At 44.8% G+C, this 224,502-nt stretch overlaps 5 protein-coding genes across 11 annotated transcripts; 2 read left to right on the top strand and 3 right to left on the bottom strand.

Annotated features, from left to right (window-relative positions):
• Nucleotides 1-5,550: 5,550 nt before the first annotated feature.
• On the top strand, nt 5,551-64,920 carry LOC115108379 (protein ENL-like). Of its 3 annotated transcripts, none has more exons than XM_029632632.2 (11): nt 5,551-5,664; nt 13,392-13,572; nt 17,350-17,432; nt 18,908-19,051; nt 19,168-19,293; nt 25,324-26,044; nt 26,183-26,294; nt 26,686-26,785; nt 59,672-59,740; nt 59,991-60,062; nt 60,249-64,920. In XM_029632632.2, the coding sequence occupies exons 1-11, from the start codon at nt 5,653-5,655 to the stop codon at nt 60,375-60,377; spliced, it is 1,749 nt and encodes a 582-aa protein (XP_029488492.2). In that variant the 5' UTR covers nt 5,551-5,652; the 3' UTR covers nt 60,378-64,920. The 3 variants fall into 3 exon arrangements, with proteins under 3 accessions (XP_029488492.2, XP_064865109.1, XP_064865110.1); XM_065009037.1 differs by having other exon boundaries at nt 5,552-5,664; nt 59,672-59,749; XM_065009038.1 differs by lacking the exon at nt 13,392-13,572 and having other exon boundaries at nt 5,573-5,664; nt 59,672-59,749.
• A 651-nt stretch (nt 64,921-65,571) lies between these two features.
• acsbg2 (acyl-CoA synthetase bubblegum family member 2) lies at nt 65,572-106,903 on the bottom strand. Of its 4 annotated transcripts, none has more exons than XM_065009036.1 (15): nt 106,870-106,903; nt 84,485-84,623; nt 83,591-83,706; nt 77,273-77,541; nt 72,732-72,820; nt 71,931-72,051; nt 71,718-71,798; nt 71,403-71,552; nt 70,770-70,946; nt 70,144-70,325; nt 69,639-69,881; nt 69,280-69,497; nt 68,944-69,083; nt 67,843-68,089; nt 65,572-67,528 (listed from the first exon to the last, which is right to left on the bottom strand). In XM_065009036.1, the coding sequence occupies exons 1-15, from the start codon at nt 106,886-106,888 to the stop codon at nt 67,410-67,412; spliced, it is 2,310 nt and encodes a 769-aa protein (XP_064865108.1). In that variant the 5' UTR covers nt 106,889-106,903; the 3' UTR covers nt 65,572-67,409. The 4 variants fall into 4 exon arrangements, with proteins under 4 accessions (XP_064865108.1, XP_029488490.1, XP_029488491.1 ...); XM_029632630.2 differs by lacking the exon at nt 106,870-106,903 and adding an exon at nt 96,562-96,735; XM_029632631.2 differs by lacking the exon at nt 106,870-106,903 and adding an exon at nt 95,550-95,641.
• Nucleotides 105,414-170,733, top strand: rfx2 (regulatory factor X, 2 (influences HLA class II expression)). 2 transcript variants are annotated; one of them, XM_029632625.2, is made up of 18 exons: nt 105,414-105,581; nt 137,194-137,307; nt 147,379-147,468; nt 148,134-148,216; nt 148,772-149,039; nt 150,263-150,337; nt 152,063-152,244; nt 154,034-154,153; nt 154,465-154,586; nt 154,870-154,988; nt 162,771-162,883; nt 162,985-163,136; nt 163,254-163,351; nt 163,472-163,621; nt 163,736-163,944; nt 167,880-168,033; nt 168,236-168,272; nt 168,386-170,733. In XM_029632625.2, the coding sequence occupies exons 2-18, from the start codon at nt 137,203-137,205 to the stop codon at nt 168,499-168,501; spliced, it is 2,193 nt and encodes a 730-aa protein (XP_029488485.2). In that variant the 5' UTR covers nt 105,414-105,581; nt 137,194-137,202; the 3' UTR covers nt 168,502-170,733. The 2 variants fall into 2 exon arrangements, with proteins under 2 accessions (XP_029488485.2, XP_029488486.2); XM_029632626.2 differs by lacking the exon at nt 150,263-150,337.
• A 275-nt stretch (nt 170,734-171,008) lies between these two features.
• fcho1 (FCH and mu domain containing endocytic adaptor 1) lies at nt 171,009-217,126 on the bottom strand. Its single transcript, XM_029632624.2, is given in 28 exon segments — nt 171,009-171,379; nt 171,465-171,632; nt 174,476-174,540; nt 174,744-174,940; nt 175,104-175,236; nt 175,331-175,486; nt 175,591-175,705; nt 175,880-175,994; nt 176,267-176,373; nt 176,561-177,106; nt 177,109-177,552; nt 177,710-177,837; nt 178,077-178,128; nt 178,753-178,809; nt 178,940-178,964; nt 179,200-179,378; nt 180,253-180,313; nt 180,840-180,864; nt 180,988-181,105; nt 181,204-181,300; nt 181,497-181,595; nt 182,255-182,359; nt 182,597-182,749; nt 182,889-183,030; nt 183,911-183,985; nt 188,639-188,730; nt 202,763-202,815; nt 216,979-217,126. Coding segments are annotated over 27 exon segments (3,510 nt in total). The 5' UTR covers nt 202,790-202,815; nt 216,979-217,126; the 3' UTR covers nt 171,009-171,350.
• Nucleotides 217,127-218,081: 955 nt separating this feature from the next.
• znf692 (zinc finger protein 692) lies at nt 218,082-221,943 on the bottom strand. The gene is made up of 11 exons (XM_029632628.2): nt 221,675-221,943; nt 221,163-221,366; nt 220,975-221,006; nt 220,220-220,858; nt 220,051-220,129; nt 219,861-219,962; nt 219,253-219,312; nt 219,062-219,140; nt 218,856-218,970; nt 218,525-218,624; nt 218,082-218,370 (listed from the first exon to the last, which is right to left on the bottom strand). The coding sequence occupies exons 2-11, from the start codon at nt 221,360-221,362 to the stop codon at nt 218,205-218,207; spliced, it is 1,572 nt and encodes a 523-aa protein (XP_029488488.1). The 5' UTR covers nt 221,363-221,366; nt 221,675-221,943; the 3' UTR covers nt 218,082-218,204.
• Nucleotides 221,944-224,502: the final 2,559 nt, after the last annotated feature.

Genomic DNA, 224,502 nt, shown 5'->3' with positions numbered 1-224,502 from the left:
TCCCATGGTGTTTATACTTGCGTTGTTTCTACAGATGAACATGGTACCTTGGCGTTTGGAAATTGCTCCCAAGGATGAACCAGACTTGTGGAGGTCTACAATTATTTTTCTGATATCTTTTATTTTTTTATTTATCCGTTATTTTACCAGGTAAGTTGACTGAGAACACGTTCTCATTTGCAGCAACGACCTGGGGAATAGTTACAGGGGAGAGGAGGGGGATGAATGAGCCAATTGTAAACTGGGGATTATTAGGTGACCGTGATGGTTTGAGGGCCAGATTGGGAATTTAGGCAGGACACCGGGGTTAACACCCCTACTCTTAAGATAAGTGCCATGGGATCTTTAAGGACACCCGTTTAACGTCCCATCCGAAAGACGGCACCCTACACAGGACAGTGTCCCCAATCACTGCCCTGGGGCATTGGGATATTTTTTTTTTTAGACCAGAGGAAAGAGTGCCTCCTACTGGCCCTCCAACGTCTTGGCTGATTTCTTTAGATTTTCCCATGATGTCAAGCAAAGAGGCACTGAGTTTGAAGGTAGACCTTGAAATACATCCACAGGTACTCCAATTGATTCAAATTATGTTAATTAGCCTATCAGAAGCTTCTAATGCCATGACATCATTTTCTGGAATTTTCCAATCTGTTTACAGGCACAGTCAACTTAGTGTATGTAAACTTCTGACCCACTGGATTTGTGATACAGTGAATTATAAGTGAAATAATCTGTCTGTAAACAGTTGTTGGAAAAATGACTTGTGTCATGTACAAAGTAGATAGTCCTAAGTAGTAGTCCTAACCGACTTGCCAAAACTATAGTTTGTTTACAAGAAATTTGTGGCGTGGTTGAAAAACAAGTTTTAATGACTCCAACCTAAGTGTATGTAAACTTACGACTTCAACTGTATATATATTTTTTTTATCTACCTCATTTTTCCTGCTGTGTTTTGTATTGGAATCCTTACTAAAATAACACATTTTTGGAAACACACCAGAAATCCCTCCTAAAGATGTTAAATAATTTGGTACATTGTACACATGTTTTCAAAGTCCTATTCCTATCTGGTCTGACACAAAGAAATTGGCACATGATATTCATAAACTGTCAGAGGCAACAGTGACGTCTCGTGTACAGACTACCCATTGGGCAAAAACTGGTTGAATTAACATGTTTTTTTTTTTACCCAACTGTTAACCTTGATCCAATGGCATAGTGACATTTTGTGTTGATTTCATGTTGAATTGATGTTAGTTGACAACTCAACCGAATGTAAATCTAAACTAGACGTTAAACTGATGCGTGTCCAGTGGGTACAGTATTTCTAAAATGTTATTTTGTAAGCTCTGTAAAGTTGTAAATATGTAACAACCATTGACTTACATATGGCTAACAACAACCCCTATGAATGAGCTACACTGAGTGTACAAAACATTAGGAACACCTTCCTAATTTTGCATTGCACGACCTTTCGACCTCAGAACAACCTAAATTCGTCGGGGCATGGATTCTTCAAGGTGTCAAAAGCGATCCACAGGGATGCTGGCTCATGTTGACTCCAATGCTTCCTACAGTTGTGTCAAGTTGGCTGGATATCCTTTGGGTGGTTGACCATTATTGATAGACACGGGAAAGCGTTGCAGTTCTTGACACACTCAACTTAAAGGCACTTAAATACTTTGTCTTGCCCATTCACCCTTTGAATGGCACACATAGACAATTCTTGTCTCAATTGTCTCAAGGCTTAAAAATCCTTCTTTAACCTGTATCCTCCCCTTTATCTACACTGATTAACATGGATTTAACAGGTGACATCAATAACGGATCATAGCTTTCACCTGGATTCACCTTGTCAGTCTATGTCATGGAAGAGCAGGTGTTCATAATGTTTTGTACACTCAGTGTATATACAGTATGTGTGTGTGTGTGTGTGTTGGTACATTTTATACAATTCTATTGATAAACCCCTTTCAGTGATGACTCAATCAAACATGGTAACCACTTCAATCGTGGAGACGCAAAACAGGGATTGACTAAATTATAACATTTATATGTCTCTGACAGCCAGATGGGAGTTTCATAAAGACTGATCCATGCCTCAAAGACTGGATCAGTGTGAGTGAGACAGAGAGGCCAGGGCTGATAGAAAGCGCTGACCCTCTGTCCAACAGCAGTGGCCTGGTCATCACATATCAGAGTGTCCCCCGCTACAGGCCCACTGCGGAGTGCCTCTAGTCCCTGTGTCCCTGTGAAGCTGTGGACGTCTTCTATTAGGAGCTATGTAGCTCTCTATTCAGATTACCCATTGGAAATAGAGCCAGTACACCACCACATTTGAGGCACTAGAGAAAGAAGATTGAGTCTGTCTTTTGTAATCTTTGCATCACACTCTGCTTAAAGAAATGCAGCTCGGCTCAAGTCAAGGGGTCAGAGTTTGGGATGGACGCCTACTCAATCTGTGGCAGGTGGGATCTCACTGTTGTTTTTATTCAGCACTTGTTCCTGAATGTAAAGCAGTGGAAGTTCAAATCAAATTGTATTTGTCACATACACATGGTTAGCAGATGTTAATGCGAGTTTAGCGAAATGCTTGTGCTTCTAGTTCCGACCATGCAGTAATATCTAACAAGTAATCTAACAATTTCACAACACTACCATAAAGATGGCACGATGCAGTAGATGGTATAGAGTACAGTATATACATATGAGATGAGTAATGTAGGGTATGTAAACATTATATAAGGTGGCACAGTTTAAAGTGGCTAGTTATACATTTATTACATCCAATTTTTAATTATTAAAGTGGCTAGAGATGAGTCAGTATGTTGGCAGCAGCCACTCAATGTTAGTGATGGCTGTTTAACAGTCTGATGGCCTTGAGATAGAAGCTGTTTTTCAGTCTCTCGGTCCCAGCTTTGATGCACCCGTACTGACCTCGCCTTCTGGATGATTGCGGGGTGAACAGGCAGTGGCTCGGGTGGTTGTTGTCCATGATGATCTTTCTGGCATTTCTGTGACATCGGGTGGTGTAGGTGTCCTGGAGGGCAGGTAGTTTGCCCCCGGTGATGTGTTGTGCAGACCTCACTACCCTCTGGAGAGCCTTACGGTTGTGGGCGGAGCAGTTGCCGTACCAGCCCGACAGGATGCTCTCGATTGTGCATCTAAAGTTATTATGGTATTAAAGCAAACACAGACATATTTGGGTGTTCTGATATAGGCCTATATGCAATATCATGTGGGCCTATGTAATGCTATGCTATGCAATACTCAGTATTACCTCGAAGCAAATCAAATGTGTTTTTTAATGTAATCCATTACTAGAAATCAATGTCCTTCATTTCTACGATCAATGTCAATGTCACCAATGAGTGTTATGTATTGCAATTTATGTTATGATTATAATTTATGATTATGTTTCAGTTTCAATAATGTTCCTCATATATCCCAAATTGGCATGCATCCACCTAGGTACTTGCAATTGGGGACAAGAACTCCTTTGGGAATATGATTTTCATTTGTGATTCAATAGACTGTTTTAGGCTAAATTAACGTCAGTTTTATGAGATATTCACACATTTGATATATATTGTTTTTATCTGTGAATATATCAGATCACTGCTTTTACATTGATTTATCCAATGTGCCTTTCACATCTGGATCCACTTCCTTATTGCTTTATTTATTAAGACAAGCTCCCGGTCCAACCTGGACTCAGAGATAGACGTAATATAATAAACAAAAACCAGGAACAATCAAATTACTATCATACAATATGTTATGTTTCGTTTGGTATGTATTAATTTGTGGATGTCCATCATCCATTTCGTATGATATTTTACTAATTACAATTCCTATGATATTCTACGAATTGCAATTCGTACAATATGTTCTGAATTTGCAATACATATGATATGCGGTGCAGTCTGCCCAGTCCATTACCGGGAAAAACTACCTTAGTATCTTAGTCACTTAATGTTTACACATCTGCATTACTCATCTCATGTCGCTCAAGGTACTAAACGATATCATAACCGCCATCGATAAAAGACAGTACTGTGCAGCCGTTTTCATCGACCTTGCCAAGGCTTTCGACTCTGTCAATCACCATATTCTTATCGGCAGACTCAGTAGCCTCGGTTTTTCTGATGACTGCCTTGCCTGGTTCACCAACTACTTTGCAGACAGAGTTCAGTGTGTCAAATCGGAGGGCATGCTGTCCGGTCCTCTGGCAGTCTCTATGGGGGTGCCACAGGGTTCAATTCTCAGGCCGACTCTTTTCTCTGTATATATCAATGATGTTGCTCTTGCTGCGGGCGATTCCCTGATCCACCTCTACGCAGACGACACCATTCTGTATACCTCCGGCCCGTCCTTGGACACTGTGCTATCTAACCTCCAAACGAGCTTCAATGCCACACAACACTCCTTCCGTGGCCTCCAACTGCTCTTAAACGCTAGTAAAACCAAATGCATGCTTTTCAACCGTTCGCTGCCTGCACCCGCACGCCCGACTAGCATCACCACCCTGGATGGTTCCGACCTAGAATATGTGGACATCTATAAGTACCTAGGTGTCTGGCTAGACTGTAAACTCTCCTTCCAGACTCATATCAAACATCTCCAATCTAAAATCAAATCTAGAATCGGCTTTCTATTCCGCAACAAAGCCTCCTTCACTCCGCCAAACTTACCCTAGTAAAACTGACTATCCTACGGATCCTCGACTTCGGCGATGTCATCTACAAAATAGCTTCCAATACTCTACTTAGCAAACTGGATGCAGTTTATCACAGTGCCATCAGTTTTGTTACTAAAGCACCTTATACCACCCACCACTGCGACCTGTATGCCAGTCGCACCAATGTGTCGGAGGAAACACTGTGCCCCTAGCGACCTGGTCAGCGTGCACTGCGTCCGGCCCGCCATGTTCTGTAATTTGTTAGATATTACTGCAATGTTGGAGCTAGAAGCACAAGCATTTCGCTACACCCGCAATAACATCTACTAATCACGTGTATGTGGCCAATAAAATTTAATTTGATGTTACAAATTCCAATTTGTTGTGGCTAACGTTAACGTTAGCTGGGTGGCTAACATTAGCTAGGCTATGGGTTAGGGGTTAAGGTTAGGAGTTAGGCTAATGTTATGGTTAGGGGAAGGGTTAGCTAACATGCTAAGTAGTTGCAAAGTAGCTAAAAAAGTAGTAGGCCTAAGTATTGCAAAGTTGCTAATTAGCTAAAATGCTAAAGTTGTCCTTTGGGTTGTTAGACATTCGCATTATATACACCCACCCCGACCAGCCATCCTCCTTTTGTTTTTAATTTACTATGCTACGTCTAGTCTATGAGACCAGCCTTCCCTGTCACTCCTAGACGCTACAGAAAATACTTGGAATGTACTTGTCGCTCGTGAGAAGTCCCACCTCTGAAGTGCAATGGTTGGTTCAATACAAACGACTTAAACTTTTGCCTATCTGATTGGATAAGAAAGCTTTCTGTTTTGGCTGCTTGCCAGCAGCCGTCTGGAAGGGGAGGGGTGCTGTCTGGCTTCCGGTTTTAGGCTGAATTTGACACACAATGAGGTGCAGGGAACAACCTATCGCGAAACGCCGCTGTAAATAAATAGAACAATCACTGAAGCCACAGAATCATGGAGAATCAGGTAAAGTGACTTTTATGTCCCCTCGTGAATCCTGAACTTTTAACCGAAAGAATGCTAGAAGGCTGCGCCCGGGACAGAAATGAATGCCTGGTGCTCAAAAAAAATCCTGCTAATCTAACTCATAGTTGGCTCACGCGCTTTGCTAGCTAGCCACACTTGCATACATCTTTATTTGACATAGCGAGCTGGCTAACGTTAGCCTCACTCAGCATTGCTAGCTAGCCACACAATCAGACGGGCATACAAAGGGATTTCTTGCTTGCTTGTGTATTATGGTATAATATATTGTGAAAGTAAGACATACTTACTCCTTACCCGGTTCGTAACCTAATTTAGCTCGAGCTACTACCTGTTAGGGACGCTCTCGCGGCCTTTCGCTACTAGGCACCGGTGGAAAGGATTGATCTTTCCAGGTCTGGGTGGAGGGGTGTGTATCTAGCGGCGAGGAATTGAAAAGCGGGAATCACATCACCAGTTTAAAGGCAAAGATTATGCAAAAATGAAGATATTTGAAAATCGTAGATCCAGATTGCGTGTTTAACAGCTAGCTGTATACTGTGGCTGGTTGGGTGAAAACATGAAAGAACGACCATGAACTATGTCCACATCGTTGTCCATTGACAGACCTTAGCAGTCCATCTTATTTTTTCAAAATATCATGTCAGTAATTCCGCTGTTACTCTAGGTTGGAGTTGAAAACATTCTGATCGTGAGAATGCAAACTCTATTTTCATATCAAAGTCAGTGACTCATGGCATGAACTTGTGGGAACATGTCACTGTCCGGTGTTACCCCTTTGAAGAATGGAATTCCGTGACAAGGACTCATATTTTTAGCCTGATTACCCATAGTGGCAAAAAATATATGAAACTATCCATCAACAACTATGAAACATCTTAGAAGATAGTCATTGTATTTTTGTGCATTTCAAGTTGTCTGAAATCTAGATTACAATTATTTGGTTTTGCTAAAACTCTGGCTACATTCCTTATTTCAAGAAATGTTGTGCATCATAACGTCTGTGTTCTGTCATTGTACGATTTGTGCAATTATCAAAATCACAGTTAAATTCACAATAATACACCAGAGATGGTCATGTTCAAACCAGATAGTGGTGGGATAGTTGTATGCTTTGTAATTGGAGTAGACTAGAGTATGATCTCTGTAAGGGCTGTGGTGTCTGGTGGGGCCTGTCCACCCATACAGAGCTCAAAGTTCTGCAGGTGTGTCTGTTCTGTTGATGGAGTAGTCTGTTTTCATAGTGTAGTCTGTTTTCATTGTCTGTTTGCCTCATCAAAGGAGACTTTAAGATTATTTTTCCTTTGTCATGCTATTTTCATGGCACGTGGGGATTCATTGTTGTAAGAGCCTGCTTGTCTGCCAAGGAGTTCATTTCCTAGGGGGGTTCACTTGCCACAGTGATGGCGGCTGAATGTTTTTTGTTATCTTGTTCTTGCTGGGAAGTGGGAAGTAAACCAAATTAAATTATGGAATGTCATTCTGCCTCTGTAATTTATTTATTTTTTGTCATGAATCTAGAATCTTTATTGCGTAAGCATCAGGGTAACGGTGCTCTTGTCTTTTTCCTTGAGTCTTTGTCAATGTCAACCATCTCAGACCTATTTTGCTATGATCTCTGATCTGTGAGGGTCAGTGTATGAATTCCGGGTTGTCTCTTAGCTGTATTTGGTGATGGCCAGTGATCCTGGGGAGCTGGTTGGTTGATGTGGAGGGGCTCCATGGCTGCTGCACTGACCCAGGGTGTGGTAGTGTCTGGAGTTAAAGGGCATTACCGCCACAGAATGGCTGGGCGAGACGCCAGGGAGGGGTTGTGTGAGGCTGAGAGTGCCAGACCAGCTCATCTCAATCCTGTCCCCTAATCTCTCCACTGAGTCACAGCTCATGGGCACTGTGGAAAGAAGGGGCCAAATCCCCACATTCTTCAGGCATGGACATAAAGTTCCTTTTCTGTCCCTCCCCAATTCCTTTTTAGTAGCTGTCCTGGTCACTGCAGGATGTAGTCTGTCATCTCAGAACAACAAACTTTTTGAAATTTTAGTATAGAATTATTTTCCTTTTCTTGAAAGTCCAATGCAGCTGTTTTTACTCTGTCATATATTTTGGGTAACAATTAAGTAACTTACTGTGATCAATAAAATGGTCAGAAAGAAACAACCTGTGATGAATTTTAGATGCAATAACCAAGATGGTGTAGCAGTCAGACATCTTTTGTCCTCGTCTTGTGACCCGTGTACGTCTTTTTTTTTATATCTTTGCATATATTTTTCAAAATCTCAGATTTTGCTTTACAGCCAAAGCAAGACAAGCATTTGTGTAAGTTTATCGATAGCCTAGCATTATGCCTAGCTAGCAGCAGGCAACCTGGTCACGAAAATCAGAAAAGCAATCAAATTAAATTGTTTACCTTTGATGAGCTTCGGATGTTTTCACTCACAAGACTCCCAGTTAGATAGCAAATGTTCCTTTTTTTGAAAAATATTATTTTTGTAGCCGAAATTAGGTCTTCACGTTTGGCTGAGAATTCGACTGGAAATTGCGGTCACGACAACGCCGAAAAATATTCCAAATTAGCTCCATAATATCGACAGAAACATGGCAAACGTTGTTTATCAATCCTCAAGGTGTTTTTCAAATATCTATTCGATAATATATCAACTGGGACAGGTGGCTTCTTAGTAGGGAAGAGAGAAACAATGGCCGCATTTGTCTCTTACGCACAAAACACTCTGAGAGACTCCAGCTGACCACTGACGCAATGTTGACGTTCAGGCTCATTTTTCAAAATAAAAGCCTGAAACTATGTATTGTGACACTAGACACATTAGAGAAGCCAAAGAAAAAGGAATCTGGTTGATATCTCATTCACTGCTCAATAGGGACGCATAGGAACGCAGAGCTTTCTAAATAAGAGTCCCTTCCTGATTGGATTTTTCTCAGGCTTTCGCATGCAATATCAGTTCTGTTATACTCGCAGACAATATTTTTTACAGTTTTGGAAACTTTAGAGTTTTCTATCCTAAGCTGTCAATTATATGCATATTCTAGCATCTTGTCCTGACAAAATAGCTTAAATGCAAGTAAAACTAAGTGCATGCTCTTCAACCGATCGCTGCCCACACCTGCCCGCCCGTCCAGCATCACTACTCTGGACGGTTCTGACTTAGAATTTGTGGACAACTACAAATACGCAGGTGTCTGGCTAGACTGTAAACTCTCCTTCGACTCGCATTAAGCATCTCCAATCCAAACTTAAATTTAGAATCGGCTTCCTATTCCGCAACAAAGCATCCTTCACTCATGCTGCCAAACATACCCTCGCAAAACTGACTATCCTACCGATCCTTCACTTCGGCGAAGTCAGAGCAGATCACTGCACCTGTACATAGCCCATCTGTAATGTACAAAATAGCCCCCAATGCTCTACTCAGACTGCATCCAGTTTGCTATCACAGTGTCATCCGTTTTGTCACCAAAGCCCCATGTACTACTCACCATTGCAACCTGTATGCTCTCATTGGCTGGCTCTCGCATCATATTCGTCGCCAAACCCACTGGCTCCAGGTCATCTATAAGTCTTTGCTAGGTATTATATCAGCTCGCTGGTCACCATCGCAGCACCCACCCGTAGCACACACTCCAGCAGGTATATTTCACTAGTCACCCCCAAAGTCAATTCCTCCTTCGGCCGCCTTTCCTTCCAGTTCTCTGCTGCCAATGACTGGAACGAACTGCAAAAATCACTGAACCTGGAGACTCATATCTCCCTCACTAGCTTTAAGCACCAGCTGTCAGAGCAGCTCACTGCACCTGTACATAGCCCATCTGTAAATAGCTCATCCAACTAACTCATCCCCGTACTGTTATTTTATTTATTTTTCTCCTTTGCACCCCAGTATCTCTACTTGCACACTTATCTACTGCACATGTATCACTCCAGTGTTTAATTGCTATATTGTAATTATTTCAACTATGGCCTGTTTATTGCCTTACCTCTGTTATCCTACCTTTAATTTTTTACCTTTATTTAACTAGGCAAGTCAGTTAAGAACAAATTCTTATTTTCAATGATGGCCTAGGAACAGGGGGTTACTGCCTGTTCAGGGGCAGAATGACAGATTTGTACCTTGTCAGCTCGGGGGTTTGAACTTGCAACTTTCCGGTTACTAGTCCAACGCCCTAACCACTAGGCTACCCTGCCACCTCATTTGCGCACACTGTATATAGACTTTTATCTATTGTATTATTGACTGTATGTTTGTTAGTTCTATTTGTAACTCTGTTTGTGTTGCACTGCTTTGCTTTATCTTCTCCAGGTCGCAGTTGTAAATGAGAACTTGTTCTCAACTAGCCTACCTGGTTAAATAAAAGTGAAATAAAAAAAATAAAAAGTTTTTCTTTGCTACACTGCCTTCAGAAAGTATTCCTTCCTCTTGACGTATTCCACATTTTGTTGTTACAGCCTGAATTCAAAATTGATTAACATTTCCCCATCTAAACACAATACCCCATATTGACAAAGTGAAAACATGTTTTTAGACATTTCAGCAAATTTATTGAAAATTAAAAACAAAAAGATCTCATTTACATTAGTATTCACACCCCCGAGTCAATACATGTTAGATTAAACTTTGGCAGCAAATTACAGCTGTGAGTAATTTTGAAGTACCTGGATTGTACAATATTTGCCCATTTTAAATTTTTTCATAATTCCTCAAATTCTGTCAAATTGGTTGTTGATCATTGCTAGACAACCATTTTCAAGTCTTACCATAGATTTTCAAGCAGATTGAAGTTAACACTTTCTTGGCCACTCCATAACATTCACTGTCTTCTTGGTAAGCAACTCTAATATAGATTTGGCCTTGTGTTTTAGGTTATTGTCCTGCTGAAGGGTGACTTAATCTCCCAGTGTCTAGTGGAATGCAGACTGAACCAGGTTTTCCTCTAGGATTTTGCCTGTGCTTGGCTCCATTCCGTTTCTTTGTTATCCTGAAATACTTCCCAGTCTTTACCATTTACAAGCATACCCATAACAGCAGCCACCACTCAGTAATGTGTTGTATTGGATTTGCCCTAAACATTGCACTTTGTATTCAGGACAAAAAGTGAATTGCTTTGCCACATTTTTTGAAGTATTACTTTAGTGCCTTGTTACAAACAGGATGCATGTTTTGGGAATATTTGTATTCTGTACAGACTAGAGGTCGACCGATTTATGATTTTTCAACACATATACCGATTATTGGAGGACCAAAAAAAGCCGATACCGATGAATCATCCGATTTTTAAATATATTTGTAATAATGACAATTACAACAATACTGAAAGCACAATGAACACTTATTTTAACTAAATATAATACATCAATAAAATCAATTTAGCCTCAAGTAAATAATGAAACATGTTCAATTTTGTTTAAATAATGCAAACACAAAAGTGTTGGAGAAGAAAGTAAAAGTGCAATATGTGCCATGTAAAAAAGCTAACGTTTAAGTTCCCTGCTCAGAACATGAGAACATATGAAAGCTGGTGGTTCCTTTTTGACATGAGTTTTCAATATTCCCGGATAAGAAGTTTTAGGTTGTAGTTATTATAGGACTATTTCTCTCTCTACCACTCTACCATTTGTATTTCATATACCTTTCATATACCTTTTGACTATTGGATGTTCTAATAGGTACTTTAGTATTGCCAGCCTAATCTCGGGAGTTGATAGGCTTGAATTCATAAACAGCGCAATGCTTGAAGCATTGTGAAGAGCTGCTGGCAAACACAGTAATGCTTACGAGCCTGCTGCTGTCTACCACCGCTCAGTCAGACTGCTTTATCAAATCATAGATTTAATTATAATATAATAACACACAGAAATATGAGCTATTAATATGGTCAAATCCGGAAAAGATAATTTTGAAAACAAAATGTTTATTCTTTCAGTGAAATACGGAACCGTTCCGTATTTTATCGAACGGGCGGCCACCCTAAGTCTAAATATTGCTGTTACATTGAACAACCTTCAATGTTATGTCATAATTACGTAACATTCTGGCAAATTAGTTCGCAAAGAGCCAGGCGGACCAAACTGCTGCATATACCCTAACTCTGCGTGCAATGAACGCAAGAGAAGTGACACAATTTCCCTAGTTTAGTATTGCCTGCTAACATGAATTTATTTTAACTAAATATGCAGGTTTAAATAAAATATACTTCTGTGTATTTATAGTTAGGTACATTCTTGTATCGATTGTGCTTTTTTTCACAAATGCGCTTTTGTTAAATCATCCCCCATTTGGCGAAGTTGGCTGTCTTTGTTAGGAAGAAATGGTCTTCACAGTTCAACGAGACAGGCGGCCCAAACTGCTGCATATACTCTGACTCTGTTGCACAGAATGCAAGAGAAGTGACACAATTTCCCTAGTTAAAAGAAATTAATGTTAGCAGGCAATATTAACAAAATATAAAGGTTTAAAAATATATACTTGTGTATTGATTTTAAGAACGGCGTTGATGTTTATGATTAGGGACACTTTGGTGCTACGATAGTGCTTTTTTTTCTTGTTAAATCACCTGTTTGGCGAAGTAGGCTGGGATTCAATGATAAATGAACAGGCACCGCATCGATTATATGCAACGCAGGACAAGCTAGATAAACTAGTAATATCATCAACCATGTGTAGTTAACTTGTGATTATGTTAAGATTGATTGTTTTTTACAAGATACGTTTAATGCTAGCTAGCACCGTACCTTGGCTCCTTGCTGCACTTACATAACAGGTAGTCAGCCTGCCACGCAGTCGCCTCGTGTAGTGCAATGTAATCGGCCATAATCGGTGTCCAAAAATGCCGATTACCGATTGTTATGAAAACTTGAAATCGGCCCTAATTAAATCGGCCACTCCGATTAATTGGTCGACCTCTAGTACAGACTTCCTTCTTTTCACTCTGTCAATTAGGTTAGCTGTCAATTAGGTTAGTATTGTGGCGTTACTACAATATTTTTGATCCATCCTCAGTTTTCTTCTATCACAGCCATTAAACTTTAAAACAAAAATAGTTTTAAAGTCACCATTGGCCACCATTGTCCTTCCTCTCCAGCAACTGAGTTAGGAAGGACGCCTGTATCTTTGTAGTGACTGGGTGTCAATACGATACACCAACGTGTAACTAATAACTACACCATGCTCAAAGGGATATTCAATGTCTGCTTTTTTATTTTTACTCATCTACCAATAGGTACCCTTCTTTGCGATGCATTGGAAAACCTCCCTGGTCTTTGTGGTTGAATCTGTTTGAAATTCACTGCTCGACTGAGGGACCTTACAGATAATTGTGTGTGTGGGATACAGAGATGAGGTAGGCTAGTCGTTCAAAAATCATGTTGAACACTATTATTGCACACAGTGAGTCCATGCAATTTATTATGTGACTTGTTAAGCACATTTTGACTCCTGAATTTATTTAGACTTGCCATAATAAAGGGGTTGAATACTTACTTATTGACTCAAGACATTTCAGCTTTTCATTTTTAATTTAAAAAATAATTTTGAGTTAATTAACATAATTCCAGTTTAACATTATGGGGTATAGTGTGTAGGCAAGTGACAAAAAAATATCAAATTTAAATTGGGGCTCGAACATCAAACTGTGGAAAAAGGGAAGGGGTGGGAATACTTTCTGAAGGCACTGTATGTCTGACCTTGTGTCTGCAGTGCACAGTGCAGGTGAAGCTGGAGCTAGGACACCGAGCCCAGTTGAGGAAGAAGGTGACCTCGGAGGGCTTCACCCACGACTGGATGGTGTTTGTGCGAGGGCCTGAGACTGGGGACATACAGCACTTTGTGGAGAAGGTTGTCTTCCGGCTACATGAGAGCTTCCCCAAACCCAAGAGAGGTGGGTTGGACAAAGCATACTCATGCACACACACATGAACTTGCCTCAAACTGGTTCTGTGATTACTTTGTTTGTTTTTGTTTGGGGAGTGGAGAGAGGATTCACCTTGAAAACTTTGTGTTAACCAATACTGTTACATTTATTCTATGGTAGTGTGATGTGCACACACACAGAAGGCCTATAGAGTAGAGGTCGACCGATTTTATTTTTTATTTACATTTTATTTTTTAATGATTTTTCAACACCGATACCAATTATTTCGGCTAAGGTGTATGTAAACTTACGACTTCAACTGTATATATTATAATTTTGAGGAGAGGATGTCAAGACAAAGTTGTAAAGGTGAATCCTCTCCTCAAAATGTTCATATATACAGTTGAAGTCGGAAGTTTACATACACCTTAGCCAACTACATTTAAACTCTGTTTTTCACAATTCCTGACATTTAATCCTAGTAAGAATTCCCTGTCTTAGGTCAGTTAGGATCACCACTTTATTTTAAGAATGTGAAATGTCAGAATAATAGTAGAGAGAATGATTTATTTCAGCTTTTATTTCTTTCATCGCATTCCCAGTGGGTCAGTACACTCAATTAATATTTGGTAGAATTGCCTTAAACCATTTAAACTTGGGTCAAATGTTTTGGGTAGCTTTCCACAAGCTTCCCACAATAAGTTGGGTGAACTTTTGGCCCATTCCTCCTGACAGAGCTGGTGTAACTGAGTCAGGTTTGCAGGCCTCCTTGCTCGCACAAGCTTTTTCAGTTCTGCCCACAATTTTTCTATAGGATTGAGGTCAGGGCTTTGCGATGGCCATTCCAATACCTTGACTTTGTTGTCCTTAAGCCTTTTTAGAACAAACTTTGGAAGTATGCTTGGGGTCATTGTCCATTTGGAAGACCCATTTACGACCAAGCTTTAACTTCCTGACTGATGTCTTGAGATGTTGCTTGAATATATCCGCATAATTTCCCTTCCATATGATGCCATTTATTTTGTGATGTCCCTCCTGCAGCAAAGTACCTCCACAACATGATGCTGCCACCCCCGTCCTTCACTGTTGGGATGGTGTTCTTCGGCTTGCAAGCCTCACCCTTTTTCCTCAAAACGTAATGATGGTCATTATGGTCAAGCAGTTCTATTTTTGTTTCATCAGACCAGAGGACATTTCTCCAAAAAGTACGATCTTTGTCCCCATCTGCAGTTGCAAACCGTAGTCTGGCTTTTTTTATGGTGGTGTCAGAGCTGTGGCTTCTTCCTTGCTGAGCGGTCTTTCATGTTATGTCGATATAGGACTTGTTTTACTGTGGATATAGATACGCTTGTACCTGTTTCCTCCAGAATCTTCACAAGGTCCTTTGCTGTTGTTCTGGGATTTATTTGCACTTTTCACACCAAAGTACGTTCATCTCTAGGAGACAGGACTCGTCTTCTTCCTGAGCGGTATGACGGCTGCGTGGTCCCATGGCTTTTATACTTGCGTACTATTGTTTGTACAGATGAACGTGGTATCTTCAGGCTTTTGAAATTTGTGTGAACCAGACTTGTGGAGGTCTACAATATTTTTTCTGAGGTCTTGGCTGATTTCTTTTGATTTTCCCATGATGTCAAGTACAGATGAACTGAGTTTGAAGGTAGGCCTTGAAATACATCCACAGGTATACATCCAATTGACTCAAATGATGTCAATTAGCCTATCAGAAGCTTCTAAAGCCATGACATCATTTTCTGGAATTTTCTAAGCTGTTTAAAGGCACAGTCAACTTAGTGTGACCTTCTGACCCACTGGAATTGTGATACAGTGAATTATAAGTGAAATAATCTGTCTGTAAACAATTGTTGGAAAAATTACTTGTCTCATGCACAAAGTAGATGGCCTAACCGACTTGCCAAAACTATAGTTTGTTAACAAGAAATTTGTGGAGTGGTTGAAAAACTAGTTTTAATGACTCCAACCTAAGTGCATGTAAACTTCCAACTTCAACTGCGTGTGTGTGTGTGTGTGTGTGTGTATATATGTAATAATGACAATTACAGCAATACTGAACGAGCAATGAACACTTATTTTAACTTAATATAATATATAAATAATATATTTATTCTCAAATAAATAATGAAACATCCTCAATTTGATTTTAAATCATGCAAAAACAGTGTTGGAGAAGAAAGTAAAAGTACAATATGTGCCATGTAAAAACATTGAAGTTCCTTGGTCAGAACATGAGAACATATGAAAGCTGGTGGTTCAATATTCCCAGTTAAGAAGTTTTAGGTATTTTAGGAATTATGCCGCGTCGACTATTTCTCTCTCTACCATTTGTATTTCATATACTTTTGACAATTGGATGTTCTTTTATGGACTATAGTATTGCAAGCCTAATCTCAGGAGTTGATAGGCTTGAAGTCATAAACAGCGCTGTGAAGCAAGCATTGCTAAGAACTGCTGGCAAACGCAGTAAAGTTTGAATGAACACTTACGAGCCTCCTGCCGCCTACCATCGCTCAGTCAGACTGCTCTATCAAATCATAGACTTAATCATAGACTTATAATAATCACAGAATACGAGCCGTTGGTCATTAATATGGTCAAATCCGGAAACGATCATTTTGAAAACAAAACGTTTATTCTTTCAGTGAAATACAGAACCGTCCCGTATTTTATCGAACGGGCGGCCACCCTAAGTCTAAATATTGCCGTTACATTGCACAACCTTCAATGTTATGTCATAATTATGTAAAATTCTGGCAAATTAGTTCGCAACGAGCCAGGCGGCCCAAACTGCTGCATATACCCTGACTCTGCGTGCAATGAACGCAAGAGAAGTGACACAATTTCCCTAGTTAATATTGCCCGCTAACATTAATTTATTTTTAAATAAATATGCATGTTTAAAAAAACATACTTCTGTGTATTGATTTTAAGAAAAGGCATTGATGTTTATGGTTAGGTGCATTCATGCAACGATTTTCGCGAATGCGCTTTTGATAAATCATCCCCCGTTTGGCGAAGTAGGCTGTGATTCAATGATAAATTAACAGGCACCGCATTGATTATATGCAACGCAGGACAAGCTAGTTAAACTAGTAATATCATCAACCATGTGTAGTTAACTAGTGATTATGTGAAGATAAGTTTAATGCTAGCTAGCAACTTACCTGGGATCCTTGCTGCACTCGCGTAACAGGTGGTCAGCCTGCCACGCAGTTTCCTCGTGGAATGCAATGTAATCGGCCATAATCGGCTTCCAAAAATGCCGATTTACAGATTGTTATGAAAACTTGAAATCGGCCATGCCGATTAATCGGTTAACCTCTACTATAGAGCATTGCCTACTACTCTTCTCCAGACCAGGCACATCTCACCTCATTAAGTCACTGTAAAGCTTAGGGTCATTATGGTTACTGCCCATGGCGGTGATCATGAGGGTTACGGCCCATGGCGGTGATCATGAGGGCTACGGCCCATGGCGGTGATCATGAGGGCTACGGCCCATGGCGGTGATCATGAGGGCTACGGCCCATGGCGGTGATCATGAGGGCTACGGCCCATGGCGGTGATCATGAGGGCTACGGCCCATGGCGGTGATCATGAGGGTTACGGCCCATGGTGGCTCCGACCATGAGGGTTACGGCCCATGGTGGCTCCGACAAGCTTTAGGTTTTAATGACTCGCTCTCCCAGCGAGGCTGGAGCTAGTTCCCCATTAGCCTTCTAGCAATGACCATTGATGTTATCCAACTGAATGTATGGGGCTGATGTGCCTGTGTTGTCTCTTCAGTATGCAAGGAGCCACCATACAAAGTGGAGGAGTCGGGCTACGCTGGGTTCCTCATGCCCATCGAGGTCTACTTCAAGAACAAGGTGAGAGCTCAGTCACAGCCTCTGTAATGGTACTATGTTAAGTGTCACTATCCCTCAGAATGTGAGCTACTGTTACATGTGATTCCTAATGGATAAGATTTTCTCTGGTGCTCTAAGCCTTTTCCTGAAATCAAATCTGATATAGTTCTCCTACAATGGCTTGTTTATATTAATTGGCACAGTCTGAATAGTTTTTCTTTCTTTCTTTTGTCTATCAATATTTGTGTCGTTTGGTTGGTATTCAAAGTGCGCACGTGGTTCATTTGCTGCTTTTAGTCATGTGACCGTGTGTGTGGAGACACCAGGGCTGCGGTTCAAACTCATAAAAGACACACCCTCGTCCACTTACCCCCTCGCCTTATGCCCTTGGTGGAATCCAAATGATTAGCCAAACAAGGGAAGTTTGCAACATAAGCCCCTCAGCCCTCGTTTTTAGTCGAGGTTGTGAGTGTACAATTGTGTTCACTTTCTGGGCCTGAAACTCCCCATAATTCAGTTTGTGACAATTGTACATCCGCTAAGAGAAGTCAGTCAACAATTAAAACCTCAATGTCATCATGGAGTCAATATACAAGTGTAAAAAACGAATGAAAATAAGTTAAATTGTGCTACTAATGCACATGACGGCACAAACACGTCTCGTAAAAATAATTATGTTTTTGTTTAGTTAGGTTTTGGAAATTGTACATTTTCCTTCAGAAGTTCCAGCTAGGCAGGCTAACGTTGTTAGCTAAATAATTTGCTAGCTATCGTACAGTAGGCATATATTAATAATTATATATTTAATGTTAGTAGATATGCAATCATAATTGACTGTAGGGCATATAAAGCACTTACAAGTGTCGTGTCTTTGGCTAAACTGGATTAAGTGATATGACTTGCTATTCTATAAAATAATATTAATACATTTATTAATATTACCTGATTGAGCTAATTTCCTGGCAAGGGCGGTCCATTTAAAAATCATTCCTTCCCCCTGTATATCGTCAGATGTCATGATACATCATCAGAAGTGTCTACTTAATTTGAGGGCTGAGGGGATAGGGTGTGTCTTTTAAGTGTTTGGACTGCAAGTGATACTGCGGCTGTGTGTGGTGACACTGGTCATGCTAGTAATGGGCCTTTGGCTGCTGGTCTGTCTGCACCTCAGGTCACTGGAGGTCCTGCTTTAAAAGGGCCTACAGTTTATCTGGCATGTCTGCTGGGAATGTTTTTACTGGCCTCTGTCTTTTATCTGTAACTCTGACTCCTGGCATGTTCGGAAAGCATCCGTTTGTTTACCAAAATGTCCTACTGTTCTCTCCCAATGTGGAATGTTAGCGCTTATCAGGGAGTGCACTCCAGATATGCCTCTTATTAACTTGGCAGGGTATCTGCTATTCTTACTGTTAGCTGATAATATGCTGCTGATAAGGACTTAACAGGGCTCGGCAGTGCAGGGCTGACTAGATATGTGAACTCATTATTATTTACAGGAGGAGCCTAAGAAGGTGTGTTTCAACTATGACCTCTTCCTGAACCTGGAGGGGAACCCCCCTGTCAATCACCTGCGCTGTGAGAAACTCACCTTTAACAACCCCACACGGGAGTTCAGACGCAAGCTGGTCAAGGCTGGAGGGGTAAGATGGGGAAAGGGATGATATGGGATGAGTGGGGAGTGTTGTAGTGGAATGGCAAGAGAGAAGGTACTGTGTTGTTGTTTGTCCTCACTCTTCTGCCTCTCTATGTCTCTCAGGTCATGGTGGTGCCGGAAGGGACGGAGGCAGTGTCGAGGCCCAGTCCAGACTACCCCATGCTCCCCACCATCCCACTGTCTGCCTTCTCAGACCCCAAGAAGACCAAGACCTCCCACGGGTCAAAGGTTAGCACCATGCCTCGCCTACTACACCGATAAGAAGGAGTAGGAATGTGCTCAACCAGTCAATACAGCAGAGGATAGGAGAGTAGAGTACAGTTGAGATAAGGGATGGGAAATCCTGTGTGGGGGTGTGTCTTTTTGTTCCCCCAGCTTTTAATCATATAATGTGACTTCCACTCCATGTTCTGGGTCACGGATCATCCCAAATACACAGGCATGATTAAAAACATCAAATCTGTTTAATTATCGTAGTATTAACGTGGACGATATATGTTTTGCGTATGGATACGTGCATGCATGTTGTGGTTAGAGCTTTGGGCCAGTAACCGGAAGGTTGCTGGATCGAATCCCCAAGCTGAAGAGGTGAAAATCTGTCATTCTGCCCCTGCCTGCACAAGGCAGTTAAACCACTGTTCCCCCGTATGCCATCATTGTAATTAAGAATTTGTTCTTAATATGGCTGCAATCCCAATACCGGGATCGATATGACAACTACCAGTGAAAATAGAGGGCGCCAAATTCAAACCACAGAAATCTCATAATTACAATTCCTAAAACATACATGTGTTTGATATCATTTTAAAGGTAATCTTGTTGTTAATCCCACCAAAGTGTCCGATTTCAAATAGGCTTTTCAGCGAAAGCACTACAAACGATTATGTTAGGTCTCCACCAAACCACAATATGCACAGCCATTTTCCAGCGAAATATAGCATTCACAAAAACCAGAAATAAAGATAAAATGAATCACTAACCTTGAATTATGTTCATCAGATGACACTCATAGGACTTCATGTTACACAATACATGCATGTTTTGTTTGATAAAGTTTACGTAAAAAAAAAAATCTGAGCTTGAATTTGCATAAATACAAAGCACGCGCTAAGGTACCATGCATCTGGCATGATGCCAAACCACATAGCTAATTGTTAACCATATGGTAATTGGCTCCTTTCATTACTCTAATAATGTATAACCATCTATGTAGAATAACAAAGCATATTGCACTAGAAACAGTAACAAAACTACAGTATTGTATATTTTACAATTCGTTTGCATGACGCATGAGCAAAGTAATACAGCTAACGACATACATTAAAGGCATTGCAATTTGTGAGTAAATGCAACCAACATTGATATGTAAGCAACTCTATCAATAACAAGATTATCATCATTAGCTAAATGCTTGAATCGAACTTACAAACAAATATTTTTCCAAGGCTGAAGTGTGACAAGAAATAACTACATTGAAAAACCTGCACCGTAGCGTTGTTTGTAGCTGCTTCTATGCGTGCAAAACAAATTCTGTACTTCCTGTTTGCGTCGTCTTTCTAAGTACCAGAAAGCGCCACTAGGGGGCAAATAACACCATTGAACACAATGAAAATCCAATTTAACCATTGTAATAAAATAATCTGTTACCTTCTAACAGGATGGCAGCACAATTCCAAAGTCACAAAGCGCGTCCACTATAACATGACGAAATGTAGAAACATGTCAAACAATGTACTGAATCAATCTTTAGAATCTTGAATAACGTTCCAACCAGAGAATTAGAATGACTTCAGATGAGCGGTGGAACGCAGGTCCCTTCCCCTGTGAACGCGCATGGTGAAAGCATGGTCAACTCGTGGCAGTGGTGACTATTTCCTGTGTCATTCGACCCCCCTTCACATTAGTCATCAGACAAAGTTCTATTGACTGTTGACATCTAGTGGAAGGTGTAGGAAGTGAAAACTCATCCATATCTCGCTGTAATTTCAATGAGAGCTTGGTTGAAAATCTGCCACCTCAGGAAAAAAAAAATAGGAAGTGGAATTTCTCAGGTTTTTTCCTGCTATATGAGTTCTGTTATACTCAGACATAATTCAAACAGTTTTAGAAGTGTTTTCTATCCAATACTAATAATAATATGCAAATATGAGCAACTATGACTGAGGAGCTGGCCGTTTACAATGGGTACCTTTTCATCCAAGCTACACAATACTGCCCCTGCAGCCATAAAAAGTTAACTGACTTGCCTCGTTAAAAATATTGATACAGTTGAAGTCGGAAGTTTACATACACTTAGGTTGGAGTCATTAAAACTTAAAAAAAACCACTCCACAAATGTCTTGTTAACAAACTGTAGTTTTGCAAGTCAGTTAGGACATCTACTTTGACACAAGTAATTTTTCCAACAATTATTTACAGACAAGATTATTTCACTTGTAATTCAGTGTATCACAATTCTAGTGGGTCAGAAGTTTACATACACTAAGTTGACTGCCTTTTAAACAGCTTGGAAAATTCCAGAAAATTATACCATGGCTTCTGATAGGCTAATTGACATAATTTCAGTCAATGTACCCGTGGATGTATTTCAAGGCCTACCTTCAAACTCAGTGCCTCTTTGCTTGACATCATGGGAAAATCTAAAGAAATCAGCCAAGACCTCAGAAAAACAATTGTAGACCTCCACAAGTCTGGTTCATCCTTGGGAGCAATATCCAAACGCCTGAAGGTACTATGTTCATCTGTACAAACAATAGTACGCAAGTATAAACACCATGGGACCAATGCCCCAGGGCAGTGATTGGGGACACTGTCCTGTGTAGGGTGCCGTCTTTCGGATGGGACGTTAAACGGGTGTCCTTAAAGATCCCATGGCACTTATCTTAAGAGTAGGGGTGTTAACCCCGGTGTCCTGCCTAAATTCCCAATCTGGCCCTCAAACCATCACGGTCACCTAATAATCCCCAGTTTACAATTGGCTCATTCATCCCCCTCCTCTCCCCTGTAACTATTCCCCAGGTCGTTGCTGCAAATGAGAACGTGTTCTCAGTCAACTTACCTGGTAAAATAACGGATAAATAAAAAAATAAAAGATATCAGAAAAATAATTGTAGACCTCCACAAGTCTGGTTCATCCTTGGGAGCAATTTCCAAACGCCAAGGTACCATGTTCATCTGTAGAAACAACGCAAGTATAAACACCATGGGACCACGCAGCCGTCATACCGCTCAGGAAGGAGACGCGTTCCGTCTCCTTTGGTGCGAAAAGTGCAAATCAATCCCAGAACAACAGCAAAGAACCTTGTGAAGATGCTGGAGGAAACAGGTACAAAAGTATCTATATCCACAGTAAAATGAGTCTTATAACGACATAACCTGGAAGGGCGCTCAGCAAGGAAGAAGCCACTGCTCCAAAACTGCCATTAAAAAAAGCCAGACTATGGTTTGCAACTGCACATGGGGGACAAAGATTGTACTTTTTGGAGAAATGTCCTCTGGTCTGATGAAACAAAAATAGAACTGTTTGGCCATAATGACCATTGTGAAGCACGGGGGTGGCAGCATCCTGTTGTGGGGGTGCTTTGCTGCAGGAGGGACTGGTGCACTTCACAAAATAAATGGCATCATGAATTAGGAAATTGTGGATATATTGAAACAACATCTGAAGACATCAGTCAGGATGTTAAAGCTTGGTCGCAAATTGGTCTTCCAAATGGACAATGACTCCAAGCATACTTCCAGTTCCAAGTTGTGGCAAAATGGCTTAAGTCAAGGTATTGGAGTGGCCATCACAAAGCCCTGACCTCAATCCCATAGAAAATTTGTGTGTAGAACTGAAAAAGCGTGTGCGAGCAAGGAGGCCTACCTACAAACCTGACTCAGTTACACCAGCTCTGTGAGGAGGAATGGGCCAAAATTCACCCAACTTATTTTGGAAAGCTTGAGGAAGGCTACCCGAAATGTTTGACCAAGTTACACAATTTTTAAAGGCAATGATTCCAAATACTAATTGAGTGCATGTAAACCTCTGACCCACTGGGAATGTGATGAAAGAAATAAAAGCTGAAATAAATAATTCTCTCTACTATTATTCTGACATTTCACATTCTTAAAATAAAGTGGTGATCCTAACTGACCTAAAAAAGGGAATTTTTACTGGGATTAAATGTCAGGAATTGTGAAAAATTGAGTTTAAATGTATTTGGCTAAGGTGTATGTAAACTTCCGACTTCAAGTGTGTGTGTGTGCACCTGCCATTTTAAGATGAGGACACTTTTTTTTTCATGAACATGGCCTTATACCTATTAAAGCATATTGAATGACTGTCATTTATATTCCATTCACCCAGTACAATGTAACAGTGATAGGTTTAGGCTACTACATGGTACTCACATTTTCCCTATTCCCATTATGAGGTTGCTACAACCTAGCCTATGAATGAAAATGCACAACATGGTGACACATGGTGACCTTGCACACACTTGCCTGCATCTAGCTGATCTAGGGTGTAACCATTAGTCCAACAGTTACAAATGAGAGTTTCAAATTCTGGTATGTTTATCGCCATTATGCTTGCTTCTATTTTAAGAAACTTTTGTCAACATTATCGGCGTAATGAATACACCCCTGATCACGCATAAACACAGTTCACTTTCGTATCAGCCACATTGTATCCCTTCTCGCATCTATGCACTTTTCTCATCTTTTTTTCCCTTTGCTTGCGGACTTCAATGCACAGCACATCAGCTGTATGTGGCCAGGCGAAAAAAACTTTCAGGCAAACCATATCATAACCGCTACACACAGCCTACATTGTTGTCACCATATTAGCTAAAGTAACGTCATAGTCAACATAGCTAATAGAACTAACGCGTTAGTAAACCCGCTACAATCATGCAGTAAAGTTACAGTGTGCAGTCAGTAAGCAGTTTAGCAGTTACACCGGCAGGCCCCGGAGGCAATAAATTAGTCAAACCAGACGCTTACCTTGACTTGGAAGCGTTCCAGTGTTGTGTTGGATAGTCATAGCCAGCTAGCTTACATAGAATTCCTCTGTTTTGAGCAAGGGTTTTCAGAAGGATAAAGTAGCTAGCTGCATTTGCTAGCTAAGAAAGTGTAAAAAATTACTCTCTTTTGGGAAGAAATTCATTATTGTCTCTCTCTTTGAGTCAACTACCTACCACATTTTATGCACTGCAGTGCTAGCAAGCTGTAGCTTATGCTTTCAGTACTATATTCACTCTCTGATCCTTTGATTGGGTGAACAACATGTAAGTTCTTGCTGCAAGAGCACTGATAAGTTGGAGGAAGTCATCCAGAAGTTGTCATAATTACTGTGTAAGTCTATGGAAGAGGGTTTGATAACCATGAGCCTACTAGGATTTGTATTGAAGTCAATGTACCCAGAGGAGGACAGAAGCTACCTGTCCACCGGCTACACCATGGTGCTACCGTACAGACTGCTAAAGCATTCCACAGGGATGCTGGCCCATGTTGATTCCAATTTTTAAAATGTTACCTTTATTTAAGTAGGCGAGTCAGTTAAGAACAAATTCTTATTTTCATTGACGGCCCACCCCACCCCGGCCAAACCCTAACCCGGGCCAATTGTGCGCCGCCCTATGGGACTCCCAATCACGGCCGGTTGTGATACAGCCTGGAATCGAACCAGGGTCTATAGTGACTCCTCTAGCACTGAGCTGCAGTGCTTTAGACTGCTGCGCCACTCGCACAGTTGTCAAGTTGGCTGGATGTTCTTTGGGTGGTGGACCATTCTTGATACACATGGGAAACTGTTGAGTGTGAAAAACCCAGCGGCGTGCAGTTCTTGACACAAACCGGTGTGCCTGGCACCTACTACCATACCCCGTTCAAAAGCACTTAAATCTTTTGTCTTGCTTATTCACAATCTGTCTCAATTGTCTCAAGTTAAAAATCATTATTTTAACCGATCTCCCTTTCATCTACACTGATTTGAAGTGGATTAAACAAGTGACATCAATAAGAGATCATCCCTTTCACCTGGTCAGCCTATGTCATAGAAAGAGCAGGTGTCCTTTAATATTTTGTACACTCAGTGTAGACAATATAGAGAGAGTAAAGCACACTTAAATGCTCTTACCTTTCTTGATTGTCACCAAATAAAGATGTATGTGGTGGAGCGTATGGGCCCAACTTCACTCTACGTATTATTCCATACCAGCACACCATTTGAAAGTGATTGTGTGTTTAATATTGTCCTATTGTCCTTGTCTTTAGGAGCCCAGTAAAGAGGGCAGTGGAGGCAGCAGTAAAGGGCCCAAGCCCCACAAGCTGACCAAGGAGCACCGCGAACGCCCCCGCAAAGACTCTGAGAGCAAGGCGGCGTCAAAGGGTGACAGCGACCGCGACGGGGGAGGAGGGGGCAGCAGCAAGAGTGCCCGTGAGCCCTCATCCTCCTCTTCCAAGAAGCCAGCGGAGATCAAAGTTAAAGACGAGGGCAAGGTCCTTCCCAAGGCTGCCTTCAAAGAGCCCAAACTCACACTGAAGGAGGCCAAGATGGAGGGCATGTCCCCTAAAGGAGGGGGGGCCGGGGGAGGGGGCCCACTGGAGCCCAAAGCCCCCGGGAAGCGGCCTTCCACTGCGGAGTCTCCAAAACCCAGTGCCAAGAAGCCAAAGAAGGGCAGCTCAGAGGGATCTAAGGGGACAGCTGCAGTGCTCTTCACCGGAGCCTCTCCCCGGGTCTCTTCGTCATCTTCAGTCATCACAGGCTACCCAGAGAAGAAACCCCCCAAGGAGAAAGGCCGCTGGCCCAAGAGCAGCAGGGCCGACACTCAGGAGGCCAAGGAGCCCAAGAAACTGCTGTCTGACGACTCCAACTCTGAGGATGAAGCCTCCTCCAAATCAGAGCAGTCAGTCCCCTCCAGTCCCTCTAACTCCAGCTCCAGCTCTGACTCCAGCTCAGAGTCTGATTTTGAGCCCGGACAGAAACAAGGCCAAGGTAAGTTCTCTACATCCATTGGAGATTTCATGTTTGTTTTTCTTTTATACTAAGCTATCCAGATGTTTACTTGATGGTTGTGATGCGTACATGTACATTTTAGCAAATGTTCTCTATTGGTGTGTAAATCTACTCGAGGCCCGCTGCGCTCTATGGTGGAGGACCTACAGTCCGAGGGGTCAGATGATGATGACAGCAGCTCAGAGGAAGGGACGCCTGTCAAGACCAACCCGCCCAACCGTGACTCTCGGTAAGATTATCTGTCTCTCCTTTCTCATTCTCTCTCTAATGCTCCATATATTTCCAAGTTTGTTGCTCTCTCTTTCTTTTCACATACGATGCTCCTCCAATTAGTTTTCACTGGTTATCTTTAGCGATGGATATTTGTGTTATGAGACACAGTGGGTCAGTATTTGTAGCACATAAGCCCATACATGTGTTCGCTGTTGTTTTATAGGGGTTACATTGTTTTTGAAGGAAATCTGTAAAGATTTATATGGTCGGAGTTGAGTGAACACAAACCCAGATTTGAAGCTAATCCCTTCACCAAAACATGTGTTCCCACCCACAAACCCAGGCTCCCTGCGCTAAACAGGGCACAATGAGCGCTGTCTGACCTTTACCCTCCTGTTCCCTGTCAGACTGAGCCTGGACAGCGAGAGTGACAGCAGTGAAGGCTCGCACCGCCCCAGTCGAGACCCTGCGCCGCCTCCACAGAAACACAGCTCCTCCAATAACAAGGTAAAACAGACTCTGAGGATCTCTCCCAGGACGGCTTTCTCCATTGTCGCCCTGATGAAGTGGCATCATTAAGGATTGTTACTCACGCAACCAACTTTACTTTCTGCATATGTACTGTGTTGACGTTTCAGTAATTAATGGTAGTTATCATTGATGGCTAAGCAGTGGGTTCTGTATTCCCAGCATCACAAGTGTTCCTAGCACCACACGCAGACTGTGTGGTATCAATATTTGCTCTCCTAAAGCACCATCCTTCCCATTCTGATCTGTTTATCCCTCTGTCCCCCCTCCCTCCATCTTTCTCTGTGTTCTATCTGTTTATCCCTCTGTCCCCCTCCACCTCTCTCTGTGTTCTATCTGTTTATCCCTCTGTCCCCCCCCCACCTCTCTGTGTTCTCTGTTTATCCCTCTGCCCCCCCTCACCTCTCTGTGTTCTCTGTTTATCCCTCCACCTCTCTCTCTGTGTTCTCTGTTTATCCCTCCACCTCTCTCTCTGTGTTCTCTGTTTATCCCTCCACCTCTCTCTCTGTGTTCTCTGTTTATCCCTCCACCTCTCTCTCTGTGTTCTCTGTTTATCCCTCCACCTCTCTCTCTGTGTTCTCTGTCCCCCCTCCACCTCTCTCTCTGTTTCTCTGTTTATCCCTCTGTCCCCCCTCCACCTCTCTCTCTGTGTTCTCTGTTTATCCCTCTGTCCCCCCTCCACCTCTCTCTCTGTGTTCTGTGTTTATCCCTCTGCCCCCCTCCACCTCTCTCTCTGTGTTCTCTGTTTATCCCTCTGTCCCCCCTCCACCTCTCTCTCTGTGTTCTCTGTTTATCCCTCTGTCCCCCCTCCACCTCTCTCTCTGTGTTCTCTGTTTATCCCTCTGTCCCCCCTCCACCTCTCTCTCTGTGTTCTCTGTTTATCCCTCTGTCCCCCCCCTCCACCTCTCTCTCTGTGTTCTCTGTTTATCCCTCTGTCCCCCTCCACCTCTCTCTCTGTGTTCTCTGTTTATCCCTCTGTCCCCCCTCCACCTCTCTCTCTGTGTTCTCTGTTTATCCCTCTGTCCCCCTCCACCTCTCTCTCTGTGTTCTCTGTTTATCCCTCTGTCCCCCCTCCACCTCTCTCTGTGTTCTCTGTTTATCCCTCTGTCCCCCTCCACCTCTCTCTCTGTGTTCTCTGTTTATCCCTCTGTCCCCCCTCCACCTCTCTCTCTGTGTTCTCTGTTTATCCCTCTGTCCCCCCCTCCACCTCTCTCTCTGTGTTCTCTGTTTATCCCTCTGTCCCCCCTCCACCTCTCTCTCTGTGTTCTCTGTTTATCCCTCTGTCCCCCTCCACCTCTCTCTGTGTTCTCTGTTTATCCCTCTGTCCCCCCTCCACCTCTCCTGTGTGTTCTCTGTTTATCCCTCCACCTCTCTCTCTGTGTTCTCTGTTTATCCCTCTGTTTATCCCTCCACCTCTCTCTCTGTGTTCTCTGTTTATCCCTCTGTCCCCCCTCCCTCTCTCTCTCTCTGTGTTCTGTTTATCCCTCTGTCCCCCTCTCCACCTCTCTCTCTGTGTTCTCTGTTTATCCCTCTGTCCCCCCTCCACCTCTCTCTCTGTGTTCTCTGTTTATCCCTCTGCCCCCCCTCCACCTCTCTCTCTGTGTTCTCTGTTTATCCCTCTGTCCCCCTCCACCTCTCTCTCTGTGTTCTCTGTTTATCCCTCTGTCCCCCCCCGCCACCTCTCTCTCTGTGTTCTCTGTTTATCCCTCTGTCCCCCCCGCCACCTCTCTCTCTGTGTTCTCTGTTTATCCCTCTGTCCCCCCTCCACCTCTCTCTCTGTGTTCTCTGTTTATCCCTCTGCCCCCCTCCACCTCTCTCTCTCTGTGTTCTCTGTTTATCCCTCTGTCCCCCCTCCACCTCTCTCTCTGTTTATCCCTCTGTCCCCCTCCACCTCTCTCTCTGTGTTCTCTGTTTATCCCTCTGTCCCCCTCCACCTCTCTCTCTGTGTTCTCTGTTTATCCCTCTGTCCCCCCCTCCACCTCTCTCTCTGTGTTCTCTGTTTATCCCTCTGTCCCCCCTCCACCTCTCTCTCTCTGTGTTCTCTGTTTATCCCTCTGTCCCCCTCTGTGTCTCCACCTCTCTCTCTGTGTTCTATCTGTTTATCCCTCCACCTCTCTCTCTGTGTTCTCTGTTTATCCCTCCACCTCTCTCTGTGTTCTCTGTTTATCCCTCCACCTCTCTCTCTGTGTTCTGTTTATCCCTCTGTCCCCCTCCCCCTCCACCTCTCTCTCTGTGTTCTCTGTTTATCCCTCTGTCCCCCCTCCACCTCTCTCTCTGTGTTCTCTGTTTATCCCTCTGTCCCCCCCTCCACCTCTCTCTCTGTGTTCTCTGTTTATCCCTCTGTCCCCCCCTCCACCTCTCTCTCTGTGTTCTCTGTTTATCCCTCTGTCCCCCCTCCACCTCTCTCTCTGTGTTCTCTGTTTATCCCTCTGTCCCACCCCTCCACCTCTCTCTCTGTGTTCTCTGTTTATCCCTCTGTCCCCCTCCACCTCTCTCTCTGTGTTCTCTGTTTATCCCTCTGTCCCCCCTCCACCTTTCTCTCTGTGTTCTCTGTTTATCCCTCTGTCCCCCCTCCACCTCTCTCTCTGTGTTCTCTGTTTATCCCTCTGTCCCCCCCACCACCTCTCTCTCTGTGTTCTCTGTTTATCCCTCTGTCCCCCCTCCACCTCTCTCTCTGTGTTCTCTGTTTATCCCTCTGTCCCCCCTCCACCTCTCTCTCTGTGTTCTCTGTTTATCCCTCTGTCCCCCTCCACCTCTCTCTCGGTGTTCTCTGTTTATCCCTCTCTCCCCCCCTCCACCTCTCTCTCTGTGTTCTCTGTTTATCCCTCTGCCCCCCTCCACCTCTCTCTCTGTGTTCTCTGTTTATCCCTCTGTCCCCCCCTCCACCTCTCTCTCTGTGTTCTCTGTTTATCCCTCTGTCCCCCCTCCACCTCTCTCTCTGTGTTCTCTGTTTATCCCTCTGTCCCCCCTCCACCTCTCTCTCTGTGTTCTCTGTTTATCCCTCTGTCCCCCTCCACCTCTCTCTCTGTGTTCTCTGTTTATCCCTCTGCCCCCCTCCACCTCTCTCTCGGTGTTCTCTGTTTATCCCTCTGCCCCCCCCCTCCACCTCTCTCTCTGTGTTCTCTGTTTATCCCTCTGCCCCCCTCCACCTCTCTGTGTTCTCTGTTTATCCCTCTGTCCCCCCCCTCCACCTCTCTCTCTCTGTGTGTTCTCTGTTTATCCTTCACCTCTCTCTCTCTGTGTTCTCTGTTTATCCCTCTGTCCCCCCTCCACCTCTCTCTCTGTGTTCTCTGTTTATCCCTCTGTCCCCCCCTCCACCTCTCTCTCTGTGTTCTCTGTTTATCCCTCTCTGTCCCCCCTCCACCTCTCTCTCTGTGTTCTCTGTTTATCCCTCTGTCCCCCCTCCACCTCTCTCTGTGTTCTCTGTTTATCCCTCTGCCCCCCTCCACCTCTCTCTCGGTGTTCTCTGTTTATCCCTCTGCCCCTCCCCCTCCACCTCTCTCTGTGTTCTCTGTTTATCCCTCTGCCCCCCTCCACCTCTCTCTCTGTGTTCTCTGTTTATCCCTCTGTCCCCCCTCCACCTCTCTCTCTGTGTTCTCTGTTTATCCCTCTGTCCCCCTCGACCTCTCTCTCTGTGTTCTCTGTTTATCCCTCTGCCCCCCTCCACCTCTCTCTCTGTGTTCTCTGTTTATCCCTCTGTCCCCCCCTCCACCTCTCTGTGTTCTCTGTTTGTCCCTCTGTCCCCCCCCCTCCACCTCTCTCTCTGTGTTCTCTGTTTATCCCTCTGTCCCCCCTCTCCACCTCTCTCTCTGTGTTCTCTGTTTATCCCTCCACCTCCTCTCTGTGTTCTCTGTTTATCCCTCCACCTCTCTCTCTGTGTTCTCTGTTTATCCCTCCACCTCTCTCTCTGTGTTCTCTGTTTATCCCTCCACCTCTCTCTCTGTGTTCTCTGTTTATCCCTCCACCTCTCTCTCTGTGTTCTCTGTTTATCCCTCTGTCCCCCCCTCCACCTCTCTCTGTGTGTTCTCTGTTTATCCCTCCACCTCTCTCTCTGTGTTCTCTGTTTATCCCTCTGTCCCCCCCTCCACCTCTCTCTGTGTGTTCCTGTTTATCCACCTCTCTCTCTCTGTGTTCTCTGTTTATCCCTCCACCTCTCTCTCTGTGTTCTCTGTTTATCCCTCCACCTCTCTCTCTGTGTTCTCTGTTTATCCCTCCACCTCTCTCTCTGTGTTCTCTGTTTATCCCTCCACCTCTCTCTCTGTGTTCTCTGTTTATCCCTCCACCTCTCTCTCTGTGTTCTCTGTTTATCCCTCCACCTCTCTCTCTCTGTGTTCTCTGTTTATCCCTCTCCCCCTCTCTCTCTGTGTTCTCTGTTTATCCCTCTGTCCCCCCTCCACCTCTCTCTGTGTGTTCTCTGTTTATCCCTCCACCTCTCTCTCTGTGTTCTCTGTTTATCCCTCCATCCTCTCTCTCTCTGTGTTCTCTGTTTATCCCTCCACCTCTCTCTCTGTGTTCTCTGTTTATCCCTCCACCTCTCTCTCTGTGTTCTCTGTTTATCCCTCCACCTCTCTCTCTGTGTTCTCTGTTTTTATCCCTCCACCTCTCTCTCTGTGTTCTCTGTTTATCCCTCCACCTCTCTCTCTGTGTTCTATCTGTTTATCCCTCCCCCCCCTCCACCTCTCTCTCTGTGTTCTCTGTTTATCCCTCTGTCCCCCCCTCCACCTCTCTCTCTGTGTTCTCTGTTTATCCCTCCACCTCTCTCTCTGTGTTCTCTGTTTATCCCTCCACCTCTCTCTCTGTGTTCTCTGTCCCCCCTCCACCTCTCTCTCTGTGTTCTCTGTTTATCCCTCTGTCCCCCTCCACTCTCTCTCTGTGTTCTCTGTTTATCCCTCTGTCCCCCCTCCACCTGCTCTCTCTCTGTGTTCTGTGTTTATCCCTCTGTCCCCCCCCTCCACCTCTCTCTCTGTGTTCTCTGTTTATCCCTCTGTCCCCCCTCCACCTCTCTCTCTGTGTTCTCTGTTTATCCCTCTGTCCCCCTCCACCTCTCTCTCTGTGTTCTCTGTTTATCCCTCTGTCCCCCTCCACCTCTCTCTCTGTGTTCTCTGTTTATCCCTCTGTCCCCCCTCCACCTCTCTCTGTGTTCTCTGTTTATCCCTCTGTCCCCCCCCGCCACCTCTCTCTCTGTGTTCTCTGTTTATCCCTCTGTCCCCCCTCCACCTCTCTCTCTGTGTTCTCTGTTTATCCCTCTGTCCCCCCTCCACCTCTCTCTCTGTGTTCTCTGTTTATCCCTCTGTCCCCCCTGTCCCCCTCCACCTCTCTCTGTGTTCTCTGTTTATCCCTCTGTCCCCCCTCCACCTCTCTCTCTGTGTTCTCTGTTTATCCCTCTGTCCCCCCTCCACTCTCTCTCTCTCTCTGTGTTCTCTGTTTATCCCTCTGTCCCCCCTCCACCTCTCTCTCTGTGTTCTCTGTTTATCCCTCTGTCCCCCCTCCACCTCTCTCTCTGTGTTCTCTGTTTATCCCTCTGTCCCCCTCCACCTCTCTCTCTGTGTTCTCTGTTTATCCCTCTGTCCCCCTCCACCTCTCTCTCTGTGTTCTCTGTTTATCCCTCTGTCCCCCCTCCACCTCTCTCTCTGTGTTCTCTGTTTATCCCTCTGTCCCCCCTCCACCTCTCTCTCTGTGTTCTCTGTTTATCCCTCTGTCCCCCCCTCCACCTCTCTCTCTGTGTTCTCTGTTTATCCCTCTGTCCCCCCTCCACCTCTCTCTCTGTGTTCTCTGTTTATCCCTCTGTCACCTCTCTCTCTGTGTTCTCTGTTTATCCCTCCACCTCTCTCTCTGTGTTCTCTGTTTATCCCTCCACCTCTCTCTCTGTGTTCTCTGTTTATCCCTCTGTCCCCCCTCCACTCTCTCTCTCTCTGTGTTCTGTTTATCCCTCTGTCCCCCTCCACCTCTCTCTCTGTGTTCTCTGTTTATCCCTCTGTCCCCCTCCACCTCTCTCTCTGTGTTCTCTGTTTATCCCTCTGTCCCCCCTCCACCTCTCTCTGTGTTCTCTGTTTATCCCTCTGTCCCCCTCTTATCCCCTCTCTCTCTGTGTTCTCTGTTTATCCCTCTGTCCCCCCCCCGCCACCTGTCTCTCTGTGTTCTCTGTTTATCCCTCTGTCCCCCCTCCACCTCTCTCTCTGTGTTCTCTGTTTATCCCTCTGCCCCCCTCCACCTCTCTCTCTGTGTTCTCTGTTTATCCCTCTGTCCCCCCCTCCACCTCTCTCTCTGTTTATCCCTCTGTCCCCCCTCCACCTCTCTCTCTGTGTTCTCTGTTTATCCCTCTGTCCCCCCTCCACCTCTCTCTGTGTTCTCTGTTTATCCCTCTGTCCCCCTCCACCTCTCTCTGTGTGTTCTCTGTTTATCCCTCCACCTCTCTCTCTGTGTTCTCTGTTTATCCCTCTGTCCCCCTCCACCTCTCTCTCTGTGTTCTCTGTTTATCCCTCTGTCCCCCCTCCACCTCTCTCTCTGTGTTCTCTGTTTATCCCTCTGTCCCCCTCCACCTCTCTCTGTGTTCTCTGTGTTATCCCTCTGTCCCCCCTCTCCACCTCTCTCTCTGTGTTCTCTGTTTATCCCTCTGCCCCCCCCCTCCACCTCTCTCTCTGTGTTCTCTGTTTATCCCTCTGTCCCCCCTCCACCTCTCTCTCTGTGTTCTCTGTTTATCCCTCTGTCCCCCCCTCCACCTCTCTCTCTGTGTTCTCTGTTTATCCCTCTGTCCCCCCTCCACCTCTCTCTCTGTGTTCTCTGTTTATCCCTCTGTCCCCCTCCACCTCTCTCTCTGTGTTCTCTGTTTATCCCTCTGTCCCCCCCTCCACCTCTCTCTGTGTGTTCTCTGTTTATCCCTCTGTCCCCCTCTCCTCTCTCTGTGTTCTCTGTTTATCCCTCTGTCCCCCCCTCCACCTCTCTCTCTGTGTTCTCTGTTTATCCCTCTGTCCCCCCCTCCACCTCTCTCTCTGTGTTCTCTGTTTATCCCTCTGTCCCCCTCCACCTCTCTCTCTGTGTTCTCTGTTTATCCCTCTGTCCCCCTCCACCTCTCTCTCTGTGTTCTCTGTTTATCCCTCTGTGTGTCTCCACCTCTCTCTCTGTGTTCTCTGTTTATCCCTCTGCCCCCCTCCACCTCTCTCTCTGTGTTCTCTGTTTATCCCTCTGTCCCCCCCTCCACCTCTCCCTCTGTGTTCTCTGTTTATCCCTCTGTCCCCCCTCCACCTCTCTCTGTGTTCTCTGTTTATCCCTCTGTCCCCCCTCCACCTCTCTCTCTGTGTTCTCTGTTTATCCCTCTGTCCCCCCACCTCTCTCTCTGTGTTCTCTGTTTATCCCTCTGTCCCCCTCCACCTCTCTCTCTGTTTATCCCTCTCTGTTTATCCCTCTGTTTATCCCCCCTCCACCTCTCTCTCTGTGTTCTCTGTTTATCCCTCTGTCCCCCCTCCACCTCTCTCTCTGTGTTCTCTGTTTATCCCTCTGTCCCCCCTCCACCTCTCTCTGTGTTCTCTGTTTATCCCTCTGTCCCCCTCCACCTCTCTCTCTGTGTTCTCTGTTTATCCCTCTGTCCCCCTCCACCTCTCTCTCTGTGTTCTCTGTTTCCCTCCCTCCACCTCTCTCTCTGTGTTCTCTGTTTATCCCTCTGTCCCCCTCCACCTCTCTCTCTGTGTTCTCTGTTTATCCCTCCACCTCTCTCTGTGTTCTCTGTTTATCCCTCCACCTCTCCTCTCTGTGTTCTCTGTTTGTCCCTCCACCTCTCTCTCTGTGTTCTCTGTTTATCCCTCCACCTCTCTCTCTGTGTTCTCTGTTTATCCCTCCACTCTCTCTCTGTGTTCTCTGTTTATCCCTCCACCTCTCTCTCTGTGTTCTCTGTTTATCCCTCCACCTCCTCTCTGTGTTCTCTGTTTATCCCTCCACCTCTCTCTCTGTGTTCTCTGTTTATCCCTCCACCTCTCTCCCTCTGTCCTCTGTTTATCCCTCCACCTCTCTCTCTGTGTTCTCTGTTTATCCCTCTCTCTGTGTTCTCTGTTTATCCCTCCACCTCTCTCTCTGTGTTCTCTGTTTATCCCTCCACCTCTCTCTGTGTTCTCTGTTTATCCCTCCACCTCTCTCTCTGTGTTCTCTGTTTATCCCTCTGTGTCCCTCCACCTCTCTCTGTGTTCTCTGTTTATCCCTCTGTTTATCCCCCCCCCTCCACCTCTCTCTCTGTGTTCTCTGTTTATCCCTCTGTCCCCCCTCCACCTCTCTCTCTGTGTGTCTCTGTTTATCCCTCTGTCCCCCCTCCACCTCTCTCTCTGTGTTCTCTGTTTATCCCTCTGTCCCCCCTCCACCTCTCTCTCTGTGTTCTCTGTTTATCCCTCTGTCCCCCCTCCACCTCTCTCTCTGTGTTCTCTGTTTATCCCTCTGTCCCCCCCTCCACCTCTCTCTCTGTGTTCTCTGTTTATCCCTCTGTCCCCCTCCACCTCTCTCTCTGTGTTCTCTGTTTATCCCTCTGTCCCCCCCCACCTGTCTCTCTGTGTTCTCTGTTTATCCCTCTGTCCCCCCTCCACCTCTCTCTCTGTGTTCTCTGTTTATCCCTCCACCTCTCTCTCTGTGTTCTCTGTTTATCCCTCCTCTCCTCTGTCCCTCCCACCTCTCTCTGTGTTCTCTGTTTATCCCTCTGTGTTCCCCTCCACCTCTCTCTCTGTGTTCTCTGTTTATCCCTCTGTCCTGTTTATCCCTCCTCTCTGTGTTCTCTGTTTATCCCTCCACCTCTCTCTCTGTGTTCTCTGTTTATCCCTCCTCTGTGTTCTCTGTTTATCCCTCCACCCTCTCTCTCTCTCTGTGTTCTCTGTTTATCCCTCCACCTCCCTCTGTGTTCCCCCTCTCTGTTTATCCCTCTCTCTCTCTGTGTGTTCTCTGTTTATCCCTCCACCTCTCTCTCTGTGTTCTCTCTCTCTCTGTGTTCTCTGTTTATCCCTGTCCCCCTCCACCTCTCTCTGTGTTCTCTGTTTATCCCTCCACCTCTCTCTCTGTGTTCTCTGTTTATCCCTCCACCTCTCTCTCTGTGTCTCTGTTTATCCCTCTGTCCCCTGTGTTCTATCTCCACCTCTCTCTCTCTGTGTTCTCTGTTTATCCCTCTGTCCCCCCCACCTCCACCCTCTCTCTCTCTGTGTTCTCTGTTTATCCCTCTGTCCCCCTCCACCTCTCTCTCTGTGTTCTCTGTTTATCCCTCTGTCCCCCTCCACCTCTCTCTCTGTGTTCTCTGTTTATCCCTCCACCTCTCTCTCTGTGTTCTCTGTTTATCCCTCTGTCCCCCCTCCACCTCTCTCTGTGTTCTCTGTTTATCCCTCTGTCTCTCTCTCTCTCTGTTTCTCTGTTTATCCCTCTCTCTCTGTGTTCTCTGTTTATCCACCTCTCTCTCTGTGTTCTCTGTTTATCCCTCTGTCCCCCTCCACCTCTCTCTCTGTGTCTCTGTTTATCCCCCTCCACCTCTCTCTGTGTTCTCTCTGTTTATCCCTCCACCTCTCTCTCTGTGTTCTCTCTGTTTATCCCTCCACCTCTCTCTCTGTGTTCTCTCTGTTTATCCCTCTGTGTTCTCTCTGTATCCTCTGTGTTCTCTGTTTATCCCTCTGTCCCCCCTCCACCTCTCTCTCTGTGTTCTCTGTTTATCCCTCTGTCCCCCTCCACTCTCTCTCTGTGTTCTCTGTTTATCCCTCCTCTGTGTCCCCCCTCCACCTCTCTCTGTGTTCTCTGTTTATCCCTCTGTCCCCCCCTCCACCTCTCTCTCTGTGTTCTCTGTTTATCCCTCCACCTCTCTCTCTGTGTTCTCTGTTTATCCCTCTGTCCACCTCTCCTCTCTCTGTGTTCTCTGTTTATCCCTCTGTCCACCTCCACCTCTCTCTGTGTTCTCTGTTTATCCCTCTGTCCCCCCTCCACCTCTCTCTCTGTGTTCTCTGTTTATCCCTCTGTCCCCCCCTCCACCTCTCTCTCTGTGTTCTCTGTTTATCCCTCTGTCCCCCCTCCACCTCTCTCTGTGTTCTCTGTTTATCCCTTGTCCCCCTCCACCTCTCTCTGTGTGTTCTCTGTTTATCCCTCTGTCCCCCTCCACCTCTCTCTGTCTGTGTTCTCTGTTTATCCCTCTGTCCCCCCTCCACCTCTCTCTGTGTTCTCTGTTTATCCCTCTGTCCCCCTCTCCACCTCTCTCTCTGTGTTCTCTGTTTCCTCCCTCTGTCCCCCCTCCACCTCTCTCTCTGTGTTCTCTGTTTATCCCTCTGTCCCCCTCCACCTCTCTCTCTGTGTTCTCTGTTTATCCCTCTGTCCCCCCTCCACCTCTCTCTGTGTTCTCTGTTTATCCCTCTGTCCCCCTCCACCTCTCTCTCTGTGTTCTCTGTTTATCCCTCTGTCCCCCCTCCACCTCTCTCTCTGTGTTCTCTGTTTATCCCTCTGTCCCCCCTCCACCTCTCTCTCTGTGTTCTCTGTTTATCCCTCTGTCCCCCCTCCACCTCTCTCTCTGTGTTCTCTGTTTATCCCTCTGTCCCCCTCCACCTCTCTGTGTTCTCTGTTTATCCCTCTGTCCCCCCCTCCACCTCTCTCTGTGTTCTCTGTTTATCCTCTGTGTCCCCCTCCACCTCTCTCTCTCTGTGTTCTCTGTTTATCCCTCTGTCCCCCCACCTCTCTCTCTGTGTTCTCTGTTTATCCCTCTCACCTCCACTCTCTCTCTGTGTTCTCTGTTTATCCCTCCCACCTCTCTCTCTGTGTTCTCTGTTTATCCCTCTGTCTCCACCTCTCTCTGTGTTCTCTGTTTATCCCTCTGTCTCTCTGTCTTCTCTGTGTTCCCTCTGTTTATCCCTCCACCTCTCTCTGTGTTCTCTGTTTATCCCTCCACCTCTCCACTCTGTCTGTGTCTCTCTGTTTATCCCTCCACCTCTCTCTGTGTTCTCTGTTTATATCCCTCTGTCCTCCCTCCACCTCTCTGTGTTCTCTGTTTATCCCTCCACCTCTCTCTCTGTGTTCTATCTGTTTATCCCTCCACCTCTCTCTGTGTTCTCTGTTTATCCCTCTGTCCCCCTCCACCTCTCTCTGTGTTCTCTGTTTATCCCTCTGTCCCCTCTCCACCTCTCTCTCTGTGTTCTCTGTTTATCCTCTGTCCCTCCTCCACCTCTCTCTGTGTTCTCTGTTTATCCCTCTGTCCCCCTCCACCCTCTCTCTGTGTTCTCTGTTTATCCCTCTGTCCCCCCTCCACCTCTCTCTCTCTGTGTTCTCTGTTTATCCCTCTGTCCTCCACCTCTCTCTGTGTTCTCTGTTTATCCTCTGTCCCCCCTCCACCTCTCTCTCTGTGTTCTCTGTTTATCCCTCTGTCCCCCCTCCACCTCTCTCTCTGTGTTCTCCGTTTATCCCTCTGTCCCCCCCTCTCTCTCTGTGTTCTCTGTTTATCCCTTTGTCCCCCTCCACCTCTCTCTGTGTTCTCTGTTTATCCCTCCACCTCTCTCTCTGTGTTCTCTGTTTATCCCTCTGTCCCCTCCACCTCTCTCTCTGTGTTCTCTGTTTATCCCTCTGTCCCCCTCCACCTCTCTCTCTGTGTTCTCTGTTTATCCCTCTGTCCCCCCTCCACTCTCTCTGTGTGTTCTCTGTTTATCCCTCTGTCCCCCCTCCACCTCTCTCTCTGTGTTCTCTGTTTATCCCTCTGTCCCCCTCTACCTCTCTCTCTGTGTTCTCTGTTTATCCCTCTGTCCCCCCTCCACCTCTCTCTGTGTTCTCTGTTTATCCCTCTGTCCCCCTCCACCTCTCTCTCTGTGTTCTCTGTATCCCTCTCCCTCCTCCACCTCTCTCTCTGTGTTCTCTGTTTATCCCTCTGTCCCCCTCCACCTCTCTCTCTGTGTTCTCTGTTTATCCCTCTGTCCCCCCTCCACCTCTCTCTCTGTGTTCTCTGTTTATCCCTCTGTCCCCCCCCCTCCACCTCTCTCTGTGTTCTCTGTTTATCCTCTGTCCCCCCTCCACCTCTCTCTCTGTGTTCTCTGTTTATCCCTCTGTCCCCCCTCCACCTCTCTCTCTGTGTTCTCTGTTTATCCCTCTGTCCCCCTCCTCCACCTCTCTCTCTGTGTTCTCTGTTTATCCCTCTGTCCCCCTCCACCTCTCTCTGTGTTCTCTGTTTATCCCTTTACCTCTCTCTCTGTGTTCTCTGTTTATCCCTCTGTCCCCCTCCACCTCTCTCTCTGTGTTCTCTGTTTATCCCTTTGTCCTCACCTCTCTCTCTGTGTTCTCTGTTTATCCCTCTGTCCCCCCCCTCCACCTCTCTCTCTGTGTTCTCTGTTTATCCCTCTGTCCCCCCTCCACCTCTCTCTCTGTGTTCTCCGTTTATCCCTCTGTCCCCCCTCCACCTCTCTCTCTGTGTTCTCTGTTTATCCCTCTGTCCCCCCCTCCACCTCTCTCTCTGTGTTCTCTGTTTATCCCTCTGTCCCCCTCCTCCACCTCTCTCTCTGTGTTCTCTGTTTATCCCTCTGTCCCCCTCCACCTCTCTCTGTGTTCTCTGTTTATCCCTCCACCTCTCTCTCTGTGTTCTCTGTTTATCCCTCTGTCCCCCCTCCACCTCTCTCTCTGTGTTCTCTGTTTATCCCTCTGTCCCCCTCCACCTCTCTCTCTGTGTTCTCTGTTTATCCCTCCACCTCTCTCTCTGTGTTCTCTGTTTATCCCTCTGTCCCCCTCCACCTCTCTCTCTGTGTTCTCTGTTTATCCCTCTGTCCCCCCCTCCACCTCTCTCTGTGTTCTCTGTTTTATCCCTCTGTCCCCCTCCACCTCTCTCTCTCTGTGTTCTCTGTTTATCCCTCTGTCCCCCTCCACCTCTCTGTCTGTGTTCTCTGTTTATCCCTCCACCTCTCTCTCTGTGTTCTCTGTTTATCCCTCTGTCCCCCTCCACCTCTCTCTCTGTGTTCTCTGTTTATCCCTCTGTCCCCCCTCCACCTCTCTCTCTGTGTTCTCTGTTTATCCCTCCACCTCTCTCTGTGTTCTCTGTTTATCCCTCTGTCCCCTCCTCCACCTCTCTCTCTGTGTTCTCTGTTTATCCCTCTGTCCCCCTCCACTTCTCTTTCTGTGTTCTCTGTTTATCCCTTTACCTCTCTCTCTGTGTTCTCTGTTTATCCCTCTGTCCCCCTTTACCTCTCTCTCTGTGTTCTCTGTTTATCCCTCTGTCCCCCTCCACCTCTCTCTCTGTGTTCTCTGTTTATCCCTCTGTCCCCCCTCCACCTCTCTCTGTGTTCTCTGTTTATCCCTCCACCTCTCTCTCTGTGTTCTCTGTTTATCCCTCCACCTCTCTCTCTGTGTTCTCTGTTTATCCCTCCACCTCTCTCTCTGTGTTCTCTGTTTATCCCTCCACCTCTCTGTGTTCTCTGTTTATCCCTCTGTCCCCCTCCACCTCTCTCTCTGTGTTCTCTGTTTATCCCTCTGTCCCCCCTCCACCTCTCTCTGTGTTCTCTGTTTATCCCTCCACCTCTCTCTCTGTGTTCTCTGTTTATCCCTCTGTCCCCCACCTCCACCTCTCTCTCTGTGTTCTCTGTTTATCCCTCTGTCCCCCCTCCACCTCTCTCTCTGTGTTCTCTGTTTATCCCTCCACCTCTCTCTCTGTGTTCTCTGTTTATCCCTCTGTCCCCCCTCCACCTCTCTCTCTCTGTGTTCTCTGTTTATCCCTCTGTCCCCCCTCCACCTCTCTCTCTGTGTTCTCTGTTTATCCCTCTGTCCCCCCTCCACCTCTCTCTCTGTGTTCTCTGTTTATCCCTCCACCTCTCTCTCTGTGTTCTCTGTTTATCCCTCCACCTTTCTCTCTGTGTTCTCTGTTTATCCCTCCACCTCTCTCTCTCTGTGTTCTCTGTTTATCCCTCTGCCCCCCTCCACCTCTCTCTCTGTGTTCTCTGTTTATCCCTCTGTCCCCCCCCCACCTCTCTCTCTCTGTGTTCTCTGTTTATCCCTCTGTCCCCCCCTCTCCACCTCTCTCTCTGTGTTCTCTGTTTATCCCTCTGCCCCCCTCCACCTCTCTCTCTGTGTTCTCTGTTTATCCCTCTGTCCCCCCTCCACCTCTCTCTCTGTGTTCTCTGTTTATCCCTCTGTCCCCCCTCCACCTCTCTCTCTGTGTTCTCTGTTTATCCCTCTGCCCCCCTCCACCTCTCTCTCTCTGTGTTCTCTGTTTATCCCTCTGTCCCCCTCCACCTCTCTCTCTGTGTTCTCTGTTTATCCCTCTGTCCCCCCTCCACCTCTCTCTCTGTGTTCTCTGTTTATCCCTCTGTCCCCCCTCCACCTCTCTCTCTGTGTTCTCTGTTTATCCCTCTGCCCCCTCCACCTCTCTCTCTCTGTGTTCTCTGTTTATCCCTCTGTCCCCCCTCCACCTCTCTCTGTGTTCTCTGTTTGTCCCTCTGTCCCCCCTCCACCTCTCTCTGTGTTCTCTGTTTATCCCTCTGTCCCCCCTCCACCTCTCTCTCTCTGTGTTCTCTGTTTATCCCTCCACCTCTCTGTGTTCTCTGTTTATCCCTCCACCTCCCTCTCTGTGTTCTCTGTTTATCCCTCCACCTCTCTCTCTGTGTTCTCTGTTTATCCCTCCACCTCTCTCTCTGTGTTCTCTGTTTATCCCTCCACCTCTCTCTCTGTGTTCTCTGTTTATCCCTCCACCTCTCTCTCTGTGTTCTCTGTTTATCCCTCCACCTCTCTCTCTGTGTTCTCTGTTTATCCCTCCACCTCTCTCTCTGTGTTCTCTGTTTATCCCTCCACCTCTCTCTCTGTGTTCTCTGTTTATCCCTCCACCTCTCTCTCTGTGTTCTCTGTTTATCCCTCCACCTCTCTCTGTGTTCTCTGTTTATCCCTCCACCTCTCTCTCTGTGTTCTCTGTTTATCCCTCCACCTCTCTCTCTGTGTTCTCTGTTTATCCCTCCACCTCTCTCTCTGTGTTCTCTGTTTATCCCTCCACCTCTCTCTGTGTTCTCTGTTTATCCCTCCACCTCTCTCTCTGTGTTCTCTGTTTATCCCTCTGTCCCCCTCCACCTCTCTCTGTGTGTTCTCTGTTTATCCCTCCACCTCTCTGTGTTCTCTGTTTATCCCTCCACCTCTCTCTCTGTGTTCTCTGTTTATCCCTCCACCTCTCTCTCTGTGTTCTCTGTTTATCCCTCCACCTCTCTCTCTGTGTGTCTCTGTTTATCCCTCCACCTCTCTCTCTGTGTTCTCTGTTTGTCCCTCCACCCCTCTCTGTGTTCTCTGTTTATCCCTCTGTCCCCCCTCCACCTCTCTCTCTCTGTGTTCTGTGTTTATCCCTCTGCCCCCCTCCTCCTCTCTCTGTGTTCTCTGTTTATCCCTCTGTCCCCCCTCCACCTCTCTCTCTGTGTTCTCTGTTTATCCCTCTGTCCCCCTCCACCTCTCTCTCTGTGTTCTCTGTTTATCCCTCTGTCCCCCCTCCACCTCTCTGTGTTCTCTGTTTATCCCTCTGTCCCCCCCCTCCACCTCTCTCTCTGTGTTCTCTGTTTATCCCTCTGTCCCCCCCTCCACCTCTCTCTCTGTGTTCTCTGTTTATCCCTCTGTCCCCCTCCACCTCTCTCTCTCTGTGTTCTCTGTTTATCCCTCTGTCCCCCTCCACCTCTCTCTGTGTTCTCTGTTTATCCCTCTGTCCCCCCTCCACCTCTCTCTGTGTTCTCTGTTTATCCCTCTGTCCCCCCTCCACCTCTCTCTCTGTGTTCTCTGTTTATCCCTCTGTCCCCCTCCACCTCTCTCTCTGTGTTCTCTGTTTATCCCTCTGTCCCCCCTCCACCTCTCTCTCTGTGTTCTCTGTTTATCCCTCTGTCCCCCTCCCTCCTCTCTCTGTGTTCTCTGTTTATCCCTCTGTCCCCCCTCCACCTCTCTCTCTGTGTTCTCTGTTTATCCCTCTGTCCCCCCTCCACCTCTCTCTGTGTTCTCTGTTTATCCCTCCACCTCTCTCTCTGTGTTCTCTGTTTATCCCTCCACCTCTCTCTCTGTGTTCTCTGTTTATCCCTCCACCTCTCTCTCTGTGTTCTCTGTTTATCCCTCTGTCCCCCCTCCCTCTCTCTCTCTCTGTGTTCTGTTTATCCCTCTGTCCCCCCTCCACCTCTCTCTCTGTGTTCTCTGTTTATCCCTCTGCCCCCCCCACCTCTCTCTCTGTGTTCTCTGTTTATCCCTCTGTCCCCCTCCACCTCTCTCTCTGTGTTCTCTGTTTATCCCTCTGTCCCCCCCCCCACCTCTCTCTCTGTGTTCTCTGTTTATCCCTCTGTCCCCCCCACCTCTCTCTCTGTGTTCTCTGTTTATCCCTCTGTCCCCCTCCACCTCTCTCTCTCTGTGTTCTCTGTTTATCCCTCTGCCCCCCTCCACCTCTCTCTCTGTGTTCTCTGTTTATCCCTCTGTCCCCCCTCCACCTCTCTCTCTCTGTTTATCCCTCTGTCCCCCCCCTCCACCTCTCTCTCTCTGTGTTCTCTGTTTATCCCTCTGTCCCCCCTCCACCTCTCTCTCTGTGTTCTCTGTTTATCCCACTGTCCCCCCCCTCCACCTCTCTCTCTGTGTTCTCTGTTTATCCCTCCACCTCTCTCTCTGTGTTCTCTGTTTATCCCTCTGTCCCCCCTCCACCTCTCTCTCTGTGTTCTCTGTTTATCCCTCTGTCCCCCCTCCACCTCTCTCTCTGTGTTCTCTGTTTATCCCTCTGTCCCCCTCCACCTCTCTCTCTGTGTTCTCTGTTTATCCCTCTGCCCCCTCCCCTCCACCTCTCTCTGTGTTCTCTGTTTATCCCTCTGTCCCCCCTCCACCTCTCTCTCTGTGTTCTCTGTTTATCCCTCTGTCCCACCCCTCCACCTCTCTCTCTGTGTTCTCTGTTTATCCCTCTGTCCCCCCTCCACCTCTCTCTGTGTTCTCTGTTTATCCCTCTATCCCCCTCCACCTTTCTCTCTGTGTGCTCTGTTTATCCCTCTGTCCCCCCTCCACCTCTCTCTCTGTGTGTTCTCTGTTTATCCCTCACCTCTCTCTCTCTGTGTTCTCTGTTTATCCCTCTGTCCCCCCTCCACCTCTCTCTCTGTGTTCTCTGTTTATCCCTCTGTCCCCCCTCCACCTCTCTCTCTGTGTTCTCTGTTTATCCCTCTGTCCCCCTCCACCTCTCTCTCTGTGTTCTCTGTTTATCCCTCTGTCCCCCCCTCCACCTCTCTCTGTGTTCTCTGTTTATCCCTCTGTCCCCCCTCCACCTCTCTCTCTGTGTTCTCTGTTTATCCCTCTGCCCCCCTCCACCTCTCTCTCTGTGTTCTCTGTTTATCCCTCTGCCCCCCTCCACCTCTCTCTCTGTGTTCTCTGTTTATCCCTCTGTCCCCCCTCCACCTCTCTCTCTGTGTTCTCTGTTTATCCCTCTGTCCCCCCTCCACCTCTCTCTCTGTGTTCTCTGTTTATCCCTCTGTCCCCCCTCCACCTCTCTCTCTGTGTTCTCTGTTTATCCCTCTGTCCCCCCTCCACCTCTCTCTCTGTGTTCTCTGTTTATCCCTCTGTCCCCCCTCCACCTCTCTCTCTGTGTTCTCTGTTTATCCCTCTGTCCCCCCTCCACCTCTCTCTCTGTGTTCTCTGTTTATCCCTGTGTCCCCCTCCCACTCTCTGTGTTCTCTGTTTATCCTCCTCCCCCCTCTCTCTGTGTTCTCTGTTTATCCCTCTGTCCCCCCTCCACCTCTCTCTCTGTGTTCTCTGTTTATCCCTCCACCTCCACCTCTCTCTGTGTTCTCTGTTTATCCCTCCACCTCTCTCTCTGTGTTCTCTGTTTATCCCTCCACCTCTCTCTCTGTGTTCTCTGTTTATCCCTCCACCTCTCTCTCTGTGTTCTCTGTTTATCCCTCCACCTCTCTCTCTGTGTTCTCTGTTTATCCCTCCACCTCTCTCTCTGTGTTCTCTGTTTATCCCTCCACCTCTCTCTCTGTGTTCTCTGTTTATCCCTCCACCTCTCTCTCTCTGTGTTCTCTGTTTATCCCTCCACCTCTCTCTCTGTGTTCTCTGTTTATCCCTCCACCTCTCTCTCTGTGTTCTCTGTTTATCCCTCCACCTCTCTCTCTGTGTTCTCTGTTTATCCCTCCACCTCTCTCTCTGTGTTCTATCTGTTTATCCCTCCACCTCTCTCTCTGTGTTCTATCTGTTTATCCCTCCACCTCTCTCTCTGTGTTCTCTGTTTATCCCTCCACCTCTCTCTCTGTGTTCTCTGTTTATCCCTCCACCTCTCTCTCTGTGTTCTCTGTTTATCCCTCCACCTCTCTCTCTGTGTTCTCTGTTTATCCCTCCACCTCTCTGTGTTCTCTGTTTATCCCTCCACCTCTCTCTCTGTGTTCTCTGTTTATCCCTCCATCCCTCTCCCCTCCACCTCTCTCTCTGTGTTCTCTGTTTATCCCTCTGTCCCCCCCTCCACCTCTCTCTCTGTGTTCTCTGTTTATCCCTCTGTCCCCCTCCACCTCTCTCTCTGTGTTCTCTGTTTATCCCTCTGTCCCCCTCCACCTCTCTCTCTGTGTTCTCTGTGTTCATCCCTCTGTGTTCTCCCCTCCCCCCTCCACCTCTCTCTCTGTGTTCTCTGTTTATCCCTCTGTCCCCCCCTCCACCTCTCTCTCTGTGTTCTCTGTTTATCCCTCTGTCCCCCCTCCACCTCTCTCTCTGTGTTCTCTGTTTATCCCTCCACCTCTCTCTCTGTGTTCTCTGTTTATCCCTCTGTCCCCCCTCCACCTCTCTCTCTGTGTTCTCTGTTTATCCCTCTGTCCCCCCTCCACCTCTCTCTCGTGTTCTCTGTTTATCCCTCTGTCTCCCCCTCCCACCTCTCTCTCTGTGTTCTCTGTTTATCCCTCTGTCCCCCCCTCCACCTCTCTCTCTGTGTTCTCTGTTTATCCCTCTGTCCCCCCTCCACCTCTCTCTCTGTGTTCTCTGTTTATCCCTCTGTCCCCCCTCCACCTCTCTCTCTGTGTTCTCTGTTTATCCCTCTGTCCCCCCCTCCACCTCTCTCTCTGTGTTCTCTGTTTATCCCTCTGTCCCCCCTCCACCTCTCTCTCTGTGTTCTCTGTTTATCCCTGTCACCTTTCTCTCTGTGTTCTCTGTTTATCCCTCTGTCCCCCTCCACCTCTCTCTCTCTGTTCTCTGTCCCCCTCCACCTCTCTCTCTGTGTTCTCTGTTTATCCCTCTGTCCCCCTCCAACTCTCTCTCTGTGTTCTCTGTTTATCCCTCTGTCCCCCCTCCACCTCTCTCTGTGTTCTCTGTTTATCCCTCTGTCCCCCTCCACCTCTCTCTCTGTGTTTCTCTGTTTATCCCTCTGTCCCCCTCCACCTCTCTCTCTGTGTTCTCTGTTTATCCCTCTGTCCCCCCCCCACCTCTCTCTCTGTGTTCTCTGTTTATCCCTCTGTCCCCCCTCCACCTCTCTCTCTGTGTTCTCTGTTTATCCCTCTGTCCCCCCTCCACCTCTCTCTCTGTGTTCTCTGTTTATCCCTCTGTCCCCCCCTCCACCTCTCTCTCTGTGTTCTCTGTTTATCCCTCCACCTCTCTCTCTGTGTTCTCTGTTTATCCCTCTCCACCCACTCTCTGTGTTCTCTGTTTATCCCTCCACCTCTCTCTCTGTGTTCTCTGTTTATCCCTCCACCTCTCTCTCTGTGTTCTCTGTTTATCCCTCTGTCCCCCCTCCACCTCTCTCTCTGTGTTCTCTGTTTATCCCTCCACCTCTCTCTCTGTGTTCTCTGTTTATCCCTCCACCTCTCTCTCTGTGTTCTCTGTTTATCCCTCCACCTCTCTCTCTGTGTTCTCTGTTTATCCCTCTGTCCCCCCTCCACCTCTCTCTCTGTGTTCTCTGTTTATCCCTCTGTCCCCCTCCACCTCTCTCTCTGTGTTCTCTGTTTATCCCTCCACCTCTCTCTCTGTGTTCTATCTGTTTATCCCTCTGTCCCCCCTCCACCTCTCTCTCTGTTGTTCTCTGTTTATCCCTCTGTCCTCCCCCTCACCTCTCTCTCTGTGTTCTCTGTTTATCCCTCTGTCCCCTCCTCCACCTCTCTCTCTGTGTTCTCTGTTTATCCCTCTGTCCCCCCTCCACCTCTCTCTCTGTGTTCTCTATTTATCCCTCTGTCCCCCTCCACCTCTCTCTGTGTTCTCTGTTTATCCCTCTGTCCCCCCTCCACCTCTCTCTCTGTGTTCTCTGTTTATCCCTCTGTCCTCCCCCTCTCTCTCTCTGTTCTCTGTTTATCCCTCTGTCCCCCCTCCACCTCTCTCTCTGTGTTCTCTGTTTATCCCTCTGTCCCCCCTCCACCTCTCTCTCTGTGTTCTCTATTTATCCCTCTGTCCCCCTCCACCTCTCTCTCTGTGTTCTCTGTTTATCCCTCTGTCCCCCTCCACCTCTCTCTGTGTTCTCTGTTTATCCCTCTGTCCTCCACCTCTCTCTCTGTGTTCTCTGTTTATCCCTTGTCCCCTCCACCTCTCTCTCTGTGTTCTCTATTTATCCCTCTGTCCCCCTCCACCTCTCTCTCTGTGTTCTCTGTTTATCCCTCTGTCCCCCCTCCACCTCTCTCTCTGTGTTCTCTGTTTCCCTTTGTCCCCCCTCACACTCTCTCTCTGTGTTCTCTGTTTATCCCTTGCCCCTCTCTCTCTGTGTTCTCTGTTTATCCCTCTGTCCCCTCCACCTCTCTCTGTGTTCTCTGTTTATCCCTCTGTCCCCCCTCCACCTCTCTCTCTGTGTTCTCTGTTTATCCCTCTGTCCCCCCTCCACCTCTCTCTCTGTGTTCTCTGTTTATCCCTCTGTCCCCCCTCCACCTCCTCTGTGTCTGTCCCCCTCTGTCCCCCTCTACTCTCTCTGTGTTCTCTGTTTATCCCTCTGTCCCCCCTCCACCTCTCTCTCTGTGTTCTCTGTTTATCCCTCTGCCCCCCTCCACCTCTCTCTCTGTGTTCTCTGTTTATCCCTCTGGCCCCCTCCACCTCTCTCTCTGTGTTCTCTGTTTATCCCTCTGTCCCCCCTCCACCTCTCTCTCTGTGTTCTCTGTTTATCCCTCTGTCCCCCCTCCACCTCTCTCTCTGTGTTCTCTGTTTATCCCTCTGTCCCCCCTCCACCTCTCTCTCTGTGTTCTCTGTTTATCCCTCTGTCCCCCCTCCACCTCTCTCTGTGTTCTCTGTTTATCCCTCTGTCCCCCTCCACCTCTCTCTCTGTGTTCTCTGTTTATCCCTCCACCTCTCTCTCTGTGTTCTCTGTTTATCCCTCTGTCCCCCCTCCACCTCTCTCTCTGTGTTCTCTGTTTATCCCTCTGTCCCCTCCTCCACCTCTCTCTCTGTGTTCTCTGTTTATCCCTCTGTACCCCCTCCACCTCTCTCTCTGTGTTCTCTGTTTATCCCTTTACCTCTCTCTCTGTGTTCTCTGTTTATCCCTCTGTCCCCCCCTCCACCTCTCTCTCTGTGTTCTCTGTTTATCCCTTTGTCCTCACCTCTCTCTCTGTGTTCTCTATTTATCCCTCTGTCCCCCTCCACCTCTCTCTCTGTGTTCTCTGTTTATCCCTCTGTCCCCCTCCACCTCTCTCTGTGTTCTCCGTTTATCCCTCTGTCCCCCCTCCACCTCTCTCTCTGTGTTCTCTGTTTATCCCTCTGTCCCCCCTCCACCTCTCTCTCTGTGTTCTCTGTTTATCCCTCTGTCCCCTCCTCCACCTCTCTCTCTGTGTTCTCTGTTTATCCCTCCACCTCTCTCTCTGTGTTCTCTGTTTATCCCTCTGTCCCCCTCCACCTCTCTCTCTGTGTTCTCTGTTTATCCCTCTGTCCCCCTCCACCTCTCTCTCTGTGTTCTCTGTTTATCCCTCCACCTCTCTCTCTGTGTTCTCTGTTTATCCCTCTGTCCCCCCTCCACCTCTCTCTCTGTGTTCTCTGTTTATCCCTCTGTCCCCCCCTCCACCTCTCTCTCTGTGTTCTCTGTTTATCCCTCTGTCCCCCTCCACCTCTCTCTCTGTGTTCTCTGTTTATCCCTCTCTGTCCCCCTCCACCTCTCTCTCTGTGTTCTCTGTTTATCCCTCCACCTCTCTCTCTGTGTTCTCTGTTTATCCCTCTGTCCCCCCCTCCACCTCTCTCTGTGTTCTCTGTTTATCCCTCTGTCCCCCTCCACCTCTCTCTCTGTGTTCTCTGTTTATCCCTCCACCTCTCTCTGTGTTCTCTGTTTATCCCTCTGTCCCCTCCTCCACCTCTCTCTCTGTGTTCTCTGTTTATCCCTCTGTCCCCCCCTCCACTTCTCTTTCTGTGTTCTCTGTTTATCCCTTTACCTCTCTCTCTGTGTTCTCTGTTTATCCCTCTGTCCCCCCTTTACCTCTCTCTCTGTGTTCTCTGTTTATCCCTCTGTCCCCCCTCCACCTCTCTCTCTGTGTTCTCTGTTTATCCCTCTGTCCCCCCCTCCACCTCTCTCTCTGTGTTCTCTGTTTATCCCTCCACCTCTCTCTCTGTGTTCTCTGTTTATCCCTCCACCTCTCTCTCTGTGTTCTCTGTTTATCCCTCCACCTCTCTCTCTGTGTTCTCTGTTTATCCCTCCACCTCTCTCTGTGTTCTCTGTTTATCCCTCTGTCCCCCCTCCACCTCTCTCTCTCTGTGTTCTCTGTTTATCCCTCTGTCCCCCTCCACCTCTCTCTCTGTGTTCTCTGTTTATCCCTCCACCTCTCTCTCTGTGTTCTCTGTTTATCCCTCTGTCCCCCCTCCACCTCTCTCTCTGTGTTCTCTGTTTATCCCTCTGTCCCCCCTCCACCTCTCTCTCTGTGTTCTCTGTTTATCCCTCCACCTCTCTCTCTGTGTTCTCTGTTTATCCCTCTGTCCCCCCCTCCACCTCTCTCTCTGTGTTCTCTGTTTATCCCTCTGTCCCCTCCTCCACCTCTCTCTCTGTGTTCTCTGTTTATCCCTCTGTCCCCCCCTCCACCTCTCTCTCTGTGTTCTCTGTTTATCCCTCCACCTCTCTCTCTGTGTTCTCTGTTTATCCCTCCACCTCTCTCTCTGTGTTCTCTGTTTATCCCTCCACCTTTCTCTCTGTGTTCTCTGTTTATCCCTCCACCTCTCTCTCTCTGTGTTCTCTGTTTATCCCTCTGCCCCCCTCCACCTCTCTCTCTCTGTGTTCTCTGTTTATCCCTCTGTCCCCCCTCCACCTCTCTCTCTCTGTGTTCTCTGTTTATCCCTCTGCCTCCCCCTCCACCTCTCTCTCTGTGTTCTCTGTTTATCCCTCTGTCCCCCCTCCACCTCTCTCTCTGTGTTCTCTGTTTATCCCTCTGTCCCCCCTCCACCTCTCTCTCTGTGTTCTCTGTTTATCCCTCTGTCCCCCCTCCACCTCTCTCTCTGTGTTCTCTGTTTATCCCTTCACCTCTCTCTCTGTGTTCTCTGTTTATCCCTCTGTCCCCCCACATCTCTCTCTGTGTTCTCTGTTTATCCCTCTGTCCCCCTCCACCTCTCTCTGTGTTCTCTGTTTATCCCTCTGCCCCCCCCTCCACCTCTCTCTCTGTGTTCTCTGTTTATCCCTCTGTCCCCCCCTCCACCTCTCTCTCTGTGTTCTCTGTTTATCCCTCTGTCCCCCCTCCACCTCTCTGTGTTCTCTGTTTATCCCTCCACCTCTCTCTCTGTGTTCTCTGTTTATCCCTCTGTCCCCCCTCCACCTCTCTCTCTGTGTTCTCTGTTTATCCCTCTGTCCCCCCTCCACCTCTCTCTCTGTGTTCTCTGTTTATCCCTCTGTCCCCCTCCACCTCTCTCTCTGTGTTCTCTGTTTATCCCTCTGTCCCCCCTCCACCTCTCTCTCTGTGTTCTCTGTTTATCCCTCTGTCTCCCCCTCCACCTCTCTCTCTGTTCTCTGTTTATCCCTCTGTCCCCCCTCCACCTCTCTCTCTGCGTTCTCTGTTTATCCCTCCACCTCTCTCTCTGTGTTCTCTGTTTATCCCTCTGTCCCCCTCCAACTCTCTCTCTGTGTTCTCTGTTTATCCCTCCACCTCTCTCTCTGTGTTCTCTGTTTATCCCTCCACCTCTCTCTCTGTGGTCTCTGTTTATCCCTCTGTCCCCCTCCACCTCTCTCTCTGTGTTCTCTGTTTATCCCTCTGTCCCCCCTCCACCTCTCTCTCTGTGTTCTCTGTTTATCCCTCCACCTCTCTCTCTGTGTTCTCTGTTTATCCCTCTGTCCCCCCTCCACCTCTCTCTCTGTGTTCTCTGTTTATCCCTCTGTCCCCCCTCCACCTCTCTCTCTGTGTTCTCTGTTTATCCCTCTGTCCCCCCCTCCACCTCTCTCTCTGTGTTCTCTGTTTATCCCTCCACCTCTCTCTCTGTGTTCTCTGTTTATCCCTCTGTCCCCCCCTCCACCTCTCTCTCTGTGTTCTCTGTTTATCCCTCCACCTCTCTCTCTGTGGTCTCTGTTTATCCCTCTGTCCCCCCTCCACCTCTCTCTCTGTGTTCTCTGTTTATCCCTCTGTCCCCCTCCACCTCTCTCTCTGTGTTCTCTGTTTATCCCTCCACCTCTCTCTCTGTGTTCTCTGTTTATCCCGCTGTCTCCCCCTCCACCTCTCTCTCTGTTCTCTGTTTATCCCTCTGTCCCCCCTCCACCTCTCTCTCTGCGTTCTCTGTTTATCCCTCCACCTCTCTCTCTGTTCTCTGTTTATCCCTCTGTCCCCCCTCCACCTCTCTCTCTATGTTCTCTGTTTATCCCTCCACCTCTCTCTCTGTGTTCTCTGTTTATCCCTCTGTCCCCCCTCCACCTCTCTCTCTGTGTTCTCTGTTTATCCCTCCACCTCTCTCTCTCTGTGTTCTCTGTTTATCCCTCTGTCCCCCCCTCCACCTCTCTCTCTGTGTTCTCTGTTTATCCCTCTGTCCCCCTCCACCTCTCTCTCTGTGTTCTCTGTTTATCCCTCCACCTCTCTCTCTGTGTTCTCTGTTTATCCCTCTGTCCCCCCTCCACCTCTCTCTCTGTGTTCTCTGTTTATCCCTCTGTCCCCTCCTCCACCTCTCTCTCTGTGTTCTCTGTTTATCCCTCTGTCCCCCCTCCACCTCTCTCTCTGTGTTCTCTGTTTATCCCTCCACCTCTCTCTCTGTGTTCTCTGTTTATCCCTCCACCTCTCTCTCTGTGTTCTCTGTTTATCCCTCCACCTTTCTCTCTGTGTTCTCTGTTTATCCCTCCACCTCTCTCTCTGTGTTCTCTGTTTATCCCTCTGCCCCCCTCCACCTCTCTCTCTCTGTGTTCTCTGTTTATCCCTCTGTCCCCCCTCCACCTCTCTCTCTCTGTGTTCTCTGTTTATCCCTCTGCCTCCCCCCTCCACCTCTCTCTCTGTGTTCTCTGTTTATCCCTCTGTCCCCCCTCCACCTCTCTCTCTGTGTTCTCTGTTTATCCCTCTGTCCCCCTCCACCTCTCTCTCTGTGTTCTCTGTTTATCCCTCTGTCCCCCCCTCCACCTCTCTCTCTGTGTTCTCTGTTTATCCCTTCACCTCTCTCTCTGTGTTCTCTGTTTATCCCTCTGTCCCCCCTCCACATCTCTCTCTGTGTTCTCTGTTTATCCCTCTGTCCCCCCTCCACCTCTCTCTCTGTGTTCTCTGTTTATCCCTCTGCCCCCCTCCACCTCTCTCTGTGTTCTCTGTTTATCCCTCTGTCCCCCCCTCCACCTCTCTCTCTGTGTTCTCTGTTTATCCCTCTGTCCCCCCTCCACCTCTCTGTGTTCTCTGTTTATCCCTCCACCTCTCTCTCTGTGTTCTCTGTTTATCCCTCTGTCCCCCCCTCCACCTCTCTCTCTGTGTTCTCTGTTTATCCCTCTGTCCCCCCCTCCACCTCTCTCTCTGTGTTCTCTGTTTATCCCTCTGTCCCCCCTCCACCTCTCTCTGTGTTCTCTGTTTATCCCTCTGTCCCCCTCCACCTCTCTCTGTGTTCTCTGTTTATCCCTCTGTCTCCCCCTCCACCTCTCTCTCTGTTCTCTGTTTATCCCTCTGTCCCCCTCCACCTCTCTCTCTGCGTTCTCTGTTTATCCCTCCACCTCTCTCTCTGTGTTCTCTGTTTATCCCTCTGTCCCCCTCCAACTCTCTCTCTCTGTGTTCTCTGTTTATCCCTCCACCTCTCTCTGTGTTCTCTGTTTATCCCTCCACCTCTCTCTCTGTGGTCTCTGTTTATCCCTCTGTCCCCCCCTCCACCTCTCTCTCTGTGTTCTCTGTTTATCCCTCTGTCCCCCCTCCACCTCTCTCTCTGTGTTCTCTGTTTATCCCTCCACCTCTCTCTCTGTGTTCTCTGTTTATCCCTCTGTCCCCCCTCCACCTCTCTCTCTGTGTTCTCTGTTTATCCCTCTGTCCCCCCTCCACCTCTCTCTCTGTGTTCTCTGTTTATCCCTCTGTCCCCCCTCCACCTCTCTCTCTGTGTTCTCTGTTTATCCCTCCACCTCTCTCTGTGTTCTCTGTTTATCCCTCTGTCCCCCTCCACCTCTCTCTCTGTGTTCTCTGTTTATCCCTCCACCTCTCTCTCTGTGGTCTCTGTTTATCCCTCTGTCCCCCCTCCACCTCTCTCTCTGTGTTCTCTGTTTATCCCTCTGTCCCCCCTCCACCTCTCTCTCTGTGTTCTCTGTTTATCCCTCCACCTCTCTCTCTGTGTTCTCTGTTTATCCCGCTGTCTCCCCCTCCACCTCTCTCTCTGTTCTCTGTTTATCCCTCTGTCCCCCCTCCACCTCTCTCTCTGTTCTCTGTTTATCCCTCCACCTCTCTCTCTGTGTTCTCTGTTTATCCCTCTGTCCCCCCTCCACCTCTCTCTCTGTGTTCTCTGTTTATCCCTCCACCTCTCTCTCTGTGTTCTCTGTTTATCCCTCTGTCCCCCTCCACCTCTCTCTCTGTGTTCTCTGTTTATCCCTCCACCTCTCTCTCTGTGTTCTCTGTTTATCCCTCTGTCCCCCCTCCACCTCTCTCTCTGTGTTCTCTGTTTATCCCTCTGTCCCCCCTCCACCTCTCTCTCTGTGTTCTCTGTTTATCCCTCTGTCCCCCCTCCACCTCTCTCTCTGTGTTCTCTGTTTATCCCTCCACCTCTCTCTCTGTGTTCTCTGTTTATCCCTCTGTCCCCCCCTCCACCTCTCTCTCTGTGTTCTCTGTTTATCCCTCTGTCCCCCCTCCACCTCTCTCTCTGTGTTCTCTGTTTATCCCTCTGTCCCCCCTCCACCTCTCTGTGTTTTCTGTTTATCCCTCCACCTCTCTCTCTGTGTTCTCTGTTTATCCCTCTGTCCCCCCTCCACCTCTCTCTGTGTTCTCTGTTTATCCCTCTGTCCCCCCCTCCACCTCTCTCTCTGTGTTCTCTGTTTATCCCTCTGTCCCCCCTCCACCTCTCTCTCTGTGTTCTCTGTTTATCCCTCTGTCCCCCCTCCACCTCTCTCTCTGTGTTCTCTGTTTATCCCTTCACCTCTATGTGTTCTCTGTTTATCCCTCTGTCCCCCCCTCCACCTCTCTCTCTGTGTTCTCTGTTTATCCCTCTGTCCCCCACCTCTCTCTGTGTTCTCTGTTTATCCCTCTGTCCCCCCCCACCTCTCTCTCTGTGTTCTCTGTTTATCCCTCTGTCCCCCCCACCTCTCTCTCTCTGTGTTCTCTGTTTATCCCTCTGTCCCCCCTCCACCTCTCTCTCTGTGTTCTCTGTTTATCCCTCTCTCTCTGTGTTCTCTGTTTATGCCTCCACCTCTCTCTCTCTGTGTTCTCTGTTTATCCCTCCACCCTCTCTCTCTGTGTTCTCTGTTTATCCCTCCACCTCTCTCTGTGTTCTGTTTATCCCTCCACCTTCTCTCTGTGTTCTCTGTTTATCCCTCCACCTCTCTCTCTGTGTTCTCTGTTTATCCCTCCACCTCTCTCTCTGTGTTCTCTGTTTATCCCTCCACCTCTCTCTCTCTGTGTTCTCTGTTTATCCCTTCACCTCTCTGTGTTCTCTGTTTATCCCTCTGTCCACCTCCACCTCTCTCTGTGTTCTCTGTTTATCCCTCTGTCCCCCCACCTCTCTCTCTGTGTTCTCTGTTTATCCCTCTGTCCTCCCCCATCTCTCTCTGTGTTCTCTGTTTATCCCTCTGTCCCCCTCCACCTCTCTCTCTGTGTTCTCTGTTTATCCCTCTGTCCCCCTCCACCTCTCTCTGTGTTCTCTGTTTATCCCTCTGTCCCCCCCTCCACCTCTCTCTCTGTGTTCTCTGTTTATCCCTCCACCTCTCTCTCTGTGTTCTCTGTTTATCCCTCCACCTCTCTCTCTGTGTTCTCTGTTTATCCCTCCACCTCTCTCTCTGTGTTCTCTGTTTATCCCTCCACCTCTCTCTCTGTGTTCTCTGTTTATCCCTCCACCTCTCTCTCTGTGTTCTCTGTTTATCCCTCCACCTCTCTCTCTGTGTTCTCTGTTTATCCCTCCACCTCTCTCTCTGTGTTCTCTGTTTATCCCTCCACCTCTCTCTCTGTGTTCTCTGTTTATCCCTCCACCTCTCTCTGTGTTCTCTGTTTATCCCTCTCTCTGTTTCTCTGTTTATCCCTCCACCTCTCTCTCTGTGTTCTCTGTTTATCCCTCCACCTCTCTCTCTGTGTTCTCTGTTTATCCCTCCACCTCTCTCTGTGTTCTCTGTTTATCCCTCCACCTCTCTCTCTGTGTTCTCTGTTTATCCCTCCACCTCTCTCTCTGTGTTCTCTCCTCTCTCTGTGTTCTCTGTTTATCCCTCCACCTCTCTCTCTGTGTTCTCTGTTTATCCCTCCACCTCTCTCTCTGTGTTCTCTGTTTATCCCTCCTCTCTCTCTGTGTTCTCTGTTTATCCCTCCACCTCTCTCTCTGTGTTCTCTGTTTATCCCTCCACCTCTCTCTCTGTGTTCTCTGTTTATCCCTCCACCTCTCTCTCTGTGTTCTCTGTTTATCCCTCCACCTCTCTCTCTGTGTTCTCTGTTTATCCCTCCACCTCTCTCTCTGTGTTCTCTGTTTATCCCTCCACCTCTCTCTGTGTTCTCTGTTTATCCCTCTCTCTCTCTGTGTTCTCTGTTTATCCCCTCTCTGTGTTCTCTGTTTATCCCTCTGTCCCCCTCCACCTCTCTCTCTGTGTTCTCTGTTTATCCCTCCACCTCTCTCTCTGTGTTCTCTGTTTATCCCTCCCCCCCTCCACCTCTCTCTGTGTTCTCTGTTTATCCCTCCACCTCTCTCTCTGTGTTCTCTGTTTATCCCTCTCCCCCTCCACCTCTCTCTGTGTTCTCTGTTTATCCCTCTGTCCCCCCACCTCTCTCTCTGTGTTCTCTGTTTATCCTCTCTCTCTGTGTTCTCTGTGTTCTCTGTTTATCCCTCTGTCCTGTTTATCCCTCCACCTCTCTCTCTGTGTTCTCTGTTTATCCCTCCCCCCTGTTTCCACCTCTCTCTCTGTGTTCTCTGTTTATCCCTCCACCTCTCTCTCTGTGTTCTCTGTTTATCCCTCCACCTCTCTCTCTGTGTTCTGTGTTCTCTGTTCTCTGTTTATCCCTCCCTCCTGTGTTCTCTGTTTACCCTCTCTCTCTCTGTGTTCTCTGTTTATCCCTCTGTCCCTCTCTGTGTTCTCTGTTTATCCCTCTGTCCCACCTCTCTCTCTGTGTTCTCTGTTTATCCCTCTGTGTTCCCCCTCCACCTCTCTCTCTGTGTTCTCTGTTTATCCCTCTGCCCCCCTCCACCTCTCTCTCTGTGTTCTCTGTTTATCCCTCTGTGTTCTCCCCTCCACCTCTCTCTCTGTGTTCTCTGTTTATCCCTCTGTCCCCCCTCCACCTCTCTCTCTGTGTTCTCTGTTTATCCCTCTGTCCCCCCCTCCACCTCTCTCTCTGTGTTCTCTGTTTATCCCTCCACCTCTCTCTCTGTGTTCTCTGTTTATCCCTCCACCTCTCTCTCTGTGTTCTCTGTTTATCCCTCCACCTCTCTCTCTGTGTTCTCTGTTTATCCCTCCACCTCTCTCTCTGTGTTCTCTGTTTATCCCTCTGTCCCCCCCTCCACCTCTCTCTCTGTGTTCTCTGTTTATCCCTCCACCTCTCTCTCTGTGTTCTCTGTTTATCCCTCCACCTCTCTCTCTGTGTTCTCTGTTTATCCCTCCACCTCCACCTCTCTCTGTGTGTTCTCTGTTTATCCCTCCACCTCTCTCTCTGTGTTCTCTGTTTATCCCTCCACCTCTCTCTCTGTGTTCTCTGTTTATCCCTCCACCTCTCTCTCTGTGTTCTCTGTTTATCCCTCCACCTCTCTCTGTGTTCTCTGTTTATCCCTCCACCTCTCTCTCTGTGTTCTCTGTTTATCCCTCCACCTCTCTCTCTGTGTTCTCTGTTTATCCCTCCACCTCTCTCTCTGTGTTCTCTGTTTATCCCTCCACCTCTCTCTCTGTGTTCTCTGTTTATCCCTCCACCTCTCTCTCTGTGTTCTCTGTTTATCCCTCCACCTCTCTCTCTCCCTCCACCTCTCTCTCTGTTCTCTGTTTATCCCTCCACCTCTCTGTGTTCTCTGTTTATCCCTCCACCTCTCTCTCTGTGTTCTCTGTTTATCCCTCCACCTCTCTCTCTGTGTTCTCTGTTTATCCCTCCACCTCTCTCTCTGTGTTCTCTGTTTATCCCTCCACCTCTCTCTCTGTGTTCTCTGTTTATCCCTCCACCTCTCTCTCTGTGTTCTCTGTTTATCCCTCCACCTCTCTCTCTGTGTTCTCTGTTTATCCCTCCACCTCTCTCTCTGTGTTCTCTGTTTATCCCTCCACCTCTCTCTCTGTGTTCTCTGTTTCCACCTCCACCTCTCTCTCTGTGTTCTCTGTCTCCCCCTCCACCTCTCTCTCTGTGTTCTCTGTCTCCCCCTCCACCTCTCTCCACCCCTCCACTCTCTCTGTGTTCTCTGTTTATCCCTCTGTGTTCTCACCTCTCTCTGTGTTCTCTGTTTATCCCTCTGTCCCCCCTCCACCTCTCTCTCTGTGTTCTCTGTTTATCCCTCCACCTCTCTCTCTGTGTTCTCTGTTTATCCCTCTCTCTCTCTGTGTTCTCTGTTTATCCCTCCACCTCTCTCTCTGTGTTCTCTGTTTATCCCTCTGTCCCTCTCCTCTGTGTTCTCTGTTTACCTCTACTCTCTCTGTGTTCTCTGTTTATCCCTCCACCTCTCTCTCTGTGTTCTCTGTCCCCCCCCTCCACCTCTCTCTCTGTGTTCTCTGTTTATCCCTCTGTCCCCCCCTCCACCTCTCTGTGTTCTCTGTTTATCCCTCTGTCCCCCCTCCACCTCTCTCTCTGTGTTCTCTGTTTATCCCTCTGTCCCCCCTCCACCTCTCTCTCTGTGTTCTCTGTTTATCCCTCTGTCCCCCCTCCACCTCTCTCTCTGTGTTCTCTGTTTATCCCTTCACCTCTCTCTCTGTGTTCTCTGTTTATCCCTTCACCTCTCTCTCTGTGTTCTCTGTTTATCCCTTCACCTCTCTCTCTGTGTTCTCTGTTTATCCCTCTGTCCCCCCCTCCACCTCTCTCTCTGTGTTCTCTGTTTATCCCTCTGTCCCCCCTCCACCTCTCTCTCTGTGTTCTCTGTTTATCCCTCCACCTCTCTCTCTGTGTTCTCTGTTTATCCCTCTGTCCCCCCTCCACCTCTCTCTCTGTGTTCTCTGTTTATCCCTCTGCCCCCCCTCCACCTCTCTCTCTGTGTTCTCTGTTTATCCCTCTGCCCCCCTCCACCTCTCTCTCTGTGTTCTCTGTTTATCCCTCTGTCCCCCCTCCACCTCTCTCTCTGTGTTCTCTGTTTATCCCTCTGTCCCCCTCCACCTCTCTCTCTGTGTTCTCTGTTTATCCCTCTGTCCCCCCTCCACCTCTCTCTCTGTGTTCTCTGTTTATCCCTCTGCCCCCCTCCACCTCTCTCTCTGTGTTCTCTGTTTATCCCTCTGTCCCCCTCCACCTCTCTCTCTGTGTTCTCTGTTTATCCCTCTGTCCCCCCTCCACCTCTCTCTGTGTTCTCTGTTTATCCCTCCACCTCTCTCTCTGTGTTCTCTGTTTATCCTCCACCTCTCTCTCTGTGTTCTCTGTTTATCCCTCCACCTCTCTCTCTGTGTTCTCTGTTTATCCCTCCACCTCTCTCTCTGTGTTCTCTGTTTATCCCTCCACCTCTCTCTCTGTGTTCTCTGTTTATCCCTCCACCTCTCTCTCTGTGTTCTCTGTTTATCCCTCCACCTCTCTCTCTGTGTTCTCTGTCTCCCCCTCCACCTCTCTCTCTGTGTTCTGTCTCCCCCCTCCACCTCTCTCTCTGTGTTCTCTGTCTCCCCCCTCCACCTCTCTCTCTGTGTTCTCTGTTTATCCCTCTACCTCTCTCTCTGTGTTCTCTGTTTATCCCTCTGTCCCCCCCTCCACCTCTCTCTGTGTTCTCTGTTTATCCCTCTGTCCCCCCTCCACCTCTCTCTCTGTGTTCTCTGTTTATCCCTCTGTCCCCCTCCACCTCTCTCTCTGTGTTCTCTGTTTATCCCTCTGCCCCCCTCCACCTCTCTCTCTGTGTTCTCTGTTTATCCCTCTGCCCCCCTCCACCTCTCTCTCTGTGTTCTCTGTTTATCCCTCTGTCCCCCCTCCACCTCTCTCTCTCTGTTCTCTGTTTATCCCTCCACCTCTCTCTCTGTGTTCTCTGTTTATCCCTCTGTCCCCCCTCCACCTCTCTCTCTGTGTTCTTTGTTTATCCCTCTGTCCCCCCTCCACCTCTCTCTCTGTGTTCTCTGTTTATCTCTCTGTCCCCCCTCCACCTCTCTCTCTGTGTTCTCTGTTTATCCCTCTGCCCCCCCCCTCCACCTCTCTCTCTGTGTTCTCTGTTTATCCCTCTGTCCCCCCTCCACCTCTCTCTGTTTTATCCCTCTGCCCCCCTCCACCTCTCTCTCTGTGTTCTCTGTTTATCCCTCTGCCCCCCCTCCACCTCTCTGTGTTCTATCTGTTTATCCCTCCACCTCTCTCTGTGTTGTCTGAGCAGGTCTTGGGCAGGAAGAGCCCAGACATCTGCAGCCGCCCAGAGAAGGTGCTGAAGAAGGGATACGACAAGGTAGGAAGGGTAAATATTCACACTTTATTACCTTTTTTCTTATTTCTCTTGATACATCTGTATATATTACCAGTGCAGTGTTCAATATACTCTAGTTCAAATTCTACAGTACTGCTTTATCACCACTAGTCTAGATTGTCACTCTACATTCTTCCTGGTGTACAACACTGGTTAATCAGTAATCACATAGTGAATGGACCGGTTTCAATAATAGGTAACTCACTAAGCAGTTCTCCACTATCCTCTTCAGGCCTACACAGAGGAGCTGGTGGACCTCCACCGCAGACTAATGGCTCTGAGGGAGCGCAACGTCCTACAGCAGGTATGCGTGTGGCTGTGTTATGTTTACATATGTAAGTGTGTGGCGTATACATGTGTTGTAAAACTCACTTTTTAGTCCTGTTATCATACCTTTATCACGTCACAGTTCAAACTATTTTGTATGTTCAATGTGATTTGATGTTCATCTAAGCCCGGTCATTATACCCTCCTCTCTTCTCTTCCCCAGATAGTGAATCTGATCGAGGAGACGGGCCACTTCAACGTGACCAACACCACCTTTGACTTTGACCTGTTCTCTCTGGACGAGTTGACCGTCCGCAAACTACAGAGCTGCCTGGAGACCACGGCCACGTGACAGGAAGCCTGCAGCGCAGAGGACCGTGGCGGGGCCGGTGCTGGGCTGCTGTCTCTCCTCGGCCCCTGGACCCCCACTGGGGAGGTGGAGCTGTAGCAGAGCTACAGAGAGAAACAGAATAACAATACAACTCACACTTTCACTATTTTCTGGAGAATGGAGGAACAGGACGAGGGAGGAGAGCGGATGAGGTCAGAGCAGCTATGCCACTGTCCCTCTAACCTGGACTGGAGGACCAGACTAGGGGAGCTGGCCTGGGACTGGCAAGAGATGTATTATATATGTTTCTTATGGAGAGCAGCAGAGCAGCCTGTGTGCAGAACTGTGGAATGCGACTACTCTCCTCTCCCTCCCCCTCTCGCCTCACTTCTAGCCATTGCAAAGCCAATACTTCTCCTCTCCTTCCTCCCCACTCACACACTCTTACCCGGCACAACACTCCTCCCCTCCCCCTCATCTCTGCTGGAGTTAATTTCTCTATAGGAATATTCCTGTCTATGCATGCATACATTCGTGTGTGTGTGTGGGAGTGTGTGTGTGTGTGAGGGAGAGTGTGTGAGGGAGAGTGTGTGTGTGTCTGTGTGAGCATTTCAGAGGCTTTAGGGGGGGGTGTCTTTCGTTAGTCACTTTTTCAGTGTTCTTTAAGCTAGCTTGAGCACAAGCAAGCCCTTACACACACACACACACACACAACAGTGAGAGGCATTTGGGTCCCATGCCAGGGTGTCTCTACACACAGGCATTAAGTTGTGTATGTGCCTATTGGTGGTAGTGTTCTGGATGGGGTTCATCTCTTGGTGGTAGTGTTCTGGATGGGGTTCATCTCTTGGTGGTAGTGTTCTGGATGGGGTTCATCTCTTGGTGGTAGTGTTCTGGATGGGGTTCATCTCTTGTCAGTTTGTCAGTTCAAACGTCCCTCCCGCTTCCATCTCAATGTGCATGAAAGGGCTCAACAGCTAGGGGAAATAGCTGTGGAGGATCACTTCTGAATGGCCTTTTAAGTGTGTGTGGGGGGGGGGGGGGGTAAAAAAGCCGTAGCCATAGACCCTCCTCCAAACTTGTACTGATAGGTTTGGAGTATTTTGTTTTGGGGATTGCGATTCAGATACCTGTGAGCTATGAATGTATTACTGCTCATTTTCTAGGGCTAGAAACAAACATATTATCCTCTCAGTGCCTTTATGTTTTGGCCAGTGTGAGGGTCCACTGACACTGGTTAAAGAGCAAAGTCCCTCTCCTGACTAAGTGTTAATTGGGAAGCCTGAAATTCCGTTTGTCATAAGTGCCCTCTCTTAAAATCAGTTGATCCTCCCAGTGGGGTTTCTCTGCAAATTGGAGGCTACTTCAGTGATTGATCTCTGCTATTATTAGGAACACAAGCCTTCCAGAAATCCTAAGACTCATCTGTTCATCAGCAGTGGTACTTTGCCTGGTTTCTTTCCAGATCCTAATATGAATGGTTGTATAGCTGATATTGTGTTGTGCCTGAGGTTTAGTTTTCTATGGATAGGGTCAGTGCCAGACCAGGCCTCAGTCAGTCAGTCAGTCAGTCAGTCATGTTTCTCTTACTGGGGCTCCTCTAGCCTTCACGTCCACTGTGGTTTCACACTCAGACTAACGGTAAAGTTTCCCCCTCACTTTCCTTCTGTTTCACCTAGTGAACAGCTCTATTTATTTGGATGATAAAGCTTTAATAGTTGTGTCTGTTCTGTGTCCTGGGCCTGCAAAGTGCACACACAGCTCTCTGGCCCTTCTCCTCTGTGAGGGTGCTGTGGTGTTGAGGTCTGAATGTGTGGATCTGTTGGAGAGTGAAACAGCAACCGCCTTAAGTTCCTCTCTGCATCCACTCTGCTCTGTCCACCACCCCTCTATTTGTCTGGCTGTGCCGATGTCAACATCCCTGCCAGTGATTTTTAAAAGATGTACTTTGCAACTGTGTGAGTGGGATGGGTTGTGTGTGTCTCAAGCGAGAGGAACGTTCTTGTCCTCGTGTGTGTGAATATGAGGGGCTGAAGGGTTAAGTGGCAGGCAGCTCTGTGCAGCTCTTCCATAGAGAAGCCCCACCAACCGTCGACCAACAGTCAATCTTTTATTTATGTACCTCTGCACTTTTGGCTGTGGTGACTTCAGTACTTAAGTAATTATCTAAACTGTATTTTTAAGAATTTTATACAATATTTACATGCAATACAACAGATTTTTTTGCCAACCTTTTTTAAAATGATTTAATAGTTTTTATTTGTGTTGGCGTGTGTTTATATATACAGAAACATGCCGTCAATTGTGTTCTTTTAGGACTAATGTTGCGCCATGGAGAACTTCCCTGAATGTTGTATTGTGTATCATAGTTGTTGCAGTTGGACACCACGGAACAGGTGTTGGGAATATGTTTGATGTATGAGCTAACCAAGTCTATATCATCCAGTATACGTTTATCAAGGAGGAAAAGGTGGACTTTTCAGTGAGAAGAAGTATTTTAATGTCCTATTATAATTTGAGTATTTTTAACTCAAAGTATGAGGCAGTGTTCTATTTGTCCGTACTCTATGAGGCATGGTTACGAAGCCCAGGCACAAACTGTCACCCTCTCTTTGGTTCAATATTTATCTGTATTTTTATCCCAAGTGCGATCCCTTAAACTGTTAAACAATAACACCATAGGAAAAGATACTATGGTGGAAGGAAGCATTTCAATTGAATCTATATCAATATACACTACCAGTCAAAAGTTTTAAAACACCTACTCATTAAGGATTTATTCTTTTTACTATTTTCTACATTGTAGAATAACATCAAAACTATGAAAAAACACACATGGAGTCATGTAGTAACCCAAAAAGTTTTAAACACTTAGCCACCCTTTGCCTCAATGACAGCTTGGCACACTCTTGGCATTCTCTCAACCAGCTTCACCTGGAATGGTTTTCCAACAGTCTTGAAGGAGTTCCCACATGCTGAGCACTTGTTGGCTGCTTTTCCTTCACTCTGGTTCGACTCATCCCAAACCATCTCAATTTGGTTGAGGTCAGGGGGATTGTGGAGGCCAGGTCATCTGATGCAGCACTCAACCACTCTCCTTGGTAAAATAGCCCTTACACAACCTGGAGGTGTGTTGGGTCATTGTCCTTTTGAAAGACAAATGATAGACCCACTAAGCCCAAACCAGATGGGATGGTGTATCGCTGCAGAATGCTGTGGTAGCCATGCTGGTTAAGTGTGCCTTGAATTCTAAATAAATCACTGTCAGTGTCACCAGCAAAGCACCATCACACCTCTTCCTCCATGCTTCACGGGGGGAACCATACATGCAGAGATCATTCATCTCACAAGACACGGCGGTTGGGACCAACAAGCTCCCATTTGGACTCCAGACCAAAGGACAGATTTCCACTGGTCTGATGTCCATTGCTTGTGTTTCTTGTCCCAAGCCAAGTCTCTTCTTCTTATTGGTGTCCTTTAGTAGTGGTTTCTTTGCAGCAATTCGACCATGGAGGTCTGATTCACAGTCTCCTTTGAACAGTTGATGTTGAGATGTCTGTTACTTGAACTCTGTGAAGCATTTATTTGAGGCTGGTAACTCTAATGAACATATCCTCTGCAACAGAGGTAACTCTGGGTCTTCCATTCCTGTGGCGGTCCTCATGAGAGCCAGTTTCATCATAGCGCTTGATGGTTCTTGCGACTACACTTGAAGAAACTTTCTTAAATGTTCCTTAGTGACTGACCTTCCTGTCTTAAAATTATGATACTGTTTTTTTCTTTGCTTATTTGAGCTGTTCTTGCCATAATATGAACTTGGTCTTTTACCAAATAGCGCTATGTTCTGTATACCAACCCTACCTTGTCACAACACAACTGATTGGATCAAACGCATTAAGGAAAGAAATTCCACAAATGAACTTTTAACAAGGAGCTGTTAATTGAAATGCATTCCAGGTGACTACCTCATGAAGCTGGTTGAGAGAATGTCAAGAGTGTGCAAAGCTGTCATCAAGGCAAAGGGTGGCTACTTTGAAGAATCTCAACTATAAAGCATATTTTAATTTGTTTAACACTTCCTTGGTTGCTACATGATTCCATATGTGTTATTTCATCGTTGTGATGTCTTCACTATTATTCTACAATGTAGAAAATAGTCAAAGAAAAACTCTTGAATGAGGTTCTAAAACTTTTGGCCGGTAGAGTGTGTGATTAAGCAAAGGTAGACCATCTACTGTGGATTTGAACAATATAGGAGACAAAAGCAGCAAATGGTGACTGTTCCTTCTCCTGATGCTGTTAGGAGGCATGTGTGGAGGGCCGTTTCCTGTGTCAATGGTTGTCATGTGTCGGGGATGGGGTTGGCTGTATTTATTTATCAAGGGAGGGTTTGCTTGGGGGGGCTAAAATGTGTTCCATTTATTTGGTTAATGCTACCTTGGGCTGAACAACAAAATGTTGTATTTTAAACTTGGCATACGACGCCACCATGTGGCCATATAATGCAAGTTGTAATAAGGAGAACTGTTATTTTTGAAATCATATTAAAGTAATTGAGTCTGTGTTCGTGGCTCTTAGTTGACCAGTTTGATGGGCTCTGTTGGAAGGGGTGGAGGTCAGTCATGTTGAGCAGATTGTGGGGTGAATCAGGCACTGCAGAGTTCAAAAGGTTTTGATGACAAGGTTTATACATGCATTTATGCTTTGTACTGTGTGTTTTCTATCTGAAAATAATCTTATAGCTACCATCTAATTGAAGATTATGCAAAAATAACTACTCTTGATATTACAGAATGAATAACTTATTTCCCAGCTAGGTCACATACAGAATACTCCGGTGTCTTCCCCACCCAATACGAGAAAAGCGCTTAAGCTTGAGACGCAGGTAAAACCGGTATAATGTGTCTTTAGTTGGCAGTCATGAACTGTCTTGTATGCATTTGATTTGCATGTAAATAGAGTTTAACAGCTCAAAGTCCTGGTGTTAGGAAGGTAACTTTGCATGGGGCTTCCTTGGTATGGAGCTTTGACGGGCTAGTTGCAGTAGCTAACACTCTTCTGTGTGTCTTTTATTCCAGTACAAGCATCAACAGAAATCTATGACACCAGTGAATTCTGCAGAAATCAGTTGGGAAAACAAAATACTGATTCACCTTCATTTTCTGTAATGTTTGATTCTGTACACAACTTCATTCAACAAACAATACAAGGTCACTCTTGGTAAGCTAATAGTTTATTTACAGGTCTTCCTGAACATCAACATGGGTCTCCAGTTGAGCTTCTCTCTGAATATGGAAGCACTCTAACATCTCTGCAAACTGCAAGGGGCTTGACCTACTCACTTTCATCTGAGACAATGGCATGTTAGTGGATCTTTGGATTTCATTCGTATTAGATGACTTTGTTTTAAACATCTCTTCAAATTCAAGTATTTCATCAAAAGGTACTGGAAGCCAAAGTCTTAACCACAAATCAAACTCGTTTCTTCCTACTACGATGCACATGGGAGTATGTTTAGCAAGTACTGACTCAAAGGTTTGACAAATGGCCAAAATTCACACCCAGCAATAAGACTCAGAAGTCCAAGTTCTCCTAACATTTACAGCAGGTAGCAGAGATACATGGTTTTCACAATTCCACTCAGCATGCATATGTGTGTGTTTAGGGAGAGTACTTGCAATGTAATAAGAGTGAACACCAGTCCACACCTGTCTTAGGTAAGATTGTATCTATAATGTTTCAGGATGACTGCTTATTTTGAAATGCTATTCAATTCTCTATTCTCTTTAGATTAGTTACCCCAGAGAACATATAATGAACTGGTTTTCAGAAAGACTAATTCAGTGGTGCAAGGACCAAACTCTTTTCTCATCACACGCGTCTGCGTTGTGCTGGTTTGCATGAGGAAAGTGGTAGCTCTCTCACACTTCAAGACAAGACTGATGATCTGTAGACTAACACGTTCTCTGATAAAGACCAGAGAATAGGAAATGTAAGCAAAACATATTTACAGTATTTAAATGGTCACAGCAATTTTACACAATCGTTACAAAACATCCCAACAAGACCAGGCAATGTCATACAGACGATCAGAGTCCGTAAAAGTCATTGGATATAAAACATGACTAACTAATATGGCTTGAATGATATGGTTCTGTAGCATAAAGATCTGGATGCTCTGTCTCAGATAAGGTAGGTGCAGAAGTTCAACATTGTGCCATGTGCTTATGGCGCCAAGCAATCAACTAAATCTACAACTTAATTTTCATTGGTCGTCCCAGGGCTTGTCTTTTGTATTTATTGCAGAACTGCACGATTTAGGAGCTACTACACAATGATAGACGCACTTTCATCAAAACTCAAACCAGACAGAAAAACAATACAATAATAATAAATAGGACAATGATATGTTCAGTGTTTTCTTTCCCTGTCACTTTACTTCATCTCTTTTATTTTTAATCCAGACCAGGGATCACTGGATGTAATAATTATTTATCATCCAAATGTGTGTATTTGGGCCAAGTAATTTCTGACTTCGTCCTATGGACTTTTTGGATTCTATGCAAGTATCACAGTAAATTCTACCATGTCCTATGGACTTTCTGGATTCTATGCCATTTATTTGCAAGTATCACAGTAAATTCTACTACCATGTCCTATGGACTTTTTGGAATCTATGCAATTTATTTGCAAGTATCACAGTAAATTCACAAAGCCTCATCACATACAACTGTACTTCATCTATCATATATTATTGTTCTTCATCACAATAATACAAAATAAATAGTTGAAATCAGCATATCAACAACTCATCTTTTAAAAAAATCCTAAAGGCTTACAATGGCTTCTCATGGATGTTTTCCTTATACATATTTTCTTTACAACACCCACAAATGTAAACAAAACCCAATAATGAAAGGAGGAAGCTAGCAAAAAATGTTCACAGGAGAGAAACAGGAACTGAACAAAGAGTGGTTGTCTAAGACTGTTCTGTCTGCATGTCTTTTGTAGTGTTTCTCTGAATTGCTCTGCAGGGGTATTTTTGTCCCATGCCTATTTGGGGGGCATGGAGTTATCAGGGGTGCTTGGGGTCACCACCTCCTTGTAGAAATTCTCTACTTGCTCTTTGTACATCTTCATGACCACCGGCCTCTTCAGCTTCATAGTGGGGCCTGAGAGAGAGAACGAGACAGTCGGATATATAAATCCTGCTGTTATGCTCATCAACACCCGCCACTGGATAGGTGGTGAAAACTACAGTGACGACATGGTCTGTAGTAGACAGAAAGGTCAAACAAAAACAATTCTATTGAAATGAATGGAAATGAGGCAACATTATGGAAACTTGAGCCTAGCTTATATAGTGACCTGGGAAAAACGACATACTGCAGTCCTTCAGGACCAGAAGAGAAGAACATGGCATTAAACAAACATGCACACCGTCCTACCCAGGGCCCCTGCCCAGGCTGCTCCCCGCCCCGCTCACCCAGCTCTCCCCCAGGGATGGAGAAGTCCTGGTTTAGGATGGTCCACTTCTGGATGCGCTGGGCGTTGGAGGTGGCTTTCTCGTTCACGCGGTTGATACCCTCCTGGATAGCGGCATGGATGACCGGGTCACGCCCACCGGCGATCTCTGAGACTCGCATGGCGTTGCTGCCCAGCTTCCGGCACAGCTCTACGGCCTCAGGCATCAGCTCATCTTCAGGGGCACCAGTGTCTCCGTTCACCTGGCACTGAGAGGTAAAGAGACAGATGTTTTATTCGGGAAGGAGTCCTGAAACAAAAAAACACATTTTCTTAGAAGGTTGTTTTGCTCATGAATAATTGATCTTTTGTCAATGAATCCTATTAACTGACAATGGGGCGGCAGGGTAGCCTAGTGGTTAGAGCGTTGGACTAGTAACCGGAAGGTTGCAAGTTCAAATCCCTGAGCTGACAAGGTACAAATCTGTTGTTCTGCCCCTGAACAGGCAGTTAACCCACTGTTCCTAGGCCGTCATTGAAAATAAGAATTTGTTCTTAACTGACTTGCCTAGTAAAATAAAGGTAAAAAAAAAAAAAAAAGATACCATAAAGACTTGCAGTTTGCTAAAATGTCCACCAGGTGGCAGTGGTTAGGCAGAAGTCGTATAACTTACAATAAAGAAGAATTGTGAATAACCCACTATGACCTTGCCCCATCTGGTGATTACATGATAAGGAGCAGCGATGAGGAGTTTATACAACACTGTGCAATCTCTAATGCAGGCTGCATCTGATTTTACACATGGTATTTCTCAACTACTAGATACTTTAAAAGTGGCTGTAATAGATAGCCATGATACACAACATATCATCCCTGTTCTGAAGAAGATGTTTTGTCAGAACTTGAAATATGACCTTTGAGATATTGGCATGGGGACTTGGTTGGCATGGGGATTTGGTTTCACACCGACACACAAACAATTCCAAATGGCTCATTCATCCCCTCTCGTCCCCCCCTGTAACTATTCCCCAGGTCGTTGCTTTAAATGACAATATGTTCCTAGTCAACTTACCTGGTAAAATAAAACAATTATAAAACAGTACTGTAGCCAACAGTTCATACCTTAATGGTGAGCAGCATGGCGAGGAACTTCCTCTTGTCTCCAATGAGCATGGCGTTGCTAACCAGCGGCACGGCCTCCTTCACAGCATCCTCGATTGGCACTGGAGGGATGTTCTCTCCACCCGCTGTGATGATCAGCTCTGGACACACATTGAAATGCAAGTTTTATTTAGGATAGGTTCTCTATGTGGAGCCAGACAATAAAATGCTATCTTCTGTGGACTGAGGCTTTAATAAAACATCGGTCTATTCCATTTAAAGCTGGGTTCTGATGACCGGGATAGGGTTGGGGGTATTTTACAGATGGGGTTATAGAGTGTGTAGAGAAGACTGTACCTTTGATGCGTCCAGTGATGAAGAGGAAGCCGTTGTCGTCGTGTTTGCCCAGGTCTCCAGAATGCAGCCAGCCCTCAGTGTCCAGGGCGTCCTCGGTCTTGTCGGCCTGGTTTAGGTAGCCCATGAAGACGTGGCGTCCCCAGAAGCAGATCTCCCCGTTGCCCTCCTCGTCAGGATTGTTAATCTTAGTCTCACAACCAGGGATCAACTTCCCAACGCTAGGGAGACAAGACATAAATCACTAACTTTCCAGATCTTAATCACCAACACAAAGCATATACAACAAAAATACTTTCTAAAAGCTGTAGTATGTCATTTTAGGCCTTGTGTCTTTAGGTGTATGTGGAGGGTATAGTTACCTGGTGAGGCGGAATGCGTCGGGCAGAGAGATGGTGTGAGGTCCAGTGCTCTCACTCATTCCGTACAGCTCGTACACTGGGATGTCCAGGCTGAGGAAGAACTCCAGGGTATCCTTGGTGATGGGGGCGGCGCCTGTGTAACACTTGGTGCAGCGGTCCAGACCCAGAGCCTTACGGACCTTCTTGAACACCAGCTTCTTGGCCAAGCGGTAGTTTATGGGCGTCCTCGCCATAGCTCCATTCCTGAGCAGGCAGAAGAGGAAGCAGGAGTTTAATACAACATCAGAACATGTCTCTCTTCGTACCCCAGGCTATAGTTCACTACTGTACATACTGTGCTAGCATTATTATACTATGCGTGGGCAAGACAACGAATGATCCTGTTCTGTCATCTTTGTGACAAAGTAGTATTCGCCTTGAGGGAAATCGCTGCAAAGTCAGAACCACAGAGGTGGTGATACAGATCCGCCCCTCCCTACTAAATAGGCCCATGTATAACACATACTGGTTCATCTTGCTGAGGTTGGTCTGCAGACCCACTCCTTTGGCCCAGACTGCCACCTTTCTGCGCACGGTGGACGACTTGGCCCCGACGGACTTCATCTTCTCCTGCATCTTCTCCCAGACACGTGGTACGCCCATGAAGGCTGTGGGACGCACCTCTCTCATCGTGTTGACCAGGGAGCCCTGAGAACAGACAGGAATGGAGCTCAGTCACAACATATACACACACTAAAGGGCACAAAGTGTGTGTGACTGTGTGTGTGGAGTATCACTGACACTAGCATATTGAGAAAGACAGTTCAGCTCCTGAGAATCACAGAACTGTTCAAAAGAGTTTGCAATTGCAGCGTGCAAAGCTGGCACTTCTTTTATGCCTTTTCAGAGAGCAGAAACACTAACGATCTGATCAACGGGGAAACAAAGAGTTGTCTTGTGTGAGGACAGGGTATCATTTTGACTTGTGAAAAAAGTCTGGTCTTAATCTTCCTCCCTTAACTGGATTACACACTAGGTTTATCGAAGATGAGGACAAGGTCATGTAAGGGACTGAATAACAGTCTTCTCAGTAAGATGGAAAAACTAGAAAAATGTCCTCTCGGGATTCTCATAAACGAGAATAGACCTCACCTTCAGTGCGTCTGGCTGGGCGAAGTATGTTGCCCCTCCGACCTTCATGGTGACCCAGATGTCCACCATCTGAGCAGCGATGTGGCTGAGGGGCAGGTAGCTGACCACAATCTCCTGAGACTTGGTGGCTTCTGCCAGCCGGACATAGCGGCCTACTGCGAACGCTGTCCATGTCAGCTGCAGAGGGAGAGACGGTCAGTACAATACAGGTCATTAGCAGGTCAATTCAGACCAAAAGGGGAGTTTGAATAGATGCGAGGCTACATCTTGATAAGCAACCTTTAAAGGATATTATAAACTGGGTGGTAGAGCCCTGAATGCTGATTGGCTGACAGCTGTGGTATATCCGTGGTATATCAGACCGTATACATGTGTATAACAACATTTTTACTGCTCTAATTATGTTGGTAACCAGTTTATAATAGCAATAAGGCTCCACGGGAGTTTGTGATATATGGCTACGGGCTGTATATCCAGGAACTCCGGGTTGCGTCACGCTTAAGAACAGCCCTTAGCCATGGTATATTATTGCTTAAGTATAGCACTCTGATATCTTTACACTGGCCGTGGGAAACCAAATATGCAACCAAAGACTAGTGTTAGTGGTGGGTGTTCGTAGTCAGTGTCACTCACATTGTCGTGGCTGAGCATCACTCCTTTGGGCTGGCCTGTGGTACCTGAAGTGTAGATCAGTGTGCAGCACTGGTTGGGCTTCTGGATAGTGATGATATCATCCAGCTTTGTGTCGGGCTCATCACGGCCCAGCTCCATAAACTCAGTCCACTGTGCAGACAATACAGGACAGACACATTCAGGATAGAGTGGGGGGGGAAACGAACCTGCAGAAAACGTACTGTGTTATGAACACTTCTAAAAAAAGACACAGAAGGCATGGATCTGTGTTCGGTTGTTCAAATGAAATCTAAATAGTCGACACTCCATTCATACCGTGTAGAGGTTTGGTCTCTTCTCTTTAAGTGCATCTTTGTACTGGATAATGGCTTTCAAGTGTGGCAGCTTGTCTTGAACCTGGAGGAAAGACACTCATTTTAGATATCTGCGTCAGATTCCACAGTGGTGGAATACACCAAAACGTAAAAGGTATCCCTGCAGAATTAATCAATCAAATCACCTTACATCCTTGCCATCCTCTAGGCTTACCTGTAGGATCTTCTGCAGCTGCTTGTGATTCTCCACCACAATGATGTTGGCCTTGCAGTTCTCTGCTACATACTGGCAAGCATCTGGGGAGTTTGTGGTGTAGATGCCCACTGCAAACCCACTGGCAACACAAGGCAAAACAGTACAGCGAGTTGTGTTGCCTTTATGTTCCATCAAACTCTAAAAAGATTCCTTTCCTACAGACAGGTTTGGCAACTCTGCTAAGTAAGAATGTTTTTCAGGAGGTTATGATCATCATGAAAGAAGAATACAACAGGTGAGGCATTGATCCACCCAGAACATTATTGTAAGTCTAACTTATCTCTGCCAATTACACATGGCATATGTTCTCACATTACCAGTTCTGACAGTGGGAAATACTCCAAGCTCTAAATTAACGTTGATTTGTTTTGACATACTGTATGGAGTTTGGATTTCTGATCATGCTCTACAGAGTTTTGGTTTCTGATTATAGCCATTTTCTGATACAACTGAAAAGCAAGAACAGAGTAGTCATTGTGTTTGGCACCTCAGCGATCTATCAAACTGCATTAATGTGTGCAACAGGCTCCATGCTGAATTCAAGGTCATACACTATGCTGCTCTGACAGGCTCATATGTCATATCTCATCATGTCTTTGGTTATAGTCATTTAAGATGCTTACACAATCTAGATGGGGCCTACAGTATATCAGTGAGCGGGAACCCTTCTGCACATCACACATACTTACATGACGGGGCTAGTGTAAGTAACAGGGAGTGTGTCAGACCCCCCCCCGAAACAGGAGTAGAGGGACTCACCCAGCCAAAATGGCAGCAATGTCAGAAATGAACCACTCAGCAGAGTTAAAGCCCAGAATGCCAACCCCATGGTAGCGCTCCAAGCCAAGCTGTGGACAAACACACACATACAGCATGAGAATAGATGCACACATACTTTTGTGTGTGTTCATATATATATAGACACCCCTTCAAATTAGTGGATTTGACTATTTTCAGCCACACCAGTTGCTGACAGGCGTATAAAAATTGAGCACACAGCCATGCAATCTCCACAGACAAACATTGGCAGTAGAATGACCTTACTGAAGAGCTCAGTGACTTTCAACGTGGCACCGTCATAGGATGCCACCTTTCCAACACCGTGTCACATTTCTGCTCTGCTAGAGCTGCCCTGGTTAACTGTAAGAGCTATTGTGAAGTGGAAACGTCTAGGAGCAACAACGGCTCAGCTGCTAAGTGGTAGGCCACACATGCTCACCTCCAAGTGCTGAAGTGCGTAAAAATAGCTTATCCTCCGTTGCAACACTCACTACCTAGTTCCAAACCGCCTCTGGAAGCAACGTCAGCACAAGAACTGTTTGTCGAGATCTTCATGAAATGGGTTTTCCATGGCCAAGCAGCCGCACACAAGCCTAAGATCCCCATGTGCAATGCCAAGCGTTGTCTGGAGTAGTGTATAGCTCGCCTTCTACCTTCTCAGACTGTTAGCTAACGGTTGTGGCTAACAAAACAAATGAAATATATTAGCTAATGTTAGCCAGCATTTGTGAACAATCTCCCTTGTTGAACGCACCTCAGGGGTCAGCAATCTTTTTCATGTGGAGTGCCAATTTACCTTACCATTTCTACCAATCTGCGTGACAGTTTAGATTTTCCTATTTTTACATTTTTCATGGAACAGCTTCAAATAAATAAATGCATTGCTGGTAGAAAATATTCTGATATAAAATATCTCATAAATCATATATAAATAACATTGAATATGCATGGAGGTTTGTTCATGTTCATTCAATCGCATTCATCTATCTGCAACATTGTATCAACTATTCTGGGCCACTCAGAGTTTCCCGTGCCAGTGTGCTCTGGACAAGCACGGGGATAAGAGGTAAATCAGGTATTTTATGACGTTTCCACTGGATCAGAGCATGACATTTTTCCCTTTCACACAGAGGCTCGGTGGTTATCGAAAGGGAGAGCCGGATGCCTTCTACACTCGCATCGAGGCAAGCAACACGGAACCATGCTTGAATGCACCAGCTGTTCCGGTCGACTGTGTGATCACGCTCTCCATAGCTGAGGAAGACCTTAAAACGGGTTAACATTCACAAGGCCGCAGGGCCAGACGGATTACCAGGATGTGTAATCAGAGAATGCGCTGACCAGCTGGCAAGTGTCTTCACCGACATTTTCAACCTCTCCCTGACCCCGTCTGTAATACCTACATGTTTCAACCTCTCCCTGACCCCGTCTGTAATACCTACATGTTTCACCTCTCCCTGACCCAGTCTGTAATACCTACATGTTGCAACCTCTCCCTGACCCCGTCTGTAATACCTACATGTTTCAACCTCTCCCTGACCCCGTCTGTAATACCTACATGTTTCACCTCTCCCTGACCCAGTCTGTAATACCTACATGTTGCAACCTCTCCCTGACCCCGTCTGTAATACCTACATGTTCCACCTCTCCCTGACCCCGTCTGTAATACCTACATGTTCCACCTCTCCCTGACCCAGTCTGTAATACCTACATGTTTCCACCTCTCCCTGACCCAGTCTGTAATACCTACATGTTCCACCTCTCCCTGACCCCGTCTGTAATACCTACATGTTTCACCTCTCCCTGACCCAGTCTGTAATACCTACATGTTCCACCTCTCCCTGACCCAGTCTGTAATACCTACATGTTTCACCTCTCCCTGACCCAGTCTGTAATACCTACATGTTTCCACCTCTCCCCGACCCCGTCTGTAATACCTACATGTTCCACCTCTCCCTGACCCCGTCTGTAATACCTACATGTTTCAACCTCTCCCTGACCCAGTCTGTAATACCTACATGTTCCACCTCTCCCTGACCCAGTCTGTAATACCTACATGTTCCACCTCTCCCTGACCCCGTCTAATACCTACATGTTCCACCTCTCCCTGACCCAGTCTGTAATACCTACATGTTCCACCTCTCCCTGACCCCGTCTGTAATACCTACATGTTTCAACCTCTCCCTGACCCAGTCTGTAATACCTACATGTTCCACCTCTCCCTGACCCAGTCTGTAATACCTACATGTTTCAACCTCTCCCTGACCCAGTCTGTAATACCTACATGTTTCAACCTCTCCCTGACCCAGTCTGTAATACCTACATGTTTCAACCTCTCCCTGACCCAGTCTGTAATACCTACATGTTTCACCTCTCCCTGACCCAGTCTGTAATACCTACATGTTTCAAGCAGACAACCATAGTCCCAGTTTCCAAGAATGCCACGGTAACCTGCCTAAATGACTATCGCCCCATAGCACGCACAACTGTAGCCATGAAATGCTATGAAATGCTGGTCATGGCTCACATCAACAACATCATCCCAGACACCTTGGACCCACTCCAAGTCGCATACCGCCCCAACAGATCCACAAATGACGCAATCTCTATTGCAGTCCACACTGCCCTTTCCCACTTGGACAAAAGGAACACCTATGTTAGAATGCCATTCATTGACTACAGCTCAGTGTTCAACACCATAGTGCCCTGGAAGCTGATCACTACGCTAAGATCACTGGGACTGAACATCTCCCTCTTCAACTGGATCCTTCCTGACAGGCCGCCCCCAGGTGGTGAGGGTAGGCAACAACAGTGGCCCGTCAGGGGTGCGTGCTTAATCCCTTCCTGTACTCCCTGTTCAACCATGACTGCGTAGCTGCACACGACTCCAACACCATCATTAAGTTTGCAGACGACACGACAGTGTTCACCGACAACGAGACTGACCTCAACGAGACAACGAGACTCCCTATAGGGGAGGTCAGAGACCTGGCAGTGTGGTGCCAGGACAACACCTCTCCCTCAACGTCAGTAAGTTAAAAGGTGCCGATTGGGGACTACAGGAGACAGAGGGCCGAGCAGGCTCCCATTCACATCGACGGGGTTGTAGTGGAGCGGGTCAAGAGCTTCAAGTTCCTCGGTGTTCACATCACTAAAGCTCTATCATGGTTCAAACAAACCAACACTGTCGTAAAGAGGGCATGACAATGCCTCTTCCCCCTCATAAAGCTGAAAAGAATTAGCATGGGCCCTCAGATCCTCAAAAATGTCTACATCGGCACCATTGATAGCATCTTGGATGCGTAACCGCTTGGTATGGCAACTGCTTGGCATCTGACCGCAAGGCTCTAGAGGGTAGTGCATACGGCCCAGTAAATCACTGGGGCTGAGCTCCGTGCTATCCAGGACCTCTGTACCGGGCAGTGTCAGATGAAGGCCCAAAACATTTTCTGATTCCAGCCACCCAGGCCACAGACTGTTCTCTCTGCTACCACACAGCAAGCAGTACCAATGTACCATGTCTGGAACAAACAGGACCCTCAACATCATCTACCCCCAAGCCATAAAACTTCTAAAACACCTGGACTACCTGAATGGACCCGCTCTTGCACACACTCTGGACTCTACCCACACCAACACACAAAAACATACACTGCTGCTACTGTTTATCATCTACCCTGTTGCCTAGTCACTTTACCCATACCTATATGTACAGTACATAGCTACCTCAATGACCTCGTACCCCCGCACATCGACTTGGTACTGGTACCATGTTATTTAAAAATATATAGCCATGTTATTTATTCACTGTGTATTTATGTCACTATTTGCATTTGATTTTTGTTTTGTTTTTACCTCATCTTCTTTGTTGAAAAAGGACCCGCAAGTAAGCATTTCACTGTTAGTCTACACCCGTTGCCTCAAGCATTTGACAAATACATTTTGATTTGGAAAGATTTTTCTAATACATTGAGGAACTATTGTCATTGTCAATGGATGTAAAAACAGACTTTGTTAACTTGCCGTTTGAGGTTAAGAATTTTGTTATTTGAGAAGCTCCACAGCTCATTAGTGGTGGTGAGTTAAGACAAATCAGAAATACTAATCAGAAGTAGCTAGAATTCTTATTGGCCCAATATAGGCTCTCTCAATCAATGTAAACATATCATCTGGTGCTCCTACGTTTAAGTCCACAGTAGTTCTCTTTTGTTTGTCTTGATATTTAGTTTGAGGATACATTGTTGCCAAGCCAACAGAACTTTCTCTCATACTTATTTTCTCTGTTGCAATGTTGCACTTAAGAAACTGATGTCGATAAGCCATTCTTATGACTGGAGAAGTGGAGACATGAGCACCAAGAAAGTGTTTCATAAAATAAAATATTTGACAGTTCTCATCTGTAGGTAACACTGGATAACTATACACATGTTTTGTTATGGGTTCTCTCTTGCCACATTGTTCTGACATGCAATGTACAGCAGTCAAGTGTCAGCAGAGTTGGTCTATGTGTTTAGTCTCACCTTGAGGAAGCTTTTGGCAGCGGTGCGGCAGGCCTGGTAGTACTCCTGGTAGTTGATTGTCTTGGTCTGCTCTCCCTCCTTCCAGCCCAGGGCAGTGTAGCTGCCAAACCTCTCCACAGCAGTCTTAAACATCTGGTCTACGGTGAGTGGGGGCTCAGAGGCAAAGCCTGACTCCCCCATCCTCAGCTTCACCTCCCCGTCACCGCTCGATGTCCACAAGTCTGGCTTAGCCACCGCCAGGGACAGAGAGTCTGGCCGCTGGGCACTCACTGAGGGAGAGGAGAGAGAAGGGTTTCGTTTTTTACCAAGGCAAGTCAGTTGAGAAGGTGAAGGAAAAGTGTGATTTGTGAGCTTTGCTTAGACTTAAGTTTGTATAGCACCTCAGAAAATAGGAATATTGTGGGGATAAATTGTGTGAGCTGATTTAAGGACGCTCTTGCTCCATCCTGCCATTTTGGTGATGGCAAATGGCATACATTGATTTGCCTGTCTGCAATTTGTCAGATGGAACCCGAACCCGTGAGGAAGTCAAACTAATCACTTTGAATGGGGTGCCTCCTGCTTACACCAGCACTCACAGAAATGAGCTTAGACACTCTTTAGGGACAGGATGGAGGCTGCTCTGACTTCTGGTCTTAAATCTCAGTTGCCATTTGTCAAATCAAATCAAATTTTATTTGTCACATACACATGGTTAGCAGATGTTAATGCGAGTGTAGCGAAATGCTTGTGCTTCTAGTTCCGACAATGCAGTAATAACCAACAAGTAATCTAACTAACAATTCCAAAACTACTGTCTTATACACAGTATAAGGGGATAAATAATATGTACATAAAGATATATGAATGAGTGATGGTACAGAGCAGCATAGGCAAGATACAGTAGATGGTATCGAGTACAGTATATACATATGAGATGAGTATGTAAACAAAGTGGCATAGTTAAAGTGGCTAGTGATACATGTATTACATAAGGATGCAGTAGATGATAGAGTACAGTATATACGTATGCATACGAGATTAATAATGTAGGGTATGTAAACATATTAGGTAGCATTGTTTAAAGTGGCTAGTGATATATTTTACATCAATTCCCATTATTAAAGTGGCTGGAGTTGTGTCAGTGTGTTGGCAGCAGCCACTCAATGTTAGTGGTGGCTGTTTAACAGTCTGATGGCCTTGAGATAGAAGCTGTTTTTCAGTCTCTCGGTCCCAGCTTTGATGCACCTGTACTGACCTCGCCTTCTGGATGATAGCGGGGTGAACAGGCAGTGGCTCGGGTGGTTGTTGTCCTTGATGATCTTTATGGCCTTCCTGTAACATCGGGTGGTGTAGGTGTCCTGGAGGGCAGGTAGTTTGCCCCCGGTGATGCGTTGTGCAGACCTCACTACCCTCTGGAGAGCCTTACGGTTGTGGGCGGAGCAGTTGCCATACCAGGCGGTGATACAGCCCGCCAGGATGCTCTCGATTGTGCATCTGTAGAAGTTTGTGAGTGCTTTTGGTGACAAGCCGAATTTCTTCAGCCTCCTGAGGTTGAAGAGGCGCTGCTGCGCCTTCTTCACGATGCTGTCTGTGTGAGTGGACCAATTCAGTTTGTCTGTGATGTGTATGCCGAGGAACTTAAAACTTACTACCCTCTCCACTACTGTTCCATCGATGTGGATAGGGGGGTGTTCCCTCTGCTGTTTCCTGAAGTCCACAATCATCTCCTTAGTTTTGTTGACGTTGAGCGTGAGGTTATTTTCCTGACACCACACTCCGAGGGCCCTCACCTCCTCCCTGTAGGCAGTCTCGTCGTTGTTGGTAATCAAGCCTACCACTGTTGTGTCGTCCGCAAACTTGATGATTGAGTTGGAGGCGTGCGTGGCCACCCAGTCGTGGGTGAACAGGGAGTACAGGAGAGGGCTCAGAACGCACCCTTGTGGGGCCCCAGTGTTGAGGATCAGCGGGGTGGAGATGTTGTTGCCTACCCTCACCACCTGGGGGCGGCCCGTCAGGAAGTCCAGTACCCAGTTGCACAGGGCGGGGTCAGACCCAGGGTCTCGAGCTTGATGACTAACTTGGAGGGTACTATGGTGTTGAATGCCGAGCTGTAGTCGATGAACAGCATTCTCACATAGGTATTCCTCTTGTCCAGATGGGTTAGGGCAGTGTGCAGTGTGGTTGAGATTGCATCGTCTGTGGACCTATTTGGGCGGTAAGCAAATTGGAGTGGGTCTAGGGTGTCAGGTAGGGTGGAGGTGATATGGTCCTCGACTAGTCTCTCAAAGCACTTCATGATGACGGAAGTGAGTGCTACGGGGCGGTAGTCGTTTAGCTCAGTTACCTTAGCTTTCTTGGGAACAGGAACAATGGTGGCCCTCTTGAAGCATGTGGTAACAGCAGACTGGTATAGGGATTCATTGAATATGTCCGTAAACACACCGGCCAGCTGGTCTGCGCATGCTCTGAGGGCGCGGCTGGGGATGCCGTCTGTGCCTGCAGCCTTGCGAGGGTTAACACATTTAAATGTCTTACTCACCTCGGCTGCAGTGAAGGAGAGTCCGCATGTTTTCGTTGCAGGCCGTGTCAGTGGCACTGTATTGTCCTCAAAGCGGGCAAAAAAGTTATTTAGTCTGCCTGGGAGCAAGACATCCTGGTCCGTGACTGGGCTGGTTTTCTTCTTGTAGTCCGTGATTGACTGTAGACCCTGCCACATACCTCTTGTGTCTGAGCCGTTGAATTGAGATTCTACTTTGTCTCTATACTGACGCTTAGCTTGTTTGATAGCCTTGCGGAGGGAATAGCTGCACTGTTTGTATTCGGTCATGTTACCAGTCACCTTGCCCTGATTAAAAGCAGTGGTTCGCGCTTTCAGTTTCACGCGAATGCTGCCATCAATCCACAGTTTCTGGTTAGGGAATGTTTTAATCGTTGCTATGGGAACGACATCTTCAACGCACGTTCTAATGAACTCGCACACCGAATCAGCATATTCGTCAATGTTGTTATCTGACGCAATACGAAACATGTCCCAGTCCACGTGATGGAAGCAGTCTTGGAGTGTGGAATCAGCTTGGTCGGACCAGCGTTGGACAGACCTCAGCGTGGGAGCTTCTTGTTTTAGTTTCTGTCTGTAGGCAGGGATCAACAAAATGGAGTCGTGGTCAGCTTTTCCGAAAGGAGGGCGGGGCAGGGCCTTATATGCGTCGCGGAAGTTAGAGTAACAATGATCCACTTGCGTTGTATCTTGGCAAAAGTGTACACTTGCGTTTCCTCCTCTGTTGTCTGCATTGATGGTGGAGAGCCAGAGGCAGTGGGTTTAGGTGTCCCTGGCCTGGAACCCAGCCTCTACCAGGACACAGACAGAGCCCAGTCCCGTATGAGATATACCAATCAGCACACAAAACGCCAGACACCACAAGGTAACCCCTACAAAGCCCAGGCACACAGACCTCACAAGGAGAGGACTCCCTAAAAGGAACTAACAAGACAACATGAACTATTATATTGGCCTATATAGATAGGGCTAAATTGTAATGTTTCTTACAGAAGAAATATAGAAAGCATATGCATAACCATTGTAGCAATTAAAAAGAGAACAGTTTGGAGATTATGGGAAAATTCTTAGACTAAAAAGGTCAGGACAACAGTTCACCTGACAAGACTGAATCCAAACATTAAACTTGATTTTATGTGCATTTCACATTTACTGTACTTTGCCTCATTTGTTAATTAGGAAATGTGAAAATACTCTGGATACATTCAGTAACAAAAATATTCCAGGAAAATGTGGGTGTTTCCAGGGGTCCACAGCTCTCCAAAGTGTGCACAGTTCTTAAGGATTTTCAATGCACCTTTATGACTAAAAGAGTCTTAAACTAGAAAAGGTGCCTTTCTTTTAAGCTCTCTGTCGGCGAGGAACTAGAGCAAGCAAACGTGTCGTTGTGCTTGGAACACAGCCCTGCTTTACACAATTACTATTGCTTACGCAATCCAAAAATGGTCCATTTTAAATATCAAAATCGGGGTCAAGTGGGCATAATTTCTTCACAATACAACAAACATACTGTAGGCTCATTCTGTTTACGACTACCCAGGGTATAACGCCATGTCATCTTGTAACTATGCTGAACAAAAATAAACATTTAAGATTTTACTGAATTAGAGTTCATATAAAGAAATCAGTCAATTGTAATAAATTAATTAGGCCCCAATCTATGGGTTTCACATGACTGGGCAGGGGCACAGCCATGGATAGGCCTAGGAGTGCATAGGCCTACCTACTGGGAAGCCAGGCCCAACCACTGGGGAACCAGGCCTAGCCAATCAGAATGAGTTTTTCCCCACAAAATGACTTTATTAAAGAGATAAATACTCCTCAGTTTCATCAGCTGTCTGGGTGGCTGGTCTCAGATGATCCCACAGGTGAAGAAGCCAGATATGGAGTTTCTGGGCTGGAGTGGTTAAATGTGGTCTGCGGTTGTGAGGCAGGTTGGACGTACTGCCAAATTCTCTAAAACGACGTTGGAGATGGTTTTTGGTAGAGAAATTAACATTAAATGATCTGGCAACAGCTCTGGTGGACATTCCTGCAGTCAGCATGCCAATTGCACTCCCTCAAAACGTGAGACATCTGTGGCATTGTGTTGTGTGACAAAACTGCACATTTTAGAGTGGCCTCTTATTGTGCCCAGCACAAGGTGCACCTGTGTAATGATCATGCTGTGTAATTAGCTTCTTGATATGCCACACCTGTCAGGTGGATGGATTATCTTGGCAAAGAAATGCTCACTGACAGGGATGTAAACAAATTTGTGCACAACATTTTATTGAATAAGCTTTTTGTGATTGCGGAACATTTCTGGGATCTTTAATATCAGCTCATGAAACATGGGACCAACACTTTTCATGTTGTGTTTATATTTTTGTTCAGTATACATCAAACAGTGATCATGAACCTTGACACTATATTACATATATAGAGTATAATGACATGGAAATGTGAAGTGCACATTTGGACTTGCTTGTATGACATCAAAGAAGTATTTTTTATAATCCACAACATCTCATTTTTCAAAATACATCAAGTCCTTGTAATGTATAGCATCCCCCCCCCCCCCCCAAATGTTGCCAAATTATCAGGAGGAATGGGGGCAACGTCACACACAGTGCTCAAATTCAGAACGTCTGGCAGTCAAAACCCATACAGAGCTGTGAAGCGGAGATCCTGAGCTCTGACGTCATGTATAACATGTTACTGTACAGCCACTGCATTCCAATGTAGGCCCTTATCAATGACAAAATGTGCCATTTTCAGCCTGGGTGTCAAGGGTTAATGGGGGCCATTAGCCAGAGACAAACAGAAGCTGTAACTCACCTAGTAGTATTAGCATTCATGTTTGAGTCTTTTCAGCAATTTTTCAAATGTCACTATGATAAGACTAGAACTATAGATAATCCCTGTCACTATTTTGAAGTGTGTGAAAGCTTTATTTAGATAAGGGGACCTACTCCCTCCCATGTTCTGTGTTGACTATGAAGCCTCTGAAAAGCACTCTAAAACGAAAAGATCAACAGTGAAGCGTGGGGTCATGTGACCTTGTGTTAGGCTGACCCCGTTTCCAAAGAGTGTTGTGTTTCTGTGTACTGTCAACAGGACTGAGCTGTGGGTGGAACCTTCTGGGAGTTCAGACAGGACTATTTATGACCAATCACTTCTTTAATAGTCAACAGAAGCACATTGCCACAGTCATGCTGCCACTCTGCCAGGTCCTGAGGCTACAGTTACTGGACTGCACTTCAGGTGGATGGACGGTAGAGGAGAATGCCCTACTGATTTGCAGTAACATAGGGTTTACTGACCAACTGACACAAATCTCAATTGAACTGTGCTTTTAATGAAACGTGTGAATACCTTCATTTAGGATAGCATAGAACTATTTAATCTAATTTGGGGTTTTATATATGCCAGTATGCAGCTTATAAAAAGGGTTGTCATACCGAGTGTGTGTGGAATGTTGAAGGCTGAATGTTCTTAACTTGAGTCGGAGGAAACAGGAAAAGGAAGTTGGCACGTACAGGCACCAAGGGTGGACTTCACTTCCCTTAGGCCCATTCCCTCAAAGTTCCAAATGGGGACAATTCATTTGGTCTACCTCAAAATGAATGCACTGGTATAACTTCTGTAGCCATGTGCCAACCTCAAGAGTGTGAACCACTATGTTTGTGTACGCTCTAACTGTTGTAACCCTGTTTTCTAAATGGATTTGTGTCCCATGTAAATACTGTCCTTGTGGTGTTTGCCATGTAAATGTGTGAGTGTGTAGGTCAGCTCACCGGTCTGTGTGTGTGTGGGCCATTCAGTGGGGATGTCTGTGGGATTGTTGGTGAGCTCAGTGTTGGCCCCAGTCTCCGCTTCCCTCTCACCGGCTGACTCCTCCTCTGATGACTCACTGAGGGGAAAAACGTTATAAACAATGTTAAGTAGATTCCCAGTCCTGGTGAACTCTGCTGCCACGTCTAAGATAGATGGAGGAAACCTTTCAGTGTGTCAGAGGCTAACGTCCCCAAGAATCTGTCTTGCAAACTGACTCTAAAAATGTTTACATTGCTGATTTGACAAAATATAAGGACTGTTTTTCATCTTTGAGTGATATAGGTAGGTCAAATATCTCTGAGCTGTCATTTAAAGGGATAAACTATATATACACAAAAGTATGTGGACACCCCTTCAAAATGGATTAATTCTGCAATTTGAGCCGATTGGGAGCCAGGCCTAATCGCCCAACATCAGTGCCCAACCTCACGAATGCTCATGGCTGAATGAAAGTAAGTTCCCACAGCAATGTTCCAACATCCAGTAGAAAGCCTTCCTAGAAGACCATCTCCATATGAATGATTTTGGAATGAGATGTTCGATGAACATCCTTTTAGTCATGTAGTGTTCTTCGGGCTTTTGGCAATGAGGCCCTTTATCTACTTCCTCAGAGTCAGATTAACTAGTGGATACCATTTTTATGTCTCTTATTTCAGTATGAAGACAGATTCTGGGGAAGCACATAAAGGACCTCATTGCCAAAATCCCGAAGTATCCCTTTAATGTGGGATTATTAAGACCGTGAAAGGTTGCAGGTCATCGTTATTCCTGTGTGACGAGAGCCTTTCGATCAACAGTCCAAACATGAGTCACGCCATCAGACCAGAGACAATGGTTTCAGGTCAGGTACGTACTTGGCTGTGGAATCCATAGTGACTTCATCCAGTGAAGCAATGCTGTCCCCGGTGCCACAGGATGACTGCAGGTTGCTGGCGTCCCTGGCGGGGTCCATTACCACAACTGTGGACATGGCAGCGGGCTCACACACAATCACTGGGAGGGATAGAGATAGGGGACAGGGTAAGAAACAGCATATGACTCATTCACACAACATGACATGCAAATCTCGGGGATGAGTTTCCCCAGCGGTAAAGTGATTTGAGCAGGCTTTGAGAGAGTGACAAATGTGACACAAATGGCACTAGTCCTTCCTTACAGTAGCACCTGCTTCTTGGTCACACAGTGGAACGGTCAGTAGCATGTGACTGCCAAACGGCTCACAAGACACCCACCACTGTGCTGCATGTGCTGTCACAGGGTCATGCTCTGGACTCAAAAAGGTACATAGATCCAAGAGCTCCTGTAGACTGAACTGTGTTTTTGTCCCCATAAATCACTGTTTTTGAACAATGAGGCATCCATTTAAGTAACTTCTTTCAGCCAAAATAAATGAACCATGTTTTTTCAGTGTGGTCCTTTCCCAAATCAGAGGAAGGATAAATTCATATTTGGGCCTTATCGTGTTATGAAACCCCCCTTTCAGAGATATAAAGCCATGTGGACACATGACAACAGGCGGGAAAGCAGAGGTTGCATAAGACGGACTCATTTAGTTGGCTGGTTCATCTCATCCTTTGGTTATTGAAATTCAAATGGCTCCATCTGTGTGAAAGACACACAGACCCAACCCAGTTCAGCCCCTGTTGATGATCCGCTTGTTCCATCGTGGGCAGTTACCCAACATGGCACAGGAAACACGTCAGCGCCCTAGAACAATAACCATGACCGCCCCACCAGCACGTAACTCCCGCCCACTCTCCACCCCCTTGTTTGAAAGCCAATACCGGCCTGGCTTCTGTTTATCTAGGCCTGGCTCGGTGCATTGAAAACGCATACCAGTGGTCCTTTCGGCCTATTGTGGAATGGACTATCATAGTTCACCAGCTGAGGACAATTGAGCAGGGGCGGCAGGAAAGAAAACAGACACCATGGGGGTCAGAGCAGGAAGGCAAATATTCCCCTGAGCCAGGGCCAGGGTGCAGCCAGCGCTCATTAAAACCCAGTCAATATTATAACCTAGTGTTTTGAAACGGCTATAAACCCTCAAACTCAAAACCAATGTGTCTGATTCATGGTTCGTTCAAGGGCCGTAGCTCAGCAGATCGATAGATTCTACCTCTGCTCCCTCCCTCAGAGGCACTGCTGTTAACCTTGAGACTTCACCTCATCATTACACATTCCTGCAGAGCCTGTGAGCTCACCGCTGACACCACAAACCCCCTGCAACAGCTACCATTGTACCTTCTTCCTTCAGTAACAGAGCGGCTGCAGATTCCCCATGCTCACACACTTGGACAGCTGTGGCCAGGGTTCACGCTGCATGGCTGTAATGTATTCTAGTGTGGGAGTTGTATTGGTCCCTGGGGGTTGGGAGGGTGCCGACATGCCTGCATTGGGGGTGGGTGCTATAGACTAAGCCTATAGCTCAGAAAAGGCTCGCTCTCACGCCCAAACTATGTACCTTAATGAGAGAAGGAGATTCTTGATATTTCTGAATGCTGCCTTAAGGCTGATCCTCAGGAGTCTCTCTCTCATGACTGAATAAGTCTCAGGCAGAGCCCTATAGGACTGATTTATGTTTGGATGTGAGGACACATGCCTAACCAATGACCAAGTTCTATTCTCATCCCCTCCAGCTATGACGACCAAGGCTGTGTGTATTTACCTTCACAATGTGCTCACCAATACAAGTCAGACCAGGGAAAATAAAATAAAAATCAAGGTACTTCCTTGTTGTACGATAGAAAGCCATTTTCTTCTCTCCTGTTGAATGAGCCCGGAATGGGTGGTCACTGTCTGACCCCTAGTCCCCAGAGGAGCAGTTCATTGTAATGCCTGAATGAGGTTGTACATCCCTGCTGATGGCCTGCCAGGGAGATTCCCAGTGAGCATTAAGGGGATGGGCTCAAATGGATTTAGAGTTGCGCAGTTTCATCACGTTAGCAACTGACCGCTGCGTTGCACACAATTAAGAGAGGATTAGGTCCCAAACAGTATGTCTAGTCCACATAACTGCTACAATGTCCATTCAAAAAACAAATTGCAAGTATAGACGATTTGGCTGATTATGAGTAGAAGCTTTTCTTGCACACTGCTCTAAATGGCAACATTAAACACATTTTTACAAACCAGCATTAACTACAACCTAAACAAATCCTGCCCAAAACTGGACGTCTCCAAAACCAAGCAGAGGTTCCCCTCTCCCCACACCCAGCATTTAAATACCCCAACCGTAGAGAATTTTAGATGCAAAGGAAGCTACATTAAATCTCTTTCGGTCCCTGTACTTGTCTCTATCCCAGATGGCCATCTCACCCAGCTGCCTGGAGTTGTTTCCAAGGCTGCTAACCCACTGGGGTGAATCAAGTTTCCATCCATCCAACCAGCAGCTGTTTCTGGCCCCAATAATGCAGTTAAAACTAGGACTTCTTTGCCTCGCCCAACCCTGTCTGAGCAGCTGTACATGGAGGGCAGGATGCTCCACCCCAGCCAGCCAGCACATATCTGCTGTCGACATGGGCTAATGAGGTGGATGAACCAGTACCACATAAACAGCCTTCAGAGCTGTGGTACATGAGCTGTTCTGAATTCAATAACTTAACTTCAATGTAAGAACTAAACCAAATTCAAACGTTGAACACAGAGAGGGACTCAAATTTAGTTTTAAAATGTATTTTACGTAAGGTACACAGAAACCACCAGTCACATCCTAATGAAAATGCCACGATGCCAGAGAAATGCCTTCCCACAAGCCAAAGTCAGAAGACCATGGATATAAAGATGTATTATATGTAACAATCAACGTAAGCTTTCATATCCAGGCTACCCAAGTGAGAGGGAAAACGCCCTCATCACAACGTCTGAATGTATATCTAATTCAATGCATAAGAACTTACAGTGCATCCTTGGAAGTAAACTCTTTAGATTCCTTGTTTCAGTTCTGGTTGCCGGTTCTCTGGACTGCTTAAGCACTCTAGTCAGTCAGCTGCTAGACTCAAAATATGCTGGCCTCTCCGCCTCAGTCTACTCTGTGTAACACATCATTAATTTTCAAACGCCTGGTTTGTCCCTCCTCTGAAACCCCACCCTTTCCTGCAGACATCCTTACACACTTCCGCCACTAAGATGCCAACACTACAGCTCTTCTCATTGGCTGAAACGGCTCACACCACAAGACTCGTCCCCCATATATGGTCACTTCAGCTAAATTAATGCAAGAGGGAGGGGAATGGGTGGAATGGAATACTCCTCCCCCTTCTCTTGGATGATGCGATGAGTCCCCCACCCAACCCATCCCCCTCACACACTTCACTTCCGCAACATACACAACCGCACAAAGCCGATATGCTGCTGGGGTTACTACAGGACAAGGAAGGGGCGGTTCCTCAGGCCAGTTTGTTATAGCTACTGCATATAGCAGCTCTGCTGCCTGGGCTTTGATGATGTTCCAGAGATAAACATGCCAACATTGTCAGGCAGACATCTGTATCCTACTGACCTATATACTGTAGGCTACATCAAATAAACATCCAGAACTATTGGATCATATTGTCTTCTATCACTTCCATTCATTTATTCCTAGTTATGATATACAGTGTATTCAGAATGTATTCAGACCCCTTGACTTTGTCACATTACAGCCTTACTCTAAAAATTGTTTTTATTCCCCCTCAATCGACACACAATACCCCATAATGACAAAGCAAAAACTGCTTTTTAGACATTTTTGCAAATGTATTACAAATAAACGGAAATATTAAATTTACATAAGTATTCAGACCCTTTACTTAGTACTTTGTTGAAGCACCTTTGGCAGAGATTACAGCCTCGAGTCTTCTTGGGTATGACCCTACAAGCTTGGCACACCTGTATTTGGAGAGTTTCTCCCATTCTTCTCTGCAGATCCTATCAAGCTCGGTCAGGTTGGATGGGGGAAGAGTCACTGTACAGCTATTTTTCAGGTTTTTCCAGTGATGTTAGATCAGGTTAATGTCATGGCTCTGGCTGGGCCACTGAAGGACATTCAGAGACTTGTCCCAAAGCCACTCCTGCGTTGTCTTGGCTGTGTGCGTCGGGTCATTGTCCTGTTGGAAGGTGAACTTTGTCCCAGTCTGAGGTCCTGAGCAGGCATCAAGGATCTCTCGGTACTTTGCTCCGTTCAACTTTTCCTTGAACCTGACTAGTCTCCACCACTGAAAAACATCCCCACATCATGATGCTGCCACCACCATGCTTCACTGTAGGGATGGTATTGGCCAGGTGTTGAGCAGTGCCTGGTCACTCTGTCAGAGTGACCATCAGGTGCTTGGTCACCTCCCTGACCAAGGCCCTTCTTCCCCGATTGCTCAGTTTGGCCGGGCGGCCAGCTCGAACATCTCTGGAGAGACCTGAAAACAGCTGTGCAGCGACGCTCCCCATCCAACCTGACCGAGCTTGAGAGCATCTGCAGAGAAGAATGGGAGAAACTCCCCAAATACAGGCGTGCCAAGCTTGAAGCGTCATACCCAAGAAGATGCGAGGCTGTAATCGCTACCAAGATGCTTCAACAAAGTACTGAGTAAAAGGTCTGAATACTTGTGATACCAGTTTATTCTGTATAAATTAGCAAAAATGACAAAAAAACTGTTTTTGCTTTGTCATTATAGGGTATTGTGTGTAGACTGATGGGGGATAAAAACTATTTTAGACTAAGGCTGTAACGTGACAAAGTCAAGGGGTCTGAATACTTTCCGAATACACTGTATATGAGGGTATGTATAGACATTGTGGACAGTATGTGGATATAATATGTAATATATCTGAAGAATACGTGGATAGAATAGTATATGTACAGCAAAAGTTGAATAGCATAGCTTTGACTGACTAGAATACAGTATATACACACATATGAATTGGGTAAAACAGTATGTAAACATTATTAAAATGACCAGTGTTCCAGATCTATGTACGTAGGGTAGCAGCCTCTAAGGTGCAGGGATGAGTAACTGTGTGGTAGCCAGCTAGTGACAGTGACAGTTCAGGGCACTGGGTGGAGGCAGGCGGGTGATGGCTACTTAATAATCTGATGGCCTTGAGATTGAAAAACAGCTTGTCTCTCGATCCCAGTGTTAATGCACCTGTACTGACCTTGCTTTCTGGATGATAGCGGGGTGAACAGGACGTGGCTTGGGTGGCTGAGGTCCTTGATGATCTTCTTGGCCTTGCTGTAACACTGGGTGCTGTAGATGGCCTGAAGGGCAGGCAGTGTGTTCCAGGTGATGTGGTTGCGGACGGTGCAGTTGTCGTACCAGGCGGTGATACAGCCTGATAGGATTGTGCCTTCTTCACTACACCGTCTGTGTGGACCATTTCAGATTGTCAGTGATGTGTACGCCAAGGATCTTGGAAGCTTTTCACCTTCACTGTGGCCCCATAGATTGGGGCGTGCTCCCTCTACTGCATCCTGAAGTCCATGATCAGCTCCTTCGTTTGGTTGACATTGAGGGAGAGGTTATTTTCCTGGCACCACTCCGTCAGGGTCCTCACCTCCCCCTCGTCGCTGTTGGGAATCAGGCCTACCACTGTTGTGAGTTAGAGGCGTGCGTGGCCACAAAGTCATGGGTGAACAGGGAGTACAGGAGGGGGCGGAGCACATGCCCTTGTAGGGCCCCCGTCAGGAAGTCCAGGACCCAGTTGCACAAGATGGGGTTCAGACCCAGGGCCCCGAACTTAAGGATGAGCTTGGAGGGTACTGTGGTGTTGAAGGCTGAGCTGTAGTCAATGAACAGCATTCTTATATAGGTATTCCTCTAGTCCAGATGGGATAGGACAGTGTGCAGTGCAATGGCGATTGAATCATCCGTGGATCTGTTGGGGCGGTAACCGAATTGCAGTGGGTCTAAGGTATTGGGTAAGGTGATATGATCCTTAAGCCTCTTAAAGCACTTCATGATGACAGAAGTGAGCGCTGTGGTGCGATAGTCATTTAGTTCAGTTACCTTTGCTTTCTTTGGTACAGGCACAATGGTGGACATCTTGAAGCAACTAGGGACAGCAGACCGGAATACGGAGAGATTGAATATGTCCATAAACACTCCAGCCAGCTGGTCTGTGCATGCAGCTAGGGATGCCGTCTGGGCTGGCAGCCTTGTGAAGGTTAACAAGCTAAAATGTTTTACTCATGTCGGCCACGGAGAGCGAGGGCTCACAGTCCTCGTTTAGCGGCTTGTGTTGGCGGCACGGTGTTATCCTCAAACCCGGCGAAGTAGTTGTTTAGCTTGTCCGGGAGCAAGACGGTGTCCATAACGTGGATGGTTTTCCCTTTACAATCCGTGATTGTCTGGAGTTCCTGCCACATAATTATTGTGTCTGACCCATTGTATTGTGACTCCACTTTGTCGCTGTCTGTACTGATGTTTTGCCTGTCTGATTTTCTTATGGAGGGCATAACTGGACTGCTTGTATTTGGCCATATTCCCAGTCACCTTGCCATGGTTAAATGCGGTGGTTCATGCATTCAGTTTTGCGCGAATGCTGCCATCTACATTTTTTTTTAGTTTGGATAGGTTTTAATCACAGTGGGAACAACATCCCCTATACACTTCCTGATGAACTCAGTCACTGTGTCAATGTATACATCAATGTTATTAGTAGAGACAACCAGGAACATGTCCTAGCCTGCGTGATCAAAACAGTCTTGATGCATGGATTCCGATTAGTCAGACCAACGTTGAATAGACCTTGGCACGGGTACTTCCTGTTTGAGTTTCTGCCTATGGAAGGGAGGAGCAAAGATCTGATATGCCGATGGGAGGGCCTTAAGGCCACCCCTGAAGGGAGAGTAACAATGGTCAAGAGTTTTTGAAGCGAGAGTACTGCAGGCGATGAGTTGATAAAACTTTGGCAGCGTTTTCCTCTAGTCCAAATTAAAGTCCCCATCTACAATAAATGCAGCCTTAGTATATGCGGGTTTCCAGTTTGCACACAGTCCAGCGTAGTTCCTTGAGAGTCGTAGTGGTATCGGCTTGAGGGGGAAAATATACAGCTGTGACAAAAAAAATAACATTCTCTTAGTGGTGTAAACACGGTTGGAATTTGATAGAGATATTCTAGGTCGGGTGAACAAAAGGAATTATGTTCCTGTACGTTACCACGATGTACCGAGAACCCAGCTGGCTGTATCAACGGGGACAGTATATCCGGAGAGAGCCATGATTCCGTGAAACAGAGTATGTCTCTCTGGAAGGAGATCCACGCTTTGAGCTCATCTACTTTATCGCCCAAGGACTGAACATTAGCAAGTAATATACTTGGAAGTGGTGGATGGTGGGCACACCTCCCGAGTCAGGCTAAAAGTTCACTCCGATTACCTCTTCTCCCCCGGCAGCGTTTTGGAGGAGCCTCTGGGATAAGTTCTATCGCCTTGAAGGGTACGATCAAAGAATCCAATTCAGGAAAGTTGTATTCCTTGTCAAAATGGTGGTGAGAGACTGCCTCTCTGATATCCAAAAGTTATTTCTGGCTGTATGTAATAATGCTAAGAACATTCTGGGCTAATAGCGTGAGATGGCGGCCATGTCTATCTGCGCCATCTTTATATGAAGTTGATCAACTTTTAAAGCAGCATTACTTCCCCATGTTTCCTCTAACTACAGTGTATGATTAGCTCTGAGTCTGTACTTTTATTCCATGTAAAAATCAAAATTTAAAATTTTGGAACATAAGAGACTGTTACAAATATTCTTGCTCATAAAACTCATGTAGACTAGCCTCCCCGCACTGTATCTGCGAACTGGCTGTGCCAAGGCCAGAGTATGCACATTTGCTATTTAACGCAACAGTATGTGACAAAACTATCGGTAGAACTTTCGATTTTTATTCAGTACATGAAAACTTTAAAGAAAAAGTATATTCTGTGCACTACGTCGTCACGCACAGATTTGAAAAAATCTGCAACAGTATGGCAGAAACACAACTAGTGGGAAAATGTGCATATTTTCTTTATGCAGATTTTTAGAATGTTTGCATAAAAATCGCCAATTGGATGGAAACCTAGCTACTTATAACATCAAAAAATTCTCGTCTATGAACAAATATACACACAACCAACACTGCTATATTCAATAGCCTACTGCAGGACATTTTTTAAATGTTTTATTGTTGGACATAAGACTGTAAAAATACAAGCAAATCAGCTCCAAGCGATTTTAATTTTGGAAATCTGCTCCAAAGTATTCCCACGCATAGAGAGATGTGATCGTAGACAAATGTAAGCAAGGTTTGAAATTATGTTCTAGCCTGTTTGGGCTTCTTGCGGTCAATTTGCAGTCAACCAATTATTTGTAATTACACTGAACAAAAATATAAAATTCAACATGTAAAGTGTTGGTCCCATGTTTCATGAGCTGAAATTAAATATTGCAGAAATGTTCCATATGCACAAAAAGCTTATTTCTCTCAAATTTTGTGTACATCCCTCTCAGGTGTGGCATATAATGAAGCTGATTAAACAGAATGCCCATTACACAGGTGCACCTTGTCTGGGTACAATAAAAGGCCACTAAAATGTGCAGTTTCTTCACACATTTCTCTGCCCAATTTCCTTTCAAACTGGATGACCGAGATAAGGAAAGTAAAACTAGCCAAAAAAAAACCCGATACCAATATTAAAAATGTGTTGTTGTTGTTGTTTTTTTAAATATCGGTATCCTTTTTTTGGCAAGGAAAATATAGGATATAGGCCATAAATGTGATATCGGTGCATTTCTAGTTTCTACTGGTCATTCTTTTCAGGCTGGTTGTATTGGTGTTAGCTAGGTATCAAGCTAAAGCTAGCAAGCTACCCCAGTTGAGGTCAAACAAATAATGCTTTATTACCAAAGCGGTATTGTAAACACATCATTCGTGGCCGATGTATGCAGACTTTTGGGCAGCTTTGACAGTGCTACTGATAGTAGTGGTGGCGCTTGGCTTGCACGTGCAAATTCAGAACACCCAACATTCTATAATAGAACTGTTATTTGATGTGTCAAAAGCTTATTTAACCTGTCTAGGTTTTTGCCTACCATATCAGTTCTGTTACACTCACAGACATCATTCAAACAGTTTTAGAAACGTCAGAGGGTTTTCTATCCAAATTTACTAATTATATGCATATTATAGCTTTTACGGCTGAGTAGCAGGCAGCTTAATTTGGGCACGTTTTTAAACCAAGCTACCCAATACTGCCCCCTAACCCAAAGAAGTTAACATGTCAAATAGTGTTATTTGATGTGTATCTTTTTTGACATGCAAAGACCCAAACGGTGTTCCATAGTATGTCGTGAAACTAATAGCAGTGACGCTATTACTGTGTAACTCCGGTAGGGCAACATCTGAAAAATAGCGCACTTGGTAGTGTGTACTGGTGCTCGACCAGTCGCGAAAGCCTACATCGCCCACGACAGAGAAAGGTTGATTGTCAAGGGAAATGAATTCCATTATCTTGGAGTTAATCGATTTCGCCTTTGAGTTGTCTCACCTGAAAATGTCTTACTCTTTCAAATAACTGCTCGATCCACACAACAGACATTGTGGGCTAGGTTAGGAATGCTGTGTTGCACGTGTAGAGCAAAATTTTACGTGGCGTCATTATGTCGTCATTACCCCTATCCACATCGACGGGACAGTAGTGGAGAGGGTAGTAAGTTTTAAGTATCTCGGCGTACACATCACGGACAAACTGAATTGGTCCACCCACACAGACGGCGTGGGGAAGAAGGCGCAGCAGTGCCCTTTCAACCTCAGGAGGCTGAAGAAATTCAGCGTGTCACCAAAAGCACTCAAACTATCACCGCCTGGTACGGCAACTGCTCCGCCCACAACCGTAAGGCTCTCCAGAGGGTAGTGAGATCTGCACAACACATCACCGGGGGCAAACTACCTGCCCTCCAGGACACCTACACCACCCGATGTCACAGAAAGGGCATGAAGATCATCAAGGACAACAACCACCCGAGCCACTGCCTGTTCACCCCGCTATCATCCAGAAGTCGAGGTCAGTACAGGTGCATCAAAGCTGGGACCGAGAGACTGAAAAACAGCTTCTATCTCAAGGCCATCAGACTGTTAAAGAGCCATCACTAACATTGAGTGGCTGCTGCCAACATACTGACTCAACACCAGCCACTTTAACAATGGAAAAATTGATGTAAAAAATTTATCACTAGCCATTTAAAAAAATGCCATGTAATATGTTTACATACCCTACATTACTCATCTCATATGTATATACTGTACTCAATACCATCTACTGCATCTTGCCTATGCCGTTCTGTACCATCACTCATTCATATATGTTTATGTACATATTCTTCATCCCTTTACACGTGTGTATAAGGTAGTTGTTGTGAAATTGTTAGGTTAGATTACTCGTTGGTTATTACTGCATTGTCGGAACTAAAAGCACAAGCATTTCGCTACACTCACATTAACATCTGCTAACCATGTGTATGTGACAAATAACATTTGATTTGTACCTACATTATATTAGGTATGCAGGTCAGCTTTGACTTCGGTTTTGCACATCAGCGTTAAACTAGACATCGGGCCAATACTGATGTTGGCATTTCTAGCTAATATCGTCCGATTCCGATATGTTCACCGATATATCATGCATCCCTAAAAACTACCTCAGCTTTTGTTGAAACTATTAAACCTAGAGGACATGGTTAATCTGGTAGTGACTGCATTTGCAAAAATACAAATGCAGGGAGGGTGAGTGCTGATCCCATAGCTAATGATACCAAGGCTGAGAAAGAACTTCCCAACTGGGCAACCCTGTTTGCTGAGAACTTGAAAGTCATGGGAAATAGAGAGATTTGTTTTGCATTATCACATATAACCTAGCAAGGTGACAGCTTGATGTATTCAACCTACTTTGAAGGATTAACAATGACTCACAGGAAAATGAAGATGCCCATTGATAAAAGAGCCCAGATGTATAGCAAGATCCTCACAGGAAAATGATGATGCCCCTTAATAAAAGAGCCCAGATGTATAGCAAGATCCTCACAGGAAAATGATGATGCCCCTTAATAAAAGAGACCAGCTGTATAGCAAGATCGCTTCAGCCAATTGCTATAAGAGAAGCAAACCCACCGCGCTATCACATGACCTCTGGTGAGCCATCTCCCCATAAAATGCGAGGCTGTGTTGCTGCTGCATTCAGCGAGGTTATTGCAGTTCATTGACATCTCGCCACATTCACGGTACAGGGAATCGAGGCTCATTACGTGTACAGCAAGTGGAAATGAAATGTTGAGTAACGTTAGACCTGTAAATGTATTTAGCTGGTTGACTGCACATTGACTAAATTAATTTAGCAATAACATGATTAGCTAGCTATGTTTTCGTACAAATGGGGACTATAGGAAACCAAACATCACCACACGCCTACAAGTATTCGGATTAATAGAAAGGGGTCTTTAATTTATGATTTTACGTGGCATGATGATCAAATAGAGATAAAAGGTCGGCAGAGGTGGGCATTAATTTTCATCGAGGAAAAAAAACATGGCATGTCTAATAAAATTCATTTAGAAAATAGGGTCAAGCTTAACATGTTTTTATCAAACGAATGACACGCCTATCCACTCGCTGAAGGTGCACGGGCTGACAAAGTTACCGGTCGGCGCGTGCAAAGAAAATTTACTAGGAGAATGGCTAATTGTAAGGCTAACCAAATTGGTTCAAAGTACAAGTGTCACAGTTTCAATTAAGATATTCCATTTAAATTCAGAGCAAAATTGTTAACTATAAGTAGCTCTCTGTATTTACCGGTAAGCTAAATTAGCTACACAACAATATGACAGCCATGGCACGTAGTTTGTAGCGAATGAAGAGTAGCACACGTTATCGTTAGGCCAACTTGTTTAAGTTTATTAATGTCAATTAAAGTAATGTTAGAGCTTACCGTCAATGCAAAACAAGCCAACTTTTTCCTGCTGGAAATTTCAGTGCTGCAAACTTTAGCGCCGAAGTTGTTTAAGAGTTCATAAGGGAAAGGAAGTCCGTGTACTTGGCCTAGCCTGCAGGTGTGCACACCAGCTACTGAGAAGCAGAACAAACGGCTCTTTTTGGGAACGTCTTAAACCAAATCACATCTGTGAAAGAGCCGTTCATTTGACACCCTGATTTATTACTACTGCTTTTTGACCTTCAGACAACGATTATCTGCACTGAAGACCATTAAAACATTATCTGAAGATTGTAATGCACTACAGGAACAATAGATAGTGATGAGAGACTTTTTCTGGCACACACACCAATTGTTGCAGTGCATTCATTTTTCCCCCTTCATTTTTTTTTTGCAGGCCATCTAATAATTTGGTGATGTAAAAATGTATTTGAACTAACATGCCACGATCTGAAATGACATTTGTATACTTTATTTTAGAGATTTCCAATTGTTTCATGGTCTTAGGTATTTTTAAGAGCCAATGAACGAAGAGCTGTTTGGGAGCCAAATTAACGGCTCTTTTAGCTGAACGGAGCCAAATGAGCCGGCTCACTGAAAAGATTCGGAATGCCCATCACTACTGAGAAGGACACGTTTACACTGAGTATAACAAACATCAGGAACACCTTCCTAATTGCACTCCTCCCCGTTTTGCCCTCAAAACAGTCTCAATTCGTCGGGGCATGGACTCTACAAGTTGTCGAAAGCGTTCCATGTTTTTATGGTTTTGCCTAGAAAGGATTCAGCTTTTGCCAAAATGGACTTTTCGTAGTAGGTTTAGATTTAGAACTTAGACAGCAATGATAGGTTTCCTAAAAGCATCGCACTAAGACCATCTTTCGTCTATTTAGTTTCAATGGAATTAAGATGATCTTAATCCTATAATGGTTTTGGGAAACCCAGCCCAGGTTATGATAATTAGTGTAGCAAATTAGGTTAAGGTTAGCTAAAATAAAGAAATCGACCTTCGACGTCAATTTGACAAGAGCTGTATCCCATCTAGACAAACCCGATTTGTACTTGACTTGAAAGATCAATATGTAGTTTGAAATAATTCCCATATTAGTTGAAAAAAATAATAAAACCTTTTGCATTCACCTCACCCAGGTACTAATGTTTTTTTCTTTGTGCCAGCAGTTCCCATAATAATGATAAAAATGTGGTACATGTGTTTTAGGTTGTGATATTTTGTATTATAAACTGGGTGGTTTGAGCCCTGAATGCTGTTTGGCTGAAAGATGTCAAATATCAGACCATATACAACAGGTATGACAAAACATTTATTTGTACTGCTCTAATTACTTTGGTAACCAGTTTATAATAGCAACAAGGCACCTTAGGGGGTTGTGGTACATTACCATTATACCATGGCTAAGGGCTGTATCCAGGCGTTGTGACTAAGAACAGCCCTTAGCCGTGGTATATTGGCCGTATACCACATCCCCTCATTGCTTAATTATTAGATCTTGAAATTACTTAAATTTGTGGAAATCTAAATCCATATTAATCACTGTACAGCACCCTTGTTTAAATACGGTCTATGGTAGCCTACCACATTTCTCTCTGTATTAAAAAAAAAGAGAACACAAAAAGGTGTGTATCATAAAACATTTATGTGTCCTCCTTTGGTCTGAATAAAGTCTAGGTTATCAAACCCAAGAAGTCGAGTATACCCAGGTTATTTCAGTGGTGTAATCATTAGTACAGTTTTGCAACTAAAACAGGAGTTTGTATTAGACAAATTCAGGTAGGTCCCTCCCCGTTTAGTTCCATTTGCTTCCATTTAAGAACATTTTTTCCACCTGGTGAATGAAGGACTTGGCCTCTGTGGAGAAAATTCAGGTTTCAAATCCCAGGTGAAATTGGTGTTGATAGTAAGAATGGCAATGAGTGGAAGAGAAGGATGTATGTACTGCCACCATGTGGTTGAGATTTTATGCACTGGCAAGACCCTATATTTAAACTAGAGGTCACGAGTAACTCAATTGATTACTGATTACAGCTTATCTTTTGTGTTGACCTTTACTCAACAGATGGGTTCTCATATGTTTATCATTAATAATAATATATTTAATATATTAACAACCCGGCCGTCCTACAATCTAAGATAGATTCCCTCAATCTCACACAAATTATCAAGGAACCCACAAGGTACAACCCTAAATCCGTAAACATGGGCACCCTCATAGATATTATCCTGACCAACTTGCTCTCCAAATACACCTCTGCTGTTTTCAATCAGGATTTCAGCGATCACTGCCTGCATCTGTTATGGGTCCTAGGTCAAACGACCACCCCTCATCACTGTCAAACGCTCCCTAAAACATTTCTGCGAGCAGGCTTTTCTAATCGACCTGGCCCGGGTATCCTGGAAGGATATTGACCGCATCCCGTCAGTAGAGGATGCCTGGTTGCTCTTTAAAAGTGCTTAAATAAGCATGCCCCATTCAAAAAAATGTAGAACTAAGAACTGGTTCACTCCAGACCTGACTGCCAACGACAAGCACAAAAACATCCTGTGGCGGACTGCACTAGCATTGAATAGTCCCAGCGATATGCAACTTTTCAGGGAAGTCAGGAACCAATACACAGAGTCAGTTAGGAAAGCAAAGGCTAGCTTTTTCAAACAGAAATTTGCATCCTGTAGTTCTAACTTCAAACAGTTTTGGGACACTGTAAAGTCCATGGAGAATAAAAGCACCTCCTCCCAGCTGCCCACTGCACTGAGGCTAGCAAACACTGTCACTACCAATAAATCCACGATAATCGAGAATTTCAATAAGCATTTCTCTACGGCTGGCCATGCTTTCCTCCTGGCTACCCCAACCCTGGCCAACAGCTCCGCATCCCCCCCCAGCTTCTCCTTCACCCAAATCCAGACAGCAGATGTTCTCAATGAGCTACAAAACCTGGACCCGTATAAATCAGCTGGGCTAGACAATCTGGACCCTCTCTTTCTAGAATTATTCGCTGCCATTGTTGCAACCCCTATTACTAGTCTGTTCAACCTCTCTTTCGTATCGTCCGAGATCCCTAAAGATTGGAAAGCTGCCGCAGTCATCCCCCTCTTCAAAGGGGGTGACACTCTAGACCCAAACTGTTACAGACCTATATCCATCTTGCCCTGCCTTTCTAAAGTCTTCGAAAGCCAAGTTAACAAACAGATCACTGACCATTTCGAATCCCACCGTACCTTCGCCGCTGTGCAATCCGGTTTCAGAGCTGGTCACGGGTGCACCTCAGCCACGCTCAAGGTACTAAACGATATCATAAGCTTCATCGTTAAAGGACAGTACTGTGCAGCCGTCATCTTCATCGACCTAGCCAAGGATTTTGACTGTCAATCACCCTATTCTTATCGGCAGACTCAACAGCCCCGGTTTCTCTAATGACTGCCTCGCCTGGTTCACCAACCACTTCTCAGATAAAGTTCAGTGTGTCAAATCGGAGGACCTGTTGTCCAGACCTCTGGCCGTCTCTATGGGGGTACCACAGGATTCAATTCTCAGGTCGACTCTTTTCTCTGTATATATCAACGATGTCGCTCTTGCTACGAGTGATAACTTGATCCACCTCTACGCAGATGACATCATTCTGTATACATCTGGCACTTCTTTGGACACTGTGTTAACTAACCTCCAAACGAGCTTCAATGCCATACAACACTCCTTCTGTGGCCTCCAACTGCTCTTAAACGTTAGTAAAACTAAATGCATGCTTTTCAACCGATTGCTGCCCACACCCACCCCCCGACTAGCATCACTACTCTGGACGGTTCTGACTTAGAATATGTGGACAACTACAAATACCTAGGTGTCTGGCTAGACTGTAAACTCTCCTTCCAGACTCATATTAAGCATCTCCAATCCAAAATGTAATCTAGAATCGGCTTCCTATTTCGCAACAAAGCCTCCTTCACCCACGCTGCCAAACATACCCTCATAAAACTGACTATCCTACTGATCCTCGACTTTGGCGATGTCATTTACAAAATAGCCTCCAATACCCTACTCAGCAAACTGGGTGCAGTCTATCACAGTACCATCCGTTTTGTCACCAAAGCCCCATATACCACCCACCACTGAACACCTGTATGCTCTAGTCAACTGGCCCACACTACATATTGGTCGCCAGACCCACTGGCTCCAGGTCATCTATAAGTCTTTGCTAGGTAAAGCTCCGCCTTATCTCAGCTCACTGGTCACCATAACAACACCCACCCGTAGCATGCGCTCCAGCAGGTATGTCTCACTGGTCATCCCCAAAGCCTACACCACTTTGGCCGCCTTTCCTTACAGTTCTCTGCTGCCAATGACTGGAACGAATTGCAAAAATCGCTGAAGTTGGAAACTTATGTCTCCCTCACTCACTTTAAGCATCAGCTATCTGAGCAGCTTACCGATCACTGCAGCTGTACACAGCCCATCTGTAAATAGCCCATCCAACTACCTACCTCATCCCCATATTGTTTTTATTTACTTTTTTTGCTCTTTTGCACACCAGTATTTCTACTTGCACATCATTATCTGCACATCTATCACTCCAGTGTTAATTTGCTAAATTGAAATTACTTCGCTACTATGGCCTATTTATTGCCTTACCTCCTTACGCCATTTGCACACATTGTATATAGATTTTTCTATTGTGTTATTGACTGTACTTTTGTTTATCCCACGTGTAACTCTGTGTTGTTGTTTTTTGTCGCCCTGCTTTGCTTTATCTTGGCCAGGTCGCAGTTGTAAATGAGAACTTGTTCTCAACTGGCCTACCTGGTTAAATAAAAGTGAAATAAAAATATACACTACCGTTCAACAATTTGGGGTCACTTAGAAATGTCCTTGTTTTTTAAAGAAAAACACATTTGTTGTCCATTAAAAAATATACAATTCATCAGAAATACAGGGTAGACATTCTTAATATTGTAAATGACTATTGTAGCTGGAAACAGTTGATTTTTAATGGAATATCTACATTGGCCCATTATCAGCATCCATCACTTCTGTGTTCCGATAGCAGCATCAGCATTTGTAGGTTCAATTACAGGCTCAAAATGGCCAGAAACAAAGACCTTTCTTCTGAAACTCGTCAGTCTTTGCTTGTTCTGTGAAATTAAGGCTATTCCATGTGAGAAATTGCCAAGAAACTGAAGATCTCGTACAACGCTGTGTAACGCTCCCTTCACAGAACAGCGCAAACTGTCTCTAACCAGAATAGAAAGAGGAGTGGGAGGCCCCGGTGCACAACTGAACAAAAGGACAAGTATATTAGAGTGTCTAGTTTGAGAAACAGCCGCCTCACAAGTCTTCAACTGGCAGCTTCATTAAATAGTACCTGCAAAACACCAGTCTCAACGTCAACAGTGAACAGGCGACTCCGGGATGCTGGCCTTCATGGCAGAGTTGCAAAGAAACAAATGCTGATGCTCCAGATACTCAACTAGTCTAAAGAAGGCCAGTTTTATTGCTTCTTTAATTAGAACAACAGTTTTCAGCTGTGCTAACATAATTGCAAAAGGGTTTTCTAATGATCAGTTAGCCTTTTAAAATTATAAACTTGGATTAGCTAACACAACGTGTCATTGGAACACAGGAGTGATGCTTGCTGATAATGGGCCTCTGTACGCCTATGTAGATCATCCAGCTACAATAGTAATTTACAACATGAACAATGTCTACACTGCATTTTTGATCAATTTGATGTTATTTTAATGTACAAAAAATGTGCTTTTCTTTCAAAAACAAGGACATTTCTAAGTGACCCCAAACTTTTGAACGGTAGTGTAGCTCTTTTCATTACAAAAAAGAATTTCAACATCGCTTTGAACACAAAAACACCTTAAGGGATCTGGCAGTTTATGGTTCATCTTCCACACACAGCTTCAGATGTTTTTAGGCAGTTCAGATAGGCTGTAGGAGTTGCTTGACCAGAGAGAGCATTGATGATATTGACAGACAGGGAGAAACTTCTGCAATTAATTGACATCAGCAATTAATTAAATTAATTGACATCAACTTTCCTATGGTATCCACTTCTCCTCTCTCGCTCTGGCATTACCCTATGAATGACTTACCATAGATGTTTTATACATTCTGTGAAATGTGGCAAGAACAAATGGCACAATTCTGCAGATTTCTGGACCCTTCACACACATAGATCTCAAAAACGTGAGCAAGACAAAGGAGATGATCATGGACCACAGAAAAAGGAGAACCGAACACGCCCCCATTCACATTAACGGGTCTGTAGTGGAGCGGGTAGAGAGTTTCAAGTTTCTTGGTGACCACATCACCAACAAACTGTCATAGTCCAAACACACCAAGAAAGTCATGAAGAGGGCACGACAATGCCTTTCCCCAACCCGAGGAGACTGAAAATATGGTATGGGTACCCAGATCCTCAAAAATTTCTACAGCTGCACCTTTGAGCACATCCTGACCGGTTGCATCACTGCCTGGTATGGCAACTGCTCGGCATAAGGTGTTACAGAGGGTAGTGTGTACAGCCCAGTACATCATTGGGGCCAAGTTTCCTGCCATGCGTGTGCAAAGCTGTCAAGGCAAAGGGTGGCTATTTGAAGAATCTCAAATATAAAATATATTTTGATTTGTTCAACACTTTTTTGGTTACTACATGATTCCATATGTGTAATTTCAAAGCTTTGATGGCTTCACTATTATTCTACAATGTAGAAAATAGTCAAAATAAAGAAAAACCATTGAATGAGTAGGTGTTCTAAAACTTTTGACCGGTAGTGTACAGTATGTACTAGAAATGTCAGAGGAAGGCCTCAAAAATGGTCAAAGTCACTTAAGTCATATACTGTTCTTTCTGCTACCACACAGCAAGCGGTACCAGAGCGCCAAGTCTAGGTCCAAAAGGCTCCTTAACAGCTTTGACCCCCAAGCCATAAGACTGCTGAACAATTAATCAAATGGTCACTGGACTATTTGTATTTGTTTTTAACACTGCTGCTACTCACTGTTTATTAACTATGCAGTCACTTTACCCCTACCTACATTGATTTGGTACATGTACCCCCTCTATATAGCCTTGTTATTCCCACCTGGACAAAAGAAACACCTACGTGAGAATGCTATTCATTGACTACAACTCAGTGTTCAACACCATAGTACCCTCAAAGCTCATCACGAAGCTAAGGATCCTGGGACTAAACACCTCCCTCTGCAACTGGATCCTTGACTTGCTGACGGGCCTCCCCCAGGTGGTGAGGGTAGGTAGCAACACATCTGCCACGCTGATCCTCAACACGGGAGCCCCTCAGGGGTGCGTGCTCAGTCCCCTCCTGTACTCCCTGTTCACCCACGACTGTGTGGCCAGGCACGACTCCAACACCATCATTAAGTTTGCAGACGACACAACAGTGGTAGGCCTGATCATCGACAACGATGAGACAGCCTATAGGGAGGAGGTCAGAGACCTGGCCGGGTGGTGCCAGAATAACAACCTATCTCTCAATGTAAAGACTAAGGAGATGATTGTGGACTACAGGAAAAAGAGGACCAAGCACACCCCCATTCTCATTGACGGGGCTGTAGTGGAGCAGGTTGAGAGCTTCAAGTTCCTTGGTGTCCACATCACCAACAAACTAGAATGGTCCAAACACACCAAGACAATCGTGAAGAGGGCACGACAAAATCCTAACTAAAAATATTTGGCATGGGTCTTCAGATCCTCAAAAGGTTCTACAGCTGCAACATTGAGAGCATGGTTGCATCACTGCCTGGTACGGCAACTGCTCGGCCTCCGACCGCAAGGCTCTACAGAGGGTAGTGCGTACGGCCCAGTACATCACTGGGGCTAAGCTGCCTGCCATCCAGGCCCTAAAAATGGTAAAATAGCCCAGCCACCCCAGTCATAGACTGTTCTCTCTACTACCGTATGGCAAGCGGTACTGGAGTGCCAAGTCTAGGACCAAAAGGCTTCTCAACAGTTTTTTACCTCCAAGTCACAAGACTCCCGAACAGGTAATCAAATGGCTCCCTGGACTATCTGCATTGTGTCTCGCCAACCCCTCTTTTACGCTACTACTACTCTCTGTTTATCATATATACATAGTCACTTTAACTATACATTCATGTACATACTACCTCAATTACCCCGACTAACCAGTGCCCCCACACATTGGCTACCCGGACTATCTGCATTGTGTCCCGCTGCCCATCAACCCCTCTTTTACGCTACTGCAACTCTCTGTTTATCGTATATGCATAGTCACTTTAACCATACCTACATGTACATACTATCTCAATCAGCCCGACTAACCAGTGTTTGTATATAGCCTCCCTACTCTATATAGCCTAGCTACTGTTATTTTTCACTGTGTTTTTTTTACTGTTGATTTGATTTCTTTACTTATCTATTGTTCACCTAATAGCTTCTTCTTTTTTATACTTAAACATTGCACTGTTGGTTAGAGCCTGTAAGTAAGCTGTAAGGTACACCTGTTGTATTTGGTGCAAGTGACAAATAAACTTGGATTTGATTGTTACTTTAATTTTATTTCTTACTTTAGTTTTTAGTAAATATTTTCTTAACTTTATTTCTTGAACTGCACTGTTGGTTAAGGGCTTGTAAGTAAGCATTTCACGGTAAGGTTGTATACCTGTTGTATTTATTTGGTTTATGTGACAAATACAAATACAGTGCCAAACGTAGCCGTATGTGGCATTACCTGAGGAATAGGGTCAGAGCGCCCTCTAGTGATCGATTGGCGTTATTGGGCGGAGTCAATGCAGTATCCCCGCCCTCATATATATATATCGTTTATATCAAATGACGTATGCAGTACAGGGTAGCAACAGTTGCTTCGAGACCCCGCGCGCCATAGTGACTGTAGCCGTGGAGACAGTTACTTACCAACCGGCGCAACACTCAGCAGCAACTGGAACACAACGAGCAAGTGATTTGAGAGTGGAAAGAGAACACAGCCAGGGCAGAACTTATACAAAGCAAAGGTGACTATATCTTTACAGAGTTGAGACGATACATTTATTCTAATTTGGCATAACGATGCTGTGCTATTTAATGCATACCGCCATCAATCTCTTTCACACCCTACCTGCTACTTTCCCTTCGTCGCATTCACCCCAGGAATCTAATGTCAAGCATTAACGTTACGTAGACCGCCAGCTAGCTAACGTCGTTTACTCCATCCAACGATTGCTTGTCAGTCATTTGCATACGTTTATCAGCAAGTGAACTGTCTTATTGAAAGCGATTTAAGTTAATTTTTTTGTCGTAATGTTGCCATTGTTATACACGGGTTTAAACATTGTGCGAGGTTGTGTGCAGCATGGAATGTTCCGTTTATTCGGCTATCATATTTGCTTACTCTGGCCAAGTTTGCCAGCTACAGGTTGTAGCTAGTTAGCTAAAATGAGCTAACCTGGCTAACAAATTAGCTCATGACATGGGTGAAATGTTATCGTTACATTTTACTTGTGGATGTGACTTGTGACAACTTTCTGAAATGTTGTCTAACTCAGTTTAAGCTAGCTAGCTCGATAACACATGGTGCACGCCGAATTAGTTAACCTACCCAGAAGTCAAACTGTTTCACGCAGTTTAACCGATTGAGTTAACGTTAGCTAGCCTGCTGGGCCAGCTAGCTAGCATTAGCCTACCTCAAATGGCTAGCCTAGTTATTACAAATTAATTAGACGGACAATAATATTTTACCAACACCCATCTCTAAAATCTGCTTATTAACGTCGACACGTTCTCTGTCAACTCAGGATGAGACGCATCATATTGCTGTTAGATGATTTCTGCGCGTTAACTTAAGTTAGCTAACATAGATATATTATCTTGAAGCTCGCAGCTATAACACGTTACTCGTTCTATAAGCAAGGGTGAACTTTTAAAACCTTGAACAGTGGCGCGAGTTGATCTCCAATAACTCACTAACGTTAGTACTCGTTATTTGCTATGTTAAACAACAAGCGGAAAGCTCGTCAACTTGCTGGCTATATCAAATTCAGGGTGCCACTGTCGTGTGTCAATGTCGTGTTTGGGAGGGCGTGCGATGGTGGAGTAGTTTATTTAGCATGCTTTTAATAGGAGTCTGTGTAAGAACTGCTTTGGAAGTCTGTAATTTGCCCAAGGCAAATATACTTTACAAAAATATAATCGCAACATGTAAAGTGGTCCCATGTTTCATGAGCTGAAATAAAACATTCCAGAAATGTTTCATACACACAAGCTTATTTCTCTCAAATTTTGTGAACAAATTTGTTTCCGTACCTGTTTGTGAGCATTTCATCTTTGCCAAAATAATCCATCGATCTGACAGGTGTGGCATAGCAAGAAGTGGATTAAATGACATTATAATTACACAGGTGCATCTTGTGCTGGGGACAATAATAGGCTACTCTAAAATGTGAAGTTTTGTTACACAACACAATGCCACGGATGTCTCAAGTTTTGAGGAAGTGTACTATTGGCATGCTGACTCCATGAATGATCGCCAGACCTGTTGCCAGAGAATTGAATGTTAATTTCTCTACGGCAATTTGCCTCAAATGTAGTTTTAGAGAATTTGTCCAATCGGCCTCACAACTGCAGCCCAGGACCTCCACATCCAGCTTCTTCACCTGTGGGGGTGTTTGTGACGAAGAGAATTTCATCACAAACTGTCAGAAACTGTATCAGCGGGATGGTTAGATTTTGCTGTATGTGAAACAAGTGTAGTGATACAACAGCTCTGCCAGGAGGTCTTGGGATGATGAGAGGAAGGCTCGGAACAGAAGATGGTGGAAACAGAGGTTTTTGCTTGAAACTGCTAGTGAGTCAAATGAAGCTAATAGTACAGAAAAGTGCCTCTGTAACACACTCGTTCTCAAAGGAAAATGAGAAGTGAGCTATGTTGGAATATAGGAAACCAAAACCCTGACTCCGGTGGAAAACGAGTCTAGTGGATCAATGCTACTTGGGAAATCCGTTTAACGTCTTCAGGAAAATCTGGAATGTGTTGGAAGAAAGTTTGGAGTCTGTGAGAGTCACAAGAAGTGGTCTTATTTAGATTTCTCTGTGTCCTTTAGACTCAAAAATATATCGGATGTTTCCTGCATAGCCTGGGATATTTGTAGCAGGGCACTACACAATTCTTGCCTAAATATCAATATTCCCCATTTTCCACACCTTTTTAAAAACATAATTACCAAAAAGATTTTACAGCCAGGTGGTGCTATGATAGTTATTCCTCCTTAGTGGACCGTTTCCATTTTGTTTTCTTTCTACCTTTGTGGGTAGTAAGTGAGTGCTTTAATATAGATGGTCCATGTGGAAATTGCCGGTCAAATATTTTAAACAATTCACTTGGGAAACAAATGGATTCATTATTGTACAATTCAGATGATTGTGGATCAGAATCAGCTTTATTCGTTAAGTACATTTACACCTTCAGAAATGTACTTGGTGATATGGTGCTGCTAGTGATAGACAACAGAGACAGAATGAAGACCTCAGAGTTAAAACAAGGTTGATACATTATATGGATCCCAAACTGTACCCCAGATTAATTTGTTTCAAAGGTCAGATGGACTTCAGGAGATATTGACTGTAACAGCTTGACTCCTTTTGTCTGACCTCAGTCCAATTTTTTTTTAGGTATAAGTCATCACCACGGTGATGTTACACCTGTTCAACAGAGGTAAGGCAGTTAATGAGTCCTATCCATGAGAGTGACACATTGTCCAGGTGTCAGTTCTCATTAGGTGTGTTGCTCTATTGATTTCTTTTCAGAGCTGAGTGCTCATACCAGGGGCAACAGGTAGCCTAGTAGTTAAGACCATTGGGTCAGTGAACTCACTTTTCTAGACGGCTTTCAGACAGTTCTTTGTCAAACCAGTTTGCTGTAGCGGTACCAGTTAAGTGTTTGCGGCATGAACATTCACTCTTTTAATCAACTCTTTGGTTTCTGGTTATGTCATACACCATCACAGGTGCACTTCCACATAGGATTCATCTCTGAAGGCAGAGAATGGATTGATTCATGTTTAGATGCATTTTTGAGCCCAATACCCGTTTCCTTTCATGTGAAATGGGCTGTATATTTTTGGGGGTTTATTTTCATTAGCCAGTCTGTGTATTTGAGACATAAGTTGATGGTGACTTTAACTCTGTTAATGCATCTTTTTTTGGAGAACATTGGTAGCCGGCCGCTCCACTGAATATAGTTTCCTTCAAAACAAAGTTTTCTAATCCTAATTTTGCTGATAGTTGATTTTTAAGAAGTATTAAATCAGTGTTTGAAGGATTACTGCACTTGTTTTGGCAAAGTAGCCAAATTCTGAGAACCTAGCTTTGATTGGGCACACCTACAATAGCTACAAAGGAAATAAATGTCCCTGAAATGCCATGCCATGACAATCTGAGCATGCTGCTATTACGTTTACATTGCAACTTGAGATTTACAATTCAAATTTTATTTGTCACATGTGCCGAATACAACACCTTACAGTGAAGTGCTTACTTACAAGCCCTTAACCAACAATATACTTTTTAAGAAAATGTCTACAAAAAAAGTAAGAAAAACAAATAATTAAAGAGCAGCAATTAATAACAATTGCGGGGCTGTATACAGGGGGTACCGGTACAGAGTCTGTGTCGGGGCACCGGTGTCAAGGTAATTGAGGTATGTACATGTAGGTAGAGTTATTTAGTGACTATGCATAGATAATAACGGAGAGTAGCGGCAGCGTTCCGAAGGGGGCAATGCAAATAGTCTGGGGAGTAATTTGATTAGCTGTTCTGGCGTCTTTTGGCTTGGGCGTAGAAGCTATTTAGGAGCCTCTTGGACCTAGACTTGGCACTCCGTTACCACTTGCCTTGCGGTAGCAGAGAGAACAGTCTATGACTAGGGTGGCTGCAGTCTTTGACAATTTTTAGGGCCTTCCTCTTCCCTGGTATAGAGGTCCTGGATGGCACGAAGCTTGCCCCCGGTGATGTACTAGAGGTCGACTGATTAATCGGAATGGCTGATTAATTAGGGTCGATTACAATCGGAAATCGGTATTTTTGGACACCGATTTGTTTTTTATTAAATCTTTATTTAACTAGGCAAGTCAGTTAAAACACATTCTTACTTTCAATGACGGCCTAGGAACGATGGGTTAACTGCCTCGTTCAGGGGCAGAACGACAGATTTTCACCTTGTCAGCTCGGGGGATCCAATCTTGCAACCTTACAGTTAACTAGTCCAACGCAATAACGACCTGCCTCTTGTTGCTATCCACAAAGAGATGCCTGTTACGCGAATGCAGTAAGCCAAGGTAAGTTGCTAGCTATCATTAATCTTATCTTATAAAAAAACAATCAATCATAATCACTAGCTACACATGGTTGATGATATTACTAGATATTATCTAGCGTGTCATGCGTTGCGTACAATCTGACTCCGCATACAAGTATCTGACTGAGCGGTGTTAGGCAGAAGCAGGCGCGTAAACATTCATTCAAACAGCACTTTCGTGCGTTTTGCCAGCAGCTCTTCGTTTTGTGTCAAGCATTGCGCTGTTTATGATTTCAAGCATATCAACTCCCGAGAGGAGGCTGGTGTAACCGAAGTAAAATGGCTGGCTAGTGAGCGGGGCTAATAGCGTTTCAAACGTCACTTGTTCGCTCTGAGCCTTGGAGTGGTTGTTTCCCTTGCTCTGCATGGGTAACGCTGCTTCGAGGGTGGCTGTTGTCGTTGTGTTCCTGGTTCGAGCCCAGGGAGGAACGAGGAGAGGGACAGAAGCTATACTGTTACACTGGCAATACTAAAGTGCCTATAAGAACATCCAATAGTCAAAGGTTAATGAAATACAAATGGTATAGAGAGAAATAGTCCTATAATAACTACAACCTAAAACTTCTTACCTGGGAATATTGAAGACTCATGTTAAAAGGAACCACCAGCTTTCATATGTTCTCATGTTCTGAGCAAGGAACTTAAACATTAGCTTTCTTACATGGCAAATATTGCACTTTTACTTTCTTCTCCAACACTTTATTTAAACTGAATTGAACATGTTTATTTATTTGAGGCTAAATAGATTTTGATGTATTATATTAAATTAAAATAAGTGTTAATTCAGTATTGTTGTAATTGTCATTATTACAAATAAAATTTTAAAAAATCTGCCGATTTGAATCTGTATCGGCTTTTTTGGCCCTCCAAGTATCGGTATCGGTGTTGACAAATCATAATCGGTCGACCTCTAGTATGTACTACCCTCTGTACTGCCTTGCGGTCGGAGGCCGAGCAGTTGCCATACCAGGCAGTATGCAACCCATCCGGATGCGCTTGATGGTGCAGCTGTAGAACCTTTTTGAGGATCTGAGGACCCATGCCAAATCTTTTTAGTTTCCTGAGGGGGAATAGGATTTTGTCGTTCCCTCTTCACGACTGTCTTGGTGTGCTTGGACCATGTTAGTTTGTTGGTGATGTGGGAATTTGAAGCTCTCAACCTGCTCCACTACAGGCCTGTCGATGTGAATGGGGGTGTGCTCGGTTTTCCTTTTCCTCTAGTCCACAATCATCTCCTTTGTCTTGATCATGTTGGGGGAGGTTGTTGTCCTTGCACCACACGGTCAGGTCACTGACCTCCTCCCTATAGACTGTCTCATCGTTGTCGGTGATCAGGCCTACCACTGTTGTCATCGGCAAACTTAACGATGGTGTTGGAGTCGTACCTGGCTGTGCAGTCATGAGTGAACAGGGAGTACAGGAGGGGACTGAGCACACACCCCTGAGGTGTGTTGTTACCTACCCTTACCACCTGGGAGCGGCCCGTCAGGAAGTCCAGGATCCAGTTGCAGAGGGAGGTGTTTAGTACCAGGGTCCCTAGCTTAGTGATGAGCTTTGAGGGCACTATGGTGTTGAATGCTGAGCTGTTTTTTATTTTTTATAGCTGTAGTCAATGAACAGCATTCTCATGTAGGTGTTCCTTTTGTCCAGGTGGAAAAGGGCAGTATGAAGTGCAATAGAGATTGCATGATCTGTTGGTGTGGTATGCAATTTCGAGTGGGTCTAGGGTTTCTGGTATAATGGTGTTGTGAGCCATGATCAGCCTTTCAAAGCATTTCATGGCTACAGACATGAGTGCTATGGGTATAAATACACCCAAAGTCATGGAAAGAGAGGGGGTGGGCCAGGGGGGGTAACGTGTTTATACTGTTAAGTCAAGTGTTTTTAAATGGGTTATTTTTATCTCCCTGGATGTGTCGGGCATGCATAGTTTTGGTTTGCAGAGGCAGGTTAGGAGGAAAAGGTGCTCAATAGAGGAGAGTGTGAGACAGCATAGAAAGCAGCTGGTACTGCCTAGTTAAAACCCATTCTGAGGTATTATACTCATTTTTGTATTTTGGGAAGTGGTTGTCTGTCTTGTACTCTTAACGAATGAGCAAAAGAAATTGGTGCTTCAGGTGAAAGAATACATGCGTTTTGAGTTAACCTTAACTTTCAACACTTTTTCATTTTGTTTTGCTCTGCCTGCCTGATATGTCTGCTCTCACTACAGTATGTGTACACCAAACATACATTGACATGTGCTCTACACGGCAGAGCCTACACTCATGTATACTGAAGTGCAGTTAACCAGTGGTTTTGTTATTGACACAGCCTGGGATCGTGGTAATGCTTCAGTGTCTCCCAGCGATGGATGCCACGGTCATCTGTGATTCACTGCTGCCGCCTGTAGTCCAGGTTTAGTCCTGTCTGTACTCCTCACATGGACCCCCGTTGTGAGCAGTGTCCACATTAACCCTATACCATGTTGAGGTTTTAATGGATTCGTCTCTGGTACAGTGCAGCTCTCAAATGGACAGCTGCAGTTGTCCCTGGGTGGGGAGGGGGTTGACCCGAGATGGGTCGTGTGTGTTCATGCTGTATTTAGCTTATCTGGATGAGGCCCAACCCCGAGGAGAGGCTCTCAGCCCAATACCCGGCCAATGGCTGCCCGATCAGTTATTGAGAGTAGTCCTGCACAAACTGTAACGGACTGCTTGATAGAAGCACTTCTGTGTGTCGCAAATTCAAAATGTTAGCCCAAAAACGGAATATTTTCAAAGGATTGATATCGTGACAGAGTAATCTCTATTGTGGGCAATGGCTCACTGCCGGTGCATTTGCCAGAACTCAATCAATGTGTGTTGCTGATGGCCCATTTTATTATCAGCTTTTGAATTGTCTTAGTAGCTTTGATTCATATCTTGTTTTAAAAGCAAATAGTTGGCACTAGCAGGCAGTGTGCCTAGTATATGTAGATGTCATGACTTACTTTACAGATATGGTGTTGAGATCCAAATTGGGTTTCGTGCTTACTGAACCATCTGGTCTCTACATTTGATTATCTGACATGAATTCAGATTTTAATGAGATGCACCAAAACTCCAGTCAGAAGTCTCATGAATTCACTGAACAGAGCTGAGGCACAGAGAATATGATGAATACCTTTGGGTAGTTGTTAATGTGTGTAGGCCTACATGGAAAATATTGGTGTGGTGGTTTTCTACATGTTTTTTTTTTTTTAAGTGGCAGTACTGGGGATACGTTTTTCCTTTCATTTTACAGATGACACTTGTACAAAGTCAACGAACGAGAGGGATATTATTTAGTCTCAAGTGTCCATGTGCAGAAAAATGTGTTTTGTCTTGCAGACAGTGAGTTGTCGATACAGGCAGTGCAGTTTGTAAATCACACAGTAGGATTTTATCGCCAAGCTACTGAGAAACGGTCCCACCAGGTACAAAACTTACCCATGATTGGCTCTCAGTAGCAACATGTTAAAACTTGTTGTGAAATGAAATGCTATTCAGTGTCTCGCTCTGTCACCAGGGGCATTCTTTACATTCCACCTGGTTTGTATCGTAGCTACACAACTGCTAATTAAATCTCCTGCCACAAACAGCAGACCGGGTTCTGACATTTGCATCACAATGATGGCTCCTTCTTTCAGCTATTCAACCAGGGACAGTAGACCTCCCCCAACCTCTCCCCACTTTCTCTCTGGTTATTTACGTTTGTGGAGTTTTCTTTAGTTAAAATCCATTTTTGAAATGTGGGTGTTTTTAAAAAAATTTCAGGCTAAAGCAACAAGTGTGAAAACTTGCTTCAAAATAATGACGATGTCCTGTGAGTCATTGGGAAGAAATGTTCTTGTGAGCAGGCTACTTACTGCTTCTTTGCAGTCTGCATTTGTCTGTAGGGCTGCACTTCAGAAGCCTTTTTTAATGAGATGATTTGACAGGGAACAGGGGCAGAGGAGGCTCGCATGCCTCTCAGGTGGAAGGCTTCCTGGGCTCCGGGTAGAAAGCACTCATCAAAGACTATTCTCACTATGAGATATTCTTTAGAGTTTTTGAGAAAATACCCTTGGCTAGACCTTTTACTGTAATGTCTCCTGCACCTTGTTCTAAGGGGTTGTAACAGAAATGATTTTTCAATCGTTTCATTCTGAACTGCAAAATAACGTTCTGAACCGGTTTGAACCAAAGGGAAAAAAGTACAGCTTTATGTTGTTCCTTTTTAAACCTCAATGTTTTTTGTACATGTAGCTCGACAATAAATTACTTCACCAATCAGTGCAAATAGAGCAGCTTGCAATGGAGCGGGCAAGCAAGCTTGGATGGACAGACAAGTGTGGTATTTTATAATAACCATAACTAGCATTGAAAAAGTTTATACATTTTTCTCAAAAAAATCGGTCCCTAATTTCTGACTCCTGCTTGTAACGTTAGCAGGGCGGGTCTGAACAAATGCCTTTAACATAATTAAATGGTTTTCATGCTTTTAAAATAATGGTTCTGTTCTGCAACAGTTTTCGGTTCTGTTCCCTGAACCAGTTCCAACCTCTGCTATGTAGGCCGAAAAGCAATCTAGCCATGGTTCAGCTATTTGACTGAGATTAGCATTCAGCTAACTAACTTAGCTAGTAAGTTAGCAGCAGTAAGCTAGTAGTATGTGAGGAGAATGCAGATAATTTGTTTAGTTTGCTATCTAGCTCTGTATAATATGAATGATAAAATTACTGTACTTGTTATATTTGTCTGAAGGGGGAAAGGTAAATTTTATGCTTAAGTTACTTAATTTAAGAAAATGTTGTTAGCTAGCTATAGTAGTAGCTGTGCCACCTTGTCTGTGTTATTGTATTGCGGGGGGGGTTTACTGTTGCCTTGTTCAAGAGTAAAAGGGTTTTGTTATATCAAGAGTGTAATATGGATGGTAGATGGAACATTTGCTCGCATAGTTGAATAGGTTGCATGTTTACTGTCTAGAGACTACTGTGATATTTAAGGCACATTTGTGCTTTGGAGCGAGTACATTGACAAGCCCCCGAACCCTCTCTCGGCATGTGACATTCCATTGCTAATGTAAATAGCAAAGTTTATGTACATATTATGTCAATTGATATTTAGTTGCTTCAACTCTTCAGTCTAAATCAACCCAAATTGTCATTCAGACAAATTGCCACATTTCCTTCCTCTGACTACATCAACCATTTTTCAAATATTATTATTTACCAATATCAGGTTGTCATGGAGATGTAGTAACAACAGAGATGTTTCTCTATTCAGAGAATGTCCTGACTGGCTGGGGCTTTCTTCTAACCTGATGTTAATAATCACGTTTGAACAGGCTCCAGACACACAGATTCAACGCCCACATGCTCACACTGAGTCCTTGTACAAATGATGACACACCCTTTGTGCCTGACTAAAACAGCCTGTAAATAACTGCCGGGATAGTATTTGGCAACTTAGCACTCACAGAGATTGTCACCTTATGATGTTGTGTTGTAAGGATAAATAAAAACTGGTTGAGTCACAGCCGTCTGATAGAAGAGGTCCTCATACCAACCATTGCATGAGAAACCGTTTGTACGTTTAATGGGAAACAGTTTACTGGGTGACTCATTGGTTTGTTTTATTGCAGTGCTTGTGAATGCATTTGCTCAATTGCTGTGTGTCATGTCTGTGTGGAGTGAATCCACTGGTAAGGAAATGGAGATAACCTGCTACTTGATTTCAGAGACAAGGGTGCTAGCTGAAGGCACTACCTCTGCCAGCTACGGAGGTCATCTCAGCTATCTCTCTGGAAAAAATAATCCACAGCTGAAAAGAGATCTGAAATGCACTTTGTCTGTTTGACTGCTCTCAGCCTTTCTTCTACGGGCAGGTACTGCTTGTACGTCTTGGAACGTGAAAATATAATATGCACATCTGGAAAGGAAGCTAATGTGGCTTTATATTTAGATATTCCTGGGATATGATTATGAAAAGTCATAGTCCATGGTGTTCCGTGATAGTGTTGGAATTTCACTGGGCCTGATGTTCATTAGGAGTGGTTGGAAATCAGCTGTAAACCCTTGAATTAAATCTGGTCTTAAATCACAGCTGCAAGATTAGTCAACCTACCTCCATGGATATGGCTTAGGTTTTAGGACCAGGTTAACATGAAGTGCATTCCATGGCGTAGGGCTGGCTGGTATACAGTATTTAACGATATGCCGGTATTAATGCACAGACCGGTTTGGGATTTTACTTCACCTTCTATAACGGTATTTACATTTTAGTAATTTAGCAGAAGCTCTTATCCAGAGAGACTTACTGTGGTGAGTCTGTACATTTTTCATACTTTTGAATGTCATGTTTGTTAAACGTGATACGCCGTGTGTAACGTCCATTTAAAACATTTTTTTTTTACTTTGCTACTTGAGTCATCTCTCTCTCCATGCCGCTTTCCACACAGACCTATTCCCACACCCCGTCACTCAAGGAGCGCTTTTGTTCCTATGATCAAGAGACATTTGCGTTCAGTCTGCATGGTCAATGCAACAATGCAATGTTGATGCTGTTTTTACCTTGCTTCTTAATATAAATCCACTAGTGTTCTATTTAAGTGATAATGCCAGATAAGCCAGTGTATGGAGGATATATTGGCATGGGTGTTATGCCCGAGACTATGTCGAGGGCTGGCAAACTGTGCCAATATATCCTCCATACACCGGCTTCTCTGGCATTATCACTTTTATAAAATGGTTTACAAACATATTCAATTAATGATTGACATATTTTCATAAATGTTTTGATTTAATTTATTCATACTATTTCATCCTTCCACAAGATATATTCCCGACACACATCTAGGGCTGCTACCCAAGCCGGCTTGTCATTAGTTTTGTTGCTAGAGACTTTTTGTGCTGTATCTATTCCAGTCATTCGTTCTAAATGTTCCATTGCCACACTGGCTGGCAACATTCTTATCGCTTGCTAGCTAGCTAACTTACAGCTACTGTTGTTTTTTGACGTTACTGTATTTGTTTACGCTGTTTTCTAGTTACTTTTATTTCCAAAACAATTAGCTAATGAGGCGCGATTTCACCTGGCATAGAAAATGTGCTCACTCATCAGGAGTGACACTGTTGTTCAGAGGAGCTGACCAACAACACAGCTAACACAATCACTTCAAACTGAAGCTGGAAAGACTGCAAACTAGCTGCACCATTTTAAATTAGACCTTTATTCAATTGACATTTTCTTTGTATATATCCATAAAATATGATGCCAACTGATTCATGATTTCGACTGGCTGAGAAACGCTGCCTGTCTGTCTCGTCACGTTCATTACTATGGGACAGCTGGAGATCGAATTTGAAAATTGAAACAATGTTGCGAATGTCTGAGAGACAGATGGCAAGGTTTATACAAATCTCTGCTGTTAAACTAAATATTAGTCAAAAGAAATGCGAGAATGTCTAGATGCTTTTTATAGTGGAGATTTTATCATTTGTCTGGCTGGGCTGAGACAGTGGATTGCGCAGTCAGACGGAACAGAGTAAATAGGCATTTTATCATAGATTTAGCCGGTGGTAACTTGTGGAATAGACAATGGCTACAACTAGCTATACAGCCTGATAATACCAGTGATGGTATAGACCTACTGTTGCACAAAAATGAAGCATGTATCTTCTAAACCAGAGGGATACACGAAGAAAGAATATTTTAGCTACATGAAGTAGCTAAGAGAACATTCAATTTAGTCAAAGATTATAGGGTCCCCCTAGGGACTTGTCAAGTTCCTATCCTATCACATTAACTGCTCCCTTCATTTGTTGTCAAACACTGTATTTTAGTGCCCACTATTTATATTCTTTCTATTTCCATGATTCCAACAGTTCACCAAGTATTTCCGTCTAATTCCCACGTCAAATTGCAACATTTGGTTAAAAATAAGGCCTAGATTGTTTGCCCATATCTTGCAGACCTTTGTGGAAGAGTGGAAATGATCTCAAATGAGTGCAGGAAATGCAGAAATGCAGAAATGTATGGAAAAATGCTGAAACGTTTATAAAAAAATATACAAAAAAAGTTGAATTGAACAGTCTAAAACAATAAGAATGGAGAACAAGTTGAATTGAACAGTCTAAAACAATAAGAATGGAGAACAAGTTGAATTGAACCGTCTAAAACAATAAGAATGGAGAACAAGTTGAATTGAACCGTCTAAAACAATAAGAATGGAGAACAAGTTGAATTGAACCGTCTAAAACAATAAGAATGGAGAACAAGTTGAATTGAACCGTCTAAAACAATAAGAATGGAGAACAAGTTGAATTGAACCGTCTAAAACAATAAGAATGGAGAACAAGTTGAATTGAACCGTCTAAAACAATAAGAATGGAGAACAAGTTGAATTGAACCGTCTAAAACAATAAGAATGGAGAACAAGTTGCCACCCTAGGGTCATGCAATACCCATAAAGCAAATTTGTAACTCTAGTTATTCAAAAACATAATGCCTTCATCTGATAAAAAATACTGTCATATGATATTTTGGCCATATCGCCCTGCCCTATCAAGTGGTTGAAAGCGCAATATTGGGAGGCGAGTCCTGAAACAGTTCCTCCTACAGTTTAGGGCAGTGTTCTCCAACTGATGGCCAGCTGGCTAAATTTGGCCCGTATGTGGTTTTATTTGGCCCCCCATGTTATCTGCGCAAATAAAATATGCGTGTGATTTAGATTTTGGGACATCTGTTTCCAAGTATTCACATGCACAATAGAGACTATTTCGTACACAAACGTAGGCAAGGTTTGATATGTTGTTTTTGTCAAATATTATATCTGTTTGGGATTCTTGTGGTCAATTTGCAGTTTATTAATTATTTGTCATTTTGTTCTGGCAACCAGCCCACGGATGAATCTAGATGATCATCCCTGGTTTAGGGAAAGTCTGGACTTAAGCTAAACCTCATGAGCCATAGCCCACTCCATGTTCTTAGTCATGGATTGTTTTGATTAAATGTGATCCATCTATGATGATACCATGCAAAAGGTCATGTTTTTCTTTGCATTATCAAAGGGAAAGCTGCTCAGCTAGTGTAGTAAGAAAGCAGAGGAAGATTTCTAACGAAAGCACATGTAATGTGGAGAATATTTCTCATGACAGAGTAGCTATAGTTGAGTTTCTTTTGCCAGTATGGTCTTTGCATCATTCTGTGTATGATTCTTTTAAGTTGCCGTTTTGGCCTCGTCTTTTTAGACACTCAAATGAAAACGAGTCTATTCTGAAATACTTGAAAAGAGGTGTCTACAATGCACACTTTACCCATTTACTAGTTCAGTCATACTGGCTAGGTTATGTCTTGGAAAGAGTCTACATTTGTCAAATTCTAAATGGTAATTTAAGGCAACATAGGAGCTACAAAGCAGTTCTATTGTTTGCATTATGTTAATTATTATAGGAATGCCTTATGTTGTGGTTTCATCTGATGCCCACAATAGGCTGGTGTACAGTGCATTCGGCAAGTATTCATACCCCTGGACTTTTCCCACATTTTTGTTACATTTTAGAATAAGGCTGTAATGTATTACATTTTTTTTCTTTTTCTCATCAATCTACACACACTACCCCGTAATGACAAAGCACAAACAGGTTTTAGAAATGTTTGTTTGCTAATTTATAAAAAATAAAAATCACATTTACATAATTATTCAGACCCTTTACTCAGAACCTTTTGGCAGAAATGTTGAAGCACCTTTGGCAGCAATTACAGCCCAGAGTCTTCTTGGGTGTGACGCTACAAGCTTGGCACACCTGTATTAGGAGAGTTTCTCCCATTCTTCTCTGTAGATCCTCTCAAGCTTTGTCAGGTTGGATGGGGAGTGTAGCTGCACAGCTATTTTCAGGTCTCTCCAGAGATGTTTGATAGGGCTCTGGCTGGGCCACTCAAGGACATTGTGACAGGTTCCGAAGAAACTCCTTCATTGTCTTGTCTGTGTGCGTAAGGCCGTTGTCCTGTTGGAAGGTGAACCTTCGCCCCAGTCTGAAGTCCTGAGCTCTCTGGAGCAGGTTTTCATCAAGTATCTCTCTCTGTACTTTGCTCTGTTCATCTTTCCCTATCCTGAATAGTCTCCCAGTCACTGCTGCTGAAAAACATCCCCATAGCATGATGCTACCACCAGCATGCTTAACCATAGGGATGGGTGCCAGCTTTCCTCCAGACGTGACGCTTGGCATTCAGGCCAAAGAGTTCATCAGACCAGAGAATCTTGTTTAGGTGCCTTTTGGCAAACTCCAAGCGGCCTGTAATGTATGTGCCTTTTACTGAGGAGTGGCTTCCGTCTGGCCACTCTACCATAAAGGCCTGGTTGGTGGAGTGCTGCAGCGATGGTTGTCCTTCTGGAAGGTTCTCCCATCTCCACAGAGGAGCTGTGTCAGTGACCATCAGGTTCTTGGTCCCCTCCCTGACCAAATCCCTTCTCCCCCGTAGTGCTCAGTTTGGCCTGGTGGCCAGCTCTAGGAATAGTCTTGGTGGTTACAAACTTCTTCCATTTAAGAATGATGGAGGCCACTGTGTTCTTGGGGACCTTCAATGCTGCAGAAATGTTTTGGTACCCTTCCCCTGATCTGTGCCTCGACACAATCCTGTCTCGGAGCTCTACGGACAATTCCTTCACCTCATGGCTTGGTTTTTGTTCTGACATGCACTGTCAACTGTGGGACATTTATATAGACAGGCGTGTGTTCCTTTCCAAATCATGTCCAATCAATTGAACTTACCGCAAGTGGACCCCAATCAAGTTCTAGAAACATCTCAAGGATGATTAATGGAAACACCTGAGCTCCATTTTGAGTCTCTTAGCAAAGGGTCCTGAATACTTATGTAAATAAGGTGTTTTATTTTTAATACACTTGCAAAAAATTCTAAACCTGTTTTTGCTTTGTCATTACGGGGTATTGTGTATAGGTTGCTGAGGAATTTGTTCTATTTATTTACTTTTAGAATAAAGCTGTAACGTAACAATGTGGAATAAGTCAAGGGGTCTGAATACTTTTCGGCGGCACTGGATTTGTCTGTGCTGATAATGGCACCAACTCCATGGCATGAAATTATTTTTTTGTTGAACATTGTAAATAATTGAATTATTATTATTTTTTGCAGACATTGACTTGGTAAATATGCATTGATGAGCGTCACTTAGGGAAGTTTAATTTGTTTTTGTCTATGCTATATGCGTTTGTCTAGCCTATATAAAACTGTCTCAATTCTAGCTGCCAGGTGGGAACAGGTGTTTTTTTTTTTTTTCATTTCAGAAAGTTTTTCTATCTCGATGGGCTACAAGGTGGCATGAAAACAAAGACCTGGTGTTCCCTCAACTCTCATCACCCCTGCTGGGAAAAACAGGAGATAAATGTTCATTAACGAGAGAGACACCGACATGCAACAGATTAGTTCCTCCCTGCCCTTCTGGTTTGTTTTCCAGCAGGTTGACTTCTCTGAACTGTACTTTCTTATTCTCTAATTCAGTATTATTCAGTTTAGGGGTGGATGTAAACGGGGATGGGAGGTGGTGGAAATCTGGAAAGGGTTACAGAGGTGGGGGTGGTTGGGGGAGGTGTGTGGGTGAACAGTCTCTATGGCAACCATTTCATAATTCTTGGTCTGTCATGCCTGCGCTCCACGTTATGACGGATGGTGTTGACGGGCTGTGGGCTGTAGTGGTGACCAGAGGTGGAATCTGGGAAAGAGTGGATCCGTGGCTGGTTTAGCGGCCCCTCTGTTAGCTGTCCAGGTCCCCTCTCCCTCCAGCCTCACCATCTGCAGACCCCAATAGCTGCTTTGATTGGATTAGCAATGAATTAATGAGACAGGCTTGAACAGCCTATGTCGTGGAAATCTCTTATCATATCTTAATTCTCTTTTTTTTGTGTGAGTGCAGCGCCTGTGTGCTATCCTTATGGGTTTTTTAATAGAATCAAAAAGGCGCCAACCTGGGTTTCTTACAATGGGGATGGCTATTGGAATGGTTACCCAATAAAGATTACATTGATTGAACTCTCTTCAGAGTAGAAATGCATGTATGGAAAGCCTGTTCCTTCTCGAAGTATATTTATATGTTATATAACTGAACGAATAGGCTAGGGATCGGGGGTGGGTGTGGGGGCAGGATATGGTGAACAGAGGACTCTTGGAAAAAACAGTGCACAGACACAGGGCTAGCTGGCAATACAAGCAGTAATGTACAAATGTCCCCCATAAACAGGACTTTAATGGCATCAAGTGTCTGTGTTATTGCCTGGTTGTTTCAACTTCCGACGTACACTAAAAGCCTCCGGAGTCGGACTAGTCTGCTCTCCTCTCCAAGGTGCTCATGTCTCCTTTCTGCTGCATGGATTAGGAAAGTTAGAAGTCATTTGTGCTTGTTTTTCAAAGTAATTGTTTTTGAAGTGTAGAGGTGTAAACCAAGCTTAGAGGATTGGCTGTTGCCATTCTGTTGACTTAAACATTCCTCCTTTATTTGACCACTGAGTGCATAAAAACACTACATTCTGCCTTCAGTCAAGTTGAAACCAGCATGGAGTTAACATTTTTATATAATCTTTCCTCTGCATGGTATTGGAATTAGCCTGCCCTCTGTCTTCCCCCTAGTGTCTGAAATTAATAGCTTATGTATTTATTGTTGTAAGTTTCTGCTTAGTGTGAGAGAGGGATCAGTTGGGGGATGGCATTGTTTGGTTTGGGAAGTATTCGGTTGGTTGCATAGCAACAGGCTCCTGGAAACGGGAGTGGACGGTGTTGCCACTAGCAACCGTTGTTGCTCTGCAAACAATGTGGGCCAGTGCAAACAAGAGCCAAGACTGGGCTCCTGTTTTTAATTGAACATCTGTATGTGTTTTTCTCTGAGTGCTGTTCTAAGTTAGATTTGTCAGTGACAGATGTTTAAATCTTGTCCAGATTTTCATACCAAATAGCAGGTATGACTTTATAGAACTGCACGTTTAATTTTAGACTAAAATGGTGAAGTTCTTCATATTTCCCTCACAACTTGGTTGACTCTTTAACAGAGGGAAATTGGTCCACTCACACAATTGTCTTAATTGCTCATTTGTGATTTGCTTGAGTGAAAACCGGCTCCTTTTGTAGGGGTTTGTGTGTGAAGTTGTCTTGGGGCTGCGAGGAGAGAGGCTGTTTTAAAGTGCAGCCCGTTTATCGTTGGGTTCTACAGTGGTGTGCTGGGGCTCCCGCTGTGTTCCCCCTTTGTGCCGCTCATAGCAGCTGGTGGGGAATTTGTGTGGCTTTTAACCTTTACTTGGGGCTCAGATCATATTGGCTGCCTGCCTGCACTTTCTCCCTTCTCCAGTCCAACGCATGGCGCACTTCACCACTCCTACCAAAGCTCCCATTTAATTGAGCTTTATGCATGAAAACCTAAAGGACAAAGCCTAGGTTTATGAGCCGCTACACCACCCAACCGTTCCCTGTCCCTCCCTTCATTGCATAATATCCGTGCTAAGGAAAGTCCAAAGATAACTGCAGGGATTCTTACCAGTGTATTTATAACTCAACTGACACCTCACAAAGTATTTCCCTTTAAAACATTTGACCGCTGGAGCTTTATATACAAATGTTTTCCTTTTTAAATCAATACTGCTATTATTTGCTTTGCCACAAGGAATAATGTAAGAAATAGACAAAGGAGGATGGTCCTTCTCTAGGGTCTACTCTGGGCCCTTACAGAATGGTGTTCAGTTAGCCTCTGACAAATACTTGCGCAGCCCCCTCTGGGCCATCTCATGTGACGGTTGTTTGTGACTGTTTAGAGAGGTTACACCGAGATGGATTTGGCTTTGTCGTCTCAAACAGCTTTTATATTGAGTGAGTCCCTATTTGATCAATGGTTAGACAACGATTGACACATGCCAGCCTAAAGTGATTGAAGAATTTCAACATTAGCTCCACCATTGAGGCTATTACTCATCTAGACAGCCGATCCTCTTGTGTGGAAAATGTCAGTGGCAAACCCAGCTCTGGTTGTCCATGCCTATGATTGTGAAATGTTATTTTTCACAACAATGTTTCACCATTTTGTTTGATTAGCTTATGTATGGTGTTGCTCACAATTGTTTTCATGGCCTAATGTTAATCTATTATTTGCCATCAGTCTTTAACTTGGTGTACAGCTCTAAAGCAATTTTCCACCATAATTATAAGCAATCTGCAGTTTACATTCACTCACTGTTGAACGCTATTAGAACGAGTCTCTTATGTGTCAAAAATGGATTTGTAAGAAATACTGGCATTTAAAGTGCTGGGGGTGTTTGAGCAGAGGAAGAGCTGAACAGCACCTGTTGCCCACCCACTATCTTGATTTAAATGATGATTAATGACTGTCTAATCAAACAGTATTAAAAGCAGCCTGTTAATGAAGACTGTAAGCTAGTCATGCAAGCAAGCAGTGTTACTGTTTACATATGAGCTTTGATTATGGTAGATATGATAAAGCTTTGTATTATTTTCCTGTGTATTGAAGGGGCTTTTACTGCTGTAATTGTATATGTAGGGAGTGGTTTAAATGATTTTCCTTATTCAGCCTGTCTGCCTGGTATGGTGTCCTTGTTTTAAAAGTGGCACTGACAGTGTTTTAACTACATTGCAGATATGAAACACTCATGTCAGTCAAAAATACCAAATTCCTAGTATATGCTACAAAACCAGCATTTATAAGAGGTTTTAAAAATCGGTTATTGTTGGCAGAGTAGATGGATGCAGTTCAATGCATGAATAATATAATTCACCAATCCATTTCTTGGTAGTACAACAACTATCTGTTTAATTCATAGTTTACATCCTCCACCCTTTTGGGATGCACTGTTTCAGTTTTAATGACTCTTTTTTACAAAAATGGATGAATGTAACTAAGGTTGGAAATGTCAATATAATCAAATTAGCAAGGTCAATATAATCAAATTAGCAAGGTCAATATAATCAAATTAGCAAGGGCAATGATCACAAGTCGGTCATAATGTGGCTAATAGGCTAGCATATCAATTTATGTAGGTATTTAGCTAGCTAAAAACAGAGCCTAACGCTAGCTAGCTGCTGCCATGTCATTGGAGCAGTGGGTGAGTGACCAACTTTTTCCCCGCATATTGTTTTTTGATGGCTAGAGATGCAGGTATCGTTTGGTTAGTTAGTTAGCAATAAATGTGAAGTGCTTTCCTAGCTAGCTATCTAGTTAGCTATACTGAACTTTAACGACTGTTATCCACTTAGCATATCTCTTGCGTTTTGTAAATTCACTCAGACTGTCTACTCTAAATAACTGATGAATTTATGAACGTGCAACACTCGCTGAATATGACCGGTGTCAGTAAACGTTGGCAAACCGAGTAATTACATTGTTGCCAGCAGCACAGTTAGTCACTAACGCTCTAGTTAACGTTAATGACTACATAATGTAAACAGCCTAACCAGCTTTGCTAGGGCATGTAAAATGGTCAGAGTGAGGTGTTCTCTCATTTGTCTGGAAGTAGCTAGCCAACTTTAACCAGTTAGCTTGGGGATTGACTGCCGTTGTGAGGAACGCTCAGATTAACCTTACTTCTCGCCCAGAGCATCCACTCTCTATAGTGCAGTGTACGCTCTGAATTTTTGAACGACCCAGAGTGCACTTTGAACGCATCCTTTAGTTGTCAATCAAATGTATTTGGCGTCAATCAAATGTATTTGGCGTCAATCAAATGAGCGGGCAGGCAAGTTCCCATTCAGTTGTCAAAACTTGGGTTGGGACAAGCCTGCATTGGCAGGCAAGCTGCAGAAGAATGAGCAGGCTACTATTCCCCATTGTTTATCCGTGCAATTTTGATGGCCAATTTAGCTGAAAAGGTTTGAGTGTTTATCTAATGTTCGCTGGTTAGATTTTTAGCTCATCTCGTTCTAGCTAGCATTAGTTGTTAATCTTGTTGTTGTGCGTAAATGAGTGTGAGCGCCTACCTTTCCATGTTTTTTGTGTTTTTCTTTAACAAGCCTTTCACTACACATGGTTAGCAGATGTTAATGCAAATGTATGTGACCAATAACTTTATTTGATCAATAGGACTGTAACATTTTCCAACTGTAAGAGGACTCCTGTGGTTTTTTTCAGAAATCCATTTATTTTGTGGCTTTGGCGAATGTGTTCTAATGATCTGCTGTTGCTACTAACTGTTAATATACAGTCTAGTTCAAAGTGAATGATGGCAGGCCTGTGTGGTAAATGGTTTATTTGTTTTGTAGCTCTAATTGGCTCTGGCACAGCGGTCTGCTTAGACTCCGGTCTTGGACGAGACAAATGTTTTTATTAGGTTGTATTTACTACAGTGTTTATTAATTGTCCAAACACGCCATAGCATTTTCACAAATAGCCTTACTCTATGTCGTTCCCAAACATTCTTTGAATTTTCTACGTTGTAGAATTATAGTGAAGACATCAACTATGAAATAACAAAGTATTTAACAAATCAAAATACATTTGACAGCTTTGCACACTCTTGGCATTCTCTCAACCAGCTTCATGAGGTAGTCACCTGGAATGCATTTCAATTAATAGGTGTGCCTTGTTAAATGTTCATTTGTGGAATTTCTTTCCTTATTGCGTTTCAGCCAATCTGTTGATGTGACAAGGTTGGGGGGTATAATACAGAGTTTTGTAAAAGACAATGTCCATATTATGGCAAGAACAGCTCAATTTAAAAAAAAAACCTTTATTTAACTAGGCAAGTCAGTTAAGAAACAAATTCTTATTTTCAATGACGGCCTAGGAACAGTGGGTTAACTACCTGTTCAGGGGCAGAACGACAGATTTGTACCTTGTCAGCTCGGGGATTTGAGCTTGCAACCTTCCGGTTACTATTTCACATGAGGTAGCTGCGTTCCTTTGCTTTTCTGAAGCAAAAATAATTCTCCGGTTGGAATATTATTGAAGTTTTATGTTAAACATCCTAAAGATTGAAGATCTTAAAGATTGATTCCATGTTTCTACGGACAGTAATGGAACTTTTTGACATTTCGTCTGCAACTAGGGAATGCGCTTCATGACTTTGGATTTGTTTACAAAACGTGCAAACAAAAGTAGCTCTTTGGACATGATGACATTATCGAACAAATCAAACATTTAATGTGGAACTGGAATTCCTGGGAGTGCATTCTGATGAAGATCATCAAAGACAAGTGTGTATTTATAATGTTATTTCTGATTTTTCTTTTGACTCCAACATGGCGGATATCTCTTGTTTTCTAAGCGCCGTTCTCAGATTATTGCATGGTTTGCTTTTTCCATAAAGCTTTTTTGAAATCTGACACAGCGGTTGCATTAAGGAGAAGTGTATCTATTTCCATGTCTAACAATTTGTATTTTCATTGACATTTATAATGAGTATTTCTGTAAAATGATGTGGCTCTCTGCAATATCACCGGATGCTTTTGGAACAAGTGAACATAATGCGCCAATGTATACTGAGATTTTTTGATATACACTGCTCAAAAAAATAAAGGGAACACTAAAATAACACATCCTAGATCTGAATGAATGAAATATTCCTTTTTAAAAACTTTTTTCTTTACATAGTTGAATGTGCTGACAACAAAATCACACAAATTATCAATGGAAATCAAATCTATCAACCCATGGAGGTCTGGATTTGGAGTCACACTCAAAATTCAAATGGAAAACCACACTACAGGCTGATCCAACTTTGATGTAATGTTCTTAAAACAAGTCAAAATGAGGCTCAGTAGTGTGTGTGTGGCCTCCACATGACTGTATGACCTCCCTACAACGCCTGGGCATGCTCCTGATGAGGTGGCGGATGGTCTCCTGAGGGATCTCCTCCCAGACCTGGACTAAAGCATCCATGATGTCCCAGATGTGCTTAATTGGATTCAGGTCTGGGGAACGGGCAGGCTAGTCCATAGCATCAATGCCTTCCTCTTGCAGGAACTGCTGACACACTCTAGCCACATGAGGTCTAGCATTGTCTTGCATTAGGAGGAACCCAGGGCCAACTGCACCAGCATATGGTCTCACAAGGGGTCTGAGGATCTCATCTAGGTACCTAATGGCAGTCAGGCTACCTCTGGCGAGCACATGGAGGGCTGTGCGGCCCCCCCAAAGAAATGCCACACCATGACTGACCCACCTCCAAACCGGTCATGCTGGAGAATGTTGCAGGCAGCAGAACGTTCCCCACAGCGTCTCCAGACTCTGTCACATGTGCTCAGTGTGAACCTGCTTTCATCTGTGAAGAGCACAGGGCGCCAGTGGCGAATTTGCCAATCTTTGTGTTCAACCCCCACCTGTGGATGTCGGGCCCTCATACCACCCTCATGGAGTCTGTTTCTGACCGTTTGAGCAGACATGCACATTTGTGGCCTGCTGGAGGTCATTTTGCAGGGCTCTGGCAGTGCTCCTCCTGCTCCTCCTTGTACAAAGGCGGAGGTAGCGGTCCTGCTGCTGGGTTGTTGCCCTCCTACGGCCTCCTCCACGTCTCCTGATGTACTGGCCTGTCTCCTGGTAGCGCCTCCATGCTCTGGACACTACGCTGACAGACACAGCAAACCTTCTTGCCACTGCTCGCATTGATGTTCCATCCTGGATGAGCAGCACTACCTGAGCCACGTGTGTGGGTTGTAGACTCCGTCTCATGCTACCACTAGAGTGAAAGCACCGCCAGCATTCAAAAGTGACCAAAACATCAGCCAGGAAGCATAGGAACTGAGAACCACTCCTTTATTGGGGGTGTCTTGCCAATTGCCTATAATTTCCACCTGTTGTCTATTCCATTTGCACAACAGCATGTGAAATGTATTGTCAATCAGTGTTGCTTCCTAAGTGGACAGTTTGATTTCACAGAAGTGTGATTGACTTGGAGTTACATTGTGTTGTTTAAGTGTTCCCTTTTATTTTTTTGAGCAATGTAAATATTAACTTTTATCGATCAAAACATACATGTATTGTGTAACATGAAGTTCTGAGTGTCATCTGATGAAGATCATCATAGGTTAGTGATTCATTTTATCTCTGTGACTCCTCTTTGGCTGGAAAAACGGGCGTGTTTTTCTGTGGCTTGGCTCTGACCTATCGTTTGTGGTGCCTTCACTGTAAAGTCTATTTGAAATCAGAGACTTTGGTGGGATTAACAACAAGATTACCTTTAAAATTGTATAAGATAAATGCATGTTTGAGGAATTTTAATTAAGATTTCTGTTTGATTTTGGCGCTCTGCACTTTCACTGGCTGTTGTCATGTCAAAAATAAATAAAAGTAACAAATGATTAAAGAGCAGCAGTAAAATTACAATAGTGAGGCTATATACAGGGGGTACCAGTACAGAATCAATGTGTGGGGGCACTGGTTAGTCGAGGAAATATGTACATGTAGGTAGAGTTATTAAAGTGACTATGCTTAGATAATAACACAGTAGCAGCAGCCTAAAGGAGGAGGGGGCGGTGCAAATAATCTTGGTCACCTCCCTTCTTGGTTACAGCCGAGACATTCCGTCCCCTCCTGGATCAGGATCCATGTTGTGTATACATATATATATTTTTTTTATAGCGCCCCATGTGTGCACATTTGGTAGTACAGAAATGGTATGAAAATCTGGATACTTCCTAACCCTAATTATTAGTTTGGAGACATGAGCATCTCGTCATTATGTACAGATCTCTAACTAAGGTAACACCAACATCTTTTTAGGGAGCTGTAATGAGGTGACCAATAATGGTTGCAATTGAGATCAGCTGTGTGCCTATGATGGTTTAAAGAGACATTAGCTTTCAATAATCTAGTGCCATTGATGGTTGCAATAGGCCGTTATTATTTTTGGTTTATTTTCCATTAGGCCACATTCTGTAGGCTAACCGTTAGCCTCTCCATTGTTACATAATGAAAGGTGTGAAAACTAATAATAGGCTGCTGTGTTTCCCTGTGTTTCCCTGGAGTTCATGAGCTGATTTGGGCCATCAGTTGATTGACAGATGTAGGCCTACTGTTGAACGATACATCAAATTTAGTATGGTAATTTGTTACACCTTCTGATAAACTGTGACAGCAAACAAAGAACAGCTTATTAAATTAATGTAAAATTAATTGCACTATTTAAGCCTGCCAGCACCGTCTTGCAGATGTCCTCCAGCACAGGTAGTTTCCAATGAAGACTGACATCAGTCTGTAGGCTGTACAATTTAAATGACGGTCTTATTCAAAGTTGATTTAATATATATCAGTGTGCTTAATTTGATAAAGTAAATGGTACTCGAGACATTGGAATAATTTTACAATTTCAATAGCATTAATGAAAATGTATTTTACAATCTAATTTCAAGTACATGTGGTGGTGAATGCGTACTAAAGACTTACAAGTGTGATGTTTCATATTTCACTCTGAAAGAAATATCAAGGAGAGTCAGGTAATTATTACAACAATATCAATCATGACACATTTCAGCATGTAGTTAAACATCACGTAGGTATTTAGGTAAGAATGTTGGTAATAAATAATCAATCAGTGCAGAACTCAATTGCCAAAGTCGACTAAATCATATTTTTCTTGCAAAAGTAAGATTTACCCTCTTGCGAACCTCTCCACTGAAGGGTATTTATTTTCTTGGCTGGTCTATTTTTCTCACCCTCGGTTGTGCCGTTACAAGCTGTAAATAAAGACACACACACACACACACACAATGTATTTCTAGTATGTGGCACAAAAAGCTTACGGAGATGATAGACTGACTGTATGACATGTGCTTTTATAGTTCTTGTCATAAAAACAGAATGGCATTTACACACACACACACACGGAGTGAAAGGGAGAGCAATGGATTGGGAGGGTGCTGCGCTGGACTGACCGGTTGACCTAGCTAACATTAGCAAGCTACATGGTTGACACTGCAGCTAGCTAGCTTGCACAACTTGCCACATTGGCTTCAGAAACCACCAGAAGGTTGTTTGCCACAGAGAGCGTTTTGATTCAAATCTAATTTTATTTGTCACATGCGCCGAATACAGTGAAATGCTTACTTACAAGCCCTTAACCAACAATGAAGTAAAAAATAGATCAATAAAAGTAACAAGTACTTAAAGAGCAGCAGTAAAATAACAATAGCGAGGCTATATACAGGGGGTACCGGTACAGTCAATGTGCGTGGCCACCAGTTAGTCGAGGTAATTGCGGTACTGTAATATGTAGGTAGAGGTAAAGTGACTATGCATAGATATTATAGTAGCAGCAGTATAAAGGGGGAGGGGAGCAGCAATACAAATAGTCTGGGTAGCCATTTGATTATCTGTTCAGGGGTCTTATGGCTTGGGGGTAGAAGCTGTTAAGGAGCCTTTTGGACCTAGACTTGATGCTCTGGTACCACTTGCCGTTCGGTAGCAGAGAAGAGTCTATGACCATTTTTAGGGCTTTCCTCTGACACCGCCTGGTATAGAGGTCCTGGATGGCAGGAAGCTTGGCCCCAGCGATATACGCACTACCCTCTGTGTAGTACCTTGTGGTCAGAGGCCGAGCAGTTGCCATACCAGGCAGTGATGCATACAGCTGGCATGCTCAGTCCTCCTTTTCCTGTAGTCCACAATCATCTCCTTTGTCTTGGTGACGTTTGAGGGTGAGGTTGTTGTCCTGGCACAACACGGCCAGGTCCCTGACATCGTTTTCGGTGATCAGGCCTACTGCTGTTGTCGTCTTTTATTTTTTTATTTCACCTTTATTTAAGCAGGTAGGGCTAGTTGAGAACAAGTTCTCATTTGCAACTGCGACCTGGCCAAGATAAAGCATAGCAGTGTGAACAGACAACAGAGTTACACATGGAGTAAACAATTAACAAGTCAATAACACAGTAGGAAAAAAAGGGGAGTCTATATACATTGTGTGCAAAAGGCATGAGGTAGGTGAATAATTACAATTTTGCAGATTAACACTGGAGTGATAAATGATCAGATGGTCATGTACAGGTAGAGATATTGTTGTGCAAAAGAGCAGAAAAGTAAATAAATAAAAACAGTATGGGGATGAGGTAGGTGAAAATGGGTGGGCTATTTACCGATAGACTATGTACAGCGGCAGCGATCGGTTAGCTGCTCAGATAGCAGATGTTTGAAGTTGGTGAGGGAGATAAGTCTCCAACTTCAGCGATTTTTGCAATTCGTTCCAGTCACAGGCAGCAGAGAACTGGAACGAAAAGGCGAGCAAATGAGGTGTTGGCTTTAGGGATAATCAGTGAGATACACCTGCTGGAGCGCGTGCTACGGATGGGTGTTGCCATCGTGACCAGTGAACTGAGATAAGGCGGAGCTTTACCTAGCATGGACTTGTAGATGACCTGGAGCCAGTGGGTCTGGCGACGAATATGTAGCGAGGGCCAGCCGACTAGAGCGTACAAGTCGCAGTGGTGGGTGGTATAAGGTGCTTTAGTGACAAAACGGATGGCACTGTGATAAACTGCATCCAGTTTGCTGAGTAGAGTGTTGGAAGCAATTTTGTAGATGACATCGCCGAAGTCGAGGATCGGTAGGATAGTCAGTTTTACTAGGGTAAGTTTGGCGGCGTGAGTGAAGGAGGCTTTGTTGCGGAATAGAAAGCAGACTCTTGATTTGATTTTCGATTGGAGATGTTTGATATGAGTCTGGAAGGAGAGTTTACAGTCTAGCCAGACACCTAGGTACTTATAGATTTCCACATATTCAAGGTCGGAACCATCCAGGGTGGTGATGCTGGTCAGGCTTGCGGGTGCAGGCAGCGAACGGTTGAAAAGCATGCATTTGGTTTTACTAGCGTTTTAAGAGCAGTTGGAGGCCACGGAAGGAGTGTTGTATGGCATTGAAGCTCGTTTGGAGGTTAGATAGCACAGTGTCCAAGGACTGGCCGGAAGTATATAGAATGGTGTCGTCTGCGTAGAGGTGGATCAGGGAATCGCCCGCAGCAAGAGCAACATCATTGATATATACAGAAAAAAGAGTCTGCCCGAGGATTGAACCCTGTGGCACCCCCATAGAGACTGCCAGAGGACTGGACAGCATGCCCTCCGATTTGACACACTGAACTCTGTCTGCAAAGTAATTGGTGAACCAGGCAAGGCAGTCATCCGAAAAACCGAGGCTCGACAAACTTAATGATGGTGTTGGAGTCGTGCTTGCCCATGCAGTCATGCGTGAACAGGGAGCACAGGAGGGGACTGAGCACGCACCCCTGGGGGGCCCCTGTGTTGAGGATCAGTGTGGTGTATGTGTTACCTACCCTTACCAGCTTCCTGCCATTTCAGGCTACAATAATCATTTACAACATTAAACAATGTCTACAGTGTGTTTCTGATCAATTTGACGTTATTTTAATGGACAATTTTATTTTTTCAAAAACAAGGACATTTCTAAGTGACCGCAAACTTTTGAACGGTGGTGTACGTACAGTCACTGTGGGGACGACGTCATTGACACACTTATTGATGAAGCCAGTGACTGATGTGGTGTACTCCTCAACGCCATCGGAAGAATCCCAGAAAAGTATTCCAGTCTGTGCAAGCAAAACAGTCGTGTAGCTTAGCATCTGACCACGTTTTATTGGTTGTCACTGGTGCTTCCTGCTTTAGTTTTTGCTTGTAAGCAGGACTCCGGAGGATAGATTTATGGTCAGATTTGCCAACTGGAGGGTAAGGGAGAGCTTTGTACGTGTCTCTGTGTGGAGTAAAGTTGGCCTAGATTTTTTTATTCAAATTTTTTTGTTTTTTCCTCTGGTTGCACATGTGCCATGCTGGTAGAAATGAGGTCAAACGGATTTAAGTTTCCCTGCATTAAAGTCCCCGGTCACTAGGAGCCTCTGGATGAGCGTTTTCCTGTTTGCTTGTGGCCATATACAGCTCATTGAGTGCAGTCCGTATTAGTACCAGCATAGGTTTGTGGTAGTAAATAGAGAGCTACGAAGAATCTATAGATGACAACTCTCTTGGTAAGTAGTGCGGTCTACAGCTTATGAGATACTTTACCTCAGGCAAGCAAACCTCGACACTTCCTTAGATTTCGTGCACCAGCTGTCGTTTACAAATATACATAGATAGCCACCCCTTGTCTTACTAGAGACGCCTGTTCTGTCCTACCGAAAAAGCATAAAACCCACCAGCTGTGTTACTCAGCCACGACTCGGTGAAACATAAGATATAGTTTTTAATGTCCTGTTGGTAGGATATACGTGCTTGCTTATTTTATTACCCAATGATTGTACGTTGGCAAATAGGCCCGATGGTAAAGGCAGATTACCCACTCGCCGTCCGATACTTACTAGGTACCCAGATTCAATCTGTTCTCCTCTACCTTTCCTGGCTGGCAAAGAACAACGATGTTGTCTCCGGTTTTGAATCTGCATTCAGATTCAGTTCTTTAAATTCATCTAAAAATGTGAAGAAAAAAAATAATATATATATATATATACTGCTCAAAAATAAAGGGAACACTTAAACAACACAATGTAACTCCAAGTCAATCACACTTCTGTGAAATCAAACTGTCCACTTAGGAAGCAACACTGATTGACAATACATTTCACATGCTGTTGTGCAAATGGAATAGACAACAGGTGGAAATTATAGGCAACTGGCAAGACACCCCCAATAAAGGAGTGGTTTGCAGGTGATAACCACAGACCACTTCTCAGTTCCTATGCTTCCTGGCTGATGTTTTGGTCACTTTTGAATGCTGGTGGTGCTTTCACTTTAGTGGTAGCATGAGACTGAGTCTACAACCCACACAAGTGGCTCAGGTAGTGCAGCTCATCCAGGATGGAACATCAATGCGAGCAGTGGCAAGAAGGTTTGCTGTGTCTGTCAGCGTAGTGTCCAGAGCATGGAGGCGCTACCAGGAGACAGGCCAGTACATCAGGAGACGTGGAGGAGGCCGTAGGAGGGCAACAACCCAGCAGCAGGACCGCTACCTCCGCCTTTGTACAAGGAGGAGCAGGAGGAGCACTGCCAGAGCCCTGCAAAATGACCTCCAGCAGGCCACAAATGTGCATGTCTGCTCAAACGGTCAGAAACAGACTCCATGAGGGTGGTATGAGGGCCCGACATCCACAGGTGGGGGTTGAACACAAAGATTGGCAAATTCGCCACTGGCGCCCTGTGCTCTTCACAGATGAAAGCAGGTTCACACTGAGCACATGTGACAGAGTCTGGAGACGCTGTGGGGAACGTTCTGCTGCCTGCAACATTCTCCAGCATGACCGGTTTGGAGGTGGGTCAGTCATGGTGTGGCATTTCTTTGGGGGGGCCGCACAGCCCTCCATGTGCTCGCCAGAGGTAGCCTGACTGCCATTAGGTACCTAGATGAGATCCTCAGACCCCTTGTGAGACCATATGCTGGTGCGGTTGGCCCTGGGTTCCTCCTAATGCAAGACAATGCTAGACCTCATGTGGCTGGAGTGTGTCAGCAGTTCCTGCAAGAGGAAGGCATTGATGCTATGGACTGGCCCGCCCGTTCCCCAGACCTGAATCCAATTGAGCACATCTGGGACATCATGTCTCGCTCCATCCACCAATGCCACGTTGCACCACAGACTGTCCAGGAGTTGGCGGATGCTTTAGTCCAGGTCTGGGAGGAGATTCCTCAGGAGACCATCCGCCACCTCATCAGGAGCATGCCCAGGCGTTGTAGGGAGGTCATACAGGCACGTGGAGGCCACACACACTACTGAGCCTAATTTTGACTTGTTTTAAGAACATTACATCAAAGTTGGATCAGCCTGTAGTGTGGTTTTCCACTTTAATTTTGAATGTGACTCCAAATCCAGACCTCCATTGGTTGATACATTTGATTTCCATTGATCATTTTTGTGTGATTTGTTGTCAGCACATTCAACTATGTAAAGAGAAAATTATTTTAAAAGGAATATTTCATTCATTCAGATCTAGGATGTGTTATTTTAGTGTTCCCTTTATTTTTTTGAGCAGTGTGTGTGTGTATATATATATATATATATATATCTCTATATATGTGTGTGTGTATATCTTTGATCAACTTGAAATTATAGTTTAAACTTCATACACTGACAGTGAATACAATATCTACCATATTGAATATATATATTTGAATATTCCATTACATTTATTAATTAATGCAATATTAATTAAATTCAGTTTTAAATCATGAAATATAAGTTTAATGTATTCAATGATCCAATTTGTCCATTACAAATTCAAAAATGTTAAATTCAGTATCATAAAACAAATTCAGAATTATGGAATTCAAATACAATTTCATTTGGTTATGAAATCACTCCATATGTATCCATGTCTGACTAATTAGGCCTAATTTGTTTTAGCTACTGATCTTCTAGAGGTGTGGTGCCTTCCCTCCTGCAAGACCCCCAACCCCTTCCCCCCCTCCTTCACCTCCCTTGCTTTGTGGCCACACTCGAAAGTTCCTGTGCATGAGCTTTATAAATAAGAGAAAGGATGAAACGGTGGGGGGAGGGAGGAGAGCGGGGCAGAGTTGGGGTTGGTCGTCATGGATTCCTCACCATAGCAACCGGCAAACGTTTACAAAGCATTGAGGAATTTCCTGATATCAGCTGGATTATTGGAGCCCCCAGAGAACGGCTCTCATTTGAAACAAACGCTGCATATCGTCAGTACCCTGGCAGGGGTAGGAGCCCCACTGCCATTTTTCTTTCTTTTTTTTCTCTTTTCTTTGGGGGGGGGGCTGTGGAAGTTTTATTTTATTTTCTATCCCTCCCTCTCCCCTCTCTTTCTCTGAAAGAGAGCCTTTGTCACTGTTTTTTTTGCTCTTCTCACTCCCTTTTGCCATGCTGTGCATATTTTCTCCCAATGTTCTAGAGTGTTTACAGTTTGGAGGACCGGGCCTGACAATACTCGCAACAGTTTTCACCACAACTTTTTCCACCTGCTTCTTTCCTAGCAGCTGGACTTCTACTAAGCAGCTGTTTAGTGTTGCTGGCTTTACCAGTGTTAATGTTCCAGTAATAAAGGCCAGAAGTAAGGTGGCTCTGAGGTGACTCCGTGTGACTTGGCAGGGGCCTCGAGCCTGGTCTGGACCCCCCCGGGGCAATATGAAAGCCCTGGCCCTTCTCACAGGCATGCTGTGAAAAGCCCATTTGTTTGGCATGGCAGCACATGTGCAGGCCTGGCTCTGAGTAGGGATGCATGCTGTCTGTTCTCCTGTCCTGTCTGGCAGGGCTGTGCGTCTTGTCTCTTGCCTTGCATATCCTTGTGCTCACTCCTCCTCTTCCCCGTCCCTCCTCATCCCTCTCTCCCCTGTAGCTTCCCAGCATGCAGAGTTCAGAGGGAGGGTCCGATTCGTCGTCCAGTGTGGCGCTGCGTACGTCCACCTCCGCCCAAGCCCCCGTGGTGCAGCCTGTCCCAGCCTCACAACAGGTAAACCACTACACTATCGACAAGACGGGCCCTAGTTTTGTTGCACCTGGACAACTGTTCAGTCGTGTGGTCAGGTGCTACAAAGAGGAACCTCTGAAAATTACAATGGGCTCAGAACAAGGCAGCACGGCTGGCTCTTAAATGTACACAGTTAACATTAATAATATGCATGTAAATCTCTCATGGCTCAAAGTGGAGGAGAGATTGACTTCATCACTACTTATTTTTGTAAAGTGTTGACATGCTGAATGCACGGAGGTGTCTGTTAAAACTACTAGCACACAGCTCGGACACCCATGCATACTCCACAAGACATGCCACCAGAGGTCTCTTCACAGTCCAGAATAGACAGACTATGGGAGGTGCGCAGTACTACATCGAGCCATGGCTACATGGAACTCTATTCCACATCCGGTAACTGATGCGAGCAGATAAAAATACACCTTATGGAACAGCGGGGACTGTGATGAGACACACACAGACACACGCTTACACATAAGACGCACTCTACACACACGTACACATGGATTTTGTATTGTAGAGTAGTTGCCTGAGGGAACACACTTAATGTGTTGTGAAAAATGTTATGAAATGTCATGTAGTAATTTAAATTGTATAGAACTGCCTTAATGTTGCTGGACCCCAGGAAGAGTAGCTGCTGCCTTGGCAGCAGCTAATGGGGATCCTTAATAAATAAATGTACAAAACCAGGCTGTATTCTCTCACATGCAGCGCAGTGGGTCTCTCTCACTCAACCATAACCCTACTTCACAGTACTAGGGCTGTGGCGGTCATGACATCATTTTGTGAGCTGGTTATTGTCATCTGGTTATTGACCGTTAATTAACATTTAACATATCCACGCTTCCACACATTCGAGCCGCTGATGCACGCCTTTGGAACTTCTACATTTAAAACATTTAATTTAATATACACATCACAATAAATCCATTATTTTAGTCAGGTTTAAAGGAAATGAATAAAATGTATTTCAGAAGAACAGAATAGGAGTTGGCCTTCTGTAGGCCTATGTTATCTGGCTATGCTCCATGCCATAGGCTGTATGACTTGGTCATTTAGCTGACAAGATATGCTTATACATTTGTGACATGAATTTATAGTAAGAAGATTATAATTGAACTTAGCTGAATAAAATAGTAAAGATATTTTTCCCTTTACATTTACATTTAAGTCATTTAGCAGACGCTCTTATCCAGAGCGACTTACAAATTGGTGCGTTCACCTTAAGACATCCAGTGGAACAGCCACTTTACAATAGTGCATCTAAATCTTTTAAGGGGGGTGAGAAGGATTACTTTATCCTATCCTTATTCCTGAAAGAGGTGGGGTTTCAGGTGTCTCCGGAAGGTGGTGATTGACTCCGCTGTCCTGGCGTCGTGAGGGAGGTTGTTCCACCATTGGGGGGCCAGAGCAGCGAACAGTTTTGACTGGGCTGCGCGGGAACTGTACTTCCTCAGTGGTAGGGAGGCGAGCAGGCCAGAGGTGGATGAACGCAGTGCCCTTGTTTGGGTGTAGGGCCTGATCAGAGCCTGGAGGTACTGAGGTGCCGTTCCCCTCACAGCTCCGTAGGCAAGCACCACTTTACAGAGGGTGTGCGAATATGAAGTGGTTATGTTGAGCTACAAGTTAACATTTTGAAAGTAGTCCTGTATGCTAGATTTAGAGTTATTTGACAACTTTCTTTGTGAATGATACAAACCTTAGAATATTTTAGAAATCAAACGTATATGGGCTGTGTTGTATGACTAGACTATTGATGATTTGATAAAGTAGCAAAATATGCTTGCGCTCTGTTCCTTGCCTCAGGCGGCATAGCTGTTCTCTCATCTAGTGATCATATTTTCACCCATCAGACAATTTTTTTCAATTTAATCTTGTCTTTACTAATATGTAAAATGAGTTTAGATTTAGAATGGCCCATTATCAAAGAAAAGGGGCAGGGGAAAAATGCATGTCATCTATATGCAATCGAATGGCGCCGAAGAACATGGCTGACGTTTTTACATTCTCTCAGCCAATTGCGCAAAAAGAAAAAATTAATGCGTTTTTGTATAACTTATTTTTTAACTTATTGTGTACATAATGTTGCTGCTACCGTTTCTCCGAAAATAACTTCTGGACATCAGAAAAGCGATTACTCACCACAGACTAGAGAGAACTTTTTCCTTTAATGAGTCCGAGAAGGATATCCTGATTTCACTTGAACAGGCCCAGATCGGGGTTCCTTTGGAGAAGCCAGAGGCAAGCGAGTAAACTACCAATGGCTTTGATTCTCGTTGCTAACGTGCAGTCGTTAGAAAATAAAATGTATGACCTATTATTAAGATGATCCTACCAACGGGGCATTAAACTGTAACATTTTATGTTTCACCGAGACGTGGCTGAACGAAGAAACGGATAAGATAGAGCTGGCGGTATTTTCCATGCACCGGCAATTACCCACCCCTCGTCTTACCAGAGGTATGTGTGTCTTTTTGTCAATAACAGCGTGTGCGCGATGTCTAATTTAAATAAGTCTCGAGGTATTGCTCGCCTGAGGTGTAAAATACCTTATGATAAGTTGTCGACCACACTATCTACCTAGAGTTCTCATCTGTATTATTCGTAGCTGTCTATTTACCACCACAAAGCGAAGCTGGCATTAAGACCTCTCTCAACCAACTCTGTTAAGGTCATAATCAAAGAAGAAAATGCTCACCCAGAAGCGGCAGACCACCTTTACTCCATCCTAGACCACCTTTACTCCACACGCAGCGATGCATACAATTCTATCCCTTTCCCTCCATTTGGTAAATCTGACCACAATTCTATCCTCCTGATTCCTGCTTACAAGCAGAAACTAAAGAAAGAAGTACCAGTGACTCGCTCACTAGGCAAGTGGTCAGATGCCGCACTACAGGATGCTACACTACAGGGCTGTTTTGCTTGCACAGACTGGAATATGTTCCGGGATACATCCAATGACATTGAGGAATACACCACCTGTCATCAGCTTCATCAATAAGTGCATCGACGACGTCATCCCCCACAGTGACTGTATGTACATATCCCAACCAGAAGCCATGGATTACAGGCAACATCTACATCGAGCTAAAGGCTAGAGCTGCCGCTTTCAAGGAGCGAGGGACTAATCCGGACGCTTATAAGAAATCTTGCTATGCCCTCAGACGAACCATCAAACAAGCAAAGCGTCAATACAGGATTAAGATTGAATCCTACTACACCGGCTCTGACGCTCGTCGAATGTGGCAGGGCTTGAAAACTATTACGGACTACAAAGGAAAACCCAGATGCGAGCTGCCCAGGGACGCGAGCCTACCAGACGAGCTAAATGCGTTTTTTTTATGCTCGCTTCGAGGCAAGCAACACTGAAGCATGCACGAGAGCACCAGCTGTTCTGGATGACTGTGTGATAATGCTCTCGGTAGCTGATGTGAACGAAACCTTTTAAACAGGTCAACATTTACAAAGCCACTGGGCTAGACGGATTACCAGGATGTGTACTCAAAGCCTTCGCGGACCAATTGTCAAGTGTCTTCAATGACATTTTCAACCTCTCCCTGGCTGAGTCTGTAATACCGACATGTTTCATGCAGACCACCATAGTGCCTGTGCCCAAGGAAGCGAAGGTAACCTGCCTAAATGATTACCGCCCTGTGGCACTCGTGTCGGTAGCCATGAAGTACTTTGAAAGGCTGGTCATGGCTCACATCAACAGCATATTCCCGGACACACCAGACCCACTCCAATTTGCATACCGCCCCAACAGATCCACAGATGACACAATCTCAATTGCACTACACGCCACCCTTTCTCACCTAGACAAAAGGAACACCGACGTGAGAATGCTGTTCATTGACTACAGCTCAGCGTTCAACACCATAGTGCTCATGAAGCTCATCACTAAGCTAAGGACTCTGGGACTAAACACCTCCCTCTGCAACTGGATCCTGGACTTCCTGACGGGCCACCCCTAGGTGGTAAGAGTAGGCAGTAATACGTCTTCCTGATCCTTAAAACTAGGGCCCCTCAGGGGTGTGTACTAAGTCCCCTACTGTATTCCTTGTTCACCCACGACTACGTGGCCTCAAATGACTCCAACACCCATCAAGTTTGCTGATGACACAACAGCGATAGGCCTGATCACCGACAATGATGAGATGGCCTATAGGGTTGGAGGTCAGAGAACTGTCAGTGTGGTGCCAAGACAACTTCTCCCTCAATGGGAGCAAGACAAAGGAGCTGATCGTGGACTACAGGAGAAGGTGGGACGAACAGGCCCCCATTAACATCGACGGGGCCGTAGTGGAGCAGGTTGAGAGCTTCCATGTTCCTTGGCGTCCACATCACCAATGAACTATCATGGTCCAAACACACCAAGACAGTCGTGAAGAGGGCACAACAAAACCTTTTCCCCTCAGGAGACTGAAAAGATTTTGCATGGGCCCCCACATCCTCAAAAGGTTCTACAGCTGCACCATCGAGAGCATCCTGACCGGTTGCCTCACCGCCTGGTATGGCAACTGCTCAGCATCTGACCGTAAGGTGCTACGGAGGGTAGTGTGAACGGCCCAGTACATCACTGGGGTCAAGCTTCCTGCCATCCAGAACCTATATAATAGGCGGTGTCGGAGGAAAGCCCATAAAATTGTCAGACTCCAGTCAACCATGTTATAGACTGTTTACTCTGCTACTGCACGGCAAGCAGTACCGGAGCTCCAAGTGTAGGACAAAAAGGCTCCTCAACAGCTTCTACCCCCAAGCCATTAAACTACCGAACAATTCATAAAAATCGCCACCGGACAATTAACATTGACCCCTCCCTGTACACTGCTGCTACTTGCTGTTTTTTTTAACCTATGCATAGTTACTTCGCCTCCACCTACATGTACAGATTACCTCAACTAGGCTGTACCCCTGCACACTGACTTGGTACCGGTGCCCCCTGTATATAGACTCGTTGTTCTTGTGTTTTTATTTTAGCCTACTTGGTAAATGGTTTCTTCTTGAACTGCACTGTTGGTTAAGGTTGACTTTACCATTTTCACGGTAAAGTCGACACTTGTTGTATTCGGCGCATGTGGCAAATAAAGTTTGATTTGAATAGCGAATGGACGTGCTTTCCCTACGGTCTATTTTTGTAAAAAAACATAGGATACTTGGGTTTTTTCTTTACCTACTATAACGGTATTTAAATGTTTAGTTTGTTAAATGTGATACACCGTGTAACATCCATTTTTATAGTTTACTTTGCTACTTGAGTCTTCTCTCTCTATGCCGCTTTCCACACAGACCTAGCCCCGTCACTCAAGGAGCGCATTTGTTCCTCGAGCACAAGACACTTGTGTTCAGTCTGCATGGTGAATGTAGCACATGCAACCATTTTGATGACAAAGATGCTGTTTTCACTTTGCTTCTTAATATAAATCCACTAGTGTTCTATAATTGCATTATTAGTTTGTATTTCTTACATCTGCTAACAGCTCATTTGTATTTTATTAGCAAGTTGGTCCTAAATCTTGTTAGCTGCTAATCACTAATGCGAATCGATAGCTAGCTAATACATGTACTGAGTCAGAGAAAATGTAATTAACTATACAGCCTGATAATACCAGTGATGGTGTAGACCAAAATCAGCATGTTTGTGAAACAGTATCTTCTAAATCAAAGAAGAAGAGAAGCTGAGAGAACATTAAATGTAGCTAAATATTACATCTACATTTAAGTCATTTAGCAGACGCTCTTATCCAGAGCGACTTACAAATTGGTGCATTCACCTTATGACATCCAGTGGAACAGCCACTTTACAATAGTGCATCTAAATCTTTTAAGGGGGGGGGGGTGAGAGGGATTACTTTATCCTATCCTAGGTATTCCTTAAAGAGGTGGGGTTTCAGGTGTCTCCGGAAGGTGGTGATTGACTCCGCTGTCCTGGCGTCGTGAGGGAGTTTGTTCCACCATTGGGGGGCCAGAGCAGCGAACAGTTTTGACTGGGCTGAGCGGGAACTGTACTTCCTCAGTGGTAGGGAGGCGAGCAGGCCAGAGGTGGATGAACGCAGTGCCCTTGTTTGGGTGTAGGGCCTGATCAGAGCCTGGAGGTACTGAGGTGCCGTTCCCCTCACAGCTCCGTAGGCAAGCACCATGGTCTTGTAGCGGATGCGAGCTTCAACTGGAAGCCAGTGGCGAGAGCGGAGGAGCGGGGTGACGTGAGAGAACTTGGGAAGGTTGAACACCAGACGGGCTGCGGCGTTCTGGATGAGTTGTAGGGGTTTAATGGCAAAGGCAGGGAGCCCAGCCAACAGCGAGTTGCAGTAATCCAGACGGGAGATGACAAGTGCCTGGATTAGGACCTGCGCCGCTTCCTGTGTGAGGCAGGGTCGTACTCTGCGGATGTTGTAGAGCATGAACCTACAGGAACGGGCCACCGCCTTGATGTTAGTTGAGAACGACAGGGTGTTGTCCAGGATCACGCCAAGGGTGCCCTAGGAAACACTTAAGTGATAATGCCCTCAATGCCGGTGTTTGGAGGATATATTGGCACAGTGTTAGTCCCGGGTTACCAACATATTCAAATAATGATTTGCCATTTTCATTCATGTTAATTGATTAATTTATTCATACTATATAGTCCTGACAGACATCTAGGGCTGCTACCCAAGCCGGCTGGTTGTTCGTTCTATCGGTTCGGGAGCCAGAGACTCAATCCAGTGGTTCTGTATCAATGGACTTAACCCAGTTGTTCGTTCAAAATGTTCCATTGCCATATAGGCTGGCAACATTCTTATCCCTTGCTTGCAAGCTAGCCAACTACAGCTAACTTACAGTAACGTCAAACAGTGCAGCCAGAATAACAACAGTAGCTGCATTTTGCATTTGTTTAAGCTGTTTTCTAGTCACATGTATTTGGATACATCCATAGCAATGAGCTAATGAGGCACTATTTTTCTTGGCTTAGAAAATGTGCCCTCTCGTCAGGACGCTGTTCAGAGGAGCTAGCCAACAACACGGCTAACATAATCACTTCAAACTAAAAAAAGACTGCAAACTAGCTGCACTTTGTTTCGTTTGAACTTTTTTCCCCCCAATTTATATTTCTTTGTATATATCCAGAACAATTCTGCCAGCTGATTCATGATTTCGACTGACTGAGAAGCACTGCCTGCTTGTCTCGACCGTGTCAAGAACTGGACATTACTATGGGACAGCTGGAGATTGAATTTGAAAATTTAAACAATGTTGCAAATGTCGGAGACAGCAAGGTTTTTACAAATCTCCGTTGTTGAAAACTAAATGTTACTCTAAAAGAAATGTGAGATAATGTCTAGATTTTTATAGTGGAGATCAAGTTTATAAAGTGCCTGGTTGGGCTGATGAGACAGTGGATTGCGCAGTCAGATGGAACAGAGTAAATAGGCATTTTACGTAATATATATTTAGCCTGTGGTAACTTGCGGAATAGACACCGGTTGGAATGCGGTTTTAACCAATCAGCATTAGAACCACCTGTTGTATAATTGTCAACATACTACCCTGTAACTATAACTCCTCCCTGGCATTTTCATTTGTCACGTCAAACACTGTATTCAAGTGCCCGCTATTATATTCTAACTATGGAATTTGAATGATCATTCTATTTCCATGATTCCAACAGTTCACCCAAGTGTTTTGCTCTAAATCGCAAGTCAAATTGAAATTGAAAAATTTGCTTAGAAAATAAGGCCTGTGATTGTTTGCCCATATTGTGCAGTCCTACTTGGCAGTGTGGAAATTCTCAAATTAGTGCAGGTAATGCAGCAATTGCTGAAAGTGCATTAAAATGTTTTTGAAGTTGACCAGTTTAAAACAATCAGAATGGAGACAGCCATTGAAATCACTTAGAATGTATGTGTTGCCACCTTATGGCCACTCCGTCATACCGTCCAATTTTTTTAAATACCAAGATAGGATATTTTGGCCCTATGAGCAGCTGAGAAATAAATATAATGCTTATTTCACTCCACACATCAACCATTGTTTGAGGAGCATGCCCGCTCTGCCCGACATGATATTCCGCCTAAACTCTGTATGCCATGGCCTCTCTAACCTTGTTCCTGCAGCTACCCAGTGCTAAATTTGGGAAACCAAGTGGAATCCGTTTGTGCACATCGATAGTGAAATATGTTGTTTGAAAACATGATACTAAACTGCTGACAGCCCGTCTGTACGCTCGAGAATGGAATAAAGGAGAGCATAGGAGATGGAAACGCATGGTGGTGAGATATTCTGTAGCTAAAGGTAATGTGTTGCCCAATTAATGATGAAAATATAAAACATTCCCTGTTACTAAGCTATTCAAAATCAAATTCACAATCAATGAACCAACAGCATTGTCTATGGTTATATTATGTTTTCTCCCAGACTCATTGATTGACATTTTGGAGCGTAGCATAAGGTAACCAGTTCATCCAGTATACATAATACAGTCCACACTCAAAGGCCATTACAAAAAAATCAAAAAAATAATTGGGAGTATAGGCCAGACCAATTATGTACCAAAGTCATCTTAAATCATTTTTGTTTTTTTTGCAATGAGTAATATGCCGTAGGCTATGTATTGTAAAATGGCAAAATAATAATAATAATAATAATATGCCAATGAGCGTTTTGAATTAATCATCACCTTAGATAGTGCTGTCCATTTCGTTGTTAGGCTTTGAAACAAAATCCACAACAACCATGCTTTACACTGTTTCAACCTGCTGTTGAACTTCTTTCTTCAAATTGATCATCACAGTTATGTAAGTAGGATAGACCTACTGTTGTGATAAGTGTTTGATGTGATTTTAGATTGCATTTGCACTGACGTCAGAGTGGTTAGAGGGACAATAGAGCCCTAAGTACCAGGCCATTAGGACCCGTTGGTTGTTACTGAGTTGGGTACTACCAAAGCATGTCCAGAGTGCAAAAATGTATATTACCATGACTCAATGGTCACGTGGAACTTTACTGCGGTCATGACTAACAGTCACCACAACAGCCCTGCACAGTGCTCTACATCACAGCATCCCACCTCACTCCCAACACACAATATTCTCCCCAGAGGAACCAAGCCCCTCACGCCATGCACTGGGGAAGAGCAGCAGAATGTTCAAAGGGAATTCTCAACAACCCTGTTGATTTCATTACTCATTTATACCAGATGTATTATACTGCAGAGCAATCCTTTTAATGTGAATTTATTTCCAGTCTACAGTATATTAAGAACCCCAAAAATATGTCAACAAGCATTTGCCTAGATGTGGCTGACAGCATCATGAATCATTGGATATCATGTTGTTGTGTGTGATCAGATCTGGCTAGGCAGAAGTTTCTCATTAGTACAATTAGGACCTATAACCTTGTATTGCCACAGCTGTTCAAAGTTCTGGGAAAAGGACATGGGTTGATGAGAGAATCCATAGAAACAAGCAGTAAATGTCCTTATGTTAATATTTTTGGATAGTGTATCATATATGCCTTGACAGCTGGCTATGCTTGAGAGAAGCCAGTGCTGAACTATAGGCCTATACTACACTGCAGTCTACCTCAAACATATATTTTTTTCTATAAGCGGAAATGTCAATTTTATTTTTGTCATGAACACACATCTCCATCAACACTACCCTGAAGAGAGATACCAGGAGTGGTCTTCTGCAACCGCCAAAGAAGAACGTTGGTCCCAAACAAACATTGTGGTCTCCTGTAATTAGTGAAAGCCTAGAATGGACTTGCACAAAAATATGTTGACTGTAAGGCTGCATTGCTGCTGGATAGGAAAGCATAGTCTTTCCCACCAGCATTCACTTCATACTTGTCTTAAGAAGAAAGGTTTTGCGCAAGCCACAGTGTACATATAATAAGGAAGGATATTCTACCAAAAATCCAGTCAAGTTGTGTTTGTGATTATCTGGTACTCTTTAGGGGCTTAAGGATTTGTAGTTTTTCTTTTTTTGTGTCGATAGGCATAGTGTGTGTTTTGCGTGTGCATCTTATGTGCTTAACAATAATGGTGCGTGTCCTCTACCCCCCCAGAGGGTGCTGGTTCAGGCCACAGGCTCTGCACAGAAGGGAGTGCAGGTGCAGCAGCTGTCAGTCCCCCGGCTGCAACAGGTCCCTCAGCAGGTACACACTGTCTCCTCACCACCCCGCCTTCCTTCTCTCCAGCCCCCAGGACACTCAATCAGTCTGGCTTTATCCACATGCACAGCATGGCTCCACCACAGTAGCATCAGACATGTTGATACCAATCACATTCTCCACTCTATTGTAAGCGTTGTTACTTTTGAATGGTATTTGTTTCTAACTAATATAATGGCTGTTAGAGCTCAATCAGGTGTGCTTCAAGTGCTCAGCAGGGATTTTCTTTTTTCTCATCATGACACTTTAGTCCCACTGCCACCTACTGATAGCACTGTGGTAATATATTTTTTTGTATTTTATTTAACTAGGCGAGTCCGTTAAGAACAAATTCTTATTTACAATGATGGCCTAGGAACAGGGTTAACTGCTTTGTTCAGGGGCAGAACGACAGATGTTTACCTTATTAGCTCACCTTATTAGCTCGGGGATTTGATCTAGCAATCTTTCGGTTACTGGCCCAATGCTCTAACCACTAGGCTACCTGCCGCCCAAATCAATATTATGATTACGGAAGACATGAGTTACTCTATTTTGATTACGAACAAGCATTGATGTTTTCTCATTTCAAAGAATGAAAAACAGCCTAGAAGTGATTACTCCCTCTTGATGACAATTAATGCTCAATGGTTGTGTTTCTCTCTCGATAGGTCCAGCAGATCCATCATGTCTACCCCTCCCAGGTTCAATATGTGGGAGAGGGGGGAGAAGCAGTTTACACTAATGGAACCATGTAAGTACTGCGGTGCTTTTCATTTCAGGCAATGGAATGTGTTCCAGCGGGCTTTAAAATACTTCTAAATAGAATACCATAAAAAGATGCACTATTTAGAAATCGCTCTGCCATTTCCTGGTTGCAAAAACTGAAAATAGGCAAACTATTAGAATTTATGTGACAAAACAAGCAAGTATATTGTAGAGAATCATTGTACCATCTAAACCACTAATATATTTTCCATAACCAAAAATATTGTATTTTCAGCTGTTAGAAGCTGGTGTACAAAACTGAAAGTAAGCACAAAAATTGAACCGATCTACCGCTTCTTAGACTTGCTTTCGAAGAGAATGACCGATCTATAACACATATTTCTATGTAAATTTGATCATGTCACCCCAAAAATGTCATATTGCTGCTTTTTAAAGCTAATTGAACCCCTAATGTAAGATTGTAGATGTGTAGTATTATAATTAAAAACACAAACTAAGTGAATGTAATGTTATGGGATTGCTGTTTCATTCTGTATAGATCTGAGGTCATACCTTTAACTTACGGCACCTCTCTCTCCAGCCGGACAGCCTACTCCTATAACCCTGAGGCCCAGCTGTATGGCCAGGGCAGTGGAGGAGCCTATTTTGACTCTCAGGGCGGGGGTTCCCAGGTCACGACGGTGGTCTCCTCCTCCAGTGGTGTGCCGCCCCACGGCATGGTGGGCATCACCATGGATGTGGGCGGCAGTCAGATCATCTCAGGTGGCAGCACCTACCTGATCCACGGCGGGGGCATGGAGGGAGGCCGCCACCACGCCTCACACTCCTCCCGCTCCTCCTCCGCTATGGTGAGCACCTTGGATGAGTTACATATACTCTGTGTCCTTGTTGGGACTTATGAATTTAGTAGGAAGAATTAAGTTTCCAGTCCAGTAGGTATCTCCGTGAAATGATTGTGATGTGACTATGTAAGTCCATCAAACCATATGGAATTGAAGAGGCACCAACACCTTTAGAAATGAATGCCCATGTCTGAGAGTCAGTTATTCCAACTCATCCCAAACATGAGGGATGGTTTATGGTTTCCATTACTAAACAGCTTTTTAAGCCGTGCATGGATTGAAGTGTTCTCTGAAGTGTGTGTATAAATCATTAGTTACACCAACAAACAAATTGCCCTGCTGTAGCAGACACATTCCCTGCTGTGGCTGTGACGCACGCTGGTGTGACTATCCTCACCACTGCCTGCCTGGCCTATCTGCTAAACCTCGGGGAAACTTGGGTCTGGGGTGGGCCTCAGCCTTCCCAGTGCCCCATGGCGGGACAGGGGAAGCAGGGTGCAGGCTGGTTTAAGTCATTTGGCTATGCTTTGTTTTAGAGTTTTTCACAGGCACTTGAGCGCCCTGCAAAACAAAGCAACCCCTGGGCCTCATTACCATTTGGCCAACAGCCCTTAGACTTTGGAAGGATGCCTGCTTTTTTTTCCTTCTCAAGTTTTGTCATTCGCTATGCCTGCTAGTTTAACTCCTTTCTTCTCTAGTCCATGTGCCTGCCGGAAAAAAGTCTAAATGATCTGGTCAATTGATTGAAATGGTTCCTTTGGGATAACAAATGGAAAGAAAAGATGGGATGATATGGAAATACATTGCTCCTGTTGGAGGTTTTTCTATTAGGACTGTATTTGTGTTCAAAATGGATTGTAACAGTGACTGTTACATATAACTTCTCAAGTTTTGCATTGTGTGGTGATTTTCATTGGGTGTTAGGTGGAATTTGTCGACTCATTGTCATTGCGCATGGAATGACCTGTGACCCTGTTTGCAGAGACTATTTGCATACATTAGTGTCAGACAAGGAGGGCCTTCAGTCAGCAGCTTAACCCCTTGAGTCCCTCTCATTTGCATGCTTTTTCAGCCAATAATGAATTTGGCTGCAACATTGACTGAGGGTAATGGAAATGCAGAGATCTGGCTGCTGCTAACCTTCTTATTTCCTTTCTGTTTTGTGTTTTCGTTTTCATCCTTTTTTCTACATCCTGTTTCATTTTTTGCATGCTCATTTTTTTCTTTAGCTTGAAATGGCGATTGAAAACCTCCAAAAGTCGGAAGGGATTGCAACTCACAAAAGCAGCCTGCTCAACAGCCATGTAAGTCAATCAGGAACTTTCTTTGAAAAGGACTAGAAAGGCCTGCCTTTGTCTCCCTGGCTCTACCTTACCACTTCACTGTGATCTCTTCTTTCTGCTGAAGGGAACAGACTACTGCTAGCCTTCGTGTGCTGTGACCCAAAACACTGCGTTGTCTGACCAGATACTTTCCTTGCATATGCTGCCACTTGTTTCTCAACAAGTTATTGATTGGGGGACTTTCTGCTGGCTGAGCTTGCCTTGTCCTTGTCTTGACAGAAGCAACGCGTGTATTTAACCTGTTGCGTTTTCAGATTCCCCATCCTCCACATGGTGACAGCTACGTGATTGTTATAGCCACATAACGCCATGCCCCCCTTTTCTACTGTCTGGGAAGCACATATTCATATGCGAATCAAGACACACTCACTATTTGTCAACAATTACATGTTATATAATGTGAGCCGGTGTGTTGGTCACATCTCCATAATTAGTGTGATATGGTAATAGAAGCAGTACTACTTGACTCTCTACTTTATTGTGCCACCAGAGCTGTTATTCTCCATTCCGGCTCTTAACCCTCGGTCACCTCTAGAATCTTTTATCAAGCAGCTCCACCTGACAGTCATATTGTTGTCATCAACTCCACACTGTGTCTGTCACACTGTCTGGCCACCCTGTAAATTGAGATAAATATCCATGTGTTTATATTTCAACTGCCAATCATCTTATTTTTGCCTAGCCTATAGTCTCCACCATCCACACAGACAGGTAAATAATTCTGTCCACCCTGTTAGGGAATAGGAGACCAGAGTTCTATATTTCTCTAGTGGACAGGTATAATATGAATGAGCAATTATCACGTATACTAATTCACCCCCTCTGACAGTTTTAACACAAAATAAAAATTATCTCTCTTTTAAACTCACTAAACGGGTGGTTTGTGTGTGCGTGCGTGTACCTGTGTGTGTGCGCTATTGTGTACCTGTGTGTGCTATTGTGTACATGTGTGTACCTGTGTGTGCTATTGTAACAGATGTGAAACGGCTAGCTTAGTTAGCGGTGGTGCGCGCTAAATAGCGTTTCAATCGGTGACGGCACTTGCTCTGAGACCTTGAAGTAGTAGTTCCCCTTGCTCTGCAAGGGCCGCGGCTTTTGTGGAGCGATGGGTAACGATGCTTCGTGGGTGTCAGTTGATGTGTGCAGAGGGTCCCTGGTTCGCGCCCGGGTATGGGCGAGGGGACGGTCTAAAGTTATACTGTTACACTATCGTGTACCTGCTATACCTCAAATATACCAATTCACTCCCTTTGACAGTTTTAACACAATCTAAATTCTCTCCTTTAAACTCACTAAACAGGTGGTTTGTGTGTGTGTGTGCGCGTGTACCTCTGTGTGTGCTATCGTGTACGTGTGTACCTGCTATGCCTCAAATGTACCTGTGCGTGCGTGCCTGTGCGTGCGTGCCTGTGCGTGTACCTCAAATATACCAATTTACTCCCGTTGACAGTTTTAAAACAATCTAAATTCTCTCTCCTTTAAACTCACTAAACAGGTGGTTGGCGTGTGCCTGTGTGTGCATGTACCTGGGGGGAGGGAGGAGTGGTTTTGGGTGGTAAATCTCAGTGCGTAGGCCAGTCTAGCCTTTCAACCTTAGGATGGAGTTGTACAGTAAGGATCAGAGTGCAGCAGACCGGGTCCAGTAGGTGTGACTGACTGACTGTTTCTGTACTGTGTGTGTTTTAGCTGCAGTGGCTGCTGGATAACTATGAGACAGCAGAGGGGGTGAGCCTGCCCCGGAGCTCCCTCTACAATCACTACCTGCGCCACTGTCAGGAGCAGAAACTGGACCCGGTCAACGCTGCCTCCTTTGGGAAACTCATCCGCTCAGTCTTCATGGGCCTCAGGACCCGCCGCCTCGGCACAAGGTAAGACCATGATGATAAGGGTGAGGAAGAGCAGGGTAGTGTTAATAATAATAAAATGATTTTAAAAAATATTAAAAATACATTAAAAAAATTTTTTGTAATAATGACAATTACAACAATACTGAATGAACACTTATGTTAACTTAATACAATACATAAATAAAATCAATTTACCCTCAAATAAAAAATGCAATGTTCAATTTGGTTTAAATAATGCAAAAACAAAGTGTTGGAGAAGAAAGTAAATGCAATATGTGCCATTTTAAAGCTAATGTTTAAAATTCCTTGCTCAGAACATATGAAAGCTGGTGGTTCCTTTTAACATGAGTCTTCAATATTCCCAGGTAAGAAGTTTTAGGTTGTAGTTATTATAGGACTATTTCTCTCTGCGATTTGAAATTCATATACCTTTGACTATTGGATGTTCTTATAGGCACTTCAGTATTGCCAGTGTAACAGTCTAGCTTCCGTCCCTCTCCTCGCCCCTACCTGGGCTCGAACCAGGAACACATCGACAACAGCCACACTCGAAGCAGCGTTACCCATGCAGAGCAAGGGGACAACTACTCCAAGTCTCATATCGAGTTACGTTTGAAACGCTATTAGCGCGCATCCCGCTAACTAGCTAGCCATTTCACATCGGTTACACCAGCCTAATCTCGGGAGTTGATAGGCTTAAAGTCATAAACAGCGCAAGGCTTGAAGGGCTGCTGTCAAACGCACGAAATTGCTGGTTGAATGAATGCTTATGAGCCTGCTGGTGCCTACCATCGCTCAGTCAGACTGCTCTATCAAATCATAGACTTAGTTATAACATAATAACACACAGAAATACGAGCCTTACGTCATTAATATGGTCGAATCTGGAAACTATCATCTCGAAAACAAGACGTTTATTCTTTCAGTGAAATATGGAACCATTCTGTATTTTATCTAACGGGTGCCATCCATAAGTCTAAATATTCCTGTTACATTGCAAAACCTTCAATGTTATGTCATAATTAGGTAAAATTCTGGCAAATTAGTTGGCAACGAACCAGGCAGCCCAAACTGTTGCATATACACCGACTCTGCGTGCAATGAACGCAAGAGAAGTGACACAATTTCACCTAGTTAATATTGCCTGCTAACCTGGATTTCTTTTAGCTAAATATGCAGGTTTAAAAATATATATTTCTGTGTATTGATTTTAAGAAAGGCATTGATGTTTATGGTTAGGTACACATTGGAGCAAGGACAGTCCTTTTTCGCGAATACGCACCGCATCGATTATATGCAACGCAGGACACGCTAGATAAACTAGTAATATCATCAACCATGTGTAGTTAACTAGTGATTATGATTGATTGTTTTTTATAAGATAAGTTTAATGCTAGCTAGCAACTTACCTTGGCTTCTTACTGCATTCGCGTAACAGGCAGGCTCCTCGTGGAGTGCAATGTAATCAGGTGTTTAGAGCGTTGGACTAGTTAACCGTAAGGTTGCAAGATTGAATCCCCGAGCTGACAAGGTAAAAATCTGTCGTTCTGCCCCTGAACAAGGCAGTTAACCCACCGTTCCTAGGTTGTCATTGAAAATAAGAATGTGTTCTTAACTGACTTACCTAGTTAAATAAAGGTGTAAAAAAAAATGTTTCTGATTGTTATAACTTGAATTCGGCCCTAATTAATCGGCCATTACAATTAATCGGTCGACCTCTAGTGGTAATGGTGAGTATTTATTCTGATAAGACTTACAAAGCTGAATACAATATTTGTTTATTAACCCCTAATGTTCCTGTTTGTTCCAGAGGCAACTCCAAATACCACTACTATGGCATTAGACTGAAGCCAGACTCCCCACTCAACAGACTGCAAGAGGACTCTCAGTACATGGCCATGAGACAGCAGCCTGTGCACCAGAAACAAAGGTGAGCCCTACCTCTCACATCCTCTACTCTAGTTCTCTTTAATCTATACTGTCAGCTCAAGTTCATTTGTGTTTTTTAAAGAATTGACCTCATGTCCTCTGCCCAAAAACCCTTTTAGTGGACTCTCTGCAGCAGAGTGAAATGGTGCGCTCACCCGAATTTCAGATACATGGTTTATTTAACCTCTCACACCTGCCTTTATTCTCCACCCTTTCCTCTCCACTGCTCTTTTGTGCTTCCTCTCCCAGTCATCCATTAGTTCTTCCCAGCCCCACCCAACATAGCTGTGCTGCCTTCTCCCCTCTATGCAGGTTCAAGCCCCTCCAGAAGGTGGATGGCATGGGGGACAGCCTGTCAGGAGGCTCCCAGCATTCAGCCAGCACCCCAGAGCAGTCTGTGGCAGCCCAGAGCCAGCACCACCAGCAGTACATTGGTAAGGATCGCCGCTAGCCACACTGTAACACTCAGGCAGCGCATCATGTCTCCTGTACCAAAACAGAGCTCACATTAATGCCATAGTTTGTGAATAAAGGATATAACTGTGATGATGATGACAGGCTTTTAGATAGCTTGCATGGTAGCCTAGGGCAAGACTAGCACAGTTTGATCACTGGATGCAATAATAATGTAGATTAAAAAATTTAAAAAATGATGATCTCGCTTCACAGGATTATTAGACACCACTTTGGGATTTAACTGTGTCATTGTGTCTGCAGATGTGTCCCATGTCCTGCCTCCGTTCCCCATCCCTGACCTGGGCACCCAGCCCCTCCCTGAACGCATCAACATGAACGACGTGAAGAAGTTGCAGAACCTGTACAGGGACCACTGTGAGGTACGTACACCACATTGCAAACTCTGAACTGCTCTGGTGTGGTCTAGTCTAGGGCAACCGGCGCTGCCAGAGAGCGAGGCTGCAGCCCTCAACAGGTGTCCTGTCCAATGTTCTTTCTAAGCTGTGCAGCTCCTGGAGCAGTCCAGCGCAGACAAATTGCCAGCCCATGCAGACGCACAATAGATTGGTCTTCACTAAAATGTACACTAGCTTTCCCGATTTGCTGTGGAAATTGGGATTGAATCAACGTAAGTTTGGTTTGTTGCATTGAAATATATTTAACTTCATGACTGAGTTGGTGATTTTGATGTAGGCGGAGGAGCAGCTTTGTTCTCTCTTACTGGTACACGTTTTTTTTCTATCATCCCTGGTCGGAGAGTAGCCTATAATGCACATTTGAGATCACAGAGCAGCGTGTAGCCGCGTGTGCACATTTGTTGATATTCTTTGAGTTACTAGCTCGGTTATAGCAAATTTTGGTCAGGAATGGGGGAGTTTTTGCTTCCTACAAGAGCACATAACTTGAACATACAGTGCCTTCAGAAAGTATTCACACCCCTTGACTTTTTCCACATTTTGTTGTTTCTACCTGAATTTAAAATTGATTCAATTGAGGTTTTGTGCCACTGGCCTACGCACAATACCCCATAATGCCAAAGTGGAATTATGTTTTTACAAATGTCTTTAAAAATGAAAAACTGAAATGTCTTTGGTCAATAAGTATTCAACCCCTTTGTTATGGCAAGGCTAAACAAGTTCAGGAGTAAAAATGTGCTAAACAAGTCACATCGACTCACTCTGTGTGAAATAATAGTGTTTAACATGACTAGCTGATCTCTGTACCTCACATACATACAATTATCTATAAGGTCCCTCAGTCGAGCAGTGAATTTCAAACACAGATTCATCCACAAAGACCAGGGAGGTTTTCCAATGCCTCGCAAAGAAGGGCAACTATTGGCGAAATCCAAGATGGTGTAGCAGTCAGACGTCTGTCTTTGTCCTGTCGTGTCCCTTGTATATATCTATTTATATATTTTTCTTAGCAGATCTTTTTCAAATATTTTCCTAAACCTCAACTTCTAAATACTCTCCTGCAACCCGCCTCACCCAATGTGGCGTGGATCTGTTTTTTCCTGAAGTATTTCTATTTACTCCGGATCTGGAATCCCTCAACTGAAGCTAGCTACCTACCAGCTATCAGTTAGCAAACCACTGCTAGCGGTGATCAGCTAACCTTTAGCTCAGAAAGCTCTCGCCAGTTCGTACAACGTGACTCAAACCAGAGCATAACGGACCTATTTTTTTCTCTCTCCATATCCCCGGATTCCTACTGCAAACTCTGAACATTTTCATCTGGATCTTCGCAACTAGCTAACCGCAATCCCGGGTGACTACTCATGGCTAGCGTTTCCACCCCGGAGCAAGCACCAATTAGCCTGAAGCTAGGGCTCCTGGGCTACCACCGAAACCCACTCTTGGGCTACAATATCCGGACCCCTTCTACTGCCGGTACGGGGCACGGAACCCCGCCGATCCTCTACGACTGGAATATTGACATAATCTGCCTGAGGATTCCAACAGGCCCCACAGGCGTGATGTCTGCTGAAGGCCCATTCTGCTAACCGCGGCCTGCTAGCTACCTAGAGCTACTTGGAACCCTACAAATCCACGACCGGTCTATCGACGCCATCGCACAGAGGCAAAAACAGACTTACCTCTATCGCGACGTCCCCCAAAGGGCCTTCTGCTAACTTGCTAGCCCCGGTCTACTAACTGCTAGCTTGCTTGCCCTGGTCTGCTAACTGCTAGCTTGCTTGCCCCGGCCTGCTAGCTTGTTAGCACCGGCCTACTAACTGTCTGAATCGCTGTGTTGTCCCAGTCAGCCCAACCACTCACTGGACCCATATGTTCACTTCCCTCGACACCATATGTGAATTGATTGCCCCCCCCATCCATCTTCTGATCTCGTCCTACTAGGTGACCTGAACTGGGACATGCTTAACATCCCGGCCATCCTACAATCTAAGCTTGATGCCCTCAATCTCACACAAATGATCAATGAACCTACTAGGTACAACTCCAAATCTGTAAACACTGGCACCCTCAGATATCATCCTAACAAACTCGCCCTCCAAATACACCTCTGCTGTTTTCAATTAAGATCTCAGCGATCAATGCCTCATTGCCTGCATCTGTAATGGGTCTGCGACCAAACAACCACCCCTCAACACTGTCAAACGCTCCATAAAACACTTCTGCGAGCAGGCCTTTTTAATCGACCTGGCCGGGGTATCCTGGAATGACATTGACCTCATCCCGTCAGTAGATGATGCCTGGTTATTCTTTAAAAGTACCTTCCTCACCATCTTAAATAAGCATGCCCCGTTCAAAAAATGCAGAACTAGGAATAGATTTAGTCCTTGGTTCACTCCAGACCTGTCTGCCCTTGACCAGCACAAAAACATCCTGTGGCGTTCGGCATTAGCATCGAATAGGCCCCGTGATATGCAACTTTTCAGGGAAGTTGGGAACAAATATACACAGGCAGTTAGCTTTCCTAGGGCTAGCTTTTTCAAACAGAAATGTGCATCCTGTAGTACAAACTCAATGTTCTGGGAGACTAAAGTCCATGGAGAATAAGAGCAGCACCTCCCAGCTTGCCCACTGCTCTGAGGCTAGGAAACACTGTCATCACCGATAAATCCACTAATTGAATTTCAATAAGCATTTCTCTACAGCTAGCCATGCTTTCCAACTGGCTACCCCGGTCAACTGCCCGACACCCTCCACAGCAACCTGCCAAAGCCCCCCACCATTTCTCCTTCACCCAAATCCAGATAGCTGATGTTCTGAAAGAGCTGCAAAATCTGGATGCCTACAAATCAGCCGGGCTAGACAATCTGGGCCCTCTCTTTCTAAAATTATCTGCCGAAATTGTTGCAACCCCTATTACTGGCCTGTTCAACCTCTTTCGTATCGTCTGAGATTCCCAAATATTGGAAAGCTGCCGCGGTCATCCCCCTCTTCAAAGGGGGTGACACTCTCTAGACCCAAACTGCTACAGACCTATATCTTTCCTACCCTGCCTTTTCTATGGTCTTCGAAGTTATCAAACAGATTACCGACCATTTCGAATCCCACCGTACCTTCTCCGCTATGCCATCTGGTTTCAGAGCTGGTCATGGGTGCAACTCAGCCACGCTCAAGGTCCTAAATGACATCATAACCGACATCAATAAGAGACATTACTGTGCAGCTGTATTCATTGACCTTGCCAAGGCTTTCGACTCTGTCAATCACCACATTCTTATTGGCAGACTCGACAGCCTTTGTTTCGCAAATTATTGCCTCGCCTGGTTTACCAACTACTTCTCTGATAGAGTTCAGTGTGTCAAATCGGAGGGCCTGTTGTCCGGACCTCTGGCAGCCTCGGGGGGGTGCCACAGGGTTCAATTCTCGGGCCGACTCTCTTCTCTGTATACATCAATGATGTCGCTCTTGCTGCTGGTGATTCTCTGATCCACCTCTACGCATACGACACCATTCTGTATACTTCTGGCCCCTCTTTGGACACTGTTAACTAACCTCCAGACGAGCTTCAATGCCATACAACTCTCCTTCCATTGACTCCAACTGCTCTTAAACGCTAGTGAAACTAAATGCATGCTCCTCAACCGATCGCTCCCCACCCGACTAGCATCACTACAAGCTGTATTTCTTAACAAATCGGAGGATTTAGAAGGGATCTTTATTTTTGGTAATGATATTTTAAAGATGTATAAATATCAGTCAATTTGCAGATGATACTAGCCTTTTTCTAAAGGATAGGGTGGCTATTCCCAATTCATTGCTGTGACCCCGTCAACATTGCCTCCATACCTGTTAAAAATGTAGGAATTGTTATCACTAAAAACGTTTCCGATAGATACTCTTTAAACATCGATAATATGATTAATTTCATAGTTTCATTAAGTCAGTGGCTGCAACGTGATATCTCAATTATGGGTTGTAATCAATCAAATGTATTTATAAAGCACTTTTTATATCAGCCGACGTCACAAAGTGCTGTATGGAAACCCAGCTTAAAACACCAAACAGCAAGCAATGCAGATGTAGAAGCACGGTGGCTAGGAAAAACTCCATACAAAGGCAGGAACCTAGAAAGAAACCTAGAGGAACCAGGCTCTGTGTGGTGGCCAGTCCTCTTCTGGATGTGATGAGTGGAGATTATAACAGAACATGGCCAAGATGTTCAAACGTTCATAGATGACCAGCAGGGTATGATGATGATGATGATGATCATCAGTGGTTGTAGAGGGTGCAACAGGTCAGCACCTCGAGAAAATGTCAGTTGGCTTTTCTAGCCGAACCTTCAGAGTTAGACAGCAGGTGCAGTAGAGAGCGAGTCGAAAACAGCAGGTCCGGCACAAGGTAGAACATCCAGTGAAAAGGTCAGGATTCCATAGCCACAGACAGAATAGTTGAAACTGGAGCAGCAGCACGACCAGGTGGACTGGGGACAGCAAGAAGTCATCAGGCCAGGTAGTCCTGAGGCATAGCCCTAGGGCGCTGGTCCTCCGGGAGAAGAGCGAAAAAAAGAGAATTAGAGGGAGCATACATAAATTCACACAGGACACCAAGACTCATGGTTTATCTAGAATAATTTACCCAAGTCAGTTCCTTTTTTCTTTCTAGTAACAAAGTCAATTATGTTATTTAGATTTGTTTGGAGGAATAAAACCCATTATATTCGTAAATCACAATTAGTGAAAGACTATGATCGTGGAGGCTATTGATTTTGAGTCGTTGGTGGGTGCTTTTAGAATTAATTGGTTGATATTGTCTGTCCAATCCTACCTCTGTGGTATCATTTTTAATAAACTTGGTGGACTTGAATTCCTAATGAAATGTGATTTTGACCCTCAAATGACCTGTGAAGTTGTCTGTTTCACCAGCAAATGTTATTTTTCTGGAAAATGATATTCAAGTACAATTCTTTCCCCCCACAAAACATTGATTTGGAATAAGAGTTATTAAAATGAATAGGAAATCCATTTTCAAGGTCTTCGGTTTGACAAGGGTATTCATTTTGTATGTGATTTGGTAGACAACGTTGGAGTTTCGCCTGGTGTTCTATTAAAAAAAAAATCATTGTATTCACAGGAATGTCCCTGTATTGATGTGTAATATTGTTGTTATTGTTGCAATAAAACATTTAATGTTCCTGAGTGACCTAGTTACAGAACTTTACAAATAATTGCATGTGTGGTGTACAGAGACAAGGTAGTCATTCAAAAATCTAGTTTTTACTTCATTTGTAAAAAATCAAATGATCTAAAACCATTTCCACTTTGACATTATGGGTTATTTGTGTGTGTGTGTTACTGTTGTCCAGTGACACTACATCAATTTTAAATTCAGGCTGTAACACAGCAAATTGTGGAAAAAGTCAAGGGGTATGAATACTTTCTGAATCCATGTGGAAATGTTATGGCATTTGCTCTATTGGTTTTGTTGATAGGCTATTTGAGCATAATATAGGCCTATTAGCCACTTTCTGAAACTATAACTTAGTGTGTACAGCCTCTGTGTTCATAGTTAATGCGTGCCGGAAGTTACACAGAATGCTCGCAAAAAATGTGTTTCTGCTCACAAGACCTGTAATTTGCTCATTGCTGGAAAAAATGAGAACGAACATTGGTCCTGTCCTAGTTGATGTATGAGGGAAGTTACATTTCAGAACTGGTGCTATAACCTCCTTAGTTACTGTTGAATGTGGTTGGTGAGAATACCACCTCCCTGGATGGGATATAGTGATGAGTGAGTGAAATGTTTAATGTAAATATTTTGGACATTTCAAGCTACAGAGAGAAGGAGATGTACAGAAAGGGAGAGGGCCCTGAAGAGCTTAATTAAAGCGCTGAAGCCGTGGGTTTATGATATTATCCGTGGCCTCCCTCTGTCCGGCCACACCACGCTCCTTTTGTTCCAGCCTCCTTTCATCTCAGCGAAGCCTTTAAGACATGCCAATTAACCTTTCAGCTCGCTGGGTGGACATCTTTGTGTCTTTGTGCTCGCCTCCCCCTGGGCCTTTGTGTTGCCTTGTCTGTGGCCATGGGCACATGGGCTCCTGCCTTTATCTGCCCGGCGCATTTCTGTCACTCTCACAGCGCTGTGTGTGTGTGTGTTTTTTTAATGTTTATGCGCTTTTCTCTTTGTGAGCGAACAACGATCTGTTAACTTTATACTAGGTGGATTATTAATGGTAATTGAAATTTATAAAGGTAACAAGTGTACAAAGGACAAATCAAGGTGTAGTTTCAGGAAGAACGTATTCCTCACCCTGCATTCAGTGGAAACACAGCTGTAGATTTTTTTGAACATTTGTTCCAACAAGCAATGCATGAATTACCTCCACATCCTTCTTCATTGGCTTTGGCTTCCGTACTTGCATTTATTAATGTCAAAGTTGATTTTTGATAAGAGACAAATATCCTGCTATCAGCCATACCAATGAAGCCTGCTGTTGCATCTGAGTTGAATGATACAATTAGTAATAAAAGCTTCAGCCTGGAACCACATTATGAAGTAAATATCATTCCCAGCCTGCTCCTCTCTCTCACTTTCTCTCTTTCCTGTCTCTGTCTTTCTCCAGCACGCTGTTTTTCCTGTGTGGTAAAACTGGGGAGGTGAAACACTTGTTTGTAGGGGCAGGGGAATTCTCCTTTTTGTTTTGGAGTTCAGTGTTTAAGCTGTTGCTGGGGCAACAGTAAACACGGTTGCCATGGTGATTCTTGGAAGCAAAAACATATCATGTGATAGAAGGAAAGCCTATACTGTGCTGGGCTGTAACTGGAGACCGGGAGCATGTCCTGCCAAAGGAGAATCTCTGGGCATGGTGTGAATCATAGTGAAGAGAGACACTGTACCACAGAGCACTGATAGACAAAACATACAGGACGCTCACTGATGTCTATATTATGTGCTATTAAAACCTACCGTAGGCTTTCTGTGGCCTTTGTTTTTGGTCTCTTTGTGTAACGTTATATAAAATACTTTTTTACAAATTCTCACTGAAGTTGTCTCCTTTTAGCCCATGAAGTTACTGTAAATTTGTATAGTGAGTTAGTAAATCTTAAGTATAATAAATCTGTCACAGTAGAGTGTTGATTAGTGCGTAGCACATGCTCTAAGTTAGAGTTCAAACAGGAATGAGGAAGTCACGTGTGGGTGGGGAGTTGAGCCTGCCAATGTCACAGGGAGCTCTTATAGTACACACACTAATCATTAGGGCCAGGTGGATACTCGTATCGCCATATTTCTTCCATGGCAAAAATGAAAAACCGAAACAGACAACTCTTTGGTTCTTTAAAAACATGCTGTATGCAAAATATTGTTTGTTTAAAAAAAATGTGACTCTGAATGACAAAATTGTTGTTTCCAACGTTAGGGCTGTTTTCCTAAAGAAGTTAAATCCGCCTCATGTTTTGTTTCCTTGCCATGATACTGCGATACTGGTATCGTCCTTGCCCTCTAATCGGTGTTATTAAAAAACCAACATTAAATTCATATTAGAGTTTAATTCGTAGTCACTTTCAAATCTGGTTCTCGTTGTGGATGGGATCAATGGGTTGGAAGGAAGGCAGCGTTAAGCTTGGCCTCTGACTCAAACTGAGGGTTCAGTTGGGAGGCTGCTGCAGAGAAACTTTGTTGTGTGTCTGGTTGCCATGGCTCCACTTGGTGTGTTTTATCATTCCCCATCCTCCTCTCCTCCCCTAGGCTACTCTGGACGTGGTGATGAACCTCCAGTTCCACTACATTGAGAAGTTGTGGCAGACCTTCTGGTTTTCAACAGCGCCATCTAGTGACGGAACCACCACCATCCCCAACAGGTCAGTACATTTGAATTAGGAAAAACATGCAGGCATTATATGCATGTTTTCTGTGATTTAAAACTGTGCTGTTAGTGATTGTGTGCTATGTGTGTCTGTAGTGATGAGGATATGGAGGGGGTGATCCCCAGGCAGAAGCTGATTGCTCTGTGCAAGTATGAGCCTGTCAAGCTGTGGATGAGGAGCTGTGACCACATCTTGTACCAGGCCTTGGTGGAGATCCTCATCCCTGACGTGCTGCGCCCTGTCCCCAGTATGTTCACCTGAATACCTTCAACACTATTACTACACTCCATCATTACTACTCCAAATCAAACACATACTCCTCCCCAGTCATTTATATTTATCCAGGTTCTGTTTTGTATTGCAGGCACTCTCACTCAGGCCATCCGCAACTTTGCCAAGAGTCTGGAGGGCTGGCTGACCACAGCTATGAGCGACTTTCCCAATGAGATTGTCCGCACCAAGGTACAGAAAATGCTCCAACATCCTGATAATGTCCCTGGATTCTCCCAGATACAGTATTAACAGTACACTGAGAGACATTCCCTGGTGAAGTCAATCACCTCTCCCCTGTTCATTTTCTAGGCAGCGGTGGTGAGTGCATTTGCTCAGACCCTGCGTCGGTACACCTCTCTGAACCACCTGGCCCAGGCGGCCCGCGCCGTGCTGCAGAACACCTCTCAGATTAACCAGATGCTCAGCGACCTCAATCGTGTCGACTTCGCCAACGTACAGGTACACTTCTACCTATCAACGCCTGTTGATAGTTCTGACTTCTGACTGTATGTCTATTCGTATGTGTTTGTACATATTATTTGTATGATGTGTTTTGTGTGTGTTGGTAAACAGGAGCAGGCGTCGTGGGTGTGTCAGTGTGACGAGAGCGTGGTCCAGCGGCTGGAGCAGGACTTCAAGGTGACCCTGCAGCAGCAGAGCTCTCTGGACCAGTGGGCCGCCTGGCTCGACAACGTGGTCAACCAGGTCCTTAAGCCCCACGAAGGTAGCCCCAGCTTTCCCAGGGCCGCACGACAGTTCCTGCTCAAGTGGTCCTTCTACAGGTACGGACCCAATCTATAAACAGTGCATTCTGAAAATATTCAGATCCCTTGACTTTTTTTACAGCCTTATTCTAAAATGGGTTAAATCATTTTTCCCCCCTCATCAATCTACACACAATACCCCATAATGACAGAGCGTAAACAGGTTCTTAGAAATGTTTGCACATTCATTAAAAACAGAAATACATAAGTATTCAGACCCTTTGCTAGGAGACTTGAAATTGAGCTCATGTGCATCCTGTTTCCGTTGATCATCCTTCAGATGTTTCGACAACTTGATTGGTCCACCTGTGGTAAATTGAAATTGGTTGACATGATTTGGAAAGGCACACACCTGTCTATATCATGTCCCACAGGTGACAGTGCATGTCAGAGCAAAAACCAAGCCATGAGGTCGAAGGAATTGTCCTTAGAGCTCCGAGACAGGATTGTGTCGCGGCACAGATCTGGGGATGGGTTACCAAAAAAATGTCTAGCATTGAAGGTCCCCAAGAACAGTGGAAATCGGGGGAGAAGTGCCTTGGTCAGGGAGGTGACCAAGAACCCGATGGTCACTCTGACAGAGCTCTAGAATTAATCTATACATGGGAGAACTTTTCAGAAGGTCAACCATCTACAGCACTCCACCAATCAGGCCTTTACATTAGTGGCCCTACGGAAGCCACGCCTCAGTAAAAGGCACATGAAAGCCCGCTTGGAGTTTGCCAAAAGGCACCTAAAGACTCTCAGACCATGAGAAACTAGATTCTCTGGTCTGATTAAACTCTTTGGCCTGAATGCAAAGCATCACGTCCGGAGGAAACCTGGCACCATCCCTAGTATGACGCATGGTGGTGTCAGCATCATGCTGTTGTCGTGACTTGACTAACATTAATCTGAAGACTGTTATTTATCTAACTAACGATGTTCAATTGTTACCCGATTTTTGTTTTGTTTTAATTATTCATGTAACAATGAACTCATTAGGATCTGGGGCACCACGAGAGCGGTTCTTTAGAGTTACCATCTCCCGAATTAAACTCCAAAAGGTCTTTACCTATCACGCCTATAGTAAACTTATTAATCATAACCTCATATAAACAGTTGTAAAAATCCTTGCATCTGCAAAAACCAGAGCCGTACTTATATTCAGTACTACACAAATTGGTTTAATTATTTATTTACAAGCTAATTAAATGGGAACATAGGATAAACACCCACTCTGTACTGGTTATTGACTGGAGATGTAATACGCTGAAGACAGGTCCCTAGCGGAATGACCACCACATGAATGCTTGTTAAAGAAGAGCTGGAGAGCGAGAGGGACGGAGACACTTAACATTGCCACATTCAGAAAATACTCTCACGTACAATAACCATATATTTTGCACACGAACCACCGCCTGCTTTGAGTATGAAATCATGAATGTATTTACGTGAAATGACTGGGATCTCTCGGTGAACGGGCCAGTCTTAGAAAGGGGGTTGGGCCTTTTTGCAGCACGCTTGTAAGGCTCTGATTGTCCAAAATGGTTCAAACAACTCTTCTACTGTTGTCCTTTTTTGTAGTTGCCCGGTATCCTGTTACTTGTCATGTAGTCCTGAACACAACTACAGAGTTGATTTTCCTTCCATTCGCTCTTGAAGATGTTTCTTTAAAGATAGGCTAGCCAGCTGTATCAATGGTTTCCCAGTGGGGTGATGAGTAGAGTAATACCATGCTTTGAGCAGAGCAACAGGATGGTCCTACTTAAATTCACTTTCAAAGATACCTTACTTAGGACAGTTAATCAGCTGTACCAGTGATTGTCCGGGGGGTGATTATTATTTAATTTTTTTAAGTCTCCAACTCTGGTTGAGGTTCAAGCTTCAAACCATTTTAAACATGTAGCTGCGGCTTCACGCCTTTTCTGATTCAATGTGTTTTTTTTCTTAACCCATTTATACCTTTTGCTCGAAAGGAGCAGTTCCCTGACTTCACTTTGGGGCGGTGATTACTCACTATGCAAAGTTATGGAAATAATTCTCTTAACTTCTCAAATCACATTCCCCTCAACAAAAACGCAAATTTTTCAGATTACATGCACAACCCATAGTATGGTAACTTCAGCTAGAGTGGGGAGAACAAGTATTTGATACACTGCTGATTTTGCAGGTATTCCTATTTAAAGCATGTAGAGGTCTGTAATAGTTATCATAGGTACACTTCAACTGTGAGAGACTGAATCTAAAACAAAAATCCAGAAAATCACATTGTATGATTTTTAAGTAATTAATTTGTATTTTATTGCATGACAGAAGTATTTGATACATCAGAAAAGCAGAACTTAATATTTGGTACAGAAACCTTTGTTTGCAATTACAGAGATCATACGTTTCCTGTACTTCTTGACCAGGTTTGCACACACTGCAGCAGGAATTTTGGCCCACTCCTCCATACAGACCTACTCTAGATCCTTCAGGTTTCGGGGCTGTCGCTGGGCAAAATAACTTTCAGCTCCCTCCAAAGATTTTCTATTGGGTTCAGGTCTGGAGACTGGCTAGGCCACTCCAGGACCTTGAGATGCTTCTTACGGAGCCACTCCTTAGTTGCCCTGGCTGTGTGTTTTGGGTCGTTGTTATGCTGGAAGACCCAACCACGACCCATCTTCAATGCTCTTACTGAGGGAAGGAGGTTGTTGGCCAAGATCTTGCGATACATGGCCCCATCCATCCTCCCCTCAATACGGTGCAGTCGTCCTGTCCCCTTTGCAGAAAAGCATCCCCAAAGAATGATGTTTCCACCTCCATGCTTCAAGGTTGGGATGGTGTTCTTGGGATTGTACTCATCCTTCTTCCTCCAAACACGGCGAGTGGAGTTTAGTCCAAAAAATTATATTTTTGTCTCATCAGACCACATGACCTTCTTCCATTCCTCCTCTGGATCATCCAGATGGTCATTGGCAAACTTCAGACGGGCCTGGATATGCGCTGGCTTGAGCAGGGGGACCTTGCGTGCGCTGCAGGATTTTAATCCATTACCGCGTAGTGTGTTACTAATGGGTTTTCTTTGAGACTGTGGTCCCAGCTCTCTTCAGGTCATTTACCAGGTCCTGCCGTGTAGTTCTGGGCTGATCCCTCACCTTCCTCATGATCATTGATGCCCCACAAGATGAGATCTTGCATGGAGCCCCAGACCGAGGCTGATTGACCGCCATCTTGAGCTTCTTCCATTTTCTAATAATTGCGCCAGCAGTTGTTGCCTTCTCACCAAGCTGCTTGCCTATTATCCTGTAGCCCATCCCGTCCTTGTGCGGGTCTACAATTTTATCCCTGATAGTCTGTTTGATTGAGTGTGTGAACAGGTGTCTTTTATACATTGCACTTCAAAACACCTTGATAATTGGCTGATTTCATGATGTCTTGCACACGTTCAAGGCCCCCAATACCAGAGGCAGCAAAGCAACCCCACAGTATTGTTTCATTGTTTGATTGTAGGGAGGGTGATATTCTCTTTGAATGCTGACAAGTGGGCAAAATTGCCAGTAGAAAGGAGCAGCAAGCTCAGAAAGATACACCCTTTGTCTACAGTCATCTTGGCCAAAGACTGTGCAACCAAGTACTAGCTCCGTGCCAATCATTTTGTCCATGCCAACTTAAGTTTACAAAAATGAAATTGGGTCTGCAATGTTGACAATCCCAAGGTGTGGGGACTGTTTTTTTTTCAATTTTAACTTATTTTAGAAATAGCTTATTACTTAAGAAAAGTGAAAGTGTGCCAATATCTTTTTCACAACTATATGGGCAGTATAAATGTAAAATGTAGCTGCTTTTCACTAAGGTGTGGGAATATTTGCAGGCTGATGAATGTGGTGATTAGCTTTGTGTGGCAGGGGCACATTCAAGCTCAGTGGGGCTGTGTTAAATGTAATTTCTCTCTGATGGCCCTCTTTCTCTTCCCCACTCCCTCCCCACAGCTCCATGGTAATCAGGGACCTGACCCTGCGTAGTGCTGCTAGTTTCGGCTCCTTCCACCTCATCAGACTGCTCTATGATGAGTACATGTTCTACCTGGTGGAGCACCGCGTCGCCCAGGCAACCGGAGAGACTCCCATCGCTGTCATGGGAGAGGTGAGTGGGAGAGCTTTTACGTGCCTGTTTCCATGAGCAATTCTGTGGAACTCCTGCAAAATTCACTGAAATGATAATTATGAATATTTAATCGCACACCAGGTTCCATGGTCAACGCTTTTGATTATGAGTAATATGGCCTGTTGACAGCATGTAAATCTGTATTAGTACATTACTAATCAGTTTTCCTCTTCTGAAACAGTTCAGTGACCTTAACTCGATGATGCTCATGGACAAAGGTAGGTCTACTCCTGCTGGCTCCTAGTGCTGACTCATTTCCCCTATCAGTCTCAATGTGTTATAAACCTAGACTTTGCCTAGCTCTTGTTAACTGCTCTTTTTTCCATCTTAGACCCGTCCTTCTCAGATGACATGAGTGACATAGGCAGTGACGAGGGCCGAGGGCCCAACGAGCCGGCCGTGAAAAGAGAGAGGATCGAAATCAACCACTCGCTGCAGGAAATCTGAGACCGGATGAGGTGATGGCCATAGCCCACTACTCCAGGAGGTCTGCTGCCGCCCTGGGCCCTTCTGGTCCTGTCAGCACACTGAGAGTGGCTACACAGCCAGTGTGTTCAGTGTATATAGAGAAGAGTACTAGGCTCAGCCTACCACACCTCCTAGTTAGTGTAGTTAAAGGGGGGGGGGGGGGGATCTTTATCCCAGGGAAAACAATGTATGCTCACCAATGGGGGCTGGTTTGACCTGACAGGGGTATACAGTTCTGATTTCTCTCCATTCACTTGTTCCCGTTTTACAACTGTGATTCAGGATGACCTTGTGCAGTACCGATGTTGGATACGTGTAACTTTGAATGAGTGGTGTGTGTATCTTATCCTTTATTAGCTGTGTAATTCCAGTGCCTTAGATAACTCTTTAACCGCCACTACTACAGATGTCTATCTCCTCCCTCAGCTGTGCCTCTACCGCAGTATGAATGTATTGTTTCAGAACCTCAGACATTCTAAAGCACCTTTAAACCTGTAGGAGTATACTATACATGTTGCCTCTGTTGCTACTGGCAGCTCAACCCACATTGATGCAACCCACTGACGCAAAGGACTTGTCCCTCTCCCACCAGCGTGGCCACTCTTGGGTATGTCAGTAGGCCCCTAGTCTCATAGTTGATTGGAAGGCAGGGACCTCTTAACACCCTGGCCATATGAGATGATTAGTTACCTCTTCCTTTTCTATGCTCTGTTCTGATGAGGCAACTATATAAAAGAGAACCACTTACTGTTAATTCTACCAACTCCCCCTTACTCAAGTAACCTTTTCCATGTATATATCACTTTTCATTCAAATGATAACGATTCTGATGCCGTTTGGCAGAAACTCTATTTCAGGATGCACACAAGTCTCATTGATCCATGACTGTAGAACTTCAGGGTGTTTCTAGATGTCACGCCCCAGAGTCTAGGACAAGCCAGTTGCCTCTTATGTTGATATGTTTTAAAGACTGAAAGGAGTGTGGTGGAATGTGTTCAGGAAACCACCAGATTGTACATATATATGATGAGCTACCTTCTTGGTTAACTGGAGGTGTCTGGCATCCATTTTGTGGAGCTGTATGTCTGGGTGAAGTCAAATTTCTTAAGGGATGTAAAATAGTATGTATTTAACAAAACGTGAAAGAGCGTTGGACCCCCGAAGCCAAAACCCTTAAAAGGAAACACTAGTTGCATCTGTTCGAGTTCAGATAGGCTCTCCCCTTACCGTTACTCAAATGGACTCATTCTATATTGATTGGAAGGAAATATTCAGAATCTCTCAATCCATGTTTATTCATTCATATTGCTTGATATGAAAATGCTAACAGCTTTTGAGTCTGTTGCTCTAAGATTTTATTATATAGCCGTACAATGATACTGTAGGAGGGCTGATTTGTGCAAAACCAACAAACTGTTAAACTTTAAAATATAACTTTCTTAATATGATGTAAAAAATCTGTGTTCATCAATGGCCTTTTGTATCGCTTGGTCTTTCTCCAGTCATTTAGCTCTCCCCATACTGCACTGTTTGTGTTTTGAAAGGGGGATGTCCTCCTTGCTTTGATTATTTAGTGGCTGGGACTGATGTGAGGCAAACGTGTGTCATCTGGTCAAACGTCAATATTTAACAAACAACGTTGATATTTGGGGGTGTAAATGCCCTATAAATCATCGGCAGTCACTTGCCCATATTGAGAGAATCTCCATTTCTATTTATGAAACATTATAGCTGATTTTAGGGCTGGAGTCAATCAGTAATATAGTGTGATTTGAAATGTTTTTGCATTCGCGGTGCATATGTCTGCTCAACCGGAAATTACAACCGACATGGAGTGATTTCCTCTAAACACTTTTGGTTGAGTTTCCCCTGTTCCCCCTCAGATTTTGTAGTAGCTATAAGAATCCTGAGCTTGAGTTATTCAAGGCTCTTTGTAACCCGTGCCTGTCACAGTACTTTGCCTTTAAGTGCGTTGGAAAGTCATTTCTGTGTACTTTGTTTCTTGTAAATCTGTTTTGACTTGGCTGAGGATCATTTTTTTATTGAACTAGATCTGGTTCTTCTGTATTTTGAACCCTTATTTTTATGTATTTTTAAACCTGTTCTTGACTACACTTTACCTAGCCTGAGGGCAGACAAGTCTGTAACAAACTGCATAGTTCAACTGTATTTTGTACTGGTCAATGTGTAATAAATTGGTATTATACCATCTTTTTGGCCAAGCTTTTATTTCTTAAATATCAATGTCAAATGAAACATTTTCTAGCATTTGTGTCCTGGCAAATTAACTTATTACTGTAACCACTCAAAATGATTAAGTGTGATTGCCTTTTAAATTTCAATGTTCCGCATTCACGGTAAACGGTGCATATGTCGGATCAATTGGAAATGACCTTTACATTTCTATCACAATCTGTAACCCTTCAGCGATACAGCCTGAATAGAGCCCTCTGTCTAGACATGGAATATTTCGGGGGAAAAATGCATGACAATTATTATGTTTATTCATAAACAATTTCTCTTCAATAAAACCAACTTCTTACATCCAGTTTAACTCCTGATATAAAGGCACACAATGCAAACAGAACAAAGAGAAAAGGATTATGTGTACGATGCAAGGCTGAAAGATACAAAAATAAGTCTAGGTCCCAAAATGAGTTTGGTCACAAGTTTGTGGGAAAAAGAGTGAGCACGATGTGTGGTCCCAACGTCAAAACCATCCTAGTCTCTGTTCTCTCCCTCCTGGGCGACTAGGTTTGTATGGCCCAGAGGCCTAAAAGTGCAATGTGTACTCCAGGAACTCCCAACGGGGACCTGGGTATTCCTCCTCACAAGGTGCAGCCTGCCATGTACTTCCCTGCCAAGGAGAAAGTTGATAATGTGAAACTCCAGGACCCACATACTGTATCTTATTGGCCAGGCCTAGTAACATGTTACTCTACCTGTGGCAAATCTCTTCTTTACCAGGGACATGCGGTAACGGTTGCCCACCAGCTCCACGTCCATGCCCGAAAGGGAGGCCCCCGATCCCACAAACTGGACTGCCAGGCTGGGGGGAGGGCCGCGAGGAATCTCTAGGCACTGCCAGCTAGCACACAGAGTGCCAGAGCCTGGAACAAGTGACACATTCTTCAGTTCCCCTCTACTAACAGGAACAAGTTAATCACACTGACTTGTGGTTCTGCCTGTGGCAATTGGACAGTACAATCTGTTATCGTCAGGTAGATTGGTGACCAGACTGGCTTCAGAAAGTATTCATACCCATTGACTTATTCCACATTCTGTTGTTATAACCTGAATTCAAATGTATTCAATATCTCACCCATCTACAATGTGAAAAAATGTTATTAGAAATGTTAGCAATAGAGAAATATTTACACTCCAAATTGAGCTCAGGTGCATCCAATTTCCTTTGATCATCCTTGATGTCACTATAACTTGGAGTCCACCTGTGGTCAATTCAATTGTTTGGACATGATTTAGAAAGAAATACACGTACCTATATAATGTCCTAAGTTGACAGTGCATGTCAGAACTGTCCGTAGATCGCCGATATATAATTGTGATAATTTCTAGTGTTGAAAGTTTCCAAGACCTCTCATCATTGGGAAATGGAAAAAATATGGAACTACCCAGACTCTGCCTTGAGCTGCTGTCCGACCAAACTGAGCAACCGGGCAAGAATGACCTCGGTCACGGAGGTGACCAAGAACCAGATGACCACTCAGACAGAACTAGAGTTCCTTGGCTGAGATGGGAGAACCTGCCAGAAGGACAAGAGTCTACAGCACTTCACCAATCTGGGCTTTATGAGAGAGAGGCCAGAAGGAAGCCACTCCTGAGAAAAAGGCATGTGAAAGACTGAGCATAAGGCTAAAGATTATGTGGTCTGGTGAGAAGAAAAATGGAACTTTGGCCTGAATGCAAAGCACTATGGCTGGAGAAAACCAGACCCAGCTCATCACCCATCTAACACCATCCCTACTCTGAAGCATGGTGGTGGCAGCATGGGGATTCTTTTCAGCAGAAGGGACTGGAAGACTGGTAAGGAAAGAGGGAACAATGAATGGAGCCAAATACAGGCAGAACCTTGATGAGAACTTGCTTCAGTGGCAAAGATTTACGTTTCATCAGGACAATGACCGCAAGCATACAGCCAAAGCAACGCTGGAATGGCTTCAGAACAAGAATGTGAAAGTCCTTGAGTGGCCCAGCCAAAGCCCAGACTTGAATCCCATTGAAAACATGTGGAAAGATTAATGCCGTCAGCCGCCACGGTAGACAAGACTTGCCACCACAGTGAAAATAATTTAGTTGCGTTGATTTGCACCGGCTGTTTTTATACTGAAATCACCATAGCAGCACATACTGGCTTGCTTTTGCAGTCGGTCTTTCTTGTCCCTCTATGTGGACTGATGTTTTTTGCGTCCCTCATTTAATAACCTCTTGAAACTGAGGGGCACTATTTTCATTTTGGAAAAATAACGTTCCCAAAGTAAACAGGCTATTTTTCAGGACCAGATAATAGAATATGCATATAATTGACAACTTAGGATAGAAAACACTAAAGTTTCCAGAACTGATATTGCAGGCGAAAGCCTGAGAAAAATCCAATCAGGAAGTGGCTGTTATTTAGAAACCTCTGCGTCCCTATTGAGCAGTGAAAGGGATATCAACCGGCTTCCCTAATGTGTCTAGTGTCACAAGACATAGTTTCAGGCTTTTATTTTGAAAAATTAGCGTGAGCGACAACATTGCGTAAGTGGTCACCTGGTGGCTCTGAGTGATTTGTGCGTAATAGACAAATGCGGCCATTATTTCTCTCGCGCCTACTAAGAAGCCAACTGACCCGGTTGATACATTATCGAATAGATATTTGAAAAACACCTTGAGTATTGATTATAAAAAAATGTTTGTCGTTATTATGGATCTAATTTGGAATATTTTTTGGCGTTGTCGTGACCGCAATTTCCGGCCGATTTCTCAGCCAAACGTGAAGAACAAACGGAGCTATTTCGGCTACAAAAATAATTTTATGGAAAAAAGGAACATTTGCTATCTAACTGGGAGTCTCGTGAGTGAAAACATCCGAAGCTCATCAAAGGTAAACGATTTCATTTGATTGCTTTTCTGATTTTCGTGACCAAGCTGCCTGCTGCTAGCTAGGCATAATGCTAGGCTATCGATAAACTTACACAAATGCTTGTCTTGCTTTAGCTGTAAAGCATAATTTCAAAATCTGAGATGACAGGGTGATTAACAAAAGGCTAAGCTGTGTTTCAATATTTCACTTGTGATTTCATGAATATGAATATTTTCTATTAATATTTTTTGTCAGTTGCGTTATGCTAATTAGTGTCAGTTGATGACAATTCTCCCAAATCCGGGAGCGGTAGTTCCAAGAGGTTTTAAATGCAGCATCATGTAAATGAGATTTCTATATTTAATTGAAATAAATGTGCTAAAATGTCTAAACATGTTTTCACTTTTTTATTATAAGGTATAATGTGATCCATTTAGAATTCAGGCTGTAACACAACAAAGTGGAATAAATCAAGGGGTATGAATATTTTCTGAAGGCTCTGTTCCAAGAGGGAGAAAAAGGTATTTGGATCGGATGACCAGGAAAGCAGTTATTGTAACCTCTCCGAGATTCTGATCACTGCCTATAAACTATGATGTTCAGGCTTTTATATTCCCCAAACTTCCCTCTATTTGTAAGGCCTATAAATAGCAGTGTTGCTCAGCTTTCATATGCTAATCTTGATATTTAAGACTGAAGGTATCAGAGGCTGCATATTAAAATAGAGAAAAGGGTGGCACTCAAATGCAATTATGTTGTCAAAGACTAGACTTGTAAAAATGTACATTATACTGCATTTATATTTCTATAGCTAGAATATGACAGATATGTGGCCATTAAATGAGATGGGTGTGTTGACAGGTCAGTAACCTTTGCTTTGGTTGGTGGGGGAGAGGTTGGGTAGCTTCCACAGTAGCCGTCGTTCCTTAGTATTCCTGTGAAGGCAGACAAAGGGTCAGTGAGGCCCACCCTGTCCACTATCCTCCCTCTCGACCTTCTACCATCCGCCCATTCTCCTGTTCTCCCCATTTATCCACCCTTCATCTGTCTCCCTTCCATATCTCCTCCCACTCCCCACCCATTCATCCTTCCCTCTATCCTTTCATGCCTCCTTCCATTCCCACCTCCCCCTGCTCACCAGCATGCGGGGGGATGGCACTGCAGGTCTGTGGCGGTGTGGTCGAGGGGTAGCAGCACCTGCACAGCAGTGAGCTGGGTGGAGGGGGCAGTGGCCGGGCAGCAGTGATAGTCCAGGGACACACGGGTCACTGTGCCACTCCGCTGGCACTCTGCTGACAACAGGAGGGGAGCACGACCAGGGTCCTGGGACGATACCTGAGAAGGGATGGAAGGAAAGAATGAGAAAAGACAGTTGGGAGAGACTGTTGATGTTAGGACAATGCTGTCATTTGGAAGACAGGGGAAAATGTGTATCTTGAAGAATACTTGAAAGGTCAGATGACAGAGGGTAAGAGTTCCACTGTACTTCATCAGTCACCTGGTACTTGAGTAGGGCCACGTTATAGTAGGAGGCCAGAGGGTTGAGCTCAGCCTCTCTCTGCAGGTAAAGGTTCAGTGCCTGCATGTTGAACCAGAAGTCCCTGGTGTCTGGGTCACTCTGAGAGGGGTCACTGTGGCGAATAACACACTCAGGAGAATGAGACATATCCTACCATTTCCGCAATCTGTCTTTTTATTATAATCCCATAGCACATATTCATCTACCTGTAGAGCAGCTTCTGATTGGGCAGAAAGTGGTCAACCCGGGAGATGTTGACCAATCGAAAGCTGAGGACCGGGGCATTTGGGTTAGCGGTGAAGATACAAGTTATTCCAGCAGGAAAAGACATGGTGAGATCTCCTGTGATCTTCACCAGACAGCTGGAGAAGAGAAGAGAGATGCGCACACGCTTCGCCTTCAGCCGGTCTGTGTATAAAAGGTAATAACATTGGATCTGGTGTACAGAGGGCTTATGTATACTGACCGGTTATGCTGTCCACCTTTGAAGTAAGCGTTTATGTATTCTGTGATGGCTGCAGCCACAGGCCAGGACTCCTGGGTGCTCAGGGAGATTGGGCTCGGCCCGCGAGACAGATGCACTGTGGGGAAAATAGCCATGTCTAAGACACAAGTTCAAGGCACAATGTCCTTATCCATAAGTGCTTTATGCTATTGGATATCTTTGAAATATTGGTATGAAAATTGTTGTTTAGACTAACTGTGTAGGCGTGTGTGGTCTTTGTGCAGGTGTGAGAGGGGTGAGGGCTGCCCACCTCTAGCAGGGCTGGTGGCATGGGTCTGGGGCCCCCACTCACTAGGGCTGGAGGAGGAGGATGAGGTGAAGTCCAGGCTGGGGTCCGGCAGAGGAGATGAGCACACTGACCTGGACTGAGACATATAAGGGTTACAGTGTGGAGGAACCAGAGAGGATGTGTGGAGAATGTCATCGTTCAGAACATAGCCTCTTCACAGAACATTTTCTCTGCTCAGCTCAATCAGAAAAAAAATGTTTCTTCTACATTCATCATTCATGTTTGGAAGAATGAACAGGACTACTGTTCTAGCCTTGCTTGTCAGACTTATAGCTGCAAAAGCCACAGGTCTGAGTGAGACCAGGCCTGAGCTGCTATAGTCAGGGTGATCTCCCTGAGGACACTCACTCTCTCACAGCCACTCAGTCTGCCTGAGGACCTCTTGGCTCTGGCTGGTCTGGGGGGGGCTGCCACTAGCAGCTCTGCACTGTGCTGCCTGAAGCTATGCCTTGAACCTGGAGATGAAGGAGAGAGGGAAATTACCAATATTACAACCTGTAAAACAAGAGGAAGTTGACTAAAAGACTGTGTGGCGTTTTGAATAGTGTGAAATATATTTTGGGAAATAAAAAAAATACCATCCCAAAATATAGCTAGTGCATAGACATTTGAGCCCAGTAGTGTAGTGTGTAACATTTGTACCTTTGTGTGAGCCCATGTCGCAGGATTGCTGTGGTGCGTTCAGGTCCAGACAGTTCTGGTCTTTGTCAGTAGAGAAGCACAGGTCCTCCTGTGGCCCAGAATGCAGTGTGAGAGGCAGGCCGCTCCTGCGTGGCTCGCTTTCACTGCATGACTCGCGTTGCTTCCTCCCTCCCTCATTGACCACTCCACCCAGGGCCAGAGACCCAGCCGAGGTCCCCTCACTGAAGGGGTTGTGGACAGAGTTCCAGTGGACCAGCTCCTTTTTCGGCTGGGATAAGGGGAGGGATTTGGCATTGGGGGTCAACCTACTACTGCTGACACTGTGGGTCAGGACCCCTGTCGCGGCAGCCAGGGCTGACTGGTGGGTGGGGCTGCCAATCATAGTGATGGCGAATGGGTCGTCAGGTGATTCTGGGGGCGGGACGCTACGTTTCCGGTCCATGTCCTTGCAAAAGGGGGTGGGGAGGGTTTTACTGTCACTGGAAAAGGGGTCACTCCGTACCTCTATCCCCCTCCCATCTCTGGAGGGGCGCGGAGGTGGGGGACCCAGGCGTCAGGGGGTAGGGTCTCCTGGGTGACAACGGTCCTCTCAAAGGCAGCCAGGAAGGGGTCTTCAGGAGGGATGTGTTTACAGCTCCACAGAGCCGGGTCCAGCTCTGGAGGGACCAGGGACTGGGAGAAGACCGGGAAGCGGAGGGCTGAGAGGTCCATGTCTGGAGGGGGGCGGGGGTACCGAGGAGCAGCTGCCCAGATACTGGCTGGGTTGTCCTGAGAGGGGTGGGGGCTGCGTCCTGGGGAGGGGTCTCTAAAGGCAGTAAGGAAGGGGTCTGCTGGCCTGCCCAGTCCTGCTGGTTCTTTACTCTGACCTGCCGATGGCCACGCTGCCCAACCAGCTGTCTCAGGGGAGGGGCCCAGGGGCTGATGGGAAGGTGAGTCCAGCCCAGAGTCCTCTACGTTCTCAGGAGAGGAGGAGTCAGTGGAGAAGGCAGCATCTGGAGAGAACAAGGGCAGACGATCATTCTACCTAAAACACTATGTATCATACATGCATACATAAGAACAAGTGTTTTACTGACTATGTGATGGGGTAAAACTTCTGTCCCCAATTTTCATCAATCATATCAACATGATCATATTAACCATATTTACATTCAGATGCACCAAAGACACTCTCTGCTCTCGGTAGCTGTTCTCTACCAGCAAAGCTTTTGGACTTAAAGGCCGACTCCAGAGGAGGTCCAAAGAAGTTGTCTGAGCCTGACGCAGTAGAACTCAACCTAGAGGGTGGGTGAGAGAGAAGGAATGAGAGAGGGAGATTATGCATTACCAGGAGCCAATAAAAGCATAGCCAGAGATAATGTCAGGATTTGACAGAGTGATGCAGCACTATCATCAGATCTCGGCCTGCCTTCCTCTCCCACAGCATCTCTTCCTCTCTATCTCCCTGCTGCTCACAGCTACAGCCATGCACGTCAGAGAGAGGAGAGACAAGACTGACTGACTGACATTCACTCACCTGCTGTGATCCGGACTGGAGATGGAATTGCGTAGGCCGTCCTGCTCTCCCTCTGCAAAGTGTAAACACACACACACACACACACACACACAGACAGTTAGTGAAGTTTAATTCATGACTGCTCCCCAATCAGTCCCAATCAGGGGGAGATGTGATTAACTAAAGTGCTTACGGAGGGCAGAGCCATAAGGGAATACCCATTATCTTCCATAATGATACATACCAGCCATTAGACCAGTTCTCTACGCAGCATCAGCCCAGCGCTTTATGCTACTGTTTTAATCAAGGCACTCATCGTTAATCATGTCTGCTCATTCCCCCTGCTCATTCCATCTCCTCCGCAAATAGCCTCCTACTGTAGCATCACAGGCTGCTATTCCCCCACTAATAAACCATGTTCCAGACAGACCGAAGTGGGACAAATAGACAGCGTCTTTCAGCCAAGGTCAGCCACCTCTAGGATTTATTACTGGACAGATAGGCACTGCTAAGCCTAGCCAGAAGCAATAAGTAAATCACATTCACACACCACTTCAGACTGGTAGTAACATTAAAGATTGGGTAATAGTATCCTGGATGTTTATGACCTTTCAACACTGATAGAATACATTGTGGTGAAATGATAATGTACTGATGCTGAAAAACCAGTGGTGTGGAGAGTGCTAACTCCACTTACCCCTGTGGGGGGCGCCATCTCCCTCCCCCTCTGAACGGCCTGTAGTACTGCTGTTTCCTGTGGAGAGGACAAGGATTCAGAGAACACACTCGCGTGCCCACATATACAGATAAATGTGTGGATGCGTACAACAGAGAGACAGAAATCAAACTATTTTTAACCAGAAGCTGAGTTTAATGGAACTTACTGGAGCGATGCCGTTTCACTGACACCTGGAACAGAGGGAGAGCAGAGTTGTTAATTACACTGTCTGGAAGCATCTAAACAATTAAGCATGCTTCTATCCTGCTGCTGTTACAACAACATGGAGAGATAATTACACATATAATACACAGATAAGCATTTCTGAGCTTATCTTTTTCATCACTTCTGATACAACCACATGAAAATAAGTGACACATTTCCCCCCATCCATGCCTCCCCTTTGGTCCTGTACTCCCATCGTACCCCTCTGTTGGGGGGCAGTGTGAGTGCCCCCATGGTGGCCTTCAGCTCCATCTCTGTAGCAGCAGAGTTGCTGCTGCTGCCCGCTGGACGGATCTGGATGTGGAACTTCTTGGGCTCCTCGTCGTCAAAGTCCGAGTCGCTGGAGTAGAAGTCGTTCTCCTTGTCCTCCGTCGAGCAGCGTACGGACAGAGAGCTGGGTTAAGGAGCAGTGACCTGAGGCTTGACTGGAGGGAAGATGGCCTAATGCAGCTTGCCTAGGACAACATCGGGAGTGTCAGGGTTTCCATTGTCCTGTATTATACAGATACCTCACCTATGAGTTTAGAAAGCAGTGGAAAATCTTCCTGTAGGCTTGCTTGAGCTTTATTGCAAAAAAGTTTTCACTCAGGTATTTTGTTGAAAAGCCGTAATGCTATACGGCTTAATTAATACCCTCTGGGGCCAGAGAATGAATCCATGTAGACTAGAGAGTATAGGACTGCTGTGACAAACACAGAGACAGTGCGCCAGAGGTGACAGTGTATAAAACAGCCAACCACAACATCCTGCAACTCCATCTGACCTTAACTCCATCTCCTTCCTGTTATTACATGCTCATCTGCACGCACGTGTGTTAGTGTCGGTTTGTTCGCAGGCATGTGATGTCAGTGAGTGCCCGAGAGAGAGACAGATCTAGTGTCAGTATATTTGGCCGTTACATAAAATACCTAATGAGTGTAACAACTGTGCTGTGCTGAGGAGAGTGACAGAATGACAACAACAGAGGGAGGTAGCCTGCTCTCATGGCCCCAGCCTCTTAATGGACTGGAGTTGGACTAAGGACATGTTTATGTTGTCAGCTCGGGGAGTCGATCCAGAAACTTTTCGGTTACTGGCCCAACGCTCCTACCCGCCAGGTGCCAGGGAGAACTAGCTAATGTTCTATTCATCTAATAGGAGATGTCTAGAGTGCTTTATGAAGATAAAGAGGTCTGTCAAAGGCAAATATTACAACAATATAGCAGAGAGATAGCCTCTCATCTGATAGTCAGTGTCACTGCCTAGAAAGGATATCATTCTGATTGACATCGGCTCGGATGACAAACCCCTCCTCATCCACCTCCAGGGGAGAGTTCTGTGTGCAGAATAGAGAATACCCAGCAACGTCAGACACAAACATAAATACTTTATCCTAGTGTTTGATATGCTTAATAACATACCTCAACACAGACTGAGTGATGTTATCATCAGAAGTGTTATATCACTTCAGGGGCAGTGTGTGAAGATTACGACCTGGGTAAGAGGTGGTGCGAACCCCCCCCCCCATATGTGACACTTGTCTGTTAAAACAGTCCTGGCAACCCACTGATCTCGACCCAACCTCAAAAGCCCCTTCTCAGAAGGATAAAAATAGGCAAGGTAACCCAACACTGCCAGACACGTCATTGTCACACGTATGATTACTCCCCCTTGCTCATACACACGCACAAATGCACACGGTGACACACACACACGTCCATCTGTCTGTCAGTAAGTTGGAAGGGGCAACGTGATGTGCTGTTTAAACCACCACCACCACCACAGACTGATAATGGAAGAACTGACATTGACTTGATGGTTTTCGTGCCACTGTGTACAAGTGTGAATTAGCATACACTCACTGGTGTCTCCGTCACAGCCAAATCCCTGCAAAAAGCAACACATAGGTGAATGTAAGTGACAAGATAATATCCCAGATGAAGCTGACAAAAGAAATTGAGGGGAATTGGGATTTATCATCCGTGTGTGTGTGTGTGTGTGTGTGCTCACGTTGAGTCTGGCTCTTTGTCCCTCTTGCCCAGTCCAGGAATCCTGAAGGCTTTTCCTCGACTCTTCTTACTCCCCTCAGGTACTGAAGCTGTCATGTACTCCTCAAACCCCACCAGGGCTGCCACACATAGGGATATATCACAGTGAGGACAAATGGGACACACACGCACACACACTGGGATCAAACCATCCGTTTATGGTGTTTGTGTGGTGTACCTGGTCGGTCCTTCCCTGTGCCCTTCTGCTCTGCAAACCTCTGGATGAGGTTATCTATGCCGATGTTCTCCACGTTCTGTTTGAACTCCTCATGGACCTGAACAGAGGAGAGAGGGGCTCCTTACAGTCTGACAAGAACAGCTCAAGAGAGAAGAAGCATGCTTGAGAGAGAGGGCTTGGAGTGTGTGTGATGTGGATGTGAAGTTTGACTATAGCAGGACAACCCCTCAGAGAGGGCAGTTAAATCCCTCCAGCCAGACTGTGGCTCCTGGGTCAGTGTCTGGGTGACCTACCTGTCCCACCTGGACGTGGGTGTCCTCTATGGAGTGAGAGTATCCCTTGATAAGCTGTTTTATCTGCCTCAGGTGGGCCTCCTCAATGTCCTGGAACTTCTGTACACAGGATGGGAACACAACAGTGTTCAGACACCAAGATGGGTCCTAATTACAGCAAACTACCCCAAAGCACACCAAAATGCTACTCAAACTACCCCAAAGCACACCAAAATGCTACTCAAAATACCCACAAACCACCGCAAAATGCCATTAAGTAGTAAGAACTGAAACCCAAAGGACCCCAAGAAACAAAAACCAAAGGCACTTATCAACCATGGCAACTTGAAAAGAACAGAACCAGGCGCAAACCATAATAGTTCCCATCCAAGATAATAACCAGGTGCTAATCACAACACAGCATGTGGGCTAGAGTAATGGCTTGAAAGAACAGGTCATTTCCCCCTGTCATGTTCTGGGCTGTAGTCTTCATGAAGCCACGCTGAGCTCGCTCTACCCCACTCATAATTAGGGCCAGATCTCCCATTGTAGCTATTAACAGGTAATTGGTCACCAGGATTCCAGTCATCATTTCATACCCAAATATAGCAACGCTCATCGGGTTTGTTAAGTGTTTCCTTGGAAACTGCAGGTAGCCATGGAGATGGGTTTATGTTAACTTAAGGGAACCCCAGGATTGGGCCACACTGATATAACATGTCTGGTTCCTCCATGGAGTCCCGCCCCTAACCCGCCCCAGGACCAGTGAACTGACTGACCTGTGCTGATTCGCTCATCTTCTGCTCGAAGTCTCCTCCCACGCGGTTATACTTCTCTATACACACAGCAAACAACTCGGCAGCTTTCTTAGACTTCAGCTCCGCCTAGTGAGAGGAGAGAGGATGATTATAGACTTCATCCAGTCATTAGTTGAACCTTTATTTATACTGGTGAAAACAAATGATCTGTTATAATAGTAACCTTGTTGGACTCCCTACCATTAGTAGTCAGTAAACTTCCAGCAACCAATCATTTATAAACAGTAGGCACCCACCCTGCGGTCATATAACAGTTAAGACAGCTCTACTGTAGTTATACAGAATGACATCTAGTGGACAGACCTTCTCCAGTTCTTTCTGGGGGGCTCCCTCTTTCCTCAGTCTGTCCAGCTCAATACACTTGGAGTGGTATCCCTCCCTGGACTTCTGGAGGTGACCATTCTGGACCTGAACCGCCTGAACAGACTCCAGGGTCGCCACCTGCTCCTCCTTGGTCTGTGAGAAACACACCATACACATATTCTTAATTGTAGATTGGCTGTTATAGATTAGAATATAGTTAATGATTCATAGGGGGTTAGAGGTGGCATCATCATGGAAACATATGGTGAGAAGAGGGGCTTCCTCATGTTACCTTGCGGTGAACTTTGACCTGCTCGTCACCATACTTGTTGATGTCCCGGATGAGGTCGTTCATCTTGCGCATCAGCTCAAGGTGGCAGAGAGCCAGCTTGTCTGATGACACCCGGAACACGTCCCACATAGGGGCAAACGTCCTGAGGGCCACACAGCAGTATGTCACCTATGGTATAAAGTCCTAACGCCAACTTTGTGTTTTTTTTTAGCTAATAATAACATATACTGAGTGTACAAAACATTAGGAACACCTTCCAAATTTTAAGTTCCACCGCCTTTTGCCCTTAGAACAGCGTCAATTAGCCGGGACATGGACTCTACAAAGTGTCGAAAGCGTTCCACAGAGATCCTGGCCCATGCTGCTTCTAATGCTTCCCACAGTTGCGCTGGATGTCCTTTGAGTGGTGGACCATTCTGGATACACACGGGAAACTGTTGAGCAGTGTTGCAGTGTTCAAAGGCACTTAAATATTGCCCATTCACCCTCTGAATGGCACACATACACAATCCATTTCTCAATTGTCTCAAGGCTTAAAATTCCTTCTTTAACCAGTCTCCTCCCCTTCATCTACACTGATTGAAGTGGATTTAAGAAGTGACATCAACAAGGGATCATAGCTTTCACCTGGATTCACCTGGTCAGTTTATGTCATGAAAAGAGCAGGTGTTCCTAATGTTTTGTATACTCCAGTATACATTTACAGTGGTGACTTCATACATTTTGTTTGAATGGTCCATCTTCATGGTGCATTTCTAGAGTTAAACAAACCAAAGCACCCCAAAACAACACACACAGGAAGTGAAGAAGGCAGAGAGTTCTGGGATGATGGAGTAGATCACATCTCTGACCTATGACCCAGTAATCATGGACCCTAGAGAATCATAGACCCTAATCATGCAGACAAACTACTGTACATCCTCTAAGCACCCTGCCAATATAGAACAGTTGATTTCATTATGATAATAATACTTTCTCTCTAAACTGAGATGTTGATGACAATGGTTATCTATTATACTCACCCTAGTGGGCTTCCATTGCTTGCCATCTTGGCCATTTTGCTCATAGACTTGGAGTAGGTTTCCTCGATGGCAGCCCTGAGAACCCACAGATAGATAAGAGTACATCCCTATGAACCCCTGGCTGGTCAGTAACAAACCAGGCAGTGATAGTCTACTACACAGTCTCAGCATTGGAAATCCTGCATCCAACTGCAGATAGAGCTATTAAACCTACTCTCATACCCTTCTGGCGCACAGAAAAATGATTGCATATCGAGGACATCGTCCCCACAGTGACTGTACGTACATACCTCAGCCAGAAGCCATGGATTACAGGCAACATTCGCACTGAGCTAAAGGGTAGAGCTGCCGCTTGTACGGTGCGGGACTCTAACGGGGTAGCTTACAAGAAATCCTGCTATGCCCTGCGACGAACCATCAAACAGGCAAAGCGTCAATACAGGGCTAAGATTGAATCATACTACACCGGCTCCGACGCTCGTCTTATGTGGCAGGGCTTGCAAACTATTACAGACTACAAAGGGAAGCACAGCCTCGAGCTGCCCAGTGACACAAGCCTACCAGATGAGCTAAATCACTTCTATGCTCTCTTCGAGGCAAGCAACACTGAGGCATGCATGAGAGCATCAGCTGTTTCAGGCGACTATGTGATCACGCTCTCCGTAGCCGACGTGAGTAAGACCTTTAAACAGGTCAACATACACAAGGCTGCGGGGCCAGACGGATTACCAGGACGTGTGCTCCGGGCATGTGCTGACCAACTGGCAGGTGTCTTCAATGACATTTTCAACAAGTCCCTGATTAAGTCTATAATACCAACATGTTTCAAGCAGACCCCCATAGTCCCTGTGCCCAAGAACACAAAGGCAACCTGCCTAAATGACTACAGACCCGTAGTACTCACGTCTGTAGCCATGAAGTGCTTTGAAAGGTTGGTAATGGCTCACATCAACACCATTATCCCAGAAACCCTAGACTCACTCCAATTTGCACACCGCCCAAACAGATCCACAGATGATGTAATCTCCATTGAAGTCCACACTGCCCTTTCCCACCTGGACAAAAGGAACACTTACGTGAGAATGCTGTTCATTGACTACAGCTCAGCGTTAAACACAATAGTACCTTCAAAGCTCATCACTAAGCTAAGGATCCCTGGGACTAAACACCTCCCTCTGCAACTGGCTCGTGGACTTCCTGACGTGCGTGCTTAGTCCACTCCTGGTGGTGCCAGAATAACAACCTATCCCTCAACGTAACCAAGACTAAGGAGATTATTGTGGACTACAGGAATAGGAGGACCGAGCACGCCCCCATTCTCATCGACGGGGCTGTAGTGGAGCAGGTTGAGAGCTTCAAGTTCCTTGGTGTCCGGATCAACAACAAACTAGAATGGTCCAAACACACAAAGACTGTCGTAGGGCACGACAAAGCCTATTCCCCCTCAGGAAACAAAAAATATTTGGCCTGAGATCCTCAAAAGGTTCTACAGCTGCAACATCGAAAGCATCCTGACGGGTTGCATCACTGCCTGGTACGGCAACTGCTCGGCCTGTGACCAAAATGACAGACAAAATGAGAAAAGAAATCCAGAAAATCACATTGTAGGATTTTTAATGAATTTATTTGAAAATTATGGTGGAAAATAACTATTTGGTCACCTACAAACAAGCAAGATTTCTGGCTCTCACAGACCTGCAACTTCTTCTTTAAGAGGCTCCTCTGTCCTCCACTCGTTACCTGTATTAATGGCACCTGTTTGAACTTGTTATCAGTATAAAAGACACCTGTCCACAACCTCAAACAGTCACACTACAAACTCCACTATGGCCAAGACCAAAGAGCTGTCAAAGGACACCAGAAACAAAATTGTAGACCTGCACCAGGCTGGGAAGACTGAATCTGCAACAGGTAAGCAGCTTGGTTTGAAGAAATCAACTGTGAGAGCAATTATTAGGAAATGGAAGACATACAAGACCACTGATAATCTTCCTCGATCTGGGGCTCCACGCAAGATCTCACCCCGTGGGGTCAAAATTATCACAAGAACGGTGAGCAAAAATCCCAGAACCACACGGGGGGACCTAGTGAATGACCTGCAGAGAGCTGGGACCAAAGTAACAAAGCCTACCATCAGTAACACACTACGCCGCCAGGGACTCAAATCCTGCTGTGCCAGACGTGTCCCCCTGCTTAAGCCAGTACATGTCCAGGCTCGTCTGAAGTTTGCTAGAGAGCATTTGGATGATCCAGAAGAAGATTGGGAGAATGTCATATGGTCAGATGAAACCAAAATATAACTTTTTGGTAAAAACTCAACTCGTCGTGTTTGGAGGACAAAGAATGCTGAGTTGCATCCAAAGAACACCATACCTACTGTGAAGTATGGGGGTGGAAACATCATGCTTTGGGGCTGTTTTTCTGCAAAGGGACCAGGACGACTGATCCGTGTAAAGGAAAGAATGAATGGGGCCATGTATCGTGAGATTTTGAGTGAAAACCTCCTTCCATCAGCAAGGGCATTGAAGATGAAACGTGACTGGGTCTTTCAGCATGACAATGATCCCAAACACACCGCCCGGGCAACGAAGGAGTGGCTTCGTAAGAAGCATTTCAAGGTCCTGGAGTGGCCTAGCCAGTCTCCAGATCTCAACCCCATAGATAATCTTTGGAGGGAGTTGAAAGTCCGTGTTGCCCAGCAACAGCCCCAAAACATCACTGCTCTAGAGGAGATCTGCATGGAGGAATGGACCAAAATACCAGCAACAGTGTGTGAAAACCTTGTGAAGACTTACAGAAAACGTTTGACCTCTGTCATTAACAACAAAGGGTATATAACAAAGTATTGAGATAAACCTTTGTTATTGACCAAATACTTATTTTCCACCATAATTTGCAAATAAATTCATTAAAAATCCTACAGTGTGATTTTCTGGATTTTTTTCTCTCATTTTGTCTGTCATAGTTGAAGTGTACCTATGATGAAAATTACAGGCCTCTATCATCTTTTTAAGTAGGAGAACTTGCACAATTGGTGGCTGACTAAAGACTTTTTTGCCCCACTGTATGTATAGTCACTTTAACCATATCTACATGTACATACTACCTCAATCAGCCTGACTAACCGGTGTCTGTATGTAGCCTCACTACTTTTATAGCCTCGCTACTGTAAATAGCCTATTTTTTACTGTTGTTTTATTTGTTTCCCAACTATTGTTCACCTAACACCTTTTTTTGCACTATTGGTTAGAGCCTGTAAGTAAGCATTTCACTCAGGTCTACCTACACCTGTTGTACTCGGCGCACGTGACAAATAAACTTTGATTAGATATCTTACTAGCATAATGGATCATATTATTATGTACAGAGAATAATAAAGAGCAAACATAGGGTATAAACAGCCAGGCAAAGGGAAATAAATATTCAGCTTCCATACTGTGTAAATGTTGCCCAAACCCACATCTGAATAATAAATGGTCTCATTTTGCAGGAAGAACATAACATTTTAATAACCATCTGTAGTCCGGCGAAAAAAAAAAAAAAAAGTAGATCAGTATATTCTGGGGGGGACAACCCCCTCCCATCTCGACGAGGAGAGAGCAAAGAAATAAACAAACAAATCGAAAACAAAATCGCTGCAGTTTCACAAGCCTCCCGGCAACAGAGAAATCCCCTTTTCAATGATATAGAGAAGTAGTACCCCCTGAAGATGGGTAGCTAGGCATACAGAACATTTGAATATCTGACATTTCTAATCAACCACTCCTAGATTGTCCTTTTAGATAAATTGAACTTCCCCATCCAGATTGCGAGAGAGCTTTAGAAGACCAGAGAGAAGAGCTGAGGTGAGGGAAATCAATCAGCTCAATGGGTTACTCCGTCTGTCCTGAGGGAAACAGCGTCTCTACAACGTCTCATTTCATTTCCTGACTGCCACTTTGTTGCCTCCACATTTCCTCCCGCCTGTGGGGAATGTGCAGTGGTTGGGATCTTATGAATAATAGTCAAGATTATGACATTGACTGACTGTGCAGGTTGTTATATCCCCCTGTAAGAAAAGCCCTGTAAGTCCCAGGCTTAAATACTACAATGAGTCTTCAACTTCCAGCTAATTAACTCATTAAGAGATTGAATAAATACAGAGGACTGCAGGGAAAACAACGCAGGAGGAGGATTTTCCAGACTGAGCATTTTACCTGAGCCGAGTGCCCAGATTACATGCAAAACACAGCTACTGCAAATGTGTGTGTAGTAAGACAGGGAGCTCCTTGTCTTGTGGGCTGTGTCTTATCTTGTGGGCTGTGTCTTGTCTTGTGGGCTGTGTCTTGTCTTGTGGGCTGTGTCTTGTCTTGTGGGCTGTGTCTTGTCTTGTGGGCTGTGTCTTGTCTTGTGAGAGAGTGTGTGTGTCTGTTAACACTCCTGTGTGGTGGTCTGTCCAAATGCAGCACAGTAGTGTGGGTTAGAGGGCAGGGTTGGCAGGGGAGAGGAGCGGCTCCATCAAAGACATGACTATGAAAAGAACCGGCAAGGCCCTGTGTCCTGTATTGGAATCAGTATTTTTAAAGGCAATCTTCAAAACCTTAACGAACATTTAGAAAACTAACTTTTTCAAATGAATTGATGAGTTGAAATAAAAAAAATGGATTGAGAAACATCTCACTCCTCCCCATATATCCCATCACTACTGTACCACCCCTCCCACACGTCCCAGCCCAAACAACACCTCACCTCTCGCGGACAAACTCTGCCAGCTCCTTGGTAGCAATCTGGCCATGCTTCATGTTGTGGTACAGCAAGTCAAAACCTGCATTCTTGTCCCCCTGCAAAAACACAAAGTCCTTGGGTGAGCCACAGAATTATATTGTACTGCATCTCTATGGGGTGAGCTTTATAGATTCTTCAATATGAGAGATGTTATTACTATACATTTTTTGTTCATATAAAATTCTGTCAACACTTCTCTCTGTTACTTATTCCTTGAGGACCTTGGAGCATAGTAACATGAATTGTTAAGGTAAAAAATGAGGTGAAAGATGAACACAAACAAAACTAATACATTTTTCTTTCATCGTGGTCCTAATATTGTGGATGTGGACACTTCTCTTGTTGTTAAGCAACCAGAACCAAGCTTGACATATGGTTGGAGAAAACAGAAATGTCTATCTGTCCAACAGAAGCATGCCTGGGAGGAGGTGATGACACAAACACAAGTCATTTTGTATTCTTCCATGACCTTTAGTACTGTGGATGGATTCTTGTTTCTCTCGTTGGAGGGGAACCACAAGCAATCATGACACTGGTTTAAGGAAACAAAATGGATGTATTCTTCCTCCAGCTTTCAGAGGAAGGCAGACGGGGCTGAGTGGTTTTCAAAAATGCAATTTTCTTCCAAGCTGAAGAAGTCTTCCCACAGGGTCCATTCACATTTTAGATGTATTGTGCTACAATAGAATACATCTGAATTTGCATAGACCCAAAGACTTTCTTCCTTTTGTCTTGCACCTTACCCGCCTTGTGCAGATGTCTTTATTTTCTACAAGACTGGCATAAGGAAGCCAATGCCACACATGAAAAGAAAAACCAGGAGCCGTGCTTGTTTCAAAGACGCGATTCCATCCCTACATATAACACTAACAAAGTTATCACGTAACAGGTGTGTTAGGCTAACTGAGGCAGAATTAAAAGTAGCCCATACCTTGAAGCACCCACTTTGATGTCAACAGTGGATCTGTTGTGGAGGCTATCCAGACAGGCAAGCAGCTGCTCCTCAACACTATAAATACCCTGCTAGAGGGACACACACTTTTTCCAAGTAGCAGGGGAATGCCTGGAATGCCAAGGGTCCGGGATAGAGGCTAAGAGCAGGCCAACACCACAACCACCCAAAGTCACAGACACCAAACACAGTCGTTGCTTTGAGATATCTGCCTATAGACAGGAGAGTGGTGGTGGGCTGGAGGCCTCAGTAGGGATCAGAGGATTTGGGTTCAAACCCATTTGATTATTTAACAACAGTTAAATACAGAGACTTTAATTCACATGTATTTCTCCAAAACCTTTCCTTCTCTATGGAAGGGCAGTTATGCCGTATTCTTTGTCTCTCTCCCATCTGCACCAGTCTTTGTGTAACCCAAGCCAGAGAAAGGTGAGCTGCCCTGCTCTGTCCTAAACACAACGCAGGTATATAGTTCCCTTAACTACGCTAACAGGTACATGTCTCTGACCAGGTGTAGCATTGCCTTTGTGAATGCAATAATTACAAATCATTTGTAGGCTGAAAATTGGCTGCAAGAAGCCCAAAGAGATAATATTTAACTGAAAGAATCATTTCAAACCTTGCTTACATTTGTATATGATTACATACATGTAGTGTATGTGGACACCCCTTCAAATGAGTGGATTTGGCTATTTCAGCCACACCCGTTGCTGACAGGTGTATGAAATCGAGCATACCAAACATTTGCAGTAGAATGTCCTTACTGAATAGCTCAGTGACTTTCAATGTTTTAAACTACCTCTGGAAACAACGTCAGCACAATAACTGTTTGTGGGACCTTCATGAAATGGGTTTCCATGGCAGAGCAGCTGCAAACAAGCCTAACGTCACCATACGCAATGCCAAGTATTGGCTGGAGTGGTGTAAAGCTCGCCGCCATTGGACTCTGGAGCAGTGGAAACGCGTTCTCTGGAGTGATGAATCACGCTTCATCATCAGGCAGTTCGACGGACGAATCTGGGTTTGGCGGATGCCAGGAGAACGCTACCTGCCTGAATGCATAGTGCCAACTGTAAAGTTTGGTGGAGGAGGAATAATGGTCTGAGGCTGTTTTACATGATTCGGGCTAAGCCCCTTAGTTCCAGTGAAGGGAAATTTTAACGCAACAACATACAATGACTACTAGACAATTCTGCTTCCAACATTGTGGCAACAGTTTGGGGAAGGTCCTTACTGTTTCAGCATGACAATGACCCTGTGTACAAAGTGAGGTCCATACAGAAATGGTTTGTCGAGAATGGTGTGGAAGAACCTGACTTGCCTGTACAGAGCCCTGACCTCAACCCAATCAAAACACCTGGGATGAATTGGAATGCCGACTGCAAGCCAGGACTAATTGCCCAACATCAGTGCCTGACCTCACTAATGCTCTTGTGCCTGAATGGAAGCAAGTCCCCACAGCAATGTTCCAACATCTAGTGGAAAGCCTTCCCAGAAGAGTGGAGGCTTTTATAACAGCAAAGGGGAGACCAACTCCATATTAATGCCTATGATTTTGGAATTAGATGTTTGATGAGCAAGCTACTTTTGGCCGCATAGTATATCTCTATATTATGAGTGGGAATACTTTGGAACAGATTTCCTAAATTAAAATCAATTGGAGCTGATTTGCTGGTGTTTTTACAGTCTTTTATGTCCAACAATTAGAAAACATGGGGAGACAAATAAAATCACCCACGGGCCAAATGTTTCCCATGGGCCACCAGTTGGGGAACCCTGATCTAAAACATACAGCATCTAAAACGTACAATAGCCTACAGTATATTCAAATAAGGCACATAGGCGATCATTGAAACATATTTGCAAATAGTCAAATTAGACCAACCAGGTCCCAAGCGGTCTACCATTCAATTACTGTAACGATGAATGACAGGGGGTTTTCAGAAAAGGAACCCCAAACAAACAATAGGCCTACATGAAGCTACTACTGTTCAGTCTGTTTAACTGCCAAATCATTTATCTGTGAAAGGAGCTTAAGTCCCATACCAACTCAGTAATAACACCCAAACAGAAAATATGACTTATTTCACAGAAACAAAATAGCCTCATCTAAAAAGGTTAGGCCTAATTCTCATTTGACTCTCTTGGTATCAATTGAGACAGACGATTATCGACACATTTGTGCTTTCGGAATTAGTATGAAAGTAATCCCAGTGGATTTTCTTATCAGTTAATGAATCCAGGGGTATATTTAATATGGTGGCTTGGCTTTCTGAACAACTCTTATTATGCCTTTGTGTTTCCAGAAAAGATCAATAATTGCTAGCTAATTAGAAGTTGACCTCCATGAGGGCTGGGGGGGGGGGGGTTTATCATTCCCGCCATGGCTCATTGTCCCAGCAACAGAGTTCCCCTGCTAACAGACACAGTGGGACAGAAGTATGACAGCTCTTTCATTTATGTGACAGACAGGTGCGTGTGTGTGTAGTAATAGTAATACATTTTTTGGGGAGGGCTTATATTTGTCCTGTTACAAAGTGTGTCATGGAAATGTGTTTCTTCATATCCCAACTCCCCTGAGACACCCGCAGGGACTGGGGTCAAGGGCCAGGGTCACTATTGTACAGCGCTCCTGGAGCAATTAGGGTTAAATGCCTTGCTCAAGGGCACAAAAGCAGATCTTGTTTTTCATCGTGTGTGTATGTGTCAGACCTGGAACAACTATAGTTTTAACTACGGTATGCTTCGTGGAAAGTAATACTTTTTCCCGGGGGAACAAAGTTACTTTGGAGGGGACTGCAAATACTTTACAAAAAATTACTACTTTTTAAAACTATGTTAATAAAGATCTCAGAAAGTGATGACTTTTTAAAAACTATTTTAGTACACATCTGAGAACGCAACTACTTTATAAAATTTGAATGCAGATCTCAGGAAGTGATTACTTTTCTGAAATATTTGGATTGGCTGCCTTCAACTAATGACAGGGCTGTAACTGCATGTTGAAAATAAAAATAGAATGAATAGAACACACACACACAATCTCCAGTACTATTCCAATCTGACGGTCATATTTGAACTATACAATACATTTATATTTTAACATCTTGTAAAAGTCCATTCTCCTGAATGTCCATTGCCCCAAGTATCAAGTAGATAATCAAGTCAAACCAATTAACCAATGATATTTTGTACAGATAGGTATAAATAAGTTGTGACGCTCAACTACAAGCCACTAAAAAGGTTGAAAGCTGCAATTAATGTTGACACCTGAAAAGTAATTCAAAGCCATTTGCAAACAGCAAGTTGGATGCTTAGCAAAAACAACTTCTTTACCTTTTTGTCCATCTAAAGGGATAGTTTACTCAGAATACAAATTAACATCATGCTCCACCTACCTTGGCTGTATTTGATTCAAGAAGACAGTTTTGAGATATTTAGCTTCCTTAAAGCTGCAGTATGTAACTTTTTGGGTGACCGACCAAATTCACATTGAAATGCGTGTTATAGATCTGTCATTCTCATTGAAAGTAAGTCTAAGAAGCTATACATCTGTTCTATGGGCACCATTTCTATGCTTCCCGTTCTTAAGTTTAATTTTTGCATCTTTTACTTTCAGTTTTGTACACCAGCTCCAAACAGCTGAAAACACTATATTTTTGGTTATGGACAAGATATGTCACGGCGGTTTAGATGGTACAATGATTCTCTACACCAGGGGAACTCAACTCTTGCCATACGAGGTCCAGAGCCTGCTGGTTTTCTTTTCTACCTAATAATTAATTGCACACACCTGGCGTCCCAGTTCTAAATCAATCCCTGATTAGAGGGGAACAATGAAACATTGCAGTGGAACTGGCTTTGAGGTCCAGAGTTGAGTTTGAGGGCTCGACACTACACTTGCTGGTTTTGTCACATAAACTGAAATTAGGTGAACTATTTGAATTTTAGCAACCAGAACATGGCAGAGTGATTTATGGTTAGTGCATCTTTAGACATATTTTGTTACTTTTTTTGTTATTTTGTTACATAACACTTTGGTAATTGCATTTTAATTGCATAAGAATGAGCTGATAGTTTATGTAACTACTGTACAGAAGAGGAATAGTGACTGTTCCTTACTCCACTTATGTAAAAAAAAAAACATTTATGCAATTATAAAACAATTTCCAAACAACTTGATGTCGAGCGTTACTGAATTACCTTATGTCTTACTCATTATGTGATAATCATTTTAAAGCTGCAAAAGTAGTCTACTCTAATGTTTGTTTCTTCATCAAATATTTGGCATCCATCAAATAAATATTTTTTTGTTATCAAATAACTTGCATATATTTAAATACCTTCAAATATTATTCGGTTTTCTGAGAGGTATTCACAATATTAAGTATTATATGTTTTTCTGAGACCTGTATTTAAAAATCAGTTGAAACTCTATATAAACTATATTCAACTACCTGAGTAGTAGAAAAAAAAAATTCATATAAACTAAAAAATACAACTATTTTCTGCCCAGGTATGGTGTATGTGTGTGCCAGTATCGCACCCTAAATAAATTATCATCCAAAGATGTCATAAGAGTTAAATCCATGAGAAAATCTCATCATCTTCCCTCTGAGATCGTTCATCACACAGGTCTGTTTCATATTACACTACATGGCCAATGGTCTTTGACAGTTCTCTTTGTCTGATTCATGCAGTCCCCCTCTTCTCCCTCCCTACTCCTTTAAATCAATTAAGATGAGAGTTGTTCTCATGCAAGAGAGAGCACATTACAATGACAACTCACAACTTTCTCACCATGGCTGAGATTACTTTGTACTCCATGAAACACTGAGAAGCTATGTCTGTCAGTCTAGTCTGTGTGGTCAGGTACTGACCAGATTCATGTTTTGCAGCTATTAGTTTTAGTTCCTCAGCCTCAGTGTGGTTCAACGGTTGACCAGAGTAGAGCCCGGAGCGGTTCACTCCCTGACCAGTGTCGGTGTGGTTCAACGGTTGACCAGAGTAGAGCCCGGAGCGGTTCACTCCCTGACCAGTGTCGGTGTGGTTCAACGGTTGACCAGAGTAGAGCCCGGAGCGGTTCACTCCCTGACCAGTGTCGGTGTGGTTCAACGGTTGACCAGAGTAGAGCCCGGAGCGGTTCACTCCCTGACCAGTGTCGGTGTGGTTCAACGGTTGACCAGAGTAGAGCCCCGGAGCGGTTCACTCCCTGACCAGTGTCGGTGTGGTTCAACGGTTGACCAGAGTAGAGCCCGGAGCGGTTCACTCCCTGACCAGTGTCGGTGTGGTTCAACGGTTGACCAGAGTAGAGCCCGGAGCGGTTCACTCCCTGACCAGTGTCGGTGTGGTTCAACGGTTGACCAGAGTAGAGCCCGGAGCGGTTCACTCCCTGACCAGTGTCGGTGTGGTTCAACGGTTGACCAGAGTAGAGCCCGGAGCGGTTCACTCCTGACCAGTGTCGGTGTGGTTCAACGGTTGACCAGAGTAGAGCCCGGAGCGGTTCACTCCCTGACCAGTGTCGGTGTGGTTCAACGGTTGACCAGAGTAGAGCCCGGAGCGGTTCACTCCTGACCAGTGTCGGTGTGGTTCAACGGTTGACCAGAGTAGAGCCCGGAGCGGTTCACTCCTGACCAGTGTCGGTGTGGTTCAACGGTTGACCAGAGTAGAGCCCGGAGCGGTTCACTCCCTGACCAGTGTCGGTGTGGTTCAACGGTTGACCAGAGTAGAGCCCGGAGCGGTTCACTCCTGACCAGTGTCTGTGTGGTTCAACGGTTGACCAGAGTAGAGCCCGGAGCGGTTCACTCCCTGACCAGTGTCGGTGTGGTTCAACGGTTGACCAGAGTAGAGCCCGGAGCGGTTCACTCCCTGACCAGTGTCGGTGTGGTTCAACGGTTGACCAGAGTAGAGCCCGGAGCGGTTCACTCCCTGACCAGTGTCGGTGTGGTTCAACGGTTGACCAGAGTAGAGCCCGGAGCGGTTCACTCCCTGACCAGCGTCTGCTAAATGACTTAAATGTAAATGTAAATGTAAATGATACAAGCGGGCAGAAAGGCAGGCAGGCATGGCGCCATGTGAAGCCTGTCACACAGTGACACAGAGTACAGAACAGCCGGTCTGTCCTCTCACTGGTCAGCAGCATAAACAACCCTGCCTGCCAATCCATCTATCAACAACTACCAGGCCTGGATAGTAAAGGAAACATATCCTATGCTCAGAGTTGGATATAATATGGTGTGGTATGACATAGCATAGGCCAATATGTTATGATATCAAAACAGAGATGCTTGTTCTAGGTCCCAAGAAACAAAGAGATCTTCTGTTGAATCTGACAATTAATCTTAATGGTTGTACAGTCATCTCAAATAAAACTGTGAAGGACCTCGGCGTTACTCTGGACCCTGATCTCTCTTTTGAAGAACATATCAAGACCATTTCGAGGACAGCTTTTTTCCATCTACGTAACATTGCAAAAATCAGAAACTTTCTGTCCAAAAATGATGCAGAAAAATTAATCCATGCTTTTGTCACTTCTAGGTTAGACTACTGCAATGCTCTATTTTCCGGCTACCCGGATAAAGCACTAAATAAACTTCAGTTAGTGCTAAATACGGCTGCTAGAATCCTGACTAGAACCAAAAAATTTGATCATATTACTCCAGTGCTAGCCTCTCTACACTGGCTTCCTGTCAAAGCAAGGGCTGATTTCAAGGTTTTACTGCTAACCTACAAAGCATTACATGGGCTTGCTCCTACCTATCTCTCTGATTTTGTCCTGCCGTACATACCTACACGTACGCTACGGTCACAAGACGCAGGCCTCCTAATTGTCCCTAGAATTTCTAAGCAAACAGCTGGAGGCAGGGCTTTCTCCTATAGAGCTCCATTTTTATGGAACGGTCTGCCTACCCATGTCAGAGACGCAAACTCGGTCTCAACCTTTAAGTCTTTACTGAAGACTCATCTCTTCAGTGGGTCATATGATTGAGTGTAGTCTGGCCCAGGAGTGGGAAGGTGAACGGAAAGGCTCTGGAGCAACGAACCGCCCTTGCTGTCTCTGCCTGGCCGGTTCCCCTCTTTCCACTGGGATTCTCTGCCTCTACCCTGTTACGGGGGCTGAGTCACTGGCTTACTGGGGCTCTCATGCCGTCCCTGGGGGGGGGTGCGTCACCTGGGTGGGTTGATTCACTGTTGTGGTCAGCCTGTCTGGGTTGCCCCCCTTGGGTTGTGCCGTGGCGGAGATCTTTGTGGGCTATACTCGGCCTTGTCTCAGGATGGTAAGTTGGTGGTTGAAGATATCCCTCTAGTGGTGTGGGGGCTGTGCTTTGGCAAAGTGGGTGGGGTTATATCCTTCCTGTTTGGCCCTGTCCGGGGGTGTCCTCGGATGGGGCCACAGTGTCTCCTGACCCCTCCTGTCTCAGCCTCCAGTAATTATGCTGCAGTAGTTTATGTGTCGGGGGGCTAGGGTCAGTTTGTTATATCTGGAGTACTTCTCCTGTCCTATTCGGTGTCCTGTGTGAATCTAAGTGTGCGTTCTCTAATTCTCTCCTTCTCTCTTTCTTTCTCTCTCTCGGAGGACCTGAGCCCTAGGACCATGTCCCAGGACTACCTGACATGATGACTCCTTGCTGTCCCCAGTCCACCTGGCCATGCTGCTGCTCCAGTTTCAACTGTTCTGCCTTACTATTATTCAACCATGCTGGTCATTTATGAACATTGAACATCTTGGCCACGTTCTGTTATAATCTCCACCCGGCACAGCCAGAAGAGGACTGGCCACCCCACATATGCTCTCTCTAATTCTCTCTCGGAGGACCTGAGCCCTAGGACCGTGCCCCAGGACTACCTGACATGATGACTCCTTGCTGTCCCCAGTCCACCTGACTGTGCTGCTGCTCCAGTTTCAACTGTTCTGCCTTATTATTATTCGAACATGCTGGTCATTTATGAACATTTGAACATCTTGGTCATGTTCTGTTATAATCTCTACCCGGCACAGCCAGAAGAGGACTGGCCACCCCACATAGCCTGGTTCCTCTCTAGGTTTCTTCCTAGGTTTTGGCCTTCCTAGGTTTTGGAGTTTTTCCTAGCCACCGTGCTTTTACACCTGCATTGTTTGCTGTTTGGGGTTTTAGGCTGGGTTTCTGTACAGCACTTTGAGATATCATCTGATGTATGAAGGGCTATATAAATAAATTTGATTTGATTTTGATTTATGATAATGATCTAGTATAATATAGTTGAAATGGCTTGATAGCCCCAGGTCAGTGTCAGAGGAAAGAGCCAGTCTAGCTGACTCATTGAGGTTTTGTGCTTACGGTGCACTTTGGGCTCAATAGGCATCCCACAGCAGTGTCGGTAGCACTGATGATGTGCCTCTAGTATCCCGTCACACTACTTTCACATCTAAAAGGACATCGTCATGGAGTCCCCATAACAAACCCATCACCTGCTCTAGTCATTACCTGGTCCACAGTGCCTGGGAGAGACCAGCAGCATCCATGGGGAACTATACTGCACTAACATCACTTCATATCAGAACACACACAGTCCTGTTGCCGCATTGATTCATGGCTTCAGTGCCCCATTGGGGAACAGGCAGGTGGATTGAGCTCTGTGGCACACGTGACACCCTGAGTACAGGACCAACCCATGACAGAGACTGAGCACAATGCAGTCACACACACACACACACACTATCATTACCATCACCAGTGCATTTGCATCTGGCCTCAGGAACCTGAAGGCAAATTTCCTGAAATGGCTCTTTATCTAGCGGGACAATGAACGACTATCCAGCTGCCATTAATCTAATTTAGCAAAGCAAATAACAGCTCCACAAGGAGGGAGAGAGGGAAAGATGGAGAGAAGGAGCAAGAAAAAAAAGAATGAAAAAGAGGAGAGAGACATGAGAAAGTTGTGAAGAGAGAAGGAGTGTGTGTCCTCTGATAACACTCCTACCCGTCCGTCCCTACCACTGTGTTTACAACAACCCTCTCCGGACCGCAGAGCCCCGTGAGACCCAGAGACACAGCCAGGCACAACGTGGATGGGAGGGAAGAGCAGAGGCAACACTGGGTTCATTCTGCTGATGAATGATTGGCTGGGTATAAATTCACCTCAGAGAGCAGAGCGCACTTCCTGGAACAGACGGACACTGTGCCCAGATGAGGCCTAGCAGAGAACACCAATGAATTCTATAAAAAGACATGGATTCATCCAACACACAATCCTGATAGTTTTCTGAATGGTAGTGCAGGGAGGCAGGTAGCCTAGTGGTTAGAGGAGGGGGAGGCAGGTAGCCTAGTGGTTAGAGGAGGGGGGAGGCAGGTAGCCTAGTGGCTAGAGGAGGGGGAGGCAGGTAGCCTAGTGGTTAGAGGAGGGGGAGGCAGGTAGCCTAGTGGTTAGAGGAGGGGGAGGCAGGTAGCCTAGTGGTTAGAGGAGGGGGAGGCAGGTAGCCTAGTGGTTAGAGGAGGGGGAGGCAGGTAGCCTAGTGGTTAGAGGAGGGGGAGGCAGGTAGCCTAGTGGTTAGAGGAGGGGGAGGCAGGTAGCCTAGAGTTAGAGCGTTGGGCCATTAACCGAAAGTTGTCTAGATCGAATCCCTGAGCGAACAATGTACAAATCTGTCGTTCTGCCCCTGAACAGGCAGTTAACCCACTGTTCCTAGGCCGTCATTGTAAATAAGAATTTGTTCTTAACTGACTTGCCTAGTTAAATAAAGGTCAAATAAAATAACATGAGTGTGTCTGGAGTCGTTCGGCAAAAAGGTGCAATTAAAGGATTAATGGTGTTCAATGTGAGAGCGCCCATTCAGCCATCTCACTGGGGAATTGGACAGGGGGCATATTCTCATGAACTTAACAGGCATTAACGTCTTTGTCTTGGGATGAAAGCACTGAACAGAGCACAACACCCATAGCCTAGTGGTTAGAGGAGGGGAGGCTGGAGGCAGGTAGCCTTGGTTAAGGAGTTAATGCCTAGTGGTTAGAGGAGGGGAGGGCAATGTGGTTAGCGGAGAGGCCCAGAGTAGAGAGTCATTCTACTGTCAAGGATGTGGACCGAGGACTTCATTAAGAATGCGTCTAATTATGATACATGTGTATTCCTCCTCCATCCCTCCATTGACTAATTAAGAAACGAATACATGCAAATATAATGGCCTGGCTCTGGATATCCAAGCAGAACTGAAGGCTCTGTCCCGATATGCAGCTCCCAGGTGTCTCTACACGCTAATTACCTCAAGGTTGAATTTACACAGCGCTGCAATTTGTCGGCATAAGAGAATCACAGATCGTGAGGAAGGGGAATGGGACACACACACACAGACACACACGCCTGGAGACTCCATTCCCAGAGAAAGCTGGCATCGGCATGCATACTTCACTAAGCTCATGGCTGAGACAAACTAAGTTAACTGATATAAGCTGGAGTGGATGCTGGTGTCCACTGTGTTATGCAACAGCCCTTCGAGCTAGAAGACAAGTCCTTTGTTGCTCCTTTACAGTAAAGCTTGTACGCCAAGCAGTGAGAAGTAGAGCAACACCGTAACTATGACAAGGAAGAGAAGCCAACATCATGTGAGATGGCCAACATTGGATTCCTATGGACACAGACTGATGGGAGACTGTCTGAGAGAGAGTTCCATCTCTCCTGGTTGGGGTTGGAGGGAAGCGTCTTTAACCTGCCTTTGTTCCACACAAAGGAGTTATCCTCTCCCCTCCATAGGCATGGAGGCCCTGCTGCCTGCAGCCACACAAAGGCAGGCAGGATCACATGACTTGCTGGTGATCAGTCAGCAGGCAGGCTGGCAGAGCGGACAGACAGCCCAGCTTGCTCCTCACAATTACACACTCAACTCTGCCTCTGTCACAGTCACTCACACAACACATCTCTACATAATGGAGCCAGGGAGGATCCAGCATCACAGAGATAGAGGCTTCATGCACACACACACACACACACACATATACATATATATATGAGAGCATGCACAAATACAAAGACACACAAACCCCAGCACTACCAAACAAGTACACACACTATCTGATGCACAGTGAATGAGTAATGGAGAGTTACAGAGAAATCAAATATCCCCCAACAACTGAATGAATAAAAAAAGAAACTTTAGATTCTCTAAATATTGCGACCTATAAAAACCAATCAAAAAAAATCTATCAATGATAGGAATCTCATTTCCCTAACCAAATGAAATTCCTGACTCGCTGCCAGGCCCAATTGTTACTGGACTTTTAGTTACATTTTTTGGCACAGCTTCCTCCTCCAAATATCCCTCCTTCATGGTGAATTGGCAGAGTGGTGTATTAGAACCAGGGCAAACCTGAAATAGCTCAGCCAGGTGTGCAGAGGAGCACAGTCAGATTACCGCTAGGAGCAGCTGACAAACACCTGGCCTGTTTCAGTCTCTCCTTCTATCCCTCTAAGACTAGGGGGTTACAGTCAGTGGTACATTGCGGTCATGCTTATTCTCTGCAGTATCTGTCCAGGGTCTAACATATTGATGTGGTTCCTGTTGGTTTCTTTTCCAGGTATTGTATGATGACGTGTGTTCATCTGTGTCAGGAATTAACTCTGTGCCCCTACTCCCACCACCACTAAGGAGACCAAGTAGCCTAAGTAACCTCAGTTCTATGATTGAGAGAGAGAGAGAGAGAGAGAGAGAGAGAGAGAGAGAGTGAGAGAGAGAGAGAGAGAGAGAGAGAGAGAGAAGCGAGGGAGAGTGAGAGAGAGAGAGAGAGAAAGCGAGAGAGAGTGAGAGAAAGCGAGGGAGAGTGAGAGAGAGAGAGAGAGAGAAAGCGAGAGAGAGTGAGAGAAAGCGAGGGAGAGTGAGAGAGAGAGAGTGAGAGAAAGCGAGAGTGAGAGAAAGAGAGAGAGAGAGAAAGCGAGAGTGAGTGAGAGAAAGCGAGGGAGAGAGAGAGTGAGAGAAAGCGAGAGAGAGAGAGAAGAAAGCGAGAGAGAGAGAAAGCGAGAGAGAGAAAAAGCGAGGGAGAGTGAAAAAGCGAGGGAGAGAGAGAGAGAGAGAGAGAGAAAGCGAGAGAGAGTGAGAGAGAGAGAGTGAGAGAAAGCGAGAGAGAGAGAAAGCGAGAGAGTGAGAGAAAGCGAGAGAGAGAGAGAAAGCGAGAGAGAATGAGAGAAAGCGAGAGAGAGAGAGAGAGAGGAGAAAGCGAGAGAGAGTGAGAGAAAGCGAGGGAGAGAGAGAGAGTGAGAGAAAGCGAGAGAGAGAGAGAGCGAGAGAGAGAGAGAGAAAGCGAGAGAGAAAAAGCGAGGGAGAGTGAAAAAGCGAGAGAGAGTGAGAGAAAGCGAGAGAGTGAGAGAAAGCGAGAGAGTGAGAGAAAGCGAGAGAGTGAGAGAAAGCGAGAGAGGCGAGAGAGAGTGAGAGAAAGCGAGAGAGAGTGAGAGAGAGAGAGAAAGCGATAGAGAGTGAGAGAAAGCGAGGGAGAGAGAGAAAGCGAGAGAGAGTGAGAGAAAGCGAGAGAGAGTGAGAGAAAGCGAGAGAGAGTGAGAGAAAGCGAGAGAGAGTGAGAGATCACTCAGGAGACTGGTAGAGTGCAACATGTGCATCATGGTGGTGGTTCAGTATCATTCACAGATTAATTACTGAGAAAGTAAGGTGTCGTGACTCATATGTGATTCAGGGGAATAGACTGGAATTGTTCTGCCAGCCTACATGTATTTGTCCCCTTTAAGTAAGTATATATATGTGTTCCCTTGTTTTCTCTCTTGTTGTGTTGTTTTTTATTTTTAATCCCAGGCCCCCATCCCCACAGGAGGCCTTTTGCCTTTTGGTTGGTCATCATTGGGGATAAGAATTTGTTGCCTAGTTAAATAGTTTAAAAATATATAATGCTGTACAAAAGTTGTTCCGTATTATATTTAACTGTAAAAAGGCAGGACTATTATTGCTTCGGACACAAACAGTTTGTAAGTGTTTGTGTTTTTATTAGCTTCTGCAATCTGTATAGAAATGAGCGGTAAAAGGGTCTAACGTTTACCTGCATAATGGCCAAATAAAACAATGTCTGATCGTTACATAACCCTATCCTTGACTGCTAGTTTTCACCTCTCCATGTTGAGCTGCCAATGATCCTCATAGAATATAATAAATCAAATAGACTCACCCAGAAGTTGTTCTTGAAGAACGCCATCTTCACTCAGAGAGTTTTATAGGGATCTGTAATTACGTGAGAGGGGAGGAAACCGTTAGAGACAGGACAGAAACGAGGCTACAGCCCTCAGCTCTCCTCTGTATCAGTGACCAGAGTCAGCCGGTGGCACTGAACCAACATTCACTCCAATAATGAGACAACTCTACATATTAATTGTTGTTTTCCCTGTGCTGAATTGCAATTGATCTCTAGCTGTGGGCTGAATCGCCCCTTTTACAGACACTGTAACAATAAATTGGGCTACGTGAAAAGCCTCCTCTCAGGCCCAAAAACAGACACAGAGACACTGTAGTGTATAAAGAATAAAGTAGAAACTTCTGTTGCGGTCTTATTAAAAACAAGCTGATGTAGGCAAGGCAACAATAGACACATTTAGTTTAATGAAGACCAGTGTCCTGAGGGGACAGCCAGGGGTTAACAGTTCACTTCAAAGAGACGGAGAGGCTGACACAGGGAGGAGAGGGAAGAGAGAGAGAGCGAGGCAAGAGAGAGAGAGAGAGCGAGGCAAGAGAGAGAGAGAGAGCGAGGCGAGAGAGAGAGAGAGAGGCGAGAGAGAGAGAGCGAGGCAAGAGGGATAGAGCGAGAAGAGGGAGAGAGCGAGGCAAGAGGGAGAGAGCGAGGCAAGAGGGATAGAGCGAGGCAAGAGGGATAGAGCGAGGCAAGAGGGATAGAGCGAGGCAAGAGGGATAGAGCGAGGCAAGAGGGATAGAGCGAGGCAAGAGGGATAGAGCGAGGGAAGAGGGAGAGAATGAGAGAAGAGGGAAAGAGCGAGGGAAGACGGAGAGAGCGGGGGAAGACGGAGAGAGCGGGGGAAGACGGAGAGAGCGGGGGAAAACGGAGAGAGCGGGGGAAAACGAGAGAGCGGGGGAAGACGGAGAGAGCGGGGGAAGACGGAGAGAGTGGGGGAAGACGGAGAGAGCGGGGGAAGACCGAGAGAAGACCGAGAGAGAAAGAGAGAGCTCTGACAGAGCCACCAAGGAGAGTGTGCCCTATCAAGATGAATAAAGATCTCCACAGTGTGATCACTCAGTCTGTCTGGGTGTGCAGTTTAGAGCTGAGAGGCTACGCTATGGGTCTCTAGCCAATAGCCATATCTCTAATACCATCCCCCAGAGTCACCTCCCAGAAGGTATACTAAGGTAAGGTCACACACAAAGAGCCTCCACAACACAATGAATCAACAGGAACCATGGTCTCTTCTCTGACTGTGAAGTGAGAATTGCGGCTATGGACTTCTATGGGAAGGGATTATGGGCTTCTATGGGAAGGGACTATGGGAGGCAGGAGGAAACATGGCAACAGCTGCACATACACCCTCTGACCCCCTATAGCGTTTCTCCACCCACCCACACTGCTGTGGGGGATTTCATTCCTGCTCAAGTAGCTCCTAGCTCTCTGCTCATCATGAATAATAGTAGCCAGAAGAGATTCCAAGCACATAGCAAAGGTGAATGAGTGTGAGCGCGTACAAGTGAGTGTGTGTGCGTGAGTGTGAGGACCCTGCAGTCCCAGTGTTTCCCCAGGGCAGGCCTGGTTGTGGGTTCCTATTATTCTGCTGAGAGGAGAGAGGGCTTTATCTTTGCTGGCACAGAGCGACCTGGTGTTCGACAGGGGAACACACATGAAAAGCTCTCTCTCTCACACACACACACACACACACACACCCCGTTAATTAACTCAGCGCTTGAAGTCGTTTGGCAGCATGGCTCAGGGCTGAAAGTGAGACGCTGCAGCCAGCTACCAAGTACCCACTCTGTTCTACGCAACACAGACCCAGGGTGATAGAGAAGAGGAGACGTGGCAGTGATGGAATCAGTAAGACAGAGGGATCACACAAGGCTGCTGGCTTCACACAGGGCTGCTGAGGAGAGACTGATGAGTGGCTAGAATAGATGACATTCAGCTACCTTGATCAGGATTCAACCTGACCTTTACAGAAATCACACCTCTACTCGGAGGTAAACAAAGACTACAACAGTGTTGTGCATTGGGATTCCTCTGGTTAATTCATATCCAAAATAACTGAGGCTGAAGCGGATCATGGTGGGCTGCTGTGGAAGTTGCTGTGGTGGAACCATCTGGTACACGCTGAGTCACTGAGAGTCACAGAGGGTCAGAGCGAGAGAGAGAAGCATTCTCCACAGCCGAGAGCCTCAACAGATGTGGGTGGACTGATAAGGAATATGATTAAAAAAAGCACATAACAAAAAAAATATATAGATATTTTCAGGTAAAGTAATGGAAAGCACCCAGGAATACCTTGTGGGTTAAAGGATACACTTGACTGGACACAATAATAGGCTAGCCAGCTTAGCATATGTCCAGTAGGCCTAACATTTGTTCCTTTCTGTGTCTTTACAGCTCAGTATTAGTGAGTTTATACAGTAATGCGTCGTGTTACCTCCTCCCTGGACTGGGCTGGGCTTCTGCCGGTTCCTCTGCTGATTGTGAGAGAATGGCAGACAGGCTAGTGGTGGTTTAGTCTAGGACCATAGCCAGGGCTGCGCTAGGCTATCACCAGCACACAGCAGTGGAGAAGAAGCCATATCAGCACAGAGCCCAGGCTCTAGTCTAGATGACCTGCCATGACAAACTAGGACTTAAAAAAGAAAATACATTTCCAGTCCCCCCCACCAACTGTCCCTTCCTCTTGTTTTGCCAGTAAATAACTGGCATCTCTCCACCCATATTCAGCCTCCCTCTCTTTTCACTGTGATGGAGGTCATTGGAGTGGGGCTACTGGCAGATTCTTCTCTCTGGATTGACAGTTCAGCAGAGGCTCCTGCATGCTCCTTATATCCCCACACCACCCTCTTTCAGCTCGTCTCTGTTAGGGCATGAGGCTGGGAGGGAATTGACTTACTCCCACAGCCATCTTCATTGACAAATGGCAACCCCAGAGATCTACCTCCTCCATCTTGGAGAAGAGAGCAAATGGGTAAAAGTAATGACACGTCGAAGAATCGATTGAAGATGGTCTGCTAGGGTCTTAACGGTCCCATGTGTCACTGGCAGCAGAGGAAGTCAAGAAGAACCGAAAGAAAGGGTGGGTAGGTGGAGGATGAAACAAGAGAAAAGTAAGAGAACAGAGGGGCCTAAGGCTTTGACAGAGAACAAACTGCGACGAGGTGAACGAGAAATGGAAGAGAACTGAAGAGAGAGCAACCACCAATCAACACACTCTCCTACACTAAATAACAGAGATACCGCAGTAGAGATCTAAAATGCATGTGATGATAGCAGTGACCTTTAGATAAATCCTCTCTCTGAGGTCTAACACATCTATAACGTGTCTCGCCAAACTTTCGTAACTGTAGGTGTTTTCCAAGGACAGCAACAGGGAGAGTAGCTCCTGTGTAGCTAGTCAGTCACACTGTCCTTCATCAAACCTGATGTGGCAGGTAGCGGAGCAGAGGTAATTCCGTCAGACCCATTTTGCAGTGCCCACTACCCACAAAAAATCTATGTACAGTGTGTGCAAATCTAGAAGAGTAGGGAGGTATAAGTCAATAAATAGGCCATGGATGCAAAATAATTACAATTTAGCATTAACACCGGAATGACAGATGTTCACATGATGATGTGCAAGTAGAGATACTGGGGTGCAAAAGAGCAGGAGGGTAAGTAACAATATGGGGATAAGGTAGTTGGGTGTGCTATTTACAGATTGGCTGTGTACAGGTACAGTGATTGGTAAGCTGCTCTGACAGCTGATGCTTAAGACTAAGACTCCAGCTTCAGTGATTTTTGCAATTCGTTCCAGTCATTGGCAGCAGAGAACTGGAAGGAAAGGCGGCCAAAGGAAGTGTTGGCTTTGGGGATAACCAGTGAAATATACCTGCTGGAGCACGTGCTACGGGTGGGTGTTGCTATGGTGACCCGGGAGCTAAGATAAGGCGGGACTTTACCTAGCAAAGACTTATTGATGACTTGGAGCCAGTGGGTTTGGCGACGAATATGTAGTGAGGGCCAGCCAACGAGAGCATACAGGTCGCAGTGGTGGGTAGTATATGGGACTTTGGTGACAAAACGGATGGCACTGTGATAAACTACATCCAGTTTGCTGAGTAGAGTGTTGGAGGCTCTTTTGTAAATGACATCGCCGAAGTCAAGGATCGGTAGGATAGTCAGTTTTACGAGGGTATGTTTGGCAGCATGAGTGAAGGAGGCTTTGTTGTGAAATAGGAAGCCAATTCTAGATTTAATTTTGGATTGGAGATGCTTCATGTGAGTCTGGAAGGACTCAGAGTTTACAGTCTAACCAAACACCTAGGTGTTTGTAGGTGTCCACATATTCTAAGTCAGAACTGTCCAGAGTAGCGATGCTAGTCGGGCGGGAGGGTACGGGCAGCAATTGGTTGAAGAGCATGCATTTAGTTTTACAAGCATTTAAAAGCAGTTGAAGGCCTCGGAAGGAGTGTTGTAATGGCATTGAAGCTCATTTGGAGGTTTGTTAGCACAGTGTCCAAAGAAAGGCCGGACGCATACAGAATGGTGTCATCTGCGTAGAGGTGGATCAGAGAATCACAAGCAGCAAGTGCGACATCATTGATATATACAGAGAAAAGAGTCGGCCCAAGAATTGAACCCTGTGGTACCCCCATAGAGATAGCCAGAGGTCCGGACAACAGGCCCTCCGATTTGACACACTGAACTCCATCTGAGAAGCAGTTGTTGAGCCAGGCAAGGCAGTCATTTGAGAAGCCAAGGCTATTGAGTATGCCGATAAGAATGCGGTGTTTGACAGAGTCGAAAGCCTTGACCAGGTCAATGAAGACGGCTGCACATTATTGATGGCGGTTATGATATCGTTTTGGACCTTGAGCATGGCTGAGGTGCACCCATGACCAGCTCGGAAACCAGATTCCATAGTGCGATTCAAAATGGTTGTTGATCTGCTTGTTAACTTGGCTTTCGAAGATTTTAGAAAATGCAGGGCAGGATGGATATAGGTTTGTAACAGTTTTGGTCTAGAGTGCCTCCCCTTTGAAGAGGGGGATGACCGCGGCAGTTTTCCCATCTTTGGGGATCTCAGACGATACGAAAGAGAGTCTAGTAATAGGGGTTGCAACAATTTTGGGGAATCATTTTAGAAAGAGAGGGTCCAGATTGTCTAGCCCAGCTGATTTGTAGGGATCCATATTTTTCAGCTCTTTCAGAACATCAGCTGTCTGGATTTTGGTGAAGGAGAAGCGGGGGGGGGACTTGGGCAAGTTACTGTAGGGGTGCTGAGATGTTGGCCGGGGTGGGGGTAGCCAGATGGAAAGCTTGGCCAGCCGTAGAAAAATGCTTATTGAAATGATCAATTATCGTTGTTTTATCAGTGGTGACAATGTTTCCTACCATCAGTACAGTAGGCAGCTGGGAGGAGGTGCTCTTATTCTCCATGGACTTTACAGTGTCCCAAAACTGTTTGGAATTAGTGCTACAGGATGCAAATTTCTGTTTGAAAAAGCTAGCGTTAGCTTTCCTAACTGACTGAGTGTATTGGTTCCTGACTTCCCTGAAAAGTTGCATATCGCGGGGGCTATTCGATGCTAATGCAGAACGCCACAGGATGTTTTTGTGCTGGTCAAGGGCAGGCAAGTCTGGGGTGAACCAAGGGCTATATATGTTAGTTCTACATTTTTTGAATGGGGCATGCTTATTTAAGATGGAGAGGAAAGCACTTTTAAAGACCAACCAGGCATCCTCTACTGACGGGATGAGGTCAATATCCTTCCAGGATACCCGGGCCAGGTCGATTAGAAAGGCCTGATCGTTGAAGCGTTTTAGGGAGCGTTTGACCACGGACCCATTACGCACGCAGGCAAGGATCACTGAGATCCTGGTTGATGACAGCAGAGGTGTATTTAGAGGGCAAGTTGGTCAGAATGATATCTAAGAGGGTGCCCATGGTTACGGATTTAGGGTTGAACCTGGTAGGTTCCTTGATAATTTGTGTGAGATTGAGGGCATCTAGCTTAGATTGTAGGACGGCCGGGGTGTTAAGCATGTCCCAGTTTAGGTCACCTAACATTACAAACTCTGAAGATCGATGGGGGGCAATCAATTCACATATGGTGTGCAGGGCACAGCTGGGGGTCTATAACAAGTGGCAACGGTGAGAGACTTGTTTCCGGAAAGGTGGATTTTTAAAAGTAGAAGCTCGAATTGTTTTGGCACTGACCTGGATAGTATGACAGAGTTCTGCAGGCTCTCTCTGCAGTAGATTGCAACTCCGCCTTCTTGGTAGTTCTATCATGTCGGAAAATGTTATAGTTAGGAATGGAAATTTCAGGATTTTTGGTGGCCTTCCTAAGCTAGGCTTCAGACACAGCTAGGACATCTGGGTTAGTGAAGTGTACTAAAGCAGTGAATAAAACAAACGTAGGGAGGAGACTTCTAATGTTAACATGCATGAAACCAAGGCTTTTACGGTTACAGAAGTCAACAAATGAGAGCGCCTGGGGAAAGGGAGTGGAGCTAGGCGCTGCAGGGCCTGGGTTAACTTCTACATCACCAGAGGAACAGAGCAGGAGTAGGATAAGTGTACAGCTAAAGGCTATAAGAACTGGTCGTCTAGAGCATTCGGAACAGAGAGTAAAAGGAGCAGATTTCTGGGCACGGAAGAATAGATTCAAAGCATAATGTACAGACAAGGGTATGTTAAGATGTAGCCTACATGCAATCATTGATTGCCTTATTCACTAGCTTGATGTAATGTGGTGTTGCTGTATCAATTCTGACATCATCACTAGAACACCATCAAGCTGTACACACATGAACAAACCTCTGCTTGTGTAAAATGCACTCTCCCTCCTCTACCCAGGCAGCAGCAGAATCATCAGGCAGAACCAAAGTATGCTCTCCTCCCTGCCCTTCCATTGGAGCTGAATGTGTTGTTGTCCCTGTAGCATATCGTAGGGTCCAGGACAGTCTAAGACACTGAGCCAGCCTGCCAGGCATCACTTCCAGCACAGACAGACCCGCCACGGAGCAGAGCATGACATCATGGTGAGTACTGGCAGTCCATTCAGAATGAATGGATGTCTGTGTACAAGGCATCAAGGGCGTAACAAAACATTTTTTTATTTTTTTTTTTAAACACACAAATCAATACGTTTGCATAGTCCAGCTGCTAATTGAGACCTGAAAAAAAACAAATATGTAGATCCAAATGTCTACACAAGAAGGCTCTCTCTCTCAGCTCCTTCACAGTGTTTTATTTTGGGTCACTATGTGCTTTTGGGCGACCCAGATAAGAAACATAATTGAAAACACGAGGTGCTGAACAACATCAGAGCTCTCCTCCTTTTCTACTGCAACACAAACAGCAACATTCATATTATATGGAATTACGCTAAATAGATTTGACATCACAGTAGTCAGCCACCATGTCAACAACATGTGATGCATTTCCACACGATTTGGTAATCCTAATATTGAGCTCCCCTTAGCTATCACTGGTCCACTTAGCACAGCTTGAAGTGGACCAGTAACCCAGAATAGAGTGAGGTCTGTTCCTGCAGCCAGCAGCCATCCCCATGGTGGATACTGGTGGCCAGTGAGCTCCATCTGCTAGAGACCCTATGCTTAGCAGCATGGCCAGCGGCTGCAAAGGCCCTGCCTCCTGCCTCCCGGCTCTGCCCTGCTTGGCAAGATCAAAGGGAGGCCACGGCTAGCGGCTCCGTAGCCTACATTACAGGCAGGGGATCTCCATAATTAATTAATACAGCATACAGTATCACAATACTGTGTGGGTGAGCTGAGAAGGGAGCGAGAGGGAGCCAGCTAGATCATGAGGACAGAAAATCCTTAAAGGGATACTTCGGGAATTTTGGCAATGAGGCCCTTTATCTATTTCTCCAGAGTCAGATGAACTCTGACTCTGGGGAAGTACATAAAGGGCCTCTTTGCCAAAATTCCGAAGTATCCCTTTCAGGATCAATTGAGAGGCTTCTTTTCCCCGGTGACATAAAATGTGTGATTTGAGTGCTCTGATTGCAGAGCGGAGTAGGCCCCCGATATTGATGTGGTATTTTCCTTGCAGGCTGAGGCGGACGGCTTTGCATGAAGGCTATGATCAGAATTTGAGCTAATCAACAGCACAACACAGAGAGACACACAGTCATTTCAAATCTAAATGCAAAGTAGGACTCTTCCTCCCTCTGACCTTGCCTTTCTGCTTTCCCTCCTTGCTGCTCCCAGAACAGAGACACAACTGAAGCCTGCAGGATTGATAGCCCAGTCCAACACCATCCATCACCTAGCCTCGCCTCAGCCCCTGAAAGGCTGGGAGGAGAGCTAGCAGGGACCTGATGAGGGCAGCGGGTAGAGAGAGTGGCTGCTGAGGTGCCAGCCTGGACTCAGATCAACAGGCTGATGGGGGTCAAAGCAAAGCCTCCTCTGTTCAGCTCTGTGTTATCTCCAGCATTAAGGGCCTACCTGCTGCTGCCTGAGAGACCTCAGCTCTGTGTTATCTCCAGCATTAAGGGCCTACCTGCTGCTGCCTGAGAGACCTCAGCTCTGTGTTATCTCCAGCATTAAGGGCCTACCTGCTGCTGCCTGAGAGACCTCAGCTCTGTGTTATCTCCAGCATTAAGGGCCTACCTGCTGCTGCCTGAGAGACCTCAGCTCTGTGTTATCTCCAGCATTAAGGGCCTACCTGCTGCTGCCTGAGAGACCTCAGCTCTGTGTTATCTCCAGCATTAAGGGCCTACCTGCTGCTGCCTGAGAGACCTCAGCTCTGTGTTATCTCCAGCATTAAGGGCCTACCTGCTGCTGCCTGAGAGACCTGCTGGGGCCAGCAGCAGCAAGCAGCACTCAACTCACCTCTCCAGAGAAGCTGGATGGTTATGGCTTCAGATGCAGAGGTTCTCAGACTAAAGGGATGTTTTACTGGCTTCAATAGGTCCGGTTTCTAATCAGGTACATCAACCCACCCATATTTCCCACCATGATTATCAAGTGAATTTCTGCCTCTGGTCAAACTAAAGCTGATAGAAATGAAAAGCTAACTAAGACAGAAAGGTAGATCGAGTTTTCAGAGTGCAACTCATAAATAAACATTTCTTTGCTGATTTTGTATGTTTGCCCACTGACAAGGAAATGATCAGTCTATAATTGTAATGGTAGGTTTATTTGAACAGTGACTACTCACTGTAACTACTCAAGAAGTCAACTGGCAAGAGGCCATGAAGTTAATACATATTTCTTCATATAATTGAAACCTCTCCACTTTACATCTCTTCATTCCCAGTCCCACCCATATGGAGTGATTTCAGTGCCAATAGAAATTGTATTTGAATTATTTTGTATTAGAATTTCATATTTTAAATTTGTAATGCACAAATTGAATCATTGAATTTGTAAATTGAACTTGCATTTCATGATTTTGAATTTAATTGAATATTGAATTCACTTTAAAATTCAGTTTAAATTCAATTCAATATTCAAATTCAACATTTATATAGGCCTATTCAGTTTCAATACGGTAGATATTGCATTCATTGTCTGTGTATCAAGTTCACAAACTATCATTTCAAGCTTGTCAAAGTTTCATATATTCAACTTCTCAGATGGATTCAGGTTCATGTTTCAAATTCAAAACCAGGGACAACAAACATGCTGATACTTTGCCAGCCAGGAAAGGGAGAGGGGAATAGATAGAATCAAACGCTGGTTGTGGTAAATAGAAACTTACGGAGGTTTCTGAAGCCAATGTGGCATATTTAATTTATTTTCTTACAATGAATTTGGCTCTAGCATTTGAACCGTTTTGGCTATAAGTTATTATGACCCCATTCCTGAAAGCTAAGACTCCGGAGCCTTCTGTTCCCCTCTATGATGTTTACAGGCTACATTAGAAGGCAGCGTCACAAAAAAAACTAAATTTGACCCACATAAGAATATAGTTGAAATGCCTGTCATACCCCTTCTGATGATACCCTTCCACTCCCTATTTAATTTTGCTCTTGTGACAGACTGGGTTCGTACCAGGTCTCTTGCACGTCACAAGACTCTGTTAGCCCACTTAGCTAAAGCCTATAGGGAGAAGTTCAGGAAGTTCATGTAAAGGACAACCTGCTGCTTGCTTAACAAGTAAAGCTTCCCCCTGATTCAGCTCATACCAAGACTCGAACTCAAGACCTCTGCCTCGTAAACACGCATGACCACCATCCTTAAGCATTCTAATCCACAACGCTACTGAAAAAATCCTTTGTCAATTGCGCAAGGAGCGACACTTCAGGCCGATGAGTGAGTTTCACAGATCCCCATGTGTTACATTCCCCCCCTTAACTTTTTATGGCTGCAGGGGCAGTATTGAGTAGCTTGGATGAAAGGTGCCCATATCAAACGGCCTGCTCCTCAGTCATAGTTGCTAATATTTGCATATTATTAGTATTGGATAGGAAACACTCTGAAGTTTCTAAAACTGTTTGAATTATGTCTGTGAGTATAATAGAACTCATGTAGAAGGCAAAAACCTGAGAAATTCCACTTCCTGTTTTTTTTCTGGAGGTGGCAGATATATGTAAACAACATTAAGGATTGATTCAGTACATCGTTTGACATGGTTTCTACTGACTGTTACGGAACTTTTGGACATTTCGTCATGTTATAGTGGACGCGCTTTGTGACTTTGGAATTGTTTACCAAACGCGTTAACCAAAGTAGCTAATTGGACATAAATAACAGACATTTTCAAACAAATCAAGCATTTATTGTGGACCTGGGATTTCTAGGACTGCATTCTGATGAAGTTAAGGAAACATTTATCATGTATTTTTTCGTTTCTGTTGACTCCAACATGGAGGCTAATTTGGCTACTGTTCTGAGCGCCATCTCAGATTATTGCATGGGTTGCTTTTTCCGTAAACTGCTTTTGAAATCTGACATAGTGGTTGCATTAACGAGAGGTATATCTATAATTCCATGTGTATAACTTGTATTATCATCTACATTTATGATGAGTATTTCTGTTGAAACGATGTGGCTATGCAAAATCACTTGATGTTTTTGGAACTAGTGAATCTAACGCGCCAATGTATATATATGTATATATATATACATATATATATATATATATATATAAATATGAACAAAACATGCATGTATGGTGTAACATGAAGTCCTATGAGTGTCATCTGATGAAGATAATTCAAGGTTAGTGATTAATTTTATCTTTATTTATACTTTTTGTGAATGCTATATTTTGCTGGAAAATGGCTGTGCTTATAGTGGTTTGGTGGAGACCTAACATAATCGTTTGTAGTGCTTTCACTGAAAAGCCTATTTGAAATCGGACACTTTGGTGGGATTAACAACGAGAATAGCTTTAATATAAGACACATGTATGTTTTAATTTGGCGCCCTCTATTTTCACTGGTAGTTGTCATATCGATCCCGATATCGGGATTGCAGCCATAACAGGTTAACTTACTCCACAGCGACCTCAGTGGTTGAACCAGCTCAACTGTAGATCTGAGTCCAGTGGCACCATTGTAAAGGACGTCATGCCTGAAATACGAGACGCTCTGTTCCATTTTTAGTCCATTTTTTGCCCAACTAGTCTAACAAGTTTGTTTTGTGTGCAAAACTATCATTATCTGGCAAATAATGGGAGCCTCAAGGAAACAATGGGCCAGTGTGGAGGCCTGGAGGAAAATAATTGATTGTGTGGAGGCCTGGAGGAAAAGAACGGGTCGTTGTGGAGGCCTGGAGGAAAAGAACGGGTCGTTGTGGAGGCCTGGAGGAAAAGAACGGGTCGTTGTGGAGGCCTGGAGGAAAAGAACGGGTCGTTGTGTAGGCCTGGAGGAAAAGAACGGGTCGTTGTGGAGGCCTGGAGGAAAAGAACGGGTCGTTGTGGAGGCCTGGAGGAAAAGAACGGGTCGTTGTGGAGGCCTGGAGGAAAAGAACGGGTCATTGTGGAGGCCTGGAGGAAAAGAACGGGTCGTTGTGGAGGCCTGGAGGAAAAGAACGGGTCGTTGTGGAGGCCTGGAGGAAAAGAACGGGTCGTTGTGGAGGCCTGGATGAAAAGAACGGGTCGTTGTGTAGGCCTGGAGGAAAATAATGGGTCGGTGTGGAGGCCTGGAGGAAAATAATGGGTCGGTGTGTAGGCCTGGAGGAAAAGAACGGGTCGGTGTGTAGGCCTGGAGGAAAATAATGGGTCTGTGTGTAGGCCTGGAGGAAAAGAATGGGTCGGTGTGTTAGAAATGCCAAGGCTATGGGCCTCCTGAGTAGCGCAGAGGTCTAAGGCACTGCATCGCAGTGCAAGAGGCGTCACTACAGATCCGGGTTAGATCCCCTGAGGTGGCACACAATTGACCCAGTGTCGTCCGGATTAGGGGAGAGTTTGGCCGGCTGGGATGTCCTTGTCTTATCGCGCTCTAGCGACTCCTTGCGGCAGCCAGGTGCATGCACGGTGACTTCGGTACACCAGCTGTACAGTGTTTCCTCCGACACATTGGTATGGCTGGCTTCCAGGTTAAGCGAGCAGTGTGTCAAGAAGCAGTGCGGCTTGGTCATGTTTCTGAGGACGCACTTTTCTGGACCTTCGCCTCTCCAGAGTCCGTACGGGAGTTGCAGCGATGGGACAAGACTGTAACTACCAATTGGATATCACAAAAAGGGGTAAAAAATTTATAAATACATGCCAGGGCTGATTTTTGGTCCCACTCCGACAGCTGGTTTGAAGTCTCTGGCATGGGTAGTGATTATAAGATTATTGGTTCTGTGACTTGGATGGGTCTCTTCATGGAGGAGGTCAAAGGGGGGTGAAGTGTAACACAGGTGGTTCCGTGACCACACTCGTGTGATGAGTAACTTGTCTGAGACATGAAAAGTTGCATTGTCTGGTGCACAGGAGACCTGGGTTACAACCCCATCAGTTAAACTAACACGTCTTCATCTCTCAGCCAAGGTTGCTCATCACATAGCCTCACGAGCAACCTGATCCCACGAGCTTACATGAATGGTTCGCTACACATAGTAATCAGTCTGGTAATTACGAGGCTAACACAGTGGGCTAAAACAGTGGGCTAACACAGTCTTGTGACATGCAGGAGACATGCAATATTCATTCAATTCCGTTTCAAATCATGAAATACAAGTTTCAATTTATGAATTCAATGATTCAATTTGTGCATTACAAATTCCCAAATATTACATTCAAATCCAATATCCTAATACAAATTATAAAATTCAAATACAATTTTTGTTGCCACTGAAATCGCTCCATACACCCACACCGTTATGACTCACTACTCTCTCACACAGCAAAATGCAAATCTGGATACAGAAACACAACATTAAATGAGCATTCATTAACCTCTCCTATAGTATTTTCATATAGCCTGGTTGGTTTCGAACCAACTATTGAATAGGAGCTTATGGCATTACAACTTTGAGATGGTTAGAACACATTTGGAGAACAAGTGTCAATGTGGAATTTTACTTCCATTATCATCATTATGTTCAAAATGTTACATAGGGTATTCCATACAACGTTAAATAGAAAACCTGGCCATTTCTGGGACATCTTTGACCTTATTTAAACATCATGGTCATTCGATAAGTCTAAGGTCATTGATGTCATTGCTGTTGACATCTTGGACTAGCCCATGAGGATATGATTCTACCAAGATGAATACATGCGATTGTATACTCATTGTATAAAAAAAGTGTTGTTGTTTTTTTAAACCCTGACAAACACCAGTCAGAAGTGACTTTTATCCAAGTGGCTCATGATCAAAATAAACATTTTCAAAACATTCGATTTGAAGAGTCATGAGAGTCTAATTACGTTACAGTATCTTTATAATGATACCTTATGCATCCAATCAATTGTTATTGTTTTTTACTCTCAAAAGGTATTAGCTGGCAGCTTTGCAAACTGAGTACAGTTTTTCTAAAGTAATTAGCAATTAAGGTGACTACTTAACAAAAACAACAAGTAAAGCATAATCTATATTTCTGATAATGTAATAATATAACATTCACCAAAATCCAGTTAGTTAGAGATATTGGCAGCAAGCTCAACTCAAAAACGTTATTCGTTGTCTGCTTACGTTACTGAATTCTACATTGTCTCTTGTCATGCTGCTGAAGTCGGCATTATGCACTTCCTCGTGCTAGTTACAAACCAAGCTATTTTTCAGGACGTAGCCTAAATAATGGTTCATTACCTGTATGTATTTTCTGGAAAACCTTTATAGTACATTTTCCATCCTGAGTCATTCACCTGTCCAGCACCGGCCGTACGGTGAAGCCTGCCCAAAGAGATTTGATAGTAGGCACTAGGGCAGTGGCACAAATTCTCTGGGCAGATTTCAGTGTGCGCGCAAATTCCCGCCCATCTCTATCTCTATTGGTTGACATACTTTTCAATCAAGCCTAGGGGGAAGAATGTGTTGTAGGCATAGCAACCATTTGGAGGCAGGTCTTCTAGAATTTTTATGCACCAATTGGATTACATTATTTTATTTTAACGATAACGCCCACCTGTTAGTTTGAGGCTGTATTTGCCAATGTGGGCTTCAATCAATAAGACTGACGTATTTGAAAGCCAGATTAAAGATGGCATCCTTAATTGAAACAATAACAAAGCAGTTACCCTGCCTGTGTTTTAGTAAATCGTTTTGGTAAAGAGCTGAGGGTTGGGTCTGGAGATATGCAACCAATCTCTAATTCAAAGTGAAAGCTATGTGTGCAAGGACTGACCATCCATGATATCACAATTATAGTTTTAATCATGTTTCGAGGCTATATACACTTGACCCCCTTCCCCAATACTTGTGTAAATATTGTAATATAAATTGTGTATTAAACTTGAGCTAAAAGGTTTCTTCTATTCTGCCATTTACTTTATGTTCGTATTCTTATTTTTTTTACTATTTGTTGTAGTTGTTGCATTGAAAGAGAAGGAACCTTAAGGTAAGGATTTAGTTGGATGATGTATACCATGCATATTCTGTACATGAGACTTAATACAACTTGAAACTATACAGTGTTTGTTTACATGTACTTTGTTGACAAATATTGGAGCATAATATGCTCATATTTTGGGTTCTGATAGAGTACAAAAGTTGAACTAAGTTCATGTGGCATTTATAAGTTATATTCTTCAAGAACAAATTGGTATATATCATTAATTTATACATCAAAACATTTATGTAGAAACTACAGATTCTATCTTTAAAGGGGGTTTAGTCATATATTAACAACATTTCCTCATAGATAACATGTGTAACGTGATTAGTCTGATAATTCAAGATGATAAAACAAAATGTAAAACATAACCTTTTTATTTTCCCCCTTCCTTCCCTTTGACATACTGTACTTTCCTCATAAATAAAACTACATAGTAATAGATTTATACAAAAGCAGTGTTGGTGATGGTGAGGCTCAAGGTCTAGTCAGGGTGGCTTTTGCGCTGGTGAGCGGTCAGGTTGTAACTCTTCTCAAAGCGCCGGCCGCAGACCTCACAGGGGAACTGGTAACTGCTCTCAGCGTCGTGCTTCTTCATGTGCCAGTTGAGGGAGGCCTTCTGGCGACAGGTGAAGCCACATACCTCACACCTGGTAGAGAGGGAGAGGGATGAACACTCAAAAGGATCACTACAGATGTACAGAAATAGTGTCATATAGCATATACAGGAACCATAGTAGAAGTCCTAATAATAGTGTTACTACTCTACACTGTGTGACAAACACTATGACAGAGAATACTCACTGTATCGGTTTCTCTCCAGTGTGGATGCGGCGGTGGATGAGAAGGTGGCTGTTGGTGCGGAAAGCCCGGGCACAGAACTCACAGATGAAGTCCCTCTGGTCTCAATACACAAAAGCCAGAGAGAGTAATTACATACAGTACCAGGTTCAGAGCTTCTGTGGTTGCTCTGTACTGTATATGAAAATGTTAGGGACCTGAGTTCTTCCTGACTCTGCGACTGAAGAAACACAGGGCCCTACAAATATCTACTCAGACAATCATTATTTCAGCATAATGAGCAGAAGCAAAGGATGATAATAAAGAATCCTAGAAGTGAAATGTTGAGCCTCACTGCTGTGCAGCTTCTCATGCTCTTTCAGGTGCTTCTTGAAGTTGAAGGACTTTCCACAGGGAGTGTGAGAGCAGGTGAACGTCCTCTGGTGGAAATGCTGGTACTTCATATGATGCTGAATTAAGTGTGAGATGAGATAGATTGGAGTTTTGTGTATTTTACCTTAATCAGTAAGTGGTCATCTTCAGCTATACTGCTGAACTCACATTGAGGTACTGCCGAGAGGAGAAGATCTTCCCACAGCCATCAAACTCACAAGGCAAGATTGCTTTCGGTGTTGTTTTTCTGGGAACATTAAATTGGGATGACAATAAACAGGTAGAAATATACAAGTGAGAAATACATAAATTAGTAATAAACAGTATTCTACATAACTTTTAATTGACAATGCACAAACCTTTTCTTTTTGCTGACAATCTGAGAAACATTGTCGGCTGGCTCCGGTTGGCTACATTGTCTAAAATCCAAACCAAATGAAAGAAAATGTATTACATTTATTGCAGAGTATGTGGTTATAAGAATTCTTTGAACCATGTTCGCTTTCATGATTTTCATCTCAAATAATATTTTACTTGAAAATACATTTAATGGTTTTAATCATATAATCCAATCTGGCAAATTAAGGAAGTGTGAAAAAATACCATCAAATGCCACCTTCTCCTTGTCCCCAACTTAATGTATCTCTCTCTGGCTGCGTTTACACAGGCAGCCCTATTCTGATCTTTTTTCCTCTAATTACCCTTTTGACCAACCACAAAGATATTTTCAAATCTGATCAGAACTGATCTGATTGGTAAAAAATATCAATTTGTGAAAAAAATATCAGAATTGGGCAGCCTGTGTAAACGTAACCTCTGACTGAACTGCTTTACTCTGTGTCCCCCTTCAGGTTCTCGTGTACTACAGTTATATCACTATGAAGTTCAACAAAGTGCTCATACATTTTTCCAACATGTTCATTCACATGTATTTCCTTCTTAGATGATTAAACTGTGCAATTAAAACCTGCCGGGTGAAGGGACATCCTTCTCTCCAGTGATGTTGTCTGGGTTGTGCTCCTTATCATCGTCATGATCATTACATTCCATAGGTAGCCGCCTATGAAAACTTAGATCACCATGAGGTTGAGTTGATTATGATTTGAACAACAAATACATCCAAGGAGTTGTGCATGAAGCAAACTAGTCAACTTTACCAATCCTCCAATGACTGCAAGGACTCTGCTGGCATTGTGTCACTTCCTGCCACTGACCCTTCCTGTGCATTCTCACTTCCTGGATGTGACCAAACAACATAGTGATGTTGAGTCAACACTGGCATTTCAGAACTAATCAGGAAATTCAAATTAATATTTCTTAATGAACCTCTTGAGTTGCTCTCTCCAGAGTTTAGGGTTGTCAGGTCCATCGTCTCCTCTCCTGGCTGCTGTGCCTCCTCTTGGGTCACCACAGACCTTGCTCCACCACGAGTCCTAGTCCTTCTCACAGTAAGACGACCCCTCCCTGTGACACTCTCCTTCTTGGGCTCCTTTGCTCCTATCCTCCCTTTGGACATAGTTGGACCTGAAGGGGTAATATCCCCCTCCACAATCTCTCCTTCCCTCTCTCCTGCCCCCCTCTCTTCATCACAGTCACTCTGACTAGGTTGCCATGAAAGCAGATGCCCTCCCTCACAGACATAGTGCAGACACAGTTCTGCCTCTAACACATCCGGGGGTTCTCTCATTTCCTTCCCCAGAGCACATTGGGAGAGGCCATCCTCTGGAGAACTACAGTCCTTCGCACCTGTCTGAGGTGGTAAGTGCTTTGGGCCTGTTCTCTGCTTCACTGCCTCTCCCTTTGACCTGCTTCCCGCTGTGTCAGCTGCCTGCTTCTCTCTGGCAGTGTCAGATTGGAGGGTTGGTGGGAAGGGGCACTGTTGCCCGTGGGTGTGGACCAATAGGACGAGGTGATGCAGAGATTCTCTTGATGTCACCAAGGCAGTCGTATCCCCTTTCATATTGTCTAGTGGACCAAGACCAAACACAATTGTACATCATCATTCAAAAAACACAGGCTTTGTTCATACATATTCACATGAATGAAACTGTAAACGGTATGTTATGGGAACAGGTCTTTACCTGAGCATTTGGCACACACTTTAGAAAAATAGCTGAAGAGAAGAGAGTGAAAAGAAATGTAACAAAATTAATCATAGCCAACATCATATTACTCCAATGTTATAGATGTGTAATAAAGATGAGCCCTGAATATTGTGTGCTGTTTGTTACCAGTGCCACCACCAGTCCAGTCTGGTCTGAGGCCTTACCTCTGCAGTAGGTAGTTGGCGAGCTCAGAGTGCAGAGAGAATCCCAGGTGGTTCTTCAGCTGACCCCAGCTCTGCAGGCATGACCCCAGACGCACACGAGACTTACTCCGCCGAGCGTCCAGCTCCCTGCGCCTCTGCTGTCTGATGGTGTCTGGAGTAGACTCCGACACCATGGTCAATGGGTCATTCATCTGCTCCATCACCCTTGGCATAAACAACAAGAAAGAGGGTAGTTTTACAAAATATCTCAATGTTAACTTCACACTGGCCATTATAATCATTGAAATACCATAACATGTATTTGAGTGTCAAAATATGACAGGTGAAATGATTTCCCCCATCCTTTGACACCTAATAAAACACAAGAGCTGTTCAGAATGAGAGGGTAAACTGAAATGTGTGAAACGCTCACGACTACATTCATGTGAAAATGTATTTTTGAAGATCACTGTGGAAATGTATGTGTTGTTTTATTTTACATTTGCTAATTCTAAAAGAGAGGTCCACCTCACCTCGTTATGTTTAGTTGACTCCGTCTTGTAAATTCTAAGGGGTCCCACCCGCCATGATTCAGTTGCCCTTTTAAGATCTAAGACGCAACCCCTGGTAGTAGATTCCAATCGACTACTGTCTGTACGATTGTGGAGTGATGTTGCCGCTAAAATACTAATAATACTGGTAAACTATAAGAAATCACACTGCCTTTCATTCATCACTCTACTCAAAGCTCTATCAATAACTACAATTGAATAGGGAGAAATATAAACAGGAACAGAGGAAGTGGGAGGTGGCAAATGTTCTTCCCATGAACCACCACGGCAAATGTGTTACATTATAATCAGAAACGAAGAGTCGAAGCGAGAAGGATAAGTGGGTCAAAATCGGTAGCAGGTGGCGATTTTTTTTGTTTTTTTCGCTCACTATGCGAGGGGGTTTTGTTTGGAGGTCAATGAGAGAATGTCGAATGTAGTTAACAAAACATTGAAATTATTATTTGCTACGTGTGATTTAGTTGATGATCGAATAGAAATGTCGTAATGACTAGGTTATTACCAGTTTATTGATATAAGTAGGACACGTGATATCCCGGAAACTTTGAGAAAAAAAACATTTATATCGGAGATGTGCTTGGTCGTCAATAGTTACCAAAGTCATAAACCTAGCCTATTTCTACAATTTCTCTTCTTAACATGTGATTTGAAACTTAACCCTAACCACACTGCTAACCCTACGCCTAACCTTAAATGAAGACCAAAAAGCACATTTTATGATAGCAAATTTGGACTTTGTGGTATCTGGTGGAAAACGTTGTGCCTGTTGGTCACTCGAGTATCTGCCCTCTCATTGGCTAGAATGGTCCCACCTGATCTTGCTTACCCCAGACTGCCTTACATTTTTCTAGAAAATGGGCTCGTTTGAGTGGTAAGGTGAAAGCAACCGACTGTAGACGAAAGTCGAAGAGGGAAGTTGGGGGAGGTGTATCTGCGACAGCCAAAAGTCGGACACTGATGAAGTTTCCAACTCCGATATCACACACACATAAATTGAACATGTATGTGTATACATTGTACAATCAATTGGTGAGAGAGCCTCAAATATCACGTTCATAAATGTTTACATTTCCACTGTATACACGATTTGCGTGAATTGCGGCAAAGTTGGTTTCTATTTCAGTCATGTCTTTGGTCACGTCTTTGTTTGTGGGTCAAACAAAAACACCCTAAATGATTGGTTGACAATAGAGTCTCCCGCAATGCAGGCGATGGCTGCAGCATGACGTTGATGAAGAGCAACTGCAGAAACTTGCAGTCGACTGCAGTCAAAACTTCATTACTTTTGATGACATGGTTTTTGTAAAGTTCATGCAGTCGACATGTAGGCACAAGTCGGACCATTTTAATCTTCATAATGCAAGTCGGACCATTTTAATCTTCATAATGCAACACACTTTGAAAGGTGGTGACCAACGATGGTCACAGACTTAACAAAACTGATCCACTCGACTGTGGCCATTTATTTTCATTGTTAGAGCACAATTAGTGTTTATTTTATTTAACCTATGTTTAACTAGGCAAGTCAGTTAGGAACAAATTGTTATTTACAATGATGGCCTTCTCTGGCCAAAACCTAACCCAGACGACGCTGTGCCAATGTGCGCTGCCCTAATGGGTATCTGGTCAATATCATGGATAATCTGTGTTATAACTGTTCCCTCATTTCAGAAATGATACATTTGTTTCTTGTGTATTGAAACATTGTAATCTCATAATGTAACATTGTCGTAGGCTACAGTTTATTTGAATCTTCTGTAAAACACACATTGCTAGATTAATACCCCTAATTTTCTCAACGGGCAGTGTACTACTATGGCTGACCATGTAAAGCAACACATTTCACTGCATCTGTTCGGTGTATGTGAAAAATAAAACATTTCATTTTTGGGGGGAGAACTCAGGGTCTCAACTTAATGTTGTGAGTTAAATAGTAGATTACGGCCAGTCTTGAAGTATGCACGAGAGCACCAGCTGTTTTGGATGACTGTGTGATAACGCTGTCGGTAGCTGATGTGAGCAAGACCTTTAAACAGGTCAACATTCACAAAGCTGCGGGGCCAGATGGATTACCAGGACGTGTACTCAAAGCATGCGTGGACAAACTAGCAAGTGTCTTCACTGACATTTTCAACATCTCCCTGACCGAGTCTGTAATACACCATAGTCCCTGTGCCCAAGGAAGTGAAGGTAACCTGCCTAAATGATTACCACCCCGTAGTATTCACATCGGTAGCCATGAAGTGCTTTGAAAGGCTGGTCATGGCTCACATCAACAGCATCCTCCTGGATACCCTAGACCCACTCCAATTCACATACTGCCCCAACAGATCCACAGATGACGCAATCTTAATCGCATTCCACACTGCCCTTTCCCACCTGGACAAAAGGAACACCTATGTGAGAATGCTGTTCATTGACTACAGCTCAGCGTTCAACGCCATAGTGCTCACAAAGCTTATCACTAAGCTAAGGAACCTGGGACTAAACACCTTCCTCTGCAACTGGATCCTGGACTTCCTGACGGGCCGCCCCAAGGTGGTAAGAGTAGGCAACAACATGTCTGCTGCGCTGATCCTCAGCACTGGGGCCCCTCAGGGGTGCGTACTTAGTCCCCTCCTGTACTCCCTGTTCACCCACGACTGGTGGCCAAACACGACTCCAACACCATCATTAAGTTTGCTGACGACACAATAGTGGTAGGCCTGATCACCGCTAACATTGAGACAGCCTATAGGAAGGAGGTCAGAGAACTGTCAGTGTGGTGCCAGGACAACGACCTCTCCCTC

This window comes from Oncorhynchus nerka, linkage group LG24 (genome assembly GCF_034236695.1).
Source record: "Oncorhynchus nerka isolate Pitt River linkage group LG24, Oner_Uvic_2.0, whole genome shotgun sequence".
Lineage (NCBI taxonomy): Eukaryota > Metazoa > Chordata > Actinopteri > Salmoniformes > Salmonidae > Oncorhynchus > Oncorhynchus nerka.
Note: the sequence above shows the minus strand (reverse complement) of the source record. Positions and strands in the feature narration are given on the sequence as shown.

Excerpts from the sequence above, each read along its gene's own strand:
- LOC115108379 (XM_065009037.1), top strand. Across the intron at positions 26,295-26,685 it reads CCGCCCAACCGTGACTCTCG|ACTGAGCCTGGACAGCGAGA; the intron begins GTAAGATTATCT and ends GTTCCCTGTCAG. Across the intron at positions 26,786-59,671 it reads ACAGCTCCTCCAATAACAAG|GTCTTGGGCAGGAAGAGCCC; the intron begins GTAAAACAGACT and ends TTGTCTGAGCAG.
- acsbg2 (XM_065009036.1), bottom strand. Across the intron at positions 72,821-77,272 it reads CTGCCAAAAGCTTCCTCAAG|CTTGGCTTGGAGCGCTACCA; the intron begins GTGAGACTAAAC and ends GTTTGTCCACAG. Across the intron at positions 69,498-69,638 it reads GACGCATTCCGCCTCACCAG|CGTTGGGAAGTTGATCCCTG; the intron begins GTAACTATACCC and ends TTGTCTCCCTAG.
- rfx2 (XM_029632625.2), top strand. The coding sequence starts at position 137,203 with ATGCAGAGTTCAGAGGGAGGGTCCGATTCGTCGTCCAGTGTGGCGCTG. Across the intron at positions 148,217-148,771 it reads GTTTACACTAATGGAACCAT|CCGGACAGCCTACTCCTATA; the intron begins GTAAGTACTGCG and ends CTCTCTCTCCAG. Across the intron at positions 152,245-154,033 it reads ACCCGCCGCCTCGGCACAAG|AGGCAACTCCAAATACCACT; the intron begins GTAAGACCATGA and ends TGTTTGTTCCAG.
- znf692 (XM_029632628.2), bottom strand. The coding sequence starts at position 221,362 with ATGGAGCAGATGAATGACCCATTGACCATGGTGTCGGAGTCTACTCCA. Across the intron at positions 218,971-219,061 it reads CCTCTCGGCAGTACCTCAAT|CATCATATGAAGTACCAGCA; the intron begins GTGAGTTCAGCA and ends CACTTAATTCAG. Across the intron at positions 218,625-218,855 it reads GCATGAGAAGCTGCACAGCA|ACCAGAGGGACTTCATCTGT; the intron begins GTGAGGCTCAAC and ends TTGTGTATTGAG.